Source organism: Cricetulus griseus, chromosome X (genome assembly GCF_003668045.3).
Source record: "Cricetulus griseus strain 17A/GY chromosome X, alternate assembly CriGri-PICRH-1.0, whole genome shotgun sequence".
Classification (NCBI taxonomy): domain Eukaryota; kingdom Metazoa; phylum Chordata; class Mammalia; order Rodentia; family Cricetidae; genus Cricetulus; species Cricetulus griseus.
This window is the reverse complement of record NC_048604.1, coordinates 124,476,759-124,765,116: the sequence shown is the minus strand read 5'-3', so window position 1 is coordinate 124,765,116 and position 288,358 is coordinate 124,476,759. Positions and strand designations below refer to the sequence as shown.

The 288,358-nt window shown below is 40.1% G+C and overlaps 2 pseudogenes; one reads left to right on the top strand and one right to left on the bottom strand.

The window, feature by feature from the left end:
- Positions 1-67,086: 67,086 nt before the first annotated feature.
- LOC100769111 lies at positions 67,087-67,296 on the bottom strand (annotated as a pseudogene).
- A 78,210-nt stretch (positions 67,297-145,506) lies between these two features.
- Positions 145,507-146,579, top strand: LOC100770834 (annotated as a pseudogene).
- The last annotated feature ends 141,779 nt before the right edge of the window (positions 146,580-288,358 follow it).

The following is a 288,358-nucleotide window of genomic DNA, read 5'->3' as shown; positions in this document are numbered from 1 at the left end:
GTTATGCCTTTGAGCTTAGTTATATCAATACTCCTCTCTCTTTTCTAAACCCAAACTATGTACCTCCTAAACCTGCCTTACAATTTCACTTACAAAAGAAATTCTGTAAGATAAGAGAAATAAGTAAATCAATTAATAGTTTTCTTGATTTTTTAAAGTGATCTTTAAACAACATTGTAAATTACATCTTTTGGGCAATGTAACATCAAAAGTCAAACACACACACACACACACACACACACACACACACACACACACACACACACACACACACACACACACACTGCTGAGGTATTGATGAGTGGCTCTCCCTTTTGAAGGGCCTGCACTCATGTCTTGAGTGTGTACTGTCTCTTTCCTAAGTCTTTCTTTTAAGTCCTCCCTCCCCCTTATCCTCCACAGCTCTTATATATGAAGCATGTACTCGCCTTCATCTCTATTCACTAAATAGACTCATCCTGGATTTCTTTTCTGGGGCTTATTCAAGGCTCCAGTTTTACCTGGGTGGAGGAAGGACTTCCTTGGGCTATCGGCAACAGTGCTTGAATCGAATAGCCCTGCTACTACCCACAACCTGTCCATCTCTCTGTACTATTCTCAGTATCTAGTACAGTACCTGATTTAAAGTCATTTCTTAATATTTCATTTTTAAAATTCCATTAATAATTGTTGATCTTGGAATAAAACAAACTGAATTCTTACATACTTTATTGCTTCCTGAGTAAAACCATTGATTCAATGAGCCTCAATTTCCTACCTGATATTAAACACCATACGCTGGTAATTATTTAGAGTATTGAATGTTTTTTTTTAGTTCAAATTAGGAACAAGCTTGCTTCACATGTTAATCCCTTGTGTGTGAGTTAGAACTGGGAGAATTTGAAGTCTTATCATTGTTCACAAAGATTACATTTCTTCAGTGCAAACAAATGTAGTTGAGGGATGTGGTCAGTTCCAGATGCCAAGGAGAAATAGGAAGAAGGCAGAGAGAATACAAGAAGGTGTCTTAGGGTTCTATTGCTGTGGAAAGACACCATGATTATGGCAACTCTTATGAGGACGACATTTAATATTTAATTGGGGCTTGCTTACAGTTTCAGAGATTTAGTTCATTATTGTCTTAGTGGGAAGCATGGCAGCATGCAGGCAAACAGTTCTGGAGAAAGCATTGAGAATTCTATATCCATGTTGAAAGACAGCAGGAAGTGACAGTTATACTGGCTAGGCTTGAGATTCTGAGACCTCAAAGCCCACCCCTTAGTGACATACCTCCTCCAACAAAACCACACCTATTCTAACAAGGTCACACCTCCCATGAACTACTTGCTATGGGCCTATGGGGAGCATTTTTATTCAAACTACTACATTCCACTCCCTGGCCATCATAGGCTTCTAGCTGTATCATAATGCAAAATGCATTCAGTCCAATTTCAAAAGTCCCCATATTCTATTACAGTCTCAAATTTGTTTAAAAGTTCAAAGTCTTTTCTGAGACTCATGAAATGTCTTAACTGTACTCCCCTGTAAATCAAAATGAAAAAGCAGATCACAAACTTCCAACATGTCTGATATACAAGTAACAGGATATACATTATCATTCCAAAGGGAAGCATAGTGAGGAAATACTGAATCAAACCAAGGCTGAAAGTGAGCATCTCCAAACTCTGCATCTTCAAGTCTGATGCCAAAGTGCTCTTCCGATCTCCAGTTTTTTTCAGCTTTGTGTCTACAACACACTTCTCTCTCTTGGACTGGTTCCTGTTAGCAGCTCTCCTCAGCAGGTATTTTACAGCTCTGGCATCTCTAACATCTTGGGGTCTCCAAGGTAATCCAGGCTTCACCTTCACAGCTTCACACAATTCTTCTCTAGGCCTCCATGCAGGGACATCCCTGACACATACCTGGCCTCAGAGGTTTTCCTTAGTCTCAGAGGGAGATTCCATAACTCTTTCTTCTGTCTTTGACTATAAACTCAGAACCAAATGGCTGAAGTTGCCAAGTTCTGCTGTTTGCTGGGGCTAGAACATGGCCTTCATTCAATTACAACTTCACCAGTTTTCTGTTTTAGATGGTTTCTTTCACAGTCTAAGCTTGGCTGTCCTGGAACTCAATTTATAGACCGGGCTGGCTTTGAACTCAAAGATCTGCCTTCCTCTGCCTTCTGAGTGCTAGGATTAAAGGCACATAGCACACACCTAGCACTAAGCTTCTCTTTAATTGCTTCCCCCTCCCTTTTAAATTCAAACCACCATAAGAAGGTATGATTATTATTGGCACCAGTATTAAAATATAGTTTCAAATGTTTTGAGTTTAATTCCAGCATTTGGAAGGCAGAGGCAGGCAGATCTCTGTGAGTTTGAGGCCAGCCTGGTCTACAGAGTCAGTTCCAGAGTCAGAACAGCCTCCAAAGCCACAGAGAAACCCTGTCTCAAACCCCCCTCCCCCGCCAAATATTTTAAGTTGAGAATCCAATTTGGGCCAGTAATTAGATTTTTAGAATGAACTTAAATGATTTAATCTTGGATTCACATATTTATTGGGTTATATGATTCTGATCTTCAAAGAAATGTAAACACTCAGCTAAAGGATTTTGTCAAAAATGATCACCAGGCAATTTCTAAAACCTTTTTGAAGTGGATAATTACCTATTAGGGGGAGAAGGCTTGGTTATTCTCCCCTTTTGTGACTATCTTATAATGTCCCCTTAATGCTGACAGTGACTAGAAGTTTAACCTAAATGTATTTGAGCAAAATATATGGTTGTAGGAAGAGTTAATAGTTACCTCATTTTAGATAACACAGTTGAGAAAGAGTGGAAGCAGAAAAGGTGTGTGTGTGTGTGTGTGTGTGTGTGTGTGTTCACACATATGCAGAATACTCTTCCTTCTAGTCTGATAAGAGTCTGTGTGTAAATGTATTTGATCTGTGGAGAAGTTGCAGATGACAGTGGGGTTTCAGAGTGCTGCTCTGTTCTTAGCGCCTTAATAGCAATTCCCACACATTTCCAGGAATGGAGAGAGACCAGGGACATTGTTGTTTTGTATTTAGGAAATACCTTTGTGTTTGGTTTGTTAAGAGCTTAGTAGTTATGCTGACTAACTTTATGTCAACTTGGCACAAGCTAAAGTCATCTGAGAAGAGGGAACCTCAGTTAAAAAAATGCCCTCATAAGTTCCAGCTGTAAGGCATTTTCTTAACAAGTGATCAATAGGGGAGGTCCCAGCCCATTGTGGGTGGTGCCATCTCTGGGCTGGTGGTCCTGGGTTAAGAAAGCAGGCTGACAAGCCATGGGAAGCAAGCCAGTAAGCAGCACCCCTCCATGGCCTCTGCATCAGCTCTTGCAGGTTCCTGCCCTGTTTGAGTTCTTGTCCTGACTTCCTTCAGTGATGAACAGTGATTGGAAGTGTAAGCCAAATGAAGTCTTCAACCCCAAGTTAATTTTGGCCATAGTGTTTCTTCTTAGCAATAGTAACCCTAACTAAGACAAAAGCAAACCCCACAAATTTGAAATGTTTCCTCTGATAATTTCCAAGCCAACAAAAGACTAAACACCATTTTTTTCAATGCTGGGAACCCAGGTCCTCACACAGGCTAAGCAGATAATCTATCTACTTCTGAACTTTGTCTCCAATATATTGTAAATAGTATTTACTATTGTTGCTGTTGGTGGTGATATTGTTGGAGGCTTTGGTGGTGTTAGTGGAGTGGGGAGGGAAGTGAGGGTGTGTGTGGGGGGTGTACATGCCACTGTGTGTAGATGGAGGCTAGAGGACAGCTTTGTGGAGTTGATTCTCTCTTTCCACCTTTATGTGAGTTCTGAAAATAAAAATCAGGTTTCCGGGCTTGCTTGGCAAGTACTTCTACTTGTTGAACCATCTCATGGGCCTCCTTCACTCTTACCAATGCTCTACTGCTGAGCTATACCTCTAGCCCTCCAATACTACAGGATATAAACAGTGTCTGTATTTTGATTTATGAGTGTTGGCTAAATCAGGATTTGGAAGTACATATAAAGGGTGAGGGTATTGGGCAGTGGCTCGAGAAGACTTTGTTTGGATTCCTTATTGAAACTCAAATGTCCTGGGGACCTGTCACACTTTAAATTCTGATCAGTCAAACAAGATTACTGAGATCAAAACCTAGAAAGGGTGAGGTGAGAACCAGGAAAAGAAAAAAAGAGGACTGATGTCAGAAATGGTAGACTGGTGCCAAAGGGCAAACGTTGACCCCCTCCAAGTTGGCCTGGAGTCTTCTCCTTCACTCAAGACTCAGGAGGCCATGCATGATGGCAGGAGAGGTTGGAGTTGTGTGAACAGTCCTCAGGTTACCTATGCTAGTTACTGACTGAATTATCTTGGTATCTTGATGACACTTTACTTTGTTTTGCATTGAATAAATATTTACCTGATCTGTTCTTTTGTCATTTCTCTCTGGCGTCCAAAGACTACAGAATGTGTTTTCTCCTGTTGTCAGGTTATATTGGAAGGCTCATTTTCTTCATTGTCTCCCTTCCTGCTCTCAAAGCTCCATTGAGTTTGCCCTTAGAACTGAGGAGGACCCATATAAAAGATTGGTCCATTCTCTTTGGAGAGATACTATTTCAGCCCAGATACACAGAGGAGGGCCTAAGCCCTCCCTCAAATGACAGACTTTGATGATTCCCCCATGGAAGGCTTCACCATCCTTGGGGAGTTGGTGGGGGGTGGGTGGGTTGGGAGAGTTAGTAGGGGGCATGGGAGGATGGGAAGGAGAGGGAACAGGGGAATTGATATGTAAAATAATTTTTTCTAAAAAAAAACCAAAAGATTGGTCCGTCATGGGAAAATGTCTGATGCAGGTGAGCCAAAGAAGCAGTAAATGTCAGCAGAAAATAATCCCTTATATTTTTCTCTTCTTTGGCTTGATGGCTTGGAACTATGAATTCAAATGATAAAGACAGATTACCAAGGAGGAAAAGCACATAGTTTTAAGAAATGGTACCCAGGCCCTGACCTCTGCTAAGAGGCCTCTTCCAGTGGCTGATGGAAGTAGAGGCAGACACCCACATCAAAACATTGAACTGAACTCTGGAATCCAGTTGCAGAGAGGGAGGAGTGAAGAGCAAAGAGGTCAGGACCAGGCTGGTGGAACCCACAGAAACAGCTGACCTGAACAAGGGGTAGGGCATGGACCCCAGACTGATGTCTGGGAGGCCAGCATGGGACTGATCCAGACCCCTGAACATAGATGTCAGTGAGGAGATCTCCACACTCTATGGGGCCCCTGGTAGTGAATCAGTATTTATCTCTGGCTTAAGAATGGACTTTGGGAGCCCACCCCACATGGAGGGATGCTCTCTCAGCCTGGACACATAGGGGAGGACCTAGGCCCTGCCTTACCCTCCCTGGGGAGCAGAGGGGGGATGAAGTAGGGGGCTGGTGGTGGGTTGGGGGCGGGGAGGGCGAGGGAGATGGAGAAGGGATTGCCTTGTGAAGCAGCCTTGTTTCTAAATTGAACTAATAAAAAATAATATCTTGGGAAAAAAAAGAAATGGTACCCAGAAAGGAGGCAGATGATTTAGACCCATAACCTGTTTATGAAGAATGGTTGAGGCAAGTTTTGGGAAGATCAGAGCAGCATGGTAAAAAAGGACAGTCATACTATGCGGATGATAGAGTCTCAGGTGATGAGAATTTTTTCTAATCATGTTATATGTATGTGGGCTTTGTCTGCATGAATGTTTGCTCACCACGTGTATACATAGTGGCTGTGGAGTCCAGAAGAGGGTGTTGGATGCCAGAACTGGAGTTATTGAATGTGAGCTGCCATGTGGGTGCTGGAAATCAAACCCAGGTCTTCTGGAAGAGCAGGCAATCCTTTTAACCACAGAGGCATTTCTCCAGCCCCAAGAAATGTTTTCTACAGTAATTTTCTTCCTAATATGAGATATTTTTATTCATCTACCATCTTTTGATTAATTTTTTAATTTGAATTAGAAAGATTATTTTACATGTCAATCCCAGTTCCCTCTACCTCCCCTTCTCCCCTGCCCCCCCCAACTAACACCCTACATGTCCCATACCCTTTCTGCTCCCCAGGGAAGGTTAGGGCTTCTGTACGAGGTCTTCAGAGTTGGTCATATCCTTTGGGATAGGGCCTAGGCCCTTGTGTCTATGCTCAGGAAGTATCCCTCCATGTGGGATGGGCTCCTAAAGTCCATTCCTATGCTAGGGATAAGTACTAATCCACTACAAGGGGCCCCATAGATTTCCGAGGTCTCTTCACTGACACCCACATTCAGGGGATCTGGATCAGTCCCATGCTTGTTTGTCAGCTGTCAGTCTTGGGACCAAGGGCTCTTTTTTGTTCAGGTCAGCTGTTTCTGTGGGTTTCACCAACCTGGTCTGGACCCCTTTGCTCATTAGTTCTCCTTCTCTGCAACTGGATTCCAGTTCAGTTCAAGGTTTAACTGTCCCTGTGGGTGTCTGCTTCTACTTCTACCAGCTGCTGGATGAAGGCTATAGGATGGCATATAAGTTAGTTATCAATCTCATTATCAGGGGAGGGCATTTAAGGTAGCCTCTCCTCTGTTGCTTAGATTGTTAGTTGGTGTCATCTTTGTAGCTCCTAATATGAGATATTTTTAAGTGTAAAATTTAAGAGGAAAAATTTTATACTCTCAGGTAGCTAGAGGTCTTCGATTGTTATTGTTATTGGTTTTCTTCTTTTATTTTTTCTTTATTTTTTTTTTTTTTGGTTTTTCGAGACAGGGTTTCTCTGTGGCTTTGGAGCCTATCCTGGAACTAGCTCTGTAGACCAGGCTGGCCTCGAACTCACAGAGATCTGCATGCCTCTGCCTCCAGAGTGCTGGGATTAAAGGCATGCGCCACCAATGCCTGGCTGATTTTCTTCTGTTCTATAATTCAAAACAATCCATATGACAAAAGGCTGTATTTTAGGGTGGCAAATTCTTTTTTAATTTAATTTAATTTAATTTAATTAACATTTTTCATTTATTTTACATACAAACGACTATTTTCCATCCCTCTTTTCCTCTCAATCTCCCCTTGATTTCCATCTACACCCTCCCCATCCACTCCTCCATTTCCATTCAGAAAGGGACAGGCCTCCCATGGGCTTGAACAAAGCATGGCATGTCTAGTTGAGGCAGGACTGTGCTTCTCCCCCTGCATCAAGGCTGGGTGAGGTAATCCAGCATGGGGAACAAGTTGTCAAAAACCAGCTAAGTGCCAGGGACAGGTCCTGATCTCACTGCTAGGAGCCTTATAAACAGACCAAGCTACACAACTGTCACACACATGCAGAAGGACTAGGTTGGTTCCATGTAGGCTCCCTAATGGTTGGTCCAGAGTCCATGTGCTCCCAAGAGCTCAGGTCAACTGTCTCTGTGGGTTCTCCCATAATGACCTTGACCCCCCTCTCATACAGTCAATCCCTCCTCCCTTTCTTCAGGAGGACTCCCAGATCTCAGCCCAGTGATTGGTTGTGGAACTCTGCATTTCCTTCCCTCAGTTACTGGATAAAGGCTCTCTGATGACAATTAGGATAGTCATCAATCTGATTCAGTAGATGATGGCCAGTTCAGATACCCTCTGAACTATTGCTAGGAGACTTAGCTGGGGTCATCCTTATGGACTCCTGGGAGTTTCCCTGGCACCAGGTTTCCCCCTAACCCAGAAATGGTTCCCCCTATCAAGATGTCTCTTTCATTACTCTTCTCCTCTGTCCTGTCCCCAACCCACCTCCTGTGGCCAGCCTGTCAAACCTGCTCCCTCAAGTTCCCATCCCCTATCCTCCCACCCCTGTCCCCAGTTTACCCAGGAGATCTCTTCTATATCCCCTTCCCAGAGAAATCCATGCATCCCTCTTTGGACCTCCTTAGTTATCTAGCCTCTCTGGGGCTGTGGATTGTTGGATTGTTAGCCTGTACTTTACTCCTAATATACACTTATGAGTGAGTACATACTATGTTTGTCTTTCTGGGTCTGGGCTACCTCACTCAGAATGACTTTTTCTAGTTCCATCCATTTGCCTGCAAGTTTCATGAGGTCATTCTCCACTGTGTAAATGTACCACATTTTCCTTATCCATTCATTGGTTAAGGAGCATCTAGGCTGTTTCCAGGTTCTTGTTATTATGAATAATGCTGCTATGAACATAGCTGAGCAAGTGTCCTTGTGGTATGATTGAGTATCATTTGGGCATAAGTCCAAGATTGATATAGCTGGGTCTTGAGGTAAATTGATTCTCAATTTTATGAGAAACTGCCATATTGATTTTCAAAGTGGCTGTACAAGTTTTCACTCCCACCAGTAGTGGAGGAATGTTCTACTTACTCCACATCCTTTCCAACATAAGCTGTCATCAGTGTTTTTTATCTTAGCCATTCTGTCAGGTGTAAGATGGTATCTCAGAGTCATTTTGGTTTGCATTTCCCTGGTGACTAAGGATATTGACCATTTCTTTAAGTGGTTCTCAGTCATTTGAGATTCCTCTGTTGAGAATTGCCTGTTTAGATCTGTACCCCATTTTTAAATGGATTATTCGGTTTTTTGATGTATACTTTCTTGAGTTCTTAATTTATTTTGGAGATCAGCTCTCTGTCAGATGTGTCTTGGTGAAGACCCTAACCCTAACCCTAACCCTAACCCTAACCCTAACCCTAACCCTAACCCTAACCCTAACACTAACCCTAATCCTAACCCTAACCCTAACCCTAACCCTAAGCCTAACACTAACACTAACCCTAATCCTAACCCCTAACCTTAACCTTAACCTTAACCCTAACCCATTTTATCCCATTCTGTAAGTTGCAGTTTTGTCCTTTTGACAGTGTCCTTCGTCTTACAGAAGCTTTTCAGTTTCATGAGGTCCCATTTATTAATTGTTGATCTCAGAGTCTGTGATACTGGTGCTATCCTCAAGAAATAGTCTCTTGTGCCAATGCATTCAAGGCTACTTCCCACTTTCTCTTCTATCAAGTTCAGTCTAACTGGATTTATGTTGAAGTCTTTGATCTACTTAGACTTGACTTTTGTGCAGGGGGATAGGTATGGGTCTATTTTCATTCTTCTACATGACAACATCCAGCTATGCCAGCAAGAGTGGTATATTCTTGTGCCATTCATGGTAAAGAATTTTGACCTTGGAAACAATTTGAGATGTATCAGTAGTTTAACTCTTTGCTCACAAGGTCTGTAACATCAAGTACCCCTGTACTACTCAGAATTAAGATCACAAAGCAGGGAGTGGAGAGATGGTGCAGTGCTTATGAATGCATACTGTTCTTGCTAAGTTCAATTCTCAGCATCCTCATCAGTTGGCCCCAAACCACCTGTAACCCAGCTCCAGGGGATCTGATGCCTCCATGAGTACACACACACACACACACACACACACACACACACACACACACACACAAACAAACAAAAAATGAGAATAAATGTTAGATCATAAAGCAGAAATAACCCCCAGTGTTTTAATCAAAGTGGATGATAACACAGAAACAAAGTTGCTGATGTGACTGTTTGGAGAGCTGGGTAAAAAATGCTGCTGCTTGCTCTCAGACTTTCTTCTAGCTTTGAGAGAATGAAGACATCACTTCTCTGCAGGAAAGGAATTGAAGGAAATTGCACAATGGTTACCAATTTGCAGATAAATGCCAGGATTATACAGATATACTTCTTGTGCCTGTTTTTCATCTTCCCAAATCTCATGAACATGAATTTCATTGGAGTAGACTAAGATGAATCCTGAATCCTGCTGGTGAGGGACTCTGGGAAATAAGGTTCTTGATGTTTAACTCCTAAAAACTAGGAGAGTCTAAAAAAGAGCTACAAAGGATGCTGAGTATTTGGGCTGGAGTGGTGGATTAACAGTGAAGAGCACTTGTTGCACTTTCAGAGGACCTTGTTTTAGTTCCCAGAACCCATATGGTGACTCACAACCATCTGTACCTCCAGTCCCAGGAAACCCAATTCCCTGTTCTGCTCTCCATCAGCACCAAGCATGCATGTGGTATACAGACATACATGCAGACAAAACATTTATACACAGAAAATGAACAAATCTAATTTAAATATTTTTTAAAAAAAATCCTAAGTGTTGGTAGCCTATAGTCAGTATAATAAGGTGTTACGTCCTTGGGGCTGTGTTTTTGACACCGATGTATCAATAATGATATCTTCAATGACTGCCATTAACAATAAAAAGATATATGCATGGTAATTGTCTTAGGCCATTATGTGTTGCTCTAAAACAGTGGTTCTGAACATTCCTAATGCTGCAAACCTTTAATAATTAATGTCATGGTGACCTCCAGTCATAAAATTCTTTTCATTGCTACTTCACAACTGTAATTTTGCTACTGTTATGAATTGGAATGTAAATACATGTGTTTTCTGATGGTCTTAGGTGAAAGGGTCAATTGGCCCCTATAGGGTCACTGTTAAAGTTCTAACAAAATACCTAAGGTTGGGTACTTTACAAAGAAAAGAAGTTAAGTTGTATATGGTGGTGCATGTCTGTGACCCCAGCATTTGGGAAGCTGAGATAGTGGGATTATGAGTTTGAGGCTAGCCTGAGATGAAGAATAAGGAGAAGGAGGAGGGGGAGGTGGTGGTGGTAGTGTGAGAATTGGGAAGAGGAATTTATATTGGTTCACAGGTTTGGAGTATAACAATAGAATCTTCTCAGTTTGGGTCAATGAATTCATGCATGGTGGAAAAGAGAAGGGCAAGCAGGCACATGTATGAAAAAGACCAAGGGGAGGCTAGCATGCATTGTAACAACCCACTTTTGTGGCAGTCAACTAAGTGTGAGATTTAAATGATTCCTGTAAGACAAGTCTTCGGAGAACTAACCTAGTTTTAAAAGAAAGACATAAATTCACTCATGAGGCAGTGCCCATATGATCTATTTACCTCCTATTATCACCTAAGAGGCCCTATCGCCTTTTACCTCTATCACACCAAGGACAAAGTTTCTAGTACTTTAGGGGGGTGGAGAAACCATATCCAAAACATTGGTGTAACTTGTACAAAGCTTAAAAACCATTTATCTCTTTTCTTACACTAGAAAATCATCATTCCATAAAGGAAAACTGCCCTGACTTGCGGGGAATCAGGAGAACTCACACCCCGATGTGCTGCAGTCACCAAAGAACCTAGAACAGAAGGGTCAGGGGGAACAAAGAATGACAGCAAGACAGGTTTCTGATCAAGCTGCAAATTTTTATTTTTCACGGGGACCTTATACAGGGGTGCCAAGTGGGGAGCTTGGCAGGAAGGGAGAGGTCGTTTGAGGTTACTTGCCTGTTAACCAGGCTGAGGAATGTCCCTGTCCCTGTGGGTGAGTCCTTGAGAGTGCAGGAGGTTACCAAGGTCGCAGGGTGCAGGTGTTAGATAGTGGGTTAGAAGGTAGGGAAGGGTTGCTAGGTGACCTGACCATGAAATGTATCTTTTCTTCTATATGCTACTTCATGAGCCCAGATGTTATGTATCAGGGAGGATTGAAGGCAGCTATCCTTCTAATAATAGTGTGTTTATACTGGCAGCTTCTGCCCAAGTCTCTTACAGGTCCAAGGTTACTTTTGCCATGGCCCCCAACAGAAAACCAAATACCCTTTCAAGGAACAAACACAAAAATAGTTTGTGTTATTTAAATCCATTTAAACTGTTGTAAAAATAATAGAGCCCATTGTCCAAAATTTAAAAATACTGTGAAAAATAAAATGTACTGAATCACCAAGATTTTTTATTTAAATTATTATAATAGGAAGAATGCTCATGAATTCTTCATTGAAGAAGGAAAACATCTGGAGTTTTAAAGACAGGGAAACCATCAAGGTAGACTGGGCATGCTTTTCCTACTTCCTAAACATTCACTTCCTCTTCTAAATACAACTTGTTTGCTGACCTTCTGTGTCTGTCTATATTATTTTATTATAGAGCCCCAAAACCTGGAAATGGGTCTGATCTCTTCATTCTCCCCACTCCCCTACAATGGTCCCAGTTAAAAACTATGAAGGTGGGGCTGTCCACTGTTTCTCCTTCCAGATGATACAGTTTCACAATTCCCAGCACCTACATGGCAGGCTAAGGGTGGATTGTAACTCCAGTTTCAGGGGATCTAGAGCTTTCTTCTGGACTCTGCAGACACTGAATGTACATAATACACAGACATCTTTGCATACAAAAAACACCCATACACATAAAAATAAAGAAGTATGAAGGTCTAGTAATTTGAATGAGAATGTCTCCAATAGACTTAGGTATTTGAACAGTAGGTCCTCAGTTGGTGGTACTGCTGGGGGAGATGGTTCAGCCTTGCAAGAGGAAGTACATTACTAAGGACAGAATTTGAGAATACATAGCTCTACCCTACTTACGTTTTTATCTCTCAGCTTTGTGCTTATGATTGAAGATGTGATCTCTTGGCTTCCAGTTTTGGCTGCTTGCTGCTATATCTCTCCTGTCATATGGATTCTCTTCCCCTGGAACCTTACACCAACAGCAACAACAATCAAACAAACAAAAACAGCAAACAAACAAAATCTCACCCTTTCTTCTCTAAGTTGCCTTTGGTCATGGTGTTTTATCACAGCAACAGAAAAGTAACTAATATAGACAGGTGAAGAGAAAATTATTTTTTCTCTTCTACAGCATTGTCACTGCAAAAGCAATGGTGAGAGATGGTGGCAAAGCTGATCTTAGAGAGCATGCATTTCAAAAGACGGACTCCTAAAGTCAAAAAGAGCAACATTGTTATAAAAATAAAAAAGATGCATTATCCCAAAGAATGTGGGAAGTCTTTATCCAGGGATTAAGAAATTTGTAGCTGTTCAGCAAGTGCCTTTGCCACTCTGTCAAATGGAAATAAAATATCAGAGAAGTTTGGGGGAGCACATGCATAGTAGTTGCTTGCAAATACTATAGATAGAGTACCTTTAGAAACCATAATTATGTGGACATAAGTTAATTAAAAACAGACAGTTTAGTCTTCAACCTCATCAAAGACCTGAGAAGGGAAATAACAATACTAGGGTAGGCAGGAAGTGCAAGCATGACTTTCAAAAGGTGCAAGCGAAGACAGAAACAGCAGGCTACCAGTAATGTCAGGGCAACCAACTTTGACTAAGACCTTAACGTATCAGACAGACCATCTCAGAATCAGGGAAATTGAAAAACTGTCTTAACCTGACTTGGCAAGGTTCAGCAGTCTTTATCTTCTGCAAGCTTAGTTAGGACAGCATGTCCAAGGCATGGCACACAAAAGGTACAGTGAAACATTGGCTTTTCCCAGGACTACAGAAACTGTGCAGCAAACTCAGCTGTGAAGGTTTGTGAAGAAATAGTCAACCCCGAAAACAGGGAGGTAATGTTACCTGAGAGGAAGAGTCAGAAAGTCAGGCTCCTTATTGTTGCTTGCTACTTGTGCTAGCCTCTAGACAACTGGATGGTAGGTTATTTAGTGCCTTAATGCATCTCTCCCTTCATCTATAAAATAAAATTTTAGCTTGGTGGTGGTTGTGCATACCTCTAATCTCAGCACTGGGGAAGCAGAGGCAAGTAGATCTCTGTGAGTTTGAGGCCAGCCTGGTCTACAGAGTGAGTTCCAGGACAGGCTCCAAAGATACACAGAGAAACCCTGTCTAGAAAAACCAAAATAAATAAATAAAATAAAATTTAGAGCCCATTTTAGGTGGTTGCCATGACAGTTTAGTGATAAAACATGGGCCAAGTAGCTGGTGTAGGACTTGGCTTATGATCACCAACTGTCCCACTTGTGTTGGGTATGCTCACTGTTGGTCCCTGTGGAGGGCTTCTGTGGACACAAGCTCTTTCACCATGTAGAAGGCATTCTACCTCTGCTTAGACAACCCAGAAAGTTGCCACAGGTTCTTTTCCACATGTTGTCCACATAGTGCTTTGTTTGCCGTACATCTTCCTTGTAGTGATGGCAAAGCTGAAACGCCCTCGAGCGATACTACTTTTTGGCATTAGTTTTCTCCTTTAATGACACAACATTAGCTCTTGTCTATGGGGGATACTGTCTAAGCATGCTAAAGAGGTTTTGTTTTCATTTGATTTGATTTTTCATTTCCCAGCAAAGTTGTATTCCCATATTTCTACATATAGCCAATCATCTCCTAAGTGTCTTCGTTACATTACTATCGCTGTGAAGAGACTCAGTGATCAAAGCAGCTTATAGAAAAAAGCATTTAATTTAGGATTGCTGGGTCCAGAGGGTAGCAGAGTCCATGACCATCATCGTGGGGAGCATGGCAGCAGGCAGGCATTGAGGCAATAGCTGAGAGCTTACATGGTGAGACAGCAAGCATGAAGCTGAAAGAGAGGGAGGGAAGAAGAAGGAAGAGAGGAAGGAGGGAGGGAGGGAAAGAGAGAGAGAACTAAGCAAGCCAAGGAACCAACTGGAAATGGTATGGGCTTTTGAAACCTCAAAGCCCACACCCAGTGACTCCAACAAGGTCATACCTCCTCCACCACACTTCCTAATCCTTTTCAATTTGTTCCACTAAATGGGGACCAAGTATTCAGACATATGTGCCTATGGAGATCATTCTCTTTGCCCCGTCCCTCGGGGCTCTGGTAATTCGTGAGTCCGAGGTGGATGGATCATGCCTGCAAATAATGGGCGGGAAAGAAAGAACGGGACCAAGCAGATTTCCTTGTCAAGGCCAACTTTATTGAAACCAAGGGGATTTTTAAAGAGAAAGGAGGAAGCAGAGAAAAAGGAGGTGAGGGGAGGAATGAATGTTAATTGCTCTCAGGCAGGTATCCGGAATCTCCTGTGTTAAGGAAGTGGGGGAAGGAATAGGTGTTAGTTGCTTCTCAGGCCAGGTCCCGGAACCTGAGGGGTGGGATGCTAGACTGGCTGGAGGCTAGCTAGGCATGGGGAGTCGCCAAGGCTGGCTTCTGACACCTCCCCCTACTAAGTATAATAAAATGGAGCATCTGGCTTAGGCTATGTGATGGGCACCTGCATCTAGGACTCTATGTTTTATGATATTGTCATTTATATGGCAGTGAGGGGTAGTGCCTCTGTCTTAGGTTAGGTGAGATGCCTCTGTTCCCAGCACTCTGATGACCCTTCATAAGGCTAGCAGCTCAGGAGTGCTTTGGAGTGGGCATCTGGGGGTCAGTCTCACACTAAACCCGTCATGGAGGACGCTACAGCTGCTGTGAAGGGTCAGCATCTGGCTTGCGGCATCACGATACATTCCCATCACGGACAGCTCTAAGGCCAAGGAAATCGGGAGGTTCGATGTTCAAGGCCTGAAAAATCCAGTCCTTTAGGACTGGGGGGGGGTATTGTCGTCAGGCAGCTCAGAATCTAATACCTCTAGGCGATGGTAATGGACCAAAACCGGTTTTTCGAGGATGGTTTCAATCTGAGACTTAATGAATCTGATTAGTTTTTGAAAAGGTAAAGGTGAAAGTATAAGTAGTCAATCCAGTAGAACAGGCAAGGTAGGAATTAAATGCCTGCAATTCCCTGATAAAGGGGAAGGGTGGAAGAATAGCAGACCCAACCATCCTCTATAAGGGAGTGGCTGGCTTGATGAGGGGCCTGAACAGTAGGGTTAATTAAGGATAGAATAAGGTCAGCGGAAGAGGGAGCTCCTGGGGTGAAATATGGTCAGGGGTTCCCTAGTCTGGAGAGGCCCCTAAGGCTAAAGCACATAAGTCAACTATCAGGGGGAATAGGAGGGGGTGGTCGCAATAGTTGTGAAGGCATTGGCAGCATCACTGGCTCGGTTGAGGATCATCCAGGTGTAGTTGTAGATCTGATAAGGGCTTCCAGCGGCAACGGCAATCGAAGGTGGGAACACACAAGTAGCCAAAAAGACAGCATCTTTTATCTAGAATTAAGCAGAATTAGAAGGCTTCTCAGGGGCTTCCCCTGGGTTGATTATATAGTTTTAAAAGGCATTCAGGCAACAATCTAGCATTATTGGCCTGAGTATCAAAAATCCATGCATGTCCTTTTCCCCAAATGAGGACCGGATCTGGTCCGTGCCATTTGTAAGTTAGGGGATCTTTCCATAAGGCTTGAGCATAATTTTGAGCCATTGGTGGATGCCAGAGGCGATCCGCAGCTGATTTTCCTGTAGCATCATACATGAGGAAATTTAGCACAGACAATGCATGGTATAGAACTCCTCCTCCTTAGGCAACCTGGTGGTTGCCCGTTCTCTAGAGGTCATCATATTGATGCCAAATTTAGTGCGGACACCCGATAGGCATAGTGCACTACAGCCCAGAACTCCTGGACTCAAGCGAGCCTCCTGTCTCAGCCTCCCGAGTAGCTGGGACTACAGGCGTGCACCACCGCGACCAGCCCGTGCGTCCCGCCGGCTCAGGAGCCATTGCTGCCCGAGCCGTGGGCTTGCCTCATGTCTCGCCACTGCTATAAAAGTGCGGAGGTAGGTGCTTTACTCCCCCAAGTCAGCAGCATGCTGCGTCCCCAAAGGCCCAGCTGTCCCCGCTGCTAGCCCGGGTTCGGCAGGCAGGTCCACTCGCACTGGGCAGAACTAGGCCATATGGGCTGTTCCGGTAGCACTGGTCTGGGGAATTAAGCACAAAATTGTTGGAAAGCTTTGCTAGTATATCTAGACCCATTGTCTGTTTTAATAACTTTTGGCAGTCCCATGTAAGCAAAACAGTGACTTATAACATGCCTGGCGGCTTCTCCTGTTTGTGGAATGGCACATTTTTAACTTGCCAAACTCTGTAATGTGAGTCACATCCATTCGCCATAAATGGTTGGGGAGCAGGCCTTGAGGATTCATCCTTAAATTAGCCATAGCCATATTGTGGACATATTCCACATTGTTTGATGATTTGACCAGCAGTCTTTCTGGTTAAGCCAAATTTCTTTCTTAGACTTTTGCTATTATGATGAAGAAAGTTACAAGCCTGTCTAGCCTTTTTTTATTTAAGGCAAATTAACTGATTTTGTTAATCAGATAATTTATTCCATTTGGCCAGTAATCAGGGAAAGGCCTATTTAATAGTTTCCCATTGTGACCCATAAACATAATAATTCTCTTAGGTGAATAACATTTTGAATTTGTTCAAATAATATTCTGACTTGACTATTACTAGACCCTGTGTATGGGACTGTTTCTGTTACCTTATAAGCCTTAAAATATATAGTGACTGTCAGTATATAAAGTAAATGAATTATTTACCAGAATCTGTAAGACTATTGTAATAGCTTGTAGTTTGATTATTTGAGTTGAAGCCAGAGCTGTCTGTTCTATTTCTTTTTATTAATGACCTATGTAAGTAACTCTCCCAATAGAACTATTGGTAAAAATTAACATAGTATATTTTTATAGGACTGCTTTTTACAATTTTGGAAATACAAAAGATGCATTAGTGCAAATTGTAACAGTCCATGAGCTAGAAACTGATCATCAATTCTTTTTGGAAACTGAGCAAGGGCAATTGCCCATGACTCATTGTTCTGAAGACACCAATTAAGCTGTTGCTTAGAGTAGGAGACATGTATCATACTTGGTTTTCTCCTAAAATACTTCCTAAAATCTATATGGCATTTCTGTACTGTGTAGGCTATCATTAGATGTCCCAAAAAGGTACTTAAGCAATGAATATTTTATTAATTTCTCTAGAATACAACATACGTCCTTAACAATTTTCCAGATTTAAAGTTTCTGAGTAGCCTTTTTTAATCTAACCTTCGGAAGCTGACAAGCTGATAAAACCTCATTTACATCTTGGCTGACCTGGCTTAAATTTGCATATGTGAAGACACATTCAAGCTGTGAATCTAACAGGTTGGCTCTTTCCTGAGGCTTTTTATAAACCCCTTTTTTAAAATCATGTATCAACTTTGATTTTCTAGATTTCCTTTTTTAACTGTAAAAATTTAGTAAGACCTGTATCCTCTCATCTGCCAAATTTTACAGAATCATCCATAGATTTCGTATGCCTCTAAGCTAATGCTATAGGCCTTTGCTAACTTTTTAATTGACTGTCTCCTAGGGCTGAAATCAAAATTTTTCCTGCTAAGACATTGACTGACTGATTGGATGCTCCTTTTGGCAATGTTAAAGTGATTTTGATATTTTTTAAACAATATCTGAGGCAATGTAAATATCTCTCTAATCATATCCAAGGCAATTTAGGCATTTTCATTCATCTGCATTCATAAATTCACAATCACATCACGCATCCAGGTGTGGCCACACCGTTCATTCATAACTTGTATACGTCTCACATTTCTCCTTTTGTCTAGGTTATTATCAATTTGTTGAAAAGAAAAGTCCCTAATTGAAATTTCTAACATAGTAGCTATAGTGAATCATTGAAATACAAGCATCCAAAATTTGAACAATTCTAAGCTTAAATATGTTGTCCTTTCTTCTCTATAAGTCTCAAAAACAGTTTCTGACTGGCTGTATCAATAGCATATATATATATATATATATATATATATATATATATATATATATATATATAAGCCATCAACCATGGCGGCACCTCCCAAGGCTGTAAGTTACCACGAGGAGGCAGGCTGTCCGCCGCCCCGGCAGCCATTTTGTATAGCCTGCCTCAGACGCCTACACGTGGTGGTACCAAGCCGCTGGCTGAGGGCCAGCAGACCGCGGCCATTGCCATGGCTGACCTTGGCCTTAGCTCGACTGTATTTTGGGCACAAGCCTGATCCCTAATTCTTTCTTTTGTTGGGACTCTGTCTGACCTGGAGCTTTTCCTAAATAAGTCCAAAGCAACCTCTAGAAGGCTCTGTGCATTTCTTCCTCCCTGTGCCTTGCTTTCTGTGTAGGAATAACTTATTTTTAACTGAAGTTCCTGTAAGGCAGCCACCATCGCTAATCCCTGAGTGTAAGCTAGGTCCATAGCTGAACAATTCTTAATGAACTCGCCATATCAGTCCTCTTCCTGTGAGGTCTTAGCGTGGTCTGGCATGTAGTACAAGCCTTCTCATAAGCTAGCTGTTTTGCAAAGTTCCATTACCTGTGTCTCTAACCTTTTTGTATAATTCCATACAGGCCTAGAGATTAATTCTGAATTAACTACCTAGGTCCCTGCCTGCTCTCTATAACAATTTTCCTCCTCCTGACCAGCAGGCCTTGGTTACCCGCTTTCAATTTCCTAGGGGTGAGGTTTCTACAGTAATATTCCTTATCAGCCTCTGTTGGTCCATACTGGACATAAGCCATTATTAATTCCTAGGGCTGTTCGAATGATATTGACACATGTATCCTGCTATGTTCCCCTGAGCCATTCTCCCTGATCCAAGGAAACCTGTAAATTTCTTATCTCCTGTAAGCAATTTTGCTAAAATTTCCAATTCTCTTAGCTCTTGTTGAATTTTACTATTGAGTATTTGCCTTTCTGTGTTTCTAGCTTAAAATGAAGGAAGTAAAGACTCTCCATTTTGGTATTTATTAACTTTCTCTCCCTGCTCATCCCAATCATTTGTCTTGTATATTCTTTACCATCCAGCCGCCCTAAGTAGGCACGGAGGTTTCTGTTCTCCATTACATTCCTAGATACCTCCTGAGGGCCTGCGTGTATTCGAGGCCGCACCTATGTCTTCCCAAGCCCCTTCGTAACTCAAAATGCTGCATCATGGCAGTGGCTTTTGTAAGTGGGAAGGATCCTTTTAAAACTTTTAAACCCCGAAATCTCCTATACTTGAGCAGTCTAGGTTTCTACTATCTGTTTCTGGTTTGGGGTTTGAACTAATTTTTGACAGGGTAATTTTTAAGGTTTTTAGGAGAATGAGGCTCAAGGCCTGTAACTAAAAGTCTGTGAGGGAACTGCCTCAGGTCCCTTTTCTATGAGCAATCTGTTAAGGTCCTTCTCTGACCTTTTTCCAAGTTAGGGATGAATGTCTGGGCTTTCTAAAATTACCCATGGACGTTTTTGGACAAAAGGGCAAAAAACTGAATCAAGTCCTTACATTTTACTCAAACTCCTCTTTCCCGAAAGGAAGTGTTTGACTTCCTTAGACAATTTGGCCCATCATTATGGAACAGAATGAGGGGGGACTTACCAAGGAATCAGTCACTCATGAGCGGTGAGAACTTTTCCCAGACCAGTGACTGTCGCAATCCGGCGAGCAGAACTTCCTTGTCGGTGTGTACTACCGAGGTTTCCTTGGGAGGAGGGGGGGTCTCCGTTTGGCAAAGAATCCGTACCTCGAGCCACACATTTGACGCCACCTGCCCCCGTCCTGCGGGGCTCCGGTAATTCGTGAGTCCGAGGTGGATGGATCATGCCTGCAAATAATGGGCGGGAAAGAAAGAACGGGACCAAGCAGATTTCCTTGTCAAGGCCAACTTTATTGAAACCAAGGGGATTTTTAAAGAGAAAGGAGGAAGCAGAGAAAAAGGAGGTGAGGGGAGGAATGAATGTTAATTGCTCTCAGGCAGGTATCCGGAATCTCCTGTGTTAAGGAAGTGGGGGAAGGAATAGGTGTTAGTTGCTTCTCAGGCCAGGTCCCGGAACCTGAGGGGTGGGATGCTAGACTGGCTGGAGGCTAGCTAGGCATGGGGGGTTGCCAAGGCTGGCTTCTGACATCATGGGATGCTAGACTATCTGGCGGCTAGCTAGGCATGGGGAGTCGCCAAGGCTGGCTTCTGACACCTCTTAGCATAAGTAAAATTGTTTCTAAAATATACAAGAAAGTGATTTGTATGGTTAGGTTACTTTTAAATATACATCTAGATTCTTGGGTCATTTTTGGCCCAGTTTCCATGAGATTTGAGGATTTATAAGCAAACATGCTGAAACTATTTGATGAGCAATTATTCATGTTCTTGAGGTGATGTTAATGTAAGACAGCAGAGAAAGGGCCAGGACCCCAATGTCATGCTGCTTCACAAACTGAATAATTCTGGTCCAAAGCAATAAATTAAAAGGAAAAAAAGGAGTCTTAACAATTAAAGATTGATCTTGCTTCTACAGTAGGAGAACTGACATGGTTTTGTGATAAAGAAAGGAAAACACATGTTCCTAAACCTGACCTAAAAAGGGTTTTCTGATTTTTACCCTGCCTTCAGAGGAGAGTGAGTTTGAGAATGGTCAACTGTAAGAGGGAATTTATAAATGTTTTTCTTTTCCTGTCTCTTACTTCTGTACTAGGTTTTCCTTTTGTTATTTTTTGATCATTTTCTTCAATAATAATTCCAGAAATCTACAAGGATGACACCAACTGACAGTACAGGAAATAGTGGAGAGGATAACCTAAATGCCCTTCCCCTAAAATGAGACTGATGACTACTTTTTATGCCATCCTAGAGCCCTCATCCAGTGGCTGATGGAAGCAGAGGCAGACACCCACAGCTGTACACTGAACTGAACTCTGGAGCCCAGGTGCAGAGAGGGAGAAATGAAGATCAAGGAGGTCTGGACCAGGCTGGTGAATCCCACAGAAACAGCTGGCCTGAACAAGGGGGAGAACATGCCCCCCAGTCTGTTGTCTGGGAGGCCATCACAGGACTGATCCAGACCCCTGAAAGTGGATGTCAACGAGGAGGTCTCAGCACCCTATGGGGCCTCTGGTAGTGGATCAGTATTTTTCCCTGGTGTAACAAGGGGCTTTGAGAGCCCATCCCACGTGAAGGTGTCTTGGACTGGACACATGGGGGAGGGCCTAGGCCTGGCCCAGGATGATATTGTAGAATTTGGGGAGCCCCCCACCCTCTATGGGGAGCAGAAAGGGAAGGGGGAAGGGGGGCCGTGGGGGGAGGGAGGAGGAGGAGAAGGGATTGACATGTGAAATTATAATTTTGTAAAAATTAAAAAATAGCCAGGCGGTGGTGGCACACACTTTTAATCCCAGCACTCGGGAGGCAGAGGCAGGCAGATCTCTGTGAGTTCGAGACCAGCCTGGTCTACAAGAGCTAGTTCCAGGACAGCCTCCAAAGCCACAGAGAAACCCTGTCTCGAAAAAACCAAAAAAACCAAAAAAATAAAAAAAAATAAAAAAATAAAAAAAATAAAAAAATAAATATTTTTTAAAAATAAAAAAGTTTTATTTATTTAATGTTCTTTGGGGTTTTGCCTGCATGTATGATGTATGATGATGTCAGAGAACACACACCAATGTGTACAAAACAGGACTGCCTCAAGTCAGGGAAAATACGACCACTTTTCTTATAGGCAGTCCTGTTTTGTATACATTGGTGTGTGTTCTCTGAGAGTGACTTAAAAGAAATATTTCTTTTTTTTTATTTTTCACTATAGGGTTTCTCTGTGTAGTCCCGGCTGTCCTGAAACTCGCTTTGTAGAACGGGCTGGCCTCGAACTCACAGAGATCTGCCTGCCACTGTATACAGAGTGCTAGAATTAAAGGTGTTTGCCATCCCCCCTCATCAAAAGATTTCTTTCTTTCAGTGTGTGTGTGTGTGTGTGTGTGTGTGTGTGTGTTGTTGTTGTTGTTGTTGTTGTTGCTGTTGTTGTTGTTTCTGCTGGTGTTTGAAGAGGCCAGAAGAGGGTGTTAGATCCCCTGGAGCTGGAGTTACAGGAGGTTGTAAGTTACCTAGCATGCATGGGTACCACTGAGTATATTGAGAACTGAACTCTGGAACTCTGGAAAAGCTGGAACTGCTCTGAACTGCTGAGCCTCCAGCCCTGAGATCTACCTATCTTACCTCATATCACATACATTTAATCCACACAGTGCAAACCGTCTCATCTGGTTAATGAAACTAAACAATTAGGCAGATGAGTTGTTCAAAATTGATAGAGTGGGCTGGAGATGTAGCTCAACTGGTAGAGTGCTGGCCAAGTATGCACAAAAAATCTGGGTTCAATTGCCCACACTGTCTAAACTAAGTATGTTAGTACACACTTATAGTCCTAGTACTTGAGAAATAGAGATAGAAGGGTGAGGAATTCAAGGTAACCTTTGGCTGCTTTGAAGCCAGCCTGGGCTCCATGAGACTCTGTTTCAAAAATATACAAAGTTGGCCTATGTTGTGTGATACAAAGGGAAAAGAGCAGTTGTATGATCATTTGTTACCCCAAACCAGTTATGCTGCAATGGCTCCCCAAAACTGACAGCAGCGTTTCTAACTTCTGTTGGTACATGCGGTAGATTGTGGCAGCAGCAGATCTTTATTCAAGGCTGCTGTGATAATGCCTCTGGTAGTTTTAGAACCGTTGTTCTGGGAGCCAGAAATAAATAGACTCTTTTTGTAGTCATTTATTTCTTTCACAGAAACAATATATGCAATGGCTAATTGAGTGCATAAGTCTTTATTTGTAGAAGGCTTTGTCAAGCATTATCTCAAAAGAGGCATTTTCAAACATAAAAAAGGTCAACAACTTGTAATGAAAAGAAACAATGACACAATCCACATGGTTTTTGTAGATATGTGAATTGACTATTGGCATTTTTGCCCACTGAATACAGAGAGAAAACAACTATTATCAGTGTTATTGATTGAGAGCATCTTTGTATTTCTATTAATTTCAACTCATTTTAAAAGGGGTTAGTCTCCCTTATTTATTAATATTATTTTATATTATGTGAGAAGTTAACACTCTTCTATCTTCTTAAAATGAAGCTATATTTCTGCTCATATATTGATGAATTATATAGTATTATGTACCAAAAAATATCACTGCCTTCTGCAGTTCATTTACTCAATGACACATTCTGTTCCCACAGTGATGAAGCAAAGCACCAGGTGTGTCCAAGAATCCAGTTTGGGGCTGGAGAGATGGCTCAGTAGTTAAGAGCTCTGGCTGCTCTTCAAAGGGTTCCAGGTTTGATTCACAGCACCATATGACAGTTCACCATCATCTGTAACTCCAGTCCAAGGGATCTGATGCCTTCTTCTGGCCTCCTTGGGCACTGCACACATGTGGTGCACATACATACATGCAGGCAAAGACCCATACACATAAAAATATATTTTTTAAAAGAAGAATACTGTTTAGAGGGTTTCTAGTATATAACTTGTTCTTTTCCATCTCAATTCTTTTTGTTTTCTGTCCTATAAGGGTTTCTTTTCCAACTATCTAAATCCTACTCAATCTCTTAGAGTTAGGTCACATGTTTTCTTAACCACTTCCTTCCAAAACACTTCAGACAGAATGATTTCTCATTTCTCTAAATTCTTGTGTAACGAATTAATTTACATTTTATATTGTTTTATTTGCCTAATAGGAAACACCTTGGGTATCGTGGACATGAAGTAGAGTGATGTATTCTGTGATTTTGCCAGTGATTTGTTTGCTGTGCATTTCCCCTAGGGAGTGTTTTGAAAATTCAGAGAAAACAGTGATTGCAAGCAATAAGGTCAGGGAAGGACTTCCAGGATCTTTACTTAGAAGGTTAGCTAAGTACAATTTAGAAAAGAGAATAGATGGGACTATTTCAAAGGGATGTTGGGTAGAGGACAGGTATGGATGAAATGAAGATCATAATACATTACATAGGAATGAGCATTTTCACCCTGAAAGCCTGCCAAGAAGATGGGTGGCTTATGGCGCACACTGGTGTGTTAATCTCCAGAAGGATGCATAGCATTTGACCCCATATTTCTTTGTCTTGTTGGCTGTTTTGTTTTTTGTTGTTGTTGTTTGTTTTGTTTTTTGGTTTTTCGAGACAGGGTTTCTCTGTGTAGCTTTGGAGCCTATCCTGGCACTCACTCTGGAGACCAGGCTGGCCTCAGATTCACAGAGATCCACCTTCCTCTGCCTCCTGAGTGCTGGGATTAAAGGCCTGTGCCACCAACGCCCGGCTTAGGCTGCTTTGTTTCTTATCAGACAGGCTCTGCTACATACAATTTTCCTAGCATTCACTTTTAGTCTACCTCTTTTTGCCCCACTCTGTTTTAAATGACTGGGTATGTAGAATATTAGGCAAGGGGTTCAGAAGTCTCTGATTTCATCATGGTAAAAACTTAGAAAGGAACCTCCCATAATATAAAAATGTCCTTTGACTGTTGTGTCCTAGAAAAGAGGTTATTTTCATTTGCTATCTGTTTTGCTGTGATAAACACCATGACTAAAAGCAACATGAAGAAGAAAGGGTTTATTTCACCTTGCAGGTTTATAGTTCATCATCAAGGGATTCCAAGGCAGAACTCAAAGCAGGAACTGGAAGCAGAAACCATGGAGGAAAGCTGGTTACTGGCTTACTTGGGCTCATGGCTCAGACAACTTTTTTATACAACTCAAGACCACTCATCCACAGTGAGTTGGGTTCTTCTCCATTAATTATCAATCAACATTTCCATAGAACAATCTGATGGAGGCAGTTCTTCAGTTGAGGGACCCTCTTCCCAGGTGTGTCAAGTTGACAAGCATGATTAGCCACCACAGAGGCTTTCATTGCTATCAAAGGAGAACTGATGTCTTACTTTCCTCTTGCCCTGAGTACCATAATGAGGAACACTAATGAGCTATTTCTAATAGGGATGTTGACAATCAGGTAACAATTTAGATAAAGCTATGGAGACTCAAGAAACTAAGGAGTTGTGAGTCAATACTTTTCTATTTACTAAGTGAAAGAAATTGCTGCATAGATTTGGCAACATGAATGAAATATGAATTCATTGACTCTAGGAAAATCTAAAAGTAAATAATTATACAGACATCATTCACCCTCGTTAGAATTTTACTTAGTTGGATACTACCAATAAAAATTTTATAATAACTGAGAATGAAAGATTAAATACTTAAGGGTACAAAGAGATACCAAATATTTTAAATTGAATGTTAGTAGAAATGTATAAATTATAAAATATCTTTTTCTTAAATAAATTATCCAAAAAGGTTTCCCTCTTTAATACTGTTTTAATGTAGCCGGATGAATGAAATATGACTACCATTAATGAATTCATTCATTCATCCAAAAAATATTTATTGAGAATTTACTATGTACCAGGGACTATTCTTATAGTAGAGAACACAGTGCTGAATAAGAAAAGAATGTAGGGCTGGAGAATTGAGTAGTGGTTTAGAGCACTTGCTGCTCTTCCGGAGGACTAAAGTTTGATTCCTAGCACCCACATGGTATCTCATAGTCAGCTGTGACTCCAGTTTCAGGGGATCCAGTGTCCTCTTCTGGCCTCTGTGGATGCCAGGTACACACATAATGTACAGACATTCATATAAGCAAAATACCCATAAACATAAAATTTAAAACATGATAATAGTAATTTCCTTTTAAAATGAGATGGCCCTGGCACAGGACTGGAGCAGGATCACAACAAATTCACAGTCTGCGTGGGTTAGAGTGAGTTCAAGGCTACCCTGAGTAACTGAGAGAGCACTAGATGAAGAATTCAAATAATTCCTCAGGGCTTATCTCAGTGGTAGAACACATGCTTAACACTCCTGGCTGCAGGTTTAATTCCTAGTAACACACATGTGCACACATATATGCACACACTCAATACTTTCTCAAAGTTTATTTTGAGTATTTCTTTCTTTTGTTGCCATTTTATTAGAATATATTCATAGTATGTGGTACTAGGTTTCTTAAGGACATTTTCATACAGTATGTAATATACTTGAAGTATTCTCCAGACCCCCACCCACAACTACTCAGTCCTCCTCCTCCTATTAGTCCTTTTTGCTCTTGCAGATAGTTTTGCTTCTACTTTCATGTCATATATATAGTTACAATATTTTTTTGAGATAAAGAAGTGCTGGCTGGCATGGAACTCTTTATGTAGAATAGGCTGCCTTTGTACTCATAGATGTCTTTCTGTCTTTGCCTCCTGAGTTCTGAGATAAAAGGCATGAGTCACCATGCTCAATCTTATGACTTTATGTATTTGTATAAAATTTATGGGTTTGTTGTGGTGGTGCATGCCTTTAATCCCAGCACTCAGGAAGCCGAGGGAAGTGGATCTCTGTGAGTTCTAGGCCAGCCTGATCTCCATAGTGAGTTCCAGGATAGCCAGGGCTGTATAGAGAGACTGCTGTCTCGAAAACTTTTTAAAAATCTATGATCCGTAAATGAGAGAAATGTGTGTTGTTTGTTTTTCTGAAACTGGATTCACTTACTACAACAATTTCCCATTGAATGTGTTTTCCTGCAAAGGAAGTAATTTCCTTCTTTATGGTCAATAAAATTCCATTGTTTCTGTGTATCACATTTTTATATACCCTTCTGTTGACAGACAGCTATGCAGGTTTCAAAATGTAGCTTCTGTGGATACTGTTGCGATGAAGATTAAAGTTCAAGTGTCTCTGTTATGTGGACTTAGAGTCCTTCAGGTAAACAGGAAGGGAATAGTTCATAGGTGTGGTATATCTGTTTCAGTTATTTGAGGAACTCCATATATCCATAGTGCTTGGACTAGTTTACATTCCTATCAGCAGTGTTTGGGGGCCTCTTCATTTATACCCCCAGCAGTTATTTGATTTCTTAATTATTGCCATTCTTACTAGGATGAAATGGGACTTCAATGCGGGTTTAATTTGCATTTTTCAGATAGCTAGTAATTTTGAACACTTTCACATACTTCTTAGACATTTGTACATCATCTTTTGAGTACTGTCTATTCATTTCATTATCTCATTTACTGATTAGGCTGTTTCTTATTACTTATTTTCAACAGTTCTTTGTATATTCTGAGTACTCTGTAGGTCTGTCTTTACTTGATTGTTTATCATTTGTCAGCTATTGGTCTTATTTCCTGAGTAACTATAATCCTATTGAGAAAGTTTCTTTATATACTTATATCTTTTCAAGTGCTTTCTCTATTTGTTCCTCTAACAGTTTCAGGTCTTACATGAAGGTCATTGATCTATTTGAAGCTTCTTATTTTTATACAGTGAGAGATAGAGATCCAGTTTCATCCTTCTCCTAGTGGATATCCAAGTTCTCAGCATCGTTTGTTGAAGAAGCTGCCTTTTCTCCAGTGAATATTTTTGGCATCTTTGAAAAAAAATCAGATAGCTGCCTGGATTTATATCTGGGTCCTCTATTTAGTCTGTTGATCTACATGATTTTTTTATGCCAAATATCATGCAGTTTCTGTTATACTGGCTTTGTAGCATAATTTGAAAACAATATGGTGATGCATGCAGCATTGTTCTTTTTGATCAAGATTGCTTTGGTTATCAGGCATGTTATGGTCTGAATGTAAATTTCCCCCATGCTCATGTGGTTGTAACTAGGTCCCCATCTGATAGTGCAGTTTTGGAAGGCCACAAAGCCTTTAGAAGGGACCTGAGCTTTTGTAGCTCAACTCCAATTCCTACCTACTCTCTGTTTCCTGGTTATGGATGCAATGCCATCAGCTGCCTTTCATTCTTGTCCTCATGCCTTCCCAGAATTCAGAATAAACCTTCCTCTCTTTAGTTTTGTTTGGGGGTAGGGAGTCAGCTATTTTGTTACAGAAGAAAAACTAAAAAACAAACAAAACCCCAAATAAACAAACACACAAAACCCCCAGAAAATTGGTACCAGGATTGGGGTTTTCTTATTATAACCTGACCATGTGGTTCCTAGACCTTTGGAACTAGTTTGTCAGAGGAATATAGGTGTTTGGAGCTGTAGCATTGATAAGCCCTAGAGTGCTATGAGCAGATCTTTTTTTGTGGCTTTGGACGCTGACCTGGAACTCACTGTGTAGACCAGGTTGGCCTCAAACTCACAGAGATCTCCTGCCTGTGCCTCCCAAGTGCTGGGATTGAAGCTGTGAGTCACCACTGCCCAGCCTGTAAGTAGATCTTAATGGGTTATTCTAGTAGGAGTTCAGAAGAACAAATTCCGAGAAAATGTGATCTTCATAGGCCCAGCTCACCAGTATTCAGAGGGCATCAAGGACTCTATTGGACACTAGACTAGTTCATGCTATTTCCTGGCAAAGAACTTGGCTGCATTTTGTCAATTTCCTAAGTGGGACTGACTAAAAAAAACAATGAATTAAGTTGTTTGGCAGAGGAAATTTATCTTCTCTTTAGTGTGAAAGTTCCTTCAAGCATCTTCTGTAGTGTTGGCTTGATGGTCATGAATCCATTTAGTTATGTTTATTGCTGAATGTCTTCCTTTATCCTTCAATTATGCCAGACAGTGTGAGTGGTTTTAGTAGTACGGGTTGGCAGTTTCTGTCCTTCAGAACACGCTCTTTGGGCTTTGGAGTTTTCTTCTGAGAAATCTTCTGTAATTGTGATGAGCTTGCTAATGAATGGTGCTTTCCTCTTGCAGTTTTCTGTATTCTCTGCAGTACAGTACAGTGTTTTGACTATAGTACAGTAGCTTCTTTTCTGGTCTTGTCTGTTTCATGTCCATGCCTCTTGAATCTAGGTGGTTACCTGATTTCTTAGATTTTCAAAATTTTCTGTTATGATTTTTTTGCACAACTTACTGATCTTTAGCTTAAAGTTCTTTTCCTTCTTTATTCCCATGATTTATAAATTTTGTCTTTTAATGGTGTCCTATAGATTTCACGTTTTGTGTTCATACTTTGAAAAAATATTTCTTGGTGTCTGAATGTTCTAATTGATCTAACTAGGCTTTCATTCCCGATAGTCTATCTTCCTCTTGATCAATTTTATTGGTGAGACTTTCTATTGAATTCTAAAGCTTTGTTTAATGAACTTTTCATTTTTAAAACTTCAATTTGAGTTTTAAAAAAATTCTATCGTCATACTGAATTCCTCTTTCCATATCTGACTTTCTTATTTCATTCAGTTGATTGTTGTCCTCTTTTAAAATTCATTTAGGAATTTATTTGTATCCTCTTTAATTTTGTTAAATGTTCTTACAATTATTCTTTAAATGTTTTATACATTTTAATTAAAATATAATTACATCATCTCTCCCCTGCTTTTTCCTCTCTCAGATATATCTGTATCACCATTCCTGCATCTATGGCTCAGAGAACATCACAGAAAAGGGACAAAAAGATTATAAGAGCCAAAATATCTGCCGTGAAGCAGTCTCTCATAAAAAGGCTGCATACAGACAACCAGAATGATGCCAATATCAATAGACATGCTAACAGAGAATGGACAAACAACTAATAGCTGCAGAAAGAAAAAGAATTAGCCTCTCCCAGGGATAAGTCTCCTTTTAGTTTATTATTATTCTTTTGAAAAAATTTGTCTGGGATTTCAAGCAATTCACAATTTTTAGATTGTTAATGGGTACTTTTTGGATTGGCTGTCTTGATTTTTTAGTTTATCTCAAACTTCTATGTTGGTACTTCAATATCACTTGGAACTTTTATGAAATCTGCATTCTTTCACTTGAAGCTTTTGCACTGTTCTAGTAGTGCTAGATTGGAGTAGGATTGAAGTACATCATGCAGGAGTTAATCCCCCTCTGTCATGCTCACAGTGTAGGGTCCTATCTCCTGCACTTTTGGATTGAGTTTCTGGCTAGCTCTGACTTCAGTAGACAAGTTCTCAGTTGCCACATTGTCGCTGTCTGGAGCAGTTGGTAGGAGGTACTTGGAGGTTACTCTCCAGCTTTCCTGTCCACTGACTCTAGTTTTTGTGTTTTGTATTTTCTTTTTAGGTAAAAAAGGGTCTTGCTACATTGTCCTGGCTGGAATGGTACTCATTATGTAAACCCAGCTGACCTCAAAATCCCTGCTTCTGTCTCTTGAATGCTGAGGTTATAGTTGTTAGCCAGCACATACGGCTAATTTTAGTGCTTCCTATTACATATTTATAAGGATGAACAGAGAAAAATTAAAAGGATAATGATATTACAAAAGGTGGAGCCAAAGGACTTTTTATAAGATAAGAGACAGCTACTTTGAGATAACCCTTAATATGCAAAACTAGAATTTTAAGACATTTATTGAATATTTCACAATTATGTTGGGGTAGACAAAGCATCTATGATATTGAGTCCTTCCATAGAGGAACTTGTTTTATGCATTCAGTCATTCAGCTTTGCTTTGATGATATTTTATGCTCTCTTCAATAGGGTGTTTATTGGTTTCTTGTTAAAATTATTTTTACCTCTTAAAATGAGTTTGTTTCCTCTGTAAATGCCATATGTTGTTGTTGCAGTTTCTAGGTGATTGTAAACGACATAGAAAAGTTTGACTTTTTTAATGTTATTCTTACATAAGACAATTATTTACCAATCTTTTTAGGTCTGTTTTGTTGGAGTTTATATGAAGACAATAACATCACACTTCTGTTATTGCATTGTTTATGTCCTATAGAGCAGCAGTGTTAATGAAGTAGCAAGGAAAATAACTTTATGGTTGGGGGCCATCACAACATGAGGAACTGCATTAAAGGGTTGTAGCACTGGGAAGGTTGAGAAACACTGCTACAGGGCAAAATAGAATCATAGCAGCCAGAAGAGTCAATTATCTATTTCTCCTCTCTCTTTATTTAAATTAGAAACAATCTTGTTTTACATGCCAATCCCAGTTCCTTCTCCCTCCCCTCCTCCCGGGCCCCCATGAACCCCTATTCCATCCCCTTTCTGCTCCCCAGGGAGGGTGAGACCTTCCGTGGGCGATCTTCAAAGTCTGTCACATCATTTGGAGCAGGACCTAGGCCCTCTCCAGATATCTAGGCTGAGAGAGTATCCCTCTGTGTGGAGTGGGCTCTCAAAGTTCATTCGTGTACTAGGGATAAATACTGCTCTAAGAGAGGCCCCATAGACTGCCCAGGCCTCCTAACTGACACCCAAGTTCAAGGGTCTGGGTCAGTCCTTTGCTGGTTCCCCAGCTATCAGTCTGGGGTTCATGAGCAACCCCTTGTTCAGGTCAGCTGTTTCTGTGGGTTTCCCCAGCCTGGTCTTGACCCCTTTACTCATCACTCCTCCCTCTTTGCAACTGGATTCCAGAGGTCAGCTCAATGTTTAGCTGTGGTTGTCTGCTTCTGCTTCCATCAGCTACTGGATGAAGGCTCTAGGATGGCTTATAAGGTAGTCATCAATCTCATTTTAGGGGAAGGGCATTAAAGGTAGCATCTTCACTATTGCTTATATTCTTAGTTGGGATCATCCTTGTAGATCTCTGGAAATCTCCCTAGTGCCAGGTTTCTCTTTAAACCTATAATGGCTCCCTCTATTATGTTATCTCTTTTCTTGCTCTTATCTATTCTTCCTCTAACTCAGGCTTCCTGATCCCTCATGTCCTTCTCTCTCCTCCTCTTCTCCCCTTATCTTTCTTCTAACTCCCTCGCCCCATGCTCTCAATTTGCTCAGGAGGTCTCGTCCCTTTCCCCTTTTCAGGGGGACCATGTATGTCTCTCTTAGGGTCCTCTTTGTTTCTAGATTCTCTGGAGGTGTGGATTGTAGACTGGTAATCCTTTGCTCTATGTCTAATATCCATATATGAGTGAGTACATACCATATTTGTCTTTTGTGAGTGGGTTACCTCACTCAGAATGGTTTCTTCTAGTTCCATCCATTTTCCTGCAAATTTCAAGATTCCATTTTTTTATTTATTTCTGCTTAGTAGTACTCCATTGTGTAAATGTAGCACATTTTCTTTATCCATTTTTCAGTTGAGGTGCATCTAGGTTGCTTCCAGATTCTGGCTCTTACAAATAATGCTGCTATGAACATGGTTGAACAGATGTCCTTGTTGTATGAATGTGCATCCTTTGGGTATATGCCTCAGAGTGGAATTGCTGGGTCTTGTGGTAGACTAATTCCTATTTTCCTGAAGAACAGGCATACTGATTTCCAAAGTGGCTGTACAATTTTTCACTCCCACCAGCAGTAGAGGAGTGTTCCCCTTTCTCCACATCCTCTCCAGCGTAAACTGTCATTGGTGTTTTTGATTTTAGCCATTATGACAGGTGTAAGCTGGTATCTCAGAGTTGTTTTTAATTTGCTGTTCCCTGATGGGTAAGGATGTTGAGCACTTTCTTAAGCGTCTTTCAGCCATTTTAGATTCCTGTATTGAGAATTCTCTATTTAGTTCTGTACCTCACTTTTTAATTGGATTATTTGGTGTTTTGGTGACTAGCTTCTTGAGTTCTTTGTATATTTTGGAAATCAGCCCTCTCTCAGGTGTGGGGTTGGTGAAGATCTTTTCCCAGTCTGTGGGCTGCCATTTTGTCTTGTTGACTGTATCCTTTGCCTTACAGAAGCTTCTCAGATTCAGGAGGTCCCATTTATTAATTGTCAATCTCAGTGTCTTTGCTACTGGTCTTATGTTCAGGAAGAGGTCTTCTGTACCAATTCGTTCAAGAGTACCTCCCACTTTCTCTTCTAAGAGGTTCAGTGTGGCTGGATTTATGTTGAGATCTTTGATCTATTTACTTAAGTTTTGTACATGGCCATAAATATGGATCTATCAGCAATCTTCTACATGCCAGCATCCAGTTATGCCAGTGCCATTTGTTGAAGATGCTTTCTTTTTTTTCCAATGTAAAATTTTAGCTTCTTTGTCAAAAATCAGGTTTTTCGTAGGCGTGTGGGTTAATATAAAGGTTTTCAGTTAGATTCCATTGGTCAATCAACTTTTTAAAATCTTGACATTAATAGAAATTTTTATAATGTTTACTTTGTGAACTTGTGTGATACTTCTGTTACTTTGTTTTAGAAACTTTTTTCCAATTTTACTTTATTAAGTAATGAGAGGTTTAGCAGGCATTAATGTAAATTTTACCATATGCCTTTTGGTACTTTTTGTGCTGATTTCAGATATTCTCATACACTCTATGTATAGTATAAATTAATTTTAAATGGCTCAGTAGTCTTGCTTTTGCATGACAAACTCTTTTTTGTCAAATGGATTATATATTTTTCATTATTATGTATATTAATTAGTGAAATACGTATTGGGGTATGTGCATGCATTGATTGTGTCTTGCTTAGGATTATACTTCAACAAATTGAGAGTGCAACTTTTAATGTTTATCTTTCCGGATTTAAAATGCAGTCTCAAGGGAGAGAGAGGCAACTGGGATTAATATGTAAAATTATCTTGTTTCTAATTTAAATAAAAAAACTGAAGAAAAATAAAATGAAATGCAGTCTTTAAGTCACTGGCCTTGAAGTTTTGATAGAACTTTAATCTCATCTTTATCTAGCACTTGTTTTAGAGAAAGTAGGGCTTTGATTACTTTCAAATTTCTCTATAGTCATTAGAAAATCCTGTAGCCTAGGCAATCTTCAGTCAATATTTTTCATTTGAATGGGAGAGGATATTTAAAGGATATATAACACAAAAAGAAGTAAAATATATAAAGTATGCGTCCTGACAGACTGACAGACTGCTTTCTTAGTAGGCTCATGGCCCTGGCTTCCATCCACAGCATTTCAACACAGCAACAACAGCTTTCACCTTCCATGCCACCTATCTTAGAATATGAGTAGAGATGTGTCTGTTAGGTTGTTTTGTGTATATGTGTGTCAGGGGGTCATGATCTCACTATTTAGCCTTGGCTGGCCTGGGACTCACTATGCACATGGATGTACTTTACTGATTCATTTTAGGAAGACCATGGAAAGATAACACCAAGCCAAACCCCAGAGTAGTATACATAAAAAAATTAAGATAAGGGCAAAAACTGACGCAATAGAAAAATATATAAAGAATCAATGAAATAATGATTGTTCATTTGGAACAAATAAATAAGAACAATATATCCTTAAATTTTGCCTATGAAATTGCATTGATATCTGTACCTCCATTTTCATCTTTAATCTGATTATTAAATTGTGTCTTCTCTTCTTTCTTGGTCACTTTACCTAAGAATTTATTGATCCTGTAAGTTATTTACTTGATACTTCTCTGATTTTTTTAATGCAGGCACTTATAGTTATGAACTATTAGGTCTGCCTTTATTGTATACCATAATGTTTGCTATGTTATGTCTTCATTTTCTCTCAGCTCTAATAATTTTTAATTTTCCTTCTTGATGTTTTTAGTGATTCAGTCAACATTCAGTTGACTGTTGTTTAGTACCTGTGTATGTGTGAATTTTCTGTTTTCTTTTTCTGTTTCTTTATGACCTTATTCCATTGTGGTCAGTTAGAATAGAAGAAGTTATTTTAACATCTGGATATGGTGTGTACATGCCTTTAATCTCATAACTCAGGAGATAGAGGTAGGAAGACCTCTAATAGTCTGAGACTAGCCTGGTCTTTAGCGTGAGTTCCAGTCTGGCCAAGGCTGTATAGTGAGATTCTACCTCCCAAAAAAGTTATTTCAGTTTTTTGTACTTGTTGAGACTTGTTTTATGTTTTAACCTATGATCTTTTTTATACAAAGTTCCATGGGCTGTTGAAAAAATGAGTACTCTACAGTGTTTGCTGGCATGTTCTCTAGATGTCTGTAAAGTCCATTGGATCGATGATGTCATTTAACTCTGATGTTTCTCTGCTTATTTTTTGTTGGAATGACCTGTCTGTTGGTGAGAGGAGGTGTTAGAACCACTCATTATTACTATGATATTGTTCATTTGTGATTTTGTATTGGATATATTTTTTATGAAATTGGGTACATCTGTGCTCACTGTGTCTGTGTTTAAAACTGTAATGTCCTCTTGATGGATTGTTCCCTTAATTAGTATGAAGTGACCTTTTTTCTCTCTCTGCATTAGTTTTAGTTTGAAGTTTGTTTTGTCAGATATTAGAATACAAACACTTGTTTGTTTTCTAGTTCCTTTTACTTGAAATGCATATTTTTCATCTTTCGCCCTAAGATATAACTACATTTGATGATTGGATACATTTCTTAGTGGTAGAAAATTCATGGATCTTGTTTTGTTTTTAACCCAAATTTTCAATCTGCATCATTAGATAGAGAAATTGAGACCATCAATATTCAGAGTTATTATTTGCAAGTCTTTGTTTATTCATTTTATTTTGTTGATTTTGCAGTGTTTGTTTTTTCCTAATTTTCATTAACTATCATTGTACTATCTTTTCTAGAAGCTACTTGAATATATTTATCGTTTTCTTTGCTCTGAAGAATTCTTTCTAGTGTTTTCTTTAAATCATGAAATGTTTTTATTTCTCTATCAATTATGATAGATAATTTTGTTGGGTATAGTAGTCTGGGTTGTCAGTTGTGGTCTTTAAGAACATGAGATCCATCTTTCATCTCCTTCTGGCTTTTAGCATTTCTGCTGAAAGACCAGCTGAGCCTCTTCCTTTCTCACAGCTGACAATACATGTTCTTTTCTCTGTGTATGCAGTATTTTTTAAATTAGATGATGTTGGGAGTTTCTTTTCTGTTCCCGTCTATTTGGTTTTCTACAAACTTCTTGTATTTGGATGGCCCTCTATTTCCCTAGATTTTAGAAATTTTCTGCTATGATTGTATTGAAAATATTTTCTCTACCCTTGGCATACAGTTTTCTCATTTTGTGCCTTTACATGAGCACACCAGTGGCCTTGCATGTTCTATTTATATTTCTTAAAATGAATTATCATCCTTGATTGAAGGTACAATTTTTCTACCTTGTTCACATGCCCTTGTAGTCTATCATCCTGTGGTTCATTCTTTAGTAAAGCTTTCTATTAAACTTTGTATTCAATTTGGTGATTTTTCATTTTCAGCATCATTTCACTTTGGGCTTTCTTCAGTATTATCTTTATTAAATTCCATTTTCAAATCCTGTGTTGACTTATTTCATTCAGATATCTCTCTATATACTCTTGGACTTAAACCAAGAGTTTGTTCATATAACCTGTCATGTCTTTTGACATATCTATCATTATTCATTTGAATTTTTGTTTATAATTTCATCTCAGTCACTCTCATTGGTAGACATTGCTCTGGGACCAGTAGATTTTTGGAGGAGACATATTGGCTTAGGTTTTTATATTACTTGTGCTTTTGTGGAGTATTTGCACACAAGCAGTTAGATGGTTGGTTGGTCTGTTTGTTATTTTTTTTGTAATCTTTCAGTTTTAAGTGTTTTCAATGATTGGGAGGGACTGGAGTGTTAATCATTTTAGGGCACAAAAGGGACATTGATTGTTCTTTGTGTATTGATGTATTAGCTATTGTGGGTATGAGAGAAAAAATAAAAGAGAAATAAAGAACACACGGACTAGTGATTAGTATTGGTGCAATACAAAGTAGAGGAGAATGTAAATAGAAGGGGGAACTGTAGGGTGGGAAAAAGTGGGACTGATGAGAGAATTTTGGCTTTAGCAATATTTAGCAAGATAAGACACAATCAGGGCAGGGCTGAGATGGCCTACTAAAATGACCTTGATTATTAGATGCAGGCAGGACAGATGGAGAGGGAAAGAGAGCTAGGTGGAAATACAGTTTATGAAAACTGACTATTGGCTTTCCTCTGGACTCTCTCAGATTTCTTCCCTGCAACTGGGAGGTCCTCTGCAATGGGAAGTCCTCCTCCCTGGGTCTACTCTTTAGCTGTTGGACTGTTGATGCTGTCCCCATCCACAGAAAGTGCATCAGAGGTGGAATCTTAGGCTGATCACCCCTGAGTTTCCTGAGAGTGTGGTTCACAGGCTGCTGAGTCACTGCGGTAGAAGTGTTCTGGCATCATGCTTTTCTGTTCTGTTGGTTGCCAGTGATGAACACCCAGCACCAAGATGAGAAGAGTTTTCCTTCTGCTATTGCTGTTGATGTCCTGGGTATGACCTTTCTTGTAGCTTTTCAAAATAATCATTTTCCAGCTTTCTCCAGAGTTTCTGTGGGTACTCTGATCACAACTGGGTGTCCCACTGTTTAAATAAATTAGATTTGATATCATCTTTACCTTGTATTACTAGAGAGATATTTATGTTTTAGGAGTATCTCCAGTTCCATACGACTGATTAGTGGTAGCCCCTTATCTTACCTCCAGTTTAGTAATATTTTCATTAGATAGCACTGCCCTCCTCCTAATAAAATGGACTGTAATTATAAGCTAATATATAGAAGATGTATTTTTCCTTTTTTTGTTTTTTGAGACAGGGTTTCTCTGTGTAGCTTTGGAGCCTATCCTGGCACTCACTCTGGAGACCAGGCTGGCCTTGAACTCACAGAGATCCACCTGCCTCTGCCTCCTGAGTCCTGGGATTAAAGGCGTGCGCCACCACCATCCAGCTCCTTCCTCCTTTTTGTATTCTACGTGTGGTAGAAAATATGTGATATCAGTCTTTCAAAGTCCGGCTTATTTCACTGAACTTGAAGATCTTCAGATCTATTGATTTCCTTGCAATAACAGGATTTTATTTTTAGTAGCTGAATAATGCCCTATTGTGTTTATGTGCCACATTCTCTTTACCTGTTCATTTACCAATGGAAATTATATTCTGAAGTTTCAGTTACCCGAGGCCAACTATGATCCAAGAGTACTAAATGGTAAGTTCCAGAAATAAACAATTCACACATTTTAATTGTATGCCAGTCTGAGTAGCATGACAAAATTCTATACTATCTGGCTCCCTCCTATGCATGACATTAATCATCCCTTTGTCTAATGTGTCCAATGTCGTCATGTAGAGCCCAGGAAGAGAGGATGCACAAGGCATTCTCCAGTAAGCCAAGACCACATGGAAATACATAGAATAATAGAAATGGACTAATAATTAAGACAGAGCTAGCTAACAAGAAGCCCAAGCCCATCGTCCAGCAGTTTTATAATTAAGTTTCTGTGTGTTTCTTTGGGGCCAAATGGCTGCGGGAAGCTCCAGCAACATCCACATCCACACAATAGCTATGCCCATCCATTAGTCACTTAGTTGTTGTCTTGGTGATCAAATTAACTGTTGTGGAATCACAGTGCTTATTTTCACATCAACTGTTTTTCATTTTATTATTTTGTGTGTATGTGGTACATGAATGAGTGAGTGCGTGCATTTGTGTGCATGCATGCGCGCGCGCGCGCGCGCGCGTGTGTGTGTGTGTGTGTGTGTGTGTGTGTGTGTGTGTGTGTGTGTGTGGTACCTATCTCATTCTCCCAACACTGGGGCTACAGGTTCATGAAGCCATGCACAGCTTTTTATATGAGCACTGGAGGTTCAAACTCAAGTCCTTAAGCTTCCAGGCAAAGTGCTGTTATCCGCTGTGCCATCTTTCTGACCCGAAATATATATATAAGATTGGCAAGCCTATGAGACATTGTCTTAATTAGTGATTGATAGGGAACTGCCTATCCCACTGTGGGTGGGCTGTCGGTGCTGGGTTCTATAAGAAAGGTTAAACCATTAGGACCAAGCTAGTAAGCAGCAACACTCCATGGCCTCTGCAATCAGCTTCTGCCTCCAGGTTCCTGCTGTTTGAGTTCCTGTCCTGACTTCCTTGAATGATGAACCATGATAAGGAAGTATAAGCTAAGTAAAACCCCTTCCTACACAACTTCCTTTTGATCATGGTGTTTCATTGCAGCAATAGAAACCCTAACTAACACAAGGAGGAACACAAAAATTTGACAGAGCTGACAGCACAAATTAGAACATGGATTTTTCCAACAGCAGGTGGTAAGGAAGAGCCATTCCTAAAGTAAATTCAGTGGGTGGTAACTTAACAAGCTTTCAATTGAAAAGGACAGGATAAAATAGAATAGAACTGAAGAGAAAATGTCAGAATATGTCACAAATAGCAAAATTAGAAAGAATTTGTGAATTCTCAAAAAATGATCTGACTTTATTAAAAAGAAAACATGTATTGGGGCTGGAGAGAGAACTTAGCAGTTTAAGAGCATGTGTTGCCCTTGCAAGGGATCTGGGTTAAATTCCCAACACCCACATGGCAGCTCACAATCCATGCATAGCTCCAGTTCCAAGGGATACAATCTAATGCCCTCCTCTAACCTCTGAAGGCACTAAGCAAGGCATGTGGTACACATTCATGCAGAAAAACAACTCATGCATATAAAATAAACAAAAGAGAGGGCAAAAAAGAGAGGGTAATGATAGATATGATCACAATGCATTCTACATACATACAGAATTATGAAACTAAATAATGAACAGACACGTATGTATGTGTTGTAATTTAATATTTTTCTTTTCTCAGCTTTCTCCTTTTTATTATTAGATATGCATAATCATGGACACTAATACCCACATAACAGAATTAATGTTAGGCTCTTTTGAGATTTCCTCTGCTATGGTCATTAACTCACAACTCTTTAATTTAGCCTCAGGCAGACTTTTTAGACAAAGGCAAAAAGCATCCACATTCTTCAACAAAATATCACAAGATGGTCTCTAGGCCATATATTAATTCTTCTCCTCTGAAACATCTTGAGCCAGGCGCCCACAGTTCAGATCACTGTTAGCACCACTGTCTTCTATGTTCCTAGTAAGATCAGCACTTAAAGCATTCCACTGCTTTTCTAATCCAAAGCACCAAAGTCCACATTCCTTCAAACAAAAACATGGTCAGGCCTATCATAGCAATACCCCATTCCCTGGTACCAACTTCTGTCTTAGTTAGAGTTTCTATTGCTGTGAAGAGACACCATGACCACAGAAACTCTTGTAAAGGAAAACATATAATTGGGGCTGACTTACAGTTTCAGAGGTTCAGTTCATTATAGTCATGGTGAGAAGAATAATGGCATACAGGCAGATGTGGGGCTGAAGAAGGAGCTGAGGATCCTATATCTGGATCTGCAAGCAACAGCAAGAAAGAGTAACACTTGGACTGGTTTGAGCATCTGAAACCTCAAAGCCCACCCCAGTGACACACTTCTTCCCACGAGGCCACATCTACTCTAACAAGGCCACACCTCCTAATAGTGCCACTCCCTACGGACCTATTTGGGCCATTTTCATCCAAACGACCACATGCAGTGCCCTGTCAAATATATAAGGGAGACAATGAGAAAACCCAGGGAATTCATGGTTGTATTTTCCTTGAAGTTTAAGGGTCTAAGGAGTAAGATTTCTTCCAAAATCTCAGTCTTCCTATGCTTAATTGGTCTGCTAAGCTTAGGCTTTCCTTGGAGAAGGCCCTGAGAGGAATGAGGCACTCCATTGTAGTCAGACTTAGAAGTGCCCTGCATTTTTCTTTTGTATCAGTGTGAGAAAAGTGTTTCAGTCTATGTCTCAAAATTTAAAATCAACAGCTAAGGGCTGGTAGGATGGCTTAGCAGACAGAAGCACCATGACCTCTGAGACTCACATAGTGTCAGGAGATATAGACAAAAAATAAAAATGAAGAATTAATAAGTTTGCCTCCATTAAAATATATATCAAATATAACCTAACAAACCTTCAGTAAAACATACAAACAACAGACAAAGATGAATATTTTCTAATCAGTAAAGAGATTTTAGCAATTAAGAAAACATATGAAAGGCCCACATGCTGGAACATGCCTTCCATCCCAGCATTCAGGATTTAGAGGCAGGCAAATCTGTGTGAGTTCAAGACCAGCTTTGTCTACAGAATGAGTTCCAGGCCAGCCAGTGCAATACAGTGAGACCTTGTGTTGAAAAAAGAAACAAAGAAAGAGAGAAAGAAAACCACTAATGCCTTGATAGAAAAAAATGAGCAAAAAGCACAGGAAATGTGAATAAACACTTGAAAAAATGCTCATTTTCACTCACAATAATGTAAGTGCCACTTATAGTTTCATTGTTATCATTTTACACAAAGCAAATTGGGCAAAACTCTCAAATCAGTCAAAACTCTGTTGACAAGCCCATGGGGAAATAAGCATGTTCATACATTGCTGGACAGAGTGAGTGGACTGTAGTCTAACCCTCAAGGAGGGGAATTGGGCAACAACAACAGATTTGTTTTACCCCTTGACCCAGCAATTCCACAGCTAGAAATTTACCTGGAGGGTATGCATTCATAATTATGAAATAGCGAATGCATGAGACTAGTATTGAGAAATTTTTTAAATAGCAAACAGGAATTGAAGAAATTTTGTTAGATTAATAATAAAGTACTATATGTGTTTAACAAGAATAAGAACAAGTGTGTAAAAGGAAAGACTATGTCATTAAAGTATATCAATATACAGCATTTTATCTTTATTATACAATAGGAGGGAAATAAAAATATGTATATGCATTTGGTCCTTTTTCCTAGCAGTAAGTAGAGAAACAGCCAAAAAGTAATAGAAATGGTTTATCTATACAGAATGGTTTTGCTAAGGCAAAGAGCATAACATTGTAGAGATTTCTGAGTTTACCCTCCAATATAGTTTTGAATTAGAAAATATATAAATGTTTAGCATTTCAAAAAACAAATTTAAATAGGAGGACTAAAATGGAAAACTGAAAAGAAAAGAAGCTATCTGTGTATCAAAGGAAGCTGAATAACACTGAGAAGAAAAGTGTTTATTTTTTTTTAAGGTCATTAGCACAGTACTCAGACTATTCAGAACTCAAAAAAGTGAAAAGAGACTTAGCATTTTTGAGATTTACTTTATGAGTGTGTGCCTAAGTATATGTCATGAAGGCCAGAAGAGGGCATCAGATACCCTGGAACTAGAATTTCAGAAGATTGTGAACCCCACAATGACAGTGCTAGAAGCCAAACTTGGATCCTCTGGAAGAGCAACAAGCCCCTTTAACCAACAAACCATCTCTCTTGCCCTGGAAAAGAAATCCTAAACACCATTTTTTGTATTTTGTTGAGTATTTTTGCATCAGTGTTCATGAGTGATATTGGTCTGTAGTTCTCTTTTTTAGTTGTATCTTTATATGGCTTGGGTATGAAAGTAATTGTAGCCTCATAAAAAGTATTTGGCAATGTCCCTTCTGCTTCTATTGTGTGGAACCTTTTGAGGAGTACTTGTATTAGCTCTTGTTTGAATTTCTGGTAGAATTCTGCAGTGAAGCCATCTGGCTGGCCCTGGGCTTCTTTTGGTTGGGAGGCTTTTGATGACTGTTTCTGTTTCATTAGGGGATATAGGTCGATTTAAACTGTTTATCTGTTCTTGGTTTAATTTTGGTAAGTGATATCTATCCAGAAAATTGTCCATTTCCTTTAGATTTTCTAATTTTGTGGAGTACAGGTTTTCAAAGTATGACCTGATGATTCTCTGGATTTCCTCAGTGTCTGTTGTTATATCCCCCCTTTCATTTCTGATTTTGTTAATTAGCATGCTCTGTCTCTGCCTTTTGGTTAGTTTGGGTAGAGGTTTGTCTATCTTGTTGATCTTCTCAAAGAACCAACTCTTTTTTCGTTAATTCTTTGTAATGTTTTCCTAGTTTCCACTTTATTAATTTCAGCCTTGTTTGATTATTTCCTGCCATCTACTTCTCTGAGGCGAGTTTGCTTCTTTTTGCTCTAAAGCTTTCAGTTGTTCTGTCAATTCTCTAGTGTGACTATTCTCCAGTTTCTTCATGTGGTCACTTAGTGCTATGAACTTTCCTCTTAGCACTGTTTTCAGAGTGTCCCATAAGTTTGGGTATGTTGTGTCTACATTCTCATTAAATTCTATGAATCTTAAATTTCAATTTTTATTTCTTCCTCGACCCAGGAATGGTGCAATTGGGTGTTATTCAATTTCCATGTGTTTGTAGGTTTTCTGCAATTTGTATTGCTGTTGAATTCTAATCTTAAAGCATGGTGGTCTGAGAAGATACAGGGAGTTATTTCAATTTTTTTTTTTGTATCTGTGGAGGTTTGCTATGTTGCCAAGTATGTGTTCAATTTTAGAGAAGGTTCCATGTGTTGCTGATAAGAAGGTATATTCTATTGTGTTTGGATGGAATATTCTATAGATGTCTGTTAATCCCACCTTCTTTTGGGTCATAACTTCTATTAGATACTTTGTTTCTTTGTTAAGTTTCTGTCTGGTGGTCCTGTCTATTGGTGCAAGAGGGGTGTTGAAGTCTCCTACTATAAGTGTGTGTGGTTTTATGTGTGGTTTGAGCTTTAGTAATGTTTCTTTTACAAATGTGGGTACCTTTGTATTTGGGGCATAGATGTTTAGGATTGAGACTTCATCTGATGGACTTTTCCTGTCATGTGCATGAAATGCCCTTCTTCATCTCTTTTGATTGATTTTAGTTTAAAGTCTAATTTGTTAGATATTAGGATTGCTACACCAGCTTGTTTCTTGGGTCCATTTGATTGGAAAATCTTTTCCCAACCCTTTACTCTGAGGTAAGGCCTGTCTCTGAAGTTGAGGTGTGTTTCTTGCATTCAGCAGAAGGATGCATTCTGTCTTAGTGTCCATTCTGTTAACCTTTATCTTTTTATAGGCAGGTTAAGACCATTGACATTGAGGGATATTAATTTTCATTGATTGTTGGTTCTCGTTTGTTTTGGATTTATTGTCGGTGGTGTCATTGTGTGTGGATTTCATCCTCCTGTTTCTTTTCCTGTTTGGTAAAGTTGGATTACCTATGTTTTCGTGAGTGTAGTTATCTTTTTTTGGGTTGGAGTTTTCCCTGTAGGACTTTCTGTAGTGCTGGATTAGTGAACATGTATTGTTTAAATCTGGTTTTGTCATGGAATATCTTGTTTTCTCCATCTATAGTGATGAAAACTTTGCTGCATACAGTAGTCTGGGTTGGCATCCATGTTCCCTTAGTGTTTGTAGGACATCTATCCAGGACCTTCTGGCTTTCAAAGTTTCCATTGAGAAGTCGGGTGTGATTCTGATAGGTCTGTCTTTATATGTTACTTGACCTTTTTCCTTTGCTGCTCTTAATATTTTCTCTTTATTCTTTACGTTTGGTGTTTTGATTATTATGTGTTGAGTGGAGTTCTTTTTGTGGTCTAGTATATTTGGTGTTCTGTAAGCTTCTTGTACTTTCATAGGCATATCCTTCTGTAGGTTGGGGAAGTTTTCTTCTATGGTTCTGTTGAATGTTTTCTGTACCTTTGAGCTGTATTTCTTCACCTTCTTCTATACCTATTATTCTTAGATTCTGACTTTTCACGTTGTCCCATATTTCCTGGATATTTTGTGTTAGATATTTGTTGGACTTCAGATTTTCCTTGGTTGATGACTGTATATCCTCTAGCGAGTCTTCAATAACTGAGATTCTCTCTTCCATCTCTTGTGTTCTATTGGTTATACTTACGTCCTTAGATCCTGATCGTTTATCCAGCCTTTGTATTTCCAGCATCCCCTCATTCTGTGTTTTCTTTATTGTTTGTATTTCAGTTTTCATGCCTTGAACTGTTTCCAGTGCTTCCTTCACTTGTTTGGTTGTTTTTTTCTTTAGATTCTTTAAGAGAATTACTTATTTCTTGAATTTTTTTGTTTGTTTTTTTCTTCTATTTCTTTAAGAGATTTTCTTGTTTCCTCTTTAAGGGTCTAGAACATCTTCATGAAGTATATTTTTAGGTCTGTCTCTTCTTCCTCTGTGTTGTGCTTTTCACATCTTGCTGTTATGGAGTCCCTAGATTCTGGTGGTATCATATTGATCTTTCTGTTGAGTGTGTTCTTATTCTGCCTTCTTCCCATCTCTTCTTCCAGTGGGAGCAGGTGGGGTCTTTCTATCTCCTCTTGTCACCTGGTGGTGTGTGTGGCCAAAGACTTCAATGTCTGCAGATATGGATGGTCTTGCCTTTCCTGGTAGTTTCCTCACTGAGGAGAGGTTGGGGCGGCAGAGGGGGAAGGAAGAGTGAGGTATTTCCTGACTCAGGGAGGTCCTTCCTGTCTGGGATGGTCCACTTTATGCAGGGTGGTCCAGTCTATGCAGCCACAGGCCCATAGAGATCCTGGAGTGATGGGGAACTTGGGCAGGAGTAGGGCTCAGGAGAGGTCAGGGAGGTGGAAAGGGAAGGAAGAGTGAGGTATTTCCAGACTCAAGGTGGTCCTTCCTGTCTGGGCAGGTACTCTATGCAGGCAGGTTCACTCTCTGCAGCTGCAGGCCCAGAGAGATCCTGGGATGATGGGGACCTTGGGCAGGAGTAGGGCTCAGGATAGGTCAGGGCAGCTGAGAAGAAAAATTTTTATTACTTAAAATAAAAGATGTTTGTTTCCACGGGTGATGACATAGTCAATACAAAACAAAGTTGTGAGGCTACTTGTTGTGAAAGCAATAAGAATTCAGGGCTGGGGAAATGGTTCAGTAAGAACACTTGCTGTGTAGGCAGGAAGACCTGAGTTCAAATCCCCAGCATCCATGTAAATGCTGGGCATGGCCACCCATGCCTTTAACCTCAACAGTGGTGGATGGAGACAAGCAGATTCCAGGGACTTGAAAGCCTCGCTGAAACTGCAAGCTTCAGTTTCAGTAAGAGACCTAAAAATGGGTGGGGAATGATAAAGGAAGACATTAGGTTTGTATGTGCCCACGTGGCAGAAGAGGAACACTCGTCATATGCCTTTTGAGCATTGGGAAGGTTCACAGCAAGAACCTATAGCCAGACTCTCTGATCCCTAGTAAAGAGTCAGAGAAGCTGGTGGGGAGCAGGATTCCTAGTGGGGAACCAACCGATAGAGCCAGTATTGGAACTGCAATATACTTTGGTGTTAACTCTCTTCCCAGGTGAGAAATCCCCTTTGCAATGTCCCCATAGGGTACTTGTCAGTATATATGGGAGGAGAAGAGTTATTTCAAAGCAGCCTCTAGATTCCAACATCACATTATTAAAAGGATACTGGACATTCTCCTCTGACCCACTCATTTACATGCATGGATATGCCTTAGCATGCAGCTGCTCACAGGAGCCCTGTCCTGTGACATGGGACAGGTGTGCACTCATCTGGGCCTGGTGGATGCCATATTCCCATTCCTGCTAGTCTCAGACTAATATGACATGTCCCAGCTATGAGCTGGGAATTCAAACTAGTTTCCCCCTCCTGCAGGCCTTCTGAGGCAACCCATCCATAGTGGAAGACTATTGTATTAACTTTTTGTGGGAAGCAGTCTCCAAAGCCACAGGGAACCCCAGTCTCGACCCCCCCTAAAAAAAACCAAACATTTCCTGGGAAGATGGAAATGATATCCAGTCACCCCAGATGGACACCAAAACACAATTTTACAAAGTCCAACCAGAGAGTTAATGGGCTTCCTTAAAAAGAATGGGTGAGGGTTACTTATAGGAGAGTGGATAACCTCCAAACAACTGCATCGCTCCAAAGTACCACCTCACCATGGATAGCTACCTCATGGAAGCTGCATCATGGAATCCTGCTTTTAATCAGCTTTTTATTTCCTATATACTTCAGCATCTCCCAAGAGCACTTGAAACTAGGGGAGAAGCTAATAGATGGAACCCCGGCCAGGTGTCTTCTGACCCTACTTAGGGAGTATTAATCCCTCTGTTACCATTACCATAGAGCTGGCTACCACTGTATTGTTCAGGTCTAATTGTCATGACTACCACAGAAGATTATTATAGAATCTTGTTTTGACCAGAGGAAAAGGGTGTCATACAATAGAGAATCCCATGAATGGTGGAGCCTCCATAGAGGGACATACTGGTCTAGCATGGATGATATCAAGTGATAGAACATCCCCATAGTCATCAGATGACTGTCATATACCTGTGCCATCTCAGAGTCAAGATTCTACCATTGGGCCTTGTCTCAAGATGTTGTGAAATAAACCCTCAACCCGAACAATCTTCCTTATACATTCAGATTCCTGTTGGGTTCACGGGGCATCAGTGGAGACAGAGAAACTGTGCAGGACTGTGCCAGTGAAGCAGAGTAGGGACAAGGGTGGAGGAGGCAATTCTAGAGTTCAACATGAAAGGTGGCCAAAGATAGAAGCCTGGAAGCCATTAGCCTTCCTGGGCTTCATTCAACCAGGGAATGTGCTATGTAAATAGTTCACAAAAGGTCACAAAGCATCCCCCTACACTTCCTTTCAGTCTGTCAGCACTGAGCCACAGGCCATGTGTGGCACACCTTCCAAGGGACTCTGTTTAATAACCATCCATTGTCTGTAAGGAGACACAAGAACCAGTCAACTCCAGAGGCCTCCCAGACTCATTCCCACATCTATAATATCAGGGACAAGGAAACAAAGACCCTCATGGAGACAAAAGGCAAGAGATTCTCTTGGCTTCTATCCATAAAACCTGTCACCTGCCAAGAGTTTCCCTTCTTTGGTAATAGTGTGTGAAGTGTCCTGTCACACATTCCTGTCCACTAGCCATGTTACCACAAGAGAGAAAAACTAAAGCCAAAACTAGAACAGCAAGTCCAGGATGTTGGCATGTGTATCCAACAACAACAACAACAACAACAACAATAACAACAACAACAGGGATCTCATGTCTTCCATGATCAATGCTGCTGCCTTTCTTCAACTTCTTGCTCTAATTAAAATTTTGGTCAGAGACTTGGTAGTCTAGTTTTGATTTTCATTTTATGATTGTTACTAGACACTTGGATCCTTAACACTACACTTTAATTTCCTTGTACATTCCAAATGAGAGTAGGAAATAACAATTAGTAAAAGAAAATGAATTCATTTACACTTTGGCCAAATAGAAGAGGACGAGTCTAACCCCTTACTGTTTTTTAATTTTACCCCATGTCTGTGCCATCTTACAATTTATAGAAACTCACCTAGAAATTTGTAAATTTAGTTAGGTTAAGTAAAGTTCCCAGAAAAATAAACTCCAACTATATTAAACATTCTACCAGGCTATGATTTGGATGTTGATGATTGTGGAGAGTTGAAATGTTGCAAGTCCAGAGTCAAATTGCCTTGCTCAATCTTAGTTCCTTAAATCGTCATTTATTGTCCACCTCTGGGTGAGACCTAACATCCTGGGGATTATTAGGTAAATCCCTTTGGGATATACAAACAGACATATGCTCCACCAACTCAAAAGCCAAGCATTTCATCAGACAGCATCTGAGGACTGTAACTGACACTGCTTTGCTTTGACACATCTTCATCAAGTTTCCACCAATGTTTTTGAAATGTGTCTTGATTTATGTTCTGTTGCTATAGACTTCATGAAACTGTTACCACACCAGAACGTGGTATTCAGGACAACCTAAATCTGTATTCTGAGACACTGACCACTCCTAGTTGACTCCAGAATAAACTATCATATTCTCTTTGTGGTGACACCTGGTGTGTGTGTGTGTTGAGAAATTTAAGACAGTTTAACAGAACCTTCCTGTGTGAAAGGTGAACTGGGCTCTAACTGGCCTCAGTTGTCTCAGATCTCTGTTATAGAGACAACTCTTTATTTATGCCCAGCCTATAGGGGAAGGGAGAATGGGAGTGGACATTTTATCTTAAAAATGCCCATTTTGAAGGAGAAATTGTGAGGTTTTGGGGAGTCTCCATATGTAGCCTTGGCTGAACAAAGACTCTCCATGTAGACCAGGCTCGCCTCAAGTTTCCAGAGATTTGCCTGTCTCTGCCTCCAGAGTGCTGGAATTAAAGGTGTGTACCATCACCACTTGGCTGGAAGCCACTTTCAAGCTTGGCATTCTTTCTTGTTAAACATACTGACTGACTGACTGACTGCAGGTGATAGCTAGAGGGAGGCTACAAGCATCACTCCTTGAAAAAGTTCTTCTCTGGTTGAGACTACAATGTGAGATCACAGTCACATAATCAGTGAGATGAAAGTTCAAAGCGGGGCAGAAGAGTGGGTGAGGCCCTAGAACCCATCCTGGGGAAATCAGTGAGCTGTGAATGAGCCATGTTTTCAAGTTCTTAGTGCATACTCCTGTACCTCATTGGACTCTACTTTCAAAACACAAATACAAAGACAGAATTGCAAAAATATCTAGGCAGTGGCCACACGGAGCCCTTCGAAACAGGAGCACCTGTGTGACTGTACCAGTGGCAAGCTCATGAACCTGACCCTTTGTATTTCTAAGCACTGTGTATTTCTCTGGCCTAGAAACAGCTGGATCCTTATACCAATAAGCATACCTCAAAAGCAAATCATGGTTTCTAAATGGCATGTCCTAACAGAAAGGAATGGTGTTTCTTGGGAAATAGGTACATTCTGGCCCACTACAGGATTATGAGGAGAGTTTGGGTCTTAGCTTAGAAAACAGGAAAGCACAAAAGAGCAATGACGATGTCCAAAGAACACAGGAATTGCTTTAGAAGTTTCTCCATGGGGCTCAGGAGGATTCTCAGTGGTTATATCACTTTCTCTTCCTCCAGAGGACCTGAGTTTGGTTTCCAGCACCCACATTAAACGACTCACAATCCCCTCCCACGGTAATTGACTGGCTCTTCTGATCTCCAAGGGCCAGAACTGTATGAACATGGTGTGCACTCACACATACACATAAATAAAGTTTATTCTTTCAAAATATGGGGATTCTCACTGGTTAAATTTGAAATAAAGAAGCAACAAGAACAGTGGCTTTGAAACCAGGAATGGTGCTGTGGGCCTGTTCTTTCAGTATTTGAAATACTGAGGCAGGTGGGTTGTTAGAGCCCAGACAGACTGAGATACATAGTAAAACTGCTTTGAAACACACAAGCAAATAATAACAAAGAGACCAGAAGAATAACTGTAATTGTTTATAATCATATAATGAATTAAAACTGATATCATGAATGATATTCTAATAAAAAATCACATTAGCAGTTGGTGATAGGCAATGGCTGCTATACTAATACTTCATTCTGAAATTGATAACTAAAGGAAAGATTTAGGCACTTAGCCTTTTAAAAAGAAACATCAGTTCTCAGCCCTCTGATTCCCTTTGTATAGGAATGCCTGCTAGCATTCACTAATGAATTTGTAGATGACACTTTGCCGTCTCCCAAGATACAATCAGTTCAGGAAAAAAGTCATTAATGACTTAAAGATAATTGAGGGACAGAATGAAGCAGCATACTCATGGTGCTAAGTATCACTCCTCTAACCCGTGGTTGGATGCAATTTTACGTGACAGGGGAGGAAAGAAAAGGTAAACATTTTTATAAATTTGGATCTCAACTTGACCATCTTCTCAAGCCCACCTTAAGGCTGCCTCCTAAGTCTCCTCAACCAGGCTAAGACTATCTGGTGCCAGTGGTCTAGGTGCAGAGACACCCTGAAGTATCTGAAAATAACCTATGGCTCATTGTAATACTAAAACACATACCCGTGATCGAAGAATTAAAATCCTAATGAGACACACAAAGTTGTATGTCCAATAACAAGTAATAGTTGGATAGACATGCTTAGAAAAAGCTTGTGCTTTGTAACAAGAAACCTCAGCTCTGATTGAATGAAGATTGTAGAGCTGCTAAACTTCCTCTCAGCCAGACCCACTTCCTCCTAATAAACTTCCCTTTCTTCAGCTGTAGCTGTGTGTGCCTCTTCAAGTCTTTGTTCAGGAACTCCAGAACCTGGAATTTTTCTGGAGGTGACCGCCAAGGCTGCATTTCAGCTGATATCCATCTTATCCTTCTCAGTGAAGAAGTCTGGGTGTGTGTTGCTGAGTGGATAAGATCTTTCTCTTTAAACCCTATTTAAAAAGTGAAAACTGCTGGGTGGTGGTGGCACATGCCTTTTAATCCCAGCACTCAGAGTTAGGCAGGTCTCTGTAAATTCAAGGCCAGCCTGGTCTACAGAGCGAGCCCCGGGACAGCCAGGGCTACACAATGAAACCCTGTCTTGAAAAACCAAAAACCGAAAACAAAACAACCTGAAAGCCACAGGTGTGTGATCCCAGTATTCAGGAGGCAGAGATAGGAGGAGAATCTCTGTGAGTTTGACACCAGCCTGAGCTACATAGTGAGTTCTAGGCCAGCTAGGAATACATAGTGAGACTCTGTCTCAAAACTCAAACCGAATATTATAGTGGTTTGAATGGTCCCCACAGGCTCATGGATTTGAATGTTTGGTCACCAGGGAGAAGTAGTGACACCTCCTTGTTGGAGGAAGTGTGTCAGTGGGGGTGGACTTTGGGGTTTTAAAATGCTCAATCCAGACCCAGTCTCTCTCTCTGTCTGTCTCTCTGTCTGTCTGTCTGCCTCTCTCTCTCTCTCTCTCTCTGTCTCTGTCTCTGTCTCTGTCTCTGTCTCTCTCTCTCTCTCTCTCTGTGTGTGTGTGTGTGTGTGTGTGTGTGTGTGTGTGTGTGTCTTCCTGCTACCTGTGGATCTGGAAGTAGAACTCTCAGCCACTTCTCCAGCACCATGTCCATCTACATGCTACCAATTAAATTCTTTTATTAGAGTTGTTGTGGTTCTGGTGTCTCTTCACAGCAATAGGACACTGACCAAGACAAATATAATTAACTAATTAATTAAAATAGAAGGCAGACGATTCATACTTCACGGAGAACCTACATATACTTCCAGGTATTATCTGACGGTGCAAATTCTGTCTTGTCTGGTTCAGCTGACTCTCTACTCCCATAGGGTATAGGGAGGCAAAAACAAACAAACAAACAAACAAACAAACAAAAAAACCAGCTTGCCTACATTTGCAACTGGCTTCAACATCCCCAGATTCCCTATTGATAGGGGCTGCTTATTAAAAACAACAACAAAGATCATTATAATAGGTGCCTGGTTCCCTCAGTTATAAGGGTAAAATAGATTCTTCACATTTCTGTTTATATCTCCAGGAGGGTCATGATGTCACCTTTACCTGGAAGTGATCAAATACTCTTGTAATATTGATTTCTTCAGTAGTAGTATCTGGGCTCTAGGAGAGGTCCACTGAACATCTTGCACTCTAAGGAACGTCTTGCATGAAGATTCAATGTGGTGAAAGCTTATTTTCTGTGAATCAAATGTGGCGCATGAGGTTGTAGCTTTGTTTTAACTTTGTAAACTGGGTGGCCTCTGAAAGCTCCTTAGACTACTTCAAAGGAAGCCTTTTCAATGCTTCTAAGGCCCCCACTCTCTTCCCTTTGTGATTGCATTCTTACTGGCCCTAGAGATTTTCAGTGAATGGAGAGTACCCACATGGTCTAACAAAATACCTGAGACCATTAGAGAAATGAAAACCAAGGGGTCAAGATGAACTGATCCCTGGCAGAGGATTTACATAAGTAAGTCTTAACCTCTGGATGTCAATAAAAGAATAAAATGCGATGTTGGGTCAGAGCCTTGGTTGCAGGGCATTTACTGGGTCAAACGTGGCTTCTGTGCTATGCCAGGAATTCCAAGAATCCCACTGATCATTGTTTGCTGGCAGGGCACAGGGTGGGGGTGGCATGCAAGGAAGCTAACTGAAACTCAGACCTGCCTTCTGGCTGAGACTCTACTCTCCCAAGCTTCAACCTGCAAATGAAGAGCATGAGAAATAACATCTTCTGCAGTGGGAAAGGTGCCTTCGGCTGAAGGTTCACTCAGTTCCTGTTTTAGACACAGCTTTGTTTAACCAGGGAGGCTAGTAGGCACAAGTGGAAGATGCACATGTCTTGAAAGGCCACTTCCTTGCTCCCTCTTTGAGCAATTCTGTAGGAGGCATCTGCCCCTAATATGTAGATCACATGACACAGTGTTGGCGGCTTCTGCTGCAGGAGAATCACGGATCACACAGAGATGTTAACAGGAGCACAAGCAAATTTTATTTCTATAGTAGAGGGAACCAGTCAGACGTCGTACTGGGCTTTAACAATAAACATGCAAGGGCCTGGAGAGCCGGCTCAGCAGTTAAGAGCACTTACTGATCTAGCAGAGGATGAGAAGTCAGATGCCAGCACACATGGATGACTCACATACCCCTGTAACTCCAGCCCCAAGTGATCTGACGCCCCGTTTCTGACCTTTAAAGGCACCTGTACACATGTGTGTGCGCACGCGCATGCACACACACACACACACACACACACACACACACACACACACACACACACACACACACAAAGTCTTTAAAAGACCACAGCCCACACTTACTGGGGTTGGGGAGGGATGCTGAAATGAATTGCAAATGGAGGAAAACCGTTTATTGTTTTTCTTCCCTCTGGAGGAAAAGGAAGTCAGTTGAAGCAGACAGACAGGATTTGCATTCCTACCACTCACCTCCAACTTTCTGAGTAGTGAAGGCGATCCATTGGAGTCACCATCAGATAACACAGGAAGCAGGAGCTAGAAGCAATAAAGAATGTCCCACTGCCTCTACCTTGGACAAGACATTTTGTTTTCTAAATAGGGCAGGAAGGCAAGTGCCCAGTCTACCTTTCTCTCTTACCTACTCCCACCAAACCATACTCACATGTAGGGTTTTTTTTAAAATTCCTACAAAGAATGAAGTGGGCTTTGGAATCTTTGGTCAAAGTTGACTCGCACACCTTCCCCTATAACGACCACGGCCTTGTGGCGGATGGTTCTTCGGAGAAGTGAGGGTTACAAAGACACTTCTGTAAGGACTCAGGCATTATGCTGGCCTGCCCCTGTCACTTGACAGAATACACTCAGGCAGTAACCTGGTCAGCCTACGGTTCCATGACTGCTAGTCTGCACGAAGGTGTAAAGGACCCCTTTAAAAGACAGATCTCGAACACTTATGCTCTCTTTCCTGGTGCTCCCCTGGGGCAGACGGGATTTATCCTGTTTCCCTCTTCTCTTCTGTCCTCTCTGTCTCTGTGTCTCTTTGTCCCTTTTCTCTTTCCTTCCCCTTCCCTCCCCTTTCTAATAAAGATTCTCACTTAGGCTCTGTCTGCCTGGCATGTTTGCCCCTTGCCTGGGTCACCCTTGCCTGCCATGGAATCCGTCAAGGTCCTCCACAAACTTTATCATAACAACTTCCTTTGGGGCGGCTGTCTCTCTCCGAGCATTTGACAGAGCTCTTGCTCTAGGAAGGAGGGCGGTAAGCATGGGAACTCCATAAGAGAGAAGCGATGTTCTTTGTCGCAATTTGGCCAGAAAGTGCATGACTCTTGATGGACATTCTGAGTTCATTTGGGGAGGAATTCAGCCCCCTGCCCCTTATTGGCCCACCGTATCAGTTAAAACAGAGCAGGGTCATCCTCAATTTTTCTACTTAAATAGTGTGCTTTGCTGTTTCATCAAGGGTATGTTGGGCTTCCTAAAACGACTGTCTCTGACCTACTATCTAAGAGAGTCTTTGAACTTTTAAATTTATTTTTGTTGTCTAAGAAATCTACTTTAAAAACATTTGTTTTCAAATTCGGGAACTTGTGTCCTAGGCTTATTTATTTAAAGAGAAACAAACTGCCAAACCCTGGCTCAGTGCTTTATTGACACAAGCTTGCATCCCCTCCTCAGCCTTGGCCCTGGATTTTCCCCAGGAGCCATGGGGCCACTTCAGGAATTATACTGTGACCGAATTTTAAAAAGAAAAAGGCAAGCCTGGCCAGAGCCAAGAAAGCTGGCGGGAGACAGGTATGGTGGTGGCAGAGTTCCATCCAAGCGCACACAAGCAGCCTACTGTTCTGCAAAGTGCAGGGCTGACACTCACATGGAAAAAGTGCTCTTTGAAGTGCTGTGAGCCCCTGGTATGTGGAAAGGAATTTACACGGGTCCTCTTCACATTGCCAGGCAGGCATTCGGGTGTTAGTTAGCAGACATTCCTTTCTGACTCATTACCCACTCGCTCAGGCCCCTCCTTCCCAGGGCTTGGGGCCCCCTTTCCAGCTTTCCCAGGGCTGGCATGAAGACTGATAGGATCTTGGCAGCCACCAAAGAGAAGTTGGACGTGCCCTTTGTACTTTTCCTTTTGTGATTGGTCTTTGGTACTTGCTGCCAAGCTGTGTTAAATGGGGATGACAGCAGCCACCAAACCCAGGGCTCTTAGCATGGACATGTTCTGCTCGTGGTCCACATGTATTTACTAATCAGACAGTGAGATCCTGAAAGAGATACAAAATGTCAATTTGGCTTAAGGATGGGTTGGGGCTCAAGAGGCTAAGCTATCGGTCTTCTTCCTTTCTGTGAAAGCAGCAGCAGCACATACATTTCCCTTTGTGGAGGTCCTGTGAACTTTCATTTGGAAATGTGCTGTTACAGTAGCATTACAGGTCCATTAATGGAAACCTGTTTTCATGTGATCAAGAGGATGCAATCCCTGGACTGGGTGGAGACCTAACAGTCCAGTTGGGATGAGCCAATCACAGGGTCAAGGAACCACCCTTAGGAAGGCAGACTCACCTCAAGCTGCACTGAGAAGTTAGGCAGAATAATTAGCCCTTTCATGAGAAACTACATTTCCTGCCCAGAATCCTTGCCTCAGTACAATTGCCTACTGGGCTGTAGCTTTACAGCTATAGGGTAACTTCTCCTTTTTTTAATTTCTAAGTCTTTTCCAAGCATGCTTTCCATAACACTTCGGGTTTCAGCAACATTTATGACTTCTCTAACACTTTCTCTAAAGCCTCCCTCCCTACAATGTGGCTGGTTGTTCACTATATGTCTGCCCTTTATGCCAGCATAAGTGACTTGGCTTTTCTTTTCCTTCTCTCTTCTATTCTCCTCCTCTGGGCAGCTCCTGGGTTTTACAGCTTGCCAGTCCTATGGCGTTTTTCTTCTAAACTCTAATGCACTAAGTCTCTCTCTCTCTCTCTCTCTCTCTCTCTCTCTCTCTCTCTCTCTCTCTCAGTTCAGCCTTAATTCTTTTTTTTTAAATAAAGCCAGGTTTAATCTGAGCAAAGCATCCCCAGGTGGCCCCAGGGAAAGAGGAGAGAGCCAGGAAGGGAAACCACGAGGAGGGGGCCTTTAAATGCCCTGGGGGGGTGGAGCTGCCAATGGCAGGCTTTCTGGGTGGAGGGTCTGCTGTTTGGCGGGCCTTCTGAGAGGGAAGCAGGGTCTGGGGAAAGAGAGGTGGGGCTTCCACCTAAACAACCCAGACTCTTTGGGTATATGGGTGCCAGGGGCACAGATGGGGCTTCCACCAGAACATTCCAGACTCCTTGGATATATGAATGCCAGGGGCTGGGGTGGAGCTTCCACCAGAACATTCCAGACTCTGGGTATATGGATGCCAGTTTATTTATGGCTGCTTCCTGTGGGCATGGGATGATGTAGGTAGGGGGAGTCAGTAGTTAGTGGGCTCAAACTCAGTAGGAGGTATGGGTGGAGAAGCATCCAGTTAACTTCTGGAGACCTCAGGCTTCTGTTCCTTGAGGAAGCAGAAAAGGTTGGTTGCTAGGAGAAAAAAATAGGTTATTATTACCATCCCTATGAACGAGGGAAAAGAATGAAACGAAGATGTGCCCTGATTGTACAGAAGAGGCAAGGGTGAATGAACCAGACATGAGAGCAGATACTCCCTTTATTGGGACATCTTGTAAAACAGGTTCCAGTTACTGGGTAGGTGCCTGCTTGAGCCTGGAGAGGTGGTACCAGCAGTAAAGTCCCAGGAGCTTGGGGTGATGGCATGCCAGATTGAGGGATGAAGTGTTCTTCAGGAGTACCCTAGCTATCATCACAATTGCTTTTTGTTTGGAGGTGGGAAATGCCTCTATCCATCCTATAAAAGTGTCAACAAGTTAGGAGACAATGGAGTTTTTGTGAGTGGGCATGTGGGTAAAGATATCATACTGGTATTCACCTGGTTGATGTCCTCAAAGTTGGCACAGGGGCTGGCATATTTGGAGGGCCAAAGCAGGAGGAGTAAACCTGGAAAATACACTCAAAAGTAGGTGAGGTCAAGATGGGCTCTGGGAGACTATTAGTTTTCATTGGGCCAGATTTCTTGATGCAGTAGCAGGACTTCTCCCAGGAACCTACAGTTGTCTGTAAAACAACTGAGCAGATTTACATCTTGGTGTCATAGCAAAAAGGTATGACTTTGGGCTAAAAGGCATGTTCCCAGTTTCAACATGTCTTAAACAGGTTTCTGCTTCTGGCAGACACATCTGAGTACCAGTTGCTGACTACAGCCTGCCCCTAAAGAACTGCAAGCCCTGGACTTGCTGTGGATGTGAACCAGTTCAGCTGATGTGGACACCCCCTGTCTCTTCAACAGAGTCTGCCAATCAGCTGCTTCCCCATTGCCTGAATTCCGTTTTTGTTTTTGACTAGCATTTCAGCCTTCTTGGGTCCCTAACTTTGTCCCAGAGTCAGCAGGAAGTAGCATGAAAAGAATATGTCGCCCATTTTCCCTGGTTGAAATACTAAGTCAAAATAAACTCCCTAACATAGGGGATGCCAATATCACTTACTCCCTGATGGGGACGCTGGAGAGACAGCAATTCCATGATTGGAATCTCCAAAAATAAAATGGGGGAATGAAGGGACCAGCTCCCCATTTTGGCAGCCATAACAGCCTAGCACCTGCTTGCCTGACCTTGCCTTGGTCACTAGGAGGTCAGATGCCTGCCTCGTGAAAAGGAACAAATCAGAAGTTAGCTGGTGGTGCTATGCTTTACGGCTCTGGGTGTGCTTTATGGACAAATGCACAGCAATGATGTGTAGAGCATAGCAATCGCCCTGGAGGGCCTATGGGCCACAACAACCAGTTGACCAATCAACACAGGGCAAGTCCTCCAAGCCTGGAGGCACACCAATCCTGAGCCTGTGTGTACCCCTAGACACTCCCCTTATGAATCCTATAAGATCTCTGTCCCATGGGTTCTCGGGGTCTTTGCCCAGCCATCTGCCATGGTGAATCGATGAAAGGATGGAGCTAATGGGGTTAGCTCATTAAACAACTGCAATAAAGTTTCTTGCTGTTTGCATAAAAAAAGGCATGAATATGTTAGAAGACAACCAGAAGAAACTTAAAACTCTGACCCTCTGAAGTTACACCTGAAACCTGTTAATCTTGGACTATGAAGCCTGTGAAAGAGGCACACCTGTCTGTTCTTTTAGCAGGAAGCTTAATTAATGAACTAATGAGCTACCACTATTCTAGTCATCAAATGCCATCAGATAGATGTGAGAGGGATAATTAAATGAGCAGAAGTGAGGCAGCTTCTTCTTCTTTTTTTTTTTTTCTATGTAGGCAATCCCAAGTCTTTCTGTGGTCTTTTGAGAGCACAAGTCCCAGGCAGAGGCAGTATTTGCCTTAGCTGCCTTTTTGTGGAGCAGGAATTTGGGGAGATTGGCTTACCTGTCTTGGCGGGCTGAGACAATCAATATCCCATTATTATGCTTGTTCACAGTCTGGACAGAGTCTAGGCAGTGGTTGAGATAAAAGGCAGGTTCCCCACCCATCCCCCACCCCCGCCATATGGTTGGCTTTGTCACATTTGTAGCAAGCCTCCAGGTGGAAGTTCTTCTGCAGCCAACCATCTTCTCAGAGGAGTTACAGGATGCTGCCAGGAGCTGGCGTGTCTCTCTCTGTCATAAGAAGATTTTTGTTAAGTGCTGTACTCTCAGATTTGTAAAGGCACTTGAAGACCAGGGTATCATTACTGTTCCTATTTAGGCATCTGTACTGGCCTGTCCTTGGGGTTCTGACAGGATACACCCTCAGTTGCAGCCACTAAGAGCACCACGTGTGCACATTCACTATGTTTCCTTTTAAAAGGGTCTCACTGCCGGGTGTTGGTGGCGCACATCTTTAATCCCAGCACTTGGGAGGCAGAGGCAGGTGGCTGTCTGTGAGTTCGAGGCCAGCCTGGTCTCCAGAGCGAGTGCCAGGATAGGCTCCTAAGCCACACAGAGAAACCCTGTCTCGCAAAACCAAAAAAGGGGGTCTTGCCTACCTCCCATCCTTCTCTCTTTCTCTCCCTCTGTTTCTCTCTTTCTGCATCTTTTTTTCTCTCTCCTCATGCTCCTGTCCCCGGAGGCCAGTCTCCCCCCTCCCCTTTTCCTCTTTTGTGATCTTTCCCCTCCACTTGAACTCTGTCTCATGGCATCTTTCTCATGCCACTTTAAAATAATTACAACAATTACCTTTTAGGTATGGCTAAATTAGACAAATATTGTTTAGGTTTAACTTTGAGAGCATATAAGTTAAATCTGGACACAGTTTACCCAGTCAATTACACCTTACCAATGTAAAGGTTAAATCTGGACACACAATTTACCCAGTCAGTTAGAGCTTACCCATGTTAGTAGAGGTAAAAAGATTAGTAGAAATATTTCAGGTTCTAGCTGAGACTTAGAGCATAATCCTAATCTGTAGAATGCAAAAGTAAACAATTTAGTGTTTTAAGTCAATATCAAGAGGTTTACTCTTAGGCTACAAAATCTGGCTGGCAGCAAGATTCATCCCTGTACATAAATGCAGAAGTGTAGCTTTAATATCTTAGAAAAAAAAACCTTCTTCAACAACAACCACAAAAGAAATTAAACCCTTCCCAGGAAAGCGTGTCAGATGACCAACTTAAGAACCCTAAGAGTGAAGCAGCATAGGGAAGAACACTAAAGACAGTTCCTTGCCATGGCAGGAGGCTAGGTGTATTCAGCTGTAGTGCTGGGCTCCAAGTGACAGTGCCTCAGGCACTGGAACTTGGAGAAGGTGGTGTTGTGGAGGGAAACTGAGCAGGCAGGAACAAACAAGGGGAATGGGTTTGGTATAGGCAGAGAGGGCAGATAGAACGACAGCATGGCAGAACAGGCAGTGGGTAGGGATCTGTCAAGGGAAGAATCCCCACATGGCCAGACCAGATGCCAGGGAAGCCCGTTAGGCAAAATCAAAGTGTGCACTTTTTGGCGGCCGCTGCCAAATGTATGCCAATAAGAGAACATAGGAGGAACAAGAGGCAGCATGGTACGTGAGAGGGGAAAGGGCGCGGGAACCGGGAACTGACGGGAGGGGGGAGGCAGTTGGCAGAGGGGCAGGAAGGAGCCATGTGGAGAACACAGCCGGTTGCAGCTTAAGCTGTGGGTCTCCCAGGCTGTTAGGGAGGGGGAGCTAACAGCTTGTGCTGGGCATGAATCCCATCGTGGCTAGATCAAAACACCAGGGCAGCAAAGGCAAAGTTAGCTAGCATGAGCATCCAAATTAACAAGTCAGGGAAACTGGGAGAGTAAATGGACAGAAGCATGGAAAACAGGCAGAGAAGCAGGAGATTGCCTGCAGGCAGAAGCCTCGAGCAGAGAGACAGGCTAGTGGGTGAAGAGGGGGCAGGAATGCAGTGTTCATGAACCTGGCTAATGTAGCTCAAACCAACATATGGTGAGATGGCCCCAGTTTGGAAAATTTCATAGGGTGTTGGGGATTGACCTTGGACCCGGAAGTATCCATTCACAAGCCATTAGCCGGAGACCCGGAGAGTATGGCGGAGTGTCCTCCAAGATAGACTGGGGTCAAAATGGTAGAAGGTTTGGGGTATTCCTGTGTGGGACGTTTCCCAGACAAGGAATCCCAAGAGGCAGGAACAGTCCCTATTCCTGAACGGGCCAATGACCTGGCACTGCAGTGGCTTGGCAAGCAGACTGGAAGGCAGAAGGGATCCTGAATCCCTTAGAGGCTGTTGCCTTGAAATTGGGTAACTCACAGAGCAAGCCTATCCAATGGCATGGAGGGAGAGTGGTTTTCCACAGCCATGGGGTTGCTGGTGAAGGGACCAGCTCCACATTTCAGCAGCCATGACAGTAACACGTGCCATAACCTTGCCTTGGTCACTTAGAGGTCAGACGCCTGCCTAGTGACAAGGAACCAATCAGAAGTTAGCTGGTGGCACTATGCTTTATGACCCTGGGTGTACTTTACGGATAAGTGCACAGGCACAGAGCATAGCAACCACCCTGGGAGGGCCTATGGGCCATAACAACCAGTTGGCCAATCAACACAGGGCAAGCCCTCCAAACCTGGAGGCACACCAATCGTGAGCCTGTGCGTACCCCTAGACACTCCCCTTACGCTGCCCTACAAAATTTTTCTCTGCAGTGGTTGGAGCTGTCTTTGCTAGCCATCCGCCATGGCGGGTGGGTGAAAGATCCGAGCTAACATGGGGTTAGCTCGTTAAATTACAATAAAGCCTCATGCAGTTTGCAGCAAGCTCTCGAATCCGCCTGGTGATTGGGGTGACTGCGGTTGTGGCCTGGGACCCCAGATACCTGAGTTTTCCGGGGGTCTAACACTGGAAAACTCAACTCTACTTGGGTTCAGCACCAAGGTGATAAGCTATGAATCGCTGGTTATTGGAAATTGGCCACCAAGGATGTAATAAAGCAATCAAACCAAATTAATAAATCCAGGTTTAATCTGAGCAAAGCATTCCCAGGTGGCCTCAGGGGAAGAGAAGAGAACCACCTTAAATCTTTTATTAATGACATTAAAAACCTCAAGTGGGGAGAGGACCCCAGTTTCCCCTGTATCATCCAGCAGCCATGAAGGATTCCAAAATTCTAGTAACAGGACCACCCACCCCCTAGAAGGCAGATTGACCTAAGGCTAAGGCTATTACTCCCACCTAAAGAGATGGGAGTAGTACTTTCCTCTTTAATGAGATAATGTACTTTTCCTTCTTAGACCCATTCACATCCCAATGCAATAGCTACAGAGCTGCCATGAGGTTCTGTTAGGCCTGCTTGCCTAAGGTGTAACTCTCTCTCCTTCCTTTCTTGCTTTCCTCCTCCTCCCTCTTCTAGCTCTTTTACTTTCTTTCAGATAATTGCTAAGATGTGGGTAGGCTTTTCAAGACATTCTGGTCTTTTGCACTCTTTTCAGATTACTCCTTCTCTCCTGAACTGTCCTTAAATTTTCTTAGTAGTGAGGTCAAGAACTTGGAGAAAGGCCCCTAATTTCCTTGGTATTTTGTGATATCCCGGGTGGAACTCCCCAAATTTCCAGTAGCCTCTCTGACATACCAGGAAGAGAGCTACCCCGGAGACAGCTCTTAGTACCTGACATGTCTCTTATCTTACCAAACAGCTTTAAGTCACTGTCCATTTCCTAGTCACTTTCCCATAATTTATCCTACCCCAAGAAGCTCCAAATTCTTTTTCCTTCATCTAGCCTAATATGGGAAATAGCCCTTAATGGGGGCCAGAAAAAGATATACCAAAGTACAGTATCTTTGAAGCAGAGGGAACTGGAAGGGCTCAAAAGCAGCCTCAGGAGTCAAGTGTCTCTCTGACCCTCTCCTGTCTCCCTGTCTCCTGTCTCTGTTCCGTGCTGCCCCCAAAGTGGATCATAGAAACCAGATTTCCTCTTCTCTAAGGTGGGTCATACAAACTGGAATGCCACTTCATCAAAGCAAGCTGTACAGGTTGGAAGATCACGTTGTCTCTTTTCTTTTGAAGTCCCCCACTCCAGAGGGGCCCTGTTCATAGCTGGGAGAGGAGAACACTAGAGGGCAAGAAAAATCCATCTGATAGGGCTTGTTGGCTCTCCCCTTGTCTGTTAGCATGGCATCCACATGCTCTTGTCTCATCATGTTTCTCCATGGCTGCCTGTTCTTAAACATAGAAACAGCTGTCCCTGAGGATTTGGGTCTTAAGTACGAAGGCTCCTGCAGCATGTAAAACCTGAAGTAAATTTGTTATGTCTTTCTCTTGTCAGTCTGTGTTTTGTGGCAGAGACCTTGACTGTGGACCTTTAGGCAGGAATATGATCACAGCCCCACCCCAAACTCAAATTCTAACTGCTGTTTTCAGTTGCGTTGCTTTGTGGACTCCCATGCACATGTATGTAATTAAATCGGTTGTTTTTGCTATTACTCCTTGAACTGCTTGATATACAAGCTACAGCAAGTGGAGAAGGCTTCTAACATAGTTTAGAGGCTTAAAGATTATGGAAGATAAGGTCAACTCAGGGCCCTGTGGGAGTGCAAAAACAGGATGGGAGCCAAGGATGAAAAGGAGTTACAGGAAGGGCTTGAGAAAGAGACACCCTAAGTTTAACATCTTAGATTATGAAAAGAGACTGAGGGAGAGAGAGAGTGGAAAAAGAAATGTGATTTTCCCATGGTGCCCCCACCCGGGGTGTGTGTGTGTGTGTGTGTGTGTGTGTGTGTGTGTGGTGCAGAGGTTGATGTTGTTGAGCGTCTTCCTCAATTGCTCTTCATCTTATTTTTTAATGGGGTCACTCACTGAAACTGAAGCTCACTGAGTCAACTAGATTAGCTAACCAGCAAGCCCAGGGATCCTCTCCTATCTGTCTCCCCAGTTCTTGGATTCCAGATGTGTATCACCATACTTTTTTTTCCCCATGGGTGTTGTGAACTGAACTCATGGTTCTCATGCTTGTACAGCAAGTACTTCACTAAGTCATCTCTCCAGCCCTGTTGCTATTTTTTTGAGACATCACCTCACTCTGTAGCTCAAGCTCGCCTTAAACTTAGTCACTCTTGCCTCCCGCCTTCCCCTCCTGAGTGTTGATATTACAGGTGTGCACTGCCACACCTGGCAGTAATATGGGACTCAGGCCAGATTTAAAGGTAAGAAAACGTGGGCTAATGGAAAAGAAAAAAAGCCTGTCACTCTGAGATTAGATGTGGACTGTTCTGTGGCAGGGGATTAAGTTTTGACACAATTGACAAAATCAAAACTGTAGGGGCTGGAAAAATGGCTCGGTGGTTAAGAGTACTTGCTGCTCTTGCCAAGGATCCAGGTTCAGTTCCCCCTTGTAATTTCAGCTTTAGGATAGCTGATGTCTTCTTCTGGTTTCTACAGGTACTAGGCAAACACTCACACATCTAAAATATAATGGATCAATACTCACTTTTCAGTTAGTGAGCCATGCTAAATATCAAAATATATATCACTATCAATTTATCACCACATCTCTTCCTTCCCTAAACCTGAAAAATGTACCACAGACATCATCTCATGATTTCAATTACAAAAGGAAATTCTTTAAGGTAAGGGGAATAAGCAATTCATCTCTCTCTCTCTCTCTCTCTCTCTCTCTCTCTCTCTCTCCCTCTCATACTCTCTCTCTTACACACACATTTTTACTTTTAATTTTTAACTTTTTGCCTAATCTTTAAAGCTGATTGTACATTCTATCCAATGAGCAATATAACTTTACAACCCACAAAATCATATTTTATTATTTATAGTTAAACATCCTTGTTCCTTGCTTTTCTGTTCACCCATTTTAAACCCCAAATTATAGTTTTTCTTTCTTTTTTCTTCCTTCCTTCCTTCTGTTCTTTCTTTTTAAAGAACAAATCTATCTCTTTATGTAGCCCAGGTTGATCTTCAACCCATGGAGATCTGCCTACCTCTGCCTCCACCTCCAGAGTGCTAGGATTAAAAGCATGTGCCACCATGCCAAGTTCTATTTCTTTTTAAATGAATTATAATTCTATTTCAACTAACTTGTCTTGAAATCCTTTTTGGCAGCACAAGTCAAGATCATGGTATGAACCGAAGAGAATAGGAGGAACTCCTTAGGCTGTAGCAGCAGTGAAAGGCTGAGCCTCATAGTGATGGGGATTTGACCCTGTTCCTATGCTTCATGTTCCTGTTTGTTTCTCATTAGCGCCCATGTCTTCTTGTTCTGTGTCATTTTACAATGGAAAAATGAAATACACCGCCATGTAAGTGATGGGATCTGGATAGGCTGCTGTTATGATACAGTGTGAGCAGGACGGGCCCCACAGCAGGTGAGAGATAGATGCACCATACAGACAGCTGGGGGAGAGGGGGGTGGAAGTGAGAGAGGAGAGAGAGAAAGGGAGAATAGAGCTGCCTCATAGGAAGAGAGGGGTACAGAGAGAGGCAGAGAGCTAGAGAAAGGGAGAGATGGGCAAAAGAGAGGAAGAGGAAGAAGAAAGAAAACAGGCAGGGTCCTGCCTTTTAAAGGGGGGCATAACTGTAGTCATGTAGCTGAAGACGTCAGGACCCTGAGCAGTTCAGAGTACTGCCTGAGTACTGGCAAGCACATGCTCATAGGGGTGATGCACTCAGGTCTCTGGGTGGGCCAGGTGGGCCTGAGTGCTAACAGCTACTCCAATATTGAAAAAGTTGCATGAACAGAGTCCCCTTTCACTTGTTCCCCAGTCTCCTCTCATGTAGCAGATTATAAACAAATGGTGCAAGACTCAAACATGGGAGATACCAGAGACAAGGCAGGACCATCCTTGTCCTCCAAAGTGCAAGGGGCACAGGGAAGATACTGAAGACATGGTTCTCACTAGCTATCCCCCATCCATGCTCAGTTCCATTATGTCATGTTCTGTGCTGTGTCATCTGTGACTGTCATCTGTTCATCATTAAATCTAGCATGAAAATATCTAAGTTTGCTTGTTTCTTTGAGTCTTCAGTTCTTTATGAATACTCCAATGCCACATAAAACTTATGCGAAATAAATTCATAATTCTTGTGGTGCTGGGAGGTAGAATCCAGGGCTGTACCCATGGTTGGCAAGAGCTCTACTACCAAGCTACACCTCAAGCCAGCTTTTCTCTTGTGATCGGAGTCTCCATTATTCATTTGATGAAAATTAAAAAGAAATGCTTTCCTTTAACATTGGGGGAAGTGTCATGTGAGATCACCATTTGTTGTGCTTTGCTTGCCTTTAACTGTTCAGGAGAGCTATGGGATTTTCTGTTACTCTCCCTACTTCTATTAAGTGTGGGAATTTTGCACTGTGAGCAGAAACTGGAGCTTGCCACAGAACCTCTTAAGCATGTTGCTTATTTATTTTTTTGTAAAATACTATTTATTTATTTTGGACAGTGACATGTCATGGTGCCTGTGTGGAGGTCAGAGGACAACTTGCAGAGTTGGTTCTCTCCTTCTGCCCTGTAGGTTCTGTTAATCCCAATGGTGGGAATGAGACCACTACCACAATTTGAGCCAAATTCGAAGCAAGCTTGATTTTTATTGGGGTGCACCCAAGAGTTGGCCAGTGACTACCTCCTATGTTGGGTTAAAGAGAGCAGCCAAAAATCTACATCTTGGGCCCCTCTTAAGAAGTACAATTATGAATAGTTTTACAGAAGGGAGACAATGGGGTAATAAGGAAATACAAAAAAAAACTAAAAAAATCATCATGTGGTCACACATCACGTGATTAGGGATGGGTCAGGGAGGGCCAGGATATTCTCAAAAACAAATCAAGGTCATAGGTTGGGAAGGTCAGGTTCTAGGAAGCAGAGCAACTCAACTCTCACAGTAAACAGAAATTTATTTTTAAAAATACAGCATAATGGTTCCTGCCTTCAAAATGGAGTTAGACAGGTTCCTCATTCCCCAATTGACTTATGTTTCCCTGGAAAATCTTTGATAGGGGGATGTCTTAATAATATCATCAAGCAGCAATGATCCTAGAATTGTTCATCTGATGGATAATCAAGTTAGGCACAGGGCCCAATTATAATTAGTAGAAATAATATTAGAGGGCCAATGAGGGGAAAGAACCATTTTAACCATATTGGCCAGTCTAAATTTTTTGAGAGATTTTGTCTATTTCTTTACATAGAATATCAGTTTGGTTGTCAATAGTATGAGAAAAATCAGAGATATTAAAACAGCACATTCCAGTAAATTTCTGACAACCAAGATTATGTTTTCTTCACCATCACACGACAAAGCTTTATTCATCCTCAGTGGCTAAAGAAAGGCAAGCTCATTGCCGTCACTCTAGTATGGTGTTACCTTCTGCCAGTTCTCTCTCAATCCGTTTCATCTCATCTAGTCTCTTCTTTTCCTCCACTGCCACCCTCATCTCCTCCTCTGCCCAGGGTTTTAGGTAACTATAGTGTTTAGTGCCATAGGCCATGCAGAGGACCAGGGCTGAGTATCAGCTGAGCTTGATGAGCAGAGAGACCTGAAATGGGGGCACCATCTTGTCCATGACTTTCAAGCCGGAATTGCAACTGAGGTGGAAGTCCCCAAGATTATGTTTAAGTAACAGGTAATCTATAGTAGCTTTGTCTTGAAGAATAATTTTTCTCAGTTCTCTCATTTCTTGATTGATTTCTGCTAATATTTTGATATTTAGTAGCTTTTGAAATGAGACGGACTACAAAGAGAGGTTTTTAAAATAGCCTAACAAGTCCGGGGATAGGTAGCAGAAAGGCTGCAGTAGTAGCAACTGTAGTGGGGTCTAATAGATGTAAGGAATCATTGAAATGTTCAGGAAGAGCTCTTGCCATTCTATTAACAGACTGTAAGATTTGCTGAGTAAAATACATGTAACTCGTCCTATCCCACATAAACCCTTATATCCTGCTGGAGTGCAGAATAAGTATTATTTTCACCAAGGGTGTGATAAAAAGTGGAATTACAATAAGAAGGGATATTTGTGCAATTGAAACATAAATAGTGGAGGAAAGGGACATTATCACCGGAACAGCAGACACAGTCTTTAAAACATTAGTAGGGGCTTGTTCCATTTTGTCCCATTATGCTTTATGCTTGTGTGATTTTTGTAAGAAACCCCTATTCCATATAAATTTCTCTCTCTCTCTCTCTCTCTCTCTCTCTCTCTCTCTCTCTCTCTCTCTCTCTTTCTCTCTTTCTCTCTCGTTTTTCGAGACAGGGTTTCTCTGTGTAGCTTTGGAGCCTATCCTGGCACTCACTCTGGAGACCAGGCTGGCCTCGAACTCACAGAAATCCACCTTCCTCTGCCTCCCAAATGCTGGGATTTAAAGGCGTGTACCACCAACACCCGGCCTAAATTTCTCTTTAACAGCCCAGAAATAGAGGAATCTCCTCTGACACAGAAGTTTTCCTTTTGGATTTTCAGTGCTAAATGGACCCAGAGTTTATATTAGTTACTCTGGGTATGTTAAATTCAACTGAAGTGATTAATGAAACTTCCCCTTCCCTTCTTATTTTAGCATACCTGTAATTTCAATTATCAGAACCCTTTACAGAATATTTGATTATGCTGAAATGCATTATTATGTTGAGATTGATCAGTTAGAATAGCCCATCCCAAGTGTCCTCCAACCACCTGGCTAAAGACTGTTTGTTCTATTTCTTTTGTTCAAACTATGGCCCTGGTGGATAAAGGCAATCTTTTGCATGGCAAGACAATATCAGGGTGTTTCTTATGATAGGGGTGCCTCTTATTTCCTTTGTCCAGTTGCATTTAGGTTCTGTTTGCACAGGTTGAAAACAAAACAACAAAACTGTTAGCCATAGAACAGTAATGATTTAAATTTCAACATTAAGAATACAAAGTTTTCCACCACTCAGGAGGCAGAAGCAGGTGAATCTCTGTGAGTTCAAGACCAGCCTGGTCTACAAGAGTTAGTTCCAGGACAGCCTCCAAAGCCACAGAGAAACCCTGTCTTGAAAAACAAAACAAAACAAAAGAGCACAAAGATATGCCAGACCGTCACACCTTAGAAAGTTTGATTTTTAATGATCCTTTTCAGTTTCTTTCCACCTTTGAGGGTTGGGCTCCTCTTCTGTAAGTTCTTCAGGTGCCTTCTTGAGGTATGAGTCATGAACCCAGGAAGAAATACCAGTGACTTTAACAGCTGTAGGAGTCCAGAGAATCACAATGTAGGGTCCTTTCCATCTAGGTTCAAGCTGGTCAGCTTTGAAGCGGAGGGCTAGTACAGCATCTCTGGGTTGGAAAGGGTGATCAGGTAAGTGGGTACCTAACAGATTGAGCAGCCTGGACCTGAGGGAGAATCTTATCCAAAGTTAATTGCAATACTCTTAAGTACTCAGAGATTGGAATGGTGCAATCTGTTAAAAGTCTAGCATATACCCGAGGAATCATGGGAGGTGGTCCCCCATAGACTATTTCATATGGAATGAAATTTTCTTGGTAGGGGATACATTGGACTCCGAGAAGGGCATAAGGCAAGAAGTCAACTCAGTTGCTACCAGTTTCAAGAGTATATTTAGTTAAAATCTCCCTTAAAGTTCTATTCATTCTCTCTATTTTTCCTGAGCTCTGGGGATTACACATCTAGTTTACGTTAAGAGACTTAGAGAGCAATTGAGACAACTTGACCATGAAGGTTGGCCCATTGTCGGACCCTGGAGACATGGGGAGGCCAAAGTTGGGCATAGTTTCTGTTATTAATTTCCTAGCTACCACTTGGGCCATTTCCATTCGGTATGGAAAGGCCTCTACCCAACCTGTGACAGTATTGACAAGGACCAGCAGATATTTGTAGCCATGCTGTCCTGGCTTGACTTCAGTGAAGTCCAATTCCCACAATTCACCATGTGCTGTACCTTGACTCCATTGGCCTGGGGGAAGCATGTCCTTCTTTGCATTTACCTGGCACAGGTCAGGCAGTGATCTGATATGCTCTGAAGTTTTTCTGTGTGTCCAGGTAGCCAGACATGGGCGGGGGTGAGTTCTGGGATCTTAGGTGACAAGTGCATGGTGTTATGTAAGACAGTTAGCTAGTTTGGGCCCAGTACCTTTGTCATGAAGATTTTTCTATCAGGCAAGATCCACTACCCATTGTGACTCTCCTGAGCCCCCAAGTCAGAATATGGCTTGATCTTTTTCTGGATTGTACTCAGGAACATCCTCACTGAGACTGAGTGGGGCTGAGGGACAGCAGATGATTCCAGGACAGCCTGGGATTTGGGTTCCCTGAGAGCAGCCTGTTTGGCAACTTGATCTGCATGGTTGTTACCTTGAGTTTGGGGGCTTTTGTGTTTTTGGTGTCTGGGACAGTGAATAATGGCCAGTTCAATTGGTAGACAGATGGCCTCTAGCAACTGGGTAAGTTCATATTTATTTTTTTAATAGTCTTTCCCTCTGAGGTTAGTAAGCCCCTCTGTTTATATATCTATCCATGAACATGAGCCATGGCAAAAAGCATATTGGCCATCTGTGTAGATTGTTCACTTTTTTCCTTCAGCCCATCTTGAAGCCTGTGTCAGAGCAGTTATTTGTGCTCTCTGGGCAGATGTGCCCCTGCACAAGGCTTATGCCCAAATGACCTCCTCCTGGTCTGTGACCACCACTGCCCCTGAATACCTGGTTTCTTCTTGAATGAAGTTGCTGCCATCGGTATAGAGATCTGTATCTCTGGTGGTGAGAGGACCGTCTGTCAGGTTGCATTCCTTGGATGATGTCCAGCATCTCCAGGCAGTCATGGATGGACTCCTCAGGGTCATCATCTGGCAGCAGGGAAATGGGATTAATGGCCAAGGATTTATCAACAGTCAGACTGTCCTTATTTAAAAGAAGGGCTTGGTGTTGTGTCAGACAGGCTTTAGACAACCACTGTCTGGTGGCATCTCTCAGCAGGGCTTCCATAGTGTGTGGAGCTGTTACAGATAGAGTCTGTCCCAACATGAACTTGCCAGCTTCTTTTACAAGAATTGCAGAGGCTTCAATGGCTCTCAAACAAGGGCGGCATCCAGATGCTACAGGATCCAGTCTCTTTGAGATAGAAGATATCAGCTATTTCCAGGGACCCAGTGTCTGAATCAGGCCCCCTTGGCAATGCCCTTTCTTTCATGGAAGGTAAAGGTGAAAGGGCTTGGAGATATCAGGGAGAGTTAATGTGGGGGCCTGTACCAGGCCTCTTTTAAGTTCTTAAAGGCCTGTTCATATTCTTCAGTCCATTCCAAAGGGGTGTTGCCCCTGTTCTTAGTGGAGTACAAGGGTTTGGCAATTTCAGTGAACCCAAATATTCAAAGATGGCAAAACAACAGCTCCCAGAAATTCCCGAACTTGTTTCTTGGTAGTTGCAGTTAGGATTTTTAGTATGGCTGCTATAGGGACCTGGGACAACAGTCTTTTTCCTAAGCTCAGCTCATATCCCAAGTAAGTAAGTTGAGAGTGAGCAAATTTGAGCTTTCTTTTTAGAAACTCTATAGTGTAGCTAACTGGGCTAGAGTTTCCAAAAGGCCTCTGGTGGCTCTCAAACAGCCCTCCTCATCTTTAGTGGCCAATAATAAATCATCTACATATTGAAGCAAGGCTACCTCAGGGCACTTACTATGGAAGAGACTTAAATCCTGGTTGAGTGCTTATAAAAGATCTTGGGGCAGTTTTTGAACCCTTGAAGGCAGTCTCCAGGTTAGTTATCTTGATATCCCCAGTTCAGAATCAGCCCATTCAAATGTGAAGATGGTCTGGCTCAATTTCAACAGAGGGATAGAGAAGAATGCATCTTTTAAGTTCAATAGATTGTAAACTTTATGCTCAGGTGTTAATAAACTGAGCATAGTACAGGGACTTGGAACAGTTGGGTAAATGGATTCCACCTTCCTTTCACTTCCTTCAAGTCTTGTACTAGTCTATAGTCTCAAGTTCCAGGCTTTTGGACAGGCAACAAGGGGGTATTCCAGTCTGACTGACAAGGGATAAGTATTCCTGCTTCAAGGAGGTGCCTGATGTGAATATTAGTCCCTTTCCTGGCTTCTGAACTGGTGGGTACTGCTTGACTTGAATGGACATTGCCCCAGATATTAGGTGCACTATGATGGTGGCACATGTTTTGCCAAGCCAAGAGGATTGTTCACTTGCTAAATTGTAGGAATTTCCTGAAACAGTAACTTTTTCCATTCCCCTTCTAGGGAATGGGTTGGATTTTGGAGGAGCAGATATTCCTCACTTATTAGGCAGGATAAAGCCTTAGCAGGGCCTCCCAAATTGTAACCTAGGAGAGTCTTCTAGGAATGATATTGTTGCCTGGAGCTTTACAAAAGTTAAAGGGTAGGGGCATTCAGGAATAACAATAAAAGAAGGAGTCACAGTTCCATATCCTAGGTTAACAGTCTGGGCAGTTGTCCATTTGTATTCTTTGACATCTCCTGTTGCCCCCTGTATTTCCATTGTTTGGTTGGTAAGAGGTCTCAGAGGCTCCTGTAATACCGAATGAGTAGCCCCTGTGTCCACCAGAAATTTTACAAATTAGCTCCCTATGGTGAAGTTTACCATAGGCTTCTGGGGGCCTAGTTTGAAGGAGTCTTGACCTTGCTAATTCTCCACAGCTTGGGTTTGGAGGGGCCCACATGTTTCCAATATGTTTCCTTTTCCAATGACCCATTTCTTTGCAGTAGGCACATTGGTCCTTTGGTAAAGGTCTCCTCTTTTTATCATGATGTGCATGGGCAGAGTTGAGAGTGGCTGGGGCTTGTAGTGCAGCTACAGTGGTGTGCCCTATCTTCTCTATCCAAACATCTTCTTTAATGTCTCTGCCATCAGACTTTCTGGGCTGTCTCTAATAGCTCTGACCTGTTCTTTGCTACAAATCCATCCATCTTTTGTATCTTTCTACACATGTCAGAGGCCGACTGAGTAACAAAGTACAGGTTAATTAACTTGAGATTTGCCAGGTCCTCTGGGTCCATAGGAGTGTATAACTGACAGGTGTTCAGGAGATGCTCCAGGAAAGCTGAAAGCGATTCATCTGGGTCCTGTATCACATCTGTTACCTTAGATAGGTTAGTGGGCTTGCTGGCTGCCCATTTTATCCCCTCTAGCAGAACCTGGTGGTACTCACTGAGTGACCCATGTCTGTCTGTGTTGTAGTACCATTGAGGTCTCCTTTTTGGCAGAGGACAGTCGATCACCACTGAAACTATTCCAGGAAGTACTTCAGTTGCTTTCATGAGAATCTGTTTCCTTTCTTCAGTAGTGACAAGGGTACAGAGAATATGCTGATAGTCGTACTACATGGGGAGATTATTAGAGAAATTAAGGAATCTGGGTTAGTGCTGAAAAAAGGGTTCTGGCCCTTCCAGTTGTAGAGATCTGTGGTGGAGAAAGGGACATGCAGGTAGCAATTATCAGAAATGGCTGTAGGAGAGAATGATGACTGAAAGAGGTGCTACCCCAGAACCAGAATCAGAGGAGAAGTCGGGAGGGCCCTATGGAGTCCCTGGTGGCTGTGGGGAGAGGAAGACAGGGGGAGGTAGGGAAGAGATGGAGGGAGAAGATAGTTGGAGGTAGGGAAGAACTGAGTGGTGGGGTAGGGTAGGTGCAGATGGGGACAGAGTGAGGTCTTGGTGGTGGGGACTGTGGTGGCAAGGATGGAGGTTGAGGTGAGGAGGGGAAAAGAGGGTAAAGATTGTTATATAGAGGAAGAAAGGGTTCTTCCTCCTGTGAGTACTGCAGAACGGTCTTCAGGGAGGGCTTGCTTGCCCCTGCTACAGGCTTTCATCCAGGGGGAGGGCAGGTTGGAAGTTGCTTCAGCCCAAGGAAAGATGTATCCAATATGATCTGGGTGGCCAGGCTTACTGAGGGTGACATTTACCAATGCCCAGACTGTTTGAAAATCAAAAGTACCCTGAGATGACCAGTCAACCCCAAATATGGGCCATTTGGTTTCACAGAGTATTTGGAGGTGATGCTTGGTGATTGGCTAATCATAATCCTCCTTAACTATAAGGGGTAAAGTTTATCAAAATTCTTTAGAGCACAGGTTAGAGGGTTGATAGGCTTTCTAGTCTCATTACCCATACTTTCCATCAATTCAGTAGTCCCAAGTCCAAAAGAAAGCAATTAACACAGAAAGCACAAGTGTCAGTAAGGGGGCATTAAAAATGAAGTAAAGAACAAGACAAAATATACAAAGATAAGACAAACAGGACATAAAACCAGACCAGGTGGGTGGTGTGATGTCTCACTTTTTGCCCTGGACAGGAGAATATTGGGGTCCCATTGAACCCCCTCCATGTCCCACATAGGGATCCCACAAAACAGAACTAGACTATAACTCACCAGGGGACCTCCATAGATGTTTGCTGCTTCCCTCAGCATGAAATTTCACCCCAATAGTCCTGAAACTGAGGGCAGCCCTGGAGCCCTGGAGCCCTGGAATGTCTGAGACAGCCTTTTAGCCCCCACCCCCTGTAGTTCTGGAGCTAAAGTCCAGGTTTAGAATTTGGGTGGGTGGTCTGAATCTTACTGGGGCTCTCCAGAAAAATCTTAATTCCCAATGGTGAGAATGAGACCACTACCACAATTTAAGCCAAATTTGAAGCAAGCTTGATTTTTATTGGGGTGCACCCAAGAGCTGGACAGTGACTGATTCCTAAGTCAGGTTAAAGAGAGCATCCCCAAATCCACCTCTTGGGCCCCTTTTAAAGGGTAAAATCATGAGTAGTTTTACAGAAGGGAGACAATGGTGCAATAAGGAAATATAAATAACCTTAAAAACCATCATGTGGTCACCCATCATGTGATTAGGGAGGGCCAGGGAGGGGCCAGGGAGGGTTAGGATATTCTCCAAAACAAATCGAGGTCATGGGTTGGGGAACATCAGGCTCAAGGAAACAGAGAACAACTCAACTCTCACAGTAAATAGAAACGGATTTTTTTTCTTAAATACAGCATAATGTCTCCTGCCTTTAAAACAGAACCAGGCAGGTTCTTCAGTTCCTGGAGTTCAGCTCAAGTTCTCAGGCTTGGCATCAAGTGTCTTTATCCACTGAACCATCTTGTCAGCTCTGTGTTGTTTATTTTGAGATTGAAAGTATGACATTCATGGTTGCACGTCCAAGTTGCATGTAAGATGCCTTATTAAATAAGTTGTAGGTGCTAGGGCTTTGTACCTTGCCAATAGTGCATTAATGAGTCCCGGAAATCCAAGAAAATTCTCTGCATTGAGTCATTTTTGTTCTGAAATTCATTTTTCTTTTCTGGGGGTATGTACCACTGACTATAAAGTTGTGGCAAATCAAAGAAAACAACTTCTTCATTAAAAGTCCCTGGGGCTAATTACAGAGACCCAGGAACTCCTACACTGTCAGAGGGTGACACTAGTCTAGTCTCCCAGTGAAACTAAGAGAGCAGTCATCAGGAGAACCATACTTACTCTTTGAATTTATGTTTGCAGTTTATGACTCAAAGGGGGAACTTCACACCGTTTCTATAGAGCCATGGTATTATTAACCTGTAGTGGTCCCCTCACTCATTTCCCATATGACTAATGGCTCTCATAAAGTACACATTTAGGGTTTTGTAGACTTGATACACAGATTGCAAAGAAGAGTGGTTTTTCATTTGTTAAAGAAATGGGAGTAAATCAGGGAAAAGATTTCATTTTAAAATTTTTGTTTGGGGCTAGGGATGGAACCCAATGCTAAGCACAAATTCTGTCACCGAGCAGCACCACTAGCCTTTTGTTATTTTGAGATGGAGTCTTCCAGTCGTGCTTTGCTGCAAGGGCTAGCCTCAGAGCCTAGTTTCAAATAATCCTCCCACCTCAGCCTCCTGAGTAGCTGGGGCTATGTGTACTGTATCTGGCTTATGTGGAATAGTTATCAGGTAAATCTTTGCCAGAATGATCAGTTTTTTATGATAAACTCTTAGTTTCTGACTTTAATAAAGAAAATATTTTCAAAACTACCCAAATGTGACAAATGACATTCAATGCATAGTCTTTGTGGTCTACCTTGGTTTCCCCCTGAGAATAAAATCAGGATGTTTGCAAACTTACATATCATCTCCTTTGACATCAACACTTTTCTGTGAACTGTCTGGGTTAATCTGTGGTAATTGATTCTTAAATCTGATAACAAATGTAGACTATCCTTTTCTGATGATTGACTCCACTTTGCTATTGTTATTAAAGCAGGCACTCTGCTTCCCTCCTGTGGGCTCCAATTCCCACACAGTGAGGGAGAATCAGGCACATGCAGACTTTCCATCCAATTCATTCTCCATTCTGTTGATACTGCACCATGTTGAGGAGATAGCAGTATTCAGTCTATTCTCCTGGATTGAACTTGTAGCTACTTCATGTTGTTGTCTTTTCTTTTTCAAACTTCAAAGAAGCGTAATGGCAAGCCTTAAATGCCTATCTTTTTAGCTTTCTTTGTCCCAAATATGTATTAGAGACTCAGTTCACCTTATGTCCCATTGTCAAAAGACTAAAATATTGTCTTCTTCATAGTTTTGAATTGACAGAAGTTTTACAGACCTCCTTGAGGGCTCCATCTAGGTTTCCTTTTTAGCAACCAACCTGTTGTAATTGTGATGAAAACAGACACAATGTATGTGTAAATTTCCAGGCAGAAACAAAAAAAAGAGACTCTAATAACCCAGGAGAGCCTAACAGTTTTTACTGACTGCCTTCCACCTTCTCATCTCTACATCTTTCAGTCTCTAGTGTCATGGTGAGAGTGAAGAAGCCCTGAGCTTCTGATTTGATCGCATAGTGGGTTTTCTTTGTGGGTACCTTAGTTCTGAAGATACAGAAGTTAGAGATCAGATATAGCCCGCCAGAGGGCTGCAAGTTGGCTGGGATGAGGTTCTGGGGTTGTGTATGCTAGTGGAGCATTTCCTGGGTGCTCTTTGAAACCTTGGGAGGCAGCTCTTCACAGCAAGAGCTAACTTCTGCCTTTCCACTGAACAAACAGATTTGCTACTTGACATGTTTTTCCAACCCCACCCATCATTGACTTAGCCAGCATTGATACAGAAAAGCAAAAACCTTACTCTGACTGAAGTTACAATTTTACCTGATATTTTCTAGCCCTTGAGAAATGAAAATATAAAAATAATGGAGGTGTGTGTGTGTGTGTGTGTGTGTGTGTGTGTGTGTGTGTGTGTGTGTACTGGTGGAGTATTTCCTGGTACCTTTTGAAAACCTGGGAGGCAGCTCTTCCTAGCAAGAAGCTCTTCTCCTGCCTTCCCACTGAACAAACAGATTAGCTAGTTAATACACACACTGTCTGATACTTCTCTCTCTCTCTCTCTCTCTCTCTCTCTCTCTCTCTCTCTCTCTCTCTCTCTCTCTCTCTCTCTCCCCCCCCCCCCGTGTGTGTGTGTGTGTGGTGTGTGTGTGTGTGGTGTGTGTTCTTCCCCCGCCCACTGTCACAGAGCAGTTTCTTGAAGAGGTGTGATTCCTCTTCAAGAATCAGAAGTTCATTTTCTAAGTTGAATCTTGTTAGCATCCATTACAAATGATGGTTTTCTGAAAAGTACCTCTTTTCAGAACTTTGCTAGAGGGTAGAAATACATTTCTCACTAAGGAAGCCAGTATGGCAAGAGAAAGCAGAAGCTGGTCTCTGGGCTAATTTGCTAGATTATCAAATAGGGATATAGGTCAACAAAAGCTTTTCTTTGATTTACTGCCACAAAGGATTCATTGAGGTTTCAATTTTGTAACTAACTGTCCTTTGCTGCCCTTGCCCTGCCCTGTCAACCTTCAGCAGACAGAAACAAATGGTTCCAGCTTAATCATGTCTTACTTTACTGACTTTTATTTTTGCTTTGTTGAGACAGGGTTCTGTGTGGCCCAGACTAGCCTCACACTCACTAAAGAGCCCAGGTTGTTCATGAACTTCTACTCTTTTCACCTCCTACATCCATGTGCTGGAATTACAGGTGCATACAATACATCCAGCCTGAACTACTGATTTTTAAAAGATAAACCACATTAGTACTTTTGTTTGAGGGTGTACCTATGGAAGGATAACACTGAGGCAGAGAAAATGCCTGGAAACAGCAAAAGCTGCAACAGAAAGCTAACAAGTGAAGTTTTTCTATGGACAACCCCTTGCTTTCATGCACGTTATCTTGTGTCTAGCACTGACCAGTGAGTGCATTGTGAGGAATGTGAAAAGACATGACCAGTGATCTCAAGATGCATCACACTTATCAAGATGTGGAGAAAGCCAGAGCATGGTATTTTTTTCTGGGAAACAATATTAATTCATATGGTCAAAGTTAATATGCTATCATACATACAGTATCAAACTGTGAGGGAAGTGTGTTAGGAATGGTGAGAAATTTGGCATGATTCAAATACTGATAAGGATTTTTATGCCATGTGAAAGAAAGAGGTTTCACTTGATCTAATGTATTTAGAGATAGGGTCTCACCAAGTAGCCCTGGCTGGCCTGGAATTAGCTGTGAATATCAGGCTGACTTCAAAATCATTGAGATCCATGCCTCTGCCTCTTGAATAGTGGGATTAAAGGCGTGCTCCACCACACCCAGGAAGAATTTTCATTTTTATTTTGTACATAATAAAAAATACAAAATTGAAGGATACTGAATAGGAAAAACCCTAATAATTATATTTGCCTTTTATAAAAGTAACTGTGGCTCTGTTGTGAAATTGAAACATGTAAAAGAATTCATCTGCCAAGCATGATAGCGATGGTTGTAATCTCAGTATCTCAGAGGCAGAAGCAGTCTATCTCTATGAGTTCAAGGTTACTCTGGTCTACATAGCAAGTTCCACGACAGCCAGGGCTACATGGTGAGAACCTGATTTAAAAACAAGTCTTCATCTGAGGACTGACAAGGTATCCCAGTGGTAGAACATTTGCTTCCCATGCATGGGGCCTCTAGGCTCTGTCCTCAGCACTAAAAATGATCTTTGTGAAGTTGCATGGTCTGTTGAGTTTAGCAGGCAAGCACACCAAAATCCTGAATGTTTGAAAATAGAATTCTACTATCTACCTCACTGGATGGTTGTATATGGAGATATGCTTCCTTTCAGTGATAAATGTAACCTCTGTTAAGTGCCAAAGCAGGCCACACAGTTGGGAAGGTCATTATTTAAAATCACAGGACCTACATAGGTGTGAGAACTAGCTGGTGGCAGCAGATAATTTTGAACCAGTCCCTTCTGAGTGCAGGTATGGACCATTGGCAGCTCTAGAGGAGAGGTTAATGGCCATCTGGCTTTGAATGTATATTTCTGGTATCTCTGGCCAATATCCAAGCCTTCCTCCTACTGTCTTGTGAGACTGGAGGGTAAACAGGAACCTGAGGACATAATTACAAAATAACTTGAGAGTCAATACACAAGAAAATCACTCTCCCTCCTGCTTCTTTCTGTCAATGGGATGAGATGGTGAGGGGGTTAGGAAGTGATCATTCCCTTTACCCTCTTAGATTCAATATACACCTGTGAATTATACTGACAAAGGACAATTTAGTATTTTCATGTGGCTGGCAAGTCACAGAGAGTAATGAGAACTTAAATCAGTGGATATCATGAAGGCTTATACCTTATTTAAAGAAGGGAGCTATATTTTGAGAAAGTTACTAGAAAGTCTATTGAGGGAACTAACAGAAGACAAGGACTGTTTGAGTTGGTTCTGTTTCTGCAGACCCATCTCACTGACTGCCTATCTTCAGCGATCAGAATTGTTTTTCCATGCCTGTTGCAGGGTATCTTCCTTATGGGAAATTTATGACCTAGTTTTATACAGAAAAATCTTAGCAAAACCTTTGCCTATATCCATTGATTCTCGATTGTTCTTAGCTCAAAATAATCTTTATGATAACATGGCATATTTAGGATTCACTTATTCTGATCACATCCACTCTTATTTTAGTTTTTTGAGACGTGTTTGGGTGTGGGGTGAGCTGTTGGTCAGGTGTCCACTCTAAAATATCCAACACAAGTTGGTTTACAATCCATGGATGAAGACTCTATCCCTCCGGTTCCATTTAGAGGACATCCTTTCCAAGTTTACATTTCTTGGGTCCCACTTAGCCCCTTCAACCACAGGCTATTCACTTTCTCTAAGTTGGTTGTTTAACAAGCAGTAACACATATGAAAGTGCTCATACGATAGATTTATGATTTCTGATGTTGTGTCATTGAAATCTATCTTTCAAAAGTGATTACTTTGGTATTTCTTGTAAAGGCAACAGTACCCTTGACCCCCTGTTCACCCTCATCTTAGGGTATGACAGAAATGGTAGAGCAAAAGAATGGTTGTGGTTCCTACTGTCCAAAGAGCTCCAGCTTGCCTGCAGCCTGAACCAGCAACTCTCATTTGTTTTTATTTTTTTATCACTTGCCTTGATCTGCATTGCGGTCAGCATGCACATGCTCTTAGGAGCATAATTGGACTACCTCATTGCTATAGTGATAACCTCGAGCCCGCTCTAATCAGTGAAACAGCATTTTGTTCAGACACTTTTGTCCTTTATTGTTATTAGCCAGGCCCCTATGATTCACTTCGTAATTACAAATGACCCTGACAACACCCACGGTGGTGACTAACTCTTCCTGGCTGCAGCTGGTGATTATTGCCTTTGCATTTAGTCATTTCTGAGAGGCCTCCAGATCCTTTGTGTTCAACAGATATCTATTCAGTTCTACAGACACTGAATACCTACTCTGCTCAGATACTCAGGTGGGTTCAAGGGATAGATACACAACACCTTCTACCTTCCAGATATTATTCATTCTCCTCAACTCCCTTCTCCCATGGGTCCCTTTGGGTTTCAGATTTCTGCTTTGTCACTGAGATCCTCGAAAAACTTGTAAGAGACCTCACAGATGTGTTCGTGATTCCTCTTTGCTCTCAAAGCTCTCTGCATTCACATTTCTAGAGGGAAATTGTCTCTCAGCTTGGTTTCTGTGCCAGGTGCTACGAACTTACTCCTGTTTAGTCTTCGCACTCCTGTGCAGTAGGTGCAGAGGAAGAGACTAAAGTTAAGCAAGTCAAGTAGCTTGGCTAAGTTCACTTAAGCAGTAGCAGAACACCTCAGGCCAGATCTAGTCCAACTCCAGAATTTTGTACTTTCCTAAGAATTAAACCCATGAGCTATAGCTGTCAACAGGTGGGGAACATGTAAGCAAATATGTGAGTGTATATGCATATTTTAAGACAATCACTTCTGTTTCCATGGCCTCATGATTCATTAACAATGGGCCTTTAAAAATATTTCCCCCTTCTCAAGGTGTACCAGGCTACTAGCCTGACTAGTGAGCATACTTCCCATGAGGTCTATCCATCTGTTGATTACATAGGGCCCAATGCCAGAGCCTGCACAGTGGATACTGAGCATGGGCCAGAGTACTAGAAGCTCAGCAAAAGCTTTTACAGAGCAAGAGCTTCTGCATCTGTATGAACAGGTTTTATTTGCTTTGTTTCTGCTTTGGGAACCAAACACTGCCTGCCCTACCAAGAAGGTTTAATCAATGAGAGGGATATTTCACGGATGGGGGACATCAATGCGAGCTGTATGGTTAATCCATAACACCTGCCACCTGTGGCCCCATATGAAGTCTTGAATCCTGTAAATACAAATGGATTTTCCAATCCACTTTGCATTTAAAATTGCCGATATCTGGAAGGAATTGGTGGTTACCATGGTAACCAACCTACATAGCATAAAATAGTCAGTGCATTTTCTTTTCATGGGTTTCAATTAATAACTTGTGAGGAACTTCTACAAATCCTGAATATGCTAGGATCCTTGGGCTAGGAACCGGGCACATGATTTGTTTTGCTTTTGAAAGACTAAAGCTAAGGACTGGCTTGATTATTCAGAGGATCTGGAGGATCCCTGAACCACTACACATTTCTGGTATAATGAAGGTTATGAGATAACCGGAACTGGAAACTCTCCCCATCCCTCTAAGGAACACAAACTTCCCATGTGTTCAAGAATAATAATAAATACTCAAAAGGGTTCAGTGTTGGAATGCTTAATTGTCTACTAAAAAGTCTACTTGCCAGTCATGGTGACACATACCTAGAAATCCAGTGCATGGGAGGTGAAGGAACAGGAATTCATGGCCATCTTTCCTACATAGCAAGTTCCAGGCCAGCCTAGACTACATGCAACCCTTTTTCAAAAAACAAACAAATAACCAACCAAATGAAAATTTAAAAATCTGGGCTTCAAAAAAAATGTCTCATGGATTTTGTTCCTTTCTTTGTTCTTCCTTTATTGCCTTCTATTGTAGAAAGAGGGTGTTTTGTCTTTTATTATTACTCCATATTAGTTGCATAAAACATTGTGTTTCATGGTGACATTTTTCATCTGTGTATGTTTTATATTTCAATTTTGTGTGTCTCCCATTGCCCTCTTTTACTTCCCTCTCCATTCCTCCTTCCCCTTCTTCTCTTTTGATCACACCCCTACTGGAAGTGGATATTTTACAATTTACTATTTCAATTAATTTATTTGTTTGACTTTGTTTTGTGTAAGTTTTTGAGAAAAGGTCTCACTATTATCCCTGGTTGGACTTGACCCTGCTGTGTAGACCAGAGTGATACTGGACTCATGGAGAGCTCATTGGAGCCTCTGTCTCTTAAGTGCTGGGATTAAAGACATGTGTCCCCATGTCTGGCTTTCTTTATATTCTTTTCCTTTTAGCTACACTGAATTTTTAAAAGAAATGAATATAGCACTATATAGCAATAAGATTTATTTTTATTAGTTTTAAATTATGTGTTTGTGTGTGAGTATGTGTCAGGGGTCTAGGAATCAAATTCAGGTCATCTTAAGATCAGTGCATGTTCTTAACTGCTGAACCATCTTTGTGGCCCCTCAAAATATATCTTAATTTACTAGAATGCTCATCAGAAATACAGTCACTTAAGCTTATCTCCCTGCAATAGGGGGGCTGTGAGACACAGAGCAGGACACAGGAAAGCTTTTGTGAATATTTATTGCTGCCCTATCAATGAAGGATAGATTTTCATAATTCTTTTAGACAAACTGTTCTTAGCATGTGTCCCTCCTGAGACTGAATTTTACTTCTCATAACCTCCAAATCACAGATTAATGACACATTTTAGCAGTTAAGAACAGTGAATGACTCCCGCTATTTTTGGAAAGTGTAAACATAACACTTTAATAACAGAAAGTAATTTTTGGCTGAGAAATAATTCTTTTTTTTTACCTACTTTCCACAGGCAGTGGTGGCGCACACCTTTAATCCCAGCACTTGGGAGACAGAGGCAGGTGGATCTCTGTGAGTTCCAGGCCAGCCTGGTCTACAGAGTGAGTTCCATTCCCAATGACACACTTTCTCCAACAAGTCCACACCTGCTAATCCTTTCAAATAGTGCCACTTGATAAACACTCAAATATATGAACCAATGGGGGCCATTATTATTCAAACCACCACAATGGGTATTTTGCCAGTGTATATGTCTGTGTACTACATGACTTATGTCATGAATCAAACATGGATTCCCTGTCAGAATAGTCATTTCTCTCAACTACTGCGCCTTCTCTCCAGCCTCCAACTCTGGTGAGTTCAATGAGTCCAAGTGATGAATTTTAATGTGAAAAGCCAGGGTGATTTTCTAGTAACTGCTCCTCACTGGCTACCTTCTATTGCTTCTATTGTCATATATAACCTGGTGTGTGTGTGTGTGTGTGTGTGTGTGTGTGTGTGTGTGTGTGTGTGTGTGTGTCTGTTAACTTTTCATCGCTGTGACAAAATGCTCAAGAAAATCAGCTTAGAAGAGGAAAAAATTACCTTGGCTCATTGTTTCTATTTATGGACTCTTGGTTCTGGAGCCTTTGGCCCTGTGACAAGACAATCTAGCATGGCAGTGTGTGTGGTGAGAAGACTACCTTATGGCCAACAAAATGCCAAAACATGAGAGAAGAAAGGCCCCAGTGCCTTCAAGGGCATGACCTCAGTTATCTACTTCCTTTAACTAAGTCCTCCCATAAAGTTGCCACTACTGTCACCTGGGAACCAAGCTTTCAACACAGGAGTTTGGGGGATATTTCAGAGCCAAACCATAACACTATATTACACATGACAATCACAATAATTTAGTACTATGATTATTATTTTGTGTGACTTTATATCTTTGGACAAATGCCAGAGAAGTAGGGAGAATATATGTTTAGGAAGCTTTCTATATTTGTCTGCTTATTTATCGGCACTCCCCATTTCTTCCTCTGATTTTTGAAGTAATCTGTTGTTGTTTCTTTACTCCTACATAGTTCCACAGCATCTTTATTCCTTTGTTTTGTAATAATTGTATAGATCACTTCTATGAATGTTGAAAGCCTAGTATTATGATTTACTGCACTTATTTTTTAAAAATATTTAGAGAGAAGAAAAGAAAAACCACACAATTATTCTTTAAAAATCACAACAGGAGGGTGTATTGGCACCTGAGAGGCCATGATATGAGGGTTTGCAGATTGAAGGCCAGCTTGGGTTACCCTCTTGCAAACAAAACAGATGACAGTTAATTATCACCAATGATGATTTTGAGTTTTTCTCTGCTTTGAGTAGATATACACTGCAGTTCTGTCCTTTCCTTTTGGCCTGAAGAACTTCAATATCATAAGGCAGCCAGACCATCAGCAAAATCTTAGTCTCTATTTCTCTGGTTATGTTTCTGTTCATTTTCAATTTGGAAAGATAACTTTGCTGCACACAGATTTTTTTTTGTCAACAAATGTTTTTCTCTCTGACCTTTGAATGTGTCATTTCCCTGGGTTTTGGCCTCTGCTATTTTTGATGAGAAGTCAGTTACTCACCTCATTATGATTCCCTTGTACTCCATGAGTCATTTTTCTTTTGCTGTCTTCAAGGCCCCTTGAACACTGATTGTTGTCTATGATGTGTCTGGCTGTGTATCACTTTGTCCTCAGACAACTCACAGTTCACTGGGATTCTTGGAAGAGTTTTCTCATTTGAAACTAGAGGTTTCTCATCAAATTTCATAGAATTTCAAACATTGTTTCAAATATTTTGTCTGTGTGACCTTGCTTTCTTTTTTTCTAGCACTCTCATTCAAATGCTGACATGCCTTGTGCTAGAATACATGTCGTCTTTCTTAGTGCTTTTTGTTCTTCATATGGCGTGATCACTTTTGATCTGTGTTACATCTGGAGACTTTCCTTCTGGAAGCTTAACATTGTTGAGGATCTCTAGTCACTCTTTCCACTTTCGCTATTATTCTTTTCTCTTTTTTCCTCGCTATTACTCGTTTCAATGCTATGTCTTCTCTTTGATTCTTTGAAACTGTTTACCTCTTTACTGATGGTCTTCATTTCACGAGTCATTATTATCTGCAGGTTCCACATTCACAGATTCATACAGTCATGGATTGAAAATATTGGGAGAAAAGGACCCCCATGTATTAGGGCTCTCTAGAGTAATAGAACATATATATGTATGTGTATGTGTATGTGTATGTGTATGTGTATGTGTATGTATGTGTGTGTGTATGTATGTGTGTGTTTGTGTGTATGTGTGTGTGTGTGTGTGTGTGTGTGTGTGTGTGTGTGTGTATGTATGTATGTATGTATGTATGTATGTATGTATGTATGATGAATGGAAGGTTCAAGAATCCAATACTTGCTCAATCCACAAGACTGGATGTCTCAGATGGTCTTCAGTATACACCAGAATCTCAAAGAGGCAGGCTCTATTTCCAGTAAAGGAATGGACTTGCTAGTGAGATGAGAGCAAGCAGACAAAGAGCAAAATTTCCTTCTTTCTTATCCTCATGTAGGCTTCCAATAGAAGGCTTGGCTCAGATTACTAGTGAGTTTTTCTAACTCAAAAGATCTGGATTAGTTGGGAGGTGGTGGTCCCCACCTTTAATCCCAGCACTTAGGAGGCAGAGACAAGTGGATCTCAGTGAGTTCAAGGCCAACCGGGTCTACAAATCGAGTTCCAGGACAGCCAGGATTATTACACAGAGAAACCTATCTCAAACCCTCCCTCCCCCACCACACACAAAGAAAAAACAGATCTGGATTAAAGGTCTGTCTTCCTATCTCAAAGATCTGGATTAGAAGTAGATTTTCCAACTTCAAATTAAACAAAAGTCCCTCATAGGTGTGCCCTCTATTTTAGGGTTTCAGTTAATTCTAGATGTAGTCAAGTTGACAACCAAGAATAGCTATCACAAGTCCACCCCTTGTAAACTTGACACACAGTCCTATCTCCTTATGTAGTGATTAATTTCCAAAAGAAAACAGTAAACAGGTGGTAAATAGGCTATAACTATCCCATGTACAATTGCAAATGCATTATATATTTTAGCAGGTCAAAATTATGACTAACATGATATAACTATCTCTTGTACAACCACAAAAGCATTATAAATTTAAAATAAGTAGCTGTGATGGTTTGTATAGGAATGACGCCCATTGGCTCATGAATTTGAATGCATGGTCATTGGGAGTGACACTGCTTTCCAGGGATTAAGAGGAGGAGCCTTGTTGGGGCAAATGTACCCTTGTTGGAAGAAGTGTGTCACTAGGGTGGACTTTGGGATTTCAGAAGCCCAAACCAGACCCAGTGGCACTCTCTTCTTGTTGCCTGTGGATCCAGAAGCCAAACTCTTAGCTACGTCTCCAGCACCATGTCTGCCTGCATGTGCCATGCTCCCTACCCTGACAATAATGGACTAAACCTTTGAACTGTAAGCAAACCCCAGTTAATGCTTTCCTTTATAAAGGGAAGCTGTGGCCACTGTGTCTCTTCACAGAAAGCGGAAACTTACTAAAATAGTGGTGATGTCCCTTAAGGGACATTCTTTTGGCATCTCAAACTTAAATATGATAACCATTGATAGGCTCTTAATTATTGTTAATCACATGGTCAATGAATTGAATAAAGAAAATACAAACATCTGTACAAATTCATTCTTAAAAATATGACAGAAATACTCATGTCAGTTATAATCATTTCTGCAACTGGTTAGCTGGTATTTATACTTTCTTCCTCTACTGTCCATTGTGCATTTCCACCACCCTTGGCAAGAACCTCAGCATGTCTAAGCTTTTTTCCAGGAGGTGTGACCCATACTTTCAATCCTGAAGGGTATGTGCCCTTTGTCATCCTTCCAAACAGAATGCATGGCTATGTGGACTACCAGAATTTCTGCCTACTATGAAAATTTAATTTCACCAACATCTTTCAGGGGTGTCCCAGAAAGTGGCTATAACACTACAGCTGTCCACTTCTGTATGGTGTCTGCATTAACATGCAGAACCACCAGTAAACAGGACCTAGTCTTCTCTTACTCAGACAACTGATCTTATGGCCGCAGATAGCATTGTAACAGGAGTAGAAACCATAGGCATCTGGGAAACTTCTTCATGTAACTTGCTTGTGCCTTCAGGACCTGTTCAGGGCTGATCATATGTATACCATTTCCATTTGATAATAGATTCCTGCTTTGCATATCCTACTTTATGACTTGGTGTGCCAGATCATATCTGGCTCACAAATGGACAGCTCACGTTGCATAGTAACTTGGTGGTCCACTGTCAAACACTCAGTTTCTAATGTACTAAAGTACATTAGCAGGCTAAGAGCTGTCTCTCAAATCCCAAATCCCAAATCCCAAATCCCAAATCCCAAATCCCAAATCCCAAATCCCAAAGGTCTCTGCTGTGGGAAATATCTTTGTACACTGTGAAGATATGTTTCTGCCAAGGTACCTTCTTATTGGTTTAATAAAAACCTAATAGGCAGGAGGTATAGGTGGGACAGACAGACACAGAGGATGCTGGGAAGAAGAAAGGTGGGGTTGCCAGGAGAATCAGAGGGAACAAAACCAGCTGGAGGACAGGTAAAGCCATGAGTCACATAGTAATACTCAGATTGATAAAAATGGATTAATTTAAGTTGTAAGAGCTAGTTAATAACAAGCCTAAGCGATTGGCTGAGCTTTATAATTAATCATAATTCTCCATGTAGTTATTAAAGAGTTGGCAGTCCTGATGAAAAGGTATGACTACAAATGAAACCACATATATCCACATAAGGATTTAGAAAGCATTAAAAAAAAGTGTGGAATATGGACTCAAATACAGCGTCCTGGTGATTGTGTTCTCTCAGTAGGCTGGGTGCATACAGAGGTGTGGCTCTTTTCAGAGGCCCTGCTACAAAACACTTGAATGGGGTTTATGAGTGGTGGGCAGCACACTGCTTGGTGGCATGAGACTAGGTAGAATTGCATACAGCAATGTGGAATCAGAACTTCCCAGAGCTGGGGCTGTAAATGTGGCTTTCACTGGTACTTCTGCCAGGCTCCCAGGGAACTGAGGAGAATAGAGTCAGCTACCAAAACACCACAAAAGACAGACAGAAAGGGTTACAGACACACAATAAAGATGGTTCAGATGGAAAAAAAAGCATCTAAACACATTACAGTGTATTTAGCAATGTGCTTAGGCTTAAGAAAAAAATAAAAAGGGTATAGACAGTCATAAAATAGTTTAAAAATAACAAAATAAAGTCTTTAAAGAGAAAAATAAAGCAATAATAATAATAAGAAGAAAGAGTAAGTCATTTATAGATGGGAAATACACAGGGAGTCTGTTTTCTGTATGGTTTTGTATCGACTTTAAATTTTTTGATTGCTGACGAGGAAACAATAGCTGTGGAGAGACACTGGATTATAAAAACTACTAAATTATACCAACATATATGTTTAAAATGTCTTAACTACAAAATGGAAGTCAAAAATACATTACACTGGGGAAGATATTGTGCTTTTGTTTCACAGAAAATGGAAGGCTGTGGATTCATTTAAGGTTAAAGAGAATCAGGTTTGATCAGGGGAGAACACCTGAAAATCCTAACAACACATATGAAGAAATAAACCTAGAAAAACTACAAGACAGGTGATGCATATTTTACTTGCTTAAACATAAAATAAAAAATCATCTCTGACTGACGTGTATAATGTACAATCCATAGTTGTGTTAATGCAGTTATATATGTTACTTTAAAAATTTATATGTTTGCTGGGTGGCAGTGGCACATGACTTTAATCCCAGCACCCAGGAGACAGAGGCAGGTGGATCTCTGTGAGTTTGAGACCAGCCTGGTCTACAAGAGCTAGTTCCAGGACAGCCTCCAAAACCACAGAGAAACCCTGTCTCAGAAAAATCCCCCCAAAAAAATCTTATATGTTTTCAGAACAAGGGGACCACACACCAATGAAAACAGGTGGCCCAGTCTCTCAGAATGCCTCTGTTGTAGTTTCCTCAGAGTTCTGCATCCAGAACAGTTTCAAGGCTACTGGCTGAGGTGGTTCAGCCTCACAGACTATTCTAGCCGGGACTTGACCATTATCCTAATTTAAGCAGGTTACCCTGCTACAGATGTCAATACCCCCAGACAACAGGAAGCAGTCTAGAGAACATGATGCCCACATTCCCAATAGGTGGGGTGGATGTTTGTTTTTTTTTTAAGATTTTATATATTTATTATGTATACAGCATTCTGCTTCCATGTATATCTGCACACCAGAAGAGGGCACCAGATCTCATAATGGATGGTTGTGAGCCACCATGTGATTTCTGGGAACTGAACTCAGGACCTCTGGAAGAGTAGCTTAACCTCTGAGCCATCTCTCCAGGCCAAGGGGTGGAGGGTTTTGGTCATTAGATGGGTTCTAGATGTTTGCCATCATTTAGAGAGTTTGGCTACAAGTTGTTATTGGCCATGTTCAGGAAAAAACCTAAACGAAGGAGTTAGATTCAAGGATCTCTTTCTGAAGGAAAAAAAGGGGGATATAATATAACAATGAGGAGATAAAAGGGTGGATTGTTGAGTCTACTTTAGAACAACTACTAGTCTCAAATATTTTACCTTGGTATGGATTTTGGTATAGTGATACAAATTTAAGATTATTTTTGTTATACTGTATATATGTTTCTATTCTTTAAGGTATTGTACATATGCAGCTCATTTTAGAAAAGGTGTGCAATGTTTTAGTCTTTGAAATCTATTTAGGATAATAAATACAGGTTAGTAGTTAGTCACTTATCACAATTAAACTTGTAGTCATGTTAGATATATTTTCAAGATCAGATATATATTAGATAGACATCCACCGAATGTCTATTTTAGATAGAGATCTACCTAATACAGCATTTGAAGATGTTTAATAACGTAGGTACTTTTGTGACAAAGAGACCTGGCTGTTCCTGGCAGCACCAATCTACTTCAAAGAAGATGATGGGCATTGAAGACACTCCATGTGGAGTTTGCTTTCTTCGTGGCGAAAGTTAGGCACTGGGCAAGAAACTGCCCTTGCTTCAACTACAGACAATATGTTGTCAAAATTGGACAAATAGGACACAAAAGAAAGGACTGTGACTCTTTGTCAAGACAAGGTAGGACAGCCCTTCAAAATTCCTGCTTCACAGAAAAGTCTGTCAGATATTCTAGGCCTGTAGGCTGTGATAGATGCCCCCATATTGGAGAGGAACCTTGGGTGACTGTCCAGGCAGCTGGCTATTTCTATCATTTCTTATAGTTTTGGAAGTGGCTTGCACTTCACTTTCTGTTTATTTACATAATATTATATCCTCCTGGGGTCTTTGATGGAGTTGAAAACTAGATAGTTGTGATTTTCCTTAGTTATAATAGAAGGTAAATTAGGTATGGAGCTTTGGACTCACCAAGATAGGATAAATAATGGAGTATTTTCTCCAAAATTGCAAAATAAAAATGGACTGGACATTGTGAATGTAATTCTTACCTGATAATTGTTCTTATTATATATAGTTTTACTACGTTAGAATTAAACACTTTCCTTTTTGTTATTTTTTATTTAAATTAAAACAATCTTATTTTACATACCAATCCCAGTTCCCTCTCCCTCTTAGCCTTCCATGCCCCCTACTAACCCCCCATCCCACCCTCATCCACTCCTCAGGGAGGGTGAGGTCTCCCATGGTGGATCATCAAACCCTTTCCTTTTTATTTAGACAAAAGAGGGAAATGTGGAATAATCTTTTTGTACACTGTGAAGTTGTGTTTTTGTGAAGGCATGAAGTTGTGTTTTTGTGAAGGCACCTTCTTATTGGTCCAATAAAAACGCTAAATGACCATTAGCTAGCCAGGAGGTATAGGTGGGACAGCCAGATGTAAAGGATGTTAGGAAGAAGAAAGGAGACACAGAGGGAGAAAGACATGTTGGAGGATAGGTAAAGCCACAAGCCATGTGGCAATTGATAGATTGATAAAAGTGGGTTAATTTTGGTTGTAAGAGCTAATTAGCAAAGAAGCATAGCCTATTGGCCAAGCTTTTATAATGAATAATAAGTCTCCATTTCATTAGTGGTGATCCAGTAGTCCAGACAAAAAATGACCCAATGAAAAGGTCCCAGCAGTCCCTAAAAGGGGGACTGACTGCAGTCTCTGCTATAATTCACCTATAACATACCTATCTGCCACTGCCACCTCCAGTATCATCAGGTCTTCTGGATCATATGGTCCAAATGGTAGAGCAGCCTGCACAGCAGCCTGGATCTGTTGAAGAGCCTTCTTCTGTCCCAGGACCCATGCAAAGCTAGCAGCTTTCTGAGACACTTGGTATATGTGCCAGAATAACACACCCAAGTGAGGAATGTGCTGTCTCCAGAATCCAAACAGGCCCACTAAATGTTTCATGGTGGTTGGAGATGCAATAATTTATCCTTTACCTTAGAAGGAATATCTCTGCATGTCCCACACCACTGGACTCCTAAGAACTTCACTGAGGTAGAAGGCCCTTGAATTTTGTTGGGATTCCCCATATTCTGATGTATCTGTATATAATCAATGAGTTCAGAGTGGTTGCTATCTGCTCACTTGGCCCAATCAGCATAATTTTGTCAACATAGCACACCAATGTGATATTTTTGGAACAGACAGATGACCAAGATCCCTTCTTACTAAATTATGACACAGGGCTTCAGAGTTAATAGATCCTTGAGACATAATGGTAAAAGTATACTGCTCGCTTTTCCAGCTGAAAGCAAATTGCTTCGGATGGTCCTTATGGACAGGTATTGTGAAAAAGCATTTGCTTTTTAGCTGCATATCATGTATCAGATGTGTCAGTCTGCTCAAGTTAGGGCAGTATGTCTTGTACAGCAACTGCAATTGGAGTCACTGCCTGATTGAGTTTTCAATAGTCAACTGTCATTCTTGACAATCCTTCTGTCTTCTGCTCTGGTCAGGTAGAAGAGTTAAAGGGAGATGCTATGGGAACCTCCACCCCTCACTTCACAGGTATGGGAACCAATGTGAGAATTCTGCCAACTTCTAAGTATATCTATCCTAATTACACATTCTGGGATTGGGGAAATAATCACAGGGTGAGTTCGGAGACCCACTGAACCACTGTAAGTCAGACATAAGCAAAAAACACCATAATAACCTGACCTCCAGAAGCCCCTACTTTAACTGGAGGGCCACAGAGTTTCTTGGGATCTCTGTTAATCAATGTCAATTTAGAACCAGTATCCAGAAGATCCTGGAACATCTGTTTGTTTCCTTTCCCCCAGTATACAGTTCCTTTTATAAAAGGCAGTGCATCCCTCTGGGGAAGGACTGGAGAAGGGCTAACAGGAAAACTTTTAGGTATTTTATCAAGGTTCTTTCTTAGGGGACTCTGGACATCCATTCATTCAAGGTATTCTGGGTTTGCATACCGGATCAAGTCTGTAAATTGATTCACAGGCCAAGATCCCCTATTGCCACGATCCAATGTAGCCTTTCTTTCATTCGTTCAAGAATTTTTCTGTTTATACAGACTAAATAAAAATTCAGTCAGTGACTTAGTTCAGTTTTTATTGCTGTGAAGAGACACCATAACCACAGCAACTCTTTTTTATGCTTTTTAAAAATATTTATTTATTTATTTTTATCAATGAGTGCTCTGTCTGCACGTACAAATTTATGATAGAAGGGGGCATTAGATACCACTAGAGCTGGGCGTTGGTAGTGCACACCTTTAATCCCAGCACTTGGGAGGCAGAAGCAGGCAGATTTCTGGGAGTTTGAGACCAGCCTGGTCTACAACAGCTAGTTCCAGGACAGCTTCCAAAGCCAGAGAAACCCTGTCTTGAAAAACAAAAACAAAACACAAAAATTAAAAAACAATTAGATACCACTAGAGATGGTTTTGAGCCACCATGTGGTTTCTGGGAATTGAACAGGACCTCTGGAAGAGCAACCGGTGCTCTTAACTGCTGAGCCATTTCTCTAGCCTTCCACAGCAACTCTTATAAAGAAAACATTTAGTTGGGGTGGCTAACAAGAAAACATTTAGTTTCAGAGGTTCAGTCCATTATGATCATGAAGGGGATCATGGCAGCATAAAGGCAGACATGGCGCTGGTGCTGAGAGTGCTACATTATGCAGGCTATAGGAAGTTGACTGTCACAATGAAGGAAGCTTGAGCAAAAGAGACCTGAAAGCCCATCCCCACAACGACACATTTCATCCAACAAGGACACACCTCCTAATAGTGCCACTCCCTTCTTTCAAACCAGCATAGTCAGCTTCTTATCTATTTCATCCCTAGGAACTTCAAAGTCCTATAAAATTAACTTGTGCTAACCATTACAGATCAGACCATTATGGACCTTGGTTTGTCTATGTTGCCCATTGTGATAACTATGAACATCTTGCCTTTGGAGATTCAGTGCTAGTCCCTGGCCCTTTCTACTCCAGTGCCCAGTTAAACCCATAGTTCATCAAGCTGAGCAGCACCATCTCCAACCCTAATGGTCTGGTACAAGGAAAAGGGCAACAACAAATCTCTTCAAAAGTGCTAGTGTTCATCTCAGCATTTTGCATCTATAGCATTAGTGAAGGGCATGTCTTCTGGGCCTTCCCATTGTGGAGGATTCGATTTTACACGTGTAACCACTCCAGCATTACAATTTCCCTGAGCCTTAAATCCCTTCATCAACACAAACCCAATGGACATCAGGCATTTCCAAGTCCGTTTTAGTAGGCCAGCTTTTCACAAATGCTTCAGCCAACCATTCAGGAAAGCTTTTGACACATTTTAAATAACTGCATGAGTTTCCATATTAAACCTAGAATCTCCACTCAGAGGGCCCTTATAAATAAACTCAGTCTGATCCAGTTTTGTATTCCTTCCACCATTATTCCACACCCTGAAAGTCCATTCCCACACATATTCCCAGAGGTCTGCTTGAAAGAATTAGCAGACTCATTAAGCCCCTTAGTAATGTGGTGCACTCCTCATGAACATCACTTTCTACCTCCCCTCTAGGAGCCTGCTTTGCCTTACGTCTGGTTATAGATCTACAGACAACTGTTGATGGGCCCCAGAGGACAACAGTAGTGTCTTGCCTGGCAATTCCTCCAGAGAAAGTCATTGCTGGTTTATTAGACAATGAAGGATTAATTTCCTCAGTCAAAGGTGAAAAATGCAATATTCCATATGGTGGGGGCATACGTCTTCTACTGAGGGTAGAGAGACTCCTTCCTCATGTAAGAATCCGAGTGTTGAAAGTTCTAAGAATCAATAGGGTCCTCCCACACATTCCCAACCAAGTTACAGGATCCCATTCTTTATCAATTAATGCCTTTACTTTAACTGCTGACCCCCTCAGAGGCTGAGACTTGGATTTTTTGCTTTAATTCAGACAGACTTGTAATGAGTGCTTCAGTTTGATTTTCCACAGCTTGAGTTCTGTGGCTGTTGGAGAGAAGATTCCAGGGCACACTAAGAATTATTTATGCACATCTGGAGCTGGTTGTTCTTATCACTGAGTTCATTGTTGTCCTTCACTGTATTCTGAGATGCTGGAAGTTGGTTAATTTTATAAAAGAGGTCATTCCTTTCCTTTATCAATATATCTTGAGAGGCTAAGAACAACTGACCATCATCATAATTTTCTTTTTTTGCATAAACTGTCAACAGTTTTATATACAGAGTTACCATTGCCACCCACAATTGTGAATCAGGATAATCAAATACATTTATGTCTTTAAAGTTTGTAAAAATAGTTCACACAATAGGTTTTTCATATTCTCTAAGCTCCCAGGAGAGGCTTTGGTAACTGTAGGTATTGGCAAATTGAAAAGCCTATTCCAGATACTTATATTTAAGATTCATCCTTATATTTCTCTTGCTCTAGATCCACCTCTGGTCCCAAAATCTGTATTAGCCGGGGTTCCCTAGAGTAAAGGAACTTATAGAATTATTCTCTTTCTGTACATAAAAAAGGGATTTATTAGAGTGATTAACAGTCTGTGGTTCAACTAATCCAACAGTGACTGGCTAAGAATGGAAAGTTGAAGAATTCAGTAGTTGTTCAGTCCATGAGACTGGATGTCTCAGCTGCCCTTCAGTACACACCAGAATCCTGAAGAAGTAGGCTCTAATGCCAGTGAAGGAATGGACTTGCTAGGGAGGTAAAAGCAAATAGGAAAAGAGTAAAGACTCCTGCTTCCCTGTCCTTGTAAGGCTTCCAGCATTTAGAATGGCCCGGATTAGAGGTGGATTTTTCTTTACAGGTATGCCCTTCATTTTAGAGTCTTATTTCATTCCAGATGTAGTAAAGCTGACAACCAAGAATTGACACCACACCCTTCTCCCTCTTTTGATCACATACAAGCTTTTTCCTTCCTGTCTTCCCTTGGTAATACAAAGTATCAGCTGTTTCCATGGCATTTGCATTATATTGGAAATAGGGAACCTAGAGATGTGTGTGAATGTGTATTTGTGTGGAAATGCATGTGCCAGGACAAGCATGTAGAGGTCAGAAGAAAACTTACTAGAGTCAGTTTTCTCCTTTCACCATGTGGGTTCTAAGGATTGAGCTCAGGTGGACAGATGTGGTAATGAGTGTCTTTAACCTCTGAGCCATCTCACTAGACACTATGTAATTTTATATAAGGGACTTGCTCAAGTCCACAACTCTCTTCTGGCATGTAACCCTGTAAAGCATTCTAGAAAGTGTAACTTTCTGTACATCAAGGTTCATTTCATTGTCTAATTTCTAGGCTTAGAGGGCACATAGCACCAGAACTTTATAACCTTTTTTTCCTAGAGGCCAGAGACCATAAAGCATGTGACAGTTTTCCTTACAGTTAGTTGTCACTGCTCACTCTACTCAGGGGAAGAAAACACAGATGAGAGTTTACATTTAGGGCCCAAATAGCCAAGTATGCCTGTTTCTAAGATCAGTTTGCTCTAGCTTGGAGCTCTGAGCCTTCTTTGCACCATCAAATTACCCAGAGTCATTTTATTTCTATGGCCCAGTTTTATATGATTCAAACCTGCTACCACAGAATAACAGTATGTCCACAATGACTAGCCAGCATGAGTTTATTTTTGCATGATTGTTCCATAGTAGTAATTTGAGCCATATAAAATGGCTGTTGATCACCTTTATCTACAATATTGCTCAACCCAATTTAACTAGAGGTGTTCTGTTGAGGAATTAGAACTCAAGAGAATATTATTTATTGGAAGACAGACAACTGGGCTGAAGGAAGCCAGAGAGGGAGTTCTCAGTACTGTCACTAGGTGTGGGCACTGTAGCTGACTCCTGCTTCTACCAGAGGAGCAGATGCTTGGCTGGAGCCTGGAGAAACAAACACCAGGGTGGGCCCAACATCCTCAACTTCCCAAATGATTCACAAATGTTTCAAGGAGAAAGCAGGTTGTTATAGGAAAATGCAAAAACAATGATGTCTCCATCAGAGTTAGGAAACATCACCCACATGCACACAAAAAAGGAGCATTTCCAACCTGCTGAGTTTGAGCAAGTGCTAAGTTTCCACCCTACCCCCACTTCCTTGTTCTTTCTGGAAGTTTCTTTTCCCAACTAGAAGCGTTTACATTTTCTCATGTCCTCTCAGGCTAGGCATGGTTATTACATGACTCAAATCAAAGCAGCAACCAAACCAAATCAAACAAACCCCAGCAGCTGTGACAAGACATGTACACACTAGCTGGCTAGGAAATGAATCTAACCTTTTAATCTGTTAAGGAATGGCTTCTAAATTGATGCATGTCAGCAAATATCTAGGGAAATGAGGATGACAACTTGAGTGGTCAGCCTCTGGTTTTCCTCTTTAGCATCATGTAAAATTGTGATTTATGCACGCTTATTGAAACTCAGCCACAGGGAATTTTATTGGTTTTGATTTAGTTAAAGGGCACCGGACAAAGAAATTCTTTGAATTTTATATATTGTTTAGCAATCAACATGTTTATAAAGATATACCCACATAGAAAACAGAGAGTCTTCAATGTCCACCCACCTCTCCTCTCAAGTATTTTTTCTCTGCACTGTTTCTGAAAATTGATTGCTATCTGGCTTTGAATTTTAAATGCAAGCCACCAGTATATGACTATATTAGCAATCCTGGTTTGTTTTGGAAAATCTTACTTTGTTAAATCCAGTCTCACAGAGCATACCTGGAAATAGCGGGCAACCTGAAGTTCTCTACTAGTCTGCTGTAAGGACACCATCATTAGATTAGTGTAGCATTTGTTGTACTTGTTTGTTAGTGGTGTTGTCCTTGGCAATGGAGGCCTGCTGCCTGGTTGTGGGGCGTAACCCTTTGTCTTAGCAACAGTCTGGGCTGTTTGGGGATTTCCAATGGAGCCCCTTGAGCAACATCTCAATTTATTTTAACCCAATCCCTCACTGGAAACCTTGGTGGGCAACAACAGACGGACACTTGAAACTCCGAATCCCTCAGTCCTTGTTGTAGGGTAAAAGGGCCAGCCAAAGAAATACAACCTGACCTGGAAACCAGAGCCAGCAAAAGAAACACACTTTGGTCTTGAAACCAGAGCCAAAGAAACACACCCTGACCCTGAACCCAGAGCCAAAATGCACACTTTGTCCCTGAAACCAGAACCAGTGAAAGAAACACACCCTGGCTGTGAAACCAGAGCCAAAATGTTAAAAAGAGCCAGTGAAAGAAACATATTTTGGTCTTGAAACTAGAGCCAAAGAAACATAGTCTGCCCCTGATCAACTCAGCACAAAAAACAACCAATCCCTGAGCAAGAAAACCAACCAATCCCCGAACATCAAGCCAACTAAGCTCTGAGCTTGTTCAAATTCAGGGATTAAAATCTGACCAATTCCCACCCGGGAAATCTTCACCCTGGGAAAAATTGCGCCTAAGAAATCCTATATAAACCCTATACCTACTCAATTGGGAACTGCCTTTTTCCACCTTGGCAGAGGCAGACGCTACTGGATTCCTTCCTCCCAATAAATCTCTTGAATGAGTTTTGGGTGAAGACCTTTCGCTGGAGTGGAGTGGGGCAGAGAAGTAACAACTTTCACTGAAGCAGGAGCAAACTGCTACATTTCTGTGGTGATTTCACCTTAGCAGAGAGGAGCAGAGAAGTAACTTTTGGTGGAGCAGAGAAGCAATGGACATTTCTGCAGGGAAACTCTTAGCAGAGTGGAACAGAGCTGAACAGGAGCGGGATTTTTACATTCATGTCGGGGGAAACCATCCCCCACTGGAATACAGATATAGGTATAGCCTGACTTCCAACAGCCAGGATACCTTTCCCTTCACAGCTATAGGTATAGCCTGACTTCTGACAGCCAGGATACCTTTCCCTTCAGATCTGTAGCACTTACAGATGTAGCCTGGCTTCCAACAGCCAGGATACCTTTCTCTTCAGAGCTGTAGCACTTACACTCATTAGGATCACCTTCATACATTCTAAGATGTTTCTCCTGGACTAGGTTTCCATACCATCCCCCAAATGCCCCCCCAGTTCCAGTAGTCTCTGTGTGCACTTGCTCCCTTGGCCCCAACTTCCTAGCACCACGTGATTCCTCTCCCTCTCCACCCCACCTTTCCACTCCCACTCCTGTAAAGTACATTATACTTCCCCTCCCAGGGAAATCCATGTGTCCCCCTTGATCCCTCATCTTTATCTAACTTCTCTGAGTCTATGGATTGTAGCTTGTACATCATTTAATTAATGGATGATATGCGTACCATATTTGTCTTTCTGGGTCTGGGTTACCTCACTCAAGATGATTTTTTTCTAGTTCCATCCATTTGCCTGCAAATATCATGATACCATTGTTTTTAACAGCTGAGGAAATACTCCACTGTGTAAATGTACCACATTTTTTAATCCATTCTTCTGTTGCAGGACATCAAGGTTGTTTCCAATTTCTGTCTATTATGAATAAAGACAGAGTAAACATGACTGAGAAAGTATCCTTGTGGTAGGATGGAATATCCTTTGGATATATGGCCAAGAGTGGTGTAGCAGGATCTTGAGGTAGATCCATTCCCAATTTTCTTAGGAACCACCATATTGATTTCCTTAGTGGCTGTACAAGTTTGCACTCCTACCACCAATGGAGGAGTGTTCTACTTGCTCTACATCTTTGCCAGCACGAGCTGTTACTTGTGCTATTGATCTTAGTCATTCTGACCAGTATAAGAAGGACTCTCAGAGTTGTTTTGATTTGCATTTCCTGATGATGAAAGATATTTAACATTTAGTGTTTTTCAGCTGTTTAAGTATCCTCTACTGAGAATTCTCTGGTTAGGTCTGTACCCCACATGTTAATTGGGTTATTTGTTTTTTATTATGTTTACAACATTCTGCCTCCATATATGCCTGCATGCCAGAAGAAGGCACTGTATCTCAGATTGTCATCATGTGGTTGCTAGGAACTGAACTCAGGACCTCTGAAAGAGTAGCTAGTGTTCTTAATCTCTGAGCCATCTCTCCAGTTCAGGGTTATTTTTTTTGATAAATAGTTCTTGAGTTTCCTTATACATTATGGATGATAGACCCCTATCAAATGAGAAATTGTTAAAAATCTTCCCCCATTTTGCAGGCTTCAGCTTTGTCCATTTGATGATGCTCTTTGCCTTAAAGAATCTTTTAGCTTTCATGAGGTCCCATTGATTAATTGTTGATTTTAGTGCCTGCACTATTGGTGTGCTATTCAGAAAGTCTTTTCCTGAGCCAATGTATTCAAGACTATTCCCCACTTTCTCTTCTATCAAGATTAGTGTATCTGGTTTATGTTGAGGTCTTTAATCCAGTTAGACATGGATTTTGTACAGGGTGATAGGTAACATTCTATTTACAATCTTTTACATACAGATGTCCAGTTTGGCCAGCACCATTTTTTGATGGTGCTATTTTTTCCAATGATGCTATTTTTTCCAGTCTGTATTTCTGGCTTCTTGATAAAAATCAGGTATCCATACGTATGGAGGTTTATGTCTAGGGTCTTCAATTTGATTCCATTGATCAACATGTCTGTTTTTATACCAATATGACATAGTTTTTATCACTGTAGCTTGAAATCTGCAGTTCTTTTATTGCTCAGAATTGTTTTAGCTATCCTGGGTTTATTGTTTTTCCATATATGTAAATGGATTTTCTTTTCCACTGCCAATCCCAAATAATGACATGGAGACTTTTTGTTAAATATGAACACTTGACCTTTAACTTAGGATTGTCTCAACTAGCGCTTATAACTTAAATTAACCCATTTCTATTAGTCTATGTTTTGTCATGTGGCATTGCTTCTCCATCTTGCAACTTCTGTTTGCTCCCCATCTAGCTGGAGACTCTTCTCTCTTCTTCTCAGAGTCCTCTCTGTCCCCAGAAATCCCACCTAACCTCTTTCTAGCTATTGGATGTTCAGCTTTTTATTACACTGATGGGGGAAGTCCTTCTGGGTATATGTTTGTCTTATTGGTTGATAAATAAAGTACTGTTGGCCAACAGGAAAGCAAGTAGGAGTCAAGGAGGATTCTGGGAAATGTAGTAAAAGGAAGTCTTGTGACACAGGCAGGCAGTGACATAGCAGGCAGATTCATATATAAGCAAGGACAAGAAGGAAATCACTCTCTTGCTCTTCCTCCTGTTCTCTTCTCTATGGAGCAGCATTGTGATCCCAGCAAGAGAAGATGCCTGCAGCTGGCATCCAATAAGATAAGTCTTTATGGTTGATACTGAAGACTGAGCTAGCAAGTAAGAAATCCTAGTCAATTGGCAAGCAGTGTTTGAAACTAATATAAATCTCTGTGTGTTATTTTGGCCACCCATGCCTTGAGCAGAACTTGGGCGCAACTCGGGTGACTGGTGGAAAGTACCCACATGGCAGCAGGGCTCAGGGCTCAGGCGGCTTTGGCGGAAAGACTTATTGTAACATTACACCAATCACAGCAATACATTTTCACACAGTATACAAATGTCCCCCACAACACACATACACATAGTTGAGAATTGCCCTTTCAAGAATTGTGTTGGAATTGCATTGAATCTGCAGATTAATTTTGGTAGAATGGTCATCTTTACAAAGTTACTTCCACTGATCCATGAACATGGAAAATCTGTTAATCTTTGGATATTATTTCATTTTTTTCTTCAAAGACAAAGTTTTCAACTTAGAATTCCTTCACTTCTTTGGTGAGAATTATCCAATATGTATTTAATTGTTTGAGGCTATTATTAGTGGTCTTATTTCCCTGGTTTTTCTCAGTCCATTTGTCATCTGTGCATAGGAATAATACTGATTTTTTTCTTTTAGTTAATTCTGTATACATCTATGTTGTTGAAAGTGTTTATCAGCTGTAGGAATTCTCTGGTTGAATTTTTTGAGTAACTTCTTATATATGCTATCATATCATCTGCAAATAATGATACTTTGACTTCTTTCTCCCTTTCCAATTTGTATCCCCTTGATCTTTCTCGGTTGTCTCATTGCTGTAGCTAAAATTCCAAGTACTATATTGAATAGATAAGGAAAGAGTGGAAAACCCTGTTTTCTTCCTGATTTCAGTCAAATTGCTTTGAAATTCTTTTCATTTAATTTGATTTTGGCTATAAGCTTAGTGTAAATTGCCTTTCTTATGCTTAGGTATGTCTCTTGTATCCTTAATTTCTCTAGGACTTGAAGCATGAAGGGGAGTTGGATTTTTATCAAATGCCTTTTCTCCATTTAATGAGATGATCATATTTTTTCAGTTTGTTTCTGTTGTCAATTATTTGTATTGATTTTTATATATTAAACTATCCCTGCATATCTGGGATGATTCATACTTGAACTTAGTGGATGACTGTTTTCATTGAACTTGGATTGGCTCACAAATATTTTATTGAGTATTTTGCATGCATGTTCATAATTGAAATTGTCTGTAATTCTCTTTCTTTGTGAGTCTTTATGTGGTTTGGATATCAGGATAGCTGTGGCTTCATAAAATGAGTTGGGCAATGTCCCTTCTGTTTCTATTTTGTGAAGTAATTTGAGGAGTATTTGGCATTAACTCTGCTTTGAAAGTGTGGTAAAATTCTGCACTAAAGCCATCTGACACTGACTTTTTTAATTGGGAGACTTAATAACAGTTTTTATTTCGCTAGGGGTTATAGTTCTATTTAAATTGTTTATCTGATCTTGATTTAACTTTGGTAAGTGGTACCTATTGAGAAAATTATCCACTTCTTTTAGATTTTCCAGTTGTAGAGTACAGGTTTTTAAAGCATGTCCTTATGATTCTCTGGATTTTTTCCATGTCTGTTGTTATGTTCCCATTTTTGTTTCTGATTATATTAATTTAGATATTCTCTTTTTGTCTTTTGGTTTGATTGAAGGTTTTTCTATCTTATTGATTTTCTCAAAGAACCAACTCTTTGTTTCATTGATATTTTGTATTGTTCTCTTTGTTTCTATTTTACAGATTTCAGCCGTCAATTTATTTCTTCCATCTACTACTCTTGGGTGTGCTTATTTCTTTTTGTTCTAGGGCTTCCAGGTATGCTGTTAAGTTGCTAGTATCAGATCTCTCCATATTTTTCATGTAGGCACTTAGTACTATGAACTTTCATCTTAGCACCACTTTCATTGTGTCCTGTAAGTTTCAGTATCTTGTGTATTCAATTTTGAATTCTAGAAAGTCTTTAATTTCTTTATTTCATTCTTGACCCAGTTTTCATTCAATACAGAGTTGTTCAGTTTCTATGTGTTTGCAGACTTTCTGTTGTTTCTTTTGTTACTGAAGTTCTGTTTTAATCTCTGGTGGTCTGACAGGAATGCAGGGAGTTATTCAATTTTCTTGTGTCTGTTGAGACTTGCTTTGTGATTGAGTATGTGGTCAGTTTTGGAGAACATTCCTTGAGGTGTCAATGATGTCTGTTAGATCCATTTAGTTTATATTATCTGTCAGCTACAGTATTTTTCCATTTAGTTTTTGTCTGGATGACCTGTCTGTTGGTGAGAATAGGATATTAAAGTCTCCCACTCTCAGTGTGTGAGGGTCAATGTGTGATTTAAGATATAGTAATGTTTCTTTTACAAACATGGGTGCCCTTGAATTTGGGGCATAGCTTTTAAGAACTGAAACATCATCTTGGTGGATTTTTTTCTTTTGATGAGCACAAAATGCCCTTTCGTTTGTTTGGAATCTATTATGTTAGATGTTATAATGGCTACATCAGTTTGTTTCTTAGGTCTATTTCCTTGTAATATCTTTTTCCAAACTTAGACCCTGAAGTAATGACTTTCCTTTATGTTGATGTGTGTTTCTTGGATGCAGCAGATGGATGGATCCTGTGTTTGCATCCATTCTGTTAGTCTCTGTCTATTTTTTTTGAAGATTTTTTTATTTGAATTAGAAACAAGATTGTTTTACATGACAATCCCAGTTCCCTTCCCTCCCTTCCTCCCCTACCACCTCTCCCCAACTAAAACCCTACCTATCACATATCCTTTCTGTTCCCCCTGGATGGAGAGGCCTTCCATAGGGTGTCATCAGAGTCTATTGTATCCTTTGGGATAGGGCCTAGGCCCACCCCCATGTGTCTTGGCTCAGGGAGTATCCCTCTATGTGGAATGGGCTCCCAAAGTCCACACCAGTGCTAGGGATAAGTACTGAACTACTACAGGAGGTCCCGTAGATTTCTGAGGTTTCCTCACAGAAACCCATGTTCCTGGGGTCTGGATCAGTCCCATGCTGGTATTCCAGCTATCAGTCTGGGGAGCAAAAATTCCCTGATGTTCAGGTCAGCTGTTTCTGTGGGTTTCACCAGCCTGGTCTGGACCCCTTTGCTCTTCACTCATCCTTCTCTGCAACTGGATTCCAGTTTAGTTCAGAGATAAATTGTGGGTGTCTGCTTCTACTTTCACCAGCTGCTGGATGAGGGCTATCGGGTGGCCTGTAAGTCAGTCATCAATCTTATTATCAGTGGAGGGCATTTAAGGTAGCCTCTCCTCTGTTGCTTAGATTGTTAGCTGGTGTCATCTTTGTAGATCTCCAGACATTTGCCTAGTGCCTGATTTCTCTGTAACCTAAAATGTCTCCCTTTGTTATGGTATCTCTATTCTTGTTACCATCTATTCTTCCTCTGATTCAACCTTTCTGCTCCCTCATGTCCTCCATACCCCTCCTCTTCTCCCCTTCTCATTCTCCTAGTTCCCTCCCCCTCTTCCTGTGCTCCCAATTTGCTCAGGAGATCTTGACCCTGTCTCTGTCTTTTTATTGGGGAATTGAGTCCATTGATATTGAGAAGTATTAATGACCAATGATGGTTAATCCCTGTTATTTGTTGTTGGTGGTGGTGTGTATGTTTCCCTTATTTTGGTATTGTTGGTATGAGATTATTTATTTCCTGTGTTTTCATGGGTGCAGTTAATCTCTTGGGTTGGAGTTTTCCCTCTAGTACTTTCTATAAGGCTGGATTTGTAGATAGATGTTGTTTAAATTTGGCTTTATCATCTGTTTTTGTCTTTATTAGGTGGTTTTTCCCCTTGGTTTCTATTTCTTTTCTTCTGGCCAGTGGAATAGGGGACCTCTGCTTGAATTGGGTGCTGGGACATGATGACATGGAGGGTAGTGGGGATTGGGAATTGTTTGTGGGGGTCCACTGGTGGCTTTATTAAAGGTATTTTTGATTCCCTGTATTTCTTTAAGGGTTTCTTTAAATGTTTTCATTTCCTCTTTAAGGACCACTATCGTCTTCATATAGTCAGTTTTTAAGGATTTTTTTTTTTAATTTTGCTTCAGCTGTGTTGGAACATTCAGTGTCTGCTGTGGTAGGCTAGCTGGACTCTAGTGTTGACATATTGCCCTGGCTGTTTTTGATTTTGTTTTGATAATGGCATCTAGGCATTGGGTTTGGAATGGTTACAGGTGTAGGTGACAGTTTCTGGGTTCTCTTTTGGGGGCATGTGTTTTGTTTCTTGGTTCTGCTTCCTCATATTTTCACTGAGTGTGATGGCTATGTGTTCCCTGTTTTTCTGGCCTGCTCTGCTGGTGTGTTCATAAGGCATGCCTGCTGGTATTGCAGCCAGCCAGATTCTGGACATCACTTGCTCCCAGTTTGCTTAGGGCTTTCATACCTTCAGCGAGCCCTCCAGGGACCCAAGTTCAAGACAAGCACCAAGTTCCCAGCGTTGGATTTCTTATGCCTTTCACACCAGCATCTCCTTTGAGCTGCTGTGTTCTGTAGTAATTAGAAATGCAAATTGCAGACCCTTCCCTAGTTTGGCAGGATTATAGCTCCAGGAATGTGGCTTTTCAGGAGTTGTTCTAAGAATGTGAAGCACTGAATGTGAGAACCAATGAGTTTAATGAGTCTGTGAAGGGGCCCAAGGGAAAGAGAAATTTCAGCTTCTTTCTTTTTGGGAACCAGTATATTTTCCTTTCTCTTCTCTTTTTGTATCTGGCAAGAAGGCAGAGGATAGAAAGAGACAACCCTACTTCTCATCGATGAACAGATGCTAGAAATTGCCCTTATGTAGCCTAAGAATTTTTTTAAACATTTTTATCTGTTTTATTTTATTCGTATACATTGAGTGCTTACATGTATACCACTTCTGTGCCTGGTGCCCTCAGAGGCAAAAGGAAGGCCTCAGATTCCCTGGACCTGGAATTACAGGCAGTTGTAAGCTTCCATGTAGATACTAGAAACCAAACCCAGGTCTTCTGTAAGAGCAGAAAATGCTCTAAATTGCAGAACTATCCCTTTAGCCTCCTAATAAAGTTTTATGTTGCTAATAACACAATAAACAAACAGTGAAATGCTATCTCAGCAATCAGGGTCCAGAAATACCATAAAATCACAACACACAACAAACCTCATGCAAGAGATTTATTGGGGATAGGGGACACAAAATGGCTGCCTCTGAGTGAGATTGGAGTCAGCAGCAGGCCAATTTGTGATGGCAGGCTTTATTGGTGGTGGGTATGGAGCATACACATAGGCAAAATACGGCAAAAGCTGAGATGGTGGAAATATGTCACATTGGCTGTTAGTGATGGTGGGGCTACTGTTGCTGAGTCATTGAAGCTGGGGTAGTGGGTGAGGGAGATATGAGGAACCTGGTTCCAGAGTGTGGGTTGTAGGGGAAGCTGTAGCCAGCCCCTAAGAAGGCGTGGCTACAGCTGTACCTAAGGGCTTGTGAGGGTGTGGTCAGAGTGAGTAGGGGGACTGCGTTTTCGGTTTCGGTTTCTCTTTACTTCTTGCTGTACAGACTACCACCGGCTGGCTGGTTCGCTCTGTAAGTAAGGCTTTTCCCTATTAAATACCCTTATATTTCTACCTGACTCCGTATTGGTAATTTCATACTATAGTGGGTGGCTCTTTGTTGACCAACAGATAATGTTAAGTGTAATGGTAATCTTCATGGTCAATTTGACTGGATTTTTAACAATCTAAGATAAACACCAGTGGGCAGAAAGGTTTAACTGAACAGGGATGATCTACCTTGAATCTAGCTGTCACAATCCTATGGGCTAAGGTCCTGGGATGAATCAAAAGTAGAAAGGAGGAAGCAAGTTGAGTATTAGCATTTACATATCTGACTGTGGATACCCTACCCTACCTTACCTGCTGTGATAGACTATATCCCTTCAGACCGTGAGCCCAAATAAACCTTTCCTCCATTAACTTGCTTGCCATATGTTTTTTTCACAGCAAGGAAAAAAATAAATATCATAAATTATGAAAGAAAGAGATTTGTTTTGGTTCATAGCTCTAGTCCAAAGTTAAAGCTCTAGATCTGATGTCAGTCTTTTTGCTAGCAAAGTCCCATGACAACACAGAGTACCACATGACAAGCAATAGAAAATGAGAAGAGATTTTGCCAAACAGGACTTTAAATATCCACTTTTTTTTTCCGAGACAGGGTTTCTCTGTGGCTTTGAAGGCTGTCCTGGAACTAGCTCTTGTAGACCAGGCTGGTCTCGAACTCACAGAAATCCTCCTGCTTCTGCCTCCCAAGAGCTGGAATTAAAGGCGAGCGCCACCAACACCCGGATAAATACCCACTTTTAAGATAACCAACTAATTTAGTAATTGCACCAATGGGTTAAACAATCATGAAGACAGTGTTTACCACTTCTTAACATCACATAACAGGAATTACATTTCTATCTGAGTTTCAGAAGGCAAGAGTGGTATGCCAACCTAGCTCAGGCCTTCAATTCCCAAATATTCCCTTGCCCTGGGGCCTTGTGCTGCAGCACTAGTGGGCGTCTTCACATATGCTCTGAGCATCAACAGACAACTATAGATTTTAGGCTTTAGGCAGAAATAACTCTTTGTCTCATCCCATTTCCCCTGTTATTATCAGACTCAAGTATACTTTTCCTCCAAGCTTAAAGTCCTTCTTCGATATGTCTAACCCCCATCCTTTTTCTCATAGTATCTTGGAGTCCTAGTCCCAAGTAAGTAGGGAAATGGGATGAAATGGAAAAGGGAGATGGAGCCTCAAATTAGCCCTGGGGAAAACTCTGAACTTTTAGTGTTGTGTAGTGAATAGTGATGCTTAGTCCAACTTATTACTTAGAATTTGGTTTAGGGTATTTTGTCTTCTTACCACTCCCCTTTGTTCAAACTCCAGGAGACTTTCCTTCAGTGTAGGTATTCCCATCCCTTACAGAGTAAATTAAATCACCAGCTATAAATCACTGTGTCCTCCAAGAGGGGAATGGAAAAGGCTGGGTAAATTTTTTCCCCAAAGAGGATGTTTCATTCACATTTAAAAGCAAAATAGAATAATTACTAAATCAAAAATGTAAAAAAAAAAACCGAAGAAAAAGAAGAGACTCTTCCTTTTCTTAGTGCACCTCTGTCTCCTCTATCTCTCCAAACTCTGATGACTTGCCCCCTTCCTGAAAAAGGATTTTATTTAAATATTGTCTCAGTAAGTGGTGTTGAGGGATGGAAATTGGATCTGTGAAACATAATTTTTTTTAATGTATCTGTTTTTTTCAGTGGAAAAAGCTGTAGCTGGGACAATTTCAAACATTCAAAACTCAGAATAGTACAGATGCCTCATGACTCAACATGGGCACACAACCAGACAAATCAATAATCTGCTGAAAAGATTGAAAGTGGAGAATCCCATGGAAAACTGTCCAACTCTATTCTAGGAGCCAAAGGTCTTAATGCCCTAGATAACTTTTTTTCATTTAGAAACAATTTTGTTTTGGTATGTCCTAGATAACTTACCAGCCTTTGTTAAAACTGCCCCTCCTCCAACTACCTGTTCATTTTAGCTGCCTGTTTGTGTTGAAGCCCTCTCTATTGGTTTAACCCCTTAGCTTCTGTTAAAACTCTGCAAAGTGCCGGGCGTTGGTGGCGCATGCCTGTAATCCCAGCACTCAGGAGGCAGAGGAAGGCAGGCGGCTGTCTGTGAGTTCGAGGCCAGCCTGGTCTCCAGATCGAGTGCCAGGATAGGCTCCAAAGCTACACAGAGAAGCCCTGTCTCGAAAAACCAAAATAAATAAATAAATAAATAAATAAATAAATAAATAAATAAACCTCTGCAAAGCCCCACCTGCAGCTGCCTAGTGAGATGCCTTGACAAGGTCTCCATACTTTTAAATCTCATGTTATGGACACTTGGGGTCACATATAGGTGTTTGATTAAAGTCTCTGGTTTTCCCTTGAAGGGTCCAGGAAACCCCATCCCCCCTTCAACCCTATAGGCTCAGAGACTCTCCAAACAAAGGAAAGGTACACAAAAAAAGCCTAGTTCAGCATTCTTGGTGGCTACTGAGGCTTCATCCTCTGAAATTGCTAGCTACCCAAGTTTCTACCTAAGTACTCAACTTTTGACCATACTTGGGTACAAACCTAGCTTGTGGTGGACTAGTCATCATCCCTTGCCTACAATCTATAAAAGTTTCCTGCCCTGGCTCAGGTGTGGGACTTCTCTGGCCTCATTCTCTTAGACCAGTGAAACTATATGGGAGTTGCTTTGCTCAATATACCTGTTCTTACACTTTTTAAATTTGGTTTCATTTGGCTTAATGCACCAATGGAGAAACTTATTATGAGGGGGGCACAAAACCTATTACCAGATCTTCTGAACACTTGGGTGTGGTCCCAGCCAGCTGGAATAAAGATTTTCAAGTGGCTATAAACTGTGTCTGAGTAGTCATCTCTAGTGGGTTACCCATAACATTCCAATGCCACTAATTCAAACTCTTCAATTTAATCTGAGGTAGATTTTTTTTCAGACAAGGGCAGAAAGCAATCATATTCTTTGCCGAAATATCACAAATACTTTCTTGGCCACTTACTAGTATTCTTACCCCCTGAAACCTCTTGAGCCAGACTGTCATATGTACAAATGGGCATGGTCACAGGTACGCAGAAGGGATGGGCTAAAAGAACCTCTTTTCATCACAATCTCCTGAGCAAATTGACAGCATGGGAGGGAGCTACGAGAATGAGAAGGGAAGAAGAGGAAGGATGCAGAGGTCATGAGGTAGCAGAAAGGTTGAGTCAGTTAAAGAATAGAAGAAAAGATATGTGATAGGTAGGGTTTTAGTGGGGGGGGGTAGGGGAGGACGGGAGGGAGAAGGGAACTGGGATTGTCTTGTAAATCAATCTTGTTTCTAATTCAAATTTTAAAAATGATAAAAAGAACCTCTGTTCAGGGTTCTTGTAGGGTCTCGAAAGGCTGCCGAGACTAACCTGGGTTTTTGGTGTAAGTAATCTTCCACAATAAAATACCAATCTTATTCTTATTATGTATCCTGTTATATTTCCTTAACAGTCACAATCTACATTGCTTTCAGCATGACTGTCTTCCATGATCCTATTATTATGGTCCATTAAGCCCCGCTTAAAGTGTTCAACTGCTTTCTTAATTAAAGTCCCAAAGTCCACATTCAGACAACCAGAATCATGATCAGGCCTGTCATACCAATATCTAGATCCTGGGTACCAACTTTTGTCTTAATCACTCTTCTAATGCTGTAAAGAAAGCTGTCATGTTACAACTACCATTTATATTAAGGGATACTCTAACTCTTTGCTTCCTATTTTGGATCTCTGAGGTCAGCACTGAGATTGATTGAGGACTGTGGACACTGCTGGAAGGTTAGCTATTTGTGGTGGTTTGAATAGGCATGGCCCCTACAGACTTGTGTGTTTGAATTCTTGCCCTAAAGGGAGTGGCACTATTAGGAGGTAAGGCCTTCTGTGGCTTTGTTGGAGGAAGCATGTCATTGTAGGGCAGGCTTTGGGTTCTCATATGCTGTCTCCTTCTGTTGCCTGAAGATCAAGATGTAGAACTCTCCAGCACTATGTCTGCCTGCATGCTGCCATGTTTCTTGCTGTGGCAATAATGGACTAAACCTCTGAAACAGTAAGCCAGCCTCAATTAATGTTTTCCTTTATAAGAATTTCTGTGGTCATGGTGTCTCTTCACAGCAATAGAAACCCTAACTGAGAAAGTACCCTAATTGGAAGTGTAAATTTCTGGCTCCTAGGAAATAAAAATGAGATTGTACTATTTACACCTCTAGATCATTCTCCTTTATGGAACTATACACAATAGTTTCATAAAGTGGAGACACTTAGGCAATTTAAAATTTAAAATTAAAGAAATGCCAGAAGGTGGTCCTTCAAAACCAAACCTATTTTTGATTATAGCCTTTTCATTCCCATAGCTGTACTGTCTCATCTCCTCCAGCCATTTGTCCTGAGACTTTCTGATGATTTGGTCTGTCTTTACACTTCTTACTCCCAATGTGTGCTACACATGCTGTGAAGAGCCCTCTAAACACTTGCTTTCCCTTTTCATTTTGTGTTTTCTTGGGTACCATTCTGGAGTTAACCTCTTGGTCCCATGATTTCTTCTGCTAGTCATTACACCTTCTATTAAGTCAGCAAATTTCTCCACCACACAAATTTAGACTGCCCATCTGGATAATTTATCCTTTTGCCAGAAGCTTTCTGTACTATGTAGGTAGGTGGGTAGGTAGGTATGTAGGATGTTGGATTGATGTTGACCCCCCCCATAGGATTCACACCTTCCTTTCCTTCAAACTCATTGTCGGTATATATTCTTAAAATTTGTTCTAAATTCAATCCCCAGACTCTCAAAAAGAAACCAGTTTTTGTTTTCCAAAAATACCCGGTCCATATATATATATATATATATATATATATATATATATATATATATATTTAGCCCAAGAATGTTGTCCTCCATGACACTCTAACACCAATGTGCAGCTTGATGTATTCAAATGCAACCATTCTAAAGAGCAAAATGTTGTCAATACACAGGCTTTTATGTACCTTTCTCAAGATCCAAATATACAAAAACAAACATGCAAAACCCAAAACAAACAAACAAAACCTCAGTCAAATGTGTGTTGCCAGATTCTTGAGGACTTTAGGAGACAAGGACATCCTGGATAATCCCTCTTTGATCCACATTTCCCTATTGATCAGTCAAAAGGGAAAATGGGGCCATTGGAAGGCAAAGTATGGGACTGAATGACTGAATTTCTAGGACTACATCTTTAAGTCCCATAAACAGGCTGATTTCTGTAAGTAAAGATGCCTGAACAAGAAAATAATCCTGAAGTGTGCTGTAAAAAAGGCAAATGCTCTGCATTTAATCTGCTACTGCTGGCACCAACAGCAAGTCTTCAGCCTAGATTGTACCACTGTACTGCCTCCTCTCCCTCTTTATCTCTCTTACCTTGGTCCGCTAGGAAAAAATAGCCATTTGTTAGATTTCCCCACTTTCCTTGGGGACATATGTTTTTTTGGATCCTAAAGATTTTTAAGCCCCCCCCCCCCCGTGTCTTTTATCTCAGCATTTTGTTATCCAAGGACACAGGAAACCCTTTTTCTCTTGGTCAGAAACACTGTAACTCTCAGAAGAAGAAGAAGAAGAAGAAGAAGAAGAAGAAGAAGAAGAAGAAGAAGAAGAAGAAGAAGAAGAAGAAGAAGAAGAAGAAGAAGAAGAAGAAGAAGAAGAAGAAGGAGAGAGAGAGAGAGAGGGGGGTGGCACTTTAACAAAATCTAAGCAACAATAATGTCAGCAAACAAGAACTTTAAGCTTTAATAAATCTTAGTTTATTACAAATGTCATTTGGATTCAACTCATTAAATAAGTTGTTAAATTTCTTTGTTACATTTCTATGTCTGTTGATATTAAGGAAGAAAATAAGAGAAATGAATAAGTAAGTTGAAGAAAGAAAACAAAGTATATAAGTGTGTGTGTGTGTGTGTGTGTGTGTGTGTGTGTGTGTGTGTGTATACACTCACAATGGTTAGGAACACTGAAAAGGAAAGAGAACATTTTGAGATAAGGAAAGAGTTTTATATGGTAAAATATGATTTTGTACCAAGATAAAAGAACTAGATTTTCCCCAAATAAAAATGAGACATGAGAGCAAAACTAGACAACTAAGCATACGACAAGATCATGGAAGGTAAAACTTAAGGCTGTTCAGTTGCTCAGTCAGTAAAGTGCTTGCCACACAACTGTGAGGATTTAAGTTAGGATCACAGAAACCTAGCACATGGTGTGTGTGTGGGGGGGGGGAGGCTTACAGATCACTGGAGATCTTTGGCCGTCTAGTCTAAGCAACCTGATGAGTTCCAGGTTCAGTGAGAGTCCCTGTCTCAAAAAATAAGATGGAGCGAGATAAAGGAAGAAACCTAATGTCAACCTCTAGGGTCCATGTACAATTGCACACATGTGCACATTTACCCACATATGCACACACAATGAGCACACAACACACACACACACACACACACACACACAAACACACTCTCTTGACTTGAAGATGTTATATGTATGATGATTAAAAGCTCTCAAAATTCCTAAAACTCAAAATTCAGTACACTGATAGAAAAATAATTTTTTAAAAAATGGTTCTCTTAAGATTGGTGTGCTTTTCATAATAAGAATTGTATTAAAGAACATATATTTTGTATTTTAGAAGAGAATTATATTTCTTTAGTTTGTTGGATTTTTTTAACTGTTTAGTAAACCTAGTCTTAACAGAATTAAGATATATTTGAAGATCTATTCTTCAAAGCTTTGTCTAAATGTTAGAATGAAAACCCGTGGCTTCCTCCTCTAAACTTCTAACCTGATGAAACTGTCCTACTGGATGTTAAACATACAAGTCTTGGTGAGGCTTGGAAGCCTGAGCTGATGAAGGTGGCAGGGCTAAAAGGATAGCCAAGATTTTGACCTTTGGCCTCCAAAGTAAGTCAGCATCTAGGGAACAACAAGATTCTATAAAAGGGTCCTGAAATTTCAGTTATCTACCATGTCACCTATCCCCTGGACCAGAGGCCATGGAGGCCCCAGAGATTGATCTCTAGCCATAGCATACTCCTGCAATGAAAATTCATAAAATGGGGAGAAAACCTCCTATTCTGTCAAGGGAATTCCTGTTGTCAACAAGACCCTGAGCCATCCGTGCAGATGGTAGAGCGGGGGAAAACATAAAGGAGCCAAAGAGTTCCTTATAAGCTCAAGAGTAACCTCTATAGAGGTAAATCTTCACTGCCTTTGACAGTACATTTTTGGTCACCTATGTGGCCTTTGATACAAAGCAGAAAATACGAGAACCAAATAGCTACTAATATTACAAAAACAAAATCCTACCATCTCTAACCACGAGTCTGTTGCTCTTAAGAACGCACAAAAACATTCAGGGTGACCAGATTTACACCGTTTCAAAGGAATGTTATCAAGCCTTTCCAAGAACTCCAATAGCTATCAAACTTTAAAGGGCTCCTAACTAGGTTTACTTGTCCAAAATAAATCTTATTTTTCAGAGAGTACTGGAGATACGAAAGAGCCTTATTGGAAGAGCAAATAGAGCAAGGATTTCATTTCTTCAAATGGGACCTCAAGGGGAAACTAAACCTGTGGGTTCATGATCCTTAGCTATTGGTTTGAGTGTTATCTAAATGGGAGGCATTTTGAAACTTACACTCTCCCCTTGACCTGTGTCCTACCAGAAAAATCTTCATTTCTCCTGCCATGATATCTTTTTCAACATGTTCCATTTCATCTGTCAAAACTTATTTGTCTGGCTCTGATGAAATCAAAATAGCAGGGATAGAGTGGGGGTTTGGGGAAGGGATGGAGGGAGAGAATACTGGGAAAGATAACTGGAATTGGGGGACTGTGCTGGTTTGAATGAAAATGTCCCCCAAAGGGAGTGGCACTATTAAGAGGCATGGCCTTGTTGGAGGAAGTATGTCACTGTGGAGGTGGACTTTAAGGTCTCTCTTGCTCAAGCTTCCCTTGGTGTGACTGTTGACTTCCTTCTGCCTTCTGGTCAAGATGTAGCACTCTCAGCTCCAGCACTACATCTGTCTGCATGCTGCCATGATCTTTTTCATGATGATAATGACCTAACCTCCTAAAACTTAAGCTGTCACCCCAATTAAATGTTTTCTTTATAAGAGTTGTCATGGTCATGGTGTCTTTCCACAGCAATAGAATCCCTAACTAAGACAGTGGCATTTGGGCGGGAGGTGATATGGAAACTCTCTGGAACCTATGAAAGCAGCTTAGTAAGGACTCCTAGTAATGGGGGATATTGTGGTGATATTTTTGTTTGTGCTCTAACAAATAAAGCTTGCCTAGAGATCAGAGTGCAGAACTAACTAGTTAACCATAGAGGCCAGGCAGTGGTGGTACACACCTTTAATCCCAGCACTAGGGAAATGGAGACAAGAAATGATAGTCTGGACAAAAAGAGGAATATAAGGAGGGAGGAGACAGGAGCTCAACACTTTTAGGTCTGAGGATTTTTCAGAGGTAAGAACTTTAGTGGCTGGCTCCTTTGCTTCTCTGATCTTTAAGCTTTCACCCCGATATCTGACCCGGGTTTTATTATTAATACCAATTAGAATTCATACTACAATGGGGGATATGGAGCCTGAAACAGCCATTTTCTATAACTAGGTAAGTCTTCCATCAGTGGGACTGAGACATCAACCCAGCCACAAAACCTTTGATTTACAATATGTCCTGCGTACAAAATATGCTGGAGTAACGGTGGTACAGAACTTGGTGTGGCCAACTGGTTCAACTGGAGGCCCACAGAATGAGGGGAACACATACAAGACACTGCCTGGATGTCTAGGAACCACAGACTGGGCAGCCCACTGACCTAGGATAGAACCAAACATGACAAGAAAAATAATCAATTAACGGATTCCTAATGACATTCTGCTATACTCACGGATGGGTGCCTAGCCCAGTTGTCATCAGAGAAGCTTCCTCCAGCAGCTGATGGGAGCAGATGCAGAGAACAACAGCCAAACATTAGTTAGAGCTGGGGGAACCCTGCAGAAGAGGGGGAAGAAGGATTCTAGGAGCCAGAGGAATCAAAGACACCATGAGAACACGGCCCATCAAATCAACTGATCAGGCTTCATAGGGGCTCACATTGACTGAAGGGGCAATCATGGACCCTGTGTGGGTTTGAGCTGGGTCCTCTGCATATATGTAATGGTTGTGCAGGAGTCCATTTCTAGTAGGGTTCAGATCCAAAACAGGAGGTGTATAGTCTGTAAAAGGATGGAGAAGACTGACTCAATCTGAGGGTGAAGTGGGATGGCTCCTCCTTTATTGGAACAAAAAGGCTACACCTTTTATGCTCTATAATTGTACCATAGTTAGCCACAGGAGAAATTGAAAGCTCGCTCAATGATTCAGGGATGAAAGCAGCCATTATCTTCATTACAGTATTTTTCCTGAGACTAAAGCAATAACTTCAGCAAGTATCTCAATGCCTATTGTTCTTAAAGGTTCAGTAACTCCACCAGGCACCCTCTTACATCAATGGAACAGCAGCAAGTCCCTTCTGCAAGAGATAAGGAGAATGATTTCTTTGAGCAAGCAGGAACTTTCCTCAAGCCCCTGAGGGAATGGAGGCCCTTATCTAAATGCCTACCTTGGGAAAAGGACTTCTTTTAGGGACTGGCTTTTCACTACAATTTAAGAGCAATTTTCATTCCTCAAGGGAAATGATGCAGTGTTTGTACTGATCTGTTCCCTAATTGCATTCCTTTGTGTCTTAGTGTTACTATGTGTGACTGTTCCCTTCATATGTTCCCCCAAAGGGAAGGTCCTGATGTCTTACTCTTTTCCCATTATACCTTACCATTTGGGTTTCTCTATTTATTGACTGAACTCTTGCCCTTAATGGCCTCAGGATCTGTATCTGAATTGTAGGCATCTCATCCTTGGGGACAGACATGTCCGGTTAGTAAATCTCTAACTTTCCTGTTCTTGGTGTAATTAGGATGGCACAATAGGATTCCTGTGTACAGAACCATCCTTCTATATGGTTCCACAGTGGGGACTTTTTCCAAAGAATTATTTTGTTTAAAGAGGCTGTCATTGTATACATTTCCATCCTTCACCAAAGCCCCCACAAAATTTCCCACAGGAAGAGACCTAAGGAAACTCCCATAACATGTAGTGAGAATCATTAAAAATGAAAGTAAAAGGGAGCTGGAGAATTGTGATCTACAAAGTCAAAGTGCTGGAACTTTGTCAAGCAACAATGGTTGCCATTCATTCAATGCTATGGTTGTATAGTTTGGTATTTTTGTGGGACTCCTAACAATGGGAGTACTGGGTGTCTCTGACTCTTTTGCCTGTTCTTGGAATCCCTTTCCTCATACTGCATTGCTTCTGTTCAGGCTTGATATGAGGGTTTGTGTCTAGTCTTATTGTAACTTGTTATGCCATGTTTGATTGACATCCTTGGGGATGCCTGCTCTTTTTTTTTTTTTTTTGAAGGGAAATTGAGGATGAGTGGATTTAGGGGAGAGAAGGGGTGGAGGTTGGAGGAATGGATGAAGGGGAAAGTGGAGTTGGGATATAATTTATGAGAGAAAAATAAAAACACAACAAAACAAAAATCCCACTCTCTGATGAACATTTCCCCTATTATTGTTAAACAAAATCTCCATCACAGCTAGCCCTATCACCTTCATCCTTCAACTTGACCTGTGGGAATTTTACCCCAGACTTCAAATTACTCCCAGGAAATCACCGGAGACCTGATGGATCATATCTCTCCTGCCTCACAGTACCCTAGCAAAATTAAACCTAAATCACCTGCTGTCTCCATAACACAAGACTTTGACTTTCTGGTTTCTTATTTGGTGGGTAAAACTTTCATTCATACCAGAGAAGCTGTTTCATTTCTTCTTTCCACCATCAGCCTGTTTTCTCTTCACTGGGTAGATGTGGCCTTTATTATCTACAGGCTAAGGATAAAGGACTGTTACCCTCACTGCTTTGGATATTTGTCGATACTTCATAACACAGAAGGACAGGAATCATCTTCAAATTACCCCCATCTCCTTCCTGTTACATTTGCATTAATATCACCTTCTAGAAACATGATTAAAACCTCATGCTTGATTTTGAAGCTAGGTAATGGTGGGAGTATGGCAATTTTGATTGACAGCATACATTTGTCCACTTTCCCCAAGAAGGACATTTATCATCTCATCCACACCAGTAGTTACATGAAGAGGAGACAACCTGTGCATCTTTATCATTCATTACTACTACAAGTTGCATCAAGGATTGAGCAGTTTCTTCCTTTGTAATGTATCTTTTATTTCTTATCTGCTTTTCTGAACTAACTAGTAACTAGGATAATTTTTAAAAGAAATGGTGAATGAGACTTGATCCTAGGAAGAAAGCATTCAGTCTCTGGGGTTTTGTTAACTAGCAGATGACACTTGGCTATAGTATTCTGAGTTACATGTGTTGACAAAACAGATTTCATCTCCAATGCCAGCCAGCCATTCAGAAAGAGGCACAGACACACGAGACTCTCTACCCACCCAATACACAAGGGCTTTTAGGTTTGTGAGATCTGACTGCTTGTCCTGTGACTCCAAATGCCAGTGAGTTTTCCACAAGGCTTGCCTACCTTTCCTTGTGAATGGGACTTTTGCTTTCTCCCTGTCACAGGGGAGCTGGGGCTAGAATCATCAGTTGTTTGTCATTTTTGTATAACATTTCTGTATTTTAAAAAATGACTTTCAACTTTTTAAACACCTGTTCTGGGGGTTCTGGCTGCTTAATTCTCTCTTTGGAATAAAGTTTGTCCTTTTGTTACCTATGTTCTTCTCATTCACAACGTCGTGTGGGGTTATCTTCTAATCCACTATATTACCTTGCATATTCCTTCTAAAGCATAATTCGATGGAATTAAGTACATTGGCAATGTTATGCTTTCATCACCATTATTAATCCTTGAGATGTTTTCATCATAGCAGATAGAAATGGAGAGCCATTAAACTCGTACCTTCCCTACTCCCAGCTCTAGCAACTTCTATTGTACTTGCTGCTTCTATTAGTTTGTCTACAATAGGTGGAAAGACAAAATACTTGTTTTCATGTATTTGTCATATTTTACTTACTTTATCATTTTCAATGTTCATTCATGCCATAGCTTTGTATATTGTGCTGTATTTTTATCTTAGCTTGAAATGTGTTTTTAAATATTTCATTTTGAATTTCTCTTTCACTCTGTATAGGAGCGTGCGTGCGTGCGTGCGTGCGTGCGTGCGTGCGTGTGTGTGTATGAGTTCAGGTGCCCTCAGGAGCCAAAGAAGTCAGTTCTCTTGGGGCTGGAGTCACAAGCACTATTGAGCTGTGTGATGTGGATACTGCAATATATATTCTTAACCCCTGAGCCGTCTCTCCAGCCCTTAGCTTGAAATGTTTTTAACTTTCCCTTTTAACTTTTTATTTTGACTAATAGGCTACTTTGAATATGTATTTTAGTTCATAAATATTTGGTGGTTTTCCAGATATATTTCTGTTACTGATTTCTCATTTAATTTCGTCATAATTTACAGATAAACTTTATATTATTTTGTTTATATTTTTAAAATTTGATTTGATTTCTGCCTATTTTGTTATATTAGCTCTTTCCTATCACAAATTACTCTGCCTAAAAAATTAACAGAAAAGAAATAAAAAATCCAGATATGGTGGTGTACGCTTGTAATCAGGAAACTGTGGATGGTGAGTGTGATGCAAGCCTAAGCTGAATAGTAAGACTATATTTCAAAGCAACAGAAACAAAAATAAAGAGGTGAAAAAATAATCAGAAAATATGGCATAGAACATATTTTCTTTTCTTTCATGTATGTCATGTCTCCCTATCCAGTATATTCATTTCTTTATATCATTAGATCTCTTAGTTCAATAAAAAGCAACCAGAATACTTCAGCATGATATTATTTAAAATTGTGAACCCTAGATCCTGAATCTGATAGCTTTTTCTAAAGTCTTTGTTGTTTAGCAATTTCTTCCTAGCTAAAACATTACATCTTGGATTGAAGTGTGTTAAGACTCAGGAAATTCTAAAGAAAGGCTCAAAGGCCAGACATGGTGGTCCAAGTCTTTAATTCCAGAACTCAAGTGGCAGACAGAGGCAGGTATATATCTGTGAGTTTGAGGCCAACCTGACCTACATCATGAGTTCCAGAACAATCAGGGCTACATGAAAGGCTCAGGACTAAGCATGCTCTAAAGGGAGTTCCTTAAAACTCAGAAAGTAAAAAGCCCCCAAGTTCTAGGAAGTTCCTGAAAGTCGCCAGAGTCACAAGACACCCTCATTGCCCAACATTATAGAAACAGTAAGGACTGCTGAGAGGAGGACACTCCTGTATACAAATTGTGCAGAGACTTCCAAGGTTCCAGTCTTCATCCTCTGTAATCCATGCCAAGGTGGACTTTTGGTGATGCAGCTGCCCTTGTGTCATCCAAGCTCAGGTAAGTAATCTCAATAAACTCATTGATTCAGCAAGTTGACTTTTGGTTTCATCATTGGTTCCCCATCTGGGGTAAATAAATAGATGTTTGTGATGTGTCTTTCCAGCAAAGATGCCATATAACATAGAGATTGCCATGTAGCCAAGGTTGACCTGTACTTTGTGATCCTGCTCTCTCTTAGATTCTTAGGTACTGAGATAACAGATACTTATCAAAACTCCTTGCTTCTTAGTCAATTTTGATAGTTTCAGATGGTGATGATCCTAGCATGTTGGAACTGATCCACTAGGATTCAGGCTTACCCTTGCAATTCAGAAAATAGGAACTAAAAGGGCTTCCAAAGCTTTACTATGAACTTTCTTCTCCTTCTCCTCCTCCAGTTGGTATCATTTTATTAACTCATACACAGCTGCTTGGCTTCTGGTTTATTGAAGCAGTAAATAAGTCAGATGATACTTGCCACAGCAATGTCTGTCAAGTGGCTGGACACACAAACTCCAGCATCACATTCATCAGAAGGACACTCAATGAAAATGACTATTTTTGTCGTTTTCATCCACCGTACAGTTTTTCAGTACAGACAACTGTTCTCTTCTGCTTGTTTTTCTTAGGAGTGGTGTAAGACTTCTTCTTTTGCTCAGCACTAGCATGAAGTCTCAACACAAGATGAAGGGTGGACTCCTTTAAATGTAATCAGACAATGTATGGGCATCTTCCAGCTGCTTACAAGCAAAGGTCAACATTTGCTGCCTGGGAAGAATTCCTTCCTAATCCCGGATCTTGGTCTTCTTTATATTGTCTATAGTGTCTGAGGGTTCAAACTTGAGACACCATAGAAGTGTCTTCATTGTAAAGGTCTATATGATTATCTGCATCTTAGCAGCAGTTCTACCATAGATGGCTGATCAGAAAGGTGAACCTTCTTAAAGATAATGAATCTAGGTGTGGTAGTACATGTTTGTAGTCTCAGAATTCAGGAGGCTGTGACAGCAGGATGGAAAAAAGTGTTAATTCCACAGGGTCATATTCTGATTTGATATCATTTATAAAATGTTGGTTGTCTTTGGGGTGGTAGAGAGATGGCCCAGCAGTTTAAAACTCACACTGCTCTTCCAATACTTGGTGCCCAGTACCCATGTTAGGCAGCTCTGTAAAATTAAAAGAGCTTTTTATAAAATTGCATATCTTTCTAGATCTTATAAAGTGCTAGGCACCCTTTAAAGTTATGTGCATCCTATCATGCTTCAATAATTTTGAGTGCCTGTCAGTTTCTAACATAATGGACTGAAAGGAGATCAAAAGTAGAAGTTATTTCAGAGATGGGAATTCTGAGCCAATAATTGTTTGTGATATGATAAGCATCAAAAGCAAGGAACAATAGCTTAAAGAAAGATGTATGGGCATTTTAAGAAACTGTATCAAAGAAGGGGTTGAACTAGAGCCTGAAAACTGTTAGGCCCCAGTGAGCATGGGTGTAAGAGGCATCTACAACAAGTGAATATGCCATATAGAGCAGGATTAAAGGTATTTTGTCAACCTGGAAAAATTCACTGAAACAAACAGGAAGCAATTTCCAAAGGCAAATAAAACTGTTCATGTATTCCAAAACCAACCAGATTTAACAGAAATTTTGTATTACAGTTAGGTTTCAGTGTCCAGGAGTGTCACATAAATCAATCATATGACATCATTTTGTATAATGTGAATGCAGCCTTAGGACACATAATTGAATTTCAGAACAAAGGAGGTATTAGTCCCACTATATTCTACCTGAGCTCTGTGTAAATTGCATTCCATTCTCAATGACATGTTCCAAATTGTGTGATTAAATAAGACTATGTTTAGACAAGGAAGTCACATAAGAGGTTCAGATTACCACCTTAGGAACTGGCAACTAAACCTGGACAGTCTCTAGGTAAGAGAAGATATCAAAGGACCACATAAGGTGATCTCAAGAATTCAGGGGTTTTTTTTATGAAGGAAGAATTGGGTTTATTTTTATGACAATCTGGAGTAGAATTTTGATGATGAAATGTAAAGCCTAATAATCAAATTTGTGCACAGTGAAGATGAGAACTGTACAGGGTAAGTCATCTATAAGTGAGAAGGCTGTGGCAGAAAGGACTACACTCATTAGGGAAATGCCCAAAACACAGGTTGAATGCCCATAGTGAGGAAACTCTGGAAAGTGGATTCCTGTACTAAGGAGACGTTGAACCATATGGTGTTTAATCATCATCCCTCAAGTATATCATGAAGCTATGATCTCCCTGGAGGTCCTAGAGACACATTGCTGATGCTCAAATGTTTTCCTTTGGCATAGAGCAGGAATTTATTTCCTTACAGTTTAAGGGGCCTGAAGTTTGAACTCAAGCTCTTGGCAGGGTCACATTCCTTTAGAAAGCTCTAGGAGAGAATATGTCCCTTTCCTCTTTTAGCTTCTTGTGGGTCCAAACATTCTTTAGTTTGTGGTTGCTCCAATTTCTGCTTCCTAGATCATGTTGCCTTTCCTTCTGTCTTCTTCTTCTGTTTCTTACATTGGGCTTGACATACTTAACATTGGAGTTGAGCTCCCATTTGGATAAAGTAGAGTCATCTCTACATTTTAAAAGCTTTAATTTAAGTACACCTATAAAAATCATTTTTTTTCAAGGAGGGTAACATACACAGATTATGGTGATTAGGCCATGAATGTATTATTTTGGGAACCACCATTCAACTCACTATGCTCATTTTAAGTACATAATAATTTTATAAATGATTAACAAGATAGGCATGTTCCCAGCCATCATAGATTTTAGAATGAGATGACATCATTGGTCAATAAAGCATAGAGGGCTGGAGAGATGGCTCAGAGGTTAAGAGCACTGACTGCTCTTCAATATAATCCATTATGATAGTTGGGGAATTTATAGGAACTAGAAAAGCATAGAGATGTGGCATACAACCCAAGGAAAATTTTGAAAGAGAAAGATCCTCTGTATACAGGAACATAGTTTTAATTTTACAGAAGGACTAATAGGGCTGTGTTGGACGTGAAGCTTGGCTATGTCTGAGGAACTAGTATAAGTTGAACGTTTCTCATCTGAAAACCAGAAATGGACCAAAATCAGAAACCTCTTGAGTACCAATATGCTAACCTAAGGAGAAATCTCTATGCTTAATTTTTAATGACATGTCACAGTCAAAAATGCAGGTTCGCTAAAATGTTGTATGAAATTATCTTCAGGCTCTTTGTGTAAGGTGTATATGAAGCATAAGTGATCATTAGGCTTGGGTCTGTGAGAAATAAGAGAATAAAATCTCAAGAATCTAGTGAAAATAAAGCAGTTTTATTTATTTATTTTTTTTGAGACAGGGTTTCTCTATGGCTTTGGAGGCTGTCCTGGAACTAGCTCTTATAGACCAGGCTGGTCTCGAACTCACAGAGATCCACCTGCCTCTGCCTCCCGAGTCCTGGGATTAAAGGTGTATGCCACCACTGCCAGTCGAAAAATAAAACAGTTTTAAATATACATGTCTGCAGAAAGGGATACCAACATAGAGAAAAGCTAAAAATGGCTGCCTCAATACAGTAGTTTTTCCAAGTCCCCTGGTCACAAGAAATTCCTATCCTCTTTCCATGAGTCAGGACTTGCCCCCTTCCTGAATTTCCCATCCTATTGGTGGAGGGCACAGAGCCTTATCTAATCAATAACTTGGGACTTGAGACTGCTCCCTTTCTGACCACAGGTCCAGTGTTAGAAAACAGACTACCTGGAACTTTTCATCTCTTAAGAGTTCTGAGGCAAGGAGTAGCTAGACACCAACTGCAGGAGAAAGGGACCTAGGGCTTCCTGTTATCTGTAACTTTGGTGAACTTTAAGTGAACCTCAAATTGAAACAGAGTGAAACAACTTATTTCTCATAGGTCCCATCTCTAAGATAGCTCATTATGCATATGCAAACATTCCAAAACCAGAAAATGTTCAAAATCTATTTACATATATTAATTTTGCCTGGGGAATGGGGACCTGTGGGAAGATATGTGCCCTTTGTTCTTCAACAAAACCTTAGATATGAGAAGGTTTTCTAGTTTATTTTCCTCCAAGAAATAAATCAGGAGACAATAATTTTAGTATGAGCAGTTTCTTTGGGAGATAATCCCAAGACACATCAATGATGGCTTAGGACAGTCATATGGGTAAGAAAAGAACATATAAATCCTGTTACCACTATGGTTGAAGTGGAGCTTCATTGCATAGGGTAACTAGAAGTCAATGTAGAACACAAGCAGTCGAGTTACCTATGTATACTCCTTGTGGGTCATTTGTTAGAGACTGTGGCAAAGAAGCTTTCCCATCAGCAAGACAGGCAGGCTGTGGAAGAAGAAGCAGTCAATCAGATGCCAATGATGTCTGATAATTAGGGCCAAAGGGACACAGGCAGGATGTAAACAGTACATGATGCAGGAAGAAACATGGTGTGCTCTCAAGCTTATTTCAGACAAATGATTCTGGCTGTTTAAATCCAGAAATAGATTTTAAGCTAAAAATAATCTTGAGAAGTTAAAATCATGACCATTCATTAAGAGCTACATAAGGTCCTAGAGAGATGGCTTGGCAGTTAAGAACTCTTCTATTTTTACAGAAGACCTGTATACACTTTCCAGCATCTACATGGCAGATCACAATGCTCTGTAACTCCAGTTCCAGCATCAATGCCCTGTTCTGGTCTTTGTGGACTCCTGCACACACATGGTATTCACAAACTCACAAAGCACCCATATACACATAGATATATTTTTTTGCTTTATCAAGACGAAGGCTTCTCTGTATAGCTTTGAAGCCTGTCCTGGCACTTGCTCTGTATACCAGGCTGGCCTTCAACACACAGAGATCCTCCTGCCTCTGCCTCCCAAGTTCTGGGATTAAAGGTGTGCAATACTACCATCAACTGGCAGAAATATTTAAAATAGAAAAGTTATATGAGGTGTTTGAGTTAGGTAAAAGTTTTTAAATGAAGAGTTTCATCCAATGGATTTTAAAACAAGGATAAAGAACTAAAGATGAAGAGAATAAACATTGTTATTCCCATTGGCATGAAAAGATGTAACAAATGAAAGAATGGCACACCTTTGTCTCTTCTCCTAAGGTGCATAATGTCTATTTGCTTCATACTCACATTTATATTTTACAATGATGGAGTCTAGCTCGACGTATGAAAGAATCATCTTTATGCCTGATTGTTTCAGAGCCCAAACTTCTTGCTCTAAAATGGATAGCCAAACCCACACAGGAAATATCACAGAGCAAGTGCTGTCAGCAGCATGGCATGATTGTGCTTAAAGCTCTGACAGTGTCTCTCTGGCTGTTACAGTATCATTCCAACAGTCGGCTTTATTTATAGAGTTCAACCTAAGTGTCAGTTTACTTTGGGAAGAAGCAGGGTTGAGGGATAGGAATGGGGGGCTGGGATGTTGGAGTGAAGATTCAGACTCCCAAGTACCTGGAATGAGCAAAATCTAAGTCATCTACAAGAAGTGTTGGGCTCCTATATTCTTAGTTTTGACAAGAACTATGTTAAAGGTACAAATAAATGGCCAAGTAAGTATTTGGAAAAAAATTGTGTGCCCCAATCTCCTTTCATAATTCTGGGAGAGCAAGGAACTGAAGAATATTTAAATATTATTAAATAACCCATGGTTTATAAAATTATAGGCACTCATTCTGTTTTGAGCAGTATGCCTCTCCATGTATCATTTTAACAGTCTCAAGGTCTCAAAGACCAAGGAGTCTTTCCTCTACTCCGGTAAAGCTGGAGTCTAAACTTAAGTAATCCAAGTATGAACTTGTTCTTCAAGGTGCACAGGACATAGTCCTGGGTATGAGATAGTGGTTTTATCTATCTGTCTGTCTATCTATCTATCTATCTATCTATCTATCTATCTATCTTAGAAATGTAGGCTAGCATAAATTATTTCAGAACTGTATGTTCTTTCTTAGCACTCATTGCCCTTGAAATAATTTTTTGAAGCATTTATTTGATTTATGCCTCTCTGCTGAGTTTAAAGCTCAATGATGCTGGGCTCTGTCTTTTGTGTGCCTCTGTGTTCCCACTACCAGCACAGCTGGCTAGTGAAAGGTTGATGGAATAAATGATCCCATTTCTACATTTTCTTTTGTTAATGGGAAAAAACAAGTTGTTGAGGAAAATAATACAATTTTATTGATTGCTTTTTAAAAGCCTGGTGCCCTGTACTGACAGCTCTTAGTACTTGCAATATCTAATTATTTGGGAGGCAACATTTGTCAGTTGTCTTATTTTAGGCAGAATATCACAAATAATGTTTTCATGCTAATAGTATTCAGAAATGTACCTTTCAAACTGTTTGTGGGAGTGGTATATTAAATATGCTTTTTAAAATGCTGCACTTAAAGGACTAATTTGGACTTTTCTTTTGGTTGACAAGCTTTTCCTAGGTGTGGTGGAGGCTTTACTAAGTATACCCCCTGGTAGTAGTGGATATGTAGCACAGAGTATTGTATTTGGAAATGTTCCCTCTATTCCTTTGCTGCCTTAGAAAAGAAGCCCTATGTGAGGTTCTTCCACACTTTGCAGTTGTGAGGACTGCAAAATGTTTCACTGTTATTCACTCACAGTATCTGAGTTTTCTATAGTGCTTAGGAAAGTGCTTGATACATAATAGAAACTCAAAAATGGCTGCCTAGTCAAGTGAATGAATGAGCATGTGAAGATACGGTTTGAATCAACTTGTTACCATTTGAAGAGACACCATATGCTTCTTGTTTGCTTGAAAACCTCCCATATGCATCCATTTCAAGGGACTTAGCCTTAGGCTTTGGAAGCTAGTTAGAATACAGATACAGCTGTCTCTCAGTAACATAGGAGTTTTGTCCTAGGAACCCTTGAAGACACCACAATCCACAGATACTCAAGGTCCTTACATAAAATAAGCGTTGGCATAGAATCCATGCACACATCCTTTTGTATATTTCAGATTATCTTTAGGTTCCTTATAGTATCTAATACAATGTAACTGTTATAAAACAGTTGCACAAAATTAGAGGATATTTGTACGGAGACATCGTAACCATGCCTCCTAAGGGGGAAGTCAGGGTGACATGGAAGAAGTTTAAAGAGTTAGGGAACAAACATGATAGCCTGTCTTTTCCCTTCTGCTTCAGCTTGTTAGGCTTTCCTGCCGGTTGTCTAGGAAACTCTGTAAGTAAGGCATTTTCCCTAAATAAAATATCCTAACCATTACCTGATTACATATTGATAATTAATGCCAATAGATATTGGAAGGGATATTCATTACATATTTACTTAAGATGCAGGTTTTCCCAACTATTTTTTTATCTGTAGTTTATTGAATCCAACTATGCAGTGCCTGTGGATGCATTGTGTATAGTGAAAGTTAAAGTACTTTCAACATAAAACTTTATTTCCCAGGCTGGGGTGGTGGCTCAGTGGGTGAAAGTGCTTTCTATACTAGTCTAAGAATCTGAATTTACCCATGTAAAAAGGCAGGTATGGAAGTATGTATCTGTTATCCCAGTACTTCTGTTGTGAAATGAAAAGCCCAGACAGGAAAATTGGCCGGAAGTTTGAGTATCAACTAGCCTGGAATACACAGCATAAAAAAGAAGAGAGACGCTACCCCAGAAAAAAGGGAGAAGGAACAAACTGATTCCTGAAAGTTGTCTTCTGACCTGCCCCCCAACATTAATTAATTTTTAAAAGAATGTTTCCTTTGTTAAAGAGTTAATTCTCTTGTAATTTCTTATTTGATTAATAGGTAATTAAGAAAAGTGATATTTAGTAACTAGGCATTTGTAGATTTCATAATGTCTTCATGCTTTTTGTTTTGTTTTTAATTCCATTTTCAGAATTTTTATTTTTAATTCCATCATGGTTCAGATCTCTCTCTCTCTCTCTCTCTCTCTCTCTCTCTCTCTCTCTCTCTCTCACACACACACACACACACACAAGCACACACACACATCCATTATATAAATGATTTTAAACCTTCCCAGTTGCTAAAAGACTTAATGTTGGAGAAGATGTATGGTCGTACTATGTTATTTGGTAAAGTGCTCTGAAGATCAATGATGTCAAGTTGTTTGACAATTGTGTAAACAATATATAAATATATAATTATGTTTATCAGCTAGTCTTATTTATCTTTGCTGATTTTTCTCTTATTTTATCAATTATACAAAATTAAATATTGAGATATCCAATTTTATTGCTGAATTATGCATTTCATCATTTTTGCATCATGTATGTAGTAGAAATAATAGCTTCTCAAAAGATGTTCACATCGTAGTCCCTAGAATTCATAAATGTGTTTTGTTATATTGCTTGGCCAAAGAGAATTATCATCTAGATGGAAATTGGATGGATAATCAGCTGACCTTAGCAGTATCTGAAGTCATTCTTGGTCTGAAATGAATCATCATTCTTTTGTGTTCAGGAAATCATACAACAAACACTGAATCAGAAAACCATATGCTATATTTATAGCGCAAGAGAACACGATCCAGTGATTTAATTTATCATGTCAAGAAGCAAAAGGTTGAGGTTCTTCTTCAGCAGTTTGTGTGACATTAAACAAACACCAAAATTTAACTTAGACTTAACTTTTGCATTTAAAAAAATTCAAATATTCCTTCATGATTTCACATACATAATAGTGTCCTCCTCATTATATTCTCTTATCCACTTCCATCTCTCACTGAGCTTCTTCTCCTCAGTTGCAGTTTTGGTCCTTTTATTTTTGTGGTTGCCTACATGAGTATGGATGGGGGTTAATTGCTTGGGGGAAGCAATGTACCAGTGGCAACACCACTGAGTAAAATTAATGCTCCTTCTCCAACAGCCATTTTGTCCTCAACAAGGAGCAGGGGCCTTAAAGGCCTGTTCCCTATTCATGATAGAATGTCAATGAGCCCAGGTGGGTGTTGGTCTTCTTCAGATAGCCACTCCTGCTATGAGTTCATGGGTCTTCTGCACTCATTTCATGTGCAGAAGACAGCATATCACAGCATTCCTTCTTATCTCCCAGCTCTTACATTCTTTCTACTCCTCCTTCTACATTCCCTAGGCCTTGGAGGGGATGAGATAGGTGTCCCATTTAAGGATGAACAGAAAAGTCACTTATTCTCAGTACATTGACTAGTTATGAGTCTCTGCATTTACTTTTGCTCACAGCAAACAGGAGGTTCTCTGACCAAGAGTCAGAGCAGCAGTAATCTATGGGTGTAATTTTAGATACTCAGAAAGAAGTTTGACCTATGAGCATGTGTCAAAACTACAGTAGTAGGATGGCTGTGACTTTAAGATTTACACAAGAGGCTCTGTTCCATCCAAAGTGATGACTGAGTCAGAGACCAACTGCAGCAAAGGGTATCTTCATTCCAGGGACAAAATTTGGGGCTGTGATCCTTCAATCCTTCCAGTGGTTGTCATGTCCAAAGAAAACTGTTTCCCCATATCCCAAAAGGCAGAAATGGTTCCTACTAGCATACCAAACTCATGCTGGCCTCTAGGCTCCCTCAATATCACAAGTACCTGTTACACACTTCCCAGTCCATGCTAGCATCTTAACTCTTCTCACCTTCCTTGCCCTAAACTCCCTCCAGCACAGCTACTCAGTCTCCTTATAGCCCTGCTATTTTTTTTTATCTCTCTTCCCTCCCTCCTCCTGCTTCTCTCATGGACAGGTCCATTCTGCTGGCCATGTTCAGACCACTCTTTTCTCTGGTTGTTCTCTCTCTCATATCTACAGTATAAACCTTCCCCCTAAGCATACCATGGAGCAGTCATGTTATCAGTTTATACAGTGGTGAGCTCACCAATTTCCTATCTTGCCTGAGGGCAAGGAGTCTTATGGGGACTATCAACATTCAGGCACCCCTCTCTCTACCAAGTGATCTGTCAGATAGAGAAATGATTTGTCTGTTCTTTCCCAGGAAAGGAGCCAGTAGGAATACCCAAGTCACTTCTTAAGGTTATAAGAAGTGTTGCATGCCCTCTGCTCTCTTTCCCTCTGATGGCTTTATTTCACTTTTGTCCCTTTTTGTTCCTCCTGTAGATGCCAGCATAGAAAACAGAATGGGAGACTTAGGTCATTATGATAAAGTTTTGTAATTTCCGTCAAAAGTTAGGAACATATATAGTAAGGAATCTTTCCCAAAGATTTTTGTCTCCAATGAAGGAGGGGTAAATCTGTATACAGTTTTGTAAAGTTTGCTTAAGGCCATCTACAAAGGCAGTAGTAGGGTTTTCATTAGGTTCTGGAGCAACAGTTGCCAGTTACTAGTCATGTCTCTCTAACATCCAACTTAAATTGTCTGGTTATATTGTCTTTTAAGGTCAAGTTAACCTTTGAGATTTGAGGATTAGATTTGTATCAATTATGAAGGATCATACAAGAGGTGAATTGAAATTTATTTGTTGTGATGAAGATGAAGAAATACAATCACAGTTGTTCAGAAAACAACAAGAATATCGAACTCCACCCACCCTACCCACCCCCACCCCCGTTCTCTGGTCACTGTGATTGATTGAAAGAATTCAGAAGAAAAACATGGAGTATAGAAGTATAAAGTAGCTGGGCCTTGGTGGCACACGCCTTTAATCCCAGCACTCGGGAGGCAGAGGCAGGCAGATCTCTGTGAGTTCGAGGCCAGCCTGGTCTACAGAATGAGTGCCAGGATAGGCTCCAAAGCTACACAGAGAAACCCTGTCTCTGAAAAAAAAAGAAGTATAAAGTGTAGATAGGATACATAATACATTAAAGAGTAATATAGAATATTCAGGAGGGATAACAGTGGTCAGAAGCCAAAATTACTACTACAGAGGAAAACACTTTAATCCATGAAATTAGACAATGGCCAGAGATACCATTGTCTAAAAAGGATGGTTAGTGGAGAATTTAGCTAGAGTGTTTTTTGCTTCTGTGAAGAGCAGGTTTTCTCTTTTCGTTTTTCATTTTGTGGTGACAGGGTGTTGCCAATGTCACCCTAGAAGCTAAGGCTGGTTTTAAACTTATGGCTTTGCTTCTCTCACTCTTCTAAGTGCCAGGATTACAGGCAGACACTCCATTCTTGGTTTAGGAATCACTTTTCAAAGCTCCTTACTTCACTATTCCAGAAGAGAAAAAAAAAGAAAAGTTTTCTGGTATTTTCAGGAAAAGGAAACTATTCTTAATTTTTCTTGGCCTCCTAATGTTCATATTGTGTGCTTTTTCATAAATAAAAGGGCAGCCCAGGCTGCCGGAGAGGCTAGTAAACAAGGGTCAGGCACACCTGTAGTCAGCCCCTAAGCAGGCATGGCTACAGCATCCCCTTCAGAGTACCCTAAGAGAGACATATATGGTTCCCTGGAGAAGGGAAAGAGACAAGATCTCCTGAGCAAATTGGGAGCATGGGGGAGAGGAGAGGGGGCTAGGAGAATGAGAAGGGGTGAAGAGGAGGGGTGAAGAGAACATAAGGGAGCTGGAAGGTTGTGTAGGGGAAGAATAGAGGAGAGCAAAATAAGAGATACCATCAGAGAGGGAGCCAGTATAGGTTTAAAGAGAAACCAGGCACTAGGGAAATGTCCAGAGATCTACTAGAATGACACCAACTAACCATCTAAGCAACAGAGGAGAGGCTACCTTAAATGCCCTCCCCTGATAATGAGATTGATGACTAACTTATATGCCATCGTATAGCCTTCATCCAGCAGCTGGTGGAAGTAGAAGCTGACACCCACAACTAAACCTTGAACTGAACTGAAATCCAGTTGCAGAGAAGGACTGATGAGCAAAGGGGTCAAGAGCAGGCTGGTGAAACCCACAGAAACAGCTGACCTGAACAAGGGAAAACTCCTGGTCCCCAGACTGATAGCTGGTTAATCAGCATGGGACTGATCCAGACCCCCTGAATGTGGGTGTCAGTGAGGAGACCTTGGAAATCTATGTAGTAGATCAGTACTTATCGATACCATAGGAATGGACTTTAGGAGCTCCCTGAGCCTAAACACAAGGGGGTGGGCCTAGGTCCTATCCCAAAGGATATGACAGACTTTGAAGACCCCCTATGGGAGGCCTCACCCTTCCTGGGGAACAGAAAGGGTATGGGATGGGTAGGGTGTTAGTTGGTGGGGGGGAGCAGGGGAGGAGAGGAGGGAGAGGGACCTGGGATTGACATGTAAAATAATTTTCTTTCTAATAAAAAAATGAGAAAGAAATAAAAGGGATTCTCATGTACTTTCCTATGAACCAAAAATTCATTGCACTTTGGTACACGGAGTGGAGAAACTGAAGTTTAGTCTTTGTTCCCCAGGAGCCCTTCTATACAGTTGTACACTCTTCTAAAAGTTCCTTTGTGTCACAGTTATTCATTCAGGCACATGTTTTATGGCAGTTTCAACTTTTATTCTTCTGTGAGTCAAATGATATATTAGTGTAGTCAAGGTGACAAATGTCACTGTTCACTGGCTTTCCAGGAAAACATATCAGAAAGAAATAGATATCTTAGCTTTTATCTCCCAAGACAATGATAAGAGTGCTAGTGATTAATCCTGGGAAGAATCCCAGAAAGTATTGACTGTAGATCAGGATAGAAGACAATGAAGGGAAGGAAGCCAACAAAGATTGTGCTCTAGAAAGGTCTCTGTGTGGACAACAGCGCTGTCCCACTTGGGAACTCTAAGATAAAATATAAAAGGTATACCTCAGGATTCTGTCACCTGAGGGGATGGGAAACACAAGTGCAGGATTTCTTGTATCCCATACATCACAAATTGAGAGCTAGAGATCTCCACTTAGCTATTACAGGGGAGAGACAAGGGAAGTCAGGTAGAGCACTAACAGTCTGCCACAATGCTATGAATATTGTTGGGATAATTCTGGTTTCTGTGTAATAAGAAGTAAACAACTTATACATCTTTGTGCCTAACTCTTACTGGTTGTGTTGGTTGGTTTTAATTCAAGTTGCCCCAAGTTAGAATCACCTGAGTAGGGAGCCTCAGCTGAGGAGTTGTCCCAATTGTCTTAGTGTGGGAAGACCAATCTCAAGTGTGGACAGCACCTTCTGGTAACAGATCAATAAGAAGGCCATGGCCCAAGGAAGATTATTCTTTTTCTTGCTTGGCCTTCCCTCTTGTGGCAGAGTTGATTTACCCTGTTGTTGCTGCTATTGCCATTGCTGTTGCTTCCTTCACTAACACCAGAACCAGCATTTACAGCCTTCCATCCTAGACTAAGAAGAACCAGTAGCTCTCCAGAAACCTTCCGGGTTTTCTGCACCAGACTGGGAGTGCTGAGGCACCCAGCCTTAGTGGACTGAGCAGCCACTGGGTTGTCAGCCTTTCCAGTGAAAGACAACCATTGTGGAACTCCTCTGACTGCTGAAGCGCCCAGCCTCAAGGACCCAGCAACTACCAGATTCTCAACCTCTCAGCTGTGAGACAGCTGTCATTACCATTTTAATGGCAGCTGGTTTAATATATACATTTCATTGGTTGTGGTCCTGCCGAGAACCCTGACTAATACATTAGTCACAAATACAATGACGAACCTTGCAAGAAAGGACAAAGTTTACTGTTTTACAAAAAGCATCCTCAGGAAGTAAAATAAATGCATTGCATTAGGGACTTTGATAATAATGGCATTGAGACACTAATATTAACAACCACAACAATGATGCAGTCAGCAGGCTCTTACAATCACAGTGACTCACTTGCTATGTGTACCACATGTAAGTACATTCATTTGTGTCTTTGCACTGATTGGACCTGGAGATAATGTTTCATTATCTCCACAGATCTTTACTGGAGATCTACCGGGCTTTCTGAGTAGAAACACAAAGTAGTAACTTTTGCTGTATACATGAAACATGGACATGTCTTCGCTTTCTCTCTTTAATCTGTAAGCTCCAGTGTCTCAATATAAGAAGCCATCTGCAGCCCTTAAAGATCAAGCATAGGTATGGGAACGTGTCCACAGTGCAGGACTGGCTAATTCCCAGCATTCCTTTCCCCAGGGATAGAAGGGGAGCTCCTCAAGGTTTTCTTCACATACTATAGCACCTGTCCCATGGCACAGCCATTCAGCTCCTTGATGTGTGATTCCTTTTCTAATGTACCATGGTTGCCAAATGTTGCAATTTATTTGTGGACCCAAAGTTCTATGACTGGGTAGTTGCTGAACTCCAATTAGGAATGCTTGCCTAACTGACTTGGTAGCTCCACAGACACCTCACTAAGTGAAAACTTTGCCACTTCTTTTAGCAACCTTCCGATGACTTCTCCCATATGCTCCCCTTTTCATAAGAATATACTCCTACATTTTTTTCCTGTTTCTACCAATTTCTTGGGGAATTTTCTTCCATTCCTTCAAACTTAGCCTAAACTTTTATTTCAAATTCCCTACCAGTTCTTGGTGACACCTTCAGCTAACTTTTTTAAGAATTCAAGTGTTTGCCATCAGGTCCAAAGGAAGTATCAATTCCCCAAACGCCAAAAGGCTGTCCAAATATCCAGAAATGAGCTCAACCTGGACTATAGAAGGATTTCTGGCAGTTAGATAAAAGCCAGCATTGCTTAGGAACTTGTGAAGGTGGTTCCCATTTACCAAAAGGAGTCATTTCCCTTACCTCTGGCAAAAGGGATAAATGGCTACCTGTGGTGCCTATTAGCATATCAAAGCACATGCTGGTCTCCAGGCTCCATCAATACCACAAGTACTTGTTACACATTTCCAAGTCTGTGCTGGCCTTCTAGCCTTTCTTACTTCTTCCCTACCAGCTCATGGGTTTCCTTCCCCTCAGCTATTCGTTCTCATTATAATACTGCTATTCTCACTAGGTCCCCCAACCCCATCTGTCTCTGTTCCTGCTTCTGTCTATTGTCTACTGGCCATGATTAATTTACTTCTTTCTCTCTCTGCTCTGGACCCTCCCAGATGCCTCTGATTGTTCTCTTATATCAACAATAAAAATCTTTCCCTTAAGCATATCCCTTAAGCATACGGTGGAGTGGTCATGTTGTCAGTTCATACAAATGCAAAGTTTCAAGGTGACAGTTTCACAGTCCCACATCCTGTTTCCTTGATTTATCTCTATAAAGTTCATTCACTTGTGGTAAAATGCTGCAGGGTAGGCCTGGGGAGGAAGCCTTAGTAGAATGGAACTTGGCCCTGGTGGGTGACTTACAGGGATATTCATTGCCTGCTCAAGAGCAGCATCCACTTATTTTAATGGGACTAGGACTAGGACTAACATGAATTATGTGGTATGTCATGCATAGGTTAAACCCTGGTTTCATTGTCTTTCAGACGGGAAGAGCAATGGGTTTACAGGTTATAGGAGACCCAGCACATAGCAAAAGCTCAAAAGTATCAACCACACCATAGGTAGAACTTTTGTAGGGAATACATAGGAGTAGGAAACTGAGATGAACCATGGGATTTGAACTGGTATCATCATGTGTGGGGAGAAAGTAAAGTATAAAGTGAATTTATGTTGTTGACATGGGCATAGCCATATCAAGGTCTCCTATGCATCTCCTCTATGGGAGTGGCCATGACTTCCTTCGGTGAGACTCAGGGAGATGGCAAAGCCTTCCTTTTGTCTGAGTGCAGATGTTGACAGAGTATGTAGAAACTGTTCACTGTAGTTTTCTTCTTCCAGATATTTACAGCCTTAGGAACCCACTCTGTGGTACCTTGAATGTAAGTGGCCTCCTAATCTTATAGGGAGTGCCACTAGAAAGAGGTATGGCTTTATTGGAGTGGGTATGGCCTTGTTGGAGAAATTGTGTCCCTGTTGTGGGATTTGAAGTTTCCTATGCTCAGGATACTGACCACTGTCAACTTCCTGCTGCCTGCAAGATGTAGGACTCTCATCTCTAGCACCATGTCTGCCCACGTGCTGCCATGCTCCCTGTCATGATGATAATGGACTGAACTCCTAAAACTGTAAGTGAGCCATTCCAATCAAATGTTTCCTTTATAAGAGTTGCTGTGGCATCTTCACAGCAATAGTAAAGCTTAACTAAGTCAACACCCCTACAGAGATTACTCCTCTTCCTTGTGTTTGTTTTGTTTGTTTGTATTTGAAACAGGGTTTCTCTGTATAGCCTTGGCACCCTGGAAATTTTGTATGCAGCCCAGGCTGGCCTCAAATTCAGAGATCCACCTGCCTCTCAAGTGCTGGGGTTAAAGATGTGTGCCACCACCACTGGGCCTGCCTTCTTGTTTATCTGTGTGTAATAACCCTACCTCTTTGCTTAGTTGATGCAATAACACCACTTTCCTATTCAACAGCATATAATAAACATACCACACTTCTGGGGTGCTGTAGTTTCTCCATCTGAGGCATCCACAGCCACCAGTACACCACACACACACACACACACACACACACACACACACACACACACACACACACACGTATATCTGTCCTTTTGTCATTGCCTCATAGCAACTAATCTGGATAGTGGGATCCAAGTTATGCAAAAATGTGGCAACTGCAGCAGAAGTCAGAACACTGATGTATTGCAGAAACATGAGTATCTGAGTTCCACCAGGTAGTAGAGGTAGGCGTCTGTGTGACCCTTTGCAATGTAGGCGATATGCCCCAGCAAATTGATGGGGCTGAGTTCGCCATGAAAGGCATGACTCATTAATCCTGCTGGGAAGGTGGGTGTTGCACAGAAAAGCTCTTTTAAAATGGCATTATTGCCAATTTTCATAGGGTAAATGTCTAACAAAATACTGAGCTTATATAATGGAATTACAGAATTTTAAAGGAAAGGAATCCAAGACTACATGCTCTCTACATCAATCTGGATACTTCCAAGAGGGGATGAGTCTACTTTAACTCATCAAGTCAATATTATATGTGCAGGATAGGAATAAGAAACAGTGGTGACCTCGTAAAATTGAGGATTCAGTGTGAAATTCCACAGCATAAATACTCAACAGTGTCATTATTTAGATGTCAGTACCTGTGCCCCAATACTCAAAATGCCTCCAGTGTGGATAGATGCATCCTTTCTGATCTTCCTGTCTTTTCTATGCTGCTGTGCTGAATGCATGTATTCTATCAGCTACTTAGGGATGATTGTCATGCTCTCTTTACACATGAAAGGATGCCAAATCTCTCCCTAGTCCTGCGGTGGACAGTCATTGCACAAATGGAGCTCTTATTTTTGCTTTTGGTGTGGTCCATGTGGTACAGAGCTCTGCTGTGGGCACAGCTCACATTTTTCATCAAAATATGTTGCTTCCTCAATCATATTGAATTTTATCTTTGATGTGCCATGAGATAAAATTCCTTTGAAATTAATTTTGTAGGCTAAGACACAAAGTTATGTGTCTCCTGATGGCATCTTCATACATATAGATCATTATACTTTGTCCCTACTCACTCTGCTACCTGATTGCCCTCCTCTGTGCCTCCTGCCCACTCTGGACAGTTCCCTTCCACTCCTTCCCATAAAAATTCCTCTTTTCCTTTTTTGTCACATGTATTCCATTTCCTGCTCTTTTCTTCTCCTTTAAGTCACTTCCTCCCCACTCACAATACCCTTTCTAGTTTCATGAGCAACATATTATATTCCCCCCACACCACACACCCTTTCACACACTTTGAAATCTAGTTTCTGAACATGAAAGAAAAATGCAGCATTTATATTTCTGAATTTGGCTTATTTAGCTTAACTTAATAATTTTGGCTTCTATCAATTTTCCTGCAAATAGCATGATTTCGTTTTTCTTTGTGGCTGTATAATATTCTATTGTGTATTTTCTTAGTTAGGGTTTTTTATTGCTGTGAAGAGACACCATGACCATGGCAACTATTACAAAGAAAACATTTAATTGAGGTGACCTGATGGCTTCTTATGGTTTCAGATGTTCAGTCCATTATCATTGTGGCTGAGAGCATTGGCAGCATGCAGGCAGATACAGTGTTAGCTGCAACTTGACCAGAAGGCAGCAGGAAGTTGACTATAACACTGAGGGAAGCTTAAGAAAAAGAAACCTCAAAGCCTGTGCCAACAGTGGCACACTTCCTGCAACAAGGCCACACCTTCGAATAGTGCCATCTCTTTGGGGTCCATTTTCTTTCAAACCACCACATATATGTATATGGCATTTTCCTTATGCATTCATATGTTGATTGAAATTGAGCCCAATTGAATTCCCTAGCTATTGTGAATAATGTAGCTATAAACATGGATGTGCAAGTTTCTCTGTGGTAGGACACAAAATTCTTTGGGTATATGCTCAGTTGTGCTATAGCTGGATCACATGACAGTTGTAGTTTTAGTTTTCTGAGGAAACTCTATAATAAATTCTTAGTGGCTGTAGTGGCTGTACCAGTTTACATTTCCAGGGGCAGTCAGTAAGGGTTCCTCTTTCCCTACATCCTCATTAGCATTTGTTGCTCTTTGTTTTCTTTTTTTAAACAATTTAAATTGTGTGTGTGTGTGTGTGTGTGTGTGTGTGTGTGTGTGTATGTACATACCCATGACAGTGCCTATCGAGGCCAGAGGTTTCAGATTCCCTAGAGTTGGAGTTTCAGTCAGTTGTGAACTGCCCAGTGTGGGTGCTGGGAACTGAACTTGGGTCTTTTGCAAGAACAGTATGGACTCCTAATTGCTGAGTCATCTCTGCAGGCCTAAGTTTTGCTTTTTGTTTGTTTGTTTTTTGATCTTTTTTGAGAGAGAGACACACACAGACAGAAACACAGACAGACAGACAGACAGACAGACAGACAGACAGACAGACAGACAGAGGGTTCCTCTATATAGCCTTAGCTGTCCTGGAACATGTTTGTAGACCAGTCTTGCCTTGAACTCAGAGGTATGCCTACTTCTGCCTCCTGAGTGCTGGGATTAAATGTGTGTTACACCATGTCTGACCTGCTATTTTTGAGACAGTGTTTCATTGGCTAGCCTGGAACTCATTATGTACATCAGGCTAGTCTTGTACTCAGAGAAATCTGCCTGCCTCTGCCTCCCAAGCAACATCACACCTGGCCTTGTTTGTTCTGATAGCCATTCTGGATAGGGTAAGATGGAATCTCCAATTAATTTTAGTTTGGATTCCTTTGTTGGGTAAGGATGTTTAACTCTTTTTAATAGTACTCATTGGCTATGTATATTTTTTCTAATAACTGTCTATTCAGTTCATTAGCCTATTTATTGACTGGAAGATTTGGTGTGTGTTTTGTGTGTGTGTGTGTGTGTGTGTGTGTGTGTGTGTGTGTGTGTGTGTGTGTGTGCATGTGTGGTCCTGCGTGTGTGCGAGCATGTAACATATAAATTCATATGGGTGGGTATACATGCGTATGCAGGTTAATATCTGTGTACATGTGTGTGGAGGCCAGATGTTAATAATGGGTGTCTTCTGTTATCACTATCCACATTATCTTTTGAGACAGGAGGCTTGATCACCAATAAGTTCAAGAGATTTGCTTGTCCACCTTTCTAGCTCTGGAATTACAGATTTGTATAGAAGTAACCAGGCTTATGTGGTGCTCATGATCCAAACTTGGGTCTTCCCACTTATGCAGCAAGTACTTAACTGACTGAGACACCTTCCTGGCACCCTGATTTGGGTTTTTGGTGTTTAAGTTTAGCAATTATTTGTACATCCAAGATACTGATCCCCTGTCTGATATGCAGTTAACTAAGACATTTTCCCCACTCTGTGGGGTGTCTCATTCTGGTGGTTGTGTCCTTTTCTGTACAGATATAATTGTTAATACTTGGGATTATTTCCTGTGCTAGAGGAGTCCTTTCCAGAGAGTCTTTGCCCATGCTTATATCTTGAAATGTCATCCCCTAGCGATTTCAAATTTTCAGATCTTATCTTAAAGTTTTTGATCCATTTTGAATTAAATTTTGTGCAGGATGAGAGATCGGTATCTAGTTTCATTCTTATAGCACTCAGAACCATCTGCCAGGGTTGTGCATTGTGTTAGATATAGATCTATCTGCAGTCTTCTACATGATGACATCCAGTTATGCCAGCACTATTTGTTAAAGATGCTTTCTTTTTTCCATTGTACGGTTTTGGCTTCTTTGTCAAAAATCAGGTATTCATAGTTGTGTGGTTTAATGTCAGGCTCTTCAGTTCAATTCTATTGACCCATGTGTCTGTTTTTTTATGCCAATACCAAGCTGGTTTTATGACTATGGCTTTAAAATGAATAAAAAAACCATAAAAAATAAAAATAAATTTGTAAAAATTAGGTGGGTATATCCGTGTGGGCTTATTTCTGGGAAATTTATTTTATTCTGTTGGTCTACATGTCTGTTTGTGTCAGAACTATATGGTTTATTACTATAACTATGTAACATAATTCGTTACAATGACTACGTAACATAATTTCCTACTGTGGTAGCTCCAGCTTTGCATTTTCTGCTAAGGATTGCCTTGTTTATTTGGAATCTTTTGTGCTTCCATATAAATTTTAGGATTGGTTTTTCCCAGTTCTGTGAAGAATGTCATTGAAGATCTCATTGAATCTGCAGATCACTTTCAGTAATAAGGTCACTTTTACAATATTAATTTTGTCAATCCACGGGCATGGGAGGGAGGACTTTGCATCATCTAAAGTATTTTTCAATTTTTTTCAGGATCTTACATTTCTCATTGTAGAAGTCTTTCATCCTATTGGTTAGGGTTATTCCTAGTTACTTTATTTATGTTTGAACTTCTTGTAGGTAGGATTTACCAACCCCTTGTTTCACTGATTTTTTTTCTCAGCAAGTTCATTATTGATATAATAGAAATGCTATTGATTTTTGTATGTTGACTTTGTAACCTGTTACTTTGTTGATAGTTTTCAAGTGAGGTTTTTACAGTATTTCAAGTATACAACGTAATATCTAAAATAGTTATATTTGACTTCTTCCTTTTGCTTTGCATCCATTTTATTTCTTTTTCTTGACTCATTTTACCAGTTGAGACTTCAGGTACTAAATTGAATAAAAACAGAGAGAATGGGCACCCTTGTCTCATTCCAGATTTTAGAAAAAATGTGTTTGGTTTCCCCAATTTAATATAATGTTGGCTATAGGTTTGCAATATACAACCTATATTATGCTGAGATATATTCCTTCCATCCTTAGTTTCTTTAATCTTTTATCATGAAGGGATATTGAACTTGTTGATGGACTTTTCTGCATCAGTTGAGATGATTGTGTGTTTTGGGGTTCTTAACTCTATATGCCATTATACTCAATTGATTTTTGTGTGTTGAAACAAACTTGCTTCTCTGGAATAAAAATAATTTGGTTAACATGCATAATTTTCTTAATGTATTCTTGAATTCCATTTTCCAGAATTGTAATGAGAATTTTTACATCCATGTTCATCAGGAAAGTTGGGTTATAGTTTTCAGTTTTTGTTGTATCATTATCCAGTTTCTTTTTATGAAGGTAACTCTGGCTTCGTAGAATGAGCTTGGCAATGCTTCTTCCCTTTCTAGTTCATGAAACAGTTTGAGAAACAATGATTTTTTTTGTTTGTTTTAGAGAAACAGTGATTTTAATCTCTTCAAAGGTCTTGTGAAATCCAGCAGTGAATCTGTTTGGACTTAGGTTTTTCACTGCTGAAAAGGAAAGTGTGTGTGTGTGTGTGTGTGTGTGTGTGTGTGTGTGTGTGTGTGTGTGTGTGTGGTGTATGTTATGTGTGCCTATGCAGAGGCCAAAGGAGGATATCAGGTTTGAGACTTTTTGTTATTCTTCCATCTCATTGATTGTCATGATTCTGTTTAAGTCATATATGGTATACTGATTAATATTAAGGAAGGAAAGTCTTCTTTATTTATTTTTTAAATTTGTTCTCTCATATAATACATACTGACCACAGACTCCCTTCCTCCTCTCCTCCAATCCCCCTCAAACTCCCTTCTCCCCCATATCCATTGTGCCTCAGTTTCCCTTCAGGAAAGAGAAGGCCTCCTAGGGATTCAACTGAACATAGAATAACTAGATGAAATAAGACTAAGCACAAACTCTCATATCGGGGCTGGTTGAGGCAACCCAGTAGGATGGAAAAAGGTTTCACAAGCAACAAAAGAGTCAGATACAGCCTCACCCCCATTGTTAGGGGTTCAGCAAGAATACCAAGCTAAACAACCACAGCATGTATGCAGAGCACCTCGCACAGACACATGCAAACTCTGTGGTTGCTACTTCAGTCTCTGTGAACCACTATGAACCCTGCTTAATTGATTCCATGTGGCATGTTCTCCTCATGTCCTCTATCCCTCTGGCTCCTACGATTCTTCCTCTCTGCTCTTCAGCTCTGCCTAATTTATGGCTGTGGGTCTCTGCATCTGTTTTCATCAGTTGCTGGGTGAAGCCTCTTTGATGATGATTGGGCTAGGCACCAATCCTATGAGTATAGCAGAATATAATTAGGAATCATTTATTGACTTTTTTTGGTCATTCATGTTTGGTTCTACCCTAGGTCTCTGACCCATCCAGCTTCCTGATCCTGGCCATGTAGGCAGTATCTTGCATGGGCTCCCTCTTGTGGCATGGGTTTCAAGTTGGACCAGTCTTTGGATGGCCACTCCCACATATTTCCCCAATGCATCTTGCAGGCAGAACAGGTTGTAGGTTGTTGGTTTTTGTGGCTGGGACTAGCCTGGTTACAGAAGACAGCATGTGCAGGCTCCGTATCCTCTATTACTTGGAGTCCTTGCTAGGGTCATCTTAATAGGTTCCAGGAAGTTTCCACTGCACTAGGTTTTCATATAACCCCCTAAATCCCCACCTACTCCAGTCTCTCTTTGTACTCTCTCCCTCCATCTTCCTCTCCCTGCACCTGATTACTTCAGTTCTCATCCCCACCTGCCCCCAGGGGGTATAGACCTAAACAGAGAATTCTCATCAGAGGAATCTCAAATGAGTGAGAAACACTCAGGGAAATGCAAATCAAAATGACTGTTACTCTATCACTTGTCAGAATGGCTGCAATAAAAAACACAAGTGACACACAGCTTGTGCTGGAAAGGGTTTGGGGCAAAGGAAACACTCCTCCATTGCTGGTGGGATTGCAAACTTGGAAATCAACATGGCAGTTCTTCACAAAATTGGAATTCATTCTACTTCGAGATCCAGCTATACCACTCTTGGGCATATACCTGAAGGATGCTCCATATACCACAAGGACACTTGCTTAATTATGTTCATAGCAACTTTATTCATAATAGCCAGAAACTGTAAACAACTACATTTCCCTCAACTGAAGAATGGAGAAACAAATTGTGGTACATGTACACAATAGAGTAGTACTCAGCTAATAAAAACAATGACATCATGAAATTTGCAGTCAAATGAAGTGAGGTAACCCAGAAAGACAAACATGGTATATATTCACTTATAAGTAGATATGAGCTGTAAAATGACCATACTACAGTCCACAGACCTAGAAAAGTTACATACTGATTAATTTTGATAGGGCATGTGTATTTAAAATTTTGTCCATTGCTTCCGGATTTTCCATTGTTTTAGAATACAAGTTTTCAAAGTATTCCATAATTACTCTTTAAATTTCACTGGACTCTTCAGTGCCTTTACCTTTTCCATCACTCATTAAAGTGCTGTGGATTTTCTCTTTGGTTCGTTTGCCCAGTGTTTATCAATTCTTTATTTTGGGGAGGACCAATTCTTTGTTTGACTGATTGTAGATATTATTCTTTAGTCTTCTTTAGTTAATTTTTATTATGTGTCAACTGCTTTTTCAGTTGGGATTATTCGTATGATTTGTAGTATTCATACAGTTTAGATTATTTAGAGTCCTTTTGTCTTTTTTTAAAGTAAGTACTCAAACCTGTAACTTTTCCTCTTATAATTATCTTACCTGTATCCCAAATGTTGTGATAAGTTATGCTTTTCATTTGTGTCTAGGAACTTTTAAATTCTTTCCTTCAATTACCCATTAATCATTTGAGAGTATATTAGTCAATCTCCATGTGTCTGTGTAGCTTCTGTAGTTTTTCTTGCTGTTGATTTTTAGTTTTTTTTGTACTATGACCTGGTAAAATATAATAAATAGTTTTATTTCTTTTGTATTTGTTAAAATTTGATTTCTTGTCTAGAATATAGGCTATTCTAGAGAAGGTTACATGGTCTGCTGAGAAGTATGTGTGTATTTGGATGGAATATTTTGCACATATCTGTTAAGTCCATTTGATCTATTGTGTAGTTTAGCTCTGAGGGGTTTTTTGTTGTTGTTGTTGTTGTTGACTTTCAGTTTTAAGGTCCTATCTATAGAGATGAGAGCAGAATATTAAAATTACTATTTTAGTGTCAGAACCTATCTGCTCCTCTATGTCCATTAGTTTGTTTTTAAAAACAAACCAGAAGCCCTAAACATTAGGATCATATATATTTAAATTTTTACATCATGATGAATTTTTGTTTATATTAACATGTGATAGTTTTCTTTATCCAGTCTGACTAATTTCAATTTGAAGCCTGCTTTATCAAATATCAGAATACCTAGGGTAGCTTGACAGTGTTTTGCATCTTTAGCTCTCAATCTGTGGGTGTTGGAGGAGGTGTACTTCTTGGAAACAACTAGTTAGATCTAGTTCTTTTTTTAAATCCAATAAGGCAGTCTGTATCCCTTTCTTTATGAATTAACACCATATACTTTTAAGGTTGTTACTGGGAGAGATGTTTACTAAGCCCTGCAATTTTGTTTGATGCTTTTTTCTGAGTTGCTGGCTTAACTAATATCTGTATTGAATTTTTATAGTCAAAAGTCCCTTCATTGATCCTCTAAAAAGTAGTCTGCTACCTACTGTAGGCTAACCTAGTTTTTAAATTAAAGGCAGGGCTTCGAATTCTGGCTAACTTTCATCCTGTAAGTGAGGTCCATCATTTCAGTCTTGAAAGTGATGTCTTCACTTTCTATTTCCTCATCTTCGTTAAGTATTAAGATGACCTTAGGTCATCTGGGAAAGCTTAACCTGTGTTTTCTGTGTCTTCAAACAAATCATTTGAAATGTTTTAGAACAAAGAGGACTATAAAGTCTAACATCCCAAAGTATTTAATTGATCTGTCAAAATGATTTGCTATCATTCCAGCGTTTTCCATTCAAATCCATATGGAGAATGGCATATTCTCCTTAAACATCTTGGGAAAATCCATGTATGTATGTATGTATGTATGTATGTATGTATGTATGTATGTATGTATGTGTATGTATATGTCACTTTCCTCTAATGCTTTTGGGTTGATATTCATATGCATCGTCTATGCTCCTTTATCCTTTACATGTGTCTAAACACTCCAGGCATTTACAATATTGTGCTGTAATCTTACATCAGTTTGTTCACTTCTGTCTAGAAAATTAGTTTAGCTACAATTATTGTTGATCAATATATATTGAATATTCTGCATAAGAAATTTCCAGTGTAAAGCTGTTTTCAAAACATACTATCAGGGCATCCTTTTAATAATTGTAGTAGTCTCTTATAAGCATGCTGCATAATTTAATTTCTGTTGTTGAACATTTAGATTACTTTAAATTTATATCATGTTAAAATATCACAATCAAGGAGCACTCCCTCAGCTATGCGGGGTGCAACTTCTTACACCAGCAGCTGGTCCTGTCCACCCTGAGTGGGATTGGGCCAGGGACCACAACCCAGGGACTCTGAGATTTTGAAGCAAGCTGTTGGACAAAATACCTAATGGTTCTCGAATTGAAATCAACCGAACAGGAACAACCTTGTATTACCATTCTGGCCTCCTGTTTGTGTGTGGGGTATGCTGTGGAGAATGACTGTAGTGTTCTCCAAAGCATTGGCTGTTACCTGGAGGCCCTGCTTCGTCTGACTCTGTTTATGAAGCACCCATTAAAAGTAGTGACCAATGACCAAGTTGACACTTTGGTTGATGTTCTTAAGGCAACAGCGCTCCCTCTATTGAAACAAATTGGAAATGATGGAGAGTCATTTGAGCTAAAGATCTTGCTATGGGGAATGCCTCCTGGAGGAGGAGGCAAAGTTCTTTTCTTGTGCCTTGTAAGGAAGGTCCTGAAGCCTGTCCAGCTCACAGACTGAATATCAGAGGAATGGTGTACTCCGTGTGTGTATCCACTCAGATGGTAAACCAGATTGTGGATTCTGCCAGGAGCATCCTCAACAAGTTCATCCCCGACATCTATATTTACACAGACCACATGAAAGACATCAACTCTGGGAAGTCTCCAGGCTTTGGACTGTCGCTAGTGGCAGAGACTACCAATGGTACTCTCTTGAGTGCTGAACTGGCCTCTAATCCCCAGTGCCAGGGAGCAGTGGCGCTTCCTAGGGACCCCGGCAGGGACGGTGCAAAGCTGCTGCTTGAAGAAATCTATAGGGTTGGATGTGTAGACTCAACCAACCAAAGTCTAGTTCTGCTGCTCATGACCTTTGGACAGCAGGACATTTCCAAAGTCCTTCTGGGACCACTCTCCCCTTACATGATAGAATTTTTGTGGCATTTGAAGAACCTTTTCCAGGTTATGTTTAAAATGGAAACTGAGCCATGTGGTGAAGAACCCAAGGGTGGGGACAAGGTGTTCACTTCTCTAATCTCAGCAAGACCCTCAAGTGATGCTGTCATAACATAAGGATCCATTGTGTATGGATGAAGCAGAAGCAGCCAAGGAGCAAAGGGACCAATCAAGTCCAGATGTGTCTATCCAGGACAGGACAGCCTCGTAACATTAAGGACTTTATCAACCAATTGTCCACTGAAAATACTGATGTGTAAATAAAAGTCGTCTCTACCATGTGACTTCCAGATGTTTCTCTAGTGACAGTAACATTCCTTGGAGGCCCAAAATGTGAGCTTCCCAACTCGTCTGGAGGAGGGGCCCTCAAGAAGTGGTCATGCTGCTAGAACAGTGTCCTGGGAGCACGTCTGTGTCTTTGGACTGTGGTTATGTGTGTGTGATTAATCTCTCTCTCTCTCTCTCTCTCTCTCTCTCTCTCTCTCTCTCTCTCTGTGTGTGTGTGTATGTGTGTGTGTGTGTGTGTGTAAGCCCTCTGTTCATCATGACAAACTGTGAGAATGCCAGGGTCTGGGACTTTGTTATATCTCTTGTTCATGAATGAGTCGTAGCATGGACATGTGCTATAACTTAATATGATAAATTGTGTTTGTGAGGGACTGGTGGTTGGGATGGGGAGGGCAGTTATGGGATGTCTTTAGATGTTTTCTGTATCCCAGGTGTGGCATATATTTTGTTTTTATTCTTCTAATAAAAATACCACAATCATGGACATCCTTTATAAAATTCTTTACTGAGTCTGTTTCTTTAGGATATATTCCTGAAGGATGATTTATCATATTAATAAGCATTGGAATTTAAATTCTTTAACATTTATTTGTCTGTGCACATGCCATGGTATAGGTGTTGTGGCCAGAGAAAAACTTTGAAGAGTCAGGCTTCTCCTTCTACTGTGCAGGTGCTGGGGATCAAACTCAGGTCATCAGGCTTGGCAGCAGGTGACTTCACTCACTGAGCTGCATTGCTAGCCCGAGTACTGAAGTTTTAAGGATAGAAAGTTATACAGGTTTACATTCTCATCAGTAGTGAATGAGAACATTCACTAACACATATTTTTACAGATTTTGCATTATTTTATGATATTGTGTTGACTATTAAAGATTTTTATTTTATAATTCTAATTAACACTTTAAGTTTCTACTGAGGTTGGAATCAGATAAATGCATCTCTTTGAATTTCTTGTCTATGCCCTTGACTAGTCTTTTATATAGATTTTGATGTTTTTAAAATAAAAGTTATGCATATTTACTTACAGATGTAAATTTGTGTGTACAACAAATAGTGGAAGACTCATATTGTGTTTAAGATGGCATTTCATACCTTGAAAAAGAATAGATTGTTGTGAAACATTGTTCTTTTATTATGTTACTTACATTATTTTTTAAATTTCATATTATTTCCCTACAATTCCATCCAGATCCTCTGCCCCTCCCTACCCACCCAACTTAAAGTACTTTCTCAAAAAATAAACAAAATCCCAAAACAACAATGTAACTCTCCACACCCCAAAAGAAAACAAAATATCAGGCTATAAACGTAATAAAGTCATACACACACTAATCTATGGAGTTGAATATATTTTGAACAACTATTCCTGAACATGCAGCCTGTCCTGGAGTACATGATATACCTAGTATCACTCTACTGGGAAAAAAAAACAGATTTCCCCTCTCTTGGTAGGTATATGTACCTACCTGCAGGACATCAACCTGGGGCAAGAGAGTCAGGGATAGGGAATGGGGACAAGAGACACAGAAAGAACGACCACAAGACAGCATTCTGATCAAGTGGCAAACTTTACTTTTTTCTCAGGCTAGCTTATATAGCCAGGATATGGGGAGGAGCAGAATGGGTTGTTTGTGCACCAGGTGTTAGTATAGGCAAGATATTAAGAAGCCACAAAGAGGATGTTTGGCAGGGTAAAGAGTTTATGAGTAAGAGGTTCAGGAAGGGTTGCCTAGGTGACTGAGCCTGTGGGTGGAGGACTGGGTTAGGTTGTTTCTTTTCTTGAGCTGAGGTTCTAAGGAGCTGCTATGTAAAGGTTAACTATGTGGCCTGCCAAGCATGGCCTAGGATCTCATGCCAAGCCCCGAGGTTTGGCTCCCAACAGGTATAAGTGACAGTTCAGTTGTTAACTTTTACCCTAGGGTTTAATTAATTAATTAATTAAAAATTTAACAAAATCAAGTATAATAAGGTAAAACAAAAACTATCACTTCGGAGTTGGACATGACAAACCAACAAGAATCAGAGATGGCGCTTATTTGCTCACCCAGGAATCCCATAAAAACACTAAACTGGAAGCCATAATCATATATGCAGTTTCATGAGGTCCTGTTTATTAATTGTTGATCTTAGTGCCTATGCTATTGGTGTTCTGTTCAGGAAATTGTCTCCGTGTCAATATATTGGAGGTTATTCTCTTTCTCTTCATCAGGTTCAGTGTGTCTGGTTTTACGTTGAGGTCTTTGATCCACTTGCACTTGAGTTTTGTGCATAGTGATAGATATGGGTCTATATGCATTCTTCTACCTGAATTAATCCAGTTTGATGAGCACCATTTGTTGGGGAATGCTGTCTTTTTAGCCCAGTGTGTATTTCTACCTTCTTGTTCAAAAATCAGATGTCTCTAAGTGTGTAGCTTTACGTCTAGGTCTTTAATTTGATTCTGATGATCAAATGTGTCTGTTTTTATGCCAACACCATGCTGTTTTTTATTTTTGTAGCTTTGTACAAATCAGAGACTGTGAGGTCACAGCAATTATTTTATTATTCAGGATTGTTTTAGTTTATCCTGTTTTTGTTTTTTGGGTTTTTTTTTTTTTTTGGTGTGTATATGTTTGCATCTGTGTTTCCACATGGAGCTGAAAACTACTTTTTCAATATGTGTGAAGAATTGTGTTGCAATTTTGATAGGGATTTCATCAAATCTGAAGGTTAGTTTTGATAGGATGGTCATATTTACTATGTAACTCCTGCTAATCCATGAGCATGGTAGATCCTTCCATATTCTGATATCTTCTTTCTTTCTTCAATGATTTGGATTTTTATCAAACAAGTCTTTCACTTGCTTGGTTAGAGACACTCCAAGATATTTTATATTATTTGAGGCTATTGTGAATTTTGTGAACAAAAAGTAGAATTAGATCTGCACTATTTACAGAGGATTCTATGAAAAGTCTTATTAGTTAGTAAACTAATTTCAAAATACCACTTAAAAAGAGTTTGAATGAGATTGTGTGTGTGTGTGTGTGTGTGTGTGTGTGTGTGTACACAATATTGCTCCCAGAAGACATGGTTTATTAAATGAAAATTGACACACTAGGCATGAGATACTTCCCATTGTGTTATTGGCCAAGGAGGCCCCAGAGGTCTCCAAACAGCAAAGGCTATTGCCTTGTTTAACAACCTTAACTACATAGTTAAACCCTATTTGTGACAATGTCGCACATTTTGTCGGTAGGACATCTTGTCCTGAGCTTTGATTCTCATAGTATAGGGGTCAAAGTTTGGGGGGCTAGCACTTCTGGGTTTTTAAAGTTAACTTGCAGAAGTTAACTGAAGGCAAAGACAACTTGACATCTTCATTCTAATGGATAGTACCAGCATTACCTGGCATGTAGCATGTAAGAGCTGAGCACATACTATGTCTAAATATGTCTTTCTCACATTGACATTTTTCTCTCTGAAGGTGCTTGAAGAAGGTACAGATGCAGAAAGTGTGGTTTGAACTAATCCCCCCTTTTAAACCATAACAAACCATAAAAACTCCTGAGAAAAAGAAGCTTTTTGTGCACTAAGTGGAATAGGTAACTCTTATCAGCAGTGACTATGAATTGGCACTGTAATAAGTTTGTATAAATATAATCTTATCATCCAGTAGTTTTATATGTCTCCTCTATAGACCATCCTTAGAATTTACTGCCTTAGGAGGGAGGTTGGAAGGGGAGAGGAGGAGAAGAGGAGGGGGTAGGAGAATAGGAGGACTGAGACAGGGGAGGAATAGAGGAGGGCAAGAAAGGAGATGCCTTCATAGAGTGAGTCAGTATAGGTATGCCCTGTGCCAGACCTCTCTCAAATGTATACTGACTCACTCTATGAGCCAGAAAAAAAGAAAAAGAAAAACATTCACTTTTCTGGGCTCAGAAAGGTGGGCAGACCCAGCTGAACTTCATTGCTGCTAATTTGTAGGGACTTTGCTAGGTACAGAAATTAGAGGGAGGAAAATTACTGTATCTTATTAAAGGAATAATTATCTCACCTATCTCTATAGCTTGGTGTGGTGATTTGAATGAAAATGGTTTCTAAGGCTTATTAGAAGGGCACTATTAGGAGGTGTGGCCTTGTTGAAGTAGGTGAGGCCATGTGGAAAGAAGTGTGTCACTCTCTGTGTGTTTTTTTGGGGGGGGGGGCTTTGAAGTCCCAAATGCTCAAGCCATGCTTAGTGTGGCATAGTGTTTCTACTGTCTGCAGATCAGATATAGAACTCAAGGCTCCTTCTCCATCACTATGTCTGCCTCTGTACTGCCATGCTTCCTGACACGATGACAGTGGACTAAACCTCTGAACTGTAAGCAAGACCTAATTAAATGTTTTCCTTTATCTTGAAATTCACAGGCAAATAGATGGAATTAAAAGAAACCATTCTGGGCAAGGTAACCCAGTCACAAAAAGACAAACATGGTATGTTTTCACTCATTATGGATTTTACACATAGAGCAAAGGATTACCAGCCTACAATCCACACCGCCAGAGAAGCTAGGAAACAAGGAGGACCCTAACAGAGGCATACATGGTCCCCTGGAGAAGGGAAAAGGGACATGATCTCCTGAGCAAATTGGGAGCACGGGAAGAGGGAGCTAGGAGAATGAGAAGGGAAGAAAAGGAGGGGTGAGGAGAACATAAGGGAGCAGAAAGGTTGTGTAGGGGGAAGAACAGAGCAGAGCAAAATAAGAGATACCATCAGAGAGGGAGCTAGTATAGGTTTAAAGAGAAACCAGGCACTAGGGAAATGTCCAGAGATCTACTAGGATGACACCAACTAACAATTTAAGCAACAGAGGAGAGGTAACTTAAATGCCCTCCCCTGATAATGAGATTGATGACTAACTTATATGACCTCCTAGAGCCTTCATCTGGCAGCTGATGGAAGTAGAAGCAGATGCCCACAGCTAAACACTGAACTGAACTGGAATTCAGTTGCAGAGAAGAAGGAGTGATGAGCAAAGGGGTCAAAAGCAGGCTGGTGAAACCCACAGAAACAGCTGACCTGAACAAGGGGGAGCTCTTGGCCCCCAGACTGATCACTGGGAAACCAGCATGGAACTGATCCAGACCCCTTGAACATGAGTGTCATTGAGGAGGCCTCAGAAATCTATAGGGCCTCTGGTAGATCAGTACTTATCCCTAGCATAGTAATGGACTTTGGGAGCCCATTTCACATAGAGGGATACTCCCTGAGCCTAGCCACATGGGGGAGGGCCTAGGCCCTATCCCAAAGGATATGACAGACTCTGAAGACCCCCCCCCATGGAAGGCCTCACCCTCCCCGGGGAACAGAAAGGGTATGGGATAGGCAGGGTGTTAGTGAGTGGCAGGGGACGAGGGGAGAGGGAACTGGGATTGACATGTAAAACAATCTTGTTTCTAATTTAAATAATAAATGGAGGAAAAAAGAAAAAAATAAATGTTTTCCTTGATAAGATTTTCCATGGTTGGGCTAGAGAGATTGCTCAAGCAGTTAATGTCACTGGCTGCTCTTCCAAAGGACACTGGTTCAATTCCCAGCACCCACATAGCAGTTCACAACTGTCTGTAACTCCAGTTCTAGGGGATCTGACACCATCATACATCATACATGCAGGAAAAACCCCAAAGTACATTAAATAAATAAATCTTTAAAATAAAGAGTTGCCATGGTCATGATGTCTCTTCACAGAAATAAAACCCTAACTAAGACACTTGGCTTAAGATGAAGCCACTTTATTATGAAGGTCCCTTTGTGATGTGGCAAGATAATACAAAGGTTCCTGCATCCTGTATTCTTGCTGAGGCCATTCCACATTTAATTAGAATCTGATCTCCTTAATGGAGAATCCCATGGAAAACTACCCAGTTCTATTCTAGGAAGCCCCTCCAACTATCCACTTAGCTTCTATTAAAACTGCTTGCTTCAAACTGCTTTCTTCTGTGAAGCCCCTCTGAAACTACCAAATGAGATGCCAGGATATGGTTTCTGCCTTTAAAAACCCAATATTCTGGAGACTCAAGGCTCTACCCAGGTCCATGAACACTTGGGTGTGGTCCCATCCAGCTAAAATAAAGATTTTCAATTGGCTGTATAACGTGTCTGAGTAGTTATCTCTGGTGAGCTCCCCATAACATCTTGGCCAGGTTACTGACCTGGCCCAACTTAATGTTAGGTTTCCATGCAGACCACAGATTCCATTATCTTGACCAGAAAGTGTTTTCCCTTAATAGGACTTTAGTGCTACACTAACACTACATTAATGCATTCAAAAATTTTTCGTGAGTACTGAAATTTTATTATAGGCAAGATGAAGGAGGAAGAGGAGGAGGAGGAGGAGGAGGAGGAGGAGAAGAAGAAGAAGAAGAAGAAGAAGAAGAAGAAGAAGAAGAAGAAGAAGAAGAAGAAGAAGAAGAAGAAGAAACTGATTTTCCAGAGGGTTACTGAGTTTGACATAATTTCAGGAGATTCTAGTTCACAATGGTTCCTTAGAGTCAAGGTGTTGGACCCCCTTATGTTTGCTGTGTCAGATGATGGTGGGAAAGATGATGAAGATGATACTGAACTTGAAGTCATCATCTGTACCACAAGTAGTCACATTCTGCCTGCTTTCCTTGATAAGCCAATCAGAACAATTAAATTAATAGTAAAATCTCCTAAATTAATAGCCAGCTGGGCATGGTAGTGCATGCCTTTAATACCAGCATTCAGGATGCAGAGGCTTAGAGATCTCTAAGTTTAAGTCCAGCCTGTTCTACAGAGCAAGTTCCAGGACAGCCAGGGCTGCCCAAAGAAACTCTGTCTTTGAAAAAAAGTAAATGGAGAGTTCCCCAATGTGGCAGTGTAATGGGTCTGACACAAATGAAGATATTCTAAAGAGACATTTATATCTCTCAATCTGACTATCAGACTATTGAAACAGTGGACTCCAAAGAAATGGGAATTTTCTCAGGATCTCATGCTGGGAGAAAGAGAGGCCACAGTCAGAGGGGAAAGAGGTTTTTTTCACAGTTTTAACAGCCTCTCAGAACATTTTACAGGATGAGACTGAAGCCCAGATAACGATAGGTCAGTGGTGGGTAGACCACATCTTGACAGGACTCCTTAGATGTGCGTATCCTTGGCCCACTATTTAAAGAGGATAGGTACACTCTGCTTGCTCTTATAAATACAGTTTTATTGGGACACAGCCTTTTGAACTCCTGATAAATTGTCCATAGCTGCTTTTGTGTTCTAACAAGTATTGAATGGCTGTAATGGAGATCATTTGGCCTGGAAAAATTGGAACTATTTACTATGTGGCTCTTCACATAGAAAAGTTTGCCCATGAATGATTTTTCAGAAGAAAAGATTGTAGGTGATAAGGCAGGTGTTGGTTGCTGTGGATGCCCTATTTGGATTCCTTTCAGCAGCCTGTGCCAGCTGCCGGAATTACTGGCTGAAAACTTACAAGCTCCTTCTCTAGCTGCCCAGTTCTCCTGAGAAAACTGTCCACAATCTACATGCCCCACCATCCCTACCGCAGACCTTGACCAATGATTGGTCAGTCGGTGCTCCATTGCTTTTGCATAGGATCAGGTTGAATCTGGACTTCTGCTTGAATCACAGATCATATTCTCCGGCTAACATCTGCTCCCCCACCTGCAGCCTTCCCTCCATAAGTCACTTCAACAGAAGTTCTCTGCCAAAACTTCTTTTAGAAAGTCCTCTACTGGCAGAAGACAAGATTCTTGACAGATGTGGCCTAGTATTTGAGATACACCTCATGGAAGATGGTCATGATAGCTTCAAAACCTGGCTGGCTGAGCTGGACCAAGAAAGTCACTCCATACATTTGTTCTAAAGAACTCTTGTTTTTGCTCTTTTATTTCCCTGTGAACCAAAGCTCTCTTTGACCTAATATATTTCAAAATTAAATGAAAAGAAAGCGTTTTTTTTCTAGCATTGAAATCAGAACAAGAGTAAAGAGAACAAGATATGTTACCTCTGTGGTTTCTATAAGAGAAGACATGGGAGTTAGACTGAGGTCATTGATCAGTCAGGATGTTAGACATTCAGGATCCAGGTTTCCTACTGACCTTTGGCCTCTTGAATTCTTACCTAGAACATCAAGTTTCTGAACTTAATGGGTAGATATTCAGATAGGAAAAATGTTTGACTCAGCTATTTCTGGAAGAACACATTGCTGACTAAATAATAAAGCTAAGTTCATCAGCTCTTTACCCATAACTTGGTGGTGTTCACTTTCACATTCACTGAGGCTGGCCCAGAGCAGCTGCTTAATGCTTCCAAGTGAGTTCCCTTGCTGCTGGGCAGGACAGGAAGTCTGTGAGTAGCTCATGTTTGAAGTCTATGGAAGAGATCAAATCAGCATATTTCAGAGCAAGAGTCAGGTACTTCTCAACTCTGAAATAGGTTGCTGGCATATTTGTGCGCACGAATTCCTTGTTTAGGAGTGGCCAGTGGGCAGGGGTGTGTCTCAGCAAGCTGAGGAATGTATTGTTCCAGAAAAATTGTCATAATAGTCTTCTGCCTCCCTTTCCCTGACTGGCTGGCATTTAAATAACAGAAAACCTGCCCTCAGAAGCTTGCTTTACTTATTACATTAGTAGCCAGAGGACTTTTGGGGCCAAACTCACAGCATTTCATTTCCAGGTTATATTTAGGAAGGCTATTGCCAGGGGCCTACTATGTATAAAACACACATCATTTCTTATTTGAAAAATAAGAGAGAGAGAGAGAGAGAGAGAGAGAGAGAGAGAGAGAGAGAGAGAAAGAGAGAGAGAGAAAGTCAAGGTTTTCTTGCACTGGTTTTGTTGCTTGGTATTGGCACAAAAGTAGACAGGTAGACCAAAGGAATCAAATTGAAAACCCTGATATTAACCAACAAACCAATGAACACCTGATTTTGACAAAGAAGCTAAAACTCTACAATTGAAAAAAGAAAGCATCTTCAACAAATGGTGCTGGCATAACTGGATGCTGGCATGTAGAAAACTGCAGATAGATCCATATCTATCATCATTCAAGTCCAAATGTATGAAAGACCTCATCATAAATCCAGTCACACTGAACCTCTTAGAAGGGGAAGTGGGAAATACCCTTGAACGAATTGGTACAGGAGACTGCTTCCTGAAGAAATTACACCAGTACCACAGACACTGAGATCAACAATTAATAAATGGGACCTCCTGAAACTGAGAAGCTTCTGTAAGGCAAAGGACACAGTCAGCAAGACAAAATGGCAGCCCACAGAATGGGAAAAGATCTTCACCAACCCCACATCTGAAAAAGGCCTGAACTCCAAAATTTACAAAGAACTCAAGAAGCTAGTCTCTAAAACACCAAATAATCCAATTAAAAAGTGGGGTACAGAACTAAATAGAGAACGCTCTATAGAGGAGTCTAAAATGGCTGACAGACACATAAGAAAGTGCTCAACATCCTTAGCCATCAGGGAAATGCAAATCAAAACAACTCTGAGATACCATCTTACACTTGTCAGAATGGCTACAATCAAAAAAACACCAATGATAGCTTATGCTAGAGAGGATGTGGAGAAAGGGGAACACTCCTCCACTGCTGGTGGGAGTGCCAACTAGTGCAGCCACTTTGGAAATCCGTATGGAGGCTCCTCAGGAAAATGGGAATCAGTCTTCCACATGATCCAGCAATTCCACTCTTAGGCATTTACCCAAATGATGCACATTCATACAACAAAGATATCTGTTTAATTTTGATTGGACTTTAAAATCTGTTATTTTATTTTATGAGCATATTTGTGTGTGTCTCAGTGCACACATGAGTTCAGATACATATAGAGGGTAAAAGGGCTTTGGATTCCATGAAACTAGAACTAAAGATTATTGTGAGCTGCTATGAACTTGGGTCACCTGGGAGAACAGCCAGGGCTCTTAATCTCTGATCCAACTCTCCAGCACCACATAGATTTTCCCCTCTTTTTACAGTTCTTGTACTTGTCCTCTCTCTCCCACTCTTCTATCTTCCAGGAGCTCCTTTGTGTTGTGACTGACATTACACAACTAACATATAACTTAAGTCTTACAAAGACAGTTATTATCTCAACTTCTAAAATGAGGTTTTGCACTAATGATCATAAAAAGAGGCATGGAAGCTGTCCTAGTTTGGGGATTCTATTACTGTGATGAAAAGGGAAAAGGGATTATTTGGATTACACTTCCACATTGCAGTCCATGTAGAGGTGCTTGCTTAGGGTGAAGGAAACACAAAATGGGTAGTAGACAAAGGTAGTTATAAATATCAGCTAAGGTCACATGATCAGTTGGAGAGATGAGGATTATAATTGCCAAGAGTGTTTTTTCCTAAAGTTTAAGTATTCATTTTTACAGATCTTTGTGTTTTCTTTATTCTTTATCATGTGATGTGATGTAACATCTACTATACACACATAATGAGCCTCTAAGAGATCACCAGGAGTCTGAGTTCATCTGCAAAAGCAAAGAGTCTTTATTGCAAGCTCAAGCTTGGACTCTTTGTCCATTCTGACACAACAGTTGGATCCGGGAGAGCATTGAGCTCATCTATGGCAGGGTTTTTACACAGTAAAGGATAGGGGAGGGGAATTCTTAATTCAGATGGGGGCTGAAATCCTGTTTAGGCAGGAGTGAGGCAACAGAAGTTTTGTCAGTGATTGGTACTGTTATGGCAGCCAGGAAATTGGCAGCCTGTATACAAGTTAGATAAGCTACATCAGAAACATCATCCACCATGATCAAGTAAGCTTCATCCCAGGGATGCAAAGATTGTTCAACATATGAAAATCCATCAATGTAATCCACCATATAAACAATCTGAGAAAGAAAAATCACATGATGATCTCACTAGATGCTGAAAAAGCCTTTGACAAAATACAACACCCCTTCATGATAAAGGTCTTGGAGAGATCAGGAATAACAGTAACATACCTAAACATGATAAAAGCAATAAACAGCAAACCAACAGCCAAATCAAACTAAATGAACAGAAACTCAAGGCAATTCCTCTAAAATCAGGAACAAGACAAGGCTGTTCACTCTCTCCATACCTCTTCAATACTGTACTTGAAGTTCTAGCTAGAACAATTAGACAGCAAAAGGAGATCAAGGGGATACAAATTGGAAAGGAAGAGGTCAAAGTTTCACTATTTGCAGATGATATGATAGTCTACATAAGTGACGTGAAAAACTCTACCAGGGAACTCCAACAGCTGATAAACACCTCAGCAAAGTGGTACAAGATTAACTCAAAAAAAATCAGTAGCCCTATTATATACAGATGATAAATGCAATGAGAAAGAATCAGAGAAATGTCACCCTTTACCATTGCCACAAACAACATAAAATACCTTGGGGTAATACTAACCAAAAAAGTGAAAGTCCTGTACCATAAGAATTTTGACTCTCTAAAGAAAGAAATTAAAGAATATACCAGAAAATGGAAAGATGTACCTTGGGCTTGGATAGCTAGGATCAACATAGTAAAAATGGCAATCTTGCCAAAAGCAATCTACAAATTCAATGCAATCCCCATCAAAATCCCAACACAATTCTTCACAGTCCTTGAAAGAACATTTCTCAACTTTATATGGAAAAACAAAAGACCAGGATAGCCAAAACAACCCTGTACAATAAAGGAACTTCCAGAGGCATCACCATCCCTGACTTCAAGCTCTATTATAGAGCTGTAGTCCTGAAAACAGCTTGGTATTGGCACAAAAATAGAGAGGTAGACCAATGGAATCAATTGAAAACCCTGATATTAACCCACATACCTACGAACATCTGATTTTTGACAAAGAAGCTAAAATTATACAATGGAGAAAAGAAAGCATCTTCAACAAATGGTGCTGGCATAACTGGATGCTAGCACGTAGAAGACTGCAGATAGATCCATATCTATCACTATGCACAAAGCTTAAGTCCAAATGGATCAAAGACCTCAACATAAGTCCAGCTACATTGATCCTCTTAGAAGAGAAAGTAGGTCATACCCTAGAACAAATTGGTACAGGAGACCATTTCCTGAACATTACACCAGTAGCACAGACACTGAGATCGACAATAAATGGGACCTTCTGAAACTGAGAAGCTTCTGTAAGGCAAAGGAGACAGTCAGCAAGACAAAATGGAAGCCCACAGAATGGAAAAAGATTTTCACCAACCTCATATCTGACAGAGGGATGATTTCCAAAGTATACACAGAGCACAAGAAGCTAGTCTCCAAAATACCAACTAATCCAATTAAAAAGTGGGGTACAGAACTAAATGGGCAATTCTCAGTAGAGGAATATAAAATGACTTAAAGACACATAAGAACATGGTCAAAATCCTTAGCCATCAGGGAAATGCAAATCAAAACAACTCTTAGATACCATCTTACTCCTGTTTGAATGACTAAAATAAAAAACACCAACGGCAGCCTATGCTGGAGAGGATGTGGAGAAAGGGAAACATTCCTCCACTGCTGGTGGGAATGCCAACTCATACAGCCACTTTGGAGATAAATATGGTGGTTCCTCAGGAAAATGGGAATCAGTCTACCACAAGATCCAGCAGTTCCACTCTTGGGAATAAACCCAACATGATGCACATTCATGTAACAAGGACAACTGTTCAGCAATGTTCATCACAGCATTATTTGTAATAGCCAGAACCTGCAAGCAACCTGTATGCCCCTCAAATGAATAATGGATAAAACAAATGAGAGACATTTATACAATGGAGTACTACTCAGCGGGAAAAAAAATGGAATCTTGAAATTTGCAGGCAAATGGATGGAATTAGAAGAAACCATCCTGTGTGAGGTAACCCAGCCACAAAAAGACAAAAATGATATGTACTCACTCCTATATGGATTTTAGACATAGTGCAAAGAAGTACTAGCCTACAGTCCACACTGCCAGAGAAGTTAGGAAAAAAGGAGAACCCTAAGAGAGATAAACATGGTCCCCTGTATACAAGATCTCCTGAGTTAATTGGGAGCGTGGGGGAGGGTAGAGGGCACTAGAAGAAAGAGAAGGGGAGTAGAAGAGGGGAGAGGAGGACATTAAGAGAGCAGGAAGATTTAGTCAGGAAAGAATAGAGGAGAGCAAGAAAAGAGAAAACATAATAGAGGGAACCATTATATGTTTAAAGAGAAATCAGGCACTAGGGAAATGTCTGTAGATCTACAAGGATGACACCAACTAACAATCTAAGCAATAGTTGAGAGGCTACCTTAAATGCCCTTCTCCGATAATGAGATTGGTGAGTTTCTTTTTTTTTTCCTTTAAATCATGTTTATTAAGTTCAGTGTGGGTTTATGATTGATCAGAGTATGGGACTAAGAAGAGCATCTGATCCAATCCTTTTATAGTCTTTAAATAAGTAGTTGAATCATGTGAGTAAGTCCCTTTTCCAATTTTGCCTTTTAAAAATTTAAAACATCACAATCTGGGCCTGAAGAGATGTCTCGGTTAACAAGGAGCACTTGTTTCTCATTAGGGGACCCAGTTTTACCTTCTAGCACTCACAAGGTGGCTCACAATTGTCTGCAGCTCCATTTCCAGGGGATCTGACATTCCCTTCTGATGTCCACAGACAGTATATAAGCACATGGTACACAGATATTCATGAAGGAAAAGCACTTACACATAAAATAAAATGGTACACAGATATTCATGAAGGAAAAGCACTTACACATAAAATAAAATCCCATAACCATGTTTAAATCACAAAAACTTTTTTAATTTAATTTTTATTTTGTGTGCGTAGGTGTTTTGCCTACATGTATGTCTGCACAACACTTGGATGCAGTGTCCACAGAAACCAGAAGAAGGCATTGGGTCCCCTAGGACTGGAGTCACAGACAGTTGTGAGCCACCATGTTGGTGCTGAGACTCAAAACTGAGTCCTCTGGAAAAGAAACAAGTATTCTTTTGTTGTTGTTGTTTTTGGTTTTTCTGAGACAAGGTCTCATTATGTAGCTCTGGCTGTCCTGGAACTCACTCTGTATACCAGGCTGCCCTCGAACTCACAGAGATCAAACTGCCTCTGTCTCTGGAGTGCTGGTATTAAAGGCGGCGCCACCATGCCCACTATGACTGGTGCTCTTTTTTTTTTTTTTTTTTTTTTTTTTGGTTTTTTGAGACAGAGTTTCTCTGTGTAGCTTTGGAGCCTATCCTGGCACTCGCTTTGGAGACCAGGCTGGCCTCGAACTCACAGAGATCCTCCTGCCTCTGCCTCCCGAGTGCTGGGATCAAAGGCGTGCACCACCAATGCCTGGCTATGACCCATGCTCTTAACCACTGGGTTAAGCCCACAAATTCTGTTCTCTTCCACTATGAGGCCATGATTAAAATCGGGAAGTAACAAATACCATTGTCTAATACACAGGCCTTATTTAAGTTTAGCTGTCCCAGAGTGCTGACATGTGTATCATAAAATTGTTCTGTTTTTCTTGGTGAGTAATAGTCCATCAGCTGACTTGTAACAAATCAGTTTACTCATCAGTTAATGATCATTTGTTGCTGTTTTCAACTGTAGGCTACTATGAATAAAATTACTTCGAACACTTCCATAAAAGTTTTTGTGTGATCCCAGATACAGTGACTCCTTTAATTAAAGCACTCGGGAGGCAGAGGCAGGAGGATCTCTGAGTTAAAGACCAGCCTGATTTACATAGTGAGTCTAAGACAGCCAGAGCTATATAGTGAAACCCTGCCTGTAGGCCAGAAGAGGGCTCCAGATCTCATTAGAGATGGTTGTGAGTCACCAAGTGGTTGCTTGGAATTGAACTCAGGACCTCTGGAAGAGCAGCCAGTGCTCTTAACCTCTGAGTCATTTCTCCAGCCCATGGGTTTTCAATTTTAATGAAGTACTTTTAAATATTTTATTCTGTCTCCTCTCTAGCCCTTTAGCTCTCCAATGAAGGGAGAGGAGAGAGATAGAAAGGAAGATTTCCTGTGGAAAAAAATAGGACTTATATAGGTCAGTTTCTGGGCTTAGCCCAACTGTCATTATGTTCCATTCTTTCAAGTTTCAAGGATGTTGCTCCTTGGTATTGGAGCCCAGTAAAGAACATTCATTATGAGTTCAAATCCCAGCTCTACCACTTGCCAGCTGGATCATCTTAGCCAAGCTGTATATTTTTTTCTGAGCTTCAGTTTCCTTATCTGTAATGTGAGAATGATGGCTTTTGTGCTTACCTTTCCCTTTTTCTTTTCTTTTTTTCCATTTTTTATTTTATTTCTTTTTCTTTTATCATTTCTTTTAATTAATTAATTTTAAGGCATTGTTTCTTTATGTTTCCTTATGTCCTCAGCCCCAGGATTCTTAATTGTTTCCTAAATCTAAATCTTTGCTTGTATGTTTGTTTGGAGACAGTGTCTCTCTGTGTAACAGCTCTGACTGTCTGAGAACTCACTATGTAGACCAGGCTGGCCTCAAACTCACAGAGATCCACCTGCCTCTGCCTACAAAGTGCTGGGATTAAAGGCATGTGCCACCAATGCCTGGCAAAATAAAAAAAATAAAAAATAATTGTGTTGTGATGAAAGATGGTACCTCCTGCTCTCTCCTCCATACGAAGCATTCCCCTGGGGTGCAGCCTGCAGATGTAAAGGAAGTCACTGAGAAGGGTGTGCAGACTCTGGTGATCGGAGAGGAATGAGTGAGGCTTTGAAGGTAGGTTCTGGTATTGCAGCATTCGTGAGGACAGGCACTTATCTCTTGGATCTTAGCTTTCATAGGTATCTCCTTCATTGGAGTTCAACTCTACATATCATGTCTTCTAATTTTTTTCCATTTTTTAAAATTGATTTATTAGTTCCAGTTAGGGAACAAGCTTGTTTCACATGTAAGTCCCTTCTCCCTCTCCCTCCCCTCACCCCATCCCTCCTCCCCCACCCCCAGCCTACCCCACTCCATCCACCCACCACTCCCCAGGCAGGGTAGGGCCCTCAACAGGGGCTCTGCAAAGTCCACCAAATCTTCCTGTGCTGGTCTTGGGCCCTTCCCCATGTGTCCAGGGCCAGAGTGTAACCCTTCACGTGGGATGGGCTCTTAAAGTCCCTTCTTGCAAGATTGGTGAGTTTCTTATATGCCATCCTAGAGTCTTCATCCAGTAGCTGATGGAAGCAGAAGCAGTCACCCAGAGCTAAATACTGAACTGAACTCCTGGAATCCAGTTGCAGAGAGGGAGGAGTGATGAGCACAGGGATCAGAACCAGACTGGAGAAACCCACAGAAACAGCTGACCTGAACAAGGGGTTGCTCATGGACCCCAGACTGATAGCTGGGAAACCAGCCTAGGATTATTCCAGACCCCTTGATCGAGGATGTCTGTTTGGAGGTCTGGGCAATCTATGGGGCCTCTGGTAGTGGATCAGTATTTATCCCTAGAACACGAATGAACTTTGGGTGCCCACTCCACATAAAGGGATACTCTCTTAGCACAGACACACTGGGGATGGTCTAGGCCCTGCTCCAAATGATATGACAGAATTTTAAGACCCCCCATGGAAGACCTCACCTTTCATAGGTAGCAGAAAGGGGTTGGTATAGGGGGTGGGATGCAGGGGAGGAGGGGAGGGAGAGGGAACTGTGAGTGACATGTACAAGAAGCTTGTTTCTAATTTAAAATTGGTCTAATTACAATTATAAAATATAAAATAAAAAATGTATTTTAAAAATAAAGTCCACTGGTAAGATTAAAAAACAAAAACAAAAAAATCCAAGTTAGGTAAGCTATATTTAATGTTCTGGAGTATCTACTACTTTTTTTGTCTCAAATCTGATTGGTTCACTGCATGGTCCAGTTTGTGGTTTCTCTTGGTCATTATGAGGGTGAGACCTATTCCCATTATTGTTAGTCTGCAGCCTATCATGGCTGCACTGAAGTTAGGTTGGTCCTCTTCGAATCAATTAAGAGAATATAGATGGTTACCATATTTAAGCTTGAGATACTAAAAGAATGTCCCAGCAGGCAGACTGAATCGGTCCCTGAAGACCCTGGGATCCTGACTCTGCTGAGATGGCTGGGCTATTCTGGCCCCCACAGAGTGCAGAGGTGAGCTGCTTTGGCCACTGCCTTGGGCCCAACTTCTGCCTGCCCACCCTGGCAAATCCCACCCCGGGGTCTGTAGGCAGACTGAATCTGTCCCTGAGGACCCTGGGATCCTGACTCTGCAGGGATCTCTGAGCTACTCCGGGCCCCACAGAGTGCAGAGAGTGCAGAGTTGAGCTGTTTTGGCCCCTGCCTTGGGCCCAACTTTGGCCTGCCCACCCAGGCAAATCTCTCCTGGGGTCTGCAGACAGGACAGCTGGACCCCTGAGGACCAGGCAACCCAGAGTCTGCTGACATCTCTGCACCATTGCTGCTCTCACCCACCTGGAGAGCGAGCGCCTTAGACCTGCCTTCACCCAACTTGAGACCCATCAGAATATCAGGGCCAATTGCACATACCTGAAGAGAACACCAGACCTATACACATCAGGAAAGGAAGTGACACCACCTGTACCCACTGGAAGAAGAGATGAGAAGAGGACAATATAAGAACACATCCAACAACAGGAAAACCAATATGACACCACCAGAGTCTAGGGACTCTACACCAGCAAGACATGAACATCCGAACACAGAAGAAGCAGAAGAGAAAAAAAAGAAAAAAGAAGAAGCAGAAGAGAACAACCTTAAAAACAACTTCATGCAGATGATAGAGAACCTAAAAGAGGAAATCAGAAAATCCTTCAGAGAAATGGAAGAAAAGGCGAAGCAAAAGATGCAAGAAATCAAGGAAAGCCAAGAAAATACAATTAAACAGCTGAAGGAAACAGTTCAGGACCTGAAAACTGAATTAGAGATAATAAAGAAAACACAAACTGAGGGAATGCTGGAAGTGGAAAAGCTGAGTAAACAATCAGGAACCATAGATGCAAGCATAATCATCAGAATACAAGAGATGGAAGATAGAATCTCAGATGCTGAAGAAAACTAGAGGAAATAAACGCGTCAAGCAAAGAAAATCTGAAGTCCAACAAATCCATAACACAAAATATCCAGGAAATATGGGACACCGTGAAAAGACCAAACCTAAGGATAATAGGTATAGAAGAAGGTGAAGAAACACAATTCAAAGGTGGAGAAAACATATTCAACAAAATCATAGAAGAAAACTTTCCCAACCTAAAGAAAGACATGCCAATTAAAGTACAAGAAGCCTACAGAAGGCCAAATAGAGTGGACCACAAAAGAAAGTCCCCTCGTCACATAATAATTAAGACACCAAACATACAGAATAAAGAAAAAATATTAAGAGCAGCAAGGGGAAAAGGCCAACTAACCTATAAAGGCAAACCTATCAGAATCACACCTGACTTCTTCATGGAAACTCTGAAAGCCAGATGGACCTGGATAGATATTCTACCAACTCTGAGAGAATACGGATGCCAGCCCAGACTACTATACCCAGCAAAGCTTTCAATCACTATAAATGGAGAAAACAAGATATTCCACGACAAAACCAGATTTAAACAATATGTAACCACTAATCCAGCCCTACAAAAGTACTGGAAAGAAAACTCCAACCAAGGAAATTAACTACACTCACATAGGCAATAGATAATCCCACTCTACAGAAACACAAAATAAAAGGCAGGGTAAATCCTAATACAATACCAGTACCAACAACAAATCAAAAACAAAGAAGAATAAACTCTCAATGGACCTTAATTTCCCTCAATATTAATAGTCTTAACTTGCCTAAAAAAAGACACAGGCTAACAGATTGGATACCAAGACAGAATCCATACTTCTGCTGTATACAAGAAACACACCTCGAATTCAAAGACAGACATTACCTCAGAGCAAAGGGTTTGGGTGAGATAGTCCAGTCAAATGGACCCAAGAAACAAGCTGGGGTAGCTATCCTAGTATCTAACAAGTTAGACTTCAAACTAAAATCAATCAAAAGAGATGAAGAAGGTCATTTCATATTCATCACAGGAAAAATCCACCAGCAAGAAGTCTCAATTCTAAACATCTATGCCCCAAATACAAAGGCACCAACATTCGTAAAAGAAACATTATTAAAACTCAAATCACAAATAAGGCCTCACACAGTTATAGTGGGAGACTTTAACACAACACTCTCACCACTGGACAGGAACACCAGACAGCAATTTAACAAAGAGACAACGGAACTAACAGAAGTTATGACCCAATTGGGATTAACAGACGTCTATAGAACATTCTATCCAAACACAAAAGAATATACTTTCTTTTCGGCATCACATGGAACCTTCTCAAAATTCGACCACATACTCGGCAACAAAGCAAACCTCAAAAGGTACAAAAAAATTGGAATAATCCCCTGTGTCTTATCAGACCAACATGCTTTAAAGTTAGATATCAAAAACAAAACAAAGTGCAGAAAACCTACCAACTTTTGGAAATTGAACAACACGCAATTGCACCATTCCTGGGTCAATGAAGAAATAAAAAAAGAAATTAAATACTTCCTAGAATTCAATGAAAATGTAGACACAACATACCCAAACTTATGGGACACTTTGAAAGCAGTACTAAGAGGAAAGTTCATAGCTCGAAGTGCTCACATGAAGAAACTAGAGAATAGCCACACCAGAGAGTTGACATCACAGCTGAAAACTCTAGAACAAATGGAAGCAAATTCAGCCCAGAGGAACAGATGCCAGGAAATAATCAAACTGAGGGCAGAAATCAATAAAGTCAAAGGGTTATCCAAACTAACCAAAAGGCAGAGAGAGAACATGCAAATTAACAAAATCAGAAATGAAAAGGTGGACATAACAACGGACACTGAGGAGATCCAGAGAATCTTCAGGTCATACTTTGAAAACTTGTACTCCACAAAATTTGAAAAGTTAATGAAATGGACAATTTTCTGGGCAGTTATGACTTACCAAAACTGAATCAAGAACAGATAAGCAACTTAAACAGACCTATAACCTCTAAGGAAATAGAAGCAATCATCAAAAGTCTCCCAACCAAAAAAAGGGCCAGATGGATTCACTGCAAAATTCTACCAGAAATTGAAAGAAGAGCTAATACAAATATTCCTCAAATTTTTCCACACAATAGAAACAGAAGGGACATTGACAAACTCTTTTTACGACGCTACAATAACCTTGATATCTAAGCCATAGAAAGACACAACTAAGAAAGAGAACTATGTTACGATAAATCTTTCTGCCAAAAGCCGCCTGAGCCCCACTGCCACATGTGAGCTTTACGCCAGCCACCTGCCTGAGTTAGGCCCAAATGAATACACAGAAACTTGTATTACGTACAATGCTGCTTGGCCAATGACTAGGATTCTCATCTCATAACTATCATAAACCTATATATTTTATAAGACTTATCTTATCAGACACCTTATTGGCATCCCTCCTTGCCGGTGGATCACATCATGCTGCTGGAGGAGCAAGGGGAAAAGAGAGGTGCTTCCTATTTCTCCTTCGCTTAAATATGAGTCTCCTTGCTATGTCACTTCCTGCCTGGATCAGCACTTCTCTACTACATTTCCCAGAATCCTCTTTGACTCCTAGTCCCGTCTACTTGCTGTCTCATTGGCCAAACAGTATTTTATTTAACAATCAATGAGATAAACATACACAGTACATTCCCCATCAGAACTACAGACCAATATCCCTCACGAACATTGATGCAAAAATTCTCAATAAAATACTGGCAAGTCAAATCCAAGAACACACCAGAGGAATCATCCACCGTGATCAAGTAGGCTTCATCACAGGGATACAAGGAGGGTTCAACATATGAAAATCCATCAATGTAATCCACCATATAAACAGACTGAGGAAAAAAAACCCATGATTATCTCACTACATGTGGAAAAGCCTCCATACCTCTTCAATATTGTACTTGAAGTTCTAGCTAGAGCAATAAGAAAACAAAAGGAGATCAAGGGAATACAAATCGGTAAGGAAGAATTCAAACTCTCACTATTTACAGTCCATATGATAGTCTACATTAGTGACCCGAAAAACTCTACCAGGGAACTCCTACAGCTGATAAACACCTTCAGCAAAGTGGCAGGATACAAGATTAACTAAAAAAAATCTGTAGCCCTACTATATACCAATGACACATTGGTGCAGAATGATATCAGAGAAACATCACCCTTTACAATTGCCACAAACATCATAAAATACCTTGGGGTAATACTAACCAAAAATGTGAAAGACTTGTACCATAAGAATTTTGAGTCTCTAAAGAAAGAAATTAAAGAAGATACCAGAAAATGGAAAGATCTCCCATGCTCTTGGACAGGTAGGATCAACATAGTAAAAATGGCAATCTAGCCAAAAGCAATCTACAGATTCAAAGCAATCCCCATCAAAATCCCAACACAATTCTTCACAGACCTTGAAAGAACAATTCTCAACTTTATATGGAGAAGAAAAGACCCAGGACAGCCAAAACAACCCTGTACAATAGAGGAACTTTTGGAGGCATCAGCCTCCCTGACTTCAATCTCTATTACAGAGCTATAGTCCTGAAAACACCTTGGTATTGGCACAAAAATTGACAGGTGAGACCAATGGAATACAGTTGAAAACCATGATATTAACCCATAGTCCTATGAACACCTGATTTTTGGTAAACAATCCAAATTTATATGATGGAACAAAGAGAACACCTTCAACAAATTGTGCTGGCATACCTGGCTGCAGACATGTACAAGAATGCAGATAGACCCAAGCCTATCGCCATGCACAAAACAAGTCAAAATGGATCAAAGACCTCAACATAACTCCAGCTACACTGAACCTATTAGAAGACAAAGTGGGAAATACCCTTGAATTAATTGGTACAGGAGACCACTTCCTGAACATTACACCAGTAGCACAAACATTGAGATCAACAATTAATAGATGGGACCTCCTGAAACTGAGAAGCTTCTGTAAGGCAATGGACACAGTCAGTAAGACAAAATGGCAGCTCAAAGACTGGGAAAAGATATTCACCAACCCCACATCTGACAGAGGGCTGATCTCCAATACATACAAAGAACTCAAGAAGCTAGTCTCCAAAACACCAAACAATCCAATTAAAAAGTGAGGTACAGAACTAAATAGACAATTCTCAATAGAGGAATCTAAAATGGCTGAAAGACACATAAGAAAGTGTTCAACATCCTTAGCCATCAGGGAAATGCAAATCAAAACAACTCTTAGATACCATCTTACTCCTGTCAGAATGGCCAAAATCAAAAACACCAATGACAGTTCATGCTGGAGAGGATGTTGGTGAAAGGGGAACACTTCTCCACTGCTGGTGGGACTGCCAACATGTACAGCCACTTTGGAAATCGCTATGGCGACTCCTCAAGAAAATGGGAATGAGTCTATCACAAGATCCTGCAATTCCATTCTTAGGCATATACCCAAAAGAAGCACATTCATACAACAAAGACATCTGTTCAACGATGTTCATAGCAGCATTATTTGTAATAGCCAGAAACTGGAAGCAGCCTAGATGCCCCTCAACTGAAGAATGGATGGAGAAAATGTGGTACATTTACACAATGGAGTACTACTCAGCGGAAAAAACAATGGAATCTTGAAATTTGCAGGAAAATGGATGGAACTAGGAGAAACCATTCTGAGCGAGGTAACTCAATCACAAAATGACCAACATTACGGTATGTATTCACTCATATGCGGATTTTATACATAGAGTAAAGGATTACCAGTCTACAATTTATACTGCCAAAGAAGATAATAAACAAGGAGGACCTTAAGAGAGACATACATGGTCCCCTGGAGAAGGGTAAAGTGTCAAGATCTGCTGAGCAAAGTGGGAGCACCGGAAGAGGGGAGAGGGAGCTAGGAGAATGAGAAGAGGAGAAGAGGAGGGGTGCCGAGGATATGAGGGAGCAGAAAGGTTGAGTCAGGGGATGAATAGATGATAACAAGAATGGAGATATCATAATAGAGGGAGACATTTTAGGTTTACAGAGAAATCAAGCACTAGGGAAATGTCTCAAGATCTTCAAAGATGATACCAGCTAACAATCTAAGTAACACAGGAGAGGCTACCTTAATTGCCCTATCCTGATAATGAGATTGATGACTAATTTATATGCCATCCTATAGCCTTCATCCAGCAGCTGGTGGAAGTAGAAGCAGACACCCACAACCAATCACCAAACTGAACTGAAACCCAGATTTAGAGAAGGATGAGTGAAGAGCAAAGGGGTCCAGACCAGGCTGGTGAAACCCACAGAAACAGCTGAACTGAACATTGGGGAACTCTTGCTCCCCAGACTGACAGCTGGAATACCAGCATCGGACTGATCCAGACCCCAGGAACATGGGTTTCTGTGAGGAACCCCTGGAAATCTACGGGACCTCCTGTAGAAGTTCAGTACTTATCCCTAGCATAGGTGTGGATTTTGGGAGCCCATTCCATATAGAGGAATACTCCCTGAGCCAGCACACACGGCGGTGGGCCTAGGTCCTATCCCAAAGGATACAAAAGACACTGATGACACCCTATGAAACACCTCATCCTTTGGGGGAGCAGAAAGGATATGTGATTGATACGGTTTTAGTGGGGGGGGGTTGGTAGGGGAGGACAGGTGGGAGAAGGGAACTGGGATTGTCATGTAAATCAATCCTGTTTTTAATTCAAATTTTAAAAGTTGAAAAACAAAGAAAGTCCCTCAAGTGACAATGTCACCTATTCTAAACTTATAATGTGTTTACAGTTGTACAAAGGATACTTATATCATGTTAGTTGTAATTATGACCTGATGAAATAGATAATGCATTTGCAATTGTTGTAGGATGTGTATATCTCATTTAGGTGTTATTATGACCTGGTTATTGTTTCCATTTGGAAATTAATGATGACATAAGGAGATATGATTGTTTGTCAAGTTGACAAGGTGTGGAATTGTGATAGCTATTCTTGGTTGTCAACTTGACTATGTCTTAAATTAACTACAACCCTAAAGTGGAGAGCACACCTGTGAGGGATTTTTGCTTAATTTGAAGTGGGAAGGTTTACTTCTAAAATGTATCTTTGAGGTAGGAAGACACACCTGTAATTCAGAATCTTGAGTTTGAAAGACAGCCCTCTAATATAGACCTTTCAGGAGGAAAGACCCACCTTTAATCTGGGCCATGCCCTTAGCTGGAAGCCTGTATAAGGACATGGAAGAAGGACCCTTTTGCTTTCTGCCTGCTTGCTCTCACCACTGTAGCAAGCAAGTCCATTCCTTTATTGGCATTAGATCCTGCTTCTTCAGGATTCCAGTGGATACTCAAGACCATAGAGGCACCCAGACTCATGGACTGAACAACTACAGGATTCTTGGACCTTCTGTTCATAGGCAGCCATTATTTGATTAGCTGGATCACAGCCTGTAAGACATTCTATATGTAAATTCTATAATAAATCTCTTTCTATATATAGAAAGAAATTTCTGTTACTGTAGAGAATCCTAATACACAAGGTATCTTTTATTCTTTTATGGTTCCTTCCCCTGTCTTATAAAAATAACGTGACCAACTCTGTTTTTATATAAAACAAAGACTCAAAATCTCAGTTGGCAGGTGCCCCTAAGCAGACTAAAGGAACAGTTTGTGGTGTTCTTCTTCTTTTGTCTGTAATCACATCTCAGGTCAACTATGCAGATATGACAGTGATCCTAGTCTTGGATTGATGTGATAGAACTACATTGTAATTGACCTTTAGGACAGGACCAGCCTAAGGCCTGTACCTATATTGGGACATCTATGGAAAGGAGTCCCTTCCCAACTACTCACAAATGTCTTGTAAGCTCAAAAGTCATGGCGGTATTATTCACTAAGCAAAGTCTTATTTGCCTTCCCAGGTGTGTTGATTCTATAAAAATATATTCACCACCTTTGAAGGGTGTTGTCATGGATGACAGCAAGAGCACAGCTTCTAAGTGGCCAGGCTATGTCTGCTGTATGTAGTGGATGGACAATCATCTCTGGATTCCCAAAATGTCTCAAGGAAACTATTTGGGTATTTTTGGAGATGCTGTACAGGTGTCAAATATCATCTTGGAAAACTTGCCCATTGCATAAAAAAAAAAAACTTCCAGAAACCCACAGGATTACTTCTTCAGGGAAAACTGACTGATATATAGAATTCAACCTAGGATTGTTTTCAGCCTCCATTTTATCATTTGCTGAGAATTTATGTTTGCAGAAATAGTTGCTTGCCCTTGACCATAGATTGATGTGCTTTGTGAGAAGGTTGGTTGACTCCTGACCTAAAGACCTTTGTTAAATTCCAATAGGTGACATAATATGACTCTATTCAGATGACTGACAAAAAAAAGTACATGTACAAAGGAAGTATCAAAACATCTTTGTGGTGAAAATGGTCATATTTCATCAGTATAGTTTCCCCTCTCTGAAACTGGACAAGTGATATTCACCCCTTAAGCTAGGCCTGACATGCTTGATTACAACAGATCTCATGAATGAATGAAACACTGGAAACAAACATTTCTTTTGAGACGGTCCCAAGCTATAGGTAGGATGTGCTACTGTGAGATATGTGCTGGGTGGGACTTTGCCACAGATTGTGGTAGTCGTGGTAGATTTGAGTAGGAAAGACCTATTTGTTTAGAGGCAGTGGCTGTGGGTGGGGTAATATGCCTTTGATCTCAGCCCTTAGATGGTAAAATCAGGTGGATCTCTGTGAGTTTGAGGCCAGCATGGTCTACATAGTAAGTTCCAGTTAAGGCTACAGAGTGAGACCTTGACTGGAAAGTGGGTGTGTGGGTGGTAGGATGGATATGTCATGCTTGGTGGGGCAGATATATAATCCCAGCACTCAGGAGGCTGAAGCAAGACTATTGCTACCTCAAGGTAGACTGGGCTGCATATCAGAATCCTATCTCAAGAAAACAAAACAAAACAAAAACAACCCCAAACAACCCCCCCAAAACCAAGGGCTGGGGATGACTAATGGCAAAAAAGATGAACAAAGTCAATGATCATGGGTGACATTATCCTCATAAGTCTAAACCAAAAAAATTAATGTGGATATTGAGGAAGAACAAAGAAACAGGAAATATAGAGATGTGAAAGACAAATAACAGAGCAAAGGCAGGAAGCACTGATACGATTGACACTTGGAGGTTATGCCATGGGGATATACAGACTCAGAAATTAGAAAGCAAAGCTGGGTGAAGGAGTTTTAATAGTATTAACACTCAAGATATGAAAGCAAGAGGATGGCAAGTTTCTGATAAGACTGCACTACACAGTGAGTCTGAGGCTATCCTGACTTACATGGTGAGACCCTGTTACAGAAAAGGAAGGAGGGTCATTCCCCCTTCCCCTTCTAGGTACTTTGGGACCATCCATTACAATGTAGACAAAGCCTAGTTCAAGAACTACATCATACCAACAAGTCCTGAAGATGGCACATAAATGGTAGCTAGAAATCTCAGTCACAAGCTTTGCTAAGAGGAAGCAGGCAAAGAATTTGAAGGCTGTGAGCATAAGAGCTCAGGCTAATTTGGCCCTTATATAGTTAAAGAGTTTAGACCAAGGTCTCAAAAGATATCAACCACAAGCTATATCAACTTGCCTTCATTACTTACCCCAAGCTTGGGAAGTGTGCTTTGCCCATATTGCAAGGGTCACAGGCTCTGCCCACCAAAGACCAAGGACCAAACCAAGGCTCTATCTGGCTCATATTCTAGTTCAGGTTCCCAAAGGTGCCTAGGCCCCCATGAAGTCCCCATAGTAGAAGCAACTATCTGCTAATATGAGAACAGACTATCCTGGCTATAACCTTCAGACAGCTTGTGTGTTGTCTGTTTCTAAAAATAAACCTGAAGCAAGAAGAGAAAAACAAAGGAAGGAAGAAAGGGAGGGAGGGAATTAGAAGTTAGGAATAAGAAATAAGGTTGGGGTGAAAGGGGAGATGAAACTGGAAAGTCTTCTCTATCTGTCATCTTGGAAATCCTCTATGCAAGGTCAATTTCTCACATTGTCTCCTCTGTGCAATAGATTGAGTCACTCAATTTTTCAATATTCTGAAGTTCCTAGGTTAAGCAAGAGGTTCTGTTGAGAATTCTTACCACAGGTTGTTTTGAGTTTGAAGGCAAAGAAACTGGATAAATATGGTAGCACTATTACATTTTTGATCCTTAAGTTTATGAAACCAAGTGAAAAGCCGTCAGACTTTTTTTCTACTAGGAGGACAGAAATACTAAAAGACAGACAAAGAATGAGGAAACCTGTAACCCTGGCTTGCTTTGGGTTTTAGGAAATACTGGGGCAATTTAGGCAGAAGTGTTGGGGAATTTCATTCGGTTTCTCTATTCTTTCTTCTACATTCACACACTGGGGTGCTGAGGAAATCTGGGGAAAAGGGGAAATAGGAGTTAGGGAGTTAGGGACAGAAGAATACAGGGTAATCAGGGAAGCTTCCACAAGATTGTGTAGGGATCATCACAGTTAGGAAATTCAAGAAAAACCACTTCAGATAAGTGATCTGCCAGAGCCAAAAGATTCCATCCTAACAGGTAATGGAGAGAATGGCTAAGGAGAAAGGTATATTGGGAGTTCAGGGACCCAAGGGAAGACCCTCTATTATGCATATATGTCTGCCATGGGGCACATGTGGAGGTCAGAGGACAACTTATAAAAGTTCTCTTCTTCAATTACATGATTTCCAGGAATGCATCTCAGGTTGTCAGGCTTGGCAGTGAGCATCTTTTTCTAGTGAGCCATCTCTCCAGCTCTCCTCCACTATCTTTAAACAACAATACTATAAGTTTGTGGTATGAGGTTTTCTCTTTGTGAATCATGCTGTCCTCAAAATGCTGTGCTAAATGATTAAGTGGATATATTTGGTCTGACAACCTGTTTTATGCTTCTAAACAGTATGCAGAAGGCTCGGTACAGCTCATAGGTTGGTGGTGGTCCTAATGTTAGAAAGGAAGATTCCTTATTCCCTTATTAAAAGGATTAGATTATTTCCATGTCAACATGAGAGGGAAACACTTTATGAATGAATTTTTTAAACTTCCTTCTATTATGGAGCTAAAGAGACTGCTCAGTGGTTAAGACTACTTGTTGCTCCTGTGGAGGACCTGAGTTCAATTCCCAACAATTACATGGCAACTCACAATCATGTGTTACTCTAGTCCCTCTCTCTGGCCTTCATGAGTACCAGGTATGTATGTAGTGTGTATACTTATTTGCAGGCAAACACTTATATGCATAAAATAAAAATAAATCATAAAACAAAAACAAGCAGAAAACTATCTCTCATTTCTGGGGCTTTGGTACTATCTGAAAGAGGTATTATTTTGGGGGGGATTAGCTATATACTTATAATGTTGGCTATTTGGTCTTTTCAGCCCAAGTCCAGGAGCTCCCTGATCTTATTTTAAAATGTGCTAAATAGTTTAAATTAAGAAACTCAAGAACCTAAGCCCCCTAGTCATCCTAGATAGTTCAGTACATACCCCCCCATTTCTGAGTAGTTGGGGAACCTGTAGACTTATGATTGAAATGTTGAGTTTTGACCAGGAGCTTCTTGGGAAGAAGCAAGAGAAGTTCAAGGTCTAAAGTTGAGGTGGCTCTGAGGAACAAGATGAGGAATGATGAAACAGTGGAAGATAATAAGATAATCAGAGAGACCGGAGAGAATTGGGACTGAAAGAGACAGAAGCAGAGTCAGAGAAAAGCTCTTTGTGGAGGGGGAAAGCTGAAGTTTAAAAAACTTGCATGGATTCAAGTCTCCTTTTCTCACTGACTTTTTCATACCTGTTAGGAAAGCCATTCAACTTAGATATTTTATTTCCATTTTGTTTTAAGGCAAAATGCAAATATTGAAGCTTTGACTAATTTGTCCCAAAATTCCCCTACCCCAAACCATTGGAGTTCATTATCATTATCAATCTTCTTAAAGCCCCACCACTTACAGAAAGATTTAACTGTTAGAATCACAGTGACAGAGCCTATATCTAACAGGAGAGCATCATTTGAGACTAAAACTGGGTAAATTGTGTTTCCCAGAGTAAATGCAGCCCTAGATAGAAAAATGGTGAAGCTATTTAACCTGTGAAGATCAGACTGTGCTATGTTCTCATTTACTTTATATTATGCAGACCATTGGTTTACAGGCTGTACAAAACAAGTAACTCGCTTTTATGCAACAGCTTTTTGCTTTATATATTGTTTGTTCAAGTAAACAGCTACCATCTGTCCAACATGAATCATGAAGCACAGACTGATAAATAGCTTATTTACACAGATAAATATGACCACCTATAAGCATATCACTGTAAATCAGGAACATATGACAGGAGGGAATATCAAAATGGTATCAAAGAAACCAAACTTGGAAATTTACAGAAATTGACTAGATCAATGAATGAAGCAACCTATCACCTGGATGGTGGTACCCACTGACAATCAGTTCATTAGAATTTCATGGTCATGTGCCATGTAGTATTAACAGGCTGTGATCTGCTAATTCTATCTCCAGGACTTCAGCTCAAAGTGATCCCCCTGGTTGATCCAACCCACTCAAATTGATATTCATTTGGTTTTAGTAAGCCTGGGACCAACTCCACATGTTGAATAAGCTCAGCACATTGACCAGTAACTGGGTGAATTCTGTGGCTTGTTCATTTGGTTAATATCTAACTAAATGTAGCAACCCTGTGCATTTCTATCAGTTCTGCCTCTCACCTTCAGGGTGAACGCAACAGCTAATCTAAGTCATTTTAGCCATTCTGTGCTTATATTTCATGTGTAATGTTTAATGTATAACCTCATGTTAATGTTAGAAATTAAGATCATGAATAAAGGACTTGTGATAGTCCAAAGCTATGACAATTAATAATAATTTTCAACTTGATGAGATCCAGAATCACCTAGGAGACAGACCTCTGGGCTTATCTGTGAGAAAGTTCCTAGATTGGATTGATTGAAGTAGAAGAAAGACACAGCTTTAATGTGGGCCACACCATCCCATGAGCTGGGGGCTTGAACTGAATGAAAATTATAAAGTGAGATAAGCCTCAACATTCATCTCTCTCTGCTTCCTGGTGGTGAATGTCATGAAGCAGAAGCCTAAAGTTCCTGCTTCTTAGACTTCCACACCATGAAGGACTATACCCTCAAATAAGCCAAAATAAGCCTTTTGTTTTTGTCAGGTATTTTTTTTCATCACCAAGTAAAGTCACAAATACAATAACCAAGTAAAAGCAGTAGACTTGTTGAATTAACGTGAATTAAAATGATATAAATTGTGAATTTCTCATTAGTAAATTTTGACATTGTGAAATAAACAGACATTGTTCAAGGCACAGATATGCCTGTCTATGTTTTAGATATAGCTTATTCATACTACCTCAAGGCTATCAGTGGATCTTCTGCTTGCCCAGAGAATCCCAAAAGGAAGTAAGAATATAGATGCTGTGACCTATTAAATAACAGGGTTGTTAACACATTCAAATAATCAAAGCCTGAAATCTATGCCTCAAGGAAGCACAACAGAATAGACCAGGAGGAAGAATTGCCTCTAGTCCAAGAAGGGAGAAACGAGGATTTTTCAGCATATTCTGTCCTCTGAAACCTCAAAAGGATCTGAGACATGTCTCTCATCCTATCCAAAAGAAATTACTAGAAAATACTTAAAAGGACTAGGAGGTCAAAAACTTTACTCTGTGAATAATGTTTGCATTGGAAAACATCTCAAAATTAGATATTCCTTGAGCCAAATAGAGTTGGTGTTGCTTAGACCAAGAAGAAGAAAAAGGTATATGACTTTGGTTTTGTTCAAGGCTTAAATTTAGCTAGGAAACTTGCAAATCAGATAGGTTGCTTTCTGTATTAGTCAGGTTTCTACAGAATAACAGAACTTATAGAATGAATCCCTGTCTCTGTCTCTCTGTTTCTTCTCTCTCTCTCTCTCTCTCTCTCTCTCTCTCTCTCTCTCTCTCTCTCTCTCTCTCTCTCTCTCTGTGTGTGTGTGTGTGTGTGTGTGATTTATTAGAATGATTTATAGGCTGTGGTCCAGCTAATCCAACAATGACTGTCTATGAACTGCCAGTCCAAGTATCCAGAAATTAATTGCTCAGTCCACAAGGCTGGATGTTTCAGCTGGTCTTCAGTTTATGCTGGAATCCCGAACATGCAGGCTCTGATGCCATTGAAGGAATGAACTTGCTAGTGAGGCCAAGACCAAGCTGGCAGAAAGCCAAAGCTTCCTTCTTCCATGATTTTATATGGGCTGAAGTCCGTGTAGGGGTTTTCTCACCTCAAAGATCTGGATGAAAGGTGTTTCTTCCAGTCTCAAAGATCTGGATTAGAAGTGATCGTCCCACTGCAAATTAAGCAAATCCCTCACAGGTTTACCCGTTTCACCATTGTTAGGTTTCAGTTAATTCCAGACATAGTCAATTGGCAACCAGGCATAGGCATCACACCTTGTTTTCTTCCCTTAGGTCTTTCTTTCTTCTCCTTCCCCATTGGTGCCCTCCCCCATTTCCCACTCCCTGATCCTTAAATGACATTAGATGGCTTACAGACAAATGTTCAGGCTTATAGTGATAGGTTTTGAAAGTACTTTTTTCTCTGATGACAAAATGAGATTTCAGCAATAATCTCTAGTGAGTGGCCTAAAATTGAAATTATCTCAACATTTCCAAGTACAAATTTCAGGGCAGTTCAAGACAAAGAAAGTTAAAACCTAGGAAAAATCAATGTCATGTACTCCTGTCTTCTCAATTCTGCTTCAGCTAAGAGTGGTTCTCTCATGCTGAGGTGCTCTGTGACCTACACCATCTGAAAGAAACCTGTAACCTGAGCTGGCTTGTGAAACTCAGTCTGACCCCTTTCCTGTTTACATACTTTGATATCTGTCTTATACTTGTTGGGTTGCTGCAAGTTACTATAAAGTGGGTGCTTAGAGACAATACAATATTATCACAGTTCTGGATGATGGATATCTGAAATTAGGATAGAGGTATAGTAGTAAGGTTTTTTTCTGGGTTGATATCTGAACCAGCATTTCACTGACTAAGGAGCAGATATTCTCCAGGAAACCCTCTAATTTTTTTGGCTCCATCTGGGGAATGCTGAGGCATCTAGCGGAGCAACTACTAATTTCTCAGTCTCTCATGTTTGAGATAGCTGTTGCTGGACTATTTCAACTGTGTTTAATGTATTCTTTTATTGAATATATTTTATGTATACATTTATTATATTTATTTATATATGTTCATTCTATCAGTTGTGTTCCCCTAGAGCCTTCTGACTAATACAATGTCCTCCTCAAAGATACTTCAGAAGGCTCCCTTGTCTCCTTGTACTATGTGATAGTGCAATGCAAAGGCACCACCTATGAGAATAATCCCTTTTATAGATATGAAATCTGCTCATGTCTTGACTTTGCACTTCCTAGTCTCCAGACTGTGAGATAACAAATGTGTGCAGTTTAAGAGCTGAGGCGCCTGTGGTGTTTTATTCCAGCTATCTGAATGGACTAAGACTGTGCTCCTCTTCAATGAAGTGCAGGCAAAGCCACCCTGCCTCCTCAGCAACTTCACTCTCTTCTATGTTCTGCGGAGAGCAGCACTGAGAGCAGAAGAAAGGCAGAAATTCTCTGTCCAGTAGCTGAGACCTTTGAGGGGTGATCCCAGTGTTCCTTGCTACTTGAATCACCCATCTCAGGTTGAATGTGTGGCTCAACATGTGGTCAGCAGTTCAGAATCATGAAAGGGAGTCTAGAAAACTTGGTGAGTACTGGGTGGTTTTTGTTTTTTCCCCTTCTTTGCATAATAGTTTTATAGATGAACTCATTCTTAAAGATTCTCAAATACCTCCTGATCTATCTTTGGAGCACGCCCATGTTCTTCTACTCGTCGTTTCCTGTTGATGGGTGGTTTCACCAGTACAGAAGAAGCAATACTGGCAGGGAGTAGAGTCAGGAGGGAGGAGGAGTAACTGAAATTGCCAGTACTGTTCTGTGCCCAGGAAAAAACCGGATGAACCACTCGACTCTAAAACCAACCAGAGAAAAGATGAGGTTGTGCCACCGTATATACATATACAATATACATATATATGAGTATGTATATATTATTTAAATTAGAAACAATCTTATTTTACATATCCATCTCAGTTCCATTTCCCTCCCATTCTCCCTTGCCCCTCAACAACCCCTGCATCCCCCATCCACTCCCCAGGGAGAATGAGGCCTTCCATGAGGGATCATTAAAATCTGTCAAGTCATTTGGGGCAGGGCCTAGGCCCTCCCCTGTGTATCTAGGCTAAAAGAGTATCCCTCCATGGGAAATGGGCTCCTGAAGTCTTTTCATGCACTAGGGATACATTCTGGCTCCACGGCTAAAGACCCCATAGACTGCCCAGTGCTCCTAACTGACACCCACATTCAGGGGGCCTGGTTTGGTCCTATGTTGGTTCATGTCAGACTGGGGTTCATGAGTTCCCAATGCTCAGTTTAGGTGTTTTCTGTGGGTTTTCCCAGTATGGTCTTGATCCCTTTGTTCGTCACTCCTTCCTCTCTGAAACTGGATTCCAGGAGTTTGGCTCAGTGCTTAGCTGTGCTTCTGCTCCTATCAGCTACTGGATGAAGGTTCTAGGATGGCATTTAAGGTAGTCATCATTCCCATTATAGGGGAAGGGCATTTAAGGTAACCTCCCCACTATTGCTTAGGGTCCTAGGTGGGGTCATCCTTTTGGATCTCTGTACAGTTCCCTAGTGCCAGATTTCTCTTTAAACCTATAGTGGCTCCCTTTATTGATGTGTCTCTTTTCTTGCTCTCCTCTATTCCTTTCCCCACTCAATCTTCCTGATCACACCTGTTCTCCTCCCCCTCTTCTTTCTCCTCCCTCCCTCCCTCCCCATCCCCCATATTCCCCATTTGTTCAGGGGCTCTTGTTCTTTTCTGCTTCACTTGGGGGACTGTGCATGTCTCTTTTATGGTCCTCCTTGTTTCCTAGCTTCTATGGAGATATAGATTGTAGACTGGCAATCATTTTTACTATGTCTAGAATCCATATTTGAGTGAGTACATACCATGTCTGTCTTTCTGTGACTGAGTTATCTCACTAAGGATGGTTTCTTCTAGTTCCATCCATTTGCCTGCAAATTTCAAGATTCCATTGATTTTTTTCCTGCTGAGTAGTACTCCATTGTGTAAATGTGCCACATTTTCTATATCCATTCTTCAGTTGAGGGGCATCTAGGTTGCTTCCAGGTTCTGGCTATTACAAATAATGCTGCTATGAACATAGTTAAACAGATGTCCTTGTTGTATAAATGTGCATCATTTGGGTATATGCCTAAGAGTGGAATTGCTGGATCTTGAGGTAGACTGGTCCCTATTTTCCGGAGAAACCGCCATACTGATTTCCAAAGTGGCTGTACAAGTTTGCACTCCCACCAGAAATGGAGGAATGTTCCCGTTTCTCCACATCCTCTCCAGCATAAACTGTTGTGTTTTTGATTTTTGCCATTATGAGAAGTGTAAGATGATATCTCAGAGTTGTTTTGATTTGCATTTCCCTGATGGCTAAGGAATTTGAGCACTTTCTTAAGTGTCTGTCAGCCATTTGCGATTCTTCTATTGAGAATTCTCTGTTTAGTTCTGTACCCCACATTTTAGTTGAATTATTTGGTGTTTTGGAAACTAGCTTCTTGAGTTCTCTGTATATTTTGGAGATCAGCCCTCATGCCACCACTTCTTGTTTCACGACTGTGTACATCAGGGCACAGAGAACTTATGAAGTTCTTTTAAAAACTGTAGTATTTATTGTATGTGTATGAGGTGGATACTGGAGGTATGCAAGTTCCATGACACACATGTAGGGGTCAGAGGACACCTTTGTGCAATCAGTGGTCTCCATGAGTTCTCTTGTCAGACCGCTCCAGCAAGCACTTTACCCTCTGAGCCATCTCACTGGCCCTGAAGTTGTCCCGTATCTCAGCTGCTTCCTCTCTCAGAGCTTATTCCTAAATAGCAACACTCCAGACCTTGTCTCTTCTTTTGTCCAGTTGCTTTACAGCAGCTGGCTCATGCTTTCTAACCTTTCACATACCACCTGCTGCTTCCTGCCCCTTCTTCTTTGCACATGCTGCGTCTCCTTCCTAGAATGTGTACCCCTCTCATACCTGGCTCTCTTAGTCTTCAAAAATCTGACATTGAGTCCCAGGTCTTCCTAATGTCTGCACAGTCTTCACCCAATGGTAAAAACGTCCTTGTTGAATATCTCTAATGCTTAGTGTTCAGGTCTCTCTTTTGAGATCTTAATCTCTTGTATGCAGCTCTGCATTGAATTTGCTTCTAATAGACTTACCATGTGGTCAAAACCTCTGTTTGACTTTACCCAAAGTTGCCTCTTCACCTCTTTTGACAAGGTAGTTCTTGGCTTTCCTTCATCTTTAGATTCTTCCTTTTGCTTCTTAGAGATGGAGTTTTGGAGACTAGGTGAGATAAATAGGAAAAAGAAAAAAAAACATAAACCAGTGTGAAACAAAAAACAATTGTGGTAGTTTTCAGTCCAGTTCTCTAGTTTGAGTTATGTTGCATTATCTGATAGAGGCATACAGCAATTAGCAAGTAATTATGACTATCTAAGAATAAAATAAAGGCATTATTTTTCTCTTATCTTTTGCATATTACTTTTTACAAGCGACTATTATATTGCTAGGACACACATACTTACTAAGTTGCCTAGACTTAACTACTTATTAAAGAGAATTGTTAAATATTTCTTTTGGCATAGAGTTCCGTGGAAAATTACTGAGACAGTAGGAATACAGTGAATACCAGTGACCCAAAGATATGACCTCATCAAGAGATAGAGCACAGGCCAAAATTGGAGCTATGGACTATGTAAAGTTAATAGTGTGGTGCTTGAGACGTTAAACCCCATCCTATCATACCTTTCTCCAGTTAAAAATATCCCAGATATCTCTGGAAGCTTAGTAAGTACTCCTAGGACACTCAGATGTTTTTAAAACCACAGACCTTAAGAAGTACATTGAGATAGAGGACAGAAAAGATATAATGACTTACAACGTTACTCTTTTTAAAAAATAGTATTTTTATTAATTCGTTGAAAATTTCATACAATCTGGGTGTGTTGGTACATGCCTTGAATCCCAGCACTTGGGAGACCAGCCTGGTTTATAGAGTGAGTTCCAGGACAGCCAGAGCTACACAGAGAAACACTGTTTCAAAAACCAAAAGCCAAAACAAAACACGGCACAGGTGATTGGAGAAATAATTAAGGCAGCTTAAAGTACCAGAAAAAGCATATTTAGGTTCTGACAGCATCCAAAACAAAAGAAAAAGGGATACTCACAGCTTTTTGAGTTAGAAATGTGGTCAGATCCAGGCAAACCATATCGTAGCTCAGCTGATAGGGACTGCTCTAGAAGGTGGGAATTCTGGGAAGGAAAAGTACATTATCTCATTAAAGGACTGTTTATTTCTCTTATCTTTTTAGCACAGCTTATGGTGGTCCCACCTTCCTGAGGGTAGTCCCTTAACCAGGTCCTTGACCCTGTTCAACTGAAATGTTTAGATCTCCATCAGACTGCAGATTTCATTATCTTCACTGGTCCTTACTGTGTCACAATCCTGTAACTTTTAGGGAGCACATCCATGAAAGCTACAGTTGTGCTCACTTTTCCTTCAGAGACACGAATGTCCAATCAGATGAGCAGCAACAAGAGACCAAATTATGATTTCACAAAAATTCAACTTGATGAGACCATTGAGTTTATGAGCCTTACAAAGCACTGATGAGGGATTATTTATAGGAACATAGTGACACCCAAACACTGCATCACCACCATAAAGTCCCACCACATCATGCATGATGACCTCTTGGAAACTACATCACAGAGTCCTTCTCCTTCTTTTTACACACACACACACACACACACACACACACACACACACACACACACACACACATATATATATATATATATATATATATTCTAGCATCTCCTAAGATCACTTGCAGCCAAGGACAGGGAATAATAGCTGAAATACCAGGCAAGGATTTCCTGCTTCTGTCTAGGGATTATCAACAGCTCCATTACATAGATCTGGCCACCACTGTCTTTTTCTGCTCCAGTGGCCATGGCTATGGGCCAAAATCCAAGATGGCATATTGTTACAATTGGAGGAAAAAGCACCATGTAACAGCCACCCAAGCATCACTTTTTACTTATTGCTATGAATTATTAAAGAGTTACTTTTCTCCTTGCCTTGGGATTAGAGGAAGAAATAAAGCTACTTAGGATGTAATAGATTAAATGTACAAACACAGTGAATTTATAATTAAATCAATTCTGACTTTTTCACTATTGATCTGTAACTCACAGAAGGGCTCAGGGACACACGGAAGATTCTACTTACTTAAAAGGAAGATGAGAAATGCTATAAGTGTTTTCCTGGATTTGAGTGTTTAATACCACACACCTTTCTGTTCTATTGTTTCATATTAGGCTAATGTAAAAAATTGTTTGCATATTATTTGCACAGAGCAGCAACTCTATGTAACCTTTAGTAGATACATTCTTTGCTATGAAGATTGTTAAGGATTACTTTGGACCATCTTCATGAGGGACTCCTAATTTCAATATAGGAGTGTAGAAAGTGTTTAGAATGCCATCTCCAGTAGAATTCTCATATAGCTCAGCAAATATGAAAACTGGTACAGCTAGTACCAAGTTTCTTTAAAATACTAAATGTAGAACTATCATATAATCCACCCATACCACTCTTGGCTACCTCTTCAAGGATATATACCCAAATGAATCAGTCATTTTACTATACAGATTCTTGCATAATCATGTTCATCGTGGCACTAGTCACAATAACCAAGGTATGAGATCAGGCTAGGTGCCCATCAGCAAAGGAATAGATAAAGAAAATGCTGTATATATGCAAGGAGGAGTATTATTCAGCTACAAAGAAGAAGAAAATAATTTTATTTATAGGAAATTGGATGGAAGTAAAGAACATCGTGTTAAACAATAAACAACTCAGAAAGATGGCAGTTAGCACATTTTTCTTTTGTTTATAAAACTTAAAATCATGGCAGGAAAGTAGAACGGAGACTATTAGAGAAGAAGAAGGGGATGGAGGCTGGGGAGACAGCAGACAAGAGAGTGTAGGGAAGTTATCAAAATATGTTATATTCATCTCTCAAACTGTAACAATAAAGCTCATTGCTCTGTATAAGTAATAGGTGCTAATTAAAAAAAAGTCATTCCAGTCTACCACAATATCCAGCAATTCCACTCTTAGGCATATACCCTAAAGAAGCACATTCATACAACAAGGACATCTGTTCAACGATGTTCATAGCAGCACTATTTGTAATAGACAGAAACTGGAAGCAGCCTAGATGCCTCTCAACTGAAGAATGGATAGGGAAAATGTGGTACATTTACACAATAGAGTACTACTCAGCAGGAAAAAAAAAACAATGGAATCTTGAAATTCACAGCCAAATGGATGGAACTAGAAGAAACCACTCTGAGCGAGTTAACCCAATCACAAAAAGACAAAGATGATATTTACTCACTCATATGTGGATTTTAGACATAGAGTAAAGGAATACCAGCCTACAATCCACACTGTCTAAGAAGTTAATAAACAAGGAAGACCCTAAGAGAGACATACATGGTCCCCTGGAGAAGGAGAAAGGGTCAAGATATGCTGAGCAAATTGGGAGCACCGGAAGAGGGGAGAGGGAGCTAGGAGATTGAGAAGGGGAGAAGAGGAGGGGGCAGAGGAGGGAGCAGAAAGTTTGAGTCAGGGAATGAACAGAAGATAACAAGAATGGAGATATCATAATAGAGGGAGACATTTTAGGTTTACAGAGAAATCAGGCATTAGGGAAATGTCTGGAGAGCTACAAAGATGACACCAGCTAAAAATCTAAGCAATGGAGGAGAGGCTACCTTAAATGCCCTCCCCTGATAATGAGATAGATGACTGACTTACAGGCCACCCGATAGCCCTCATCCAGCAACTGGTGGAAGTAGAAGCAGACACCCAAAACTTATCACTACTGAACTGGAATCCAGATGCAGAGAAGGACAAGTGAAGAGCAAAGGGGTCCAGACCAGGCTGGTGAAACCCACAGAAACAACTGACCTGAACATCAGGGAACTCTTGCTCCCCAGACTGATAGCTGGGATACCAGCATGGGACTGATCCAGACCTCAGAAACATGGATTTCATTGAGGAACCTCAGAAATCTACATGGCCTCCTGCAGTAGTTCAGTACTTATCCCTAGCATAAGTGTGGACTTTGGGAGCCCATTCTACATAGAGGAATACTCCCTGAGCCAAGACACACAGGGGTGGGCCTGGGCCCTATCTCAAAGGATATGATAGACTTGATGACACTCTATGGAAGGTCTCACCATCCAGGGGGAGCAGAAAGGATATATGATAGGTACGGTTTTAGCTGGGGAGGGTGGTAGGAGAGGATGGGAGGGAGAAGGGAACTGGGATTGTCATGTAAAGCAATCTTGTTTCTAATTCAAATAAAAAAAAATATCTGAAAGAAAAAAAGTCATTCCAAAGCACACAACTGGAATATCAAGGGGAAAATAGAAAATGGAGTGGAGAAATATGTGAAGAAACAGTGGCTTACAGAATTTAGGAGTTAATGATGCATTAAACGGTAGCCAGGAATGTTAAGAACAATAAATACAAAAGGAAAAAGCAAACACAGTATTGACCACCCTCCTCAAATGCCCACCCAGACATAAAATCTAGGCAAGATAGTTTCAGCTATGATGGGTTTCTTGAGTTCTCATATGAATTTTAGGGTCAGCTTGCTAATTTATGAAAAGAATTTCCAGCTGGAATTTGGGTGAAACTGTGTTGAACTTGCTGTAAACAAAATACATAGAGAAAATCCTGCAGTGTCCAAAGGAAAAATGACACACTACAAAGAGAAAAAAGGCAAAGCACGCTTCTTGTGAGAAACCCTGTAAACCAGGAGACAATGAGTGATACTGTTAAAATGCTTCAAGGCAAACAAACCTTTTAACCCAGTATTCTTGAAGCTAGAAATAATACCTCTCAAAAAAGTGAAGAAGTAAGCACCTTCTCAGAAAAATAAAGAAAAATGAAAGCCATTCTACAACAAAAGTTACAAGAGCTTCTCCAGGAAGATAACCCCATACCAGCTTAAGAAGAACATTTGAATTGCCACAAAGAGGCAAGAACATTTCAAATGGATCAAACTGAGACCGGTTTTTCTTAGTAAATGTACGACTTCTTTGTATATTTTAGATACAAGTGACTATCTGATAAATGGATCATCACATTTTCTGCAAATCAGTCTCATTAGTACTGGGGAGACAGCTCAGCAAGTAAGAGTACTTGCTATACAAGTATGAGAATTTTAGATCAAATTTCCTGTACCCACATAAGAAATGGGGTAGTGGTCATGCATCTGCTCATGACTCAGTGCTGGTGGGACAGAGACAGGATTACTGGGGCTTGCTGGCTGCCAGTATGGCTCCAAGTTCAGTGAGGGACCCTGTCTCAAGGGAATATAGCAGGGAATTATAGAGTGGAACCTCTGATAATCTCTGGCCTGTGCATACATCACACAATACACCCCTCTCGCTCCCTCTCTCTCACATGCACACATAAATTAAATTTAAAATAAATAAGTGAAAGTTAAGTTAATTTAACTAATTTTTTAGTTTTGGCTTCCAGCGTCCCAAGAATCTTTTTTGCCTACACCAAGCCCGGGAGAATGTGCACTTACATTTCCTTCTAAAGGTTTTGGTTTTAGATTTCAAACTCAGATCTTTGATTCATTTTAACTGAACAAAATATATAGTATGTTTTGTATGTAAAGTCAGACAATAATGCAAGACTCTTACACACCCATTATCCTGACATCCTCCTCCAATACGGCCAATTCCAAGTGCTAATGAACATTCCGAGTAATTGAAATTCATACATACTGCCTGTAGTAATGCCAGATAGGGCTACCATTTCAAAAAATGGTTTGGTAGTTTCACATTGAACAACCAGTTGACATATAGCAATCTTGGTTTTGATTATTTGTTATCATGAACTGAAAAGTTATGTTTAGTGCTGAAATGTATTCATGAATAACAGGTGTATTCCTAATCACTACAAGCTGCAAAATTCCTAAACATCCTACAGCTGGCAGATGGAAAAACAAACCATCAATACAGTGTACTCTTTACTAAGAAGAAAGAAGAAAACCACTGTCTCATATCCTGGTGCAGCTGAACCTTAAATGCATTTTGCTCAATGAAAACAGGTATATTTACATCACTTATATATACATGACACTCTGGTGAAAGAAAGAAAATTAGTGGTTGTCAGGTTTGACTGGTGAGGAGGTTGTATATACTAAAAAGCAGTGGCATAAGGGAATTTTTTCTGTTGTGAAATTATTCTGTATTTTATGACCCTATAAACTTTTCAAAACTCATAGACTTCAATGATAACCAGAGTGAGTTTGTCACATATAATTAAAAAAATCAATAAGGATATGGAGGGAACCTGAACAAGGATACAAATAGAAACAGATGAACATAGATGGAGTGAAACTGAATAGCATAACCATGCTGAAAGCCATAGGGAAGAAGAGAATTAACCAAAGGAACTTTGGAAAACAGCATTTTGTCTAAACACGTAAGGACAGGGGCAAAAAGAGGGAAGTAGTCAATAGTATACTCTAGTTAGCAAATCTAGCTTTCACATTAAATCAGTTGACAATATTGAAACTATTTGGTATGAATTTTAGAATTAAACCAGTAAGTATATGTTTTATACATGAGGAAAGGAAGGTTTCATTGTTGAAGAAAAATAAATAGAAGAGAGGGAAGGCTAGAATGAACGCCATGGTGTTGAATTAGATCCATAGCTATCACTGTGAGCTAATGGTTTTTAAATACCATTGGCCCACTGCTTATGGATCCATGGGTTTTGCATTTCTGGATTCAATCAATTGCAGATTGAAAAATTTGAGAAAGGATTTATCTCATCACTTGTACAGACTATTTCATCATTCCCTAAATAATGTGATAAAATAACAATCTACATAGCATTTATATTGTGTCAAGTCTTATAGCATCTAAAGATTTTTTCTTTTACTTTTTTCCTCCATTTTTAAATTTAAATTAGAAACAAGACTGCTTTACATGTCAATCCCAGTTGCCTCTCTTTCCCCTCTTGCCCTGCCCCCTACTAACAGCCTACCTATTCCATACCCTTTCTGAGCCACAGGGAGGGTGAGGCCTTCTATGGGGGGGTCTTCAGAGTCTGTCATATCCTTTGGGATAGGGCCTAGGCCCTCCCCCATGTGTCTAGGCTCAGGGAGTCTCCCTGTATGTGAAATGGGCTCCCAAAGTCTATTCCTATGCTAGGGATAAGTACTGATCTACTACAAGAGGCCCTACAGATTTCTGAGGCCTCCTCAATGACACCCATGTTCAAGGGGTCTGGATCAGTCCCATGCTGGTTTCCCAGTGATCAGTCCGAGGGCCAAGAGCTCCCCCTTGTTCAGGTCAGCTGTTTCTGTGGATTTCGCCAGCCTGCTCTTGACCCCTTTGCTCATCACTCCTCCTTCTTTGCAACTGGATTCCAGTTCAGTTCAGTGTTTAGCTGTGGGTGTCTGCTTCTACTTTCATCAGCTGCTGGATGAAGGCTCTAGGATGACATATAAGTCAGTCATCAATCTCATTATCAGGGGAGGGAATTTAAGGTAGCCTCTCCTCTGTTGCTTAGATGGTTAGTTGGTGTCATTCTAGTAGATCTCTGGACATTTCCCTAGTGCCTGGTTTCTCTTTAAACCTATACTGGCTCCCTCTCTGATGATATCTCTTATTTTTCTCTCCTCTATTCTTCCCCCTACACAAACTTCCTGCTCCCTTATGTTCTCCTCACCCCTCCTCTTCTCCCCTTCTCATTCTCCTAGCTCCTTCTCTCCTCTCCTCATGCTCCCAAATTTGCTCAGGAGATCTTGTCCCTTTCCCCTTCTCCGGGGGACCTTGTATGTCTCTCTTAGAGTCCTCCTTGTTGCCTAGCTTCTCTGGTGGTGTGGATTGTAGGCTGGTAATCCTTTGCTCTATGTGTAAAATCCATACATGAGTGAGTACATACCATGTTTATCTTTTTGTGACTGGGTTACCTCGATCAGAATGGCTTCTTTTAGTTCCATCCATTTGCCTTCGAATTTCAAGATTCCATTTTTTTTCTCCACTGAGTAGTACTCCATTGTGTAAATGTACCACATTTTCTCTATCCATTCTTCAGTTGAGGGGCATCCAGGTTGCTTCCAGGTTCTGGCTATTGCAAATAATGCTGCGATGAAAATAGTTGAACAGATGTCCTTGTTGTATGAATGTGCTTCTTTTGGGTATGCATATGGGAAGATGTATGTAGTTCCTATGCAAATGCTATGCCATTTTTGAGTTAGTCATGTGAGCATAAAGTTTTGCTATCTGTGACAATCCTGAGAACAAATCCCCTGTGGATATTGTGGGGCTGGTGTGTGTGTGTGTGTGTGTGTGTGTGTGTGTGTGTGTGTGTGTGTGTGTGTGTAGGATAGGAATTGTAGAGAAATAGACATTCATGTGTATATGTTGTGTAATGTTCAATATTCATCACCACTTTTAACGGATTGAGAATCACCTTAAAAACACCTATACGGATGTGAGTGTGATGGCATTCCAGAGACGATTTACTGATGAGGGAAGTTCATACAGAAGGGAATGGAGAATTATCCTATAGGTTGGGATCCTGGACTTAATAAAAGGAAAAGAGTAGAAGCACAGTTGAGTGTTAACTTCCTGATCTGTTGATATGTGAGGAGGCACAGACATGCATCCCATCACTGAATCCTGCCATACTGGATTTTATGCTCTTAGTTTGTTAATCCAAAATAAACGATTCTTCCTCTTACCAGATTGTGTCAAGAATTTTGTTAGAGTAGCAAAAAATAACACAAATAACACACACACACACACACACACACACACACACACACACACACATACTTCCTGTTCAGCCCAATGTACCTTAGCTTCTAGATCTTGGTTTGCAAAACATTCTTCTCCAATAAACACAACCAGAAATCTTAGAAGAATTGATAAATTGAAGGGCAGACCAAAGAAAAGCACCAGATCTGTTTAGGCATCATGTGACACAACAAAAGAAAATTATTTTTTAAGTGTAGGACTTCTGGAAACAGCATAGGAAACAACCCAAAAGAGCTCTCAATGACCACAGTGGAAGCAATTTGAACAATAAAATGAATAACAGTAGTATTCAATCGTAAACTCCAGGATGAATTATCTAAGAGTCTAGACTGATATAAATAAATGTAGCAAATAAATAAATAAGAAAGGAGAAACTGTTCTTCCTTAGAGAAGAATTTCCGATTAATAAATACAGGAGTGATGGTTAGAAACTCATCATTGGAATAGCAGTGTTTGATGAAGGCAAGATAAGACACCAATGCTGCCTATTTGTTTATGACTACTATAGAAGAAACAGGATGTTTTTATATCTTAGAAGTATTTTTGTCAGGTTATTTTACAACCACAAAGAGAAAAACAGTGACTGAAGAACAAGTAAATAAAGACAAACTCAATAGACACCACCTGAATCAAATGATCAAGACTTCTATTGTCAGTAATGAAGCATACTGATATCATATATCCCCTGCTGTGAGGTACTGAGAAGGGCACATCACTATTTCTGGGACATTCTTGTCAAAATGAATGTTTTTCAAAATAGTCACAAGGTAACATCAGAGAAACTTTAACTAGAAGATACTATGCATCTTCATATTATCAGTTATTATTAATATGGAGTTCACAAAAGACAAAGCAAAACTGTGGATATGTCACAGACTAGAGGAGGCTAAGGTCCTGCCTTAACTGAATGCCAGGCCTTACCCTTTCTGAGTAGTGGATGGGGGTGGGTTGGGCAGAGATGGGGTGTGAGTGGGAGAAGGAGATGGTGGGGGAACTGTGGTTGGTATGTAAAATGAAGAAAAAATTTAATAAAAATTTAAAAAAGAAAAGTGTATTAAATTTAATGTCATTGTGCCAACATGAACTTCTTGATTTTGACAATTGCTCCATATTTATATAAGATGTGAATATTAGTAGAAGCTGGGTAAACAACACACATGAGTTCTTTCTACTATTTTTGTAATATATCTGCATAATATTGTATCATTTCTATACATTTAAAGTTAAAATGAAGCATTTAAAAAGTTGCAGAAGGGGAAAAGATACAACTAAGAAAAATAACCACTGATAAAAATTCAGTCCTTCAGTTTAGGGCGAAGAACACAGAATTCCAGAGAGGTGAGCTTCTGGGATTCCTGTATGGCTGCTTTCTACACCTGTGGTTACTTTAGTCAAAGGATTCTGCTACTGAACAGCAAACATAAATCAATATTGCACCATGTTAAAGCTCTTGAACAGGTTCACACAGTTTGGGGCAGGTACATGCATACTTATTTCCTGCCCTGGGCCAAAACTGATTATCAAGTTATTGATAGAATATATTTTGCTAAATTATAATTGTATTAATTGAATAAAAATTTAGTTTTGCTCCTAAGTAATCTAGGAGCCTATGGAATTCATGTATAAAAAGCAAGAAACAGCGGGGTGGTGGTAGCGCTCACCTTTAATCCCAGCACCTGGGAGGCAGAGGCAGAGGCAGAGGCAGGCAGATCTCTGTGAGTTCAAGACCAGCCTGGTCTACAAGAGCTAGTTCCAGGACAGCCTCCAAAGACACAGAGAAACCAAAAAAGAAAAAGAAAAAAAAAAAGAAAAAGCAAGAAACAAAAACAAAAACAAGACCAACAACAAACTGTGGTTCAGCCACACAGGAAACTGTCCAATGAACTCTGAACTTGATGTGTGATGATAAAAGGTAACAGCAAGAAAAAGGAAGCAATTATAATTCATATTTATGTGCAGAGAAATAATTCTAAAGTATGTTCTGTGTGCATGACATCAAAGAATTGACTTGCGAAGCACTTGCCTAGTCACTGAGTTGTATAACACAAATCACTTCACATTTTCATCACGTGCAATGTAGTGTAATGTACAAGATTAAAATGCAAGTGCAATGTACAAGATACGGTTGGGTTTTAACAACTGAAAAACTCTCACTGTTAGTTACATTTCTCATAGCATCTTAAGGAATGACGGTTTGTTTTAGCTCATGGCTTGATGGGATACAGTCCGTCATGGCAGGGAAGACATGGTGGTGAGAACCTGAGGTATTTGGTCATATTGCTGCATTCAGGAAACAGACAGAAATGAATGCTTGCTTTTCTTCTCCCTTGCCCCTTTTCTTCAGTCTGGGTACCAGCCCATATTTAAAGGTGGGTCTTCCTTCCTCAGTTAAACTTCCCTGACAGACACCACAAAAGCTGCATCCCCAGATGATTTTAAATCTGCTCAGCGTAACAACAAAAACCAACCACCATACGGGCAGAATTGGCTTTGCCAAGATCACGCAGTAAATGGTCAGGTGAAGATCCTGCATACAAGCCTCTAATTCTTAGCTCCTTTCAAGAATTCAATTTTTGAAACAGAGATAATTTTCTGCCTATACCACTCCAGGAAGACAAAGTGGGCACACTATAGGTCTGGATTCATCTACTATATTGAAATTTTGTTTCAGATGTTCTGAACAAAATCCAGAATATATTTCAAAGGGCACATTTTATTCCTGTGGTTAAAACACATGTCCTTGAGACTATACTAAATCCATATGTTCCTGATTAATTTACATTTGCTGTAATACGTTAAAATGCTGCTTTGGAGGTTATTGAGTATTTTAACACATTGTGAGCCTTATTCCATGCACTGGGAAGCAACTCTACTGACAGTCTTAAGATCAATGTACCACTCTGACCTAAGTACAGGCTCCATCCATCCATTTCAGGAAGGTTAGTGTAGCACATTTGGACTTTGTTCTGTGTTTTAGCCTTCTCAGCCTTCAAGGTGTGGTGTTTTCTTTGGATCTGCTCAGGCGGGAAGTCAAGAGCTTACAAGTACATTAAGAATAGGCTTGAAAACTGGTCTTGTTCTGGGCTACAGTCCCATCTTCATCACCGAATAGCTGGTATCAGTCAGGGTCCCAGAAGGAAAAACAGATGGCACACTCAAATTGTTATACTTCCAGGAATGGTTTCTAAATGAATAATTTACAAAAGTGTGAGGAGGGTATCAGGGAAGAAAATTAATGGTGTGGATGTTATTATTTCTGGGCCTGAAAGGATAAGAGGAGAAAGGGAGTGGTTAAAAGAACCCAGAAAAGAATTCAGTTATGTAATACCAACCCTTGGTAGGTTGAGACAGGAGAATGGTGAGTTCAAGGACAGCCTGAACTATATAGTGAGACATTGTCTCAGGAAAACAAAAAGAATCAGAGAGGTACATGTGACAGAAACCAGAACTATTCTTTTGAGGGAAGGCATGCAGTCTGAAAGAATACTACAAGGAGGAACCCAAGGGATAGATACTCAAACTTGTTTTCTTCCTACGTGCACATATTCTACCAGGATGACCTATTGGCTGAATCCAAATTGTCAAGGGGACAAATGATGTGGTCAAGCAAGGCACAGAAATGGTAATAGAGGATCTGTAGAGGCAAATGGAAAGCATCTGAAGTCACATAGGATGCTGGAAAATTATTTGACTTCCTTTACCTGTGGGCATGCCAGTCTCCAGTGGGCCAATGAAAGTCAGAAAACAGCTTGCAGGTGTAATCTCTTTCCCTTCACCATGAGTTTTAGGGATAGAACTCAGGCCATTAGGCTTGTGTGTAAGTGATTTTACCTGTAGAGCCATCTCCCTGGGCTCATCATCCACTTTGAAATGGATGTAAACAAACATGTGTTGTGGGATTGGAGTGGGTTAAATGGAATCTTAGGTTTACATCCCTGAGCACAGTACCTGGTGCCAGAGCTCACTCAATTTGTGTATTTTCAGGGCTCTGGGGCCTAAACATGCTGGTTCAAAGAGCTCAAGACAGACACATCATCAAATCTGTCTCAAATCTAAATTGGGAGCATGCGTCTGAGATATTATTTTTGTAACTAGTAGACTCATAAAAGTACTGTCTTTGTTTGCAGCTTTATAAAGTGGATCCTTATCATGTTTGTACTTTTCCACCCCCTCAGTAGGATCTGGTGATGTAGCTCACCATCAGTATCTTGCTCACTATCAGTATCTTGCTTCAGCCTCCTGAATGTTGGAATTACAAGCACTTACCAACAAGTTCTGCCCATTTTGTTTACAATGATAACAAAACTGGACCCAAGGAACTTTATTCTTGCCTCAACGTCCTCAGCTAATGAGACATTTATAAATGTAATGCCTTTGCATGTTACAAATTCTCATTGCCAATCAGAGACTTCAATATTTTGGAAAAAAATGTTCTGATTGTTCAATTGAAGAAATGATGAAGCACTTATGTGATTTTTCTTTTCAAGGAATTTACATCTCTTCTTGTACATAAGCAAACATTAAGTAAAATCAAAATACTGGAATTCCTGTATCCAAATAATATTTCCTGGTATACCATAGATAGTGTGAATACTAACTAGTGATATCTATGTTCTGGTACATAATATAGTTTTGTGGCAAAGGAATAAGAGGAGCCAATAAAGCTTAGTCAGTCACTGGCTGATCTCCAAGAATCTATTAGAGCATGTCCAAAAATGCCACTATTCCTAAAAAAAAATAGAGGAGGAAGGGGCCTCAGCTACAGAAGAGTAGAGTATGTGCTTCACAAGTGCCTGGATTCAACCCCCTGAATGCCAGCACAGGGAAAAACAACAGAGAATAACTTTAAGGGTTTGGAATTGAAACAAGAGTCATCAACAGCTAAGCCATTTTGTTTTTCTCTGTTGTGTCTGGGCTTCTGGATGCAGAACCTGCATTTTTTGCTATCTCTCTGGTTCTCATCTCTTCTGTTGTTGAAATCCATGTCTGTCTGGCTTGTTTATGCTGTTATCATCTTTGAAATTCATTTCTACCTCCTCAGTGACTCACTAGTAATACCCAATTTCTGGCTTGTGCTTCCCATCCATAAGTCAGGTGTGATAAAAAGCTCCTCTCCGTTTTTATCATGATTCATTATAATAACATAGGTAGGCAGCCACAACAGGGTAGAGCCTTAATGGTCCCTTTTGTGATTGTGTGGCTATCCTTCACTTTCTAATCTAGCTATTGATCTCAGAGCTTTGGTGAACACAGGTGCTGTGGGTGGTCCAGAGGAAGTGGCTACCCCAGTGCCTCAGTGTCCTCATTCCCAAACAGTGGATGTTAATAATCTTGACATAAAGCTCAGCTGCTCATGATATAGCTTGTGCTTCCCTCTAGTTTGGTATGAGTGTCTATCTTTGGAGGAAGAACTGTAGATTCTAGATCTCCACTAAGAGCATTTCAGGGGAGGTGATCATGGAGGTTTCCAGTGTGCCTGTTTGGTCATGTCTAGTTCATTTGTGCTGAAAAAGCCACTGTCTAGAAGATCTCTGAATGGAAGAAAAGTTATATTGATGTGTCAAGCAGGTAAAGAGCAGTTGGGGTGCAGTGAAGACATAGCAAGAAACATTAAGGAGAGCAGTGCCTGTGTAGAACAAGAGTTCAGGGACAAAAAGATACTCAACTAATGAGTGTAGGTGGCAGTTTGAGACTGTGTCCTCAGTAATATGCATGGGCACTTTTCCCTGGGCTTTTCCAGGAGAAACTATGTACATGACCCTGGTATTGAATGTTAGGACTCACTGTGGCCAGAAACAATGGGATGTGTGGAGTTTGGAGCACATGAGGATGAAGGGAAAGTGGGGTATATTGCAAACAATGACACTTAAGTTCCTAGAAACTCAGTGATATTCTATCATTTTGTTCCTAGAAAAAATGATAGAATGTCACTGAGTTTCTAGGAACTTAAGTCAAACCTAAATTTGGGATATATAGAATGTTAATTCCTCTGTTAATTAAGGTGTTTTCTTTTCTTTCTTATTGGAGATTTTCTCATTTAAATTAGAAACAAGATTGTTTCACATGTCAATCCCAGTTCTCTCTCCCTCCCCTCATTCCATGCCCCCTGCCACCAGCTCCCTATACCATCCCCAGTCTGCTCCCCAGGGAGGGTGAGGCCTTCCATGGGGGAATCTTAAAAGTCTGTTATATCATTTGGAGCAGGGCCTAGGTCCTCCCCTGTGTGTCTAGGCTGAGAGAGTATCACTCTATGTGGAGTGGGCTCCCAAGATCCATAAATATACTAGGGATAAATATTAATCCACTACCCCATAGATTGCCCAGGCCTCCTAACTGACACCCAAGTTCAGGGGTTCTGGATCTGTCCTATGTTGGTTTCCCAGGTAACAGTCTGGGATCCATTAGCTCCCCATTGTTCAGGTCAGCTGTTTCTTTGGGTTTCTGCTGCCTGGTCTTGACCCCTTTGTTCATTACTCCTCCCTCTTTGCAACTGGATTCCAGAGTTCAGCTCAGTGTTTAGCTGTGGGAGTCTGCCTCTAGCTCCATCAGCTGCTGGATGAAGGCTCTAGGATGGCATATAAGTTAGTCATCAATCTCATTATAGGGGAGGGGAATTTAAGGTACCCTCTCCATTATGGCTTAGATTGTTATCTGGGGTCATCCTTGTAGGTCTCTGGACATTTCCCTAGTGCCAAAATTCTCTTAAAACTTATAATGGCTCCCTCTATTATGGTATCACTTATCTTGCTCTCCTGTATTCTTCCCCTGTCTCAAGCTTCCTGCACTCTCATGTCCTCCTCTCCCCTCATTTTCTACCCCTCTCTTTCTTGTAGCTCCTTCTCCCCTCCCTCAAGGCTCCCCATTAGCTCAGGAGATCTTATCCCTTTCCCCTTCTCTGGGAGACCATGCATGTCTCTCTTAGGGTCCTCCTTGTTTCCTAGCCTTTCTGGCAGTGTGGATTATATGATGGTAACCCTTTGCTCTATGTCTAAAATCCATATATGATTGAGTACATACCATTTTTTCTTTTTGTGACTGGGTTACCTCATTCAGGATGGATTCTTTTAGACCAATCCATTTGCCTGCAAATTTCAAGGTTCCCCTTTTCTCCTGCTGAATAGTACTCCATTGTGTAAATGTACCACATTTTCTCCATCCATCATTCAGTTGAGGGGCATCTAGGTTGCTTCCAGATTCTGGCTATTACAAATAATGCTGCTATGAACATGGTTGAGCAGATGTCCTTGTTGTATGAATATGCATCTTTAGAGTATATGCCTAAGAGTGGAATTGCTGCATCTTGTGGTAGGCTGAATCCCATTTTCCTGAGGAACCTCCATACTGATTTCCAAACTGGATGCACCAGCAGTGGGGGAGTGTTAACCTTTCTCCACATCCTCTCTAGCACAAACTATTATTGGTGTTTTTGAGTTTAGCAATGGTGACACAAATAAGATGGTATCTCAAGAGTTGTTTTGATTTGCATTTCCCTGGTGGCTAAGGATGTTGAACACTTTCTCACGTGTCTTTCAGACATTTTAGATTCCTCCATTGAGAATTCTCTATTTAGTTCTGTACACCACTTTGGATTATTTGGTGTTTTGGTGACTAGCTTCTTGAGGTCTTTGTATATTTTGGAAATCAGCCCTCTGTCAGATGTGGGGTTGGTGCATATCTTTTCCCATTCTGTGGCCTACCATTTTGTTTTGTCCCATTTATTAATTGTTGCCCTCAGTGTCTGTGCTACTGATGTGATGTTCAGAAAGTGGTGTTCTGTACCAATTCATTTGAGGGTACCATATAATTTCTCTTCTAAGAAATTCAGTGTGGCTGGATTTATGTGGAGGTCTTTGATCCACTTGGACTTAAGTTTTGTGCATGGCGATAGACATGGATCTATCTGAAGTCCTCTACATGCCAGCATCCAGTTATGCCAGCACTATTTGTTGAATATGCTTTTTTCCATTGTATGATTTTAGCTTCTTTGTCAAAAATTAGATGTTCTTATGTGTGTGGGTTAATATTTGGTTTTTCAGTTTGATTCCATTGGTCTACTTGTCTATTTTTGTGCCAATACCAAGCTGTTTTCAGGACTATAGCTCTATAATAGAGCTTGAAGTCAGGGATGGTGATGCCTCTGGAAGTTTCTTTATTGTACAAGGTTGTTTTGGCTATCCATATAAAGTTGAGAATTGTTCCTTCAAGGGTTGTGAAGAATTGTGCTAGGATTCTGATGGTGATTGCATTGAATCTGTAGATTGCTTTTGGCAAGATTGCCATTTTTACTATGTTGATCCTAGCTATCCAAGAGCATGGTAGAACTTTCCATTTTCTGGTATGTTCTTTAATTTCTTTCTTTAAAGACTCAAAGTACTTGTTATACAGGTATTTCACTTGTTTGGTTAGCATTACCCCAAGGTATTTTATGTTGCTTGTGGCAATGGTAAAGGGTGATACTTCTCTGATTGCTTTCTCAGCAGATTTATCGTCTGTATATAGTAGGGCTACTGATTTTTTTGAGTTAATCTTGTAACCTACCACTTTGCTGAGGTGTTTATCAGCTGTAGGAGTTCCCTGGTAGAGTTTTTTAGGTCACTTATGTAGACTATCATATCATCTGCAAATAGTGAAAGTTTGACTTCTTCCTTTCCAATTTGTATCCCTTTGATCTCCCTTTGTTGTCTAATTGTTCTAGCTAGAACTTCAAGTACAGTATTGAAGAGGTATGTTGAGAGTGGACATCCTTGTCTTGTTCATGATTTTAGAGGAATTGCCTTGACTTTCTGTTCATTTAGTTTGATTTGGCTGTTGGTTTGCTGTATATTGCTTTTGTAGTGTTTAGGTATGTTCCTGTTATTCCTGTTCTCTCCAAGATTTTTATCATGAAGTGGTGTTGTATTTTGTCAAAGGCTTTTTCAGCATCTAGTGAGGTGGTCATGTGATTTTTCTTTCTCAGTTTGTTTATATGGTGGATTATATTGATGGATTTTCATATGTTGAACCATCCCTGCATCCCTGGGATGAAGCCTACTTGATGATGGTGGATGGTTTTTCTGATTTGTTATTGTATTCGATTGCCAGTATTTTATTGAGTATTTTTGCATCAATGTTCATGAGGGATATTGGGCTGTAGTTCTTTTTCTTATTTGTGTCTTTGTGTGGCTTGGGTACCAAAGTTCTTGGAACCATGTAAAAGGGGTTTGAGAATGACCCTTCTGCTTCTATTGTGTGGAACAACTTTGAGGAGAATTGGTATTATCTGTTATTTGAATTTCTGGTAGAATTCTGCATTGAAGCCTTCTGGCCCTGAGCTTTTTGTTGTTGTTGTTGTTGTAAGAATTTTGATGACTGCTTCTATTTCATTAGGGGTTATAGGTCTATTTACATTGCTTATGTGTTCTTGATTCAATTTTGGCAAGTGGTATCTGTCCAGAAAATTGTCTATTTCTTTTAGATTTTCAAATTTTGAGGAGTACAGGTTTTCAAAGTATGACCTGATGATTCTTTGGATTTATTCAGTGTCTGATGTTACGTCCCCATTTTCATTTCTGATTTTGTTAATTTGCATGTTCTCTCTGCCTTTTGGTTAGTTTGGATAAAGGTTTTGTCTGTCTTGTTGATTTTCTCAAAGAACCAACTCTTCTTTACATTGATTCTTTGTATTGTTTTCCTAGTTTCTACTTTATTGATTTCAGCCCTCAATTTGATTATTTCTTGGCATCCATTGTGCTATTAATTCTCTAATTTGACTATTCTCCATTTCTTCATATGGGCACTTAGTGCTATGAATTTTTCTCTTAGCACTGCTTTGAAGGTGTCCCATAAGTTTGGGTATGTTGTATCCTCACTCTCATTGAATTCTAGGAAGTCTTTAATTACATTTTTTTATTTCTTCCTTGACCCAGGAATGGTGCAATTGTACATTTTTCAATTTCCATGAGTTTGTAGGTTTGCTGCAATTTGTGTTGTTGTTGAATTCTAACTTTAAAGCATGGTGGTCTGAGAAAATACAGGGGGTTATTCCAATATTTTGTACCTGTTGAGGTTTGCTATATTGCCGAGTATGTGATTGATTTTAGAGAAGGTTCCATGTGGCTCAGAGAAGAAGGTATTTTCTTTTGTGTTTGGATGGAATGTTCTATAGGTGTCTGTTAAACCTAATTGGGTCATAACTTCTATTAGTTCCTTTGTTTCTTTGTTAAATTTCTGCCTGGTGGTCCTGTCTAGTGCTGAGAGTGGGGTGTTGAAGTCTCTCATGATAAGTGTGTGAGGTTTTATGTGTGATTTGAGTTTTAGTATTGTTTCTTTTATGAATATGGATGCCTTTATATTTGGGGCATAGATGTTCAGAACTGAGACTTCATCGTGATGGATTTCTCCTGTGATGTATATAAAATGACCTCCTTCATCTCTTTTGATTGATTTTTGTTTCAATTCTAATTTGTTAAATATTAGGATTGCTACACCCGCTTGTCTCTTGGGTTCATTTGATTGGAAAATCTGCTCCCAACCTTTAATTCTGAGGTACCGTCTGTCTTTGAAGTTGAGGTGTGCTTCTTGTATGCAGAAGAAGGATTAGTTCTGTCTTCGTATCCATTCTGTTAGCTTGTGTCTTTTTTATAGGTGAGTTAATGACCATTGATTGTTCATTCTTGTTTGTTTTGGATTTGTTGTTGGTGGTGGTATTGTGTGTGTATATTTCTACCCCTTTTCCTTTTGGCTGTTGGTAAAGTAGGCATATCTGTTGCCTATGTTTTCGTGGGTGTTAACTTCCTTGTGTTGGAGTCTTCATTTCAGAACTTTTTGTAGGGCTGGATTAGTAGCTATCCATTGCTTAAATCTGGTTTTGTCATTTAATATCTTGTTTTCTCCATCTATAATGATTGAAAGCTTTGCTGGGTATAGTAGTGTGAGCTGGCATCCATGTTCTCTTAGTGTTGGTAGAACATCTGTCCAGGACCTTCCTCATGACTTGGATTTTATTTGGTGACATCTTTTCAAGACCTATCTTTCAAAGCAACAAACAAACAAACAAACAAACAAACATGCTTACACTCAGTGATACTTGGAGTGAGGAATTTCAACGTAGGAATTTTTAGGCGACATATTTAAGCCATAACAACATTAAATATATTTCTACTTACAGTTTTATTGAGAGAAAGAGAGAGGGAGCACATCACAGCACTCATGTGGAGGTTAGAGGGCAACTTAGAGGAATTGGTTCTCACTTTCCACTGTGTAGGACATAGGAATCAATTTTAGGCTGTGATGCTTGGGGGCAGGTGCCTTTATCAGCTGAGCCATCTTGCTTGTAACATTTTAATCCAGGTTTTTATTTGAATAACATGGGACCTGTACAATGAGTTAGACAGTGTTCTTCTTTCAAGTCTGAGGAAGATAGTGATAGGTTTGTATTGTTTTCCTCCAAAGTACTAACAGTATGTCCTTCCTCACTTCCTTCTTTTCTGTGTTCAGGATTCTGTGACAAATTTAGCTTAATAATATATGTAGGGCTATTCTAGTTATCTGTTTCTTTAATGAGCTTCAATGTTTCTATCTTTCAAGAAAGTGTCTGATTTATGTAAGTTGTCAATTATTGTTCATAACACTCCTTTTCGAGGTCCTGGTATTGCTGTCCTTAATCCCCTTGGCTGGCCCTTTCAATGGCTTCAGGTGGTTTTCTCACATGTTGACCCTGTTAATACCTGTTATTCCTTTCAGGAGTTCCTCTACAGGTCCTGGATGTCCTCTCTGCCATGGTTCTCTCCTCTCTGGAGCTCTGTCATGACACCTCCAGCTGCCATGCTCTTCCCAGGTGCCTGGACTTGTCTCTCCAGTTCTGGAAGTCACCAGGAGCTGCCTGTACATACACTTCTGCAGACCCTTCATGGCTGCAAGCTGGGGGAAATATCTCACTCATTTTCCCTCTTGCTTGAATCAGAGTTCTTTATATTCTAATATACATTGGCCTGTGCACTGGTATTTTCTGTGGCTTGTCTATATTTTCTTTGTTGCCATATGCAAGGAAAATCCAGGACCTATTACTTCATCTTGACCAAAAAGAGAATCTTCAGAAGAACCATTTCACAGACTATAAAGAGACATTTTCTTTTCCTTTTTAATTATGTGCGTCTCTGTGTGGGTAGGTGCACATGAGTGCAAGTACCCATGGAGTCCAGAAGAGGATACTGGATCACTTGGAGTTGAAGCTACAGTCACTTGTGTGTCACCTCATGTGGGTGCTGAAAACCAAACTCAGGTTCTCTGCAAGAGCAATAAGTAATCTTAACTGTTGAGCCTAAAGTGCTTTCATATTGTTTTTCCCGTTTTTTTTTTTCCTTCAGTGACTTCACATTTGTAATTCATTTGTGAAAGATTCTACCAAGCCTGTTAACAGCTATCATTAGCCTAGCAATTTACCCATGTCTTTGGCTTGCATTCTCTGTTCTTGGTATTAAATCCTAGAACTAAATCGACAGACTGAATACAGTGCTGCAAAGGATATTTTTCAAAAGGCAGATGCAAACCTGAGTATCTTTCTCTAGTGTATGTATGCGCACGTGTGTATATGTTTTATCTATTGCTGCATAACTACTTAACACCAATTTAGCTGACACTTTCTGGGGGTCAGAAATCTAAGCATGGCTCATCTGGATCTGCTTTGGGGGTCCATCATCAGACTGCCATTATGTTGTGTCATCAGCTAAATTTAAGGTCTCATCTGGAGATCTAAGTGGATCTACTTCTAAGCTATTGTGGCTGTTGGTAGGCTTCATTTCTTCAAGGGCCAATGGACTCAGTTTTTCATGTCTTTGCTAGTAGGTTTTCGGAATCAACTTTTAGTTGGTACCCACTTTGCACTTTCCATTGGGTAGTTTATCATGTAACAGTTTGTTTTTACTACAGCAAGGAAGGCAGACAATCAGTTAGCAAGGCAAAAGTTATAATCTTTTGTAATTTATTACAGAAGTGATACCCTTTCTTATCAGCTTTTCTATATTCTATTTGTGTAGAAGTGAGATCCACCCATACTCAGGGGAAGGGGTTATACAATAACATGAATGCCAGGATGTTGAGGTTATTGAAGAGTATCTTAAACTCTATCTATCACAGTCTGCTTTTATAAATGCTGCTTTTATAAATGGACTCTCTGTTTCCTTTGACCACTCCCCTCCCTTTCTTTCTCTCCTCCTTTCCTGTCCTTCTTTGTCATAAGCCTACCATATTCTTTAAAGCAGAAAATAGCGGATTGTGTAGAAAACTAAAGCCCAAGTGATATAGTAAAACTGTTTCTGACAAACAAATGAAATGTTCTTGTGTTTTTTAGAGGCAGCACACCACAGAGATCATATTTTAGTTGAGAATAATGACAGATGTCTATACTATTGACATCAAACATGTGAGGATAGTTATCATACTTTAAAATATTTTTAAGAACTAAGACTAATGCTCTAATTGCCTTAGTGCCCCTAACCTAAGAAAGAGATGGTTCTTATTTAACTCTCACCCCAAGGTATTCTTTTTACCTTTGGAAAATAATTATCCCATCAAAAATTTAATAAGCTTATTTAAAGTTCTTTCATCGTCTTCATTAATAAGCATGCATATCTAGGATATGCCTCATACTAGATATAAATAATTAAGTCATGAATAAGAGTCTGGTCTCTTCAACCAGAATTTGGGGGCACCTCTGGGATGAGCTAGAAACCTACTGCAGTGGAAACTCCCAAGAAGCTATGAAGGCAATCCCAGCTAAGACTCCTAGCAACAAGGGGATACAGAGCCTGAACCTGCTATCTCCTGTAACCAGGCAAGACTTCCAGTGGAGGAGTTGGGACACTAACGTGTGGTGATATTTTGTTTGTCCTAAGCCACTTGTTAGCCATAGAGGCTCGGCAGTGGTGACCACACCTTTAATCCCTGCATTTGGGAGACAGAGACAGATGGCTCTCTGTGAGTTTACACCCACCCTGTGCTACACGAGATTGAATCTGTCTAAAAGAGAAACAGCTCACACAAAGGTGATACCAGTACTTAGGATCCCAGACCTTTAATCCTAGCACTGAGGAGGTGGAGACAGGAAGGGATATGGCTGGGTGGAGAGAGGAATATAAGGCTGTAGTTGGATGTTTTTCTCTGTCTCACCTGATCTCCTGACAAAACTAGAGAATTAAGCATTAAACCAAGTGGTAAATGCTACTAGATGAGATCCCCAAGATGGCTTGATGTTTTATAAGCAGTATAACCTATTGTCTAGGTACTGAGTCTCAATCAATGCATAGAATTTCTCAGTTGACAAATGTTGCTTCATGAGCCCCTTCCCTGAGACCAATACTGCACTGACTTCTGATGTTACCTCTATGTTCCTAGGGTTGAGGACCATGAGGGTTACAAAGTAAGCCCTCAAGAAACATTTGTAAACAGAATGGCTGGAACAAGAAGGCTGGAAATTAAAATATATGTTCAGCAATGCTTAAAACAGTGTTAAGAAACAGGCCCAGAAGGTATGCCGGCTGCTTCTAATGGTATCCATAGACAAGACTGTCTGGGACCTCTGAGTATACAAAGCCCTGTGCTTGTATTTTACTGTCTGAAAGTGTTTGCCTGTAGAAGCACTTCATGAGTCAGTTTAAAGCAGTAGCTTCCACAGAAGCAAAATGATCTTGCACCGATTTTGGGAAATACCAACGTGTTCTACTATTGTTTGCTTTTAGCTATGGAGGACTACCTTTTTCTTGACAATCCACAATTGTATTATCCCTTCAGTTTTCACCAACAACTTTCTTCAGAGAGGCCTGAGATGACTATGATTATGTCTCGGGATTTTGTAAAACCTTTTTCTTTAAAAGCCCCAAATCCCACATTTGTGATCTTCTCACCTTCTGTCAAGTGAAATGACATAAGAAATTTAACTCCTATTCTAAGTTTAAAACTTTAAAGTTACTTCTCTTTCATTTTAGTCACATCTTCTATTGAAAAACATATCTTAGCAACAATCATTTATGCATGCATCAAGCATAATTAGATACTCATTGTATGATTGAGCTGAGAAGGATGAATGCAAAATAAAAAAGCATAATTTTTTCTTTCAAACAATTCTACTCTTTTTGTTAGGGAGAGCTGTGTAAGTTCTTTTTTGGACAATGACGTTCAAATGAGGTGATTAACTACTTTAATGCCTGAAGAAGACATTGTATGGGCCAGCAGCTGTTCTAGGCATCATCTCCATTATTAAAATAGAAGATCTTAAAGTGGAGGTTCTAAATTTTGAAGTCCATGAACTCTGAAATATGTTATCCATGTATTTTTCATTTAGAAGGAGCAACCTTATCTCCTCTTTATGATGTATGAAGTACAAAATGCTTAAAGTCATTCAAAGAACTTTCTTAGTCACTTCAGATCCTCAGAATAAGATGGGGCACAAATAATTTGTAAGCTGTTTAACCAATGGAATAGGAAAAATTATAGATACTAGAAATGAAGTTACATTATGTGGGTTTCTTTGTGTTATAATGCTATATGAAGTAGATAAATGCTAGGCTTATTAGTTATCCATAGCTGTATCTAGTCCAATTTTTATCTGGTAACTTGAAGCTATGTCTTGGGGAGAAACGTAATTTGGACAATGCATAGTTTTGTGCAATAGTGCATAGAAATGGAGGATTTTGTGGCAGATGTTTCCGAACTGACATCCCGGGTCCAGGGACTGTTCATTGTGAGATTTTAGGCACAGAACCTGAGAGTTTAAGTCTCCTTATATATAAAATGAAATTTTAATATATTGCAAAATTGCTTTTACTGTTGAATGAAATAAGGTATGCTAAATGTGTGCTTACATTAGTACCTGGTAATAATTATTATTTCTTAAATTGGCAATAATTATTATTTTCTCAAATGAATTCCATAGTCAATTTACTAAATCTAAAAACACAAAAGAGTTTGATAATATTTAAATGTCAGCTGCCAAAGCAACAAAGTGCTATCTCAAGCCCGAAAGCTTTTACACTGTCTCATTGACTTAAAATTTGGCAAGGTTTATAGAAGGACTAAGGAGCTTGCCAAATTCTCTTTCTAAAAGGTAGTGATAAAGCAGGGCAAAGTTCTCAAGTTATCATTTAAAACCCCTAAAAATTCAGTAACAGCATACAACAAATTCAAATGTTTATTCATGGAAATTTAAGAAGCATCTATAAAAACAGTCAGGCATTCTGGTAATTTTCCAATTCCTTCATCTTAGCTTCATATTCCCTCTCTGGTGGGCTGGGCTGTGAGAAATGGCTACTTGGAGCCCTGTTAGAAAGTAATGACTTGACTTGGGGCAGAACTCAGAAAATTTCATGCCTGGATAATTATCGAAAACAATACCAGTTTCAGTGGCAAACAATCAAGAAAGAACAACATCACAGCTAGCCTGAGGTCACAACACTGGCTGGGAAAAAAGTAGCCGAATGACATGCAGCCAAAAACATGTAGAGCTACAGTCAAAATGGAATCAAATTATAAAGCAATGAGTGAGAACAATGTAAGAAATACACAAATATTCTGATATCCACATAATCTGTCCAGACCAGTCAAGGAAGAAATCCTTTGAGAGATGGGAAAATACACTTTAGCAGAAGAATCTTAAAATGTATGTGATATAGCTAAAGCACTGCTGAGAGGAGGACTTAAAGCTGGCGGCATCTCCACTCTAACAGAACAAAAACTGTGGATAAAAAAGCTAGGCTCCACCTTAAAGAAATAGAAAAGCAGGGCTGGAGGAATAGCTTAGTGATATAGCTTTTGTAGAGCATATATAAGACTCCGGGTTTAATTCCCCCCCACACACACAGCAGATGGTAGGGTGGAGGATAGCAATTAAAATAGAAAATCAAAGCAAAGTAAACCAAAAAAAAAAAAAACGTAGCAGGCAGAAACAATAAAATAACAAATATTAGGGCAGAAATAAATGGGACAAAAGAGTCAGAATATAGAGAAAATCATTGGAACCAAAAGTTGGTTCTTGGAAAAGATCAACAGAGTTGACTCACAATACCAAACTCAAGAGTGAAAGAAGAGGCACCACTACTGAACTGCAGAATTACAGGAATTATACACAAAATATGCAAGGAAACTTATGCCAAGCAAAAGACATTTTAGGTGGAATGAACACACTCCTAGAGGGATATAAATGTGTGAGTTACCTAAAGAAAAGGCAGGAAATATATTAAGAACCAGACCTAGACCTGAACTGGTACATGCGAATCTTCCCACAAAATGAAGACATGCATTTCTCACTAAGAAATTCTAGTAAACCTGTAAAGCAAAAAATAATATTAATCCTTCACAGCTTTCCCCATAAAACACAAGAGAAAAAACTATCAATTCCTTTGACAGGAAAAGTATTTGCCTATATGATGGTTAAAGGAGTGTCAGCTTGACTGACACACTGAAAGCATTAATCATGGGAATGTCCTGTATGCTCTGAATATGTTTCTCTTATTGGTTGATTAATAAATGCTGATTGGCCAGTATCCAGGCAGGAAGTATAGGCGGGGCTCAGACTAGGAGAATTCTGGGAAAAGGGAGACAGAGATGAGCTGCCAGAGAGATGCCATGTAGCTACTGGGAAGATAGGACACTGGGAATTCTCCAGTAATCCAAGACTATGTGGAAATACATAGATTAATAGAAATGGGTTATTAATTAAGAGAGAGCTAGCCAATAAGAAGCCTGAGCCATTGACAAACAGTTTATAATTAATACAAGCCTCTGTGTGTTTATTTGGTACTAAATGGCTGTGGGACCAGGAGAAACAGGAACCTCCATCATCACATTAATGATGTATCTCTGAGGGTGTTTCCAAAGAGGTTTACCTGAGAAGCAGAAACCTACCTTAAATGTGGGTGCCACTGTCCTATGAGCTGAGGCCTCAGACTAAATAAAAAGGGACAAAAGAAGAAGCAAGCTGAGCATCAGCACTCACCTTTTTCTGCTTCTGCTTATATATATATATATATATATATATATATATATATATAGAGAGAGAGAGAGAGAGAGAGAGATAGATAGAGAGAGAGACAGAGAGAGAGAGACAGAGAGAGAGAGAGAGTATGCGATGACAACTCGTTGCAATAGGGTCTGTCTGTCTAGTATATGGGTTTCAGCAATCAAACTCAGGCCATTAGCCATGAAGGCAAGTACCTCTGTCCAGTGAGCCACTTCATGGGCTTTTTTTGCTTCTTGACTGCAGATGCAGCATGATCAGTCACTTCATGCTCCCACTGCCATGTCTTCTTTACCGATCCACAAACCATGAACCAAAATAAATTATTCCTTCTTCAAGCTGCTTCTTATCAGGTGTTTTGTCATAGCAATGAGAAAAGTAGTTAATGTACCTTAACAGCAAAATCAGACAATGCATTACAAGGAAAGAAAACTATACCAATATGCTTTATAGACACAAACCATGTGCTTTATAGAGTCATAAACATCTTTGAAAAAAATGATTCATTACCACACACACACAAACACACACACACACACACACACACACACACACACACACATACACACACACACACACACACACACACACACACCTCAAGAAAAAGAAAAATGGGCTTTATTTCAGGAGTGTAAGTTTGGTTAACTATTATCAAATTAAGTAATGTAACATGTGAGTAAAATAAAGGACAAAACACCCATGATTATAGCAGTAGACACAGAAAAGCACTTGGCCACATCCAACATTTATTCCTGATTAAAAAAAATACATTTCAACAAACTAGTAGTACAAGATCAATAGTAAACAAAAGAAAATAATGTTTCTCTTTTCTTTACATAACACCCAAAGTACTGACACCAGTCATGTGTCTAGGGTTGGGTGTCCTCACATACCACCAAGCCATTCCCCAGTAGACATTAGCTAAGAGCCTTGTAATTCATAGAATCAGAGTCTATAAGCTGAGAACTCAGAAATATAAGACTATCCCCCCACACACACACATTGGATGCCAATCAAAAATCTTAGTTTGTGATTTGTGTTTCTAATCAATTGGATAGAAACGGAGCTTCCCACAGTTACCTTCTCATGTGTCATTAATTTGCTAAAGTGGTTCACAGACATTGGCAAAACATTTTAAACTCATGTTTAAAGTCATACTTCCTCATGTATTATAAAGGATATTCCAAGAGATACTGATGAACAGCCAGATGGAAGTGATGCTAAGTGAAACACATGTGAGAAAGGACACAGAAGCATCATGTCATCTCAGGTACATGCAGTGGATCCAGTCATCCTGAAAAAAGGTTTTCTGAACCGTGTCCTTCTGGGATTTTTGGAAGCTGCATTATGTATTTACAATTGATTACATCCTTGGTCACTGGTGATCAATTCAACCTTCAGCTCCTCTAACTTCCTTAGGGGTTGGGGGTGGGGTGGGATTGCAAGTGTTCCAAGTCTTTAATCACACACGTGGTTGGTTCCCTTGGCAACCAACCCCTATCCTGAGTCTATCCAGGATAGAGCCCAGGAGTTGCCTCAATAGAACAAAGAGGTTATCACCGTGGAGATTCCAAGGGATTTAGGAGCTCTGTGTCAGACATTCCAATCACTCAGTAAATTAAAGACTTTAGGACGGCAATGCCAGGAACTAGGGGCAGAGGTCAGTGTGTGTGTGTGTGTGTGTGTGTGTGTGTGGCGTGTGAGTGAATGTGTGTATTCAGTGTTGTTGATGCTGCTGCCGCTTATTCTTAATATACCAAAAAATTGCAGGAGGAAAATCTGTTGACTTGATAAAAGGCATCCATGGAAAATCTGGAACCAATGTGCTTATTGGTAAAAGTCAGCATGTTTTCCCATAAAGTCAGAAACAGGACAGTTATGTCTCATTATTCCAGTTGTGTTCCATATTGTACTAGAGGTCTAATTATTGAAATCAAACAGAAGAAGTAAAAGACATTCACAGATCACATAACAAGCATGTACATAGAAAACCCTGCGAAACTTCAATGTACCAAAAACCTAGAAGAACTAATAAAAGAATCCAGGGTTTTAAGATATTTTTTAAAAGTGCACAGAAATTAGTTGAGATAATGATTCAGTGGATAAAGTGCTTGCACGAGGACCTGAGTTCAGCCCAGCACCCCTGTAAAGAGCTGGGCATCCAACACAAACCTGTAGCCCTAATACTTGAGAGGTAGAGACAGAAAAATCAGGAGGATTTATTTGTTAGCCAGTAACTGGTAACACCATGTTCAGTGAGAAACCTCCATCTCAAAAAAATAAATAAATAAAATGGGAAGTAATAGATAACATAAGACATCCAACTGTGGTCTGCACAGATACACACACAAGGGCACATATAGATCACACATACTTATGCACATAAATGTATACAGAAGTATATTTATATATGTATAAATATATATGTATACAGAAGTATATTTATATAAATATACAGAAGTATATTTATATATGCTAGTAATGGACAGTCCAAAACAAAGAGATTTTCATTAGTAATAGCATTCACAAGAAAAAAGCATAGGGGCAGTAAGATGACTTAGTGGGTAAAAGTGCTTGCAGGCTGAGTTTGATCCCTGAAACCCATAAAAGTATGGAAGGAGAGAAATCACCACAAAGGTATTCTCTGGCTTCTATACTCACACAATGGCACATGTGTCATGGCTTATGTGTATCCCCACATACTTCAAACATGCTAATAATGATAATAATAATAGCAATAGGTAGCATAAATTTAAATAAAACTTAGAAACTTGTGAAAGTAGAGTAAGATTTTTATTAAACTTGACAAAACATTAATGAGAAATCTAAATATACTCCTCATTCATTGACCGGAAGGCATTATTAACAGTATTACGGTTTGAAAAGAAATATACACCCCCACATACACACATACACTCATGTGTTAAATGTGTGGTTTTCTGCTGGTCGAATTATTTGGACTTCCCAGTGGAGACTCTAAAAGCCAGAAGGTCCTGAACAGATGTCTTACAGACTCTAAGAGACTATGGATGCCAGCCCAGACTACTACGCCTAGCAAAACTGTTAATCATCATAGATGGAGTAAACAAGATATTCTACGATAAAGTCAAATTTATACAATATTTATCTACAAAATCAGCCCTACAGAAAGGACTAGAAGGAAAACTCCAACCCAAGGAGTGCAACTACACCCATGAAAACATAGGAAATAAATAACTTCACACCATCAAAACTAAAAAATGAGAAACACACGTACCACCACCACCACCACCAACAATAGTAACATAGTAATAGGAATAAACAGTCATTGCTCATTCATATCTCTCAATATCAATGTACTCAATTCCCCAATAAAAGGAAAAGTACTAACAGAATGGATGTACAAACAGGATCCATCCTTCTGCTGCATACAGGGAAAACACTTCAACATCAAAGATGAACATTATCTCAGAGTAAAGGGATGGAAAACGATTTTCCAAGCAAACAGAGCTAAGAAGCAAGCTGGTGTAGCCATTCTAAAGTCTAACAAAATATACTTCAAACCCAAATTAATCAAAAAGATACAAGAAGGAGATTTCATATTCATCAAAGGAAAAATCCACCATGATAATGTTTCAATTCTTAATATCTATGCCCCAAAACACAAGGGCACCCATATTTGTAAAAGAAACATTACTAAAGCTTAAGTCACACATTGACCCTCCCACTCTGACCAACAAACAGGTCATGCAGCCAAAAAACTAAAGAGATAAATACTGTAACTAACAGATGTTATAAATTTAATGAACACAATAGTTATATATAGAACATTTCACTCAAACAAAAAATACATACCTTCTTCTCAGTACATCAAATAACTTTCCCCAAATTGACCACACACACAAATTAGATCTTAATAGATAAAAGAAAATCTAAATAACTCCCTGCATTCTATCAAATCACCACAGATTGTAACTGGATTTCAACAACAGAAAGGCTATAAACTCATGAAAACTGAATAACTGTATACTGAATGAAAATGTACTGGGTCAAGACAGAAATAAAGAAAGAAATTAAAGATTTTCTGGAATTTAATCAAAATGAATACACAATGTATTAAAACTTATGGAACACAATGAAAGTGGTGGTAAGAGGAAAGTTCATAGCACTAAGTGCCTACATGAAAAACTGAAGAGATCTTATACCAGCAACTTAATAGCATACCAAAAGCCCTAGAACAAAAAGAAGTAAGCACAGCAGGAAACAGTCAAATTGAGGGCTGAAATCAATAGAAACAAAGAGAACAATACAAAGAATCAATGAAACAGTTGATTCTTTGAGAAAATCAACAACATAGACAAATCCTATCCAAGTTGACTAAAAGACACAGAGAGAATACCCAAATTAACAAAATCAGAAACAAAAAATAAAACATAACAACAGATACAAAGGAAATCCAAGGCATCACTAGGTCATACTTTATAAACCTGTACTCCACAAAATTGGAAAAACTAAATGAAATGGACAATTTTCTCAATAGATGCCACTAACCAAAGTTAAATGAAGACTAGAAAATAATTTAAATAGATCTATAAGCCCCAAGAAAATAGAAGTAGCTATTAAAAGTCTCACAACCACAAAAGAAAAGGGCCAAGTGGTTTTAGTATAGAATTTTAGCAGACTTTCAATGAAGAGCTGATGTCAACACTCCTCAAATTATTTTACAAAATAGAAACAGAAGGAACATTGCCCAATTCATTTTATGATGCTGCAGTCATCTTGATACCCAAATGACACAAAGATTCAACAAAGAAGGAGATTTACAGACCAATTTCCCTAATGAACATAATGCAAAAATGCTCAATAAAATATTCACAAACCAAATCCAAGAGCACATCAAAAAGACCAAGCAGGCTTCATCCCAGAGATCCAGGGATGGTTCAACATATGAAATTCAGTCAATTCACCGTATCAACAATCTGAAACAAAAAAAACCCACATGCATCTCATTAAATGCTGAAAAAGTCTTTGATAAAATCTAATACCATTTCATAACAAAAGTCTTGGAGAGAGTAGGGATATAAGAAACACACCTCAACATAGTAAAGACAATTTACAGAAAGCCTATAGCCAACATCAAAATAAATGGAGAGAAATGTAAAGCAATTCTGCTAAAACCAGGAACAAGACAAGGCTGTCTAATCTCTCAGTATCTATTCAATACAGTGCTTGAAATTCCAGTTAGAGCAATAAAATAAGACAACTAAAGGACATAAACGTGCTACTAACTGGAAAGGAAGAAGTCAAGGTACCATTGTTTGAAGATGATATGGTAGCATACACATGAAACCCCAAAAATTCTACTAGGGGACATGTACACTGACAAGCATCATTAGCAAAGTGGCTGGATACAAGATTAACAATAACAACAACAACAACAAAAAAACAGTAGCCCACCTACATATTAATGACAAATGGACCATGAAAGAAATCAGGGAAATAACACCTTTCACAATAGCCACAGATAATATAAAATATCTTGGGGTAACTCTAACCAAACAAGTAAAAGACTTGCATGAAAAAAACTTCAAAAATTTGAAGAGAGAAATTGAAGAAGATATCAGAAAATGGAACGATCTCCTGTGTTCGAAACCAGCATAAGACGGACCCGGACCCCCTGATAGTAGGTGTCAGTTAGGTGGCCTGGGCAATCTATGGGGCCTCTGGCAGTGGATCAATATTTATCCCTAGTACACAAATGGACTTTGGGAACCCATTCCACATAGGGGGATACTCTCTCAGCCTAGACAGTTGGGGGAGGGCCTAGGCCCTGCTCCAAATGATATAACAGAATTTGAAGATCCCCATGGAAGTCCTCATCCTCTCTATAGAGCAGAAAGGGGATGGGATAGGGGGTTGGTGGGGGCAGGGGAGGACGGGAGGGAGAGATAGTGCAGGTACTAAGACAGACAATAAAAGGAACCGAATGAAACTGAAAAGCTTCTGTAAGATAAAAGACACTGTTAATAGGACAAAATGGCAGTCTACAGAATGGCAAAAGATTTTTACCAACTTCACGTCTGTCAAAGGGCTAATATCCAAAAATATAAAGAACTCAAGAAATTAGACATCAACAAACCAAACAAACTTATTTAAAATGGGGTACAGATCTAAAAGGAGTGTTGTGCAATACTTAGCTGTGTAAAGGTATGTTACACTTATTTATGTTACATTTGTTTAATTATGTGAAGATGTGTTGTATTTGTTTCACCTTGCTTGCCTAAGGCACCTGACTGGTCTAATAAAAACCTGAACAGAAAAAATATAGGCATGGGAGGGATAGGTGGGGCTGGTAGACATAGAGAATAAGTAGGAGGAGAGATCCTTGCTTGAGGAGAAGGAGGAAAGAACAGGGAGAAATAGGAATATGACTGGGGCCACCAGCCAGCCACATACTGGAGGAAGCAGGAAAGTAAGATATACAGAAAGAAATGTAAAAAGTCCCAAGGCAAAAGGTAGATAAAGAGAAACAGGTTAATTTAAGTTAAAGAGATCTAGCCAGAAATGAGCCTTAGCTAGGCTGAACATTTATAGATAATAAAAAAACCTCTGTGTCTTGATTTGGGAACTGGTTGGTGGTCCAAAATAAAAATCATGCTACAAAAAGAATTCTCAATAGAGAAATCTCAAATGGCTAAGAAACACTTAAAAGTAATGTTCATCATCCTTAGCCATCAGGGAAATGAAAATCAAGACTGCTTTAAGACTCTATTTTATACCTGTCAGAATGCCTAAGATCAATAACACAAGTGACAACTCATGCTGGAGAGGATGTGGAGCAAGAGGAACACTGCTCCGTTGCTGGAGTGCCAAATTGTATAGCCACTATGGAAATTAATATTGTGGTTCCTCAGAAAATTGGCAATCAATCTACTCCAAGACCCAGCTATACTACTCTTGGAAATACACCGAAAGGATACTTGCTCAACTGTGTTCATAGCAGTTTTATTCATAATTGCCAGAAACTGGAAACCACCTAGATGTCCCTAAACTGAAGAACAGATAAAGAAAATGTGGTACATTTACACAATGGATTATTATGCAGCACTTAAACAAGTGACACCATGAAATTTGCAGGCAAATGGATTGAACTAGAAAAAAATCTTGAGGTAACCCAGACCCAGAAAGAAACATGATAAGATCTCAATTCTAAGTTGATATTAGCTGTTAAGTAAATGGTAATCATACTACAATCCACAGGCCCAGAGAGGCTAAGTAACTAGGAAGGCTCTACCAGGGACTCATGGATCTTCTAGGGAAGGAAAATTAGATTAGTTTTTATGGGTAGATTTGGTGTGGTGTAGTGATATATTAGTTATGATTTACTAAAGCTTGCCTGGGGATTCAGAAAACAAAGTCAGCCACAAGCCATAGAAGCCAGAAGCTAGGAGATAGGACTCAGGATTAAGAGGTAGATGGATCTCTGTAAGTCCAAAGCTATCCAGATATACATAAGATTGAATCAGTCTAAAAGAGAATTATAGCTCACAGCTTTAATCCCAGGACTCATGAGAGGTACATAAGACAGGATCAAGGATTCAGAATCAGGCATTCATTCTCCAGCCACGCTGAGGAGAGGTAACAGTCTGAGGCTTGGTACAAGCTTGTGGAGAAAGGATCAGCCCTTTCAGTCTGGGGTAGAGGTAAGAAGCTAGTGGCAGGCTGCCTTGTTTTTCTGATATTCAGCTTGAAGCTTGAACTCTAATATCAGTCTTAGTGTCATTTAATTTTGTGTTACACTGCGGGTGAGAATAGGAATAGGAAGTATCAGGTTTGGGGGAGGGATGTTGGGAGAGAGTACAAAGAGAGAGAGATGACTGGAATTGGAGGGCATTTATGGGGAGTAATGAAAATGTGGAACCCGAACCAACCATGAGGCAAGGCTTCCAGTAGTGGGACTATGATACCATCCTAGCCACAAAACCTTTGACCTATCATCTGTCCTACCTGCAAATACAATGTTTTGGTGCAATGGTGGCATACAACTTGTGGGAGTATCCAACCAATAACTGGCCTAATTTGAGACCCATGCCATAAGACGGAGCCCATGCTTGACACTGTCTGGATGACCAGAAATTGGAGGCTGGATAGCCCAGAGACCTAGAACCAAACACAATGGCAAAAAAGAACAGGATAATGTTGGTATAATCTTTTAATTCCAGCACCCTGGAGGCAGAGGCAGGTGGACTCTGTTAATTTGAGGGTAGCCTTGTCTACAGAGCAAGTTTCAGGACATCCAGTGGTACATAGAAAAACCTTGTCTTAGAAAACAAAACAAAACACAGAGAAATGATTCTTAATCATATTTTACTATACTTATAGATTGGTGCCTTATCCAGTCCTATCAGAGAGGTTTCCTCCAGCAGCTGATTGTAGAAGGTGCAGAAACCTACAGTCAAACATGAGGCAGAGAGAGAGAGAGAGAGAGAGAGAGAGAGAGAGAGAGAGAGAGAGAGAGAGAGAGAGAGAGAGTGCCCAGGTTGGAGGTCTCCATTAGGTCCCTCCCTTCAGAGCTCAGGGAATCTCATGGAAGGGGAAGGGGAGCAATTGTGGAAGCCAGAGGGGTTGAGGACATTGGGAGAGCATGGCTTGCAAAATCAACTAAGGAGGGCACATGCATGTTCACAGAGATTGAAGAGGCAATCACAGGTCCTGCCTGAGTCTGCACTAGACCCTCTGCATATATGTTATGGTTGTGTAGCTTGGTGTTTTGGGGGTGGATGTCCTTCTGTATATATGTTTCTCTTATTGGTTGATGACTAAAACACTGATTGGGAAATAGCCAGGCACGTGGTCTTGGCTTATGGGAGAATGCCCAGATCTGTTACTCCTTTGGCAGCTACATGGCATCTGCAGTCATGGCTTCCTTCTCTCTCCTCACTCCTTTCTCTCATAGCCCTGACTATACTTCCTGCCTGGATATTGACCAATCATTGTTTTATTCACCAACCAATAAGAGGAACATATATACAGAAGGACATCTCTCATTGGTTTCTGGATTTTCTAAGGATCCCCATAGTATTAACAGTACTCCTAAACAGCAGGAAGCAGTTTCGAGAGAACAACACCCAAATTACTGAATATTGTTTATAAATGTTTGTTTTCATTTTAGTCAAAACTTATAGTTATGTTATTTAGATTTTCTAGGTATACAGAGATATATTTCAAATGGATAGATATTCTTCAAACCTTTCAAAGACCCTCAGAATATGACACTTAAAATGGTTTATTAGGGTTTTTCATGACAAAGAGACACAACTGTTCCTGGCAATATCAATTATGTAGGAGAGGAAGATGGGCATCAAAGAAGCTCGTTATGGAGTTTGCCTTCGACATGTCAAGACTAGCCATCTGAACAAAAACCTGCTCTTTCCAGGACTGTTTGACTGTGTGCTGTCCAAACTGGACATACAGGACCCACAGGAAAGTGACTGCTGAATTTGCCAAAAGAAGATGGGACAGTCCTGCAGGGTTCCTGCTTCATGGAAGAGTCTGCCAGACACACTGTAGGCCTATAGGCTGAAGATGGATCCCCCAACATTACAGAAGAACTTTGGGTGACTGTCCAGGCAGCGAGATGTCTCTGTCAATACTAGTGTTTATATATTATCCTTCTGAGGTCTTTGATAGAGTTGAAGATAGATATTTATGGTTATAGCTTTCCTTAGTTATGATAAAAGATAAGTTACATATAAAACTTTAGACTCACAAAGATAGGATAAATAATAGAATATTTTCTTTAAATTTTGCCAAATGTTAGTGAACTAAATATTGTTAACTATAGTTCTTACTTGATAACTGTTTTTTATATATAATATTACTATGTTAAAGTTAAAACCCTTATTTTTATTTAGAAGGAGGAGATGATGGGGGGTGTCCTTCTGTATATATGTTTGTCTTATTGGTTGATGAATAAAATGCTGATTGGGCAATAGCCAGGCAGGAAGCATAGGTGGGGTGACCAGACCAGGAGAAGGCTGGGGAGAAGAAGGCAGAGAGAGTAGAGAAAGAGATGCCATGCTGCCAAAGGAGTAACATGCTGGATTATGGATAAGCCACAACCTCATGGCAGTATATAGATTAAGAGAAATGAGTTGATAATTAAGACAGAGCTAGCCAATAAGAAGCCTGAGCCATTGGCCAACAGTTTTATAATTAATATAGCATCCATGTATTTATTTGGGGCTAATTGCCTGTGGGACCAGGAGGAACATAAACATCCACCTTCACTCCTGACAGTGGGAATGGGTTGTCTCAGACTCTTTTGCCTGCTTTTGGAAACCTTTTCCTCCTACTGGGTTGCCTCACCCAGCCTTGATGTGAGAGTTTGTGACTAATCTTATTGTATCTTGTTGGGCTATGTGAGGTTAATATCCCTGAGAAGCCTGTTCTTTTCTGGGGGGGGGGAGATGGGGGTAGAGAGGGGTAGAGAGAAGGGGGTAGGGGATGTGGATCTGGGTTAGAGGGAAGGTGAGAAAGAAACTGGCAGGAGTGGGGGAGGGGAATCTGCTACTGGTATGTATTGGATGAGAGAAGAATAAATACAAATTTTTAAAGAAGAAATAATATTCAGACAAAATATTAAGACTAAAAATAGAGAAAAGAAAAGGTAATCTTGAGTAAGGTAAAAAGATAGGAGATTCAAAGAAAAAATGATGAATTCCATGTCATAAAAATGTAAAATCTTGGGCCTAGAGTGGTGGTGGTACATGCCTTTAATCCCATCACTCAGGAGGCAGAGGCAGGCAGATATCTGTGAGTTTGAGGCCAGCCTGGTCTACAAAATGAATTCCAGCAAGCCAGAACTGTTACACAGAGAGCTCCTATCTCAAAAAAGTAATTTTTTCAATTTGAGGTTTAGAGGAAGAAAAGGGAAGGGAAAAATTATGTCCTGGATGAAAGGGCTGAACATATATATATATATATATATATATATATATATATATATATATATATAATTTCCTATAAGCATATTAAAAATAGTTCAGTCACAATTGTCTTCAGAAAACTCAGATGAAAATAACAATGAAAATATATATTAAAAATGAAGAAACAATGAAATACTATTTTATACCCAGTAGAACAGCTATAATTAGAAAGAAAGACAGTAAGTGATGGAAAGGATATGGAGAAACTGGAATGCTCATATATTTCTGATGGGACTGTAAAATGGTTTAGCTAGTTGAGAAAGCAGTTTGACAGCTTCTTAACAAGTTAAGCACAAATTTACCACATTATACAATAGTTCCTCTTTTTACAAACCTACACAAGAGAAACAAAGACGCATGTCTGCAGAAAGACTTCCACACAGATGTCTATAACACATCACTCACATCACCAAAGTAAATGCCTATCAATATCTTTGTTTTTGTTGAGGTGGGAATGGAAACCATAACGCTATTCATATTAGATAAGTACTGTACTGCTGAGCCATACCCCTAGGCTGCCACTAACTTTTGGATTGTTAAATCCAATATGTCTAAAGATAACACAGAATGATATTCAACCAATCAAAAGAAACACGGATGAAACAAAAAAAACAAAAAACAAAAACAAAACACTGTGTTACGTGAAAGGACTGTGTGGTATCCAGAGTCTAGTGTAGCTGCATAGCTATATTACAGAGGAAAACCATATGATTGTTCAAATAGAAATGAAAAAATAGCACTTTAAGTAACTGTTCACATAGTAAAAGACATACAAAATGAGCTAGAACTAAGAAAAACAACTGAGATGAACACAGTCACTTCACTTTAATGGCGTCTCTACATTACTAGCCCTTTCCTATCAGGCATCTGATGCCATGACACATCTTAAAAGACAAAAAGGCAAAAAGTGAGTAAACTTTATCCTAGGAATCCTCCCTCAATCATAACTCATGGATAATATTCTCCCCTATTAATGTTTCCCATAAAATTAGCTGTTCAAGCCCTCTTGAGAAGCCCACGCCCTCTTGATTGTATTTGTTTACCCTTAATAAAGCCCCCCAATTCTTTACTTTGTTTTGATTCTAAAATCATTCTCTGCCAGTGACAAGAATTTAGAAACAATGGATTAGAGAGCTCCACCTGGCCTATTTTTGACATGTTCCAAATTTCACATGCTGGTAACAAAGCTGGGGGAAAAAAAAGAGAAAGAACAAAAAGGAGAGGTCTACAATATAAAATATATTGATGAACTGTCAAGTACTATTTAAGCTCACTGACAAGCTGTATCTGGAAGCAGGGTGGATTAGACACCTCTACCCCCATCCTGGTCATCAGCATTTCAGATCCAAGTATATTAGTCTCTAAGTGTCTTTCAGGGCCCCTTTTCTGGGAATAGGCTGGCCTCTTGGTCATGTGACAAGAAGAAAGGAAAAGAGCAAACAGCTGAGGGCACTAAAACATTGTGTTCTTGAGAGCAGCTGGGAAGTAAACTATTTCCAACACAGGTTACTATTGTTTATCCCATGGTATAAAAATACTTGCAGTGGGAACAGGAAGCTGGAAGCTTATCCCCGAGAGCCTCTTAATTGGGAACTCCAGCATGGCTGCTTCTTCCGAAGTTGATTTCTGAAGGGTATTGTAAACCCTCCTTTGATGATGTTGCTTTTGTTTGATCTCTCTTAATCAGTCTACTCTAGTAATCACTGCTGGATATTGTAAGCACTTGATTTGATGATGTTTGGCTGCTTCTATCTGCTACATGCTATTTGTTCTTTTAGCTTGCCTCGTAAAACTCACTCCTTTGAAACCTAAAGATCATTCTGTACATCTCACAGAAGAGTCACAAAAGACCACATACTGTGTGGTTTCAGAAAATATCCAAAAACCAATCTAATAAAGACAAATATAGATTTTTGGATGTATACAGCTTGCTCTTGTATGGGGAGGGACTGCAAACAGACCGTAGGGTGATTGATGACATTAGAAATTTGGATTGTGATGATAGTTGGTCCACTCTGTAAAACTGACTGAAATTTATAATATGTAGTTGTACTTCAAGAAGACTTTTACTTAAGAAGTAGAGGAGGTAGAAAGTGAAGTTTCCCACTCTTCACTTCTTGGAGTTGGGAACATCACAGATTTCCCCTCACCAGCTCCTTGCCAAGATAAAATTAGAGAATAAGCTTCAAGAACACACAAAGAAACTTTATTTTAATAATATAAGCAGACATTTATATATTGAGTCATTCATTTAGTATATTAGTATAACATTTCTATGCTATAGATGATTTTATAAATCTGATTGAGATTTTTTTTTCTGATTGAGATTTTAAAAATTACACACAGCTTTGTATTCAGTTAAATTCTCTATTATAATGCTACTGATTTTCAATTTCTATTGAAAACTCTTTTTTTGAGACAGGATATCTCTCAGGCTGTCCTGGAACTCACTATGTAGACTAGGATGACCTCAAATTCACAGATACCCACCCACTTCTACCTCCACTGTACTAGGATTAAAGGTGTGGCCACCCCTCCCACCTTGAAAACTCTCTGTCATCAAAGCTACTATGTATGGGATCGTTTTTTTGCTATACTTTGACAAGTTTTTGTGAGGCAGGGGTATTGCTGAGAACAACACACTTCTAGAATGCTGGCAAGAAAAAAGAAAGAGTATCTTAGTTAGGGTTTTTATTGATGTAAAGTGACACAGTGACCATATATCAAGAAAATTTCAACTGGGGTGACTGATTTACACTTTCAGAGGTTTAGTTCCTTATCTTCATGCTGGGGAGCATGGCAATGTGTAGGCAGACATGGGACTGAAGAGGTAGCTGAGATTCCTACCTCTTTCAGGCAATAGGAAGTCAACTGAAACACTGGGTGGTACTCTGAGCATAAGAAACTTCAAAGCCCACCCCCACAGTGACACACTTCTTCTAATAAGGTCAAACCAACTCCAACAAAACCACACCTCCTAATAGTGCCACTCCCTATGAGGTTATGGGAACCAATTGCATTTAAACTACCACATTCGACCACCTATCCCCTTAAGCGTTTAATAATATCATAACACAAAATGTACTCAGTCCAACTTCAAAGGTTCCCATCTCAAAATCACAGTCTCAAAATATTTAAAAGTCCAAAGTTTCAAGTCTCAGAAGAGACTCAGGCAATCTCTTAACTGTAATCACCTGTAAAAATTATAATTACAAAAAAACCCATATCACACATTTCCAACATATAATGGCACAGGATATACATTACCACTCCAAGGGAAGGAGCATAGTGAGGAAATACTGGACTAAAAACAAGACCAAAATCCAGCTGCACAAATTCTAAACTGCATCTCTGTGTCTGATGTCAAAGAGCTCTTCAGATCTCCAACTCCTCTCAGCTTTTTTGACTGAAACACACTTCTTTCTCTTGGGCTGGTTCCACTTCCTGTTAGCAGCTCTCCTTGGCAGGTATCCCATGACTGGCATCTCTAACATCTTGGGTTCTCCAAGGCAATTCAGGCTTCAACTTCACAGCTTCATGCAACAGGCTCTCTACTAGGTCTCCATTCAGGGACACCCCTGACACATGCATGGCCTGAGGGACTTTCCATAACTTATTTCTTCTATCCTTAACTCTAAAGCCAGAACCATGTGGCCAAAACTGCCAAGTTCTACTGCTTTCTGGGGCTGGAATATGGCCCCCTCATTCAATTACATCTTCATCAGTTTTCCATCCTTCACTAAGCCTGGCTGTCCTGAAATTCACTCTGTAGACCAGGCTGGCCTCAAACTCAAGAGATTCACCAGCCTCTACTTTCTGAGTGCTGGGATTAAAGGTGTGTACTACCACACCCAGCTCTAAGCTTTTCTTTAGTTCCTTTTCACAAGTTAGAAATTTAGCTGGGTGGGATCTTGCCCTGAGGTCACAACCCCCTTTATTCCATTTCTTGATCCATCTATCTCCTTTCCTTGAACACAGGATTTAGCTTCCTTCCACTTCCTGGTGCTCTTTTTCTCCTCAAAATTTACATTTTATAATTTACCCTGCTCAGCTTGCTCCTTTTCATTATAAATCTTCTTTAGAGTTAACACTAATAACCACAGGACAGAGTCTACACTAGACTGTTTTGAGATTTCCTTTGTCAATGGAATTAATTCAAATCTCTTCACTTTGTTCTCAGGCAGCATCTTTGAACAAGGGCAAAAGACAGCCACTTTCTTCACCAGAATATCACTAGAATGATCTCTATGTATCATACTAAAACTCATCTCTTCTGTAACCTCTTGAGCAAACCCCCACAGTTCATCAAATCACATTCTATACCACTGTTTTTCATCTTCCTACTAGTATGGCACATTAAACCGTGCTTAAAGCATTTCACTGTTTTATATACCAAAGTACCAAAGTCTAAATTCTTCCAAATAAAAACATGGTCAGGCCTGTCACAGCAATACCCTAGATCCTGGTACCAACATCTATATTAGTTAGGGTTTTTATTGCTGTCAAGAGACACCATGACTACAGAAACTTTTATAAAGAAAATATTTAATTGGGGTGGTCCACTTACAGTTTCAGAGGCTCAGTCCATTGTCATCATGGTTGGGATCATGATGGCATACATGCAGACATGTTACTGGAGAGGTAGCAGAGTCCTACATCTTGCAGGCAACAGGAAGTCAACTGAAACACTGGACAGTATCCTGAGTATAAGAAACTTCAAAGCTTGCCCCCACAGTGACACACTTCCTCCAGAGGCCATACCTACTCCAACAAAGCTATGGGATTATGGGGCCAATTATATTCAAACTACTTCAGAAAGAAAATATATTCTGAATAGAGTTGAATTTTCTGACTTCCTTCTGTTTAATTTGTCAAAGAATATATTTTCTGATTCATATCACCTGTATTAGTATTTTTGCAAGAGCTTACTGGTGAGTTTTTCATTTGAATGCTTACTTTAATTCTTGTTACTTTTTTAAATTTAATTTTTAATTTTTTGAGAATTTTATACATGAGTATTGTAGTTAAATAATTTTCACTCATTCTTGTTCCCCTCCAACTATTCCTGTGTTCTCCCCATCCTCCCTCTCAAATTTCTGTCCTCTTCTATAATTACTGTTGTTGTACACAGACACAGATAGAGATGTTCACACACACACACACACACACACACACACACACACACACACACACACGTGAGTCTATTTAAAGCTGCTCTTATGTGCACGTGTTCAAGGCTTATGACTTGGGATTATATAATGCAACAGCAGTCTCTTCCCTGAAGAAGATTGATTCTCCTCTCAGAAGCCATTGATTGCCTCTTATTCTTCATTTAGGGATGGGGACTTGCAAAATTTCTCCTATCTCTTGTTGGCATGTTGACAAAGTGTGGTCATGAAGCAGGTCTTGTTTAGGCAACCATATTGTTGAGATTTCATAGGTGCTGCATCCCTGTCATGTCTAGAAGACACTATCTAGCAGCAAGTGTCTTGGTCCTCTGACTTTCACGATCTTTCTATATTCTCTTTCATGATATTCCTTGATCCCCAATGTGGCAATAGTGGCACTAATATTTTGGAGGTTACCAGCAGCTGTCTAACTGCTCAGTAGCTGAGGGAATTTGTGTCTGTGTAAACCTAGTCAACTACCTGTGGCTTGTGAGGCCATTGATCTTAGAGGAGAGCCTACTATTGCCATTTTCCTAAACCAGTTTAATTTCTAACTGTATTCTAAATACTTATTCTTATGCCCTCACTACTCACTAACAAGGCTTCTTTATACAACAGATGGGGACTATTCCAAAGATCCACAGCTGTTTAAAATGAGTGACTGTGGGGTGACCATACCCAACTGGTACATCTATACCACAAACCCTATACCTGAAGCTTATACCTCTAATCCAGTTTTTTGCCTGCCTACGTTGCAGATAAGTGTTAACTTTGGCTTTTCCCCTCCACAATGCTTCTAATTTTATAGTTTTATTTTGGGCCCAAAGCAAATATATTACCTCCTGAATGGAAGTGAGTGATTCCATGCCCCATATAAAACTTGCACCTTCTGGTAGATAACCTTTTATAGTTTCCTTTGACATATAGCTATTCTTTCTCCCCTTTCATCTCTGAGTACAAGATAAGGAATGGAGAAACAGGTTCTGAAAGTTCACTTTATCTCTTTCATTATTGACTTTGTACATGGTTTCCTTGCACCCCCAGGTATAGGAATGCAAGTAGCTAATATGCAAGTAGTTGTTCCACAAAGGTGTGTGCACAGTGTGACCTTAGAGCATTGTTGAATTAAGCTATCCTAGAAGAAACTGTGAATATTAGAGTTTAATTCATGCTTTATTAATTTGGACTGTGAATCTGTTCACTGGTAAGTTATTTGGTCCACGGTTTTCATTTAAAGATGATAGGGTTTTTTGCTTTTTTTCCATTTTTAAATTTAAATTAGAAACAAGATTGTTTCACATGTCGATCCCAGTTCCCTCCCTCACCCCTCCTCCCCTGCTGCCCACTAACACCCTACCTATCTCATACCCTTTCTGCTCCCCAGGGAGGGTAAGGTCTTTTGTAGGGGGTCTTCAGAGTCTGTCATATCCTTTGGGTTAGGGCCTAGGCCCTCCCCTGTGTGTCTAGGCTGAGGGAGTATCTGTCTATGTGAAATGGCCTCCCAAAGTCCATTCCTATGCTAGTGATAAGTACTGATCTACTACAAGAGGCCCCATATATTTCTGAGGCCTCCTCACCCACGTTCAAGGGGTCTGGATCAGTCCTATGCTAGTTTCCCAGCTAACAGTCTGGGGACCAAGAGCTTCCCCTTATTCAGGTCAGCTGTTTCTGTGGGATTCACCAGCCTGGTCTTGACCCCTGTGTTCATCACTCATCCTTCTCTGCAACTGGATTCCAGTACAGTCCAGTGTTTAGCTGTGGGTGTCTGCTTCTGCTTCCATCAGCTGCTAGATGAAGGCTATAAGATGGCATATAAGGTAGTCATCAATCTCATTATCAGGGAAGGGCATTTAAGGTAGCTTCTCCTCTGTTGCTTAGATTGTTAGTTGGTGTCATCCTTGTAGATCTCCGGACATTTCCCTAGTGCCAGATTTCTCTTTAAGCCTATAGTGGCTTCCTCTATTATGTTATCTCTTAACTTGCTCTCCTCTATTCTTCTCCCAACTCAACCTTCCTGCTTCCTCATGTTCTCCTCACCCCTCCTCTTCTCCCCTTCTCATTCTCCTAGCTCCTTCTTCCCTCCCCCTGTGCTCCCAAAACAATGGAATCTTGAAATTCACAGGCAAATGGATGGAACTAGAAGAAACAATTCTGAGCGAGGTAACCCAATCACAAAAGACAAACATGGTATGTACTCACTCATATGTGGATTTTAGACACAGAGTAAGGATTTCCAGCCTACAATCCACACTCCAGAGAAGCTAGGAAACAAGGAGGACCCTAAGAGAGACATACTTGTTCCCTCAGAGAAGGGGAAAGGGATAAGCTCTCCTGAGTAAAGGTCGTAGCTTTTAAGCATCTTTCCAAGTCCATTCCTGAAAACACACCTGTACCCCTAGAAATGAACTAACAATGTGAACCCTGCATAATTAGGGCATCCATGAAAAGTTGGAGTTGGTTACTATGTATATGTTTTGTGACTAACTTCATACTATTCAGTCCTACACCGTTTTACCAGGGGCCTAACTGTAGTAAGCTCATATGCAGTGCCAAACACTTTCAAGAAGAAAGTGTCCACTTGGACACTGACATGGTTCAGGGCACTTAGTGCTCTTGTAGAGGACCTGGGTTCACTTCCTAGCATCCTCATCAGGTAGCTCACAACTGCCTGCTGCTCCCGTACCAGGGGACCTGGTACTTACTTGGGTACAGGTGTGGTACATAAAACATGCATGCAGGCAAATACTCATGTACACAAAATAGACATAAATATATGTAAAAGGAAATGCACACATATTATTTGGTTTCAGCCTCACACTTTATACAAAAATTTTATCATATCTGCATGCATGGGATGAAATGTGGTTCATATTTATGGTGGATTTTATAAGACACCCGTTGGAGAATGCTTTCTTCCTCCTGCAATCAGGCATAATTGGGAGAAAAGTCAGAGCTTTTAAATAGGGCTGCTTCTACTAATAATACTGTTGAGCATTTGGAATTAGTGTCTTCCGCCTGGTGTAATAATTAACACTGATGATTAAGGTATAGTGAGAGAGAGGCTTCCTTCTCTCGGCCATTGTTATTTAAAAGCCCAATCAGGCATTTAGGAATTCAATATAACCTAAGGCTTTTCTTCTAAATGTCTTTTCTCTTCAAGAAGAGAATTGATTTTATTATTAAAAAAGTACCATCCTTTTATACGATCATTTAAAATATTTTGTGAGTTGATGCTTTAATCACTTTTGAAAGTCATTTTATAAAATCATGGTTTATTGGATGTGTGGGAGGGGGGAGTAATCGGTGCAGCTGGAAGTATCCGAGGCTCATTTTCACTTTCCTGTGATAGATTTTCATCAGGTTTTTCAGCCTGGTGCGTTTAGTATTGGCTGAAAGGCAACTATGTTGTGAACACACAACTACACTGTGAAGTAAGCAGTCTTGTGTCTGACAATGCATTTGTTTTATGGAATTGTAACATGAGACTGTGTTTATGATAAGGTTGCCCCTTCCTGCTCATCCTCTCCAGCCTAGTGCTCAACACCAGTATGTTGCCAATATTCAATTGAACTTCTATAGATGAAGCTCGCTATCCAAAAACCTACAGGCAATAAACATGGCCTGTAGGTATTTGATAGAAAATACTCATGTAGGTATTTGCTGAGCAGAGGTGAGAGCTGTGAAAAGTGACTAAGGGGCAGAGAAGATCGAGGAATGTTTCTTAAGGAGCTGTCTTGATTTTTTTTCAGTTTTTGATTTCCTCTTTATAGAGTTTCTGTATCTCCCTCATTACCACGTTCTTCCCCTTGAGTTGGTCATTTGCAGTTCTAGAAAGCTCAAGTACTGCCCTGGGCCACTGTGTGAATTAGCCCATCTTTCTACACTGGCACCCAATTCATTCACTCACCAAGCGTATACTACATACCTCTTTTGTTCCTGGCTCTGTGCAGGGCACCAGGGACCTGTCTGAAATAGGACAGTCTTAGGAAGAGACGAGCAGGATGCCCTCAGTTATCTGCTAAAGTGCTAATAAGTGAAGTGGCTCCTAAGCAGCAAACACTTCTTGCTGCAGTTCAGTTTGCTATATATAACGTTCGCTTTGTTTGTTGAAGGGTTACATACTTCTCTGTTCTCTCTCCTTAAGCATCCCTTCTCAAACCAAGTGGCAGCTTTAAGAGCAGAGCCTTCGGCCTCTCCATGGAGAACATTCATAGAGAGTACACCTAAGAGCCATAAAAACATTTAAATATTTTACTGAGGATTTAAGGCCAGAATGGGTCAAATGACAGAGTGTAGGATATATTAAGTGAGTATTTTCTATCAAACACCATAAAACTTGTGCTTAGGATAAAGAATTCAACCCCCACCAACCCTGTAAGAATTTGATGCAAATGAAATGTCTTAATCCTCCCCATATCCAGTAAAATCTGTGTCTACACAAAGGCCTCCTGCTTCAGCAATCTGATGGCCGTCAATAGTGACGCTTTCCATCTTCCTCCTTCATTTCCCGCACACCAACTTTTTGTTTTGTTTTGTTTTTCGAGACAGGGTTTCTCTGTGTAACAGTCCTGGGTGTCCTGGAACTAACTCTGTAGACCACACTGGCCTTGAACTCATAGCGATCCATCTGCCTCTGCCTCTGGGATTAAAGGCATGTACCACCACTATCTGGCTAATCACCCAACCCTTTTTTCCCAGACTACCCAATTGAATAAACTTGTTAGGTCAGACCCCAGCCAATGGGGAAAAGACACAGTCACCACCTGAGTGAGAATGAAGCCCACATGCACTTCTGGTCCACATGCAATCTTCTGAACACAACCTCAGGATCAAGAGTGAAGTTTGCTTTGTCCAGGCACTTCAGCTGTAGTGGTGGTCTCTTCTTTATGACCCTGAACTTTTTTCTAACACATTAATATTCCAACTAAAGAGTGCTACCATTGAGAGTCATCAGGGAGCAGACCCTGAGGTGGAGGTCAGCATACAGCTGTTTAGTGGAGTTCTTTTAGGCTCAATACCTGTGGAGAGAAGGGGACAGAAACATTTGGAGGGGTAGAGCTTGAACATCTGTTTCAAACAGAGTCCTCTATTGATCTGTAAGAGACTTCTGGTATTGGAATGGCAAGGAGCCAAGTCTTTGTACCCCTTGAATTGTTCAGACTTTCGATGCTATGGCTGACCTGGTTTGGTCTTGCAGGAGAGGATTTACTTTTTTTTTTACCCAAAGCAACCTTTGAAATCGGCTGAGAGCTAAGCTTTGGCACTTTCTATAGATGCAGAAATGAGTAATTCAGTCCTGAAGAAGGAACTCAGAGAGTGTCATAGTGTCAACAACTACAACCAGCCATGTAGCAGTTGCTATGACAATTACCCCAGTCCAGGGAATTGGGGCAGGGGGAGAAGAAATGACCACCCCCCCAACCATTTGGAATGGCACCATCAGAACATCTAGTAGTAAATTCTAGTCACTTGATAGAAGTTTTTTTACATTTACTCTGGAAGTTTTGTTCCCTACAGTGTTGGTAGCAAAGGAATTAAGTTCTTCTCTCCTATCCAAGTAGGACACCATGTTACTTAGGAAAATTCAATAAATGTTTCTCTTTATATAGGACTCCACAACAGACATTCTTTGAAAGGCTATTTCTGATGGTTGTCTCAAAGGATGCCTATCAGAAAAGACATACATTAAAAAAAAAAACATGTTTCTAGGGTGCTAATTGCTTTACTTTTCCTGGGAGAGTGCTGATCTATACGTTTGTTCCAATGTAATTATTAATAGCCATTTTTACCTTACATACTCAGACTTATTATATAGTGACCTTGAAATACCACATAGAAGGTGATTATCCACAAGAATATTATGCCACAAGCTAATAACCAAGTCAACACTTATTCCCTAGTTAATGACATTGACTCAAACATTTTTAGAACTCTGCTGTTGGAAATACTGGTGGAATAATTTTTTCTGCTTTCTTTTTTTTATTAGTTCAAATTAGGAACACCAGAGAAAAATACTAATCCACTACCAGGGTCCCCCTAGAGTATGGAGGCCTCAATTGACATCCATGTTCAGGGGTCTGGATCAGTCCTGTACTGGCCTCCCAGACAGCAGTCTGGGGTCCATGTGCTCTCCCTTGTACAGGCCAGCTGTTCCTATGGGTTTCACCAGCCTGGTGCCGACCCTTTTGATCTTCATTCCTCCCTCTCTGCAACTAAGTTCCAGAGTTCAGTTCAGTGTATATCTGTGGGTGTCTGCCTCTTGCTTCCATCAGCCACTGGAAGAGGGCTCTAGGATGGCATAAAAAGTAGTCATCAATCTCATTATAGGGAAAGGGCATTTAGGTTATCCTCTCCATCATTGCCTATATTGTCAGTTCATGTCATCCTTGTAGGTCTCTGGAAATCTACCTAGTGCCAGATCTCTCCTCAGACCTATAATGGCTCCCTCTAATATAGTATCTCTCATCCTGCTCTCCTCTATTCTTCCCCCAACTCAATATATCTGCTCCTCCATTTTCTCCTCTCCTCTCCTCTTCTCCTCCTTTCATTCTGGCAGCTCCCTCTCCCTGCCCTCATGCTCCCAATTAGCCCAGGAGTTCCTTCCCCTTCCCCTTCCTGGGGTCCATGCATTTTTCCCTTGGAGTCCTTCTTGTTTCCTGGTTTCTTTGGTGAAGAGGATTGTAGGCTGGTAATCCTTTGCTCTATGTCTAAAACTGATATATAAGTGAGTACGTACCATGTTTGCGTTTTGTGACTGGGTTACCTCACTCAGGATGGTTTCTTATAGCTCCATCCATTTGCGTGCAAATTTCAAGATTCCATTGCTTTTTTTCTGCTGAGTAGTACTCCATTGTATAAATGTACCACATTTTCTCTATCCATTCTTCAGTTGAGGGGCATCTAGGTTGCTTCCAGGTTCTGGCTATTACAAACAAAGCTGCTATGAACATGGTTAAACATATGTCCTTGTTGTATGGACATGCATTATTTGGGTATATGCCCAAGAGAGGAATTGCTGGCTCTTGAGGTAGACCGATTCCCTTTTTTTCCGAACAACCGCCATACTGATTTTCAAAGTGGTCTTACAAGTTTGCACTTCCACCAGCAATGGTGTTGCTTTTTCTCCACATCCTCTCCAGCATAGATTGTCATTGGTATTTTTGATTTTGGCCATTCTGACAGGTGGGAGGTGGTATCTCAGAGTTGTTTTGAGTTGCATTTCTCTGATAGCCAGGGATTTTGAGCCATTTCAGATTCCTCTGTTGAGAATTCTCTATTTAGTTCTGCACCCCACATTTTAATTTCATTGTTTGGTGTTTTGGTGGCTAGCTTCTTGAGTTCATTGTGTATTTTGGAAATCAGCCCTCTGTCAGATGTAGGGTTGGTGAAGACCTTTTCCCATTCTGTGGGCTGTCATTTTGTCTTACTGACTGTGTCCTTTGCCTTACAGAAGCTTCTCAGTTTCAGGAGGTCCCATTTATTAACTGCAGATCTCAATGTCTGTGTTACTGGTGTAATGTTCAGGAAGCAGTCTCCTGTGCCAATTTGTTCAAGGGTATCTTCCACTTTCTCTTCTAGAAGATTCAGTGTGGCTGGATTAATGTTGAGATCTTTGATCCATTTGCACTTAAGTTTTGTGCAATCTTCTGCATGTCTGAATCCAGTTGTGCCAGCACCATTTGTTGAAGATGCTATCTTTGTTCCATTGTATAGATTCAGCATCTTTGTAAAAAATAAGGTGTTCATAGGTGTGTGGGTTAATATCAGGGTTTTCAATTTGATTCCATTTGTCTACCTGTCTATTTTTGTGCCAGTACCAACCTGTTTTCAGTACTGTGGCTCTATAATAAAGCTTGAAGTCAGGGATGGTGATGCCTCCAGAAGATCCTTTAATGTACTGAGTTGTTTTAGCTATCCTGGGTTTTTTGTTTTTCCATATAAAGTTGAGTATTATTCTTTCAAGGTCTGTGAAGAACTGTGTTGGGATTTATTGAGGGGTGGCATTGAATCTGTAGATTACTTTTGGCAAGATTGCCATTTTTATAGTGTTGATCCTAGCTATCCAAGAGCATGGGAGATCTTTCCATTTTCTGGTATCTTCTTTAATTTCTTTCTTTAAAGACTCAAAGATCTTACTGTACAAGTCTTTCACTTTTTTGGTTAGTGTTACCCCAAGATATTTTATGTTGCTCGTGGATATTGTGAAGGGTGATGTTTCTCTCATTTCTTTCTCATTAGATTTATCATCTGTATATAGTAGGGCTACTGATTTTTTTGAGTTAATTTTGTATCCTGCTACTTTGCCGAAGGTGTTTATCAGCTGTAGGAGTTCCCTGGTAGAGTTTTTCGGGTCACTAATGTAGACTATCATGTCATCTACAAATAGTGAAACTTTGACTTCTTCCTTTCCAATTTGTATCCCCTTGATATCCTTTTCTTGTCTAATTGTTCTAGCTAAAACTTCAAGTACAATATTGAAGAGATATGGAGAGAGTGGACAGCCTTGTCTTGTTCCTGATTATAGAGGAATAGCCTTGAGTTTCACTCCATTTAGTTTGATGTTGGCTGTTGGTTTACTGTATATTGCTTTTATCTTTGTTTAGGTATGTTCCTGTTATTCCTGATCTCTTCAAGACCTTTATCATGAAGGGATGTTTGATTTTATCAAAGGCTTTTTCAACATCTAGCGAGATGATCATGTGGTTTTTCTTTTTCAGTTTGTTAATATGGTAGATTACATTGATGGAGTTTCATATGTTAAACAATCCTTAAATCCCTGGGATGAAGCATATTTGCTCATAGTGGATGATTTTTATGATGTGTTCTTGGATTCTATTCGCCAATATTTTGTTGAGTATTTTTGCATCGATGTTCATGAGGGATATTGGTCTGCAGTTCTCTTTTTTAGTTGTATCTTTGTGTGGCTTGGGTATCAAAGTGATTGTAGCCTTGTAAAAAGAGTTTGGCAGTGTCCCTTCTGCTTCTATTGTGTGGAACAATTTGAGGAGTACTGGTATTAGCTCTTGTTTGAATTTCTGGTAGAATTCTGCAGTGAAGCCATCTGGCCCTGGAGTTTTTTGGGTTGGGAGTCTTTTGATGACTGCTTCTATTTCATTAGGGGATATAGGTCAATTTAAATTGCTTATCTGTTCTTGGTTTAATTTTGGTAAGTGATATCTATCCAGAAAATTGTCTGTTTCCTTTAGATTTTGAATTTTGTGGAGTACAGCTTTTCAAAGTATGACCTGAAGATTCTCTGGATTTCCTCAGTGTCTGTTATTATATCCCTCTTTTCCTTTCTGATTTTTTTTAATTAGCATGATCTCTGTCTGCCTTTTGGTTAGTTTGGATAGAGGTTTGTCTATCTTGTTGATATTCTCAAAAGTACCCACTCTTTGTAATGTTTTCCTAACTTCTACTTTATTGATTTCATCCCTCAGTTTGTTAATTTCCTGGCATCTACTCCTCCGTGGTGAGTTTGCTTCTTTTTGCTCTAAAGCTTTCAGTTGTTCTGTCAATTCTCTACTGTGACTTTTCTCCAGTTTCTTCATGTGGGCACTTAGTGCTATGAACTTTCCTCTTAGCACTGCTTTCTGAGCGTCCCATGAGTTTGGGTATGCTGTGTCTACATTCTCATTAAATTCTAGGAAGTCTTTAATTTCTTTTTTTATTTCTTCCTCAACCCAGGAATGGTGCAACTGGGTGTTATTCAATTTCCATGACTTTGTAGGTTTTCTGCAATTTGTATTGCTGTTGAATTTTAGCTCTAAAGCACAGTGATCTGATAAGATACAGGGGATTATTTAAATTCTTTTGTATCTGTGGAGGTTTGCTTTGTTGGCAACTATGTGGTCAATTTTAGAGAAAGTGCCATGTGGCACTGAGAAGAAGGTATATTCTTTTGTGTTTGGATGGAATATTCTATAGATATCTGTTAAACCCAGTTGGGTCATAACTTCTGTTAGATCCTTTGTTTCTTTGTTAAGTTTCTGTCTGGTGGTCCTGACTAGCGGGGAAATCGGGGTGTTGAAGTCTCCTATTATAAGTGTGTGTGGTTTTATGTGTGATTTGAGCTTTAGTAATGTTTCTTTTAGAAATGTGTGTGCCTTCGTATTTGGGGCATAGATGTTCAGGATTGAGAATTCATCTTGATGGACTTTTCCTGTGATGAGTATGAAATGCCTTTCTTTATCTCCTTTGATTGATTTTAGTTTGAAGTCTAATTTATTAGATATTAGGATTGCTACACCAGCTTGTTTCTTGGGTCCATTTGATTGAAAAATCTTTTCCCAACCCTTTACTCTGAGGTAATGTCTGTTTTTGAAGTTGAGTTATGTTTCTAGTATACAGCAGAAGGATGGATTCTGTCTTCCTATCCATTCTGTTAGCCTTTAGCCTTTATCTTTTTATGGGCAGGTTAAGACCATTGACATTGAGGAATATTAATGTCCATTGATTGTTGGTTCTTGTTTGTTTTGGATTTATTGTTGGTGGTGTCATTGTGTGTGTATTTCACCCTCCTGTTTCTTTTCATGTTTGTTAAAATTGGATTATCTATTGCCTATGTTTTCGTGAGTGTAGTTATCTTAGTTGGGTTGGAGTTTTCTTTCCAGAACTTTCTGTAGTGCTGGATTTGTGGATATGTTTAAGTCTGGTTTTGTCATGGAATATCTCGTTTTCTCCATCTATAGTGATTGAAAGTTTTGCTGGGTACAGTAGTCTGGGTTGGCATCCATGCTCCCTTAGTATTTGTAGGATATCTATCCAGGACCTTCTGGCTTTCAAAGTTTCCATTGAGAAGTCAGGTGTGATTCTGATAGGTCTGTCTTTATATGTTACTTGACATTTTTCCTTTGCTGCTCTTAATATTTTCTCTTTTTTCTGTAAGTTTGGTGTTTTGATTATTATGTGTCAAGGTGACTTCTTTTTGTGGTCCAGCCTCATTCTGTGTTCTCTTTATTGCTTCTATTTCACCTTTCATGCCTTGAACTGTTTTGAGTGCTTCCTTCACTTGTTTGGTTGTTTTTCTTGGCTTTCTTTAGATTCTTTAAGAGATTTGTTTACTTCTTGAATTTTTTGATTTGTCTTTTCCTCCATCTCATGTAATTTTTTGCTTGTTTTTTCTTCTATTTCTTTAAGGGATTTTCTTGTTTCCTCTTTAAAGGTCTCTATCATCTTCCTAAGATAATTTTTGAGGTCCATCTCTTCTTAATCTGTGTTGGGCTTTTCATATCTTGCTGGTGTGGAGTCCCTAGATCCTCGTGGTGTCATATTGGTTTCTTTGTTGTTGAGTGTTCTTACTCTGTCTTCTTCCCATCCCTTCTTCCAGTTAGTGCAGGTGGGGTCTCTTCCTGTCTCCCTTGGTAGGTAGAGGTCTCAGCCTCTGGCCGAAGCAGGATAGCAGAGGGTGGTGTGTGGACAAGGGTGGGGTGTGTCCGAACTCAGGGTGGCCTTCCAGGTCTGGGCAGGTCCACTCTTGCCCGGGTGGGCTCAGGCAGAAGCGAGCAGGGTTTGATGGGGGCGGTTGGTGAACAGAGCAATGACCAGACTCACCTGAGGCTCCGGCGCCCGCTGAAGGACAGAGGGCAGAGAGTAGACTGAGGTGAGGTGTGTCCAGACTCAGGGTGGGCCTTCCAGTCTGGGCAGGTCCACTCTTGTCTGGGTGGGCTCAGGCAGAAGGGAGCAGGGGTTGATGGGGAGGTTGGGGGGGAGCAGAGCAGCACCCAGACTCACCTGAGGTTCAGGTGCTCACCGAAGGACAGAGGGCAGAGTGTGGACAGGCACTGGTAGAATTTCTATATGAAATACTCATAAGGGCTATCACTGCTTTTGGATTCTATCTCATTTTGTCTTCCCATCACTCCCTCACACAACTTTCCTCCATCATAAGAAATAATCCTGCTATCCACTGTCTTAGGTTTCTATTGTTGTGAAGAGACACTGTGATCTTGGCAATTCTTCTAAAGGAAAACATTTAATTGAGGTGGCAGGGAACATGGCAGCATGCAGGCAAACATGGAAGGAACTACAATGGGAAGTAGACTCTAATTGGGAATAGCTTGAGCATAGGAGCTCTCAAAGCCCACCCCCACAGTGACACACTTCCTTCAACAATGCCATTCCTACTCCAACCAAGCCACACCTCCTAAGAGTGCCACTCCCTTTGGGAGCCATTTTATTGCAAACTACAATACCTACCATTCACCATGCACATGGGAATTGGCTTTGTTGAAGTTTTTTCCTAAGTCAATACTTTCTTTCAAGAATGAGATTGTGAAAACTCTGTAGTTACTAGAGTATATCTAATATCATAACTTTGGACCACTCCCTCCCTCTGTTCCTTTCTTTCTTCCTCTCTCTTTTACATAGTATATCAAATAATATATCAGAAGAAAACCACAACTGTTGTACACTGAAATTCATAACACCCTTCTTCCCCATGCCTGAATTCTGTACCAATGGACAAAGACGAGTAAAACATTAGCTTCCCTGACTGTGGAACACAGGGGACAGGTGGGCAACAACAGTGTGTTTGCCAGCACTGGAAACATCACCTCAACATTATCCTCTTGTGCCAGTGCATTCGATAGTAATAGTCAACAAGGAGTGTGGCTAGGGCAGCTGTCTTCTATTTCTGCCAAATCACTCCTCCATTCTGATTTCTTTGTGATGTCCTTTGATCACTGATGGGCAGAGTGCATTTTGGATGTGGAAGGCTCTGAAAATAGAATGATACATCAATTAAATTGATTCCAAGGTTTCTTAAAATCAATCCCCTTAGCTCTTCATGAGCTCAAATCCTTGTCATTTCTCCTACTTTCCTGTCATTTGATCCGTTGCTACATGCTGATCTTCACATTAAAATCTGCATCTCAGAAATCAAAACCTAATACCTTGACTGCTTATATCATTCTGTGGTATACATCATTGTTTCTGCTGCCTGATAGTCCAAGATAACAAGCATGCCTTCTAATACTATTGATTGTTTCTACCTTCTTTTAGGCCAGGAACCAGACTGAATATGATTATGCTTGGTTTTACTACCCAGCTACGGTCTGGTAGTCCCATAGAGGTACCATCTTCACCAGCAGCTCCTCTGAGTGCTGTGGGGGTGACTTTGATAAAGTAAGAGAGGATGGATGAGTTTCTCTGGGTTGTATCTTTGAACACTACCCATATCACTGTGCACCTGCTGGATGTTGTTCAGAAGCTATGGCCAGTTCAGTAACACATTATCTACAAAGGCTTTAAATTCCCTCCCACCTACATATGCCTTCCTACTTACATAAGTCCCCCACAACTTCCCTATGCCTTCCCATCTACAAAAACTCTCCCCCTCCATATGCCTTCTTACCTACATAGACCCTCCCACCTGCATAAGCCCTCCCATCTGCCTCTGCCTTCCCACCAGGATAAGCCCTCCCATCTGCCTCTGCTTTCTCACCTGCATAAGCCCTCCCACCTGCATAAGCCCTCCCACCTGCCTCTGCCTTCCCACTTCCATAAACCCTCCTGCCTGCTCATGTCTTTCCACCTGCATAAGCTCTCCCACCTACATATTGCATTTCCACCTGCCTTTGCCCTCTCGCCGGTATTTACCCTTTCACTTGCATATACCTTCCATCTGTTTATTCATTTTCCCTTTGCATACTTTCCCATAAGCAGATGCTCAATAACTTGCATATGTCCTCCTACCTGTATATGCCCTCCTGCCTGTCTATTCTCTTCTAACTAAAGGCACTCTGTTATCTGTTTGAGCCTTGCCTCTACACTACCCTGTCTTCTTGACTACATTGTCTTTTCTCCTCCATTATTGCATCCCAGGATGTGCCCTTTAGAATAATTGACTGGAACACAAGCTTCCTTCATAATCTACTATAACTCAAGCAAAACAGGATGTGTGCTAGCACATAGGTCATCGACTACCTTGTAATAAAAGCATGATTATTCTACATTAAAACTGTTCCATCATGAATGAACTCTTTCCCATTTCAACTTTATCCACCATATTCATAGACCCACTTCTTTTAATCCAGAAAATTATACCCACTGTTAAATATCATTATTATAATTTGTTCTGTCCTATCTGAAATGAAAATAACTATCATTTCTCTAATAGTCTGAAATGACTTTTTTCTTGTTGCTTTGCCTACTCTAACTCTTAATACGGATTCATCTAACATGGAGGCAATTTAGCAGCAAAAAAATGACATGATCAAACTCCACCATTCAATATTACTGCTCATGATAAAAGAGTTCAATGGCTAAAAATAATTGCAATTATTATATTGGGGCCCAGGTAAGCATTTCTCCATCTGGACTAGCTAGAGTATCAATAAGATAATAAAAGGAAATTTTGTCAGAAAGAAAAATAAAAGGAAGAACAAAGATCCAAATATTTCATCTTTTGAAGCGGCTTTTAAGCCAGAAGGCATTACTCAGAAATCAAAAGAGAGTTGGCAAGATTTTAGCAAATATAGTGAGTGAGCAGAAGCATGGGACTTCAGGCACTAGGTACTGGATTCTTGGTTGCTGATAAGTACTTCCTAGCATGGGTGGCAAACCTCTTTTACTAGAGATGAAAGACTTTCAAGAATTCTAAGGCCCTTTGGCCTTTCAGAGAATGATAATTTCCTTCTCAATAAAGGTATGATTTCACCTGTGTGTTTGCTGTTATCAGGTTCTGGTCTTGTCTGCGTCTTGCCAGCTCTACTTTTTTTTTAAAAAAATATTTTTATATATGTATACATGTGTGTCTATGTGAGTTTATGACCACCAAGTGTATACAGATGCCCATGGAGGCATTGGATACCCTGAAACTGGAGTTATAGATGATTGTGAGCCAACTGATAAAAGTGCTAGAAACTGAACCATGGTCCTCTATAAGAACAGTAAGTGCTCTTAACCTCCTAGCCATCCCTGCAGCCCCAGCTCTGGTTTCATTGAGCCAGTACAGGCTTGTTGGAGTTGAGTGCACAAATCTCAGTCAGGTTCATCTTTCAGGGGTGTCTCTGTAACTTAAGGAAGCTGAATGTCCCATGTCTTGGTCAGTGTTCAATTGCTGTGAAGATACACCATGACCAAGGAAACCCTTATAAAATAAAGCATTTAATTGGGGCTTGCTTACAGTTTTGGAGGATTAGTCTATTATCATCATGGTGGGAAGCATAGTGGCACACAGACAGACATGGTGCCACAGAAGTATGTGAAAGTTACCTCCCGATCCACTGGCAAAAGAGAGACTCGGGCTTGGTATGGACTTTTGAAACTTCAAAGCTCACCTCCTGTAACACACTTCCTCCAACAAGGCCATACTTCCTAATCCTTTCAAATAACGTCACTCCCTGGTGATCAAGCATTCAAATCTACAAGCCCATAGGGGCCATTCACCCATCACATTGCACTCCCTGGCCCCCATAGACTTGTAGCTGTATCATAATGAAAAAATATATTCAGTCCAACTCTAAAAGTTCCCACAGTCTATCACTGTTTAAAAGTCCAAAGTTGAAAGTCTTTTCTGAGACTTATGGCAATCTCTTAACTGTAACCCCTCTAAAATCTAAATCACAAAGCAGATCACATACTTCCAACATACAGTGGCACCTGATATACATTGCCCTTCCAAAAGGGAGAGAGGGGAAAATAATGAAGTAATACTGTACCAAAGCAAGTCCAAAAAACCATCTGGACAAAGTCCAAACTCTGCATCTCCATGTCTGGTGTCAAAGAGCTCTTCAGATCTTCAACTCCTTTCAGCTTTGTTGACTGCAGCACACTTCTTTCTCTTGGGCTGGTTCCACATCCAGTCTCCATATTTCTCACAAATCTGTTATCTCCAACATCTTGGGGTCTCCAACACAATCCAGGTTTCAGTTTTATGTAATGATATATCTTTGCTTCCATGTAGGGAGACCCCTGACACATGCATGGCCTCAGCAGCTTTTCTTAGTTGTGGGGGGACTTTCTGTACCCTCTTTCTTGTATCCTTGACTCTAAAGCCAGAATCAGATGGCCAAAGCTTCCTAGTTCTTTTGCTTGCTGGAGTTGGAACCTGGCCCCCCTTTTCGATTACATATATGTCAGCTTTCTGTTTTCCATAGTTTCCTTCACTGCTTAAACTTTTCTTTAATTACTTTCACAAGTTAGAAGCTTGGCTGGGTGGAGTCTCTCCCTTTATTCCATTTAGCATCAGGCTTTTCTTTAAACTTTCTATCTCCTTGAGCACTGGGCAACTCCATTCTACTTCCTGGTGCCCCCTTTTCTCCTCAAACTGTACATTTTGTATTTTTCCTTGGTCAACTCGCTCCTTTTCTTTATAGATTTTCATAAGAGTGGCTACTAATAATCACATGATATAGTCAATACTAGGCTTCATGAAATTTCCTCTGCCAATACCATCAATTCAAAACTCTTCAGTTTAACCTCAGAGAGATTTTCAGACAAGGGCAAAAAGTAGTCACATTCTTTGCCTAGTATCACAAGAATGGTCTCTAGGCTGCTTATTAAAATTCTTCCCTTCTGAAACTTCCTGAGCTAGGCCCCCACAGTTCAAATTTCTTTCAATACTGTCTTTCATGCTCCTACATGGATAGCCCCATTAAGGACCACTTGAAGCATTCAACTGCTTTTCTAATCCACATTTCACCAGCAAACGTCATAGTGATGCCTGTCACAACTCCTGTCTTAGTCAGTGTTCTAGTGCTGTGGAAGACCCCATGATCAAGGCAACTCTTATACAAGAAAGCATTTAATAGGCGACTGTCTTATAGATTCAGAGGTTTTGTACATTACCATTATAATAGGAAAACTTGGTAGCACACAGGTGCTAGAGAAGTAGCTGAGAGCTACATCATGATCTGCAGGCAGCAGGGAGAGAACCGAGCTTGATTTGGACTTTTAAATACCCAAATCCCAATGATGTACTTCCTCCAACAAGGCCACACTCCCTAATCTTCTCAAATAGTGCCACTCCCTGGTAACCAAGCATTAAAATCTACGAGCCTATAGGGACTATTCCTATTCAAACCACCACACTGTGGTTTTGTGTTTCTTGTGTCTCTAGTCTGTGGCACCTTCACTATTGTGGATGTTGGCTGGTACTGATAAGTATGTTATATTTGGTCACCATCACACATCTCTGCTGTGTGATAGTTTTCTTTTTTCTGCCTGCACAATAACACATACTCCTCCCCAAACATCAGTTTTTAAAATAATTGTAGATTTTGAAAAAATGTAGATTTACAGGGAAGATAGAAAAATGGTACAAATTATTTTAGTAGGTGTTTACTTCAACTTCTTCCTATGTTACTATCTTCTTCCCGAATAATTCAGTTATCTAAACCAGGAGCTCACCAGTGTTATCACATGAAGAAACAAGCTACAGATTTTAGATTTTACCATTTCTTCCAGGTAAACAGCCTTTTTCTACTCCAGAGTCCCATAATGGCCAGGATCCCATGTCACATACTGTTACATCTCTTTTCCCCTCCTTTAATATGTGACAGTTCCTCAGTCTTGCTTTGACATTTCTAAAGATTTTATTTTATTTCTCCTTTCTCTTTCATAATGTTCCCTAAGTATTGGAGGACATAGTATAAAGGTTGTGTTTTAAGGTTGACTACTCATCTGATATTCATTATGAGGGCCCTGTGAAGCCATGAGTATCTGAATTTACTGTCACTATTCATTTCTCTAATTAAGTCTGAAAGTAACACGTCTCTAAATTTACATCTTCTTTTAAATTTGTAATTCTTCTGTGGGAATATGAGAGCTGTAAGCTTTCATTTGCTTACTTACATATGTAGTTATTTGTTAGTGTAGATTTGTGGACTTTATTTATTCTATTGCTTACTATCCATTATTGTTATTTTTGATCACTGGGATTCTGCTTGGTGCCTGTGTCTTTTTGACATATCCTTAAAAACATAGATATATTATTTGTTTATTTCTCAGAGGAGCTCTTCTCTTTTTCAAAGGAGAATTGCATTTTATTTGCTAATTATATCTACAATCAGTAGACAGAGCTAGATAATGCATGTATAGCCCTGGCTGTCCTGGAACTTGGTTTGTAGACCAGGCTGGCCTCGAACTCACAGCGATCCACTCGCCTCTGCCTCCTGAGTGCTGGGATTAAAGAGTGTGTCACCACCACCCAGATTTTTTCCCTTTGAGACAGGTCTTTCTGTAAGGTCAGGATGTCTTAGAATTCACTCTGCTAGCCTCGAACTCAGAGATCTGCCTGCCTCTCCCTCTGCCTCCTGAATGCTGGCATTAAAAATGGGCACCACCCAAGCCTGGCTGCCAATTTTTATCTTTAGAGTCCTGATCCATTGTAGTTTATTGCTGTAGATGGCGTATGTCGTGTAAAGAACAGATTTGCTTTTCTCCTTTTCCAAGTTGGCTCAGTACATTTCTTAAAACATCAGTTTTTGCCTCTGAGACTTAGTGGTCTAGGCCTGTATCAGGCACAAAAAATTCCCATATAATTAGGTATATGTGCAAAAAGTCTATCTATCATTTGTCCACTTGTATACAACTGCTGAATTGCTTTAATTCTTAGATCCCCAAAGTGCTAGTCTAGTTTTTCTCTAGTCTAGTTTTCTCTTGGTGTTCATCTGATCATTCTGGGAGGATTTTTCTTAATGCTCATATTCGAAATCAAATGAGTATCATACCCAGTGTTCAAGACCAAAAGTCTTTCCAGAATGTTTAAAGATTCTCTTCTTATGGATTTACAAGTTTCATGTAGGATTTATTTCAAACTATTTAAGTTTTGCTGTCATGTGTGGTAGCATACACCAGTAAACCCCACACTTGGGAAGCAGAGACAGAAGCAGGAGAATCTCTTTGAGTTGAAGGCCAGCCTCATCTACATAGTGAGCTTCAAGACAGTCAGGGCTTCATAGAGAAATCCTGCTTCAAACAAAACAAAACACAAAAAAAATGAAAAGATTTAATATTTAGAATTTTGTAAATGGGAATTCTTGGTATGTTTTATTGGTGTGTTATGGAGTTTTCTTTTGTTTTTTGGACTTTCATTATATGGAGCATACTGTATATAGTTCTGGCTGTCTTTAAACTTTTAATTATTTTATATTAAGTAATTTTATACTATTCAGACTGCTTTCACCTACTAAGTGCTGGGAGTCCTATTGGTGCATGCTGCCATATCTGGTGGGAGATATTACAGTTTTGAACAACTTTATTGAGATGTAATTACATGATGAAGGCACCCATTTAAAGTTAATCTATTCTTATAGCCATGTTTTCTTGTCCTTTGCAATCAACAATTATATCATCCCCTCTGCTATCCCGACTACCAATCCAAACAACTGTTGTTCTGCTTCCTGTTACTATAGACTACTTTACATTATCTAGAATTTTTTGTACATGTAATCCTATGGTATGTACTATTTTTTGCTTGGATTCTTTCATTCAGGGCAATTATTCAAAATGTATCCATATTGTATGCATCAATATTTTATATTATCCCATTGCTGAGCAGTATTTTATAGATTTGGATATAGCAAAATATATTCATCCATTTATCTATTGATGGACTTTTGACTGCTTCCAATTCATGATTATTATACATAAAACTAAGTATTCATGTACACATATCTGCACAGACATAGGCTTTCAAAACTCTTGGGTAAGAACTTGGAGTAGAATGGCTGGTTCATATTTGAAGAAAATCTCAAACTGCTTTGCAAGGTGTTCTAAGATTTTAAATCCTTGTCAGTGTGTGATATGGTTGGCCCGTTTCAATTTTAGTCACCTAACAGGTATGGAGTATTATATTACTATAGTTTCAATTTGCATTGCTGCAATGCCTAGTGATGCCGAGCCTCTTTTCATGTGCCTTGTCATTCAATCATCCTAATTAGTAAAAATTTGTGCAAATGTTTTAGCCCCAATGCCCCAAAGTTTGCTCTTTTATTGAGTAGATTCATAGGTAGAACACAGGGTAGCTTTCTGTTTACTTAGGATTTCTTCACTTTCTCTTGAAATGTTTCTTGTTTACAGTATTCAGTGAGTACTACATTAGTGCCAGTTTTCATTGATCTTTATTAGAACATAGGCATACATGTAATTCATTTTGTTTTTAAATTTAATTTTATAATTATTACTAATTAATGTATATTGGTATATGTGTGAGTGGTGTTGGCATGTGTATGTCATGGAGCACATGTGGTGGCTGAAGAACAACTTGAGTCAGTTCTTTCCTTCCACTATGGATTCCAGGGATCTAATTAAGGTCCTTAAGCTTGGACAGCAAGAGCTTTTACCCACTGAGCCATCTCTCTGCCCCCAGATATCTTACTTTTTAAGATTGGTGTCTCTTGTCCAAGTTCACCTAGCACTATTTGAGATTTTGGGAATCTCATAGGGTTGTTTGTCCTTGATCACTGCCTACAAATAGCCCTCTTCTATGTTCAGTTTCCTTTTTTTTCTTGACTTGTGGCTACCAGACTGTTTCCACAAAGTAGTGGCTTGAAACAACACAGTGAATTACCTTTCCAGATGTCCAAATTGAGTCTAACTCTGCCTCTCCTCACTGGCCTCTACTTACATGTCAGTTCTTGTGATTATCACCTCCTGCCCCTTTTGCATAAAGATCTCTGTGATTACCCTGGAACAACCTAGATTATTCAGGATATACTCTTCCCTCTCAAGATTCTGAATATAAACACGTCTGCAAAGGAACACAACATATTCTCAGGCATAGATTTCAGTGGAGGATCATTATTTCACACTACGGCACCATGTGTAAGGTTTTCCATTCTATCTGATAAGAACAGCTATTCTTGGTTCTTTGTGAATTTGTTTCTGCCAATTCTTTCATGTGCTGACCATCACTCAACCGAGTTATGCAAAATGTTCCTTGCAAATATGTAGCTCTCTCTGTGTGTCTTATCCTTACCACCTGGTATTCTGTCTTGTGAAGTCTTGGGCCCTCGAGCCTCCCTGGAATACATTTCTTTCTCTTTAACTCCAGGAACTTGCCCTGAAACCTGAAATGCTTCTCTCTAGGCCACCAGCTCTGGTAATTGCTGGATTCACCATGACTACTTCTCTTCTCATTCAGGAATCACTGTTGGCTGATGTTTGCAGGTTCACTCTTTAATATTGCATCCCAGCTTACAAGCTGTCTCTTGAGTACTGTGTTTTGAATGACTCCTCCAAAATGCACAATAAAATTTAACAGACAGTGTGGTGGCCCTGGGAAGTGGGACCTTTAGGAAGTGGCTAGATAACAAGGACCCCCCCCCACCCTCATAGATAGATTATGGATGTTAGTTATCATGACCATAGAGTTATAAAAGTGATCTTTCTCCTTTTTGCCTCTGCTCTTCCTCCTCCTCCTTCTTCTCCTTTCCCCCTCTCTTTCTTCTTCCCTTACCACCCCCTCTCTCTCATAGATTAACTTGTTCTAGTCCTCTGTCTCTCACATAAATTCATGCCCCCTGCCCTGTTATGACACAGCATAAGGATCTTGTCAGATGATGGTACCACACTCTTAGACTTCCCAACCTTAAGAAATATGAGAATTAAATTTGTTTTAAATTACTCAAGCATGAGCTAAACATGATGACACATGCATATAATCCAAATTTTCAAGAAGGAGAAGTAGGAGGATGGCAAGTTTAAGACCAATCTGGGCTGTATAGTGACAGCCACTAGAAATGCTGGAGACCATTTGTATTTAGTACTTCCAACAGCTGGAGCAAAACAACCATCCTTAAAAGATATTTATAGCTTTAATTGTGACCACCAAAATAGGTATGCTAAAATCCTATCCTTCAGTGCATCCAAATATAACTTTATTTGGAATGGGCACTTTACAGAGCAATCAAGTTCAAATATATGTGATGTCCTGATAAAAAAGGGAAAATGTGAACACAGACAGGCATGCACAGATGAAAGATGATATGATGACAGGCAGGAAGAACAACATGTAAGTATGGAGCACAAACCAGGGAGTACCAAAGATGTCTGGCAACCTACCCAAAAGTGGAGAGAAACATGGACCAGATGCTCCCCCTACGCCCCTCAAAATGAACCAACCTATTAATTATCTTGACTTCGGAGTTCTAACCTTCAGTGAGCCAATATACTGTTATTTTGAGCCACCTAGTTTGTAGTAGTTTGTCACTTTATCCCTCTGGGTGGATAAGGAACATTGATCAGCACATTGCAAATGAATACCATCACATCTGTGGAAGTTTTAGGATGTATGTTTTATCTTGAATCCCTTGCTCCTCTTTCTTGACTCTTACGTTATCCTAAGGGTTGCCTCTGTGTTCACCTGAAATCAAAATTCTATGTTCCTGGGGCTGGAAACTCCACCTCTTAGTCAGTGGCTTATTCTGTCTCCAGCAAATACATGTAAGCGGTATTCAGTGACACTGTTTGAGAATAAAGTAATGAATAAGTGTTGAATATTCATGTACATATGGATGTTTGATTCTGTTTAAGTGTCTGATGGTCAGCTAAGGGCCTGTTTTATGGAACTGGCAGGAATTATACCTGGAAGAAGTAAGCATAGAAGCTTAGGATAGAAAGGTGTTAGTCCTAATGTAGCAAGGTCAGGGACCAGCAATGAGCTGAGGAATTTTTTTAAAAAAGAGACCACATAAAGGGAGATAGATGTCAAAGTAGTGATAGAGAGCAAGATGTGAGGAGAACATGAGACAACAAAAATATTCAAATGCTGGGAGTTACACCCACACAGGAGGCCACGGAGAGCTGTATCTTCCTATGGAAGCAAGTTAATTAGAAACCCCAAATCAAAATCTCAGGGCATCCTGTGTGTCAGGGACACCATCAGCTAATGGATGACACTAGCAGAAATGGAGATGTGTGTACTCTTGATAGTGTGCCAGGTTTTTGCTGGAGCTGGAAGTCAAAGGCCAGGGACTGACAAGTTAGCCTCTGCTACCTGTAACAGCTCTGTCATTTGGTGATGTAGAGACCTGAGTTTTGAACTCTTCCTGGCTCTCAATTTTCTCTTGGACAAAATGTGTATTAAAATGGTTAACTCTCCAACTGTCAGAGGTTAATAAATATGATTTTTCTTCCTTTATGTTGTTGGATTGCATTTACATAGTGGTCAATAAGAAATACTTTAGGGAACTGGTGAGAAATTACCTTTGGTAATGAGCCATACCAAGGCATCATGGAGAAGCTAACTTATGGGGTGACTTTACTGTGTAGGGACCTGAAGTCATGCCAGTCACCCAGAGGGGTTTCAGTCTAGGTCCCATTTTAAGAGCTCTTCTGGAGAAAACATAATAAGTACCTGTGGTGTATCTTTCCTTTTCTCCCTCACACTCACCTGCTTCTCAAGAAATGCTACACGGTAAATGTTGAGTTATGAAATTTTGTTCCTGTTGTAAAGACCTCTATCTTCCCAACTTCTGTACCTATAACATTATAATGTCAAGTAGTTTTTAATGTTTATCACGTGTATTTATTTTCATGTGCATGAGAGACAAGTGTGATGGTAGATGGCACACATTGAGGAAGTCAGAAGACAATTTGTGGGAGCTGGCTCTCTCATTCCATCATGTGTTTCCTGGAGATTGAAATCAGGTCATCAGGGTTGGCAGCAAAAACCTTACCTGCTGAACCATCTCACCTGCCCTCACCATTGTTTTAAAAACTCCCTTAATCCCAGCACCTGGGAGGCAGAGGCAGGTAGGCTTCTATGAGTTTCAGGCTAGCCTGGTACATATTGCAAGTTCCAGGTCAGCCAGAAATAGACAGTGAATACATGTCTCAAAAGAAAACAGAAAAAAGAAAGAAAAGGGAGAGGAAAGAGGAGGAAGTAAGGAAGAAAGAAAGGAAGGAAGAAACAAAGAAGGTAAGAAAGAAAGGGAGAAAGAAAGATAGAAAAAAAGTAAAGAATACCTCTACTTTCATTTCTTGCAAACTACACTGACAAAAACTGTATCTACTCTCCCTTTGTCTTATTCCATTTCTGTTAGTGTAATACAATAGGGAAGACTGAGTAATTTATCTTCCAATTGCACTTTGTACTTTTCTTTCTTTTTTTTGAGAAAGGGTCTTGTACAACCTGCAGAGACCTACAAGAATGGCTACACCCTTGCCAAGATGGGCCCCACTCCAAGGACTGATTGAGGTTGGGTTATAAAGGTCTGGCCTTCTTGTCTCTATCCAGAACCATTCTGAATGGCCAGTCGAACTTGATAGTGTCCAGAAAGTTTCTGGCAGCCTTTGTTCAGCTTAGACTTTGCCTTCTGCCTTCATCTGCTTGAGCTGTTGCTCTCAGCCCCACCCCATCCTCACAAGTGATGCTCTCTCCACAAATGTCCCAGGTCTATACTCTACCTCAGGGACTGCCTCAGCAGAGCACAATAGGCAGCCAGTGAAAGAGGAAATACACAGCCAATTTAGGCAGAAAAGCTCTGGTAGGCAAGAAAGATAATGGGAAAGGTAAACCATATACATATTGAGAGCAGATTGTACAGGGCTTCATAAACTATGAAATGCCTCAGATTTCATATTAGGTGCAATAGAAGCCGTAAAATAATTCTGAGCCAAAAGAGAGAGGATAAAGCTGCATTTTGAAAGTTTCAAGAAAGCATCTACTGTTTGTACCTCCTGACCTCTGGTCCAGTTACCTGCTGTGACATATGTTGCTTTTTTGAGGTGTGGTAGTTATTTGACTCAGAGGAGTCTATGCTGAGATAAACGCTGAAGACATCCAGCTTCTGCTAGACGGTACTGCCTCCCACTGCTGGGCCCTCCTCACCTCCAAGCTTGCTTTGTTGGACTGTATAAAACAGCTACATCTCCAACCGCCTTTATTCCCTGGAATTCTGTTGGCCCAGGTAGGTAGTATGGAATCTCAAGTTGTCTTTTTCTCTTAGGATGAACTTTGACTCAATTCCTTTAAATCTAGTTGAATGTTTTTGTCCTAAAAGTTATTTGTAAAATATTGACAAGTAAATAAAAATTAATATAAGAAAAATCATAGTAATAGCCACTGTTTGTGTGCATGCATGTCATACCAACATCATGGTTTGTAAATTCAGGTTACTATACAGGGCAGGGCAAATAACACAAAGGCACTAGGTGACTATGACATGACCGTGATTTGAAGAGTTCTCAGGCTACCCAAAGACTCAGCTCTTTCCAACTACAGCTTGCTGAATCTGACAGTGATTTCAATTATTTCCCTTTGTGTAAAGATGCACCATAGCATCCTGCCTACACCTTCATTTTTTTTTTCTTCACTTTGTCTCAGCCATCTTTCTGTTACTGTAATCTGAGACAACCTGAAAGGGGGAAGGGTGCTGAAGATGGTGGAGACACATCGGAGGTGGAGGCAGGGAGATTGCAAGTTGGAGGTGGAGGCAGGGAGATTGCAAGTTGGAGGTGGAGGCAGGGAGATTTCAAGTTTGAGGTCAACTGGAGCTATAAACAATAAAGTCAACGATGAAAGAGAAGGAAAGGTTTACTTGACTAATTGTTTGGGGAGTTTCAGTTTATGGTCAATTGGTCCCTTTGCTTTTGCAGCTGTTGTCAAATGATACATCATGGATGGAGGGTGTGGCGATGGAAGCTACTCACATCGTGGCTGCTGGGAGGCAAGAGAGGGATCAGCTGGAGTCTCATCATCTCTTTCAAGGGCATGCTTTTTTTTTGGTTTTTCAAGACAGGGTTTCTCTGTGACTCAGGAGGCTGTCCTGGAACTAGCTCTTGTAGACCAGGCTGGTCTCTGCCTCCCGAGTGCTGGAATCAAAGGTGTGTGCTATCACCGCCCGGCCAAGGGCATGCTTTCATGACCTAAGATCTTCACTCAGATTCACCTCTTAAAGGTTTCACTACCCACTAACAGAACCAAGACCAAGACCAAGGCTTTGCCCTTAGGAAGCATTTAACATTCAAACAAATAATTACACACTACCTTGTTTACTGCCTGTTAGGCACTCACAGCACACACTATTCTAGTGTACCAAGATATTTATTCAAGGCCTTTGCACTTGCCGTTTTTTTCTATCTGGAAGTCTCTTCCTGTTAATATCTGTATGGCTTACTTCCTTACCTCATTCTGATCTTTGTTTTATTTTTATTTAAATTAAAAACAATCTTATTTTATGTACCCATCCCAGTTCCCTCTCTCTCCCGTCCTCCCATGCTCCCCAACAACCCCCCATGAGAGGGTGAAGCCTCCCATGGGGGAATCATTAAGACCTCATTCTGCTCTTTAACATGCTTCTCCATGGAGAGAGTTTTGTAGCACAAAAAAAAACAAAAAAAAAAAAACAAAAAAACAAAACAAAACAAAAAAAACCTCAGAGACTGATACTGGGGTTCAAGCTTCAAGCTGAAGATCAGAAAAGGAAAGCAGCCAAGTCAGTAGATCTTAGCTCTACCCAGCTGAAATGGCAATACTGTCCCCAGGAATCACCAGAGGAAAAAGATTCTCAGATCCTGTCTCCTCCTTTGATTCCTTTCTCTGCTCTGTCATATCCTTCTGTCTCCACCTCCCTAGTGCTGGGATTAAAGAAATGTGATCCCAGGTACTGAGATCACCTTTGTGTGAGCTGTTTCTTTTAGGAGTGGATCAATTTCATGTAGTCAGTGTGGCGGTAAACTAACAGATATTCATCTACATCTTAATCCTGAGTCCTGGGATTAAAGGTGTGTACCACCACTGTCTGGCTTCTATAACTAACTAGTATGACTGCTTTGCTATTTTGATCTCCAGTGACTTTAATAAATCATGAATAATATATCACCACAGAGTTTCCCTTAGCAGGCACAGAAGACCATACTGATGTGTTTCACCTTCTCTTAACTCTGATTGACCTTTCTTCATATTAATAACTATTGTATTTCCATTGGCTTGTTAAAATAGGACTTGTGAATGTGCTATCATGGCACAATGAGAACATGATACTATTTGATCAGCATGCTGGAGAAAAGAGAGAAGATCAGATGTGTTCGGTGTCAGTAAAACTGGGACTGGGAAGGCATTCCATTCTCCATGGGAACCTCAATAGAAGAGTTATTTGTCACATTTCCCTCTCCTGCTGACATCTGTCTCTTTACCAGAATGTACACACCACAAAAGCAGATAGTTTACTTGCTATTCTAATCCAGATTCTTTTTGTTTTTATGACAGGGTTTCACACAGCCCAGGCTGGCCTCAAACATACTATCTATCCTAATGATGGCTTTGAATTTCTCATCCTCCTGCTTCCGAGTTGCAAGTGCTAGGATCCTAATTATGCATCAGTGTGTCCCGTGTTTTTTTTGTTTGTTTGTCAGAATCTTAAAACAGAACCCGATGCATAGTACATTTCAAGTGAGTATTCTGGATAATTTTATCACATTTCTCCAGATTATTAAAAACTCACAGATAAAGAACTATAGGCAACTGAAGAAAGCTGGGAACAGGAGAGGTGACCTTCCTCAAGGAAGAGCACACAAATTGGCTGTCCTGTGCCAAATGGTCACTCCTAAAACATACATACAGGTAGCATTATACAGACTGAACACGTTAATAGTTAATAATATACATGTATATACAAATACATATATACTCACCCTTCCTGGGGAGCAGAAAGGGTATGGGATAGGTAGGGTGCTAGTCGGGGGGCATGGGAGGACAGGAGGGAAAGGGAACTAGGATTGACATGTAAAACAATCTTGTTTCTAATTTAAATAAAAATGGAGAAAAACAAAGACAAAAACAAAGTGAAAACAAAACAAAACAAAAACCAAACACAAATATACATGCAATAGCAATTAGTGAAAAAAGAGGCCATTAATTTGGAGGAGAGTGGCCATGGATCTATGGGAAGGTTTGGGGGGCACTCTGTTTTCTGTATGTAGATTTCTGTTATTGTTCTTGGTTTAAAATTTGCTTTGTCTACTTAAATGTAAACTATTAAGGTCTTCAAAGGACTCAGCTGTCAGCACAGCACCTGAATAGTGCCATTGTCCTGTGGGAGACATAAGACTTGAAAAGCTACAAACATTTTAAACTTGGATACATAGAGACATCACACCCTAACTAATCCTAGTATACTCACTCCTGGAACAATCTGGAACATTTCTGGGCATGTTTACAATGTATCATTCAAAAGGAATGAGACTTAGTACCTGTGAAATTCTTTGTCAATTTTATGCCCAACATGAACCACATAAGAATTACACAAGCAACTTTTTTTTTCTTGATAATCACTTTGAAAACAGAAACTTGGATGGGAGTCAGGAGGGCTTGTGGAGAAAATGAATACATGAGGAATAGGCAGGAGGAAGATGCTGTGGGTGAAACTAAACTCTGCTTCTCTCTGAAGATAGGAAAGCCATGCAGATTTGTGTGCTTAGTGAATGCCACAGACATTTTTCTCATTCCTTGTGGGCAAAATGTAGAAGGTTACGTTCTCCTACATTATACCTGTGTGCTAAGCCAATTAACTGCAGTACATGTACAGAATAAACAGCCATACACATTTTGTAAAATTCAATCCATTAGGGGGGATATTTATCAGGGGCCTCCAGCTCTCCATTTCGATTTTTGCTCTTTTCAGTGCTGGGGATGAAACACAGGTCCTTGTTAAGCAAGTATTCTGTGATTGAGCTATACTGCAGCCCTATGTACATTTTCTTAAAAGACTTGCTCTTGCTTGAAAATCAGTGGGAACTCCAGAAATACCATTTTCTTCTTACATGAAAGAAGATACCCTATCAAGGTTGTGAATCAAGGGCCTCTAGATACAAATCCTAGTTCTGCCACCTGTAAATGAATAACTTTGGGCAAGTTACTTAACTTCTCATTATTTTGATTTGCTAAGCTAAGGATAAGAAGTAGTTTGCACACAATATCAGAGAATAAGATAAATATTCTTAGGGATTTACTGAAATACGTACGTACGTATGTATGTATGTATGTATGTATGTATGTATGTGTCATATATATGTTTTCTTCCCTTCCATTTGAAGTTCTTATTCTATACTTTAAAGCCAACTTTCTCCAAGTATATTTCACAGAATACACATTCCACAGTGTGAGCCGTAAATACTTCTCTTTTATAGATTCATCATGCCAGATAGCATTCTGAACTGTACAATAGATAAAACTGGTTTAATTTAATTTGGCATTTCCCAGTATGATATGATAAGGGATTGTTGTGTTTTCTCATGGCACTACCAGTTACCAGTTTTCTTAATACCTGTGTGGTGAAAGACTTTATGAGAGTGGCCATTTAGAGCTCTGTCAGAACAGAAGCACACGGAGTTTATCAGTAATGAGGGATGTTCATGGTGATAGTAGATTATCCCATCTTGAAAATTGGAGGACTTAGATCATGTATAGACATGTTCTACTTGTAATGGCCTCTATGTTTTTAATAATCAGAAAATAAATATATTTCCCTATTTTTTCTTGTGAAGTCTCTTTGTTTTTCCATTGGTTTCTTCTATTCACTACTCACCTTTTATTTTCTATTTTCAAGCTCAACTCTCGATTTCCTTCATTGTGAGTGTATAAGTGGGGAGGCTCCCTTTTTCACAATATCCCTGGTAGGTGCCATTTTCAATAGTGGTGACTCATGACTGACAAGACTGGAACACTTTAAATATTGATTATAATGAGATAGCAACAAGTTATTGCTTGAAGTTGAATTTACTAATAGATGAGATAATCAGGTTGTTATAAAAGGTATGACTTGTAGTTTTTTTGAAACTTCTTATAATCCTCTCATTCATTTATTAAAAATGATTTGACTCCCTTAATATAGGTGACAATGGTGTGTCCGGGGCAATATAAGAGGCCACTGGCAGTGGGTCCACGATCTAATACTAATACACAAACTGACTTAGTGGAGCCCATTCTATATGGAGAGATACCATGCCCAGCCTAGACACAGAGATGTGGGGGTGGAGAGGTGCCTTGGTCCTGCCTCAACTAGATGATGGGACAGACTTAGTAGACTTCCTAGGGGGAGGCCTAACTCTCTCCGAGGAGCAGATGGAGGGGTGTCAGGGGAACAGGAGGAGAGGAGGAAGGGGAACTGAGATTGGAATGTAAAAACAAATTAATAAAACATATTGTATATTTTTTAAAAGTTGTTGTGGTCATAGTGTCTCTTCACAGCAATAAAAACCCTTAATAAGACAGTGGTTCAGAGTACTTCCAGCTCTTTTAGAGTATCCAAGTTCAGTTTCTAGGACGTACAGCTACCTGTAACTCCAGTTCCAGGGGATCTAATGCTCTTTCCTGGTATCTATGGGCACTGCATATACCCACTTGGAGATACATAAATGAAAAATAAAGTAAAAAATAAAAAGATAAATTTGTCTGCCACTCATCCAACCTCCAAAAGAAAGGAAAGAAGGAAGGAAGGAAGGCCACAGAAACATTGATGCCCCCATACAAATAAGAGAAATACAGGAGAAAAATTAACAATAAATTGAAAGAATAAAATAATAATATTTGATGTGAGAATTGCTAACAAAAATTCTGTAACATAAAGGAAGTTATAAAATGATGAAAATAGTCTTGAAAAGAAAAAAATGATGATAAAAAGAAAAGGCTTTTGATATTTCCCTTAGCAACAGATGGGGAAGAAAGTCTGCTCATTGCTGAGGCCAAAAAACAAAGGCTCCAACTGAATGTTTCATTTTTTCCTCTCAAATAAAGCAGTTGTCTCCAAAACCCTTACAACTGAAAAGTGAATTCAACAGAGGTGTTGTATGTAAAAATGAACATATAGAAAATCAATAGCACCTCTATATGTTAGTAGTGACTTACCTGAAAAAGAAATCAAGAAAAACAATTCTATTTACAAGAGTTATAACCAATCATGAAATACCTAGGTGTAAGTAAATAAATAACCTCAGCATAAATTTAACCAAAGGGGAGGAAAGATGTCTGGTCCCCACAAGCAAAGTTTAAAGCATTAATGAAATCAGTTGAAGAAGATGCACACGTGGACTGGAAGAATCTGTATTTTCAAAATGACCCCATTATACAAATACTACAGATCTAATGCAGTGCTTGAAATCTTTACGATGTGTCCACACAACAGATTCAATGTAATACTTAAGAAAACAAACCAAAACAAAACCCCTAAAAATCCAAAGCTATCTTGAGGAAGAAGAACAAAGCAAGGGTCATTTACACTGTGTGACTTCTAAATTCACTACCAATATGTAGTAATCAAAGCAGACACGTATTGACATAAAAGCAGACACAGAGACCAATGGGATAGAAATACAAGTCCAGGAGCAAATCTACAGTTAACTGATCATCAACTGAGTTACTACAAATGCTTCCAGGAAAAGAAAATGTTTTCAATAAACATTGCTTGGAAAATAATCTACAAAGAGGAAATAAACTATACTCCTATCATCATTTATATTAATAAACTAAACATGGAGTGAAAGCTTAAATGTAAGTTATAAAACTACCAGAAGACAACATACAGAAAATGTTTCAATGCATTGGAGTGGTAAATAATTTTTTGACAACACCCTCAAAACACAAGGAACAAAAGCAAAAACAAATCACAAAAATCTAGAACCTTTCTGCACAACAAAGGATGCAATCAGCAAGATAAAGAGCTAAACCACAGAACTAGAGACAGTATTTTCAGGCTTCACACCTGACAAAGGGTTAATCTCCAGAATGTGTAAGGAATTCAAATAATAGGAAAAACAAAACCATATACCCTGATAGTAAAATGAGGGATAGACCTAAGCAAGTATTTCTCAAAAGATGTACAAATGGCTAACATTTACACACAAAAACATTCAGTACTATTAAATATTAAAAATGTACATTGAAACCACAATGAAATATCGTATTTTAGTAGGATTAGCTATTATCAAAACAGACAAGTGGAAAGGGATCCTTTGCACATGTTGAGGGGGCATGTAAATGAGAGTAATCACTATGTAAGATAGTATGAAGGCTAATAAAAATCAAACATTTCACTGCCATTTGATTCAACAATACAGCTACTGGATATATAAGTAAATGAAATAAAATCAGTATGTTGATGAGACATCTATACTCCTGTTTATTGTAGTATGAATCACAATAGCCAAGAAGGAACATTAACCTTAAGTAGACACTTAAGTCCATCAATTGATGACTGGATAAAGAAAATGTGATATGTATACAAAACTGAATACTACTCAGTCATAAAAAGAATGAAGTCCTATCACTTGTGACGACATAGAAACCACTAGAGGTTTAGATAAATGAACCAGGTACAGAAAGATAAATAACCTCAATCATATATAGAATCTAAACATATTGATCTCATAGATGTTGGAAGTATAATTTTGGTTACTAGAGGGAAGAAAATTAGAGAGGAGATTAATAGGAAGAGAGTTTGGCAAATGGGTACTAAATTACAGTGTGTGGTAGAAAAAAAGAAGTTCTGGTGCCCTACTGTGCACTAGGATGTTCATGATAGAAATCATGTATTGTGTCTTTCATAAATGCTAAAAAGAAAGGCTTTGTAGTCATTTCACTACAAAGAAACTAGTAATAAATGAAGATTTCGATATGCCTACCCTGATTTGAATATTACAGTATCTTACATGTGTGTTATAGAGTATCACACAATGCAAAGAAATTGTGTCAATTTAAAAAAAGAGTCACACAGAAGTACAGTAGTTTATTTTGAATCCCCAAAGACAAAAGAGATAATATGAAAATATAGTGGCAATGAATTTTTCAGAACAGATGAAATACATTGATCCACAATTCTGGAACACTTTCTATTCAAGTGAGGTAAAAAGAAATTCCCAGATACACGTATCATATTGAAAATACAGAACAGCAAAGTTGATCAAAAATGATACAGAGTCAGGAAAATACAGATGGCATTCAAAGGGGTAGCGTTTAGACCAACAGTTGATCTCTCAACTGCAGCAATGGAGAGCAGAAAGAAATTTGTTTTGTCAATGTATTGGGAAAAACTTGACTATGAATCATAGAGTACTTCAGGAAAACATCTCTTTGAAGGATGATGGAAAAATGAATAAGTTTTCCTATTAAGCAACTGACGAAGTTTTCTGTTAAGAACAGTATAAAGTATTAAAGATACACTTTAAGGAGAAGAAAAGCGATCCTAAATGGAAAATTTGAAATGTTAAAAGGAAAGAAAAGCAAAGAAGTAGAAAGCAAATGGGTAAATCTAAAAGAATTCTTAATATATTGTGGTGCTTTGGAAAACTGCCAAAAGCCAAACAAATACGTTACACAAATTAAAGCTCCTGAAAGTGGTGAAAACGTTTTGTTGTTGTTTGTTTTTTTTTTTTTACCAAGTTATAGGATGTAATAATAACATACAAAAAACAGAGTATATTTCCATGTGGAAGTAACGAACTATTGAATCCTACACATGCCTGTAGAAGTCAGAGGATAACCTCAGATATTCCTCAAATGTGTGTGTGAAACTATTCCTAGGGAGATATAGACAAATGTCTACCCAGTTAGGGAATCAATGAAACAGCAAACTAAGGATACAATCAAAGTCCAAATTGGTGAACAAAGACATTTATTTGAATTACTTACAGGACTGTGGGTGAGGGATTTCTCAGTGGGACAGGAACAACTCAAACACAAGTGCATCACTGAAAACCCATTCCAGCATGGATGATGGCTCATGAAACCTGGAACTCTGGAACTCAATGCATGATTTGTAGGCAACTCAACAGGGCAGAGACCGTCTCTTTAGGCAGCTTGGTTGGTCTTAGCCTCCTGTAGGCAGCTTGGCTTATCAGAGACTCCCTCAGCAATCCACTTAATACTATTTATTTAAGTTGAGGAAGAAGGAGCCTTGTGCATTTGGTCAGTTTCTGGGACTTCTTGAAGGTTCTGAATGAGCTTTAATGATTGTCCCTTTAGAACAGCTGTTCTCAACCTATGGGTCATGGCCCCTTTAGGGAACTCAAATGACCCTCTAGCTGGGGTCACATCGTCAGATATCCGGCATATCAGATATTTACATTGCAACTCATAACAGTAGTAAAATTACCATTATGAAGTAGCAACAAAAAAATTTTATGATTGGTGGTCACCACAGCAACAAGTAACTGCATTAAAGGGTCACAGCATTAGGAAGGTTGCGAACAGCTGCTTTAGAACGTCCTGAGTCTTAACAAGCTTCACTGCAGGATGGATGATATATTTCATATTTCAAAAAAGCTAAAAGAAAAGAATTTTTTATTTCACCAGAAAGAAATGATAAATGTTTAAGGAATTACATATGCCTATTATGGCTTAATCATTACACTAATATATGCATATATTGAAATGTTGCATGGTATCCCATAAACAAAAATATATTCTATGTGTCATATTGCTACACAATGAGGAACATATTGCCGTGTTGTTGTTTGAGACAGGCTAGGCTGGTTGGCCAGCAAACCCCAAAGATTCATTTGTCTGTCTCCACAGCACATATACCCACAGCCTGCTTTATTTGTTGTTGTTTAATGTAAATTCTGGGGACTAACTGAGTTATTGCCCTGGCCTTGAAACTTCCAATGTTTAAAAGCATATCATTTTAAAGTACCCCCCCAAAACTGTAGGAGCTGGGTGGTGTTGGTATATGCCTTTAATCCCAGCACTTGGGAGGCAAAGGCAGGTGGATCTCAGTGAGTTCGAGACCAGCCTGGTCTACAGAGTGAGTTCCAGGACAGCCATAACTGTTAAACAGAGAAACCCTGTCTTGAAAAAAAAATAAAGTAGCTGTAATAAAATGAAATACCTACAAATCTACAAAATACACTAAAACTACAAAACAAAATTTGAAACTCCACCCAATCATAAACCAACAAATTCATCATCATGAGTCAGAATGCCCAATATTGTTAGTGTCAGTTTTCCCCAAGTTGATTTGCACATTTATTTATTTATTTGGTTTTTCAATATTTATAGATTTAAAACACAGTCAGAATTTTTGTAGATATTTAATACGGATCCTATCAAAAGGTAACCATATTAGAATAAAAAAAACTTTGAAAGAGAGAGTGAAATTGAGGAATTCACAGGTCCTGGTTTCAGAACTTACTTTAAGAGTTTAATAACTTAATCGCATCATTGGCAAAACCATAGACACATAAATCAATGGGACAGGACAGAGTTCAATGGATGCAAGAGTAATTCAAGGGATTAAAAAGTGGTATGGCTGGAAAATGGTGCTAAAATGACTTGGCATCACAAGGATAAAAATGAATTTCATTCTATGTCTTACATTTGACACAAAAATTTACTAAAAAGAAATCAGTTCTGGTTATTTATTATATAGAAAAGTGGCCATAGAGCATTTTAACTTTCTATTTATTATGAAAAGATCTGGACAAATTTTGAACACATCCACCACAAATAAATGATAATTGTTTGATGAAACTGCTTATCCTAGTTTGAACGCACACACACACACACACACACACACACAAATGCACTCAGTATTACATTAATATGCAAATCTTTATTTGAACTATAACTTTACAATTAAAAATGGATTATAGATTTCATAAAATATGAAATTTCAGGTGAAATATACATGATATCTGTGGCTATATAGAAGATCCTGTGCCAAATAATAAGTTTTTAGATGCAAACCGAAAGTGTGACTCGTGGACTTGAGCCAGGATCAATTGGTTTAGGGCTTGCCTAGCTTGCCTTGTGTTTCATCCCTAGCAGCACATAAAACTGAGTGCAGTTGTATGTGCCTGTAACCCCAGTGCCCAGGAAGATCACAAGTTCATGATGATTCTCAGCTACACAACAAGTCCAAGGTCAGCCTAGGGGACACAAGACCCCGTTTCAAGGGGAAAAATACGTGACACATAGAAGAAAAGCTTTATGAGCCACATTTTCCAAAACTTAAAACCTTTGGGTGGGGGTGATACATTCTTAAGAAAGTGAAGAGAAATTACAGACTGGAAAATATTTACAAATAAGATAATAGGCAAAAGAATTATGTCTAGACTATCTGATGAACTTTCAAAATCAACAAGAAAACATATGCTCTCTTAAGACAGAGCAAACCGTATGAAGGAGTGCCTCACCGAATAGTGTGGATGAAAACCAGACTATAAATATGATCATTAGCTGAGGAAATGAAAGTTGAAGCCCCAATGAGCTGCTTCCGTATCAAAATAGCGAAAATAAAAATTCTAGCAATGTGAAGTACTGACACAGAGATGGAGCAACTGATATCCATGGCTGATGGGACTGAAGTACGATAAAGTCATTTTTGAAAGTATTTTGTGGTTTTCTTATGAAGTTCCATTTACTGCATGACTTAGTAATCTCACTCCTGTGTGTTCATTATTTATCACAGAGAAACAAAAACTTACATTCCTATACAAAGTTTGCATTTGAATGGTTAGAAACATTTTGTTCACATAGCATTGAACTAGAAACAATCCACATGCCCTCCAGTAGGTAAACAGATCGATCTAACTATGGTATGTCTATAAATTGAAATGCTACTAAGTCATTAAATTAAGAGATACATATAAGAATGAGTGAATGTCAAATTCATTTACATGGAGGAAGTCAGATTCAAAGGTTCCCATGAAATTTCATCTCTATGACACTCTGGAATAGAGACTTATAGTTCTGAAAAACAGGTAATTGACTATCAAAGATTAGAGAAAAGAGAATGCTTGACTACAAAGAAGCATTGTGACTGTGGGGCCAGCTACATAATGCTCTGCATTTGTTAAAATTGTGTGCCTAAAAGAGTGTTTCATTGTATGAAACAAGCAAAGGGTAGCTACAAAAATCTTCTGTTCCCAGAAGTAAAGGTTAGCATTATTAAGCACCAAAGCTAATTTAAACAAGAAGCAAATGTATTCATTTCAGAAGTATTCTCAGTGTTTTATTCACCAACCAATAAGAGAAACATATATGCAGAGAATATCCCCCATCACTTCAGATTGTCCTATTATAAGCATTAGGTCACAAGCCAATTATCAGGGGTATTTTAGCAGATTCCTTTACTGTAGCCTGCATTTTATCAAAAAAAAAAAAAAAAACCTAGAACTTTTTGAACTCTGCCATTTGGAAGATGTTGGCTGATGTAAGCACTCTCATTCCTCACTGATCATAAAGGAACCACATGGGCTAGGGCTTGTGCCAATACACATAGCAGAAAAGGTAAGCCACATTAGAAGTCTGTTGAATTTCTTTGGAACAGCGGCTTTTATTTCAGTGTTGGGATGGAACTCATGTTAGACAATTACTCACTAACTGAGCACTCATGAGACAGTGTGCTGTTGTTAGTCAGTTGTATAACAACTCAAGTCAAGGAACTGATACGAAATCAATAAAAAATTAGGACTTTATCGATTAGTCTGGGAAAAATAATAAAATATTTTCTCCATCTTACCACCCTCACCACAAAAATATCCATCCTCTTGCCAGTCTCTTTGGATTCTGGAAGGCCCTAGAATCATATTCACATATTGGAACAGCACTATGGCTCACAGATTGGGTGATACTAATGTCTGCTGCTCATAATGGGGCTCTGCAGCAGTGCCAGTGACCCTGCTATTTAGGCCATATGGCTTGAAGACTATGCGGCTTTAGAAGTACAAACAATGAGAAAAGTAGTGTGGAATTTCTCTCCAGTGTAATATAATACAGACTTCTGGGTTGTGGTGGGGACAAGCCATGGCATACATGCATACATGCATACACACATAATTAATTAATTTAATAGACCAGGCTGGCCTTAAACTCACAGATACCCACCTGCCTCTGCCTCCTGAGTGCTGGGATTAAAGGCATGTGAAACCAGCCAGCTGCCATACATATATAAAAGAAGTGATTTCTGGAGCTGGGAGTGTGCATCAGCGACAGAGCTTATGCTTAGCATGCATGAGGCTGGTGTTTATCTCCAGTGCATGAGCACACACACACACACACACACACACACACACAGAGAGAGAGAGAGAGAGAGAGAGAGAGAGAGAGAGAGAGAAGAAATACATGAGAAAGAGGAAGGAATGAAGGAAGGAAGGAAGAAAGAAAGAAAGAAAGAAGGAAAGAAAGAAAGAAAGAAAGAAAGAAAGAAAGAAAGAAAGAAAGAAAGAAAGAAAGAAAGGAAAGAAAAAGAAAAGAAAAGATGAAAATCCTAGTGGATTTCCTGATGATTTACTAAGTGATCACGAAGCCTAACTATGACAGCTTGCCTCAGTTTCCTTTTGCAAAGACATCCTAGTGACCTGTTTGATTGAATAATTTGTATGGATTTTTTAAAAAAAATTGGTTCTTTTTTATTATTATGTATACACACAGGGTTCTGCCTGCATATCCACAGGCCAGAGAGGGCATCAGATCTCCCTACAGACAGTTTCGAGCCACCATGTGGTTGCTGGAAATTGAACTCAGGACCCTTGGAAAAGCAGCCAGTGCTCTTACCTACTGAGCCACCTCTCCAGCCATTGTGTTGATTTTTAAGCCTTCTGTGTACAGAAAGTTCCATCCTGGTGCACTGTAAGAGCACTGAATGTTGTACTGATTAATACTTAAAAGTAACCATTTTTTTAAAGGTCTATAATCTATAGCATTTGCCAATTCTCACAGTGTAAATGCTCTCAGCACAATACATTTCAAGCTAAGGATGTAGTGTCACTGAACATGGAGTTGGAAAAAAGTGTACCATAGCTCATCATCACAGGGTTTCCACCATACAAACACAGATGTCAGTGTTGAGACACAAGCACGTAGGAAAATTTAGTGACATAAGTAGGTGAGTTTTGACCATTCACGAATTTTGTTCTTATGTGACTTGGTTAATCACAGGCTTATATAATGGAACTTTTGATATCTGTCTTTCATAATCATCTCACACAATTCTTGAAAGTATAAACACTGGTCTCTTGACCAGCATTAGGACAACAGTGAAAATTTTTACTTTGCAAGTTTATCATTAGGCATGGAAAATTCTCAAGTAAGCATAATTTTCTAACTATTTAGCCTATTTTTCTCCTGATTTGTAGAGAGCATTTTATTAGTTATTTAAAATGCTTTGATTAAAATAGACTAATCATATTTTTCACACTGATATATCTGCACATGCACATAGCATTCACTGATCATGTCAATGTCCCACTCCTTCACCCTCCCCCACAGTCCCTTGGCAGCTTTCTGAGTCCCCAGTAATCACTATTCTATTTTCAGGCTGCTGGCCTCAGTGACAATGCTAGCTGGCTCCCTTTTGATTATTCTAAATCATTATTTCAATGAACTGATTCTTTCCCCCTTGGGAACTTTCCAAGCTAAATTATAAGCCTTTTAAAGGAAACAAGTAGGTATTTTTCTGCATTCTGTAGCATCACAATAAATATTCATTAAATAGGACTTCTATTTTCCATGCCAAACATGAAAATTAGGGTATTTAGATTCTAAATTAATCTAATAAGCTGTCAAGATGCACCATGTTCTCATTTTAATAATGTTAGAGTTATAAAATTGATAGAAAATAGATTTACAAATGGACCAAATGACATTAAAAATGTTCTAATTTTTGATGTTTCTCTAATATTCCACATGATACAAAAATCTGTAAACTCTCCTTAGAATAATGAAAAGCAACATGATCTAATTTTTAATGATACCTAACACAGTGTGAATATATTTTTCATCTTATTAATTCCATGTATTGATATTCTGACTAATTTTTATCCTTGGGAACACATTACTTCTACCAATAATTTTAACTTTATATTCTTTCCAATGTACTAATAGAGGAAAATGTGAATGTACTGATAGCACCTAAACATTCAAGATATTATCTAGGCTCATTTAACAGACGCATCGATTAATCATAGCAAAATTTAAGTACCAGTCATATTATGTGTACCTTGGAATAGGAATCCCTTGTACTGGCAATGCCCTTATTATTACTTACATATTTATTATACTGATTTTTACAAACTATTGAATTGGAATGATTACTGTCAGAAAACATTAGTGTTGAAACTGTAATGAAACATAATTATGACCATGTGTGTACAGTGTGTGTGAGATAGTGAAAATGAGACAGATAGAGGCACACACACAAATACATGTCTTGAAATAACTATACTGAAAAAAGTTTTTTTTCTTTTTGTAGTTTTCATTTTATGGTAGACTTTAAGTACCAAAAATTTATCCCAATCATTAATGTCAATATACAGAGATTAATGTTAACTAATTATTTAACAGGCCCTCTATTCCTTTGTAGTTTAAAGTATTGTCTAGGATTAAAACACTAGTTTCAGTTGGTGATAATTCTAATTTCTTCCTAAGTGATGTCATAAAGAGAGCTAGATATAATAATTAGAAATACCATTTTTTACTCTCCAGATATTGTTTAAATTTAACAAATGCTGTCCTGTATGCATAAGATTTATTTCAAGTGCTTTTCTGAAGCTTGAATTCATTTACAGCAACATCAGATCTATTTCATCAGTGAAAATATTGCCTAGAAGCATCTAGGCTATATGCAAAGAATCTACATAGTTAAATTAGTGACAATTTTTGTGTTATATTGATAATAGACTCCATAATTTTGAAAACATCATTTAGAGAGAACATTTGTAAATGACCATTTTCCAAGACTACAAGAAAACAGAAAAGAAGCAGATTAAATCCAAATACTGTAAATCTGTTTCATCGTTTTTTATTTCATGAAGGTCACTCTTAAGTGAGGTATATATCACATTACTTCTTTCTTTAAATGCATCCATGGCAGTCATAATGTAGTCTTCCATCTGTGATGGTGCTGTCAATGGGGCATTAATGGAGTATAGCTGAAAAATAACCTGAGCTCTGTGGTTCATGTGTCCATGTCTTCAATGCCTTCTGCTAATTGGAAAATACCTAAATGAGGCATTGTTAGAAATTCAGCCTTTATAAAAGCTTTCAATATCAATTCTATATGGAGTTCTGGCTTGTGATCAGACTATTAACAAAACTTTGGGTTATTATAAGAACAACAGAAACTGAAACTAAACAAGTTGCCATTTTCAACCACTATTGTGCTGAAACTCAATGAGCATTGTTATGGATGGAAAAATATCTGGCTTACTCTCTCATGTACTGTTGGTGGGTGTCTTAATTTGGGTTTTGTTTCTGTGAAGAGACAACAAGACCAAGGCAACTCCTTTCCCCCATTTTTTATTTAAATTGGAAACAAGATTGTTTTACATGTCAATCCCAGTTCTCTATCCCACCCCTCTTCCCCTGGCCCCACTAACTCCCTATCCTATACCTTTCTGCTCCCCAGGGAAGGTAAGGTCTTCCATGGGGGATCCTCAGAGACTATGCCCTTCGAGTGTGTCTAGGCTGAGAGAGTATCCCTCTATGTGGAATGGGCTCCCAAAGTCCATTCCTGTATAAGGATAAATACTGATCCACTACCAGAGTCCCCATAGATTTCAGAGGCCTCCTCACTGACACCCATGTTCAAGGGGTCTGGATCAGTCCTGTGCTGGGTTCCCAGCTATCAGTCTGGGGTCCATGAGCTCCTCCTTGTTCAGGTCACCTGTTTCTGTGGATTTCTCCAGCCTGGTCTTGACCCCTTTGCTCATCACTCCTCCATCTCTGCAACTGGATTCCAGGAGTTCAGCTCAGTGTTTAGCTGTGGGTGTCAGTTTCTGCTTCCATCAGCTGCTAGATGAAGGCTCTAGAATAGCATAAAAGCTAGTTATCAATCTCATTTTCAGGTAAGGTAGCCTCTCCACTATTGCTTAGATTGTTAGTTGGTGTCATCCTTATAGATTTCTGGGCATTTCAATAGTGCCAGATTCTCTTTAAACCTATAATGGCTCCCTCTATTATGGTATCTCTTTTTGTTGCTCTCCTCTATTATTTCCCCAACTCAACCATCCTGCTCCCTCATGTCTTCCTCTGCCCTGCTCTTCTCCCCTTCTCATTGTCATAGCTCCCTCTCCCCTCCCCTCATGCTTCCAATTTGCTCAGCAGATCTTGTTCCTTTCTCCTTCTCGGGAAGACCATGTATGTCTCTCTTAGGGTCCTCCTTGTTTCCTAACTTGTCTGTCAGTGTGGATTGTAGAGTCACTATGACAAGGAGAACATCTAATTGGAGCTGACTTAGAATTTCGGAAGTTTAGTCCATTATCATGGACATGGTTGCATGCAGGCAGACTTGGTGCTGGAGAGGGAGCTGAGAGTTCTACATCCAGATCTGTGGACAGCAGGGCAAGAGAGTGAGCCATTGGGCCTGGCTTGAGCATGTGAGATTCAAAGCCCACCCCTAGTGGCACACTTCCTCTAACAAGGCCATACCTACCCCAACAAAGCCACATTTCCTAATAGTGTCACTTTCTATGAACCTATGAGGGTCATTTTCATTCAAACCACAACACCAATGATTAAATTCTAGGAGCTTTCCAAAGCATAGTCCCATGGGCAAATTATCATGTATTCAAAGATATTTATAATGGCTTTATTGTATTAGTAAAACATTGGTAACAACCTAAATACCCATCAGAAGAGAACTGGTCAGAGTACGTAACACACACACACACACACACACACACACACACACACACACACACACACACACACACACACACACACACACACATCAGTATAATGTTATGCCACTAGTAAAAATAAGAGATTAATACACAATACATATATATGTAACACATTATAGAATTTCTTTTTATTTTACTTTAATTAACATTTTTCATTTATTTTACTTACTGACTACAGTTTCAACCCCCTCCAATCCTCCTGTTCCCCTCTCCTGACTCCCACCTAGCCCCCTCCCAATCCACTCCTTCTCTGTCTCTATTCAGAAAGGGGCAGACCTCCCATGGGCTTGAACAAAGCATAGCATATCAGGTTGAGGTAGCACTGAATCCCCCTGCTGCATAAAGGCTGGGCAGAGTAATCCACCATGGGGAACAGCTTCCCTAAAGCCTAAATGATCTCTACAGCAAAGGAAAAATAACTTATAGGTAATTCTTAATTTTTTTAAGTTATGAACCCTTTGCAAGTATGCCTCAAGATCTCCTTAAAGGCTTGTTAAAACAAATGTTTTTAAAAGACTTTATTTATTTATTTATTATGTATACAGTGTTCTACCTGCATGTCAGAAGAGGGAACAGGGCACTGAATTTTATTTTATTTTTTTGGCACTGGATTTTATTATAGATAGTTGTGAGCCACCATGTGGATGCTGGGAATTGAACTCAGGGCCTCTGCAAAAACAGCCAGTGCTTTTAACCTCTGAACCACCTTTCCAGACCCTAAAAACAAATTCTTTAGCTAAGGGTATAAAGTGCTCAGTATAAAATGTTCTCCTAGCATGTGTAAGGCCCTGGGTTTGATCTCCACTACTGAAAATACAAATAAACTAAAGGGCAAGCTCTCGGACTCCAAAATGGCCACAGGGGTGTGGCTCAGACCCTGGACATCCATGTGGCCTTTGGTGACAATATGGGCAACAGATGTCAATATAACCCTGGCTAGGGTAGGACATTGACTCAGACACAGCCCTTGGCATCAGTCTGGGCCTGGATGGCAAGCAGGGCTTCTATATCAGCCTGTTCCTCGGCCTTAACTTCTTCGGTTCTACCCCTTTCCACAGCACATGAACAGCTCTACCTCTCTTTCTCTTCCATTTCTCCACCATATTTACTCATCATAATGGTGCCTACCTACCTGGTGCCTTGTTGCACTGGGCAGGCCTGTGGATGCCTTCAGTCAGCCATGAGCACTGTGAGGACCCAGGCAGGTCTGTGGGTTTCTTCTACCTGTCTGTGGGCCTTCCTACATTTTTAAATGTTATCTGCAACATTGGTGTATTGCTCTTAAGGTGAATGGCATGAATTTTCATGTTCCAACTTCTCTTTTATCTCCTATAGATGTTCTTTTTAAAATCAGTGATGCGTCTTATTACAATAGAATATTCTATATGTAATCCTTTTGAGTCTGTGTGCTTGGATTGAGGACAATGCCAACAATTTTATTTCAATTTTATTCTGATCCTGAGAGTAACATCACTTTTATTACAGACTTCACTATTGGCCAGCTTGGTTCTTTCTGGAAAGCTTTACTATTTTTATGGTAACAAACTTAGAGAGCAAGAATGGGTAATTAAGTTTTATAACTTAAACACAATGAATGAATTTAATTTATTTACTATAGAAAGCAATTGTTTTGCCAAAACTGAATATTTGTCTAGTGTTTTTAGAATTTCAAGAATCTAATTAGGATGTTTGGGTAATTTGTTTAATGTCACTGAGGAATTAGGTACCCTAAATGAGTGTACAATGATGTTCTCAAAAGATATGGATTATTAAGTAAAAGCATAGTGTCAGGCATGGATATCTTACTATAAGATATTGGTCAGGTAGGTCTTGGAAGTCCCCCAAAACAAAATAGAATATTGTAATTGCTCTTGATTGCCCACCATAACTATATGTTAAGACACAATTGCTGAGAATAAAACTCATTGTGGATACAGGATATAAAGAAATAAACTTGGAACTGATCAACAAACTCTCCATGCTGGCTACCTTATATAATGCCAGAATGTATTATGCAGGTTTCTGGGGAAGGAAAACATCCATGGTCTTACCTAGTGCTGGACCATTCATGCTACAATATAGACCCACCAGACAGGGTATTGCCATTGTGCAATAGCAGTATGACTGTTATAGGGTAAGCAATTACTTTCTGACTCCATTTGAGACCTTCTTCACAGGAGGTAATTCAGGCCTGGTACTGTAAATCATGTCAAAAGCCCATGGCTTAGAAAGTCATAGATCCTAGGGAGAAGCTACCATTGTCATTTGTTACAGATGGTTATGTTGTTAAACAACCTTCTAAATATTTATATTTTTACACATGGACCTGAGTTATTTTCAACTTTGGCCAGAGCAGCTTATTTTTGAATTGGGCAGAAACCAATGTGGTGATACAACTGGTTAAAGTGCTGAGATGTGACACCTTTTTACACACACACACACACACACACACACATACACACACACACACACACACACACACACACACCAAAGCTCATGAAATACTATAAAAGAGGAGGCAGAAAGAATGTAAGAAGCAGAAGGTGGAGAAGGCTTTGTGAAATGATATTTTCTGGACATGGCATGGCTATTTCACTTATGAACTCCCAATAGTTGTTATCTGCACAAGACCTGTACAAGATGAAACCAGTCAAATTCCAGCATGAATGGGAGAGGATCTCCCAAAGCCACAACCCAAACTGGGGAGATACTGGCAGTAGATAGTGTTGGGTAAGAGAAAATTACTTTCCTTTTTCATATTAAAAACTTTTGGAAATGACTTCATGTATACATACGCACCAAGTGCATGCCTAGTGCCTGTGGAAGCCAGAAGAGGATGGCAGATCCTCTGGCACTGGAGTTACAGGTGGTTATGAACCAACATGTGGTGGTAGTTGATCCTATGTCTTTTAAAACATGAATAAGTGGTCTTAATTGTTGAGCCATCTTTCCAGCCCCAAGAAAGACCATTCTTTTGGGGGAGGTGTGGTCATGAGTAGGTTTCCCATACTCTATTGGATGTCCCCATGCACATGCACATATGGAAAGCACTAATTGGACATAGTAGGTCATTTTTTGTAAAAGGGAGTACATAAAGTTTTGAGAAGGATGTGTTAGGGTAACAACAGGGAGTTGAAGGAAGAAAATGTGTCATGGATATTACCACATCTCATTGTATCCATATATGAAATGTCCAAATAATAATATAAAAACTAACTGAATAAAAAAGAAATCATGGGAGTTATTAACTAGAAACATTACAGTGTTTTTCAGCTTTCATCCACATTGCTGAGAGTCCTCTGCACTTCCTGCTACAAGTAATGGCATATCTTAGAAATCTTTCTTCCAACCTCACAACTGTAGGGATCTTTAGCCCCTTTTGCCATAGAGCTCCACATCTCACGCACACACCTCTCCCCCGATTGCCTAGGTTTCCAATTCAATGTCCTCAGGTCCCTGGGACTGTTGCTGATCTCAGGGGAGTTTAGGCTCAAGGACTTGGATGTAGATACCTTTGCAGAACATAGCACCAAGGGCAAGGCATGGCACAGTTGATGCTACATTGTGAGTTAGGTCATTTTTTGTGTACCACCATAGACATGTCATTGTTTTCTATAACCCTTTCTTCTTCCAGTGAAAATTGCACTCTAATTTCTAAATGTGTACATTTGAAAATAACCTTTTGAAATTAAAGTTAATTTATCATTCCTATGACATTGATACACCTTCTCTTACATGTTTGTATGAATTTCTTGTATAACTCTTGCCTTGCATCAAAAATACAGCTCTTCATTAAAGATCAATGTTAACTGAGTTCCTAATACTCAAACAATTATTGAAATGTTTTGAACAAACTGGTTTGCAATTCTGCTTTCCTAACTAAAGCAATATAGCAAGTGACATTTCTAGAACCTCCATATCCACAATCTTACCTTATAAGGCTTGGATAGCTTTCATTTAAATAATAAAATCACAATCTGAGAAAAAGCTCAATTAGGATCTAGGCTGGTTTGGAACTGTAACTTAAGTGACTCATGCAATTGGGTAGTTCACCTGAACTCCTCAATGGCTGGATCAGATCAAGTTTTCCTAACCTCAAGGGCATGGTGCAGAACACTTAAAAATGAATGTGCCATTTCATGATTGGCCTATATATCTGGAGCTATGTGAAAGAACGTAGGACTCTGAGGGGAAATTGGTGGTTTAGATATGTCTGATAAGATGGGAGTAGGTGAGGTCAACAGGACTCATGAGGAACAAGTGCCCTGGAAACAGAAGACAAATTATCATGATGGGGATAATGCTAAGCAATTTTGCTCTGAGTGCTACAGATCACTGTGGCTCTGGGAATGCCACTTGATCCATTGTCCCACAACTTTTCTCATCACCTTACCACTTCTTGAGCAACTATTGTTTTAGAAAAGAGATGAAAGATATTAAAAGAGGCACCTAAAGCTTCTTAAGCAGGATTCCCCAAACAGCAAAACATAAAGACAGATAGACATAAAGACAGATGATAGATAGATAGATAGATAGATGATAGAGAGATGACATATAGATAGATAAGATGAGATAAGATAAGACTATTACATCTGAGGCCACCATAAAGGGCCAGAAGACAGCTCAGCAGGTAAAAGCACTTGCAGTACAAGCCTGGAAATCTGTGTTCAATTCAGGGAACCCACATAAAGGTAGAAGGAGAGAAACTACTCCAAAAAGGTGTCATCTGAGCTCCACAAACATGCTGTCTCATGTGTACCCCCTAGCAATCACACACACACACACACACACACACACACACACACACACACTGAAGAGGGAAAATGAGATGGTGTTTGTTATTTGGTTAGAGAAGTGGAGACAGGACACTCCTTGAGGTTTGTTGACCAGTCTAGCCAAATCAGTGAGTTCCAGGATCAATGAGATCCTGACTCCAAAACTAAACTGGTGAGCCATTGAGGAAGACACCTAATGTTGACTGGTCTCTCTTTCTGTGCACATATGCATGGATGCATGTGAATAGAGGTAGGGTCAGTGTAAGCCACAGTCTGTGAGCTAATATTTAGAATATATCTATCCAACAAGACACTCCTATTTAAGTTGAGTAGATATTTTCTATATGTTTTTAAGAAAAAGATAATTGACCCAATTGAAGTGGGGCAAAAGTTGAACATTTTCTAAAAGAAGATAAGCAAAGGGAAAATGAACTTCAAAAAGGATCCTCCTACTTCCTTAGTCAGGTGAGAAACATATCCCAATATTATTATGTTTCTATACATTAATCAGAATGACTAAAATGAAAAGCAAAACTGTCCATCATTGCTTAGGCATGGTGGTAGTACCTGGAGTTAATCTCAATACCCAGGAGGCTGAGGCAGCAGGATCATGAGTTAAAGGCTATCCTGAGCTACATAGAAAGTCCCTATGTACAAAAAAACAAAGAAAATGTCTGTTGCTCTGGCAATAAGAATGTGAAGCAATGTCAGGTGGTGGTGGCACATGCCTTTAAATCTAGCACTTGGGATGGGAGGCAGTGAGTTTGAAGCCAGCTTGATCTACTCAACCACCTAGTCAAGAATGTTTGTAACCGTGTACTCATTTTGCTCTAACAACAAAACAACTGTAAAGCTTTGTTTTATATCAACTTTTCGGAGTTACGGGGAGTTCATATAATTGGTAAAATGTTACTCTAGATGTTTTGTGAGTGCCTTGTTCTTGCCCCGGCCTCAGGGACTTGACTGGGGCAGTGAGGGAATGAAGAAATGATAGGAATGCACACAGAGAAAGGCTGGGATGGGGGTGGGACTGGACTCTCTAGATGGAGAAACCTCAGGTCTCCTGGAATCTCAGAGTGTTTATTATATAGAGTTGATCAGAGAGGCTGAGTTGCTGTATACAGTTGAAAAAGGAGCAGGTGTTATTACACACAGAAAAACAAGGAGGCAGGGTTTATGGCACACAACTGGATGACGGAGACAGATTTAGTTAATCTCTGTAGGAGCAAAGTCTTCAGAAAGAAAAACACTGCTTTGTTCTAAGCAGGAAGGGGTTTTTTCCCCTGAATAAATGGCTTTTGAATTAGGACATCCAGACATACCTCTGGATTGCAACTACACTAGCTCTCCTAGGCTTTTGGCCTGGTGACTTACTCAACAGATGTGGGGACTTGCCAGCCTCCATAATCACACAAGCCAGTTCTTTGTAATACATCTCTGTGTGTGTGTGTGTGTGTGTGTGTGTGTGTGTGTGTGTGTGTGTGTGTGTGTGTGTGATAGAGACAGAGAGACAGAGACAGAGAGACAGACAGAGACAGAGACACAGAGAGAGATTCTATTGGTCCTGTTTTCTAGAGAATATTGATATAATACCATACTCCAATTCTCACAAAGAGCTAAATAAAAAAATCTAGGCTCTGGAGAGAATAGGTAAAACTAATCTGTAACATTAGAAGATAGGATAGTAGCCAATAAGATGGGTCATTACTGCAAGCAGGTGGGAATAGGGGACTTTGAGTTTGTTTGCACATTCTGCTTCTTAATCTGGATGCTAATTATATGAATGTGTTATGTTGGTGAAAATGCACTGAGCTGTATATTTGTGACTAATACACTTGTAGGTGTGTCTATAATTCCCAACTAAAATATTTAAAGCTCATTGCTGATGAATATTATCTGAAAAAAATATTATCAAACAATCACTTATAGTAACTACAAAAATAAGATACCAAGGAATAAATTTAGCTAAAGTGGTAAAAGATCTCCACAGAGAAAATCATAAAATATTTGTGAAAAATGCAGATGAGAACATGAAAAGTGAAAAGAGTAAAAAAAATCAAACAACAGATATCCTATGCTCATTGACTGGAAGTATCAATATTGTTAAAATGTATATACTACCCAAACCAGTTTAGAGATTCAATGGTTCTGAGTCTTGTTTTGTTCTATTGAAACATTAATGATATTCTTTACAGGAGTGTGAAAACAGTTCTAAAATTTATATGGAAGCACATGGAATCCAAACAGTCAAGCAATCTTGAGCAAAATTACAAAACTGGTGTTACTACATTGGTTTACTCCAAATGATACAGGCAAGCTGTAGTGATCGAAATAGCATGGTATTTGGTATAGTAGTAGACACAGAGAACAACACAACTAAATAAAGATGCTAGTTGTAGATTCATGCATCTACAGACACCAGCACAATGGAGAAAAGGCAGTCTTTCCAACAAATACTACTGGGAAGAGTTGATGTCCAAGTAAAGAAGCCCATGTCCGTTCTCGCATCAGTTACAAAAATCGAATCAACATGGATTTAAGATGTAAATGTAAATCCCAAAACTATGACTCTTGCATAAGAAAAACAACAGAAATGCTTCAAGATATTGGAATGCACAAAGATGTCTTTTGATAAGACTCCAAAAGCACAGTAAATGAAAGCAAAACAAATTGGAGTCTATCAAACTAAGAGGCTTCTACATAGCAAATGATCAAAAGAGTGCTGAGACAACCAATAAAATGAAAAAAAGATTTTGAAACTATATATCTGCAATGACATCCAAAATGTGTAAAATATTCCAAAAATTCAACCCCAAAATAAATAAATAAATAAATAAATAAATAAATAAATGAATAAGAAGCCTTCCAGAACCGAATAGCCCAATTAAAATGGGCAATAGATCTAAAGAGATTTTTTCCTCGAAAGAAGATATGCAAACGACTGACAGGTACATGAGAAAATACTGAACATCATGAATTATCAGAGAAATGCAAATCAAAATCATAATGGCACAGCTACTTTACGCCAATAAAAATAACTATTATAAAAGATAACCTGAAGATACCAAGTGCCAATGAGGCTATGGAGGAAAAGGAAATCTTACACATCACTGATGGGAAAATATATTTGTTAACAGCCATTGTGGAAAGCAGCATGGAGGGTCTTCCAAATGCTTGATCAGTTGGTAAGAACACCTTAGCTATAGCTTCCCTGTTAGATAGGAATAAAAATCCTAGTGTAGTGCTGCATGGTAGAATGACTACAGATACTAACCATGCATTGTGCATTTCAAAAATCTGAGATGGAGTTTTGAAAGTTTTCATAGTAAAGAAACAATAATCTAGATGTGACACACATTGACAACCCTAGCAGCATTCAGGAGGCTGAGGTGGGAGAATTGGAGCTACTACATGCAAGTTCCAGGCCAGCCTTAGCTACATAATGAGAGCCTGTCTCAAAACAAAACAAAACAAATAAAACACCCAAAAGAACAGAAACAAAGAAAGAAAAACAGTAAACATTTTAGAAGGTAAATATACTAAACCTGAATTAAGCATTATACAGCCTTCACACATATCAAAACATTATGATACTCCATTGATTTGCATAATTTTGTTTTTCTGAGTCAGTTCAAAATAAATCTTTTTAAAAACCCAAGTGTAGGGCCGGGCATTGGTGGCGCACGCCTTTAATCCCAGCACTCGGGAGGCAGAGGCAGGCGGATCTCTGTGAGTCCGAGGCCAGCCTGGTCTCCAGAGTGAGTGTCAGGATAGACTCCAAAGCTACACAGAGAATCCCTGTCTCGAAAAACCAAAAACAAAATAAAACCAAGTGTGTTGACAATTAAACCAGGTTAAAAACATAATTGGGCATAACTGAGCAAATACGTGAGCATGTGAAGACACTAAGGTAATGGGAAGATGGTGGCAGGTTGTCTAGAGAACCCAGAATTTGAGAAAAAATATACTATGACAAGTCATGGATTTTATATATATATATATATATATATATATATATATATATATATATGTTCTACACCAGATGCTGGAGAAGCCTCCAAGCCAGAACGGCCAAGATGCTCAGACAATACAAAAAGTTCCAAGAAAAGCCAGTTCTCCTTGGCCAAAGTTCTTATATTTTTGGTTGTGAGCCTAGCCTTTAATGGTTGAGCCATCTCTCCATCCCATTGGCCAAAGCTCTGTATAGAGAAAACGTTTCAGTCAATATTAGCTCTGTGCAGGAAGCTGATATCCCTTTCCCCTCCATGTCTCAGGAGAAGCAACCCCCACACTCTAATTCCCCAGCTGCATGGTGTTGTCTAGGAGAGTAGGGAGCTATTTTCCATCTCTTAATCAGCAGAAGCAAGTGGCAGCAACTCAATTCCTCTGCCAAAGAAGCATAAGTGGAAGCAAGCAGGCAGCTGCTCTTTCATCCTTTGCTTGGCATAACCATGGAGTATTCAGATTTCCCAGCTAGGATAGCACCAACAGAGCTCAGTAGTGAGCTGAGCCTCCTCCCTGCACCGAGCTGCTCAGCAAGGCAAAATGAGGTAGTGGGAAGTTTTAGCTGGCACTTCTTTCCCCACACTCTTCTCCTGGTAATAGTGGATCTGAGGGAGAAGCTGGGCACTTAGCCCAATTTGGAGACAAGATGGTACTAGCCATTGTCCTGCTTTCACTGAGTTCATGGCTGTAGATCCCAGAAGGAAGCCAAACTTCCATTCTGTCCAACTTCAACAAAGCAGTGGGGGTCGGCAATTAACCTTCGCTGAGAAGGTGTCAGTGAGACCCAAACCTAGGCTCAGTACACACCAGCTAATGGCTCTCCTGCTGCAGATCAACAGAACAACTTGCTTACAAAGACTCAATAGGGGACTGCAGAAATGGCTCAGGGAGCTTGTTGCTCAATTTCCTGGGTCCCAGTATCCACACTGAGTAGCTTACAAACATCTATAACTTCAGCACCAAAGGATCCATCACCATCTCCTGACTTCTGTGGGCACCTGTGCACACTCACAAAGACACACATAATGAAAAACTTATATAAGTTTTTGGTGGTTTTTGGTTTGTTTATTCATTCTGGTTTTTAAAATATTTTTATTATTTGAGACCTTTATGCAATGCATTTTGATCAATTCAACCCCCACTGTTTCCCCAACTCCTTTCAGATTCACCTTTACATCCCAATCACCCACCCCAACATTGTGTTTTTTAACCTTTTAAAATATAACTCACCAAATCCAATTTCTGTTGCACATATACTCCTGGATATGGGGCTGTGCTGGAGCATGGTCAATCTACCAGCAGTCACACCCTTAAAGAAAACTGACTCTCCCTCTCCCACCAGCCATCAACTGTAAATCAGAAACTCACAAGTAATCAAAGTGAAGAATGCCAATGGGATGTTCAGCAAACTTAAGACATTTATATACTTTCAAAGGCTCAAGTACCATCGTGGAAGAAGGAGTGGAAAGATTGTAAGAGCCAGGTGTTGGAGAAGACCAGAGCCAATCATTGTATTCTGGATATGACAGGACAGCTACATTCGTGAACTCAAAGCAGCTGTGATTGCTTGCACAAGATGTGCACAGATCCAAGCCAGTTAACATTTCAGCATAGAGGGGGAGGGGTTTGTGAGTCCCTTCCCATAACTGAGGAGTTATGAACAGTTGAAAGTAAATCTTTTTAAAACAGTAAATAGGCTCTAGAGTCTTAAAATATCTAAATATAATAGATATTTTAAATGATATAATATCTCTGGTCACACCAAGAACTGGAAACAGCATAAGTAATGAAGAAAAAGAAAGGAAGAAAAGCTACAGATCCCAACATCAAGGTGAATCAGATATTAGAATTATCTAACAGTGGTCCTGCATCATCGTCAAAATGCTTCAATCATCAATTATAAATTCCCTTGAAACAGAGACAATATGAAAACACCAAATGGATATTACAGAACTAAAACCCACAACATCTGAAATAAGGATTAACTGGATGGCATCAATGTTACAGCAGAGGCTACAAAGGATAAAATTGGAGACCTTAAGGCCAAATGAATAGAATTTAAACAAATATAATTCAATATTTAAAAATCAGTCACTATATTCCATTAACAGTCTAAAGATGAACACTATATTTTTACATTAATTAATGCATAAAAACAATTTGACAAGAGCCAACACTAGTTAGTGATTAAAGAAAAAACTCAGCCAATGAAGATAGGGATGAGCATTTACAAAAGTCATGCAGCTGATATACTCAACAATAAGGCAAGGGGGAAAGGCACAGCAATTTAATAGGAAGAAGTATTTCCTTATTTTCAGATTATTTTATTTTCTACTTGGAAAGTTCAAAGAAAATTTTATGTCCACAAAACCTTCTAAAACTAACATACAATTTATTTGAGGTCACAGGATGTAAGCTAAAAAGAAATACATCAATTTTGACTTTCAATAGATATCAATAATAAATTGTGGAAACTGATGTTAAAGCACAACACCATTTTTAGCTCTACCAAATAAAATGAGATAGGCATAAACTTGAGAAAACATCTATAGGATCCTTGTTCCACGGATGAAAAGATACCAATGAAATAAATAAAAGAAGAAATAAATAAGTGGAGAGGTGTACTGTGTTCATGGATGTAAGAAAACAAAATGTACTGGAGTCAATTCTCTCTATGTTGCTTCTATTCAATGTAATTGCTGTCAAAATTCCAGCACAAAATTTGTAGATATAGACAAAATTACTCTAAAACTTCAGTGGGAAGCAGTAGAGCTAAACTAAAAAAATCCAAAAACAAAGTGTGTGTGGTAGGGTACTAAGCCCAATATTAAGACCTACTATATAATTAGGATAATCCAGGCAGTGTAGTGAGGATAAAGTCACAGACACAGAGCTCAGTAGAGGACACAGAATCCAGGAACAGGCCCACAGCAACCTGGCAATCTTAGTTTTGATGAAGCTACAAAAGCAAGTCAGCAAATTGTTCTGGAGAAATTGGACTTTCATAGGCCAAAGATAATCTCAATTTATCTTATACTTAATATCACAGCTTCTTAATTTGTGGATCATGACACATATGGGGTTGCATATATAACTCAATGTGGTGGTTGAGAAAACTATGACAACGGCAAAGGTTTCTTAGATCAGAATGATCAAAATTCAATTCAAACTCAGGTGCATATTGAATCTACGGTGTTTCTAGCATTACTCTTCTGGTTGGAATGTGCTTGGCATCACAACACTCCACACCAAGCAAATGTCTCAGCTTAGAGGCAAGACTGCATTATGTCATGGATTGCACATCTTTTACTGTACAGTTTTCTGCTCTTATTTGGGGAAAGAAAGACTTTTAATGATTTCCTACTACCATGCTCAACATGTACAATTCAAACTAATTTATCTTTTGATTGTATTGTGTTAGAATGTTTAATTTTTAAAATTGCTGTTTGAGGGCAGGGAGACAGCTCAGTCAGTAAAGTGTTTTCCTTGCAAGCATATAGATTTGACTTCAATCCTCAAAACACACATAAAAATACATGTTAACCCAGTGCTATGGAAGTGGAGACAAAAGAATCCCTGGGACACTGTGTCAAAGAAAGTGGATGATGTTCATGAAGATGACACCTGACCTTCACATGAATTTGCAATGAACACAAACATGAATATACTATATACAGATGGTAAATGGGCTGAGAAAGAAATCAGAGAAACATCATCCTTTATAATTGCCACAAACAACATAAAATACCTTGGGGCAATGCTAACCAAACAAATGAAAAGACCTGTATCACAAGAAATTTGAGTCTTTAAAGAAAGAAATTAAAGAAAGTATCAGAAAATAGAAAAATCTCCCATGGTCTCAGATAGGTAGGATTAACAGAGTAAAAATGGCAATCTTTCGAAAAGCAATCTACAGATTCAATGCAATCACCATCAAAATCCCACTACAGTTCTTCACAGACCTTGCAAGAACAATTCTCAACTTTATATGGATAAACAAAAGACCCCTGATAGCCAAAATAACCCTCTATAATAAAGGAACTTCTGGAGGCATCACCATCCCTGACTTCAAGCTCTATTATAGAGCTATAGTCCTGAGAACAACTTGGTATTGGCACAAAAATAGACAGGTAAACCAATGGAATTGAATTGAAAACCGTGATATTAACCCACACACCTACGAACATCTGATTTTTGACAAAGACTCTAAAATTATACAATGAAAAACAGAAAGCATCTTCAACAAATGGTGCTGGCATAACAGGACGCTAGAGTAAAGAAGACTTCAGATAGATCCATGTCTATCTAAGTAGAAATGGATCAAATACTTCAACATAAATCCAGCCACACTGAACCTCTTAGAAGAGAAAGGGGGAAGTTCCCTTGAATGAATTGGTACAGGAGATCACTTCCTGAACATAACAGCAGTAGTGGAGACACTGAGATCTACAATTAATAAATGGGATCTCCTGAAACCGAGAAGTTTCTGTAAGGCAAAGGACACAGACAACTAGACAAAACAGCAACCTACAGAAAGGGAAAAGATCTTCACTAACCCTGCTTCTGACAGAGGGCTGATCACCAAAATATACAAAGAACTCAAGAAGCTAGTCACCAAAACACCAACTAATCCAATTAAAACGTGGGGTATAGAACTAAATAGAGAATTCTCAATGGAGGAATCTAAAATGTCTGAAAGACATATAAGAAAGTGTTCAACATCCTTAGCCATCAGTGAAATGCAAAACAAAACAACTCTGAGATATCATCTTACTCCTGTCAGAATGGCTAAATAAAAAAACGCCAATGACAGTTTATGCTGGAGAGGATGTGGAGAAGGGGAACACTCCTCCACTGCTGGTGGGAGTACCAACTTGTACAGCCACTTTGGAAATGAGTATGACCATTCCTCAGGAAAATGGCAATCAGTTTACCACAAGATCCAGCAATTCTACTCTTAGGCATATACCCAAAAGATGCACATTCGTACAACAAGGACATCTGTTCAACCATGTTCATAGCAGCATTATTTGTAATATCCAGAAACTGGAAGCAACCTAGATGCCCCCTCAACTGAAGAATGGATGGAGAAAATGTAGTACATTCAAACAATGGAGTAGTACTCAGCGGGGGGGGGTATGTTCTCATTCATATATGGATTTTACACATAGAACAAAGAAATAGCAGCCTACCATCCACAGCACTAGAGAAGCTAGGAATCAAGAAAACCCTAAGAGAGACATACATGGTCCTCCAGAGAAGGGGAAAGGGACAAGATCTCCTGAGCAAATTGGGAGCATGAGAACATGGTGGGAGGGGAGAGGGAGCCCGAAGAAAGAAAAGGGGAGAAGAGGAGGGGAGAGGAAGACATGAGAGAACAGGAAGAATAGAGGAGAGCAAGAAAAGAGATTCCATAATAGAGAGAGCCATTATAGGTTTAAAGAGAAATCTGGCACTAGGGAAATGTCCAGAGTTCTACAAGACTGACCCATACTAACAATCTAAGCAATAGTTGAGAGACTATCTTAAATGCCCTTCTCCAATAATGAGATTGATGACTACCTTGTATGCCATCCTAGAGCCTTCATCCAGTAGCTGATGGAAGCAGAAGCAGACACCCACAGCTAAACACTGAACTGAACTCTGGGAATCCAGTTGCAGAGATGGAGGAGTGATGAGAAAGGGGGTCAAGACCAGGCTGGAGAAATCAACAGAAACAGGTGACCTGAACAAGGAGTTGCTCATGGACCCCAGACTGATAGCTGGGAGACCAGCATAGGACTGATCCAGACCCCCTGAATGAGGATGTCAGTTTGGAGATCTGGGCAATCTATGGGACCTCTGGTAGTGGATCAGTATTTATCCTTATACAGGAATGGACTTTGGGAGCCCACTCCACATAGAGGGATACTCTCTCAGCCTAGACACCTGAGGAGGGGTCTAGGCTCTGCTCCAAATGATATGACAGACTTTTAAGATCCCCCATGGAAGGCTTCACCCTTCCTGGGGAGCAGAAAGGGGTTGGGATAGGGGAGGGGGAGGAAGGGGAGGAGGGGAGGGAGAGGGAACTGGGATTGACCTGTAAAAGAAGTTTGTTTCTAATTTAAAGTTGGTCTAATTACACTTATAAAACTGAAATAAAAAGGAAAAAATAAGATTGTTATTTGAGTTTTTGTCTTGAGTTTCATAAAGATTGTTGAATAAATTTTACATAGTGATTAGGTCAGGATTCCCAATATCTGAAATAGCCCTAAACATATTTCAGCATACTTATTGTATTAAATATTTATACAAAGCAGTGCAGTAAACATTGATTATAAAATAAAATATTGATCACCTCTGTTAAACATTGAAGATGTTGTATGTCCTACACTATCAAATATTTAGCTGAGGCTTAATTATTTATGTAAAAGTAAATAAGCACATACATCTCCATAGCATGCAAAATTACTTTCATCTTTAGTAAATTGTAAAATGATGTATGTGATATATATTAAAGTATTATTTTAAAGGAAATTCCCATATGATTTGTCACCAGTAAATATTTAACTTGTATACCTGTTTTATATACTTATAGACTCCAAGTAATGTAAAAATTTCTCAGGCACAAAAGGGTTCAGAAGTAGAAAAATTTAAGAAGCTCAAAGTTACACAAAAATTAACTCACAGAGAATGTCAGTCTTCGAAGTAAAATGTGAAACCATAATGATATAGAAAAAAGCAAGGACTAATTTTTTTTTGGTTTTGGAGACAGGGTTTCTCTGTCTAGCTTTGGAACCTGCAAGGACTAATTTCTAGGATATATGTACAAAAAAATGAAATCCCAAATGCAAAGCATCCAATTAGAGTGTCAGCTAGACATGAAAAGGTTTCTAATGACTAAGACATACATATAGTGATAAGCACATAATGGCATCCAATATTTCATTAGGAAAATAGAAATTTAAACCATAACAAGAGACCAATCCATACCTAGTAGAATGGCTAAAAGAAAAGTTCTAGCTACATTAAGCAATGGCAAGAAGATGAGAAAGTGTCATGCATAGTTTGCTGGTAGGAATGAAAAATGGTAAACTTATTATGGGAAGCAGGCTATGTTTATTAAAACACAAACCTGCAATTACCATATGACCTAGTAATTATATTTTTAAGCATTTTTCCAGGAGAAATGACAAGCTATAATCACACAAAAACCTGTGTGTAATCTTTATAGCAGTTTTGTTATAATAGCCAGAATCTGAAAACAATTCAAATGTCTTTCTTTTTTCGTTTTGTTTTGTTTTTGTTCTGCTTTTTGAGACGGGGTTTCTCTGTGGCTTTAGAGGCTGTCCTGGAACTAGCTCTTGTAGACCAGGCTGGTCTCGAACTCACGGAGATCTGCCTGCCTCTGCCTCCCGAGTGCTGGGACTAAAGGAGTGCGCCTGGCTCAAATGTCTTTCAAATGGTGAATGGACCAATAAATTGTGTTACAGCTGAGGAGTGGGATACTATTCAGTAATAGATAGGAAGAGTCCTTATTGTCAATTTTCTGGACAAGAGGCAAATAGTCTGGAGACACCTGATCCAGACCCCAAGATGTAGTTTTATTTGGGGGGGTAGTTTTTTTTGAGACAGGGTTTCTCTGTGTAGCTTTGGAGCCTATCCTGGCACTTGCTCTGGAGACCAGGCTGGCCTCGAACTCACAGGGATCCTCAGGCCTCAATCCCAGTACTGGGATTAAAGGCATGCGCCACCAACCCCCGACGGGGGGTGGGGTGAATGAAGGGTTTTGAGACAGGTTTTTTTGTGGCTTTGGAGGCTGTCCTGGAACTAGCTGTTGTAGACCAGGTTGGTCTCGAACTCACAGAGATCTGCCTGCCTCTTCCAAGTGCTGGAATTAAAGGCGTGCACCACCACAGCCCAGACCCCCAAGAACTGTTAATCCCACAGATGTGAGGAGAAAGGCCACTGACCCAAATCATGGGCAAACTACTTATTGCAAGGAATTAAAGCAAACTTTTTTTATTCATCTACACAGGCTGTCTCTCCCTAAAGTGAGATTCAGGAGATCAGTATTAGACATGGGTAAGATAAGGGTTTTATAGCTCGGGAGTAGGGAGGTTCCAAATAGGGTAGGGGATTTGGCAGGCAAATAGGCGGGGTTACAAAAACAGAACATAAGCATAACAAGTTGGTTATAGCAACCTCCTGAAACAAAGACTCAGTTGCAAGGTAGTCAGAGAAAAGTATTCATAATAAGGTTGTCATGAGAACCATTTGAAGCAGAGGCATTGTTGCCATTTCCTGGAACCATTTGTATCTAAAGTTACAAGTGGGGCATAGCCCAATCCTTGAGAAACAGGTTTAATCATAAACAGCCATGCATCTAGTTTTTCTTTATTATAAGATAGATGGCTTTCAAGCCTAAGATGGAGGCAGGCTGGTTCATCACCAACAGTAACAAAATTCTATTCAGGTAGAGTATGGTGGTACATGTCTTTAATCTCAGCACTCTCAGGAGGCAGAAACTAGTGGGTATCTCTGAGTTTGAGGTCAGTGTGGTATACATTGAGAGTTACAGGCCAACTAGGGCAACAGAAAAACCCTGTCTCTAAATAAATAAATAAATATTAAAAACAAAATTCAGATTCAAAGAATCTTACTACATTGACAAGCAGAAACCCAAAAACAATTTTTATAAAATTAGTGAAGGCAATGCTGTAATTATCAGAGGTGTTAGTGGTGTTGAGTCATTTTGCTAAAGCCAATGTCACAAAACTTGATACAGAAACATTGTTCACTTTAAAAAAAATATTATTAGAAAGAAAATTATTTTACATGTCAATCCCAGGTCCCACTCCATCCCCTCCTCCCCTGCCCCTCCCCAACTAATGCCCTACTTATCCCATACCCTTTCTTCTCCCCAGGGAGGGTGAGACCTTCCACAGGGGGTCTTCAAAGGCTGTCATATTCTTTGGGATAGGGCCTAGGCCAACCCCCTTGTGTCTAGGCTCAGGGAGTATCCCTCCATGTGGGATGGGCTCCCAAAGTCCGTTCCTATGCTAGGGGTAAGTACTGATCCACTACAAAAGGCCCCATAGATTTCCAAAGTCTCCTCACAGACACCCACTTTCAGGGGGTCTGGAACAGTCCCATGCTGGTTTCCCAGCTATCAGTCTGGGGACCAAGAGTTTTCCCTTGTCCAGGTCAGCTGCTTCTGTGGGTTTTGCCAGCCTGGTATGGACCCCTTTGCTCATCAGTCCTTCTCTGCATCTGGATTTCAGTTCAGTTCAGTGTTTAGCTGAGGCTGTCTGCTTCTACTTCCACCAGCTGCTGGATGAAGGCTATACGATGGCATATGAATTAGTCATCAATCTCATTATCAGGAGAAGGCATTTAAAGTAGCCTCTCCTCTGTTGCTTAGATTGTTAGTTGGCGTCATCTTCGTAGCTCTCCAGACATTTCCTTATGCCTGATTTCTCTTTGAACTTATAGTGTCTCCTTTTATTATATTATCTCTTATCTTGTTCTCTTCTATTCTTCCCCCAGCTCAACCTCCCTGTCCCATCATGTCTTCCTCACCCCTCCTCTTCTCCCCTTCTCATTCTCCTAGTTCCCTCTCCCTTCCCCCCCTCCCGCTCTCAATTTGCTCAGGAAATCTTGACTCTCCCATTCTCCAGGGGACCTTGTATATCTCTCTTAGGGTCTTCCTTGTTTACCAGCCTCTCCGGCAGCCTGGGCTGCAGGCTGGCAATCCTTTACTCTATGTCGAAAATCCACATATGAGTGAGTACATACAATGCCTGTCTTTTTGTGACTGAGTTACCTGGCTCAGAATGGTTTCTTCTAGTTCCATCCATTCGCCTGCGAATTTCAAGACTCCATTGCTTTTTTATCCACTGAGTAGTACTCCATTGTGTAAATGTGCCACATATTCTCTATCCATTCTTCAGGTGAGGGGCATCTAGGTTGTTTCCAGTTTCTGGCTATTACAAATAATGCTGATATGAACATAGCTGAACAGATGTCCTTGTTGTAGGAATGTGTTTCTTTTGGGTATATGCCTAAGAGTGGAACTGGTGGATCTTGTGGTAGACTGACTTTTAAGCCATATGTTGTAATCTATATTAAGATCCTTGATTAGATTTAGTAGTGTTTTGAATATTGGGAACCAAGATGGACCACCAAACTACTGTCAAAAGGTTTGGTTCTAATTTTTACAAGTAAAACCTATTAAGACAAGGCCTGATGATCAAGAAAAAAACTAATAAGCATGTAATACTGAATTTAGAGTACTGGATGCACTCAGGTCAATTGGTTTAGTTTATTGAGCCTCAGCTATTTCTCAGGCTGAGCAGTCTACGGCCTTCTCTGGGCTAACACTCCACAGAGTTGAGCTTGCCATGCTCAGCCATTTCAGTAGAAGGGTACAGACAGTCCATGTCCCAACTCCATCCCTATAGGCTCAGGATTACAGAGGATGGTTCGGACTTTGCAGTTTCCTTGTATTTCCTGACAAAAACACAACAAAAACAAAAACAAAACTTCTCATTGAAGCCTGATGTGCCAGTATTTATTGTAAGTTCCAGAGAAATGTATGCTCTAGGTGTGTATGTGTGTGTGTGTGTGTGTGTGTGTGTGTGTGTGTGTGTGTGTGTGTTTGTGTGTTAGATATACAGCCCATCATTTCATTCAGGCAAGCAGATCTCAAAGGAGTATTCTATAAAGACGTTTTCAGAGGGTTTACAAGGTCACTTCTATTTGCATATTAATACAAAGACTGAATATTCAAAGTGTTTACTAACACACACTCATGCCTAGCACTGCCTTTCTACTGTGCTGATGTAAGGGCAACGATATCCACTTGCCTAGTGTGAGTCAAGGTAGTGTCAGCACTGTTCTCACAGCCATTGTCTGCTTCATTGCCATTCACAGTAAATACAAAACAGAAAGAAACAAACAAATCAAAACAAAAGGCAAATTTTGTTTTAAAATCCCTTTGAGGAACTGGAGAGAGAGCTCAACAGTTAGGAAAGGTGACACAAGTTCAGTTCCTAGAATCCCCAATACAGATGACGTAACAGTAACTCCAGTACCTGGGGGATCGAACTTTGTCTTCTGGTCCCCTCTTCTGATTCTAGTAAACACAGACATACACACTGCATACACATACACAGAAGCACACATACAACACACACACACACACACACACACACACACACACACACACACACACACACACACAAGAAAAACAAAATAAGAATGTCCTTAATTCTGCCAGGCATGGTGACACACTTCTGTGATTTCAGAGCTGGAGAGTCTGAGGCAGAGGTATCACAAGTTCAAGGCCAGCCTGTGCTACATAAAGAAACTTATTCTAAAACCAGCAGCAAAGGAACAAACAAAACCCCAATACCCCTGCTTAGGGGACAGATATTAAATTTATTAAAGCTCAACCTTTGAGTAATACTCATTGAAAGCATGGATAAGCAAGCCCACTGCACACTGAAGTGTGATGATGGTCTTCAGAAAAGATACTTGAGCAATGGAATTATGAACTGGACTACTGGTTATTCCAATTTGGGCATTTGACAGGTATTTTTTCTTAAGTGAACAAGAGACTGTTGTTGGTGTTTATTGCTCAGATCCTTCAGCTATTGAGCTTCTGCGCTGGTCCCACTTAATCCCTTAGAAGTGTATTTTTTCTAATAAACTATACCTACTTCTGCTCTTACCCATGTCTCTGCTCTTGCTCTGGTACAAAAGAACCCAGAATGCCTCTAAGAGAGGCCCAGAGAACTCCTCTATTTCCTGACATCATGATCCTCCCCAGGGAATACCAATTCTGGAGACCCTGGATAGCATGTTTCAATTTAGAGATGGTTATGAGAATTTTATTGTCATTGAACAAAAGAAAGTTATGAATCAGGGCACTTTCCACACATATTTGTACCTCTGAGCTAATGCAAGGTCTACTGAACTGATGTATTCCAAAGGTTTCACCTGATCACTGAAAAGATGTTTTGTCAA